The sequence below is a fragment of the Pelobates fuscus genome, chromosome 9 (assembly GCF_036172605.1).
Source record: "Pelobates fuscus isolate aPelFus1 chromosome 9, aPelFus1.pri, whole genome shotgun sequence".
In the NCBI taxonomy this organism is placed as follows: Eukaryota; Metazoa; Chordata; class Amphibia; order Anura; family Pelobatidae; genus Pelobates; species Pelobates fuscus.
In genome coordinates this window covers 131,546,624-131,834,981 of record NC_086325.1, presented here as the reverse complement: position 1 = coordinate 131,834,981, position 288,358 = coordinate 131,546,624, and the positions used below count along the sequence as shown (strand labels likewise).

The 288,358-nt window shown below is 41.9% G+C and overlaps 2 protein-coding genes across 6 annotated transcripts in view; one reads left to right on the top strand and one right to left on the bottom strand.

The window, feature by feature from the left end:
• Positions 1-60,329: 60,329 nt before the first annotated feature.
• RALGDS (ral guanine nucleotide dissociation stimulator) lies at positions 60,330-238,738 on the bottom strand. 5 transcript variants are annotated; one of them, XM_063432402.1, is made up of 18 exons: positions 238,288-238,738; positions 76,576-76,752; positions 74,716-74,909; positions 74,428-74,502; positions 73,098-73,291; positions 72,170-72,291; positions 71,694-71,909; positions 71,466-71,569; positions 71,200-71,284; positions 69,179-69,256; positions 68,955-69,041; positions 68,841-68,873; positions 68,061-68,182; positions 66,823-66,918; positions 66,032-66,290; positions 64,431-64,676; positions 61,457-61,571; positions 60,330-61,202 (listed from the first exon to the last, which is right to left on the bottom strand). In XM_063432402.1, the coding sequence occupies exons 1-18, from the start codon at positions 238,306-238,308 to the stop codon at positions 61,027-61,029; spliced, it is 2,400 nt and encodes a 799-aa protein (XP_063288472.1). In that variant the 5' UTR covers positions 238,309-238,738; the 3' UTR covers positions 60,330-61,026. The 5 variants fall into 5 exon arrangements, with proteins under 5 accessions (XP_063288472.1, XP_063288468.1, XP_063288469.1 ...); XM_063432398.1 differs by lacking the exon at positions 238,288-238,738 and adding an exon at positions 103,303-103,618; XM_063432399.1 differs by lacking the exon at positions 238,288-238,738 and adding an exon at positions 103,303-103,618 and having other exon boundaries at positions 66,095-66,290.
• Positions 238,739-280,284: 41,546 nt separating this feature from the next.
• Positions 280,285-288,358, top strand: part of LOC134572364 (ficolin-1-like) — a 25,569-nt gene continuing 17,495 nt past the window's right edge. The window contains exon 1 of the mRNA XM_063431289.1: positions 280,285-280,395. Coding sequence (XP_063287359.1) covers positions 280,326-280,395 — 70 coding nt within the window. The 5' untranslated portion in view covers positions 280,285-280,325. The remainder of the gene's footprint in view (positions 280,396-288,358) is intronic.

Sequence of the window (288,358 nt, the reverse complement as noted above, 5' to 3'; positions counted from 1 at the left end):
TATATATATATAAATATACATTGTGCATACATACACACATAGACAAGGCAATGTAGGACTCTGTAAGCCCATTTACATGTATTAATGGGGATTCAATTTACTAAAATACAGCAGTGGGGGGGATTGTTGCCTACTAGTGGCTTATCTGGAGAGTCTCTGACCGGGGTCCAAGCAGATGCTGCAGAGAGTACAGTATAGTTTTACCCCTCAAGGACAAAGGCAATTGTACAAGTTCTGACCAAAACAAAACCTAGAATTTGAGCTATATTATTGTTCAACCATAATTTACCTCTTTCATAAGTGCACCCACGCTTGTTACATATCATTTTGATCAGGAGAAATGGGGCGTTCCTTGCACATCAAATAATGGAAATGTGGAACATAAAGTAATGTGTATAACATCTAAAGTGTGAGGAATGTTATTTTCCAAGCTCTGCATGGCATTTTGTTTACTGTGAATGTCATAATATTGATTTGTTTTTCTGCAATGAAACACTATAGAACATTTTCTCCATACTTACCGTAATTTTCTTTTCCTGGCTATAATTCATGGCAGCATCACTTATGGGTTAGCTCCGCCCCCAAAAGGGACAGGACATTAAACCATTAATTATAACCAGACTGTAGGCATAAAAGGTCCCTCCTCCCTCTAACCCACAGTCCAGTAAAAAGCTTTAAAACAAAAAACATGGGAGGGTGTCTGATGCTGCCATGAATTATAGCCAGGAAAATAAAATTACAATAAGTATGGAGAAAATGTTCTATATTCCTGGCCATTCATGGCAGCATCACTTATGGGTAATATCCAAGCTCAGAACAAAGGGAAGGTGAAAAAAAACATATACCATCAGTCTGCTGCAAAATAAATGTATTCATGAGTGTTAACTGAGGACAAAACACCTCTCCCAAAGGATGAGGATGAAGAAGCCACATCCAGCTTGTAATGTCTGATGAATGTCATAGGAGACGATCAGGTGGCTGCCCTGCATATGTCCTCAGGAGAAACCTCTGCCCAATTAGCCCAGGCGGTAGCCAATGCTCTAGTAGAATGGGTCTTTATCTTATCCGGAGGAGAGAGATTCTTGACTTTGTAGGCCATTTTTATGGTGTTTGAAACCCAACGCCTCAAAGTAGCGGTAGAAGCCGCCTCTCCCTTTCTGTAGCCGGAAGGGATAAGAAATAGATGATGCGATTTTCGAAATTGATTAGTGACCTCTAGATATTTATTTACACATTCCTTCACATCCAATTGATGGAGTTTAACTTCCGTGGATGATGGGTTTGGGTTAAAGGAAGGCAGAACAACTTCCTGTGCCAAGTGGAAACCACCTTTGGTAGGAATTCCATTCTAGGTCTTAAGATAATTCTATCGTGGAAAACCTGTACGTGATTCAAATCACAGGAGAAGGCTTGAATTTCAGACATTCTTTTAGCCGTAGTGATTTCCATCAAGAACAAGGTCTTGTACGTCAGATTAACAATACCCAACTCACCCAACGAAGCAAAGGGGGTGTCTTGACAGAACATCCAGAACCAAGGGTAGATCCCAAGGAGGAGCATAATTTCTGGAAGGAGGTCTTATGCGTATCGCTGCCTTAAAGAACCTCGCTATTATTGGATCCGATGCCCAGGAGGTGTTTCACAGAGCAGACAAGGCTGATTGCACTTTTAAAGTGCTTAAGCTTAAGCCTTTCTCCAGCCCTTCATGTAGACATTCTTAAACATCTATATTTGAAGGATGGAGGAAATTCTTGGAATTATGTTCTAACCATAAGTGAAAGATATCCCATATTCTGTGATAACATGCGGAAGTGGAACTTTTCCTGGATTTCAAAAGTGTATCCACCACAGCTTCTAGGAGTAATCCTTGCTCTAAAAGTTTCTGCTTTTCAAGAGCCAAAACCCCCAGATTCAATTGGTTTGGATTGGGATGAATCACTGAACCTTGGATTAACAAATCTGCTCTCTGAGGAAGAGGCCATGGAGGACCTAGGCACATTCTGTTCAGGAGTGGGAACCAAGGCCTCCTCGGTCAAAATGGAATTATAGCAATAACCATCTTCCCTTCCTTCCGAATTTTCCTCAAAATCTGTGAATCATAGGTAGGGGAGGGAATGCATACTCCAGATTGATGTCCCAGGGATGGGAAAAGGCATCTTGTCCTGCTGATTGATAATCCGCCTTTAGGGAGAAATACTTCGGGACTTGAGCATTCCGGTATGAAGCCATTAAATCGATCTGAGGTGTGCCCTACCTTAACGATATCAGTTGAAATACCTCTGGATGCAATTGCCATTCTCCTGATTGAATCGTAGTTCTGCTCAGATAGTCTGCCAGAACATTTTCTGTTCCCAGAAGGTGGACCGCTTTCAGACCCTGTAGCTTGTTTTGAGCGAATTCCATCAGTGGAAATATTTCTAGCAATAGAGCTTTGCTTCTGGTTCCTCCTTGTCGGCTTATATATGATGCTACTGCTCTGTTGTCCGTCTGAATTTTCACCCAAGAATTCTTTACACATTGCTGAAATCCCAGTAGGGCGTAGAATATGGTTCTCCGTTCTCTCAGGTTTGAGTGCAACCTTCTCTCTTTCGACTCCCATGTATCTTGTATCCACTTTTCTTCCAAATGTGCACCCCATCCTTGGAGACTTGCATCCGTTGTAACGGTTTCCCATGGTGGATCTTCCAGAGGAAAACCCAAAGATAGGTTCTTGATGTCCATCCACCAACACAGGTCGTCCAATGTTTTTCGAGTGAGAGGAATTTTCTGATCCCAGTTGCACTCTTGTTTCTTGAATTCCTTTAGGAACTTAATTTGGATGGGACGCATGTTCCACTGGGCCCATTTTACCAATCCTATGGTTGATGTAAGAGATCCAATAAGGCTCACAAACTCCCTTGCCGTAATGCATTTTTTTGTAGCGAAGATTCCTGATCTTCATCCGAATCCTCTCCATTCTTTCTGTTGACAATTTCACTCGACCTTTGACAGTGTCTGGCTGCCCCCAGGAATATGATATTCTGAGTGGGAATCATCATACTCTTTTCCATGTTCAACTTCCATCCATGGTTTACGAGATGTTCATGAGTATGGAGGGCTACAGTCTTGCTGGATGTACCTACAATCCGAAAGTCGTTCAAAGAATGATGGATCTCTAGCCCTTTCTTTCGGATAACTGCCACCAAAGTGATTAGGATCTTTGAGAATGTTCTCGGTGCCAGGCTTAACCCAAACAGAAGTCCCTTGAACTGGTAGTGTCTTCCAAATACACACAATCTGAGGAACTTGTGGTAAAATTTGTTGATTGGGATCTGGTGATATACATCTTTCAAATCGATTGAAGTCATCCAATCCCGCATTCTTATGTTTGGTATGATAGTTGAAAGGGATTCCATCTTGAATGTCTTTCTTTTTATTCTGGAATTCAATTTTTTTAGATCCAGGATAAGTCTCCACTTCTTTTGTGGTTTTGGTGCAAGGAAAACAGTGGAATAGTGACCTTTCCTTTGTTCTTTTATTGGAACATGTTCTATCACCTGGTCTTTCAGGAGTTTCTAAATGCAGTCCCTCATAGCTCTCTCTTTTTCTCCTTTTGCTACTCGAGATTTGGTAAACACAGCTTTTGTCGGAAAGGCCTCGAATTCTATCCTGTATCCTTCGGCCAAGATTGATAGGACCCAGGAGTCTGTCATGCTTCTGACCCAGACAGGATAAAAGAGATGCAATCTTCCTCCTGTAATTCCTGGCTGGGCCGGGAAAAGTTCAGAAGTTTTTTCCTGGAATTCTTGATCCTCTTCCTCTAGAAGAATTTGACTGTGTCTGATAGTTTTTTCCAATTGGTTCTGGAATAATCCTTTCCTGGCTTATATGCTCTGCTTTCACGAAAGGAACTGTCCCTGTACCTCTTATCTTTCCATGTGGTAGAACCATATTTTCTGCCTTGTGGAAGAAAGGCTTTTTCCCATCAGCTGCCTTATGGATAGCTTCATCCAGGACTTTCCTGAACAGAAGATCTCCTTAGAGTGCAGCCATAATGCTCTTCTTGCTGCAATTGACAGGCCCATGCTTTTTGCCACCATTCTGGTAACATCCAGAGATGCTTCAGAGTAAAACTCAGTCGCCAACTTCAGTTCTTCCAAAAGATGATATCTCCGAACTCCTTTGGCAATATCTTCCTCCAAGTTGTCTAGCCATACTTTAAAGGCTCTTGACACGTAGTTAAGGCTACTGCTGGATGTAGCCAGGGACGTATTAGCCACGAGGCAAACAAGGCAATTTCCAGGGGACTGCAAAAAAAAAGGCCGCCCCCAAATGCCCAGGGCAAATGTCTTGTTAGCCTGGCGGCTAACTGACAGTCCAGGCGGGCGGTGCTGGCGCTGCAGAGTGATGCTGGGAGCCGGAATATGACGTCATATTCTGGCTCCCGGCATCACTCTATGGCGCGCAAGGGAGCTGAACAGGAGGGTCAGTGCTCCCTCGCGGCCTGCAGCCCCACTGGACCCTAGGGAAACAAAAATCCACCCTAGCATTCCCAAAGGTAAGGAGGCTGGGGGGATTGAATAAAAAAAAATTTGAGTGTGTCTGTTAGAGTGTGTGTGTATTTAGAGGGGTGGGGGGGGGGGGGGTGACGCCTGAGTTTTGTCATGCCTAGGGCAGCACAAAACCAGGATACACCACTGGTTGTAGCGCAGATCCTAACACCAGATATGACTCTATAAGACTGGCATCTAGCCTTTTTTCCATAGGCTCTCTCAGATAAGCCATGGAGTCAATAGGAAGGGTGGTCTTTTTGCCATATGTTATTAATTGCAGCATCAATCTTGGGGACAGAGTTCCAGGTTTTGCAATCTTCCTTTGAATACGGATATAATCTGAATGCTTTATTCTTCAGCTTTTCTTTCTGGTTTCTGCCATTCTTGGGAAATTATATCTTTGATGGTAGTGTGTACCAGAATAGGTCTATTGGATTTTAAATCTTCAAAATACCTGTCCGATTCCTTCAATTCAGATTTTTCTTCTGGGAATCTCAGAGTCTTCCTTATAATGTTGATCAGTTTATCAACCGTCTTAGAATCCAGTGTTCTGGAAGCATAGTTAACTTCACCTTCGTCTGACATATCTTCCATTTCCAAACTATCACTAGATTCAGGGGAAATTTCTTCTTTTTTAAGGCGTTTGGATGAGGACATCTTGCTTGTTGTGGACTTAAATCCTTCTGCAATCGCCTTTCTAATCCATTCTTTCAAATCCGTTTGAGGTGATTGTCTTCTATCCATTACCTCAGCGGAGTCTGTCAGACATTTTCTACAAAGGTTTCTTCCACTGGGTGCAATTTGATTGCAGTTAACACATCTATTACATTTTTCTTTGTGTTTTCTTGGTGAATCCTCTTGTGGATTGCTCGGGCTGAAAAAGGCTATTTTAACAATAGTTTAGTGGCACTCTTTTACCCCCCCTCCCTTTATAGGTTAAACGTATTACAGATCTTGAGGCAGAGTGAGAAGACCTCTATTTAAAAAAAATACTTATTATTTACCTTATAGATATTTTTTCAGTCTGACAGCCTTTCAACAACAAAAACAGTTTCAATCTTCAGTCAGGACACTGCAAACAGCACCAGAGGGATTATTTAATATAATTCCCATTTTTTTTTTTTTTTAAATCTTGATGCGCTTTCTCTTTAAGAAACCCGGTGGTCGCGCATGCGCAAAGGGAACTAGCCGCCGCCGTTCTGCGCATGCTCCGCCTGCCGAACCCGGAAGTAACATGATACCGGCGAAAATGACCGCACACTAGCTTCTGGGAAGCCCCTGAAACCTTACAGCTCTAAAAAGGAAGGCAAGACAAGTTCTTCTCAGACATTAGGGTAAGATAATTTTAAGTAACTTACCCAGACTTCTCTTCTGCCACAATCTCTGAGGTTTTTTTTTTTATGCCTGTAAGGGGATTTTTTAAGGATATACCGACCCCACATCATAATCAGGGCCGGCGCGTCCATAAGGCGGCACAGGCGTCCAGGGCGCACCGGCTCTGGGGGCGCCAGATTTCAGTGCCCGGCAGGAGGGAAGCGCTCACTCCTGCCAGGTCACCTTCTGGACCCCCGGCGGGCGGCAGCGTTCTATAGAGAGGCGGCGAGGGAGCTCTAACCTGTCTGCTCTGCTCCCTCGCGAGCTGTCTGCTGATTCTGCGGGAGCCGGAATATGACATCATATTCCGGCTCCCGGCATCAGTAGACAGCCCACGAGGGAGCAGAGCAGACAGGTTAGAGCTCCCTCGCCGCCTCTCATTAGAACACTGCCGCCCGCCGCACTGAAGCCCCACTGGACCCCAGGGACAGATCCACGCTAGCTCTCCAGGTAGGGAGGCTGGGTGGATATTATTAATAATTTGTGTGTGTCTGAAAGTGTATGTGTGAGTGTTTGTCTGTGTTTGTGAGTGTCTGTGTGAGTGTGAGTGTATGTGTTTGTCTGCGAGTGTGTGTCTGTGTTTGTCTGTGTGAGTGTCTGTGTCTGTGTGTCAAATCAGTGAGAGTATGTTTGTGATTGTCAGATCAGTGAGTCTGTGTCTGTCAGTGACGTGTGTGTGTGGCTGTTAGTGTGTATACACCACTGAGTGTAGCGTGGCGGAGCGGAGCGCAGTACAGGAGCTTCTGTTTCCTGTACCCGGCCAGACTGACAGGAAGTGCTCACTGAGAGAGCACTTCCTGTCAGTCCAGCCAGGTACAGAAAACTGAAGCTCCTGTAGAGGATCTGCTCCGCAACGCTACAAGACAGGTAGGATGCACACCAGGAAGGGAAGTGTGACCGCTAAGAGGGTGGGGGGTACACCAAGGGACAGAGAGGGGAGGGGAGAGAAACACCAAGGGACAGGGAAAAGAGGGGGGGGAGAGGAACACTTAGGGACAGGGAAGAGGGAGGGGCTGGTTAGGAGGAACATAGGTGACGATGTTAATTTTAGAGGAGGAGGGGGGCGGAAAAATGCATCTTCGCCTATGTACCCAAAAATCCTTGCACTGGCCCTGATCATAATAGTTAATTCCTGTTTGTCGGGTTAAGGACAGAAACAAAGATTGTGGGTTAGGAGGAGGGACCTTTTTTATGCCAACAGTCTGGTTATAATTAATTAATTGTTTCCTGTCCTGTTCCTGTTGGGGGCAGAGCTAACCCATAAGCGATGCTGCCAGGAAACATATATTATGTAATGTCCCAAAAGAGATGTGATGCCCCCATGTACTGGTTTGCTGGAATGTTTGGAAGTTATAGGGTCAAATATAGGGCTTACCCATTTCAGCTTTAACAAACTGAATTTTCCTAGATTGATTTGCTGGGCCTATGTTGCTAAATACTACCCACAGTCTTCATTCATAGAAATCTGACAATTTGATTTGCTTTCGAAATACACCCAAAAAAGCAAAATGCACAAAAATTTTAATAAGATAAAGGCATTTTTTTCAACTCACTGACTTTGCAGTCAGTGTATTTTTTAGTGAAAAAACACTGAGGATAAATTAAATGTCTTCAAACAAATATTTAAAATGTACACTTCTCAGTGTATACCAATGGAAAATAAACCACATGTGGCTTAGAGGGAAGATGAACCAACAAATGAACAATAAGGAAAAGGTCACTTAACCCTCTTTGAGCTCTTTTTGTGATGACGATGATCTCACTGCTGGAGGTCCAAGGGACAGGTAAAGGTGAGTCCTGTTCAGGGCTAGGAGCTGACATCACTGTCGTATTCTTGCACAAGCGAGATAGCGGGATCCTATATAGACAGAGCTAGTTTCCTGCATCCGTCCCTGGTGATGATTGGGGGGATTGACAATTCTAGATGGCAGTAGCATCACCCAGTGTCTAGAAGTGCCAGGCATAGGAAAGATATAGAAACTAAGTAGTCCCTACTTTGTCTCAGTATGTCTCTTGGCTGAGTGAAATTCCAACACAGTCAAAATGAGTATTTCATAAAGATTTTATTTTGAAATATACATTTTTCTGGGACTGCTCCTATTCAACATATTTATAAATTATCTTGAAATGGGCATTAAAAGTCATGTTTCAGTATTTGCAGATGACAGACCTCTGTAAAACAGGATATTATTTAGCTGCATAGAGATTTAGATAGATTGGTGACTGGGCACTCGGCAGATGAAATTTTATGTCGATAAATGCGAAGTTATGCACTTTGGGTTAAAGAATGTACGAGCAACTTACACCCTAAATGGAAGTGAATTGGGGATAACAACAGAAGGATTTGGGAATTGATATTGACAACAGACTAGGCAACAATGTGCAATGTCAAACAGCAGTTGCTAAGACCAGTAAGGTATTGTCATGTATAAAGTGGGCATTAATTCCCAAGATGAAAATATAATTTAGATTCTTTATAAATCACTGGTAAGACCACACCTTGAATATGCTGTGCAATTTTGAGCAACTGCTCTAAATAAGGGTGTTTTGGCACTAGAAAAAGTACAAAATTAATAAAGGGAATGGAAGTTTTTAGTTCTGAAGAAAGGTTAAAGGAACACTATAGTCACCTAAATTACTTTAGCTTAATAAAGCGGTTTAGTGTATAGATCATTCCCCTGCAATTTCACTGCTCAATTCACTGTCATTTAGGAGTTAAATCACTTTGTTTCGGTTTATGCAGCCCTAGCCACACCTCCCCTGGCTATGATTGACAGAGCCTGCATGAAAAAAAAACTGGTTTCACTTTCAAACAGATGTAAGTTACCTTAAATAATTGTATCTCAATCTCTAAATTGAATTTGAATCACATACAGGAGGCTCTTGCAGGGTCTAGCACGCTATTAACATAGCAGGGGATAAGAAAATCTTAATTAAACAGAACTTGCAATAAAGAAAGCCTAAATAGGGCTCTCTTTACAGGAAGTGTTTATGGAAGGCTGTGCAAGTCACTTGCAGGGAGGTGTGACTAGGGTTCATAAACAAAGGGATTTAACTCCTAAATGGCAGAGGATTGAGCAGTGAGGCTGCAGAGGCATGTTCTATACACCAAAACTGCTTCATTAAGCTAAAGTTGTTCAGGTGACTATAGTGTCCCTTTAACAAATTAAAGCTGTTTAGTTAAGTCACAAAACCTATTTAACAAATAAGTGCACAATATGGAGGAGAATGAATGATAGTGAGAAGCCCAATAACACCTTAAAGTGGTATCCCCTAAACCACTTTAAAAAATAAACATTATACGTACATACATAAGGTGGAGCTCCTAAATAGAAGTTCAATGTATATTCTGTAAATAGAAATACAAAACAATAGTGCAATACACAAGAGAAAAAAGTGGATAGGGTAGATGCAGCACTTCACAAAAACAAATGTAAAGTGTTGAAAATAGCCCTATACATGGCCTACCTCAGAGCCGCAAAGTAGGGGGTAACCCAGAAAAAATACACAGAAAAGGAGACCCTTGAAACAAGGGGATCCTGAGAAGCAGCTCTGGACACGGAAAAGGCACTTGAATGCCTGGTAACAGGAAAGGTAGAGAGAGTAATAGGAGAGAGAGCAGGTAAAGTGTATCCCTGTACAGTCCCCCCAACCTCCTTAATACACCACTCCTTGCAGAGTAGTAGTAATCAATAGCCCATCATAGGTAATATAAGGAAGGAAAATCCCATCTCTCAAAATACCGCCTGAATAGTACTGCCCGTGGATAACTTCCACCAGGACTAAGGCCAGGTAACCTAAAAACCTGATAACCCTGGTAAATTCAAAAATCACCTCCTACTAACTACCTAAGTGCTACCTAAATAAAGTGCAAAATAAACATGAAAAGAAAAGTAGAGTAAGCGCTCGACGCGCGTTTCAGCATGGATACACGCCGTCGTCAGGAGGCAGTCAAACACTGTGTGCACTCAAGCCTCTTAAATACCTGACATATCAGGGCGAAAAGTCCTGCAGCTGATCGGAGCGTTTAGGGGGCGTGTATGTGAGCTCCGTTCCGTCCCGCCTCCTTTACCGCGTCATAACCTCCCGCGGCTAAGCATTGGTGGTTATGTGGGTCAATCAAACTCGATCCCACGAAGTCCGCCTCTCCTCACTGCATCACACACTCGACGTCGGTCATAGGCTGACCGACACGTCCGTCAAGTGCGAGCAGGGGGGAGGAGGAATGAGGTTGATGACTAGGTGCCCACAACGTCTCCTTTGTCACTGGGCGGTCCGATCGAGTGGGAGTGTGGAGTCCCGTCTAGGGGGCGGGGCTTTGTCCCACATACTGCGGACCAGTTAGTGAAAAGGGTGCTCACTAAAATGACATATCTCTCATACATCTTATAGGGTGTTTGAAGATGGCTAATGTATGATTACAAGTGCCTGGGAGTGAAGGGTCGGATGATTTCGACCTCCTCACTACTCCAAAACTGTAAGCTAATTAAACAAAACACCTTTGCAGACCTAATTCAAGAGCTCCACTGTCCAAATAAATATTATTATGCTGTTACATGCTGAGGAGTATCCATAACTTAACCCCATTTGCAACAATAATGGGACTAGAGAGAGGGAGAATGTAGATTAGACTGCAAGCCATCCCGATTTAGAGGGATAGTCAATAGAAGTGCTGTATAGTCAGGAGGGGCCAGTGATAATACACAGTGTGTTCAAAGGAACAAAAACAAAAAAACTTTATTATTTACATATATACACCGTTGTACGGTCAGCAATTTAAAATAACGTAGTCAAAAATAGGTGACAAGCCTAATGACCGTGGATGTTAAGTACCCTTAATTCTATAAAAAAGGCGTAAACGAAAACCCTTCGTTGAGTCCTTTGGGAGAGAGTGTTTTTAATTTGTAGATCCAATAGGACTCCCTTTGTTTCAATTTACGATCCCAATCACCTTTGCGTTGGGTCTGAGGTATTAGTTCTATACCCATGAAACGTAGCCTACTTGATGAGTTGGCATGATGTATCTTCAAATGTCTGGAAATGGGGGTTTCCAATCTCCTTCTGACAGAATTCACGTGTTCCCTAATGCGGAATTTAAAAGGACGGAAGGTCTTCCCGACGTACTTAATTCCACATGAGCATGTCAGAAGGTAGATAACCCCCTCCGTACGGCAGTTAAAGAAGGATTGTACATAGTGGGAATCTTGATTAGAACTATCTGAAAAGGTCCTAGTCTCTTTAGATATAAATTGGCAGGCACTACAGTGTCCGCACCTGTATGTGCCTTTGGGGAGGTATGATTTAGTTGGGTTACCAATTGGTCCAAAATGGCTAGGTACCAGTAGGTCCCTAAGGTTTTTCCTCTCCGAGCTGTAACTGACGGGAAGGGAAAGATCACTGATTTTAACTGATCGTCTGATGTCAGGATTGGCCAATACCTGCCAAGAATCGACAACATAGTATGCCAGCCTGCTTTAAAAGTTCCGATACAGCGGATTTGATGACTTGTTTTTGAGTTTTTGAGCTGACCTTTTCAGATAGTTCTAATCAAGATTCCCACTATGTACAATCCTTCTTTAACTGCCGTACGGAGGGGGTTATCTACCTTCTGACATGCTCATGTGGAATTAAGTACGTCGGGAAGACCTTCCGTCCTTTTAAATTCCGCATTAGGGAACACGTGAATTCTGTCAGAAGGAGATTGGAAACCCCCATTTCCAGACATTTGAAGATACATCATGCCAACTCATCAAGTAGGCTACGTTTCATGGGTATAGAACTAATACCTCAGACCCAACGCAAAGGTGATTGGGATCGTAAATTGAAACAAAGGGAGTCCTATTGGATCTACAAATTAAAAACACTCTCTCCCAAAGGACTCAACGAAGGGTTTTCGTTTACGCCTTTTTTATAGAATTAAGGGTACTTAACATCCACGGTCAATAGGCTTGTCACCTATTTTTGACTACGTTATTTTAAATTGCTGACCGTACAACGGTGTATATATGTAAATAATAAAGTTTTTTTGTTTTTGTTCCTTTGAACACACTGTGTATTATCACCGGCCCCTCCTGACTATACAGCACTTCTATTGACTATCCCTCTAAATCGGGATGGCTTGCAGTCTAATCTACATTCTCCCTCTCTCTAGTCCCATTATTGTTGCAAATGGGGTTAAGTTATGGATACTCCTCAGCATGTAACAGCATAATAATATTTATTTGGACAGTGGAGCTCTTGAATTAGGTCTGCAAAGGTGTTTTGTTTAATTAGCTTACAGTTTTGGAGTAGTGAGGAGGTCGAAATCATCCGACCCTTCACTCCCAGGCACTTGTAATCATACATTAGCCATCTTCAAACACCCTATAAGATGTATGAGAGATATGTCATTTTAGTGAGCACCCTTTTCACTAACTGGTCCGCAGTATGTGGGACAAAGCCCCGCCCCCTAGACGGGACTCCACACTCCCACTCGATCGGACCGCCCAGTGACAAAGGAGACGTTGTGGGCACCTAGTCATCAACCTCATTCCTCCTCCCCCCTGCTCGCACTTGACGGACGTGTCGGTCAGCCTATGACCGACGTCGAGTGTGTGATGCAGTGAGGAGAGGCGGACTTCGTGGGATCGAGTTTGATTGACCCACATAACCACCAATGCTTAGCCGCGGGAGGTTATGACGCGGTAAAGGAGGCGGGACGGAACGGAGCTCACATACACGCCCCCTAAACGCTCCGATCAGCTGCAGGACTTTTCGCCCTGATATGTCAGGTATTTAAGAGGCTTGAGTGCACACAGTGTTTGACTGCCTCCTGACGACGGCGTGTATCCACGCTGAAACGCGCGTCGAGCGCTTACTCTACTTTTCTTTTCATGTTTATTTTGCACTTTATTTAGGTAGCACTTAGGTAGTTAGTAGGAGGTGATTTTTGAATTTACCAGGGTTATCAGGTTTTTAGGTTACCTGGCCTTAGTCCTGGTGGAAGTTATCCACGGGCAGTACTATTCAGGCGGTATTTTGAGAGATGGGATTTTCCTTCCTTATATTACCTATGATGGGCTATTGATTACTACTACTCTGCAAGGAGTGGTGTATTAAGGAGGTTGGGGGGACTGTACAGGGATACACTTTACCTGCTCTCTCTCCTATTACTCTCTCTGTTACCAGGCATTCAAGTGCCTTTTCCGTGTCCAGAGCTGCTTCTCAGGATCCCCTTGTTTCATGGGTCTCCTTTTCTGAATAGTGCAATACAGTTTAAATGAGTAAAATATATTATATAAACAAGAGTGGTATCACTCACAAGCCTCGAGTCATAATCTCATATGCCTCGAAAGGTTAGCGCCTATGGACCTTTATAGGATGACCAATTCCTTCTTCTAGTGTGGTTTACACTTCCTAATTCCAGGGTGTTCGGTATTTCCCCACACTTCACAGGCTTGGAGGTGTATACACGCCAAGTCAAAGTGGTATCTTCAAAAAAGGTGCTTTATTTCATCAAAAAAAAACTTTCACAAAATATAAAATAATTAAAATGTACCAGATAATATTCCGGATAGCTTTAGTATTCCATACAAATGTCCAAAACGCATTTCTCCTGATAAAACTGTAGTGTTCTTATTTTTGTTTATCATTTTTCACACAAAAACTACAATTTCACTGATGATATCGTCCTTCAATGGTTTACTGTAACACTCCAATTTGTGTTCAGTGATGTCTCACAAGTATAACAGTACCATAAATGTACAGATTTTATGGGGTTTGGGAAAGTTATATGGTCATTTAAGTTTTTACACATTGAACTTTGATGTATTGATTTGCTGCACCTATGTTGCCTCTGAAACAGTATGGCACCATTATGGCATACCATTTTCAAACGTAGAGAACCAAGAATATTCGAAATGGGGTAACTTGAATTGTTGGTCTAGCCACTAGCCACTTTACAAATCATGGACACCTTTAGTGGTTATACTTTTATTTGATTTTTTTTTTTTTTTTTTCTCGACACACATGAATTACATTTTTACAGCACATTTCATAATCCTAATATGTGCCAGGGCAATAACGCCTTGCTATTTGTATTTAATATTATCTCACAAATATAACAGTACCATTATGGTATTTCAGTTTTTTTGAGGGGATGTCATAGGTCCACATATATAACATGCTCATTTCAAACGTGGACATTTGACAAAAATGATTTTCTGGACCTAAATCTGACATTATTCAGCTTGGGTAATTACATTTCCACTATTATGAGAGGTGTGGGGGAGGGACTGATTGCTTAGGTAGAAATATACACTTCACTGTAGCTCATCTGCTGTTTTTCATATTCAGCAATTTATTACCTCACGTTTGGTCCTCTGGCTGGGGTGGTCACACCGTTAAAGCGACTGGTGCTTTCAGATGAGCAAGTTTGTCCGAGATTGCTCATTTGTGACGTGATCGTGACTCGCATTACTGTGGCTTTGTCTGGCTAATTACCTCTGGGGACGGGAAAGGTGCCCCATTTCCCTGCCTGGAGAGGAATAAGGCTTGTGATATACTACTTGTTCCCTATTCCCCGCCCTCCACATAAGGATCAGTGGGGATTATCCTGGTCACCACCAGGGAGGCTTTATTCAGCACTTGTCTACACTATACAATTCTTTGACCTGGGAACTCTGAATCATTGTGGTCGATTCCAAGATGGCCTCTTCATTATCAGCTTCAAATGTGGGAAACTGCACTCCTATTGACCTTTGATGCCATTTGTGAGCAATTTTGGCTACACATCTACAATCATGGCCTCCAACTCACCTTAACCTCAGCTATACCAGCTCCTGGTGGTTTCTCAGCCCATTATTCTCCCTCTAGGCCGAAAACCTAGACGGTTGCTAACCCTACACACCGTCCACAACCTCAGGAGAATCTCTTTGTCTTGGGACACTCAGAATTTTGATCCAACCATTTGTGTTGAAAGGGTCAGTGGACTTGGAGTTGGTTCTTACCAAGGCCTGGGCTTGGAGGAGTGGAGTTTACAGGCACTAAGCAGATGTTTAAATAACTGCGGTTTTACATGTTTTGGTGTTGGATGAAAGCTATTATTATTTTTTACAGTTAATTCCAACTTTTTTAGCCTTTTGAGTTACTCATCCCAAGATTGCATTCAGGGCCATCTTTAATGTGGGGCACACAGGCAGCTGACCTGGGCCCAGTTACTCCTTGGGGTCCCAAAGCAGTTGCTTTTTTTTTTATATGGTGCCGATGTTGCAGCTGGGGGCTATCACGCTAAGGAGGCCTACCGGGTGGCCCAAGTGGGCATTTATTTGCAGGGGACCGGTCGTGCGCTGTGGTCCTTTAGCATTGCAACCAGGCCCCTTGCTTTTTGGCAGAATAGGAGGAAGTGACAGCCGTGAGTCAGAGAAAACCAGAGCCACGCAGGATGGAGGATCAGGGAGTGAAGAGGGGGCTGGAAAGCCAGACCCAACTTTCTACATCCTTAGGCACCACACTGGACCCCAGGAAGCCACCCTCCAGCAAGAGTTAGGAAACTGGAGGGTTGGTTTACAAATGTAAATATTGCATATGTCAGTATGTATGTAAGAGTGTGTGTGTCAGTGTATGTGTCTGTGTAGGTCAGTATATCTGTGAATATATCAGTGTATGTATCTGTGTGTGTGTGTGTGTGTGTGTGTCAGTATGTCTGTCAGTGTGTATGTTGTGTGTGTCAGTATGTCTGTCAGTGTGTATGTTGTGTGTGTCAGTATGTCTGTCAGTGTATGTATCTGTGTGTCACTATGTCTGTCAGTGCATGTGTCTGTGTGTGTCAGTATGTCTGTCAGTATGTGTGTCAGTGTATGTGTCTGTGTAGGTCAGTATATCTGTCAATATATTAGTGTATGTATCTCTGTGTGTGTGTCAGTATGTCTGTCAGTGTATATATCTGTGTGTTTGTCAGTATGTCTGTCAGTGTATGTGTCTGTGTGTCACTATGTCTGTCAGTGCATCGTTATGTTGTCAGTATGTGTATCTGTGTGTGTATCTACTTGTGTGTCAGTGTTTGTATCTGTATGTATGTGTATCTGCGTGTGTTCAGGTTATATATCTGCTTGTCTGTATGTGTGTTGGTGTGTCTGTATAATCTCCATATCTGTGTATCTGCATGTGTTTCAGTGTGTGTATGTGTATTACAGTGTCTGTGTGGCAGTGTATGTCGATATGTGCTTATATCTCAATATCTCAATAACGCCAACACTACACACAAATACACCCCTGCATTCAAACGCTAACACCACATACAAACACACCCTTACGTTCATACACACAATTAATGCTTAGTACTAAACACAACCCTGCAAGCATGGGAAAATTGTGTCCTGTCAGAGCATTGTAAGAGCATTGTTGTAGTTGCACGATAGGCCCATTCTGCTTTAATTCTGCTACTGCTTTGGGGTGGATGGCGTGATTGCATGCCAGGGAGGCGGCAGGATCTTGGGGGCCCAAGCAAATGGTTGCCCAGGGTCTAATCAATATTAAAGACTGCAATGATTGCATTGTATAGCGCAATTGTCTATCTTTAAGTTTAATTTTGCTTATACTTAGTGGTTATATTTATATAATATGTATCTCAAACTGCTATTCATTTTTTAGGATACTCTGTTGATGCAACTATATGTTATTATTTCAGCTATTCCAACAAGCAGGGCCGGCCTTAGGGGTGTGCAAGCTGTGCGGCCTTGCAGATACCTGGGTGGAGGATTTCATTATTCTACACCCGGGACTGTGGGAAAAAAAAATCGAGGCACCAGGGCGGGGCCTAACGAGCTGCGGGGTCAGGGCTTCACGAGCGGCAGAGGCGGGGCTTATACTTTACCGAAGCCCCTGGTAACTGCTGCAAAGGAAGAGGGGAAAAGGAAGGAATAGATCTTCCCAACAACCAACTGCTTCCACTCTCCTTTCCAGCCACTCTCCTTCTTCTACGAAGAAGTAAGTAGAAGTATAGATCAGGGTGTTGCAGTGGATGTGATCTATTTGGATTTTGCCAAGGCATTTGATACAGTTCCACACAAAAGATTAGTGTTCAAACTCAAGGAAATCGGTCTCGATGAAAATGCTTGTTCTTGGGTAGAACATTGGCTTAAAAACAGAATACAAAGAGTTGTCGTTAATGGTAAATTTTCAAGCTGGACAGAGGTGGCAAGTGGTGTCCCTCAGGGGTCTGTTCTGGGACCCCTTCTATTTAACATTTTTATAAATGATCTTGAAGACAGCATTGAAAGTCATGTTTCAGTGTTTGCAGATGACACAAAACTTTGTAAAATAATACAATGTGAGCAAGATATTACTTTGCTGCAGAAGGATTTAGATAGACTGGAGGACTGGGCACTCAAATGGCAGATGAAATTTAATGTTGAAAAATGCAAAGTTATGCACTTCGGCGTAAAGAATACACAAGCAACGTATACCCTTAATGGAAGCGAATTAGGGATAACAACACACGAAAAGGACTTGGGAATTGTTATAGACAACAAACTATGCAACAATGTGCAATGTCAATCAGCAGTGGCCAAGGCCAGTAAGGTATTGTCATGCATGAAAAAGGGCATTCATTCTCGGGACGAGAATATCATTTTGCCTCTCTATAAATCACTGGTAAGACCACATATTGAATATGCTGTGCAATTTTGGGCACCTGTTCTAAAGAAGGATATCATGGCACTAGAAAAAGTGCAGAGGCGGGCTACAAAATTAATAAAAGGAATGGAACATATCAGCTATGAAGAAAGGTTAACAAATTTAAACCTATTTAGTTTAGAAAAACGTCGCCTGAGAGGGGATATGATAACATTATACAAATATATTCGGGGCCAATACAAACCATTGTGTGGAAATCTATTCACAAACCGGACTTTACATAGGACACGAGGCCATGCGTTTAGACTGGAAGAAAGAAGATTTCGTCTAAGGCAAAGGAAAGGTTTTTTTACTGTAAGAACAATCAGGATGTGGAATTCTCTGCCTGAAGGTAAATGTGTGTGTGTGTGTGTGTGTGTGACTGTTTGCCTGTTTGTGTGACTGCCTGCCTGTGTGTGTGTATATGTGACTGTTTGTCTGTGTGACTGCCCACCTGTGTGTCTGCTTGCCTGTGTGTGTGTGTGATTGTCTGTGTGATTGTCTGTCTGTGTGACTGCCTGCCTGCCTGCGTGTGTGTGTGTGTGTGTGTGTGTGTGTGTGTGTGTGAGACTGCCTGTGTGTGTGAGTGTGTGTGACTGCCTGTCTGTGTGTCTGTAAGTGTGTGACTGTCTGTGTGTGTGTTTGTGTGTGACTGTCTGTCTGTGTGACTGCCTGCCTGTGTGTCTGCTTGCCTGTGTGTGTGTGTGTGTGTGTGACTGTCTGTCTGTGTGACTGCCCACCTGTGTGTCTGCTTGCCTGTGTGTGTGTGATTGTCTGTGTGATTGTCTGTCTGTGTGACTGCCTGCCTGTGTGTGTGTGTGTGTGTGTGTGACTGCCTGCGTGTGTGAGTGTGTGTGACTGCCTGTCTGTGTGTGTGTGACTGTCTGTGTGTGTGTGTGTGTGTGTGTGTGACTGTCTGTCTGTGTGACTGCCTGTCTGTGTGTCTGCTTGCCTGTGTGTGTGTGTGTGTGTGTGTGTGTGTGATTGACTGTCTGCCTGTGTGTGTGTGTGTGTGTGTGTGTGTGTGTGTGACTGTCTGTCTGTGTGACTGCCTGCCTGTGTGTCTGCTTGCCTGTGTGTGTGTGTGTGTGTGTGTGTGTGATTGACTGTCTGTCTGCCTGTGTGTGTGTGTGTGTGACTTTGACAGTTTGCCTGTTTGTGTGACTGCCTGCCTGTGTGTGTGTCTGCCTGCCTGTGTGTGTGTCTGCCTGCCTGTGTGTGTGACTGCCTGTGTGTGTATCTGCCTGCCTGTGTGACTGTCTGTCTGTGTGATTGCCTCCCTGTGACTCTGTCTGACTGCCTGTGTGTGTGTGTGTGTGTGTGTGTGTGTGTGTGTGTGTGTGTGACTGTCTGTGTGTGTGACTGTCTGCTTGTGTGTCTGTGTGTGTGACTGCATGCCTGTGTGTGTGACTTTCTGCCTGTGTGTGACAGTTTGTGTGTGTGACTTTCTGCCTGTGTGACTGCCTGCCTGTGTGTCTGCTTGCCTGTGTGTGTGTGTGTGATTGACTGTCTGTCTGCCTGTGTGTGTGTGTGTGACTTTGACAGTTTGCCTGTTTGTGTGACTGCCTGCCTGTGTGTGTGTCTGCCTGCCTGTGTGTGTGACTGCCTGTGTGTGTATCTGCCCGCCTGTGTGACTGTCTGTCTGTGTGATTGCCTCCCTGTGACTCTGTCTGACTGCCTACCTGTGTGTGTGTGTGTGTGTGACTGTCTGTGTGACTGTCTGTGTGTGTGACTGTCTGCTTGTGTGTCTGTGTGTGTGACTGCATGCCTGTGTGTGTGACTTTCTGCCTGTGTGTGACAGTTTGTGTGTGTGACTTTCTGCCTGTGTGTGACAGTCTGTGTGTGTGATTGTGTGTGTCGCTGTAGCTGTGCCATTGGCTGTGCCTGTATGTGTGACCATCTGCCTTTAACTGAGTGTGTGTGTGCCTATCAGCGTGCGTCAGTGTCTGCATGCCTGTAACCGAGTGTGTATGACTGTCTGCTTGTAATGGAGTATGTGTGACTGTGTGTGTGCCTGTCTGCCTGTAACTGTGTGCCTGTAACTGTGTGACTGTAACTGTTTGTGACTGTGTGCCCGTAACTGTGTGTGACGGTCTGCCTTTAACTGTATGTTTCGCTCTGTGACTGTCTGCCTGTAACTGAGCATGTGTGACTGTCTGCCTGTAACTATGTGTGTGTGTGTGTCTGTCTGAAATATGTAAAAAATACACACTAAAGTGATACAAATACGTGAAACCTAGGTATTCCCCAGGTGTACCTCACAGACAACCAATAAACCAAGTGTAGCGGATGGCATTGGGCTGTCCTCAAAATTTTGTTTTAAAAATGCATTTTGTGTAATTATTCCCATGTATAGCTGTATTGTATGTAGCCTTCGTCTTATTGTTTGGTAGTTTTCATTCCGTGTTCCATACGAATGAAAATACCGAACCATCAGACCACCCCAGAGAGAAGTGTGTACCTCGTTAAGCTTTTCACACTCTGTAACCGCAAACTAATTGACCATGCAATCGTTACTTTGTATATATCTGGGTGGTCGCTGTTCGGCATACGAACCGTGTGGCGGCGGCCAACTTACAAAAGAAAATCTCCAGAGCTCCGTAACTCCCGAACGGAGGGTCCAACCAGCCCCTCGTTCGGTAAAATAAATGTCCCGAACAAGGGAATTAATATGAATACAAATGTAACTTTGGATGGCAAGTATTTCTATGCATTTTATCTCCCGAACCGAGACCGACCGCAAGGCCAAAACACATGGAGCCTTTTTCGGATACCACCTCGTGTGCGGTCGGTCAAATTGCCACCTAACTCCCGAACCCCTGGTCCGATCTGGGGGAATTTTGAATATGCTAGTCACCCAGATCAGGGCTACCAGGGGGTACCCATTATATAATTCTATCTGACTGTTTTGGGGTACATCCAGAAATCAGGTAAAACTGCAGTATGTATAAGTGGATTATGTGTCACACTGAGGGGAGGAGATGTGTGGGAGGTAACAGTTACACTATTAGATATTATACTAATTAATGTGAATCCCTCCCTTGCATGGGAGAAAGCTTTAAAAGAAGGTTGGGAATAAAAGTTCAGTTCTGCTCCTGATCCTGTGTGTCGTCCAGTCATTGGGATCCGTATTGGGATATTCATGGATTACCTTGCTTGCTGTGACTATTGTTATATGGAATTTTATTACTTGTTCCTGAGCCTCACTGGGATCTTTAGTGGAGATAACCTGTGAAAGACCAGCTCTCCGCTACACCAAGATAAAGAGAAAATTGGGGGGGAAAACAGTACACGTATAAAATAAATAATATAATACGCTGCCTGTTTGTAAGTGCAACTTTTATAAATTTCCTGTGATTTAACTCTACTTCACCATATGTGGCTCTCTTTCTGCATTTATCAGAGGAATTTATGACGATCCGTGTTGCTGATATCTACTTGCCCTAATATTTGTATTAACCCCTGATGGGGTGAGAAGCCTATTTTCGCTTATGTTTGTCTGTCTGTCTGCCTGTAACTGAGCATGTCTGACTGCCTGTAACTGAGCGTGAAAAAGTCTCGGCTTCTGGAGGGGAGAAAAGGTGTCATGTTTGGTACACCCCAGGTGTGGCAAGGCTGAAGTGCTGAGGTCTCTTTGGACACCACTGCTGAGCCAATTGTTTCCAGGAAGGTTAATTCTTCTTGGGGTGAAGCAACTCTGTACATCTTCTCCTTTGCGTAGGCCATGAGGGCCCTGGGGTTTGACCATCTCTACAGGATCCCCCCTTTGCCAGCTTTCGATTGATGGATCTCATAGATTGTCGCCATTCTAAAGTAGAGTGAGGTCTTGGTAGAAGGTTTGATGGTGAGTTTAAAATTCAAGGGGTGCTTTATATCTGAGGACTTTCATCAGCTTCTGCTTGTCGGCGTGGGATTGAAATCGTACTATAATATCCCTTGCGGAGTCGACCGGTGCAAACTGAGATTTTGCCAGTTTTGCAGGTAGCACTGATGCTAATAACCTTCTGAGTAGGTGTTTAAGTTCTTCAGAGTACACTGAGTCCGAAGCCCCTCTGATTTTTAGATTCCTCCTCCAACCACTATTGTCAACGGAATCCAGTGTGGGAGGTTTGCAAGGTATGCATGGTTTCTTCCAGGGCCAATAAGTCTCTTTTGAGATCTGACACATCTTCTGTTGCTTGAACCCTCTCTGTGAAGGCCTGAACCTCTACCTTCAGTAGAGCAATATCTGCGTAACCGAGCTTCCTGGTGCGTTCATATAGATTAGTGATGTCTTCCTTGGTGGCTAGGGACGACAGAGGTATGTCTGAGGTGGAGGGAGTGGGTTCACTCCACCCAGTGTATGGTAGACTGACCTCATTCTCCAACAGGTCCGTGGAGGCCTCCCTCTCTGCTGGTTCTGCTGCATGGACGTTTTAGCCACGAGGCAAACAAGGCATTTGCCTAGGGCGGCATTTTCCAGGGGGCGGCAAAAAAAGCCGCCCCCAAATGCCCAGGGAAAATGTCTTGTTAGCCTTACGGCTAACTGACATTCTGGACAGGTGGGCAGCGCTGGCGAGGGAGCACTTTCCCCTGAGCTGTCTGCTCAGCTCCCTCGCGCGCCGCAGAGTGATACCGGGAGTCGGAATATGACGTCATATTCCGGCTCCCGGCCTCACTCTGAGGGTGGTGTGCGAGGGAGCTGAGCAGACAGCTCAGGGGAAAGTGCTCCCTCGCCAGCGCCACCCGCCCGACCGAACAGCAGCCCAGCAGCCCCACTAAACCCCAGGGAGAGGGAGAACCCCCAGCATTCCCAAAGGTAAGGAGGCTGGGGGGTTAAATAAAAAATAAAATAAGTGAGTGTGTTAATGTGTGAGTGTGTCTGAGTATGTGTGTGTATGTCTGTTAGTGAGTGTGTGTCTGTTAGTGAGTGAGTGAGTGTGTGTCTGTTAGTGAGTGTGTGTGTGTGTCTGTTAGTGAGTGTGTGTCTGTTAGTGAGTGTGTGTGTGTGTGTGTGTGTGAGTGAGTGAGTGTGAGTGAGTGTGTGTGTGTGTGTGGGTGTCTGTTAGTGAGTGAGTGTGTGAGTGTGTGAGTGTGTTTGCCTGTTAGTGTGTGTGAGTGTGTGTCTGTTTGTGAGTGAGTGTGTGTTTGTCTGTTAGCGAGTGTCTGTGAGTGTGTGTTTGTTAGTGAGTGTATGTTTCTGTTAGCGAGTGTGTGTTTCTGTTAGCTAGTGTATGCGTATCTGTCAGTGGATGTGTGTGTGTATTTAGAAGGCGTGGAAGGGGGGGAGGGTTGGGTGGGGGTGGCGCGGGGGAGGGGGGCACCTGAGTTTTGTCCTGCCTAAGGCAGCACAAAACCAGGATACACCACTGCTCTGCTGCCCTTGTTTGTTATGTATATTTAAGCAGCTTGAAAATATCTCTCGACTCTTGGGGCGCTGTTGTCAGTGTCTTTGGCCTTGTGCACTAGGAAGAGAGGTTCTGTGTTGGGGGGTGGTGAGTACAGTGTCCAGTCAGTAAATGCTCCGGCGTTTGTGCTGTGATCCACAGACTGCACGGCCTGGAACTCTGTTGAGTCTTGCGGGGTGATTTGGCATGCAAGCCATAAAAGAAGGGCATTAATTTGCTCCCCTATCATTTCCCTAGTCAGATAGGACACTTCTAGGGATCGATGAGCCTGGGAACTGGTGGTTTTCACTGGATTGGGTGCTTCAGGCAAAATTACATCTGAACCGTTTGGATGCTTGACCCAGCCACCTTATTACGTTAATTGCTCATCTCTGCTAAATAGTGTTGTATTTTTTTTCCTGATTGTTAACATACACACATATAACAAGATTTTTTTTTTTTTAATGAGGACCATATATACTCGAGTATAAGTCGAGTTTTTCGGCACATTTTTTGTGCTGAAAAACCCCAACTTGACTTATACTCGAGTCGATGTCTGTATTATGGCAATTTACATTGCCATAATACAGACTGGGGGCTGGCAGAGAGCACTTACCTCTCCTGCAGCTCCTGTCAAGCTCCCTCCTCCTCCGCTCCGGTCCGGTCAGCACCTCTGTCAGCTCACAGTGTAAGTCTCGCGAGAGCCGCGCTATGACCCCGCGGCTCTCGCGAGACTTACACTGGGACTTGCAGAGGGAGCTGACCGGACCGGCGCGGAGGAGGAGGGAGCTGACAGGAGCTGCAGGAGAGGTAAGTAAACGCTCTGCCAGCCTCCTCCACTGAACTGCCAATGCCACTGGGAGCCCCCCTCCCTGCCATGTATCAAGCAGGGAGGAGGGCCGAAAAAAATATAAATAAAAATAAAATAATATTTTAAAAATAATAATAAAAAAATATATTAAAATAATTAAAAAATAATAATAATAAAAATGCCCACCCCCCACCAAGGCTCTGCAACACACACACACACACACACACTGCACTCATACACACACTGCACTCATACACACACACACTGCACTCATACACACACACTGCACTCATACACACACACACTGCATTCATACACACACACTGCACTCATACACACACTGCACTCATACACACTGCACTCACACACACACTGCATTCATATACACACACACTGCATTCATATACACACTGCACTCATACACACTGCACTCACACACACACACACACTGCACTCATTATATACACACACACTGTAAATAAATATTAAATTAATATAATTTTTTTAGGATCTAATTTTATTTAGAAATTTACCAGTAGCTGCTGCTTTTCCCACCCTAGTCTTATACTCGAGATAATACGTTTTCCCAGTTTTTTTGGGTAAAATTAGGGGCCTCGGCTTATATTCGGGTTGGCTTATACTCGCGTATATACGGTATTTTGTAAACCTGATTTGTCACTATATAGAAACAAAGAATATGACGGCAGATAAGAACCATTCAGCCCCCATCTAGTCTGCCCAATCCTGTGCTATCCTGTGAAGCTATAGGGCTATGTAAGAGAACTGACCGTTACGTTTTTTACAGCTCGAATTTTTATTCAGGTGGATTTGATGGGCTTTATAGCAATCTGACTCTTCTAATTACTCCACAAAGGCTTGCCATATTGTGAAAGTAGGCACCAGCTTTCACCAGTTTATGTCAAAGCTTCTGTTAAAGGTAAAAAATAAAATAAAACAATTTAGAAAATGATTATTTATGTGGGTGAGTAACAAAGTTATCAGGTAGCATACTTCAAACAGTAATTTACAAGATAAAATACCTAGTTTTTGTTACACAGATATAAAAGAAGGATATAGGCTACATTAAAATGTAGAAGAAATCTGGGGACAGAACCTGACTGCCATGCTAAACAGTCGCATGAAAGAGCAGCTCCAGCAAGCTTATGATTTTCCAACCTATTAAAGCTGAACTTGCACCCACCTGGCAACTAGAAGCTGGTGTCCTGTGCACAAGGGAGTACTGGCTTTGAGGAGAGGCTTGCACGCAGTGTTTTAGTCCCTTGGAGGGCCTTTCGTCGTCTGAGGCCTACACGGGCGGTGAGTGGAGTGGAAGGCCGCTACCCTGCTATCCTGCACGACTGTACCAAGCTAGACTTCTGACACTATGTGAACCTGGCCCTGTCCCCCCCCCCCTCTGAACCGGTGTGGGTGATACTGATCCACACCCCGAGACCCCTACCACTACTGCGACTATGCAGCCCGGCAGTACCATCATCCTGTGGCATCAACCTGGAGTTTTCTATAAAATGGCTGAAGCAGTGCATCAAGCAACCTGCTCCAGGGAGGTCGCTGAATTTCCCTCCTCGCAAGATAAAATCTTCCCAGAGCTGTGGCAGAAGTGGCTGAAGCATACCTTTAACTCCCTCAGTGTGAAGCTTGCGGTTAGGCTGCAACCCATGACCCCTTCTGTCCTGACCACCCACACTCCTCAAGGTCACACACTGGAAACGGAACAGAGGGAAAGGTGAAGGGACTTTACAAGTTACTACTCCGCAGCAGCATGACATCTTGTCTTCCATCTAGGATCCTCTGCCTGCAGACCCTTTCACCACGGCAGAGCCAAGAGCTACCGCAGAGGGGCATAGGCTGAAAAGGGACTGTGACTCTGCCTACCATACACACCTCTGTGTGGTATCACTTTTAGATGAGTTGGGTACCAGTGGTGACACTGTCAGTACATGTACAAATATAGAAAGACCTTGTGCAGATGTGCTTCAGTCAGAGAGTAATGTCTATACAATAGAACATACATTAGTTCACAAACAGACAAGCTCAGTGACACACACAAGCTTATTTCAGACAAGCTCACTGACACACACAAGCTCACTGACACACACATGCTCACTAAATACAAGTTCACTGACAAACACAAGCTCACTAAATACAAGCTAACTGACACACACACGCTCACTAAATAAAAGCTCACTAACACACACAAGCTCACTAAATACAAGCTTACTGACACACACAAGCAGCGTTATGGGCCCCCAAGCAAAGCAGTGCGCTGGGGCCCTTCCTACACACAACTTACAAGGGAAAATAAATATTGATAAAATTAAGCTTATATTTATTGGTACCTCCAAAAAATGCAATACATACACACAGACTGCTGAACACATTTACACACAGACTGCTGAATACACGCACACACCGACTGCTGAACACACACAGAGACTGCTGAGTACATACACACACTACACTGAATGCACACACACAAACACACGCACAGAGACTGCTGAATACACACACAGACTGCTGAATACCCACAGGCTGCTCAATACACACACACACACACACAGAAAGACTGCTGCATAAATACAGACTGCTGAATACACACACACAGATTGTTGAATACACACACACTGCTGAACACACAGAGACTGCTGAATACACACAGACTGCTTTACACACACATACACAGACTGCTGAATACACACAGACAGCTGAATACACACACACACTGCAGTGTGTGGTGCAGGGTATGTGTTTGTGTGTAGGGGCTGAGTGCGTGAGAGGTGCAGTGTGCATGTGTGTGTGAGAGGTGAAGTGTGCATGTGTTTGAGGTGTGCTGTGTGTGTGTAAGGGGTGCAGTGTGTGTGGTGCTGTGTGTGTGTGATGGGTGCTGTGTATGTGTGTTAGAGGTACTGTGTGTGTGTGGGGGGGTGCTTTGTGTGAGGGGTGCTGAGTGTGTGTAAGGGGTGCTGTGTGTGTGTGAGGGGTGCTGTGCCCTGGTGGTTCAGTGGTGGTGAGTTGTCTATAGCCTGCAGCTCCTCTGGCTGCAGGCTGTCTTCACTCCTCCCACAAGCAAAATGCTGTGTCGGAGCATTGCCATGGTAACATGCTGCCGCAACACGCTGCACGCTCTGCACAAAATGCTCGCAGGAGGATCGCTCTGCCTCTTAGACCCTCCCACCCTCTCTATCACCAAGAAGGTCCTTTGGGCAGGTGAGGGAGATCTTTAATCTCCTCACCGGCCCAAAAGGGCCCACAGGAAAACAGCAGGTCTTCTCTGTCGGTCTGGGCACATGGGCATCACGGTGGGGCCCCCATGCTTGTGGAGCCCCCGGGCAACTGCCCAGTGTGCCCATGTGGAAAGACGACTCTGCACACAAGCTCACTAAATACAAGCTCACTGACACACACAAGCTCACTACAGATAAGCTCACTGACACACACACAAGCTTTCTCACTAGCAGGCACATAAACACACACATAAGGCTGAGTATATCAAGCGTACCTGGCACTGGAGGCTGTTGCTGGGAGGTCAGGTAGCCATCTTGGGCCTCTTCCTCCTGCAGCAAAGTCTATATGAGGAAGGCTGAACTTGATGGATGCAAGTCTCTTTTCAGCTATGTAACTAATACACACACACTGCCCCCAATACACACACACACTGCCCCCAATACACACACACACTGCTCCCCAATACACACACATACTACCCCCAATATACACACACATACACTGCCCCCAATACACACACACACACTGTCCGCAATAAACACACACACTGCCCCAATACACACACACATATACTGCCCCAACACACACACACACTGCTCCCCAATACACACACAGCACTGCCTCCCAATACTCACACTGCTCCCAATACACACACACTGCACCCCTCACACACACTGCCCCAATAAACACACAATGCTTCCCAATACACACACACAGCTCCCAATACACACACATACTCCCCAATATACACACATACACTGCCCCAATACACACACACATATACTGCCCCAACACACACACACTGCTCCCCAATACACACTGCTCCCCAATACACACACTGATCCCCAATACACACAGCACTGCCCCCCAATACTCACACACTGCTCCCAATGCACACACACTGCCCCAATAAACACACACACTGCCCTAATACACACACGGCACTTCCCCAATACATACACACACACTGCACCCCAATACACACACACACTGCACCCCAATACACACACACTGCCCCCAATACACATATATGCATACTGCCCCAACACACACACACACACTGTTCCCCAATACACACACAACACGGCCCGCAATACTCACACACACACACACTACTCCCAATACACACACTGCCCCAATAAACATACACAGTGCCCCAATACACACACAGCACTGCCCCAATACATACACACACACTGCTCCCAATACACACACTGCACCCCTCACATAAGTGGTGTATCCTGGTTTTGTGCTGCCCTAGGCAGGACAAAACTCTGGTGCTCCCCCCCCCCCCGCGCCACCCTCACCCAACCCTTCCCCCGCCCCACCTTCTAAATACACACACACACACACATTCACTGACAGATACGCATACACTAGCTAACAAAAACACACTCACTAACAGACACACACACTCACAGGCAAACACACTCACACTTACAGACACACACTCACTCACTAGCAGACACACACTCACTAACATACACACACACTCACACTAACAAGCACACACACACACACAGTCAGACACACATACACTGTCACACACACACACACACACTAACAGACACACACTCACTAACAGACACACACACTCACTAACAGACACACACACTCACACTAACAGGCAAAAACACACACAGTCAGAGACACACACACACACACACATTAACAGACACACACTCACTAACAGACACACACACTAACAGACACACACACTCACTCACTCACTAGCAGACACACACACACACACACACACAGTCAGATACACACACAGTCAGACACACACACACAGTCAGAGACACACACAGTCAGACACACACACTTACTAACAGACACACACACTCACACTAACAGGCAAACACACACACAGTCAGAGACACACACAGTCACACACACACACTAACAGACACACAGAGTCAGAGACACACACAGTCAGACACACACACTAACAGACACACACAGTCAGAGACACGCACACACACTAACAGACACACACACTCACACTAACAGGCAAACACACACACAGTCAGACACACACTAACACATTTTTTTTTAATTTAACCTCCCCCCCAGCCTCCTTACCTTTGGGAATGCTGGGGGGGTTCTCTTTCTCCCTGGTGGTCCAGTGGCTGCTGGGCTGTTGGGCGGCGCTGGCTGCTGGGCGGGCGGCACTGGTGGTCTGCTCAGCTCCTTTGCGCGCCACAGAGGGAGCTGAGCAGACAGCTCAGAGGAAATGCTCCCTCGTCAGCCGCCCCCGCCAGCGCCGCCCGCCCGCCCAGCATGTCGGTTAGCCGCAAGGCTAACAAGGCATTTGCCCTGGGCCTTGTTTGCCTCGCGGCTAAAACGTCCCTGCCTCATACACATTGCCCCAATAAACACACACACTGCCCCCAATACACACACACACTGCATTCCACACACACTGCACCCCTCACACACACACACACTACTGCCCCTATTCGCTACTACTGTCCCTATTCCCTGTGAGGGCACCATGGCACTCCTGGCACCATAATCACTACAGAGAGCTGTAGTGGTTATTGTGCCTGAATTGTTTTATTAAATAATCTACCAGTGCCCCTCCCGAGATTAGGTTCTGGATCCGCCCCTGGATTTAACCCTGTTTACACCGCATTGTAACATTGGTGATTTAACTCCCCATTTAAATATCTGTTTGCAGAACTCACGTTGAGAGCTGCAAACAGAATATTGGTCAGTCTGGGGTCACTCATTTTGGGCACAGCTGGCAGAGGAAAGCCCCAGGAATCAAATGGTCCCTGCTGGTAAAATATCCCATGATGGGTCCTCAAGTTACGGTCAACCATGACAGAGTAATGCCATCATTGGTCCTCATTGGGTTAAATGCATGCATGTTTTTATTGGGGGTATATTTACTAAACATTGATCTGTTTTTTGTGTGTGGAGCATCTCTTAAAGGAACAAATCTATATTCAGGGACGGACTGATAGCAATCAGGTCCCCCAGAATAAACTTAGTTCCTGGGCCCCTTTGTCCAAACATACACACTTACAAATATAAATAGTTGCTTTTTCACTAAATGGCATTTACTGCATTTACATTTTAGGCCAAAAAACCCATGCTAAAAAAAATTTACGTTGTAAAATATGTCTTTACAAAACTGACAAAAATTGCACAAAATAGTCAAAGTTTGGTGAATAAACCTTCTGTGTGTATTTGTATGTGTGCATATAGTGTAAAGTAAATGTGTATGAAAGCATGTTTGGCTGTGTGTATTTTGAGTGTAGGTACTTGATTATGTATCTAGTAGTACCACTGCGGCTGTATTTATGTATATGCATAAAGTGTTACTGTAAATATATGTGTGCATTTCTTTGTAATATCTGCATGCATGAATTCAATAACACATTTGAGTGGTGAATGCAAGAATGCTTTTATGTGTTTTGCAGAATTGTCTATTCGTGTGTAATGTGTGTAAATGCAGAGTGTCTTGGTGTGTGGACCAAGGGGTGTGTAATGTGGAGTATGCAAGAGAGTGCTCGGGTATATTTAAAAAACATTATCAGTTTGTTTAAATGTAGGGATATATTTCCATGGCAGGTCAGTGTGTGCAAATGCACAAGTGTTTTTTTTGTTTTTTTTTAGCCATTTTAGTTTTTTTTCTTATTGTGTCAGTGTGTGTGTTTGTATGCGTGTGAAGAGCATTAATGTGGGTTGATGTTGTGTGGGTGTTATTTGTATGAGGTGTATCTGTAAAGTGCATCATCGTGAGTGTGAGTAATGTCTGGGTGTTGTTTGCATACACAGAGAGCAGGAGTTGTGTGAATCAAATGTGTATTTATTGTTGTTGTTTTTTTTTACATTAAGACACGTATATATAAACACACTAACACATACACACATCGACACAAGGATATACAAATCTCGACACATGCACACACTTGGACAATTACACACTTTGACACATATACACAGACAGACACATACAAACACACTCAGATACACACACTGACACATACACACACTGCAGAAGGGTGACTTGCTTGGGTTTCTACTGGCTGAGGATGATGTGTGTGGACAGTCTGCAACAGTTCCCTCCCCCAAGCTGGCTGTGCCTTCTTTCCCTCCCGCACAGCACTCTCTATGTCTGGGAGGAAATGACAGCCTGTCACTTCTTCCCAGCCGGCCGATGTGTAAGGGGCCTGACTGGGCCCTTAATTAGCAGTACCCATCAGGTGGCCAATGCACTTAGGGCATCCCCCCATCGTACAGGCCCTGGTACAGTGGCACCTGCGGTCGTTCCAGCGTTGTTGTTGGTCTGCAGTGCATGCCAAGCTGTTTGGGACACAGAAGACAACAGAACAGTTGGTAAGTTCTCTGAAAACGAATTCAGTTCTTACTTTAGGGGCGAGCTCCCCTATCGCTAAAAAGAATAATACAAAGGTCTACATGGTGGGACTATACGCGGCCCCTGTAGGGCATCGGCTGATCCGAGTACCCATGCCTACTTCTTAAAATTCCTATGCACTCCTGTTGAGCACTTCAAAGAATGTATTATCTTAGGCAAATGCCCGGTGGGCCGCGATGGCCGTGGGGCCAAGGCCGGCAGGGGAGATCTCAGGATCTCCCCTGCCAGCCCCTGCAGGGCCAGCGCTACCCGAGCGCTGGCCCCGCTGTGTGCCTGCATGGGCCGGTGGAGAGATCAAAGATCTCCCTCACCGGCCCAGAGACACTTCTAGGCGGCCGCCGGCAGGAGAGGGAGGGAGGCAGGAGAGAAAACCGGCGGAGCTCTAGCCAGCAGCTCTGCCGGGTCCTCTCGCGGGATTCTGAGCGTTGCTGCGGTTACCACGGCAACGCTCAGATCTCGCGAGAGTGAACTCTAGCCTGCAGGTTAGAGTTCACTCTCACCACTGGACCACCAGGGAAGGCAGCATGGCTGCTTTAATGGCACCACGGCACCACCCCTCCCAGGCAGAACGGCTCCCCCCCTCCCAGGCTAAAGGTAAGAAGGGGGGATTTAACTTTTTTTTTTTATTACTAAAAAAATATATATTTTTTTTTTTTTTTTTTTTTTTTTATAATTCTTTATTTTTGTGTGCACATGTTTTACATAGCATCTTTCAATGCCCCAACAGCACTAATCAGGCAGTTAATTAGACATTTCCAAGTTACAAGGCATTCGAGTATTCTGCACATTTAGTTTTGTTAAGCATGGTAGATTAGATTACAAGCTAAGTGAAGCTAGAGTTAGTTAACATTAGGTACACTATGCAGATGGCATTCAGAGATATTGCCGCTGAGGTCTGACAGATAAGCATAAACATAGTGTGAAAAAATAAAATAAAAATAAAGATAACACATGGAATTCCTACTTAGCATTGATCTGATAAGCAATGTATAGCGCTGCCGAAAATCTAGACCTAGACTGAAGAAAGACAGTGTTATTTATGAGAGGAGTGATAGCAGGTCATAGAAGGTAAAGACAGGAGGCGTATGCTGCATAGATAGTATTATTTATGCTAAACAGACAGGATCAATTGTCCGCCGAGTTACCGCTCCGTACCATTACACTGCTTGTAAGTGATAGTCCCCTCACTTCTCCGTGCAAAAGGTATATTATATGCTGGCTGACCATGTAGCTGACCAAGAGAGAGCAGGGGGAGGACAGTCCTTAGCTGGAGTGATGAATGCTTGCTTGTGTAGGTATGTGTCGGCAAATGCAGGTGGGGTGTCGCTGTTGATTCTGTGTGGAATCGTTCATGAGTCAGACTGAGTAATAGGCTGTAATCAGAAATGCCAAGTGTTAGGCTCCACTGAGTTCTCACCGGAGGGATCATGCTGTCTTCTGCATGGTGTTGCTGAGCTGCTTATGCAGTAGGCTTGCTGTGTCTCGTGGCTCACCCTTCTCCAGCCTGATGTTGCTGTGAACGGAGGCTTGATTCGAGGGCTGGTCTGGTATGCTCCACTCCGACAGCCCCAGTCTCTGCTTGAGCGACCGCTCGTGCCTCCAGTTCCGGTACCAGTTCTGGCCGGTAACGGGATGCCTGGCTGATGGTGTGTGCCTGGGGCTGCGGTTCGAGGAGCGTCCTCAGAGGGCTCAAGACCAGGAGACCAGGTCCAGATCCTGGGTATGCGAGTCAGGTAGGCTGGGAGTTTGCCGTGGTGTGTGGCAAGGCTCTGCTGCTGTGTTCCCTTGTAGTGAGGAGACAGGACTCGGGTACTCTTCTTGCACGCCGGCGATGTGTGTACTTGCGCCCGGTGTTGCAGGCCTTGTACACGCGCTCAGGCATCCTGCTGTGCCGCCTGAGCTCCCTCCAGTGGGGGCCAGGATGACCCCCCCGGCCCAAGGGGGGGGGGACCGGGGCCTGTGAGTCGCGCTGCAGGGTTGTGGCATGGCGACCAGGCTTTTGAGTAGGGCAGCGGCCGTCTGCCCCGCGTCTTCCCCAGGTAGGCCGCAGGCTCCGAAGTCTCGTACCTCTGGGGCCCCGAAACTCCCGATCTCGGGGTCTGCGGTGGTGCCAGCCCTCTCCTGCATGCTTATGTGGGCTATTCCTTCCAGTTTTCGGCGGCATGCCCATGCTTTTTATCGGTTGGAGGTAAAATTAGTTGGAGCCTCAGGGCCATGCGACCGGTCAGCATGGCGGTCAGGCCCCGCCCCCTAAAAAAATATATTTAAATAAAAAATACATTCACACGCACAGCACTCAGACACACACACAGCACCCTCAGACACACACAGCACCCTCAGACACACACAGCACCCAGATACACACACATCACCCAGAAACACACACATCACCTAGAAACACACAGAGCACCCAGACGCACACAGCACCCCCAGACGCGCACAGCACCCAGATGTGCACAGCACACCCAGACACACACACAACCCTCCCCACACAGACAGCACCCAGACGCACCCAGCACCCTCAGACACACACACAGCACCCAGACACACACACAGCACCCAGACGCACACAGCACCCTCAGACGCACACAGCACCATCAGACGCACACAGCACCCTCATACACACACACAGCACCCAGACACACACACAGCACCCAGACACACACATCAGCACCCAGACACACACAGCAGCACCCAGACACACACAGCAGCACCCAGACACACACACAGCACCCAGACACACACAGCAGCACCCAGACACACACAGCAGAACCCAGACACACACACAGCACCCTCAGAGACACACAGCACCTTCAGACACACACAGCACCCTCAGACACACACAGCACCCTCAGACGCACACAGCACCCTCAGACGCACACAGCACCCTCAGACGCACACACAACCCCCAGACACACACACCACCCAGACACACACAGCAGCCCCAGACGCACACAGCACCCAGACGCACACAGCACCCTCAGACACACACAGCACCTAGACGCACACAGCACCCAGACACACACACAACCCTCAGACGCACACAGCAGCCCCAGACGCACACATCAGCCCCAGACGCACACAGCACCCTCAGACGCACACAGCACCCTCAGACGCACACAGCACCCTCAGACGCACACAGCACCCAGATGCACACAGCACCCAGACGCGCACAGCACCCACAGAAACACACAGCACTCCCAGACGAGCACAGCACACCCAGACGCGCACAGCACACCCAGACACACACAGCACCCAGACACAGCAGCACCCAGACACACACACAGCACCCAGACGCACACAGCACCCAGACGCACACAGCACCCAGACGCACACAGCACCCTCAGACGCACACAGCACCATCAGACACACACAGCACCCAGACGCGCACAGCACCTAGACGCGCACAGCACCCAGACACACACAGCAGCACCCAGACACACACAGCAGCACCCAGACACACACAGCAGCACCCAGACACACACACAGCACCCAGACACACACACAGCAACCTCAGACACACACAGCACCCAGATGCACACAGCACCCAGACGTGCACATCACCCACAGACACACACAGCACCCAGACACACACAGCACCCAGACACACACAGCACCCAGACACACACACAACCCCCAGACACACTGTCAGGGACCAGGAACCAGACAGAGACAGAAGTAGATGCAAACACACCTTTATTAATAAATAACAAATAATAAACAAAAGCAAAGTCCAGGAATCAAGCAGGGGTCAGTCACCAGAGTGGGTAGTCAGACAAGCCAGGATCAGGAGCACGGAGAGCAGCGGAGTCAGGAACAAGGCCGGAGTCAGGAACCAGGATCAAACAGGAAACACAGGAACAAGGAGACTTCTGGGAAACAGGAAACCTGGAGACTGGGAAATCCAGGGACGAACTATAGGAATGAACCCAGAAATCCCAGCATAAAGAAAACCAGACACAGAATAGAAAACCAAAAACCAATTAATATTAAACAAGAATAGCAAAAGGAGTACTGGATACCAGAAGCCATTACCAGAATGATCCGCAGCCAGGAACGGAACGTGACATAACTCCCCTCTTAAGGAGCGAACTTCGGACGCTCCAAACAGCACCCAGGCAGAGACCAAGAACAAAAGTGGATCCTGCAACGAAGTCCTCTTGACTTCCACGAAGGCAAGGATCCCCCAACCGAAAGGTATCCTGCATAGGAACCACCAGAAAGGAATGTCCGGATGCTCCCAACAACTCCCAGGCAGAGACCAGGAATGGTGAGCGGATACTGCAACGACGTCCTCTTGACTTCCACGGAGGCAAGCATCCCCCACCGGAAAGGCCTCCTGCAAAAGAGCCACCAGCAATGAATGAAGATCACTGCCAGAACAGGAGCACTGCCACAAAACCGGAACTAAGCATCACAAGAGAACTCCAAAAGCGACCACCGTACAGCTTAGCAGATCGGCCTCCTCCATAACAGAACAGGAATGAGGAAGTCATCTCCAGCCAATTGGTCCAGATACAGGAACTCTTGCATGCCGGCAAAACAGGAACAAAAGCAGAGCAAGATGACACCTGCAGATACAGGTACTCTTGAATGCTGCATAATCAGACAGAACCGAATACAGTCAGGCCAGACCAGGAAAGCAGGGCAAGACAACCACTGCGGATACAGGTACTCTTGATGCTGCGAAATCCAGGCATGACATGACACAGACAGAACAGATCAGGAAAGCTGCAGGGTCCACTCCACGAACTCCATTGTGCCTATGGCCATATGTCAGGGTGGCGGTAGTCCGGTGCCCGGAACCCAGACACAGTGTCCAGGAGGCGGCGCATGGACCAGGACCCATAATGCCTGATGAAGTGAGAGTCTTCAGCGTGGAGGTGGATTAGCAGGGTCTGGTGCAGGGTAACCGCACGCCCCCTGGTGTTGAGCACCAGCGTTTGTGCAGCCACAACCAGAACCCTGATTCAGCTTCTGCGGATCCAAGGAACTAGGAGCTAGGAAATATGCAGACCTCCCAGGAGCTGAATAGGGAGGCTCTGCAGCAAGGGTGTATCCAGTATTAGAAACAAGATAAAGCTAGGATAGACACCAAACAAGAAAACAAGACAAAACTAGTAGAACCCAGAACCAGAGAAGGATAGTAAGCTAAACCCAGAACATATACACAAGACATGAGGAAAACAAGAACATAACATGGGCAAGACTAGACAGGACTGTACATGGACTGGGTATACAAACTAAAACAAGCCAAGATATATTAGGCAAAACAAGAGGAGGCATAACTAAGCACTAATGAGAAAAGTATGGGGATTTAGTTACACTATATGATCATACATTGCATAAGCCTGCCACAACGCCAATGTACCCCATATTCGGCAGGTCTTACACTGCCTAATGTTCACTAAAAGAACCATACTAGACCAATAGTACTTACCTGCAAGAAAGAGCAGAAGTCTTGAGCAGCTGCCAGCAGGAACTCTGGAACCAAAGGGAAAATGAAAAACAACGGGTGTGGAAAAAAACAAACATTTAAATGAAACCAAGAGACTGTAAGGGAATAGAGTGCTTTGCTGCAAATGCACAATCTATAAACAAGCCTGCGGCCCCAGAATCAAGTAACGCCCGGGTTTCAATGGATGAATCAGACCAGGAGAGGATAACAGGCACCAAGGGTTTGTGCACACATATCTCTGGGTCTGCAGAAAGACCACCCAAGATCTGCCCCTGACAGTATCTTGGGTACGGACCCTTTGCCGGACGGATCGGGCAAAACTTTAACATGTGACCGTGGTGTCCGCAGTATAGGCACAGGCCCTCCCTCCTCCTAAAGGCTCTCTCCTCGGCCGAGAGGCGTGAGAAGCCTAACCGCCTTGGCTCCACACAGACAGAGGACTCAGGACCAGGAGGCAAGGGAGGTGAGGGAGGTTCGGGTGGGCAAGAAAAGCTCGGTGTCAAATTTACAAGAGGCCTCCGCAGGCGCTCCTTGGATGAGGATCTCTCTCGGAGTCTGATGTCAATGAGGGTGACAAATGATATCAGTTCCTCGAGATCTTTAGGTAGTTCTCTGGCTGCAATCTCATTTTTAAACACATCGGAGAGACCTTGTGCAAAGGCAGCCACAAGAGTCTCGTTGTTCCAGCCACCCTCTGCTGCCATGGTACGGAATTCACTGGCATACTCGACAATAGTTTTTGTGCCCTGAGAATTAGACATGAGTAGTTCGGCAGTAGGGGTGGAGCGAGCTGGAATATCAAAAACCCTATTGAAGGATGCAACAAATTCAGGGTAATTGTAAATAATAGGCTTCTCCGCCTCCCAGAGAGGTTTTGCCCAATCTAGGGCCTTTTCAGACAGCAAAGAAATCATGAAGTGAACTTTGTCACTGTCTGTAGGAAATGCCTGGGGCAGGGTTTCAAGGTATCCTTGAACCTGATTTATAAATTCTCTGCACTGTGCTGGGTCGCCCCCAAAATGCTGAGGGAGCGGGACAGGCCCAGTCATTTCTCTAGCCGCTACAGGTTTGGAGGTTACAACCGGTGCTAGAACAGGAAGTGAGGCAGAGGCGGCCGCAATCGCAGGCTGGCCGGGTACTGGATCCAGATGGGCATACTGGTCCAAATGGTGGTTCTGCTGGTTAAGCAGGTTAGGTATAGGTGTCTTGCCTGTACCATCTGTATTCATGGCCCTTGCGTAATGTCAGGGACCAGGAACCAGACAGAGACAGAAGTAGATGCAAACACACCTTTATTAATAAATAACAAATAATAAACAAAAGCAAAGTCCAGGAATCAAGCAGGGGTCAGTCACCAGAGCGGGTAGTCAGACAAGCCAGGATCAGGAGCACGGAGAGCAGCGGAGTCAGGAACAAGGCCGGAGTCAGGAACCAGGATCAAACAGGAAACACAGGAACAAGGAGACTTCTGGGAAACAGGAAACCTGGAGACTGGGAAATCCAGGGACGAACTATAGGAATGAACCCAGAAATCCCAGCATAAAGAAAACCAGACACAGAATAGAAAACCAAAAACCAATTAATATTAAACAAGAATAGCAAAAGGAGTACTGGATACCAGAAGCCATTACCAGAATGATCCGCAGCCAGGAACGGAACGTGACACACACACACAGCACCCAGACAAACACAGCAGCACCCAGACACACACAGCAGCCCCAGACGCACACAGCACCCTCAGACACACACAGCACCCTCAGACACACACAGCACCTAGACGCACACAGCACCCAGACACACACACAACCCCCAGACACACACACAGCACCCAGACAAACACAGGAGCACCCAGACACACACAGCAGCCCCAGACGCACACAGCACCCAGACACACACAGCAGCCCCAGACGCACACAGCACCCAGACGCACACAGCACCCAGACGCGCACAGCACCCACAGACACACACAGCACCCAGACACACACACAACCCCCAGACACACACACAGCACCCAGACAAACACAGCAGCACCCAGACGCACACAGCACCCAGACACACACACAGCACCTAGACACACACACAGCACCTAGACACACACACAGCACCCCCAGACGCACACAGCACCCCCAGACGCACACAGCACCCCCAGACACATACAGCAGCCCTAGACACACACAGCACCCTCAGACACACACAGCACACCCTCAGACACACACAGAGCACCCTCAGACACACAGCACCCTCGCTCACACACACAGCACACTCCCACACACATATATATATATATATATATATACACATATTATATATATATATATATATATATATAAAATAACCCTCAGTGAGTTAACAAAGAAAATTAGAAACCTAGAATGTGACGGCAGATAAAAACACCCTCACTCACAGCACCCCTCTTACATACACACACACTGCGCCCCTCACACATACAATACGTCCAAATATATATATATATATATATATATATATATACACACACTACAGGACCCCTCGCACTGCACCACTACACACATTACGCTCCAGATACACGCTAGATCCCTTACCCTATATGCACTCTTAATCCTCTCTATATATACACACACACACACACACACACACAATCTCCTATACACACTCTGGGTCCTTTACACACTAGAACTCCTACACACACACACACACACACACACACTGCATTCCTTGTCAGCAAACACATACAACATTCTCTAAACACACCCTCTCTACAACTCCTACACACACTACATCACCTATACACAAACTACAGCCCGTATACACACACTCGCTACATCCCCTATAACACTATGCCCCCTATACACACACTCTCTACAGCCCCTAGCCACACATATTCCGCCACAAACACAAATGAAATTGACCTTTTTACACAATACCACACCACACTCTACACACACGCAATCCCTCAAGCAGGCTCCAAACACATGCACCATACACTTTCCTGGCCCTTTTGTCCTCTGGTATCCCACTTGTGGAGACACCAGAGACAATTTAAAAGCAAACACAGCGCAAGCATGTTATTAAATTTAATTAGATAAATAAACCCTTCTCTTCTAATAGATTATAATTACTGACCTTACTGGCACACTCAAAATTAATTAAAAATCTATTATTAAAAAATTATTAATAAAATACAGACAAATATAAAAAGAAAATAACATCTATAGCAAATATTATGTCTATTAAGAGTTACTTATAATAGCCATGCAAAAGTCCAGACCTTATTCGAAATGCTCGGCGTCCCGAGTCAGCAAAAATGTGTAATGCTGAAAAAAATATCAAATAGTAGTCCTCTTTGAAGTGCAAATGTTGGCTGGTATCGATGGGAGTCAGACCTCTCCAGACGCGTCTCTCCGCTTCAGCGGCTTTCTCAATGGATGAGGTCTGTGTCGTTGTGTCCACTTATATAGTTTTTGCCGGCATTCTTTCAATCGCGGCAAATTCATAAACAGAAATGAGTGTTGCAAGAAAAAACTATCTTCTATATAACCAGTAGATCAAATTGTATCAAACTTACAAGCTCGAAAATTTTACTACTTATTTTAATCGGCACAATATATTGCTATTCTTTATTTACTGCCGTTACCATAGTAACACCCGCCTAGACAGGTTTAAATATAACTGCCGGTTTTATCTAGAACGAAAAATAGAAAAGAAGTAAATTTCAAAAGAAGTTTATTATAGAATAAGGATCTTTCCTTAGATCTTCTACTATGCTCATTTAAGTATAAATAATTACTATATTACAGCTAAGATCGATATTATCGATGTAGAAAATTATTAAGGCAGTCTAGAAGTTCACTAGTGATCTTTTAACTTGCATTGTGGTCTATTTTTTTGAGCAGTTTAGGAAGGGTCCTCTAAGAAGAATATATGTATATCTATATTATGCTCTGTATAGCCAATACATTTTGGGGTCCATAATCTTAAATAAATTTATACCTAGTAGTGGAAGTATAAGTATTAAGATTAGAACTTCTAGACTGCCTTAATAATTTTCTACATCGATAATATCGATCTTAGCTGTAATATAGTAATTATTTATACTTAAATGAGCATAGTAGAAGATCTAAGGAAAGATCCTTATTCTATAATAAACTTCTTTTGAAATGTACTTCTTTTCTATTTTTTCTTTTTATCCCATTCTGAAGAAGCCACTTATGGTGAAACGCGTTAATGGTTATTAATTCTGTATTTTATTGTGTATTTTAGATCAATAAAAGTTTTTTGGCTACTTTAGTGTACCAATCCTCTTTTTATTGCACTCTCTATGCACTTTAAACTTTTTTTTTTACCCATTCCCGGCATTTTAACCTCTCCTGGTTACTTTTACTTCCACTGGCAATTTTAAAGTTCCAGTACTCCAAGAAATTCTAGGTGGGGATCATACCACCAGCGCCTATCCATAGAGCAGTACCTCTGCTCTATCTTTGTGAGTATTATTTTATTTCCTTTACTACTCTCTTAACCTATCACAATTGAGAGCACTATTGCTGCTTTTTATTCTTCTATATTGGAGCCTTGGATCACCAGACGGTGCTGACGGACGTATCGCCGCTACATATCCTATAAGTGGGGATTATACCGCTGTACGCTATCCACACCAGAGCGGTCCATAGCTCCCTCAAATGTGAGTTTTTTACCTCTACTTATCTGCACACTGAACCACATCAAAATCGCTTTCTGTCTTTCTTTTCCGAGTTCTGGACTACCAGACGGTGTTGACGGAGACCCCCTCCCTACATATCCCATAAGCGGGGATTATACCGCTGTACGCAAACCACACCAGAGCTGGCCATAGCTCTCTTGAATGTGAGTTCTCTACATTTTGTTACCTATCACACCCTGAACTTTCCTACTATACCATTAGTCGCCTCTACCACTCTTGTATTTACATATACGGAACGGTCTACACCAGACGCATCCATAGAGGAACTCTATCAAGTATCCTAGACCATCGATTGGCACCTTCGCAATACTTTACTGGACTATCTACCCTTATTTGTCAATCTTTCTTTTATTGAGGCATGAATTATGGGGGGTACATAATGAAGAAAAAGGGATGTACGTTCTCATACAGGTTGGGAGCATAGTGATACAACATCTCCTTCGCATAACAGCCTCGGTTTTTTATATTTTTAAATCAAGCGGTACAGAAGATTAATAACAAGTTTAATGTAATAATGATCATACTTGTGTTCCTGTTCAATATGCCTTAACAAGTTAAATGTGATAATAGTCATGCTTGTGTTCAAGTTTAATATGCCTGAACAAGTTTAACGTAATAATAATCGTGCTTGTGTTCATGTTTAATAAGCCTTAACAAGTTAAACGTGTTAATAGTCATGCTAGTGTTCATGGTTAATACGCCTCTTAGCTAGGATAGTTATGTGTTAGCATCGATCAGAGAGGCTAGGCAGTCACTGCTAGCAGTAAACCTGCTGGAGTTTTGAACTAGATTGTGCGGCACGTTTGAGGTTAACTCTTAAGCTTCGCTTAGCGTTACTAGTGTGTTCGTTTAAGCGGTTAGACCATCTATGACGCCCAGAATGGACTGTCAGTAAGCATGCTTAACTCAATAATATCAAATAGCGAAAATACATTGGTTATGTGCAACCCTGGACTCCGCCAGCTATGCTTTAAACTATGTGGTAAGATGCAAGCTGTGAGAGTACAGTTGTAGTAGGTCAACATTACATAGAGGTTGCTTGGGCTGAAATAACGAACAGGTTTAAATCATAGTGAAGTAAATAGCTTGAAAAGTTGTAACAAGTTAAGGCTAGCTGTGTCATAGTAGAGTGGTATCCAAGAGTTAATAGGGCTTTTGTAAAGACCTGACACTGGGTATTAATAGAACAAGTCATAGCAACTAGCAGAGGCAATAAACATAATAATACTAAAGAAATAATAAAGAAAATAAATGCAATCTACGATCACGCTGGTGAGGGATATATCTGGCTGATACCCTGGTTGCATTAGGTAATTTATGAGTCCGCTTGTGGTGTTCAGCCTATGCCGCATAGAGGCCATGTAAAACGTTGTCGCCCGGTACCAGTCTCTGCGTCCCCCTCCTGTTCTTTCCATGTGCGGTGTCTGGGCAGAATGAGATGTGATCTCCGAGTGCTGTTGGGCTTACACACCCTGCTGTTTAAGGGGACTGTCTCTGATTTGTGCCGTACTTGCTGGGGAAGTCTGGAGCTCTGCGGTCGAGGTGGGTAGGGATGTCCTCGCTGGTGGTCTGTTCGGTAATGCGTTGCCCACTGTTGTGGCTTCTTGTACTTTCTCCTGTTGATGGTCGTGCGGGGGGGGTGTTTTTTCTTACCGCTTTGTTTTACAGGCTGACCCCCGGTAGCTGCTGGGCTTCCCGCCGGCTTATAGTGTAGCTTTCTGGGTTATTCTCCCTCAGGAGATCGATGTGGTGGCTCCGCAAGACGAGCTTCCAACTTGGCCCAGAAGCTGGCAAAGATCGCGTCCAAGCGCTCCAGCACATATTCGGCGGCCCCTCCTCTAGCCTCCATGGGCTGATGCAGGCATGTTTGTTGGGGCTTATGCATGGCCGCCATTTTAGGTGATCCGGCCTCGTGCAGGCTTTGTGAGGCGGTAATCGCTTAGGGTTGGTGTAGGCGTCAGCCAGTGGATACCGGGATGACCCCCACCGGTCCAGAGGGGGGGGGGAGGGATAGTGTTATTCCCGGGTCTGCTCGAGTTGTCCAAGGTGCCTGGGGAGCGGCCGTCTCCCCAAGCTCAGGCTTGTGCAGGCCGCAAGTCGCTAGCAGGACGTTCCGGGGTCGGACAGGCACCCAGCGGGTATCCACCGGTGCACCGTCGGCCCGTCAATAAGGAGAGTGCCCCCTGCAGTCTGGTTGATGGGCAACCCGGGTATTAGTCTCGTTTTTTAGGCCCAGTTGCAGGAGCTCTTGCAGAGCACGTCTGGCTGCCTTAGCTGTCAGGCTCCGCCCCCTATCTACCCTTATTTGGCGCAGCCCTTCCATATCTTTTTATATCTATCCACCGAAGGCCCCGAGTGGTTTTCCTTCATTTGGGTTGCTGTCTACCTTGACTAATATTGTGATTACTAGCGCTGAATTCTTTTTGTGTTTATCATTAACCAGTTTAGTAGCCCTTCTCTGAACTCTCTCTAAAGTATCAATATCCTTCTGGAGATACGGTCTCCCGTACTGACTGCAATGCTCCAAGTGAGGTCTCACCAGTGTTCTGCACAATGTCATGAGCACTTTTCTCTTTCTACTACTGATACCTCTCCCTATACAGCCAAGAATTCTTCTAGCAATTCCTGTTGCTCTATTACATTGTCTGCCTACCTTTTAATCATCAGAAATAATTACTCCTAAATCCCTTTCCTTAGATGTTGAGGTTAAGACTCAATCAAATATTTTATCCTCTGCCCTTTAGGGTATTCACGCCCAAGTATTTAGAGTATTCACGCCCAGTAAATGTTAGTTCTCACAGCTCTGACCATGTTTCTAGTTTACCTAAATAATTTGCCATGTGGCTTATCCCATTAATTTATTAAGCCCATTAATTTGTTAAAACAGAATTCCTAAATGGAAAAGTAATCTCCAGGTGTGCTGCCAGTTTATTTGACGATTTGTGGTGGTATGGGACTTTATTATTAAGAGAGTAGTCATGGTAATCGCTGATCATCTCAACTGGTCATTTGCAGCCTTCTGGGTGCTCAGATCCTGTAAAGAGTTGCTGGCAGAGTGGATGGATTATTTGGAGGGACTGGATATGACTGGCTCTTATGGTCCATATTTCTACCAATGGCAAAGTAAGAAGAAAACTGAGGGTCCTAAAGAATGAGTTCAAATAATTAGGGAGTAGACTGAAGAAAAGGCCCTCTCAAGGTAATATTTTCAGAGATATTACCTGCGGTAGTGAATGTAATGTAGCGTGGTCCCTGGTGCAAAAATGGTGCCCACTTTATTGCAAGGCTGGCCAAAATGTCGATCCCCATTTGTTGTACAACCACCATGATGCTTTGTTAGCTGGGAATAAATAATCTGCCCATCCTTGCAGGGTTGTTTTCAGTATTTTGAATGGGTGTGTAAGTAAATGAAGATCAGGGAAAGGCAAAAATTTTACAAAATTATTTTTTCTCAGTATATATTAAGGAGGAACCCATGGTAAGAAATATGCAAATGATTGCTGCAAAAAACCTGCAGACAATTTTGATTGGATTACACAAAACAAGTTGTTACAGCAACTGAATATAGTTAATGTAAACAAAGCCCTGGGTCCTGATGGTATTCACCCATGAGTATTTAAAGGGACACTATAGTCACCCGAATAGCTTCAGCTTAATGGGGTTGTTCAGGTCAGTACAATAGTTCCCTGCAGGCTTTTTCAAGTAAATACTGTATTTTCTAATAAAATACAGTGTTTGCCTTAGAATATAGGAACACCTCCAGTTGCAGTCACTCAGACTTCCGAGTCAAGTTCGGCCTGATGCGCAGGACTCACGTTTGACATCTTCACGCTTAGCTGAAGACATCAAATGTGCTATCAGGACACAGGAGTCACAGTGAATGCACCTCCTGTGTCCTGTAGTAACCCCAGAGGCTGTCAGCAGTCAGAGCCGACAGTGTGGGAGATAAAGACCTCCTGCACACAGCCTCGGCTTGGGCTGACAGGCTGGAGGCAGGAGATCGGAAACACAGCATGAGGATCCAAACCATAAGTACACTTATTTCAAAAATGAGTGAGAGTGTGTGTGAGTGAGAGAGTATGTGTGAGTGACTGAAAGTGAGATAGTGAGTGAGAGTAAAAGTGAGAGAATGTGAGAGTGAGTAAAAGCGTGAGCGAGTGAGTAAAAGTGAGTGAGTGACTGTGGGTCAGATAGAAATAGTGAGATAGAAGTAGATAGATAGATAGATAGAAAGAGATAGATAGAAAGAAGTAGATAGAAATAGATACAGTTGCAAGAAAAAGTATGTGAACCCTTTGGAATGATATGGATTTCTGCACAAATTGGTCATAAAATGTGATCTGATCATCATCTAAGTCACAACAATAGACAATCACAGTCTGCTTAAACTAATAACACACAAAGAATGAAATGTTGCCATGTTTTTATTGAACACACCATGTAAACATTCACAGTGCAGGTTGAAAAAGTATGTGAACCCTTGGATTTAATAACTGGTTGAACCTCCTATGGCAGCAAAAACTTCAACCAAACATTTCCTGTAGTTGCAGATCACACGTGCACAATGGTCAGGAGTAATTTGTGACCATTCCTCTTTACAGAACTGTTTCAGTTCAGCAATATTCTTGAGATGTCTAGTGTGAATCGCTTTCTAGAGGTCATGCCACAGCATCTCAATCTGGTTGAGGTCAGGACTCTGACTGGGCCACTTCAAAAGGCGTATTTTCTTCTGTTTAAGCCATTCTGTTGTTGATTTACTTCTATGCTTTGGGTCATTGTCCTGTTGCAACACCCATCTTCTGTTGAGCTTCAGCTGGTAGACAGATGGCCTTAAGTTCTCCTGCAAAATGTCTTGATAAACTCGATGATAGCAATCTGTCCAGGCCCTGACGCAGCAAAGCAGCCCCAAACCATGATGCCCCCACCACCATACTTCACAGTTGGGATGAGGTTTTGATGTTGGTGTGCTGTACCTCTTTTTCGCCACACATAGTGTTGTGTGTTTTTTCCAAACAACTCAACTTTGGTTTCATCTGTCCACAGAATATTTTGCCAGTACTGCTGTGGAACATCCAGGTGCTCTTGTGCAAACTGTAAACGTGCAGCAAGGTTTTGTTTGGACAGCAGTGGCTTCCTCTGTGGTATCGTCCCATGAAATCCATTCTTGTTTAGTGTTTTACGTATTGTAGATTCGCTAACAGGGATGTTAGCATTTGCCAGTGACTTTTGTAAGTCTTTAGCTGACACTCTAGGATTCTTCTTCACCTCATTGAGCAGTCTGCGCTGTGCTCTTGCAGTCATCTTTACAGGACGGCCACTCCTAGGGTGAGTAGCAACAGTGCTGAACTTTCTCCATTTATAGACAATTTGTCTTACTGTGGACTGATGAACAGCAAGGCTTTTGGAGATACTTTTATAACCCTTTCCAGCTTTATGCAAGTCAACCATTCTTAATCGTAGGTCTTCTGAGAGCTCTTTTGTGCGAGGCATCATTCACATCAGGCAATGCTTCTTGTGAAAAGCAAACCCAAAACTGGTGTGTGTTTTTTATAGGGCAGGGCAGCTGTAACCAACACCTCCAATCTCATCTCATTGATTGGACTCCAGTTGGCTGACATCTCACTTGGAGATGTCATTAGTCTAGGGGTTCACATACTTTTTCCACCTGCACTGTGAATGTTTACATGGTGTGTTCAATAAAAACATGGCAACATTTCATTCTTTGTGTTTTATAAGTTTAAGCAGACTGTGATTGTCTATTGTTGTGACTTAGATGATGATCAGATCACATTTTATGACCAATTTGTGCAGAAATCCATATCATTCCAAAGGGTTCACATACTTTTTCTTGCAACTGTAGATAGAAGTAGATATATAGATAGAAACAGATAATGTGACAAACTCCCCTTTCCAAGTGAGTTTGCCACTAGTTCCTGGACGAGCCTGCTTGCCAGCCTCCTGCCCACAGACTATGGACCCTGTAAAATGTGTTGTAAAAGTCTCCCGTTTACCGGACAACTGTATAGATGATGAGATAAATAGAAAGATAGAAGTCAATAGAGATAGCTAGAAATAGAGATAGATAGCAATAGATAGTGCCGCTTCAATGCCGCTCTATGAAGAACGCGATTGGTGCAGTGCGAAGCCGCACATGCGCACCAGACAGCTATGATGCTTCTCTTTAATACTACAGGCGGATTGGAGAAAGGCAGATATGATTCATATATTCAAAAGGAGTTCAAAACCTTTGCCTAAAAATGACAGACCTATGAGCTTTTGTGGCTAGTAAAGTATTGGAAGTGTTATTAAGAGATGATTTTCAAGAAATCATTGGCAAGAACATAGCAAGCTAGTAGCAAAAATCATCATAGTTTTTGAAATATAGGTCATGTCAAAGTAACCTAAATGCACTTTATGAAGATATATAGATCAAGGTGTTGCAGAGGATGTGAGCTACATGCATTTTTTTCAAGGTGTTCGATAGTTCCACACATTAGGCTAGTGTTTAAACTAAAATAAATTGGTCTAGATGGAAATTCTTGTTCTTGATTATAACATTGGTTAAAGATAGAGTACAGAAAGTTGTCATTAATGATACATTTTCATGCTGGACCAAAGTGGAAAGTGGTGTCACTTCTAATCAGCATATTTATAAATGGCCTTGAAATAGGCAAAATAGCCTGCTTACATCGTATTAACTTACCTAGTTTTGTGTCATCTAAAAATGGACTTAGATAGAACAGGGGATCTGGCACTCAAATGGCAGATGAAATTTGATGTAGAAAAATGCAAAATTATGCACTTCATTTGGGTGAAGAATACACAAGCAACTTAAAGCCTAAATGGTAGTGAATTAGGGAGAACAACACATGAGAAGGATTTAGGAATTGTTATAGACAACAAACTACACAACAATGTACAGTGTAAACCAGCAACAAGGGATTGTCATGCATACAAAAGAGGCATTAATGCGCCCGGTGAACAGCCACGGGACATTGTCTGCTGCCTTGACAACTTTGCCATGAAGGAAGATATACTGCGCGGCGCACGCCGCATGAACACAATCCGCATAGATAACCAGCATATTTCCATATACCAGGATCTCTCCCGCTACACCCTGCAGGCAAGAAAGGCTCTCAGACCAATCACCATGGCGCTTCAAGCAGCAGGTGTTCCCTACAGGTTGGGATATCCCTTCTCGCTATCCGCACGCAGAGGATCAGACCTCCACGTCATAAGGTCCCCGACAGATGTCCCGGGATTCCAGCGCTCCCTTGGGCTCCCGCAGGTGCAGGTTCCGAACTGGCTGACCCACCAATTCATACGCCAAGCTACAGGCCCTCCACCACCACCACCGAGCAGAGATCAAGGCAGGAACAGGCCCCAACGTGACCGCCCATGGCTCCCGGACCCAACAGGGCCCGAGGAATAAACACCGCAGCAGCCCTATCACGACAAGAGGTGACGAAGCACCAACGCGACCATCCATCACTCCATGAACTTGTGAGTACTTTCCATTGACTGGGGACATTGTCCAGACACACGCTACACCACAGGGGGGGAAATGGCATGCACCTTGGGATGGGGGCACGTGGGGGACCGGGACACAGTCGCACATGGAAGCTAAACCTACACAGGGACACAAACGCCACTACGGGCGGAAAAAAGACTTCAGGCCTTCAGAAACAGTGAACATTGCAAGAGGCCTAGAAAAACTGACCTCAAAGGCACCAAGGGCCATCCAGGACGCTTCACAAATATGAGACATAACTGCTATAATTTGGCGGGAAGAGGGGGGTGAAGGGGATGTTATTCACTGCACAGACACGCGACCCCAACAGACATACGACCCTAAGGGAGGGACGGGGGGGGGGGGAGGGGGGAAAAAACAGGGGGAAAAAAAATGGGGGGAAGAAAAAAAAAAAAAAAGAGGGGCAAAATGACAAGGCAATGAAGATAACGACACGTAAAGGGGGGGAGAGGGGGGAGGAGAAAGAGGGGTAAAAAAAAGGGGGGGGAAATAATAATAAAGGAGAAAAAGAAAACAAAAAAACAATAAAGAAAAAAGAAAAAAAAGGGGGGGGGGAGAAAACAGGACAACACGGGGAAAAAAGAGAGAAATGGGGGAAAAAAAAGGGGGGGGAAGGGGACAAGGGAGAGAGGGAAGGAGAACACATAAGGCGTTCCCCACGCACGAAAGGGGGGAAGGTAAAGGGAGGGGAGGGGGGAGGGACGCACAGGTCGCTAAGGCGAGAGGGTGGGAACGTATAGACAGCTCTGACACATCGGGCGGGGGGAAAATAGGACGAATATGAAGACAGGGGATAGGATCAAAGGGAATACACAACCACAGACACCACAACGCGACCAGGCACCCCGGAGCAGACGTGAGGTGGAAAACACATGACTGGAACAGGCGCAGACACCTCCACCCTTAGGGTTTAATGCACAGGCGTATGACCCGAATGTAACTAACAGCACTGCACGGTGAAGCTCACCAACGCGACACACGCACCGCTCCACCTATAGGACCACCAGACCCACGCCCACAGGCCACCCCCCACGGAGACATGAACCCAATCCCGCAGCGACCCACGGAATACTCGCACTCACACCCACACCCCGCAACCCACACAATGGAATACGACCAAGGGAAGATCGGAGACATGGAACACACAAAACAGGCTGGACACAGATGACATGGCGCATAACATGCCCCACGACCCACACACATAGGGGTAGCTTACCCAGACAGATAAAAGGGCCTACACGAGCCACACCACCACACTATCAGTCAAACACTGGTCATTGCCTCGGACGGCTAGACAGACGGTTGTACCCTATACCCGACGCTATTCAAGGCCGACGGAGGCCATCCCCCCCCCGTCGACCAGAAACCGGTACGGGATACCCAAACCCCCCACAGGGTAAGGACTAGAAGCACTCCCACTTAGGCAGAGTGCCCCCTGTCCAGGAGTGGGCCCGGGCCTCAGCTCCACTGAGCCTTTGGTCCTCACTACCAGGACATTAGTCCACTTACCAGATCTAATACTAGGTCACATTAGGACCAACACCGACACGCCACAGTGCACACACACATACACCCCCCTTTTATTTCTTCTTCTCCCTCACCCTCTTCTTTCACTTCCTCCCCCTGCCTACCCCCTCACGCCCCGATCCCTCCCCACCCACCGCTGTGGGTGTCACAGATGGCCGCCCAAGGGACGCAAGCCCCGGGGACTGCCCGCTACATCAAGGAAAATCTGAACGTCATTTCGTACAACGTCCGAGGCCTCAACATACGGGAAAAACGCTCCCGACTCTTACAAGATCTGAAACGATACCACACATCCGTAGCGTTTATCCAAGAGACGCACTTCCAGGAGAACCGTACACCATCCCTAAGAGACCGCAACTACCCACAAGGACTCTTCAGCAACAACCCACTGCGCCGCACACTGGGCGTCGGTATCCTGTTCTCCAGGGGGACCCCATTCGTTGAATCAGACACACTTCGCTGCCCTCATGGCAGATACATCTTTGCGAAGGGGACCATACACGGCCAGACATACACCTTTGCGAATATTTATGCGCCAAATGCTAACCAATACAGATTTCTCCGAACGACGCTGACCACCCTGATGGGATTCACGGAGGGCACAATGATTATAGGCGGAGATTTCAACCTACCGCTCCATCACCAAGACACTTCGGCAAACTCCGCTCAACAGGCACCCAACAGGCACGCGCGAACGATACAGCTCCTACACCACCACCAACTCACGGATTGCTGGAGAGCACTGAACCCCACTGCAAGGGACTACACATTTTATTCCACGACTCACGCCACCTACACCAGGCTGGACTACTTCCTCCTGCCATACCACCATCTACCCCTCCTCATAGAAGCAGAAATTCTGCCCATGACATGGTCAGACCACAACCCCATTCGGATAGGACTCAAGTCACCCCTGTTTCGACCTCGCCAGGTCTCTTGGCGCCTCAATGAATCGATCCTTGCAGACCCAATCCTGGTCACAACGACAAAACAAACTATCCAAGACTACTTTCGCAACAACGAAACCGAAGACACGACGCCCCTGATGTGCTGGGAGGCACACAAAGCAGTACTCCGTGGACATTTTATTGCGCACTGCTCGACACGGAAAAAGGCACACAACAAACAAATACAAGACCTCAACAAGGACATAGCGGACCTGGAATACCACCACAAACGGACAATGGACCCGTCCACATACCGCGATCTGATTCTCAAGCGAACCCAGCTCACCGAACACCTGAACCGAGCAATTCAACGCTCCTTCCAACAATTCCAACATCTGGTATATGAACACGGAAACAAATGCAGCAGACTCCTAGCAAACCTGCTGAAACAGCGCAGAAATCACCTATATATCCCAAGATTAAAAACACTGACCAACAAATGTGCCATCTCCCGGACCAGATCGCAGCGGCGTTCACCCAATACTACGAAGACCTCTACAATCTACAAGGTGACGCACAGGCTAACAGGGAACCCCGCAAGACAGAGGCCATTCATGCATATCTTGAAGCAGCCGGACTGAAACAGTTATCTACCCCAAACCGGGATGACTTGGAGGCCCCTATAACAGTAGAAGAACTGGCGTACGCGATCAAAAAAGCAAAGACGGGGAAAGCACCAGGGCCAGACGGACTGCCGCTACAATACTATAAAACCTTCCTACCAGACCTCCTGCCGAAACTACATTCAGCTCTGAACTCAATTCTAGACGGCGCTACCCCCTCAGCCCCATTCACGGCAGCAAACATCACCCTCCTCCCGAAAGAGGGTAAAGACCTGACATCCTGCGCAAGCTACCGCCCGATATCGGTCCTGGATGTGGATGTCAAACTCTTGGCGAGCGTGCTGGCCAACCGATTGGCACCACTACTCCCGGACCTGGTCCACCCAGACCAGACTGGGTTCATCCCCGGAAGAGAGGTCCGAGACAACACCATACGGGCACTGAACCTGATCTCCGTAGCAGCGCAATCTGACCAACAGACCCTGATCCTCTCCACGGATGCCGAAAAGGCTTTTGATAGGGTGGACTGGGAATTCCTCTTCGAAAGCCTCCGGAGCCTGGGCATCGGCCCCAAATACATACAATGGGTAGAGGCGCTCTACAGTTCACCGACAGCTAGACTCCGCATCAACGGGGCCCTCACAGACCCGTTCTACATCCGCAACGGAACACGCCAAGGGTGCCCCTTATCCCCCCTGCTCTTTGCACTAACCCTGGAGCCATTCCTTAACAACATTAGAGGCAACGAGGCGATCCGTGGACTCCGTATAGGCCGATCACACCACAAAGTCCTGGCATACGCGGATGACCTGCTCTTCATTGTACAACAACCGGCCACGACAATCCACACGATCATAACTGAATTCGAAAAATACGGCAAGGTCTCCAACTTACGCATCAACTACAGCAAATCAGAAATCTTAAACCTTAATGTTAGACACACCCAAACGCAGACGCTCAGACACCGCTTTCCCTTCCGCTGGTGCACCACCAAGATGAGATACCTAGGGGTCTGGCTCACACCAGACCCAGCGGATCTCTACCAACACAATTACCTACCACTTCTCAAAACCGCGCAGGCCGAACTTCAGGCCTGGAATACCTACTACATGTCGTGGCTAGGCCGCATCAACGCGGTGAAGATGACCCTACTCCCTAAATTCCTCTTCATCTTCCAGACGATACCAATCGCAGCGCCGAAGAGCTTTTTCACGTCCATCCAAGCGGCAGTCCGTCACTTCATCTGGAAGGGCAGGGCCCCCCGAATAGCCCACTCCCAGTTAACACTCCCTAAAATCAAAGGGGGACTGGCTCTTCCCGACTTCAGGAAGTATTACACTGCGACCCACCTCACCCGAATCATCGGCTGGTCGACAGCACCAAGAGATAAGCTATGGGTTCGACTTGAAGCAGATAGCTCCGACTGCGACCTCCGAGCCCTACCGTGGATCACCCCAGAAGCGAGCCGACGCACCACGCACGCGAACCCATTTGTGAAAGCCACCCTCCGCATTTGGCACCAAAACTGCCCCAAATACTACCTCACAACACACCCGAGCCCTCTACTCCCACTCAGGAGAAACCCAGAGTTCCCGGCGGGAGACATGGGGCCCACCCTGAGACCGCGGACCGACACCACAATACCCCGAATGATGGACGTACTCACGCCCCCTTGCTCTATAAAACCACTTGCGGACCTGTTTCCGGACCAAAGGCATACCTTCCTCCACACTATAGCAAGGAAACAACTGCAGAGATATGCACGCTCGATCCCCCAACGACCGAGCCTCACGCGGGATTGTACAGAGTTTGAGTCCATGTGCCTGTTGGAGGCACCCCCCCTGAGAGCGATCTCCCAGACCTACACCACACTGACGACTGGACGATACCTACTGGCGCCACCGTGCATTAGGCGTTGGGAAGACCTAGACGTAACGCTCACGGACGCAGACTGGGATAAGATCATAACACTCACCCAGAAGACCCCAGGGTCAGCGAGGCTCCAAGAAAATTCGTATAAAGTCTTTACGAGATGGTACATCACCCCAACGAATCTACATGCTAGAGACAGCACGAAACCAAACACATGCTGGCGATGCGGAAAGGAGCCGGGATCGTTCCTCCACCTATGGTGGGACTGCTCCCTCATCCGTCCGTTCTGGGAAGCGGTGGGCCGAGTACTTCACGAAACCACAGACGAAAACATCCCAGTGGCACCAGCACCATTTCTACTACACCATACCACAACACCCACACCGGCATACAAACGATCAGTGATACCGAGGCTCCTCAATGCAGCGAAAGCAACAGTCCCAATCTTTTGGAGACAACCATGCACCCCCTCACTCAAGCGCTGGGTGGAGGAGGTGGAAGACACCCGGAGATTCGAGGACCTGAAGGCAACGACTACAAACGCCAAAGAAAAATACCGTACAAGATGGTTCTACTGGCTAAGACACATCGCCTCGGATGACTTTGTGACGCTCTTGAATACATCTGAACACTGAGAGGAACACATGGGCAACAGGTGGGGGGTAGCCATCTGGGGCACCGGCGGAGTGGAGATCCCCAGAACAGAGATGGGAGACACACAGAGACCGGCTGACTAAGATACCCGCTTGCCGCCAAGCCGCCCCTCCCCCCCCCCTTTTTTTTCTCTCTCTCCTCTTCTTCTTCTTCTTCTTCTTCTCTCTCCTCCTCTTCCCCTCGTCCTCTTCCCCACCCTCCCGTCCTCCCCACACACATACCAGACTCACACCAAACACGACCACAACCCCTAGAGGGAGGCACACAGACATACAAACATAAACCAGATCCCAACTAACAACATAACCTACAATTTTAACCAAAGCACAACCCCATGCACTGCCTACGAGCATACCAAGACTCAGAACAGACGCTACGGACTGAGCCACAAACACGCTCCCACTATCCCAAGCTATATAGAACGGTTGAAACCGCTAACACCGGAACAACAGTCAGCATAGACCGCCTAGACACAAGAAACGATATACTAACATACTGGCCGCACCTGCTGACTAGCCGGGTACAATTTCAAACCAGATACACAACGTGCGCTACCTCTGGCAGGCGCCAAAACCACTGAAGGCGACATATAGGCCGGGACCACGTAGGGGACAAGCACACATAATCACAACAAACTAACCAACCCAAGATTACTACAAGTATCGTCTAGCACTAAGCCGCTCCGCTAGCTAGCTACCACAAGGCACCCACCCAAACCAGCTAACATGAGGCGACTATCCAAACCAGAGGACAAAAAAAAAAAAACCATATACACAAACCAGTTAACACAAGACAACTGCGCAAACCAACTAACACAAAACAACTACGCAAACCAATTAAAACAGGACAACCACACAGACAAATATTACTTTGGGCTATACCCACCTAGATAATGTATCTTGAAGTACGCACCTACTTAATTAAACTAAATACGCATGTTCAATATTCTTGTTTCAAAGTTACCGCCTCTGCGTAGGCGACCGTATGCTTTTACAATACTGCGTTTGAATTCCACAAACAGAATGTGATGACAATAAAACCGATTTAAAACAAAGCCACGTACCGTGAACGAAAATGTTAAGCTAAACTGTCCTCTGCGCAGGCAACCAAATGTCTACACTGTTTTAAACCAATGCTTAAGCCCCTGCGTGGGCAATCACTTGCTTTTCTATTTTAAAAGTCAGTTTGATACATGCATTTATATTGTGAAAACAATAAAAACATTTAAAACAAAAGGGGCATTAATTCTCCATAAATATATATATTTTGTCTCCTTAGAAATCAAGACCACACCTTGTAATATGTTGTGCAATTTTGGACACCTGTTCTAAAAAAGGATATCGTAGCACAAGAAAAAGAGCAGAGGCAGGCAACAAAATACATAAATGAAATGTAAGATTTTATTTATAAGGAAACATTAACAAATTCAAACCGCTCTATTTTAGAAAAACAGCACCCCAGAGGGGATATGATATCATCATACAAAATATCTTCTGGGCGAATACAAACCATTGTCTGGAAATCTTTACATAATCCGGACTATAGGACACGAGGTCACCCACTTTGGAATTTGGAAGATAGGAGATTTAGTCTAGGGCAAAATATATATTTTTTTACAGCAGGAACAATAAGGATGTTGAATTCTCTGCCTGAAAAGGGTGGTTTTAGCAGAGTCTGTACAGATGTTTAACCCCTTAAGGACACATGACATGTGTGACATGTCATGATTCCCTTTTATTCCAGAAGTTTGGTCCTTAAGGGGTTAAACAGCATCTAGATGAATGCTTGCAAAAACATAAGATTCTGGGATATTTTTATTATGTGGGTAACAGCTTCTTCGACCAAGGAGAGATCAGACTGCCATTCTGGAGCTGAGAAGGATTTTCCGCCTAGTTTGTAGCAAAATTGGAAAGTGCATCAAACTGGATTTTTTAGATTAACAGCAAAAACAGACGTAAGAAAGGCTGAACTTGATTAAGGCAAGTCTCTTTTCAGTCTATGTAACTACTAAGATTCAATCAGGAAACAACAGGACACAGATTTAGATTTTTTTTGGAGTGTTGTCATTTATTGCAAATACTATTTCACATTGCTTGTGTACAATGACCTGTTAGAACAGTCTCCTTCATTTTAGTCCAGTTACAAAATACACAACATACAATCAGAGACAGGAATAAGTGTAAACGTTAACACCTTACGGTGTAGTCCCACAGATCCACACACGCGCGTACGGACATACTAACAAAACGCATTCTACACCAAAGGATTGCACTTAAAATTATAAAGAAAAAAAACTGAAAAAAAGAGACAAGGCAGGTAATTTTCTTCGCGTTCCACATTTATAGTGTTTTGATTTACAGGTAAGGCTACCTTGTGCAACAGGTGGCTCTTCAGTTATTGGTGAACTACAAGTTCCAGATGGACCAAATATGGACTGTCTTACGGTAGTTGCTGTAGTTTAGCGGTTCCTGAAAAGTTATCCGTTCATTACCCCAATTTAGACATTACAGCTCTCTCCATGTTAACTACAACTCCAATAATGGTTTGCCTGCCTTTTGGCCTTTGCTTTAGAAGTTTATATACTTGCTCTCCTCTGTCACTAGTAGTGCAGTGATTAGAGACCATTATTCGTAATTTAATTATAAATTTTGTACACACGTTATTTTTGTGATCGCCTCAATTTTTGTAAACTGAATAACAAATTTCACACATGAATGTCATATGACCTTGCCTCCTGTCCTTCGGATTTAAATCAGATTGAAATGCATGTAGTGTACAACCTTTGAAACGGTATTGGAACCCACACATTCATTGTAGCAAATTGCCAGCTAAGTGATCAAACAGTGTTTGCGTTTGGCCAAAATATCCACATGTATCACATGATGCTCTGTGCCTCAAAGGGGTACACACCCTGTAAATACAATACAAAATCAGTAACGAATATATTCGTCCTCTTTTGGGTATAACTAACAACTAGACTTACTCCGTAACTAGGGAATTGGGGAGAAACTGACAGAGAAAAAAAAATTCACCCCAAATCAACTAGTTGTCGCAATTCGATGTTTTGCCTTAAATGTGTTCAGTTTAGAAAATGCTGAAATCCTCATGGGACGGTCAGAATTAGTGACATGGTTGCACATGTTTTAAGTATTGGCATGTATTACAATAGAGTTTAGGGGATAGCAGGGATAGGGAAATGGCAGTCTCTTGGGTATTCTGGGTATGTAGCTCCCAAAATACTCTACAAGACTATATGTGGCACATTCTAGGGGTTAGTACAAATATTTGCAGGGGAGCAAACATTTGTGCATAAGAAAATTATATTGCAACAATTGTTATACAAGACCAGATAGTGTTGCCTAACTCATTACATCATCACTGCTAGACCAATTCTCCAAACATGATCCTATGATATATTACGCAAAGTGTCAACTCAAGTACATGTTATAAAAGTTGAAGCACAGGGTCCCGGCATTTTCTCCACTCTCTATCACTATCACTGCTATAGCAGACAGACGTGTTTGGTATAGCCTACTGGAAATAGGTCTGAATCTACAAAGCTAAGCCAAGAACTACAAGTTCCATAATGCAATGTTCAGGGTATAGCTAAGCATTACCCTTCTAACATAATTCCCTGCTGAACTGATTGGCACTTGTGAGAAGGGAGCTTAAGATTCAAGCTATGGCAGGTAAACATGTTGAGAATTGAATTATGTGTAAACTATAGATCCTATCCTCCTCCTATGCAAACTGGAAAAACAAAATTGATATTTTTGGCCACGTTTCCATGAAAAAAAAAATGTCTCAAGGACTGGAGGAAAGGAGAATTTAAGGCGCAACAAGTTAGAGGTGGAACATTATACATTCTGGAACCTGAAGTCTAGTCTCAGGGAAACATTGTACCTGGTTGCATGTAATGAATGTTCTTCTTGGCAAGAAACAATGGTTTGCTTTGTAAACACGCCAAAATGTTTTCCAGCAATCAAAATAAGCAGGAGATAATCCCAGGGCAATCTCTTGTTGGAAATTCACTTGTATAAACAAGAACTGTACGATGATCTGCTAGGATAGACCTTACAGATGTGAAATAAAATTACTGATACATATGGTGGAAGTCTAGAGCAATGGTTCCCAACTCACAGTCCAGAATTTATTGAGTTCCCAGTTTTGTTCCAGTAGGGATGCTAAGAAAACTTGTAACGTTGGTGTGTCTTCAGGACCGAGTTGGAAACCACAGGACTAGAGGAACAGATATGGATTCTCAAGAAGGTGTGTGGCCCTGGAAGCAGGATTTCACAGCAGCAAACAAACACAATTCAAATAACTTCAGTCATGGCTGCTAAGATTCAATAAACTCATGGAATCCAATGTTTCTACAAAACAATGTATTTCGTGACAATGTGCACACATTTAAAGGATCCCTATTTGCAACTGTGCTGCTTATTCCAACAGGGCAGAGCAATGTTTGACTATGTAAATGAAGGCATCAGCTTACAAATGTATTGGTAAAAGCAGTTAGGTCATAGTGACAATTTTCTTGGAAATACCCGTGAACTGGTTTTGCAGGTTCACTTGTCACCAGAAAAACTGATAATACCTATTCTTGGTTCTACTAAAAAAAAAAAAAAAAAAAAAGCTATTTGTTTTTTTTTTCTGTATATAATATAAAGATAATCCAAATCATAAACAATCTCTTCAACTGCATACATCATGGCGACGATTTGAAACCCTCCAGAGACGCAGACCAATGAGGATCTGCCGCCGGCTACTTGCGAGCCTGTATAAATTTTATTTTTTTGATAATAGGAAAAAGAAATTTAACCCTTTCATTGCTATAACTGCTTGAAATGTATTGAGATAAACTACATGCTGTCCTAGCACTGAGTAGGTTAAATCGTAAAAAAATATATATATGTATATAGGCTAACAGGGATTTTGCGCAGTTTTCACACTATTTACAGTAAACAAAAGGCATCAAGAAAAAGGAAAATTGATCACAGATTAATAAATGTGTAATTTGTCTAGCATCTATTTACAAGCAATAAATATTTATAAAGAGAAAAAAAAAAGTTAGAAAAAATATTCATTTTGTACATAAAATAACAACAACAAAAAAAAAAAAAACCTTCCCACGGATGTGACTCACAGAGAGTGATCATAGTCACTGCTGAGGAACGGTTTAAAATGTCAATATGGCCCCCAAATACTTATTTTTCTGACGGCACAATAGATAATCGGTGGTGGGGAATATTTACAAAAAAATTATATATATTATATATATATAAATGTACATTTGACGATAACTCATTTAACACTTTTGCTGTCCCATAAAATAAGACATTGGAGAGACAAAAAGTGTTGTTTTCCTCTCTGACCAAGGAAGGTGTAAGGATATTTGATATTTTTGTGGTTTTCTTGCAAAAAACTTTAAAAATGAACAGTTTTCCTGTTTTTTTTTTTTGTTTGTTTTTTTCGGAGTATCATCTTTGGTGTGGTTTGAAATGCTGGATTGGTATAGGTGAGCGGAAGGGAGATTGGAAAGAGCCAAAGCCAAAATTCCATCTCCGCCACCTCTGTCCTCATGTCTGGCCATGTTAGCCTGGCGTATATCATCAACCCTGCAGCGATAAAAAGATATTTAACGCAAAAGAATTACAGTTACTTCCAGCTCCATCAGGTTTAAAAAGGCTCATTTTTTCTTTAAAAAAAGGGAAAAAAAAAAAAAAGAAAAGAAAAAGTGCTTTGAAAGTCCAATGTATAAAACCCACCAAGATCTGTTACGGTATCCAAAGGTAAGAGAAGTTAACATTTACAGTGATGTCCCTATAGGAGGGAAAGTGGCTTACAAAGAGGCACAACTCCAAGACATTGCCCCTAAAGCCTTAAGTATCTGTACCCTTCATCATCATTGAGAGAGAGCTACAGATTATACTTTTGTTCGAATGTGTAATCACAAGTCTTCAAAGTTTTGTTCAGTTCACATCCTATGTTAATACTGGATCCCTGGGGATAGAACAAGCTGTTCATCTTCATTCTTCACTGTCTTTTTGTGGAAAGCTCATCTTCTCAACCCCTTCTCTGGAAGGCACCTAAGGCATGGAGGCGAATTCTGGGTCCTGTTGGCATGCTTGAAGACCGGGAAGAGGGAACATGTTGTGTCTCATATTGGCAACACACACCGTAACTCCAGTTATGGGAAGAAGATTATAAATCCACTTCTGGTAATTCTTGTAGTTTCCTCTTTCTTCACAGTTAAAGGCGAGAGACAGCTGGAGTGTATAGAATAGTTGCTATGGGCCATGTGGCGTTTGACATTTACACAACCAACGCATTTTGCCTTGGAGTGCAGCTGTAAGTGCTATACTTGAGTCCCTCCAAAATCCTGTTGGGGATACGAGATGCTTCACATGTCAGAAAATGCCCTTAGCAATTTTGAGTCCCTTCTGCTTCATACGTGGCAAAGTGGAGCTCGAGCCATGCTTAATCTTGACTCCTTTAGAGAAGCCGCGTTTTTTCAGTACAAAGTCATAGTTGGCTCCTGAGTTCATGGCATAAAATACATTGGCATTGTCAGGGATCTTCAGTTCTGATGAGGACAAAAGAAATACATCAATAATATATCAACATATTTTATTTCACTGGCTCTTATTAAAACAGATGCATTGAAAACACAAAACATTTCTGATTTAGAATCAGAAACTAGTTAGATTATTGAAGAACAGGTGTATCTTCGTAAAGTTTAGCTATGATCTATTTTCACATACTTTCAGACTTTGCCCTATTATGTTCTTAGTGACGACATTAATACTTGGGGTACAAATTCCGCTGCTTGGCACATACCTCTTTCCTCAGATATGATTTGAACAAGTTCGTAATCCTCTGAGCGTTCTCCATCTAGATTGTGTTTGGCCATCGCTTTCCTGATTACTACAGGGGTCTTGTCCTGACTCGTTACCTTAAGAGGGGGAAGGAAAAAAAAAAATCAAATCATGGAGAACATGAGAACAAGTTTCTATACAAAAATGTCAAAGAAGTACAAGAAGACAACAAAAACGAAATTAAAGGTTTACTCCAAGCATCATAACCATAAAGTGAGGAGAATCTTAGCCCGGATCCCCAGTAACAGGACAAACGGTTTAGTGACGGTTTGCCCCTCATCTGCCTTCCGATTTGCTCTGAGGCTCCTAGCATCCATGGTGACGTGCTATGAGCCTCAGAACATTGCTGCAGAAGCCGATACAGTCACTATTCATCGGTGAAGGGCTACCAGCTAATAAATAGCACACTGTGCATGAAAATGTGCACAGAATTGACATTAGCCAGGCCAGAACTCTTCCTTACAGAATTGATTTGGGCTGGCTAAGGATACCCTAATTATGCTGCCGTTACTACACTAATCCGGCAGCAATGGGGTAAAGCTCACTTAAGTGGTCATGATGCTTGGACTAACACTTAAAGAACGACCTGTAAAATGAAGTCTGCCAGTTAAATTGAATATATAAAAAATATTTTTTTGTTCAGTGCAGGAGATCTAAAATATGATTATACAAACACGTATCTATAAAGGTTGCTCTATATGTTTATTTTTATAATATAAGAACTACATTTGGTGACGGTGAGATCATGCTGATCCAATAGAAAACCACACGTTACAGCCGGATCCACAAATCACCAGAGAGCCTTATGTTTTGTCAATGCTGCCTCTAACCAAACAAAACACGCACAGATTTTAAGATAATGAATTTGACAATGAAAGATTGCCATTTTACTATTTGTAGTCTACACCTCCATTATTTAGTTTGTCTAAAAGCATTATAATTAAAGCGACACTGTCATGGCCGAATCCATTTTTTATTTTATTTTTTAAAACCCCTCCCGACTCCACTACATCTAATTTTCCACCTAGTCACATTCCAGATGCCTCTAAGCCCCCCAAATTTCCTATTTCATCTTTATTTTGTGCCCGGATCTATGTCCTGGGTGGTGCCATCTTTGTGTGGGTAGATGAAGTCCCTGTGGGACACGTCATCTGCCCACACTAGATACCGCTGTGAAATTCCCACGCATGCCCAGTTAAACAGTTTGGCATTCACTACGGGAATTTTGTCTATTAATTCATTCGTCCCCAAGGCCCTAGTCACCACCCCACCCAAATAAAATTAAATAAAGCCCTACCTACTCCCCTCACCCTAAAAATAGTGAGGGGGAGATAATAAAACTAAATACCTGTAAATAAAAAAGTACTTACCATCTGATGTTTTCTTTTTTTCTAAAACCTTTTTTCAGCCCCCAAAAAGGTCAAATAAAAAAGCCATAATACCCGTCAAACTTGTAAAATAAAAATATTCCATCTTCACCCAGCGAGGGCATGGCGCAGACTGAGCTCTGCAGGGCGGGGAAGGGCTTATAAAGCCTGCCCACGCCCTGTTATTTGACTTAGAGCACTCTGATTGTTGGTTTAAGCCAACCGATCAGAGTGCTCTGACAGGTAAATGAAGAGACTGACAGGTAAGTCTCAACATTTACCTATAAAAGCACTCTAATCATAGTGCTCTGAGTCATTTTACACAGCGTGGGAAAGTTCTTTGGAATTTTCCCATGCTGTGTAATTTGACTCATAACTCTCTGATTGGTTAATCAGTGTTAGGAGTCAAATTACACAGCACAGGCTGCTCACTGTTTACTAGACATGCCCCTACTCACGATATAGCGAGTAGGGGCAGATTAATCACTAATACTAAGTAATCTTAGTCTTAGTGAAGTTGGCTGAAAGACCAATTTAGGTAGGTAGCTCCCTAATACCGTGGGATGCAGTATGGATCGGATCGGAATTTCATTCATTCAAATAAAATTTCAAACTGACCTAAAAGTACCGAATGTCATCCTAACATGAATGAACAAATTGTTTTCATTGTGTTAGGAAGAAATTCAGTAGTTTCGCCAGCGTTCTGTCTAAATGACAGGACGTTCGGGAATACTGACAGGAAGCATTGCAAGATCAAGGAGGAAAGGTGAGAATTGTGGGAAATTGCTCTGACCACAGGAAATTGAGCACACTTTGTTCCTCCGCTGGTCAAGCGTAGGAAAAATACATAAGACAAAGTTGTCCCTACTTTGTCTTATGTTTTAAAGAAAACTAGATAAGATAGGAAGAAACAGATCCTGAAAGAGGGAGAGAAGAGGAAGCGAATAAATAAAGGTAAGTTCGGCATGACAGTGCCGCTTTAACATATTAATGGGTACAGACTTAGGTTCTCTATCCATAATGCAAAGAGTAATATCTATTCAAAGGTTAATGTTTTTGTTTTTTTACTAGTGAGTCAGTCATTTTATGAACAGTATTGCATTTTTTTTAAGTGGATGCTTAGCAACATTCATAACACCTTTGAAATAAACAGTCATAATCTATACTTAGATTTACAACTAACAGGGTTATCCACTAAACCAGGAACATTGGCAATTTACCAGGGAATTTCACAATTTAACCCAAAACACAAGACAATCCAGTATAGCTATTTTTTGGGTTAAACTATTTGCCTAAATGTCTAAACCATTCAGTTTATTGAATAACCGATGTAGACATGGGCAAAAAAACATACTTTTAAAAGGTTTTAAATGAAACAGTGTAGTTTAAATTAAAGCATGTCATTACCTGCTAATAGCTTGTGTTTTCTCAATACAAACACAATCACTAACATGGCCTTTTTTTTTATTACGCTTGCATCATAGACTTTGGAAGTTAATAGTAACAGGTGTCATGCTAGCACATTTACTCATTATAAAAGGTTATGACAGAGCAAACAATGTCTCTTACCAGAATGCTTTTATACATGTTGCCATTGTCCACATCTAGGCTGACCCGGATAATGCAACAATCGTCTATCTGCTGGTTGTAGAGAGGAAGCGATAGGGAAGAATAGCTGGATATTCCAGATACAGAACGTTTATGGCTCCGAGAGGCAGAGACAGGGGTCGAAGACACAGAGGATGAAGACGCGCTGCTTGAGGCCGATCCAATTCCAGAAGTGTCCAGCGAGGATAGTGACGTTGATTCCCAGAACTGAAGAAAGGAAGATGGAAGTGAAGATGGTTACGGTTGTGGACATTAAGCTACAAACACAGACTGGATATTGTGAAAAATAAAGAAAAAAAAGAGTTACTTGCGCCCTATCCAAAATCCCTATGCAAATTTAAATAACTAGAGGTGTTTAGCATCACTCCAATCGCCATTAGGTGTAAACCCAACTGCCACGTGAAGGGGAGTCCTACACTAACATTCACCTTGCAACCTTTAGACGGAGGGGTATTGTGGATTATTTAAAAGATATGCAACAACCGTACTAAAAAGACGATATACAACGAACTATAGCTGTGTATACATGTAAAAGTGAATACAATCTATTACATATAACAATCTATTGTCTAATTACAAATATCTTATTGTGGCAACATTCCGTAAGAAACCCAGACCTGGTATTTGAAAGGTTCAAATCGTATCCAGTCTTGTATGAAAATCAATTTTAGCAGATTAATTTTAAAGGGGAATTATCATGTAAAATGTATTTTCAGAACTGTGTAGCGTATATTAATAGCTATTTTTATTTAGTATAATATAGATCAGCCTTTTGAATCCTCTCCTCCGATGTCTGCATTGTCAGTAAGCACAGGTCATTGTCCCTCCATTAAGCAGTGTATATCAGGGTGATTCAAACAGACGCATTGACTGCTGTCTGTAGAATACTTGGGGAACACAGCAGCTCACACTGGAGGGGGTTAACTAAAGGAGAACTGTCACTTCTCTGGAATTGACACCACTAAAACACAAGTTGTGTTAACTTTGTTATCATGAGATGCTCCATTTTCTTTTAAAGCTATATCCAATATTTAGTAAATGTCATCCTGATCCAGTTCCAACAAGGCAAAGCCAGGCCAAACATATATTAAAAATAGTTTAATTTCTACTCTTCTTTGTATGTTTTCTCTTTACTGACTGCCAGGTGCAGAAGGACAGAGATTATAATAATGATTGATAGGGAGCTAAGAGGGAAGCGGCCACTTTAAGGATAAAGATGTATGGATCATTAATCCATTTTATGTTAATTAAAGGGATAAACATTAAATATAAAAAATAAATTGGGATGTGACGGTCCCCTTTAAAACAAAAACCTCAATATATTTTAAACTAAACGACTATGGCTATAACATTACTAAAAAAACTATAGGATATATCACAGATTTATTTTTCTGAGTGTCCCCTTTAAACCTGATAGATACTGTAAAGTGATGTTTTAACATTCAATATATTGCATACTTTTTTTTCATGCAATCCTTGGATTTTTAAAATATTTTTTATATACAGAGAAGAACTTTCCCCCCTCTCTCCCACACATCAAAGCACAGAGAGCAGGCACTGACCCCCTCAGGAACGTAGCGTCCTGCAGGCTGTGCCGGCGATGCCTGGACTTTTCCCTCCCGTACCTTCTTCTCTTGACAGTCCGGGGACTCGGGGACAAAGCTGATGTTAATTTCCTCCACGTCAGAACTGCTGGATCCGGCCGATGTGACGCTGAGAGAATCAGTGGTGTCGCACAGGTGAGTACTGCACTTAAGCTGGTCAAAGGACTTTGAGTGAGAGCTAACACTAGGACAGGGTTCTGAGCTTGCTGGCTGTCTACTACAAAGACAAAAAAAACAAAACACCAGTGGGGTTAAAATGAGCTTTGACCACAAATGTCAATAACCAGCAACACAAAAACTTGTAAAACTTTTTCATCTCTTGAGCGCCTATTATGACATATTCGAAGTCTATTCTAGGGAATAAGTTTTTGAGGTAATCATGATTACATTCTTGGTATCCTTAACCTATTTAATTCAGCACAGCAGTTGTAGGCCATCTGTAGCTATTAAAATGTTGATGGACATTCAGCTCCAGTGCTTCCTTACAAAATTCTGCTTTTGTAGACTAATGGTCCTTTAAAGAAAAAACAGGTATGGTACAAAACGTAGGAATGACTTGTTTTAGTTCAAAAGATAATACTGATAAAATAAGATCATCTGTGGCACTTGAGGAACTGTTGGAGAAGTAACTGGCTTAGAACAGGTGTGCCAAAAACAACGATTCCACCTCACATCCGGTTACATTATTGGAGTGGTACAACAACAACTCTAAGTCAACGCGTTGAAGATGTCTGGCTTGGTAGACTTACTCGCTCCATCGTTTGATGATTCCTGTGTTCTTCTTAGCTTTTAAAGTGTTGCTTGCAGATTCGGACAAAGGTTCAATCTCGCAGGACAAGCTATAACTGTAACACAAATCGGCAGATGAGATTGCTAATTTTACCAAGCTGCACTTAGCCAGCATACAGCAATAGGTTGTGTGGTCTACATTTGAACATTTGATTGAATGTTTGTTAGGAATGTTCTCCAAAGGGTATCCCTCAGGCAGAAAATGAAAGAGAATTTACATCACATATTATAACGTCATGCAATATTTGGAATAGTTTTCTGTGAAAAAAGGGGTTAAGTGGACAGCTCCAGTATCTTTCTTTCCTCTCCAGTTACTTAGGCATTATGTGCATAAGTAGTTTTCATTTAAGGAAACCTAACCCCTTTTAATAGACTTGTAGTGTCACTGGGGCCTTTGATTTCCCTCTTTAAAGATAATCAATGTTATCACAATAATTAATACCTAAAGACGCGATGCTGACATGGGATGACGTACTAATTCAGAAAAAGCATGCAGGTGTAGAGTGTCTGATTTAAGTAGGATATGCCATGTTATCATAAGGGCTCAACAAGACTTTCAAGACGTGCTATTGGTTCCTAAGGGATAGTTTTGTTTCCCCGAGGAATGTTGAGTTCTGACAGTTTCTTGCAGTTCAGAGGGGTTTCGGACACTTATATCCAGTAATGCTTGGAAGATTGTCAAGAGTTGTTACAACACTCACTGCATCTCATTGACATCTTTAATGCACTCTTTATGGGACATGGCATTTTAAGAACAAGTTTACTTTATGGAGGACAGCACTTACCATACTATATTTTATTGGGCACTCAAGGTAGAGGTGCAACTTTAAATAGTCTGAAGGAATCTGAGCTATTTGATAACAGTGATGTTTTTCAGCTGAGTCCAGGGAAGCCATTTCCTCTGCACTTTCTCTTAAGAGCACTTCCTGAGAGAGTGGCTGTCCGGCACAGGAGGAAGTGGAAAAATGACTCCAATCCCCCCCAACACAGTACAAACCATCAGCATACTCAATCATTTAATATATAATTTATTTATATTATATATTTTTTAAAGGGTGATATTGGAATCATGGTTTCTAAGAATATTCTAGCTATTTTACATTGTATGAGTATTTGCCTGATCAGGTTACACAGTAAACAGAACTAAAATATTAATTGTGCTGCATTTAGTGCACATACATGGAGTCACAGGACTCACCTCTCTGCCTCGCTTAGCCGGTCCACGCTATGAAACCATTCAACAAAGGATTCCTCAGGGAGGAAGCTGTAGTTGTTGCATGCTGACTGCAGCAGTTTTATTTGGGCGATGACTTCAAATTCCTATGTAGAGAGAGTGAAAATAAAGACTTTTCAGGGAAACAGAATCAATAAGCAGTAGCACAAGAAATCCCTGTACAGGATATACTAAACGTCCTGCTCAATATGATGTTATTGATGACCAAGGCAAGCCAATGGGAAAGCTTGTAACATTTAGTGATGTGCATGAATATCTATTCTGGAGTAAAAATTTTCAAAGTGAGCAGTTGCCATGGAAACCAATAGACACTTTTTAGCGATTGCTCCACGATTTAGAGCAATGACCTTTATTCACATGGACTAAACAGCGTTAATAGGGGCAGGGGAAACACTTCCTGCATAAATAAAATTAGAATTTTCACCTACAGATGTGCCATTGAACATTACAATTGTAACATTTTGTGACATCATGAAAAAATGCCATTTTTTTTCCAAACCTCAATAAATAAGTAGTAATAGTAGAAAAAAAAAAGGCATGTCTCCCATAGCTTCATTAATCCATATTCCAACTAATGGGTCTATGCATTCTAATGCCTTCATAGAATCAGAACCACAAGCTGTTACTTTATCCATTAGCATGTTGTATGTCCTTTAAAGTAAAATTTACCGCCAGATCTAAGACATCACAGAAAGACAAAATGACAACAGATATAAAGATATCTGCAATAATTGTATTACTCACCTTCCGCCTCTTCTCAAAATTGATGAGTCCTCCCTGTAACACAAACCACAGTTATAAGAACAGAGCAGTCAAACCGTAGACTGTCAAGATCAAAGACGCAACTAAGGTACATACCTCTAAATAATCCTTCATCGCGGTATCCAGCATAACGAGGTCTGTTAAGAAGGTACCCAGATAAGGGATGGTGCCTTGCATTACACCCTGCAATATACACACAAAATTAAAAATTCCTCAAGCCAACACCAGAGGGTGCACAATAGCTAAAAGACAAATGTTTGCTCACGGGGCCATATCATTTTTCCCAATCACCAATATATTATTTTATTAATATCACATACCAGCTCTCTCTGCTGCTGTTGTCGTTTCTGTGCCCTTTTAGGGTTAATATCAAGAGTTGCAAATTTGGAAGTCCCTTCCTAAATGAAGAAAAAAAGAAAAAAAAAAAAGAAAATCAATCCAATTTTGAGTTATGTTGGTGCTTTATTAAAACACACAAAAGAAGTGTACTTTTCTGATGTTATTAGACCCACAAAGTCCACTAGCACTTCTTCGAGATAACACCAGGATACGTTCAAAATGGTAGTATACAATTTTAGTTTAAAACGTGTCAGGCGGGGAAATAAGTGTTGTTAAAGAATACACTTCTAAATACAAGATCCCATGACGTAGGCTAAATTATTCAACTTATATCTACCTTTTCATTTCGAAGCAAAATGAGTCAGAGAGCAGTCCGGGAATGTACCAGTATGAAAAGGTGCGTGAAGAGTCACACCCTCCCACGACAAACTTATCTCAGAGAGAATCCTAACTCTGAAATTCCAACTATGTGTGAGCAATTATTCTGTGGTTCACAGCACTTGACAACCAGCGTAAAACCCCGAATGTACTCCAGCCGGTGCCCAGCCCATAATAAAGCACTGAGAAGACCTATTTATAAGCACCTGGCAGATGGATGTTGCAAAAAAATAAAGGAATTATTCATGTTCATTAGATCAATGTAAAGGAATGTATCTCACAAATACCGACTGCTAGTACAGTCAGCAGTTGCCTCTAGTTGAACAAATGTCAGGTTAACATTCTAAGAATGTTCAGAAATAATACATTAGATCAAACGATGATGTCACGGGCATTTCCCCACTGAATGGAGAATATTCATTTACTCATTTTTATCTGGCTATTTCTGCAACATTTTTACGAGTGCCTGCAAGATGAAATATTAGTTGATAGTTTCCAGATGGCCTGATTTTGGAAATTGAGTTACGCTTGCGAGAAAAAAAAAAGTGCCAACTTTGATAAGACACAAGCAGCAGGGTTGGGGCAGGAGGTGGCTTCTGCTGGCCAGTAACTGGAAAGTTACGATAAGAGAAGGGAATCCCTTCCTACCCTCCTAACACAAAATAGATCAAAGGTGCAGCCCACACCCTGTCTAACACATTGAACATGCACTTGGCCGGGTGTCGACTGAAAGGCGTATACCAGGGAATCCCTAGACTGATAAGACGATAGCCACAAACAGGAGTGAAAAAAACAAACAAAACAGTGAAACAGTAAAGCCTCTCTTCACGTACGCAGAGAAAGATATCAGGCCAACACACATTTAGCACACAGGACTTAATTTGGGGTGGTGGGATAGAGTAGGGGAAGTTGACGAGGAAAGTACAGATAAGGATAAAATGAGATACACAGCTCTTTAAAGGTAAAAGAAAACAAGCGTTTGGGTCTTTAAAACTTTCTTTAAAAAAGGGAGGTGCTGAGTAGTTAAAGGCAGCTAATAAAATAATATAATCAGAACCAAAAAATACAGTCAAAAAATGCGGTTTAAAAGCAGTAAGGGGCCATTAAAGAAAGAGTCTCAGCAGGTAAAAACTCTTCAAACAAGTTTAACAGATCTAAAGTTCTGAACGCATAATGTCTTTCTGTGCTTCCAGGGCCGGATTAAGAGCCCATTGAGCCTTGTGCTGAAAATTATGATGGGCCTAATTACAGAATCTTATGGACAGTAAACCAGTCATACCTCCAAAGAGAATCTAGTGGAGATGGAGCCCACCCACAGGAAGCATTTCAAAGAATAAACATACCCTATGCTAATCTCTCAAACTATATATCCCCTCCACCCCCCCTCAAATTGGCATTCTGTTAAGCGGGATGTCAGTCATCAGGGTACAAGGAGGTGGGTCGAAGATACCAATCACTGCTTCAGCTCCATTAGCCCCTATGTTAATCCGCCTCAGTGTGAATCTGAGGTAGTTGCTTACCGCTCCGCGATCAGTGAATCCTGACATACAGTGGTTGAGGCTTATAGCGCCATTATAACTTTAGAATCTAAACATGCATTGCACCAATTTTGTTAAACACACACCTTAATCAACAGCTCTCGACTTAACGAATGGTTATTTTCATCTGAAAAGATTTCAGAAAGTTCCATGAATATTCTGAAGCTCTCCCTGGAAGGAATAAAAAAATATATAGTTATTTTTGGAATTAGACCTGAATTTTAAGGTTTTTAGAAGCAAGACTATAGTTGCAAAACGATACAATATGATAAATGGTGTGGCCACTTGTCTGAAGGTGGTAAAAATTCCAATATGTCAGATGTTATATGTTCAGTGTATCAACATTCCTTACCTGGACACCTCATCCCATGTCTTCTTGAGTCGGTGAATTGCATTACACTGCAGGGCTGACAAAATAGCACGCAGAGAGGAAAAATTCTTCAAAATACGACATTCCTGTAGGTGAACCAGAATTAAAACAAAAATAAAAAACATGTTTTACAGACTATTAATAATGAGGATTAGACAGAAGCCTACGTGTTACTATGAGACAGAAATATAGTAATATCAGTAAACGTACTCTAGCCACGTCTATCCAGCGCTCCACCACCTTGGCTCTCTGCTGTGGCTTCAGTGACCTATCACTCAGGCACGTGGATATGACACAGTTAGTGACACTGTTGAACTGGGAGACAGTTGCACGGATAGTTGGAGCCAGATGTTCCTTCCCCTTTTTATCCCTTTGGGACCAGATACACCCAAGGCAATGATAGGGTACTACCTTCTTGAAGAGATCCTATAGTAGGGAAGTGATACAATAAGACACAAGATGCCACCAAGACTCTTTCCTCCAGGTTATGAAACAGAGAAATTATCCATTGAAACGAGAAAAAAAAGGAAGAGAAACGAGCAAAGATTTTTAAGGTGTAAAAAAAGAAGATGCATAGAAAGCATTGAAAAGGGATGGACAAGTTAAAGAAAATACACGATGAGGGATAGAAAATCTGGGTGTGGGACACAGCATTAAGAGATAGATAGGAGGCACTTCATACTTACAGCATCCATAACTGTAAACTGTTCCGCTACCATCTCTTGCCGAAAGGAGAGAAAATCTGCCTTCTCCCCCAAGACAGAAATTTCTTCTACCAAGCGAAAGGAATAACTGGAGTGATCCACGGCTGCAAAACCAAACAAAATCCATATGTTCAGTCTTTATTTACAAATGGAAAAAGCAAAAGCTTGTGGAGAAATATTACTGAATACAGAAACAACAAAGTACAAAATAAAAGATATAACATCTGTGAAAAAACTATTCTGCATATACATAAAGTATCAGCTAAAACTTGGAATAGATTTGTTTGCCAGGGCTTGCATGGAAGACGACAACTGATATTTCACAAAGTCCAAAGGAATCACAGACATGGAAAGGGCTGGTTATTCCATTGGGATTTCAGCAAATCGGGCAGTCATTCTTTCTTTAGCAAGATTCTGACCTAAAAAGCACCTCAAATGTGTGAACAACATTGCAAATAGTTTCTAACACCTTATACCATTCAAATTATATGGTCCATAATTTCAAGCATCAGATTGAGTTACTTTTCAATTCTTTCTTCATCGGATAGCTAGTATGCATTTTTTTTTTATCATGTTCCTTATGTTTTAAATTGTGAGTTGGAACTTGTAGTTTTTTTTAATTTTAAACATCAGAAACTTTTAAAGATAATAAATATAGATTGCGAATAGAATAATTCCATTTTCAAAAGTGTACTAAAACTATTTCCTTTAATTCCAAAACGTATGCAGAAGAAAACCAAACATTTGAATCTACATCTACTGATAATGGTTTTAAAAGCCTAAACTGCCCATAAAAAAAAAAAAAAAAAAGTTTTAAGGACCGGATATTGTTAAGAAATAATATTTCCTAATTTATTATAAAAGCAGCCTAATCGCAATTATAATTTCTCATTTAAATTATCTGACTCACCCTCTTGAGCCAGTTCGCTGATTTGTTGCCGCTGGAATTGCGTCAGCAGATTGCGAGCTCTTCGTTCCAGGTCTGAGCCGGGGATATTATGTCGAACGTAAGTGATGAGCTGCTTTAGACAAATGTAATCTGGCGCATGACGGAAATCCTCCGAGTATTGATCTAGCCATGCTCCTAGGATGGAGGAGATTGTGCTACCAGGCAAAATGGAAAAATGAGCCAATACAGTTTAGAAACAGTGTTTATTTTGTGCCAGTCCATTTTTGCACACGCTGGCCCACCAAATTCAAATTATTTCACAACAATATTCAGACATTAAAAAAAACAAAAAAAAACATATACCGTAATGTTAATCAGGACATCCAAGCACAGTACAGAAATACTGAAAGACAAGCTTCTTGTCTACGCTGCATTCAATTGACACTTCAAGACTTGCATTAAAAATGTATTTGTCCCCAGTCTGCTGTGGGCCTTCTTGGGTAGCTAGACAAGATTAGTCTGTAAATATGCCTAGGATGAGGCCAGTAAGGTCAAACTCTAGCTCACTAAGTTACTCTACTCCTTGATAAGTCAAAACGTGCTGTCTGGGGCATGTAACTAAAGAATTACAGCTGGCCAGAATTTTAAATGGCTGGGGTCGTAGGTAACTAAAAACCTAGCAGGATGTGTTAGCTAATTTATAACACAAGATACAGCTAGATGTTTAATGGAAGCTGTGAAAATAGAATCATGCCAAATTTTAGATCAAATTCCTCTTTTTGTTTCAAAATTACTCATAATTATCAATCCACAATTACCTTCAATAATGGTGCATATGTTTATGGCGTGTCTCTATGATGCAATGTGGGTGTTTTCTAGAGAAAAACCACAGTGTTTACGGAGGATTTCATAAGTTAACTAATTTTGCTGTTTAGTGTCAATTATTTTTCCCCAAAAAGCATTGTTCTATTTTGGAATAGAATGTCTTGTTGTGGGTGGTTGTTGGGAGAAAAAAAAAATAGGAGTTTGTTCTTCTAAAAGGGGAGAAGACTGTCAGAGTGAGAGTTATTTACTAGATTCGGAATTTTAGCAAATGAAATAATCCTATTTATTTTTGTACTCTGCAGTCTTGGTAATTTCTCTCACAACTCTTCTACAACATTAATTATTGAGGTTGGTTGTTAACTCAGGGCAATTCACTGATCTGTAAATAAACTGTCTAGAGTTGGCAGTCATTGGCTTGCTTTTAATCTGACTGTTATAAAAGTCAAAAACAGTTGCAGTGCTAACTCCAATTATCAGATTTCAAGCATTTTATTCATTTAAAGTTGAACTGTTTTGGACAACTTACTTTTTTAACTCGAGACGATCATCAATGGTGTTGTGAGAATGTTCTCCGTTTAGCTGGGGTTGCAGTCTCCCAAATCTGCATTGAATAATAAAATAATCACGGTAAAAGAAATGAACGCTTTGAGATAACAAGAATTTCAGTCCAAGAACCACCATCCCTTATAATATTTTGGTTTTTTTTTTTGTATCAAAGAATATTTTTTCATCGGCTCTCTAATAATGGACATCAGATGTTGTGAAGGAGCCTAACTGTCCAATCTCTGTCTGACAGACACCAGAGACAACTCACTTGTTCAAGAGAAGGTCCAGAACTTGCTTGGTGGTTGCGAAAGCTCGATAAGTGCACAGGAAGATGGTAACATAGGTGGAATCATTTCCTTTGAATGCAGAAACCAGATATTCCACCAGCTTCTCCAGTGTTCCAGCCTTGATGGTCCTCACCTTGCATGTCTCATACAAACTCAAGGCTGATTCGTTCTCGAACTGTAATGAAATACTTTGAGTGAGCTGCAGATGCAATATGCTTTAAAAACCAAATGCATCTAGGCCTGGTTTGGCATTCATTTTTCAGCAAAGCAGCAGCCAGTAGCAAAGACCAACGACAATGATATTAGTTTCTGTAAATTAATGATTTCTTATTTGTTATTTGACGTGATCTCTCATGGTACAAACATATTTAAGCATGCATGTGCGCTCCAAATATATCAAGTTATGTATTAGGTAGGTTAGATAAATTACCAAAGTAGTAAAGGGCTGTCCAAATCTGGTCTCAGAGGGCCAGGAATCTGTGTTCTGGGATATTACAAGGGTAAAATGTTTAATTCCAATTCACTACCTCTATGGATTATGTGAAATGAAGGATCGGACATCCCAATGTTAAAATGTGAGAGATAAACTAAAGTTAACGGCCTGCATCCCCAGTACTTGCAGTTGGCCAAGAGTAATAGGCCAACCGCAGGAGAATTCCACTTCGTTAAAGCTTAAAACCAGAAGGCAGATAGTTTTCTAAGGTCCTACGCTATCTGTCCTAGTAAGAAAAAATAAAAAAAAAAAAATAACCTTTATTTATATTTTTTTTCTAAACAATACATTGTGATTTTATAATACATTGTTTTTTTATCCTGTTCCTTCTGGTAGGAAATGATTTTCCAAGTTGTATATATATATATATATATATATATATATATATATATTTTTTTTTTTTTTTTCTTCCTTGCAGTGAGTAGATCCTCCTGTGTACAGTTTTTTTGGGGGTTATACTTGCCCTTCCGTTTCTTTAGTTAATAAACTAGACAGCCTCTAAAAGGACAAGTATGGGAGGGTAGATCTGCTGTGGCCCCTGTCTCAATATGCTGGTTGTTTCTGTAAGAAGTTGGCTGACCTCAGATTAGCACTGTGGCCTCCTCACCTCCGTACCACACCCTGTCCCTGCCATTGATAATATCTACTCTGTAAAAATAACACACAGATAGCCCAGCACAATTTATCTGAACGCAAAAGACTGTTGTTTTTTTTGTTTCCTTCCAAATCTCAGACAGAGAAAGATTAATATATTTCTGGTCACAGGAAAGCAGGAGAATTATATCCCATTTATGTAAATTTCCAGATTATGTTCTGAGTTTACAAGTACTGAGCACAGTACACACAAAAAAAACCCCAAAAACCTCTGACCCCCAAAAGAACGCCAAAGCCTAGAAGTGTTTTGGGTGTTCTAGGTAAGTGTTTTGATTTCTTAAAATGGGTAGATGGACTCTTAACCGGTGAGGACACAATGCAATAGTCTGCACACGTCTAGAGTGGCTAGGACGCACTACAGCGAATAAATCAGGAGATGTTGCAGACAATGGTGGATGATAGACATGGATTTCTGAATTATGTGTGTAAGCATTATCAGAGCACAGGAAGTGTAGAGCAATGGGAACAACTTCAGAAAAGGCTTAAATCAGAAGTGACAGCACAATATTAAAGATCAAAAAGGAACACCAACCAGGATGCAGATGGTTCATAAGGGTCCTACACTATCTGTTCTAGTCACAAAAGAAATGTCACTTATTTTTTTTTCAGTTTACAATAGCCACAGCACCCATAGATTCCCTTATCTCCTACCACCCTCCCAACCCCCTGATTCCACTATCACTGTCTTCCTCACCGTGGCATCCCGAGGTCCAGCGAGCCCACCTTCTGCAGTGCCCATGGGAGATGGAACTCTGCTTACCCCCAGCCATCGCTGCCCCTTGTTGGCGATGTGGTGGAGCTGCACCTTACGGAGGGAGATGCTATAGATAACACCATCTTCCACCTCTTCTCCGATCTCCTGTGTGGAGCTCTGCGTGAATAAAAAATACAAAATAACAATTTAGAGTAAACAGCGAAGATTTATGCGGCACATGTAGCTACAATACAATGATGAAATTAAATGACTTGATGTAGGAACAACTGCGTATGTAAACTAAAGTAAAAACTTCTCACCCTTCTTTTTAAATATGAGTTACAAATTTTACTTTAAAAGAAAATGTATTTTTCTTCCATGCCCACTAAACAACCAAATATTCACTTAAAGTACATACACACATTTACATCTCTAAGAGGTTCGGAGAAAGGTATATTGTATTTATTTATTTTTGACCATATACCTTTTCCGTCTATGCAATGTATGGATTTTATATTCTCTTCAATGCCAAATTAGAATTACTAATCATGGGAATAAAGGAATTGTTTATAGCCTGATACCTAATTTGTGTTATATTTTATGCTACCGCCTGTTTGTTATATCATAACACCTTTCAGCTGATGAAATTTCCTTGCCAGTCACAGCCTGCCCTGTCTGAAAGCTCCCATCGCCAGAGATGTTTTGGCCAAGCGGCCGCATAATCCTCTCAACATAGTGTAATTGGATACACAGCCTCCCTGATACCGACACCCAGTGCGACGTGTCCCCACCAGATGTCCGTCGCCAGATGGCCTTGAAGACGCATCAAATAATAAACAGAATAAGATTATCCTGTAAGTCCATAAAAGGATTAAAAGCATTTTTGCAGCCATGGTAGCTCTCTAGCAGGTACCTTGCTTGTGTTCTTAACCCCTTCCAGTTCTGCAAATAGTGAAATCATTTTGCATACTACAACCCTAAAATGTGGATGGAACTTTTTGGGAGAACGCAAGATGAAGACCATCAAATAAATGAGAGTCTTAAAGCATCTACTTGACTAGAAACATACCATGGCTCATTGATGGCGAACATGGCCACCCTGATTTTTTGAGAACTATGTTTGCCATGATACGCAACCACCCAAACGCTTTGCCATCACTGCCTTAAGCATATGAAGGTAGGTGCGCTGTGAAAAAGCAGTGGATTGCATAAACACTTGCACTGTAAGGGCTTTGGTTAATGATTAATCTTCTTGATTTGGTTATTTTAGCTTACTATGAAGAATGTGGGGCCGATGAAACAATAGCAAATTGTTTTAGGAGTTTAAAACTGAACTTAAAATATCTGATTATTATCTTGATTATAGTGACCCTTCACTATACATACGAATGTTTTACCAGACTTCAGAAGTGGCTTTTTTTTTCTTTTCTAAAGAGGAATGAGGGTGTGTATCCAGTCCTGTCTCAAAACTGGACAAATGAGAAATGTTCCGTGCACTCTGACCCAAGTAAGGTTTGACTGAGCAACGCTCTTCCAATAGAAAACACGCATAGAGAAAGCATCTTCTCAATGCAGCAGGAATCCGTACTGAAGCTTGTCAAACCTCAACAACCAGTACTCCAAGCCTGGAGATATCATAAATAGGGTGTATGGAAGCTGACTTCTCAGTGTGCATGTTAATACACCTAATGTGTAGGGGTTCTCTCTCTAATCACAGACATATAAAATACATTACTGCTTAAATAAACCACCAGATCGGGGTGACCACCACTAAAAATAATCTCTCTCTGGAGACAACCATACTGATAGAAAGAGGTCTACATAACATTAAGTTAATATTACAAGAAATCCGAATGTGTTTTGGGAATCGGGGCATTTTAAATAAGAATATATTTTTTTTTATATTGCTTCAGTTCTATGTCCCACCACAATCTCTATTTCCTTCTCCATTTTTTCAGTCACATGAGGAGCACGTTTTGCACATTCAAGAAAATCCCTCAGACTTCCCTTTTTGTAACATGGGTTTGTTTAGAGATTTGTACTGAAATATATATGATAAACAAGGAACTAAAACACACAAGTAACTCATAGCTCCTAAAATAAACCATACATTTCCTTGTCAAAATACACAATATATCCGCATACCTCCACGTACTTCAAAAATTTAGCATTAAGGTATGTGGCTGCTAGCGTGTTTCCGGGCATACGTGTTCTGGGAATTTTGAGGTGACTTCATGACCAACTGAAGTCACTTCTGATCTAGGGAAGAGCTTGCAAAGGCTGCAGACAAGACATCTGCAGCTTTTGCAAGCTGTTATTAAATATACCTTTCAATGAAAACAAAATGCATAATTAAATGCAAACATGTTTTCATTGGGGGAATATCTCCTAAATAATATATTTAATTTCTTTTTTTTATTTGGGCAGTGGAGTGTTCCTTTAAGCGTTGTATTCCAACCTTCTGAGGTTGTGAACTGTAAAGAAGCTTAAATTGGGGTTAATAAACCTAAAAAAAAAAAAAGAGAAATATGACGGTTCCTCTTTACTGCAAACATTGTGTGTCAGTTATAAAACGAAATTGCTTGCAGGCAAAACCAAGAGTAGCAGAACTTTCAAAAGTTGCAATTTATTCTGTTTTCAGAGTGTATTTTCTGTATCTATGCAGCGTGACCACAATTGGAGGGCCGACTGCTGGGTAATACTGAGACCACAAACCCTATCAGCTTGTCCTTAACGGTGAAGGAAACAGATGGAAAAAGATAAACTAATTAAAAACTAAAAAGGATGAGGGGAAAAAAAGTGATAAAATAAACAAAAATAATAAACAAATCCCAATACATATAAAACACAGTATATTTATAAGAGCTAAACACCAAAAATAAATTGCTTCCACTGGCTCCTTGGTTCTAGAAAGCCTGCTAACGAAGAGGATTAAAGGACCTGGACTCATTGCATGCACTGGACGTAAACGTAAATATATAGATTAACAAAAGTTAACCGACATAAATTACCTTACACGCCTGAATCAAAAATTTTAAAAAAGCTATCTATAATTTAAAGATTTTGCTTCGGAATCCTATAGTTTTACGGCTCATTCTGTGATTAAATATATTCTTGAAAAGTGAGCAATGATTTTCACAGTTGAGTTTCCTATAGAATATTCACACCCACTTCTAAATGGAAAAACACTCATTTACAGGTGAACAATACAAAGCCAAGGTGCAAATTCATTAACCTCCCACCGCCATTAAGAGATACTGTGTGACCAGATAGCTTAGAAGGAATGGATGAAATTGCAACTTGGTTTGTGGGCCTCTGAGACGCCTTAAATGGGCACTCTCCCACCCCTCTCCATTGAGTATGGACTATAATTTAAAACATTTACTAAGACACAGTAATGACTACTTTCTCTTACAGCCTTTTCCCCTCAGTCATGGGAAAAATACAGTCTATAGAGGAATGCGCTCTCTCACGGGATGCTCTGTAGCTCAATAAATTATTTGGTTCTGCTAAATATATTGGCACCGCAGGTAGTTAAGAAAAATATTGTAAATTCCAAATAAGAAAACAACCTGCTTTGGGGCTTTACCTGTTTATACAGTACAGACCTTTTAAATGTCAAATTATTACCGTTTGAGGGGAAGTTGCAGCTAAGATCAGTCAGTGACAGACCACAGAAGTGAAATTACATTTTCACACATTTAAACATATTGCGTGTGCTAATACAGTCTGAAAATGGTACATTCACAAATTCTGCCCATCAATCTAACATTGCATAACTACAAAAACACAGGAACTGGATAATGGGCATCTCTACAAAAACAAAACCTGTTGATACACCGCCAAACATAAGGTAACGGGCAGTTCCCAGCTGGGAGCTAATCTGCGTTGCTGTGCTGTGTCTGTGAGATGTGGGTTATGATACCTGCTAAACCAGAACCATATGTTTAACCCAGTGAAAGCAACTACATTACCGATTACAAAATAGAAGATACAATACAAGCAGATTGATTTTGGAATTGTGTGAACATTTTATTTAAATTTGCTTTGTTTTTTTTAACCTCAAATTAACATATTAATGACTGATTAGAAGCATTGTACAGTATATTAATCTAAATACTGGACTATTTAGGAGGGAAAGTTCCTTTTTTGGGCCCAAATCCATTTGTCCCTCTTTTTAAGGAGCTTCATTTTGTTGGTGTGCGACAATGTATAACAGAGCTCCATGGCAACAATTCTCACCGTAAAATAATTACTCAGAAATGCTCTGTGCCAAACCCCCACTCACAACCCTAAAATTCAAAGTGCCCCTCTTTGCCTAATTGAAATGTTAGTACTTATGTGGTAAGAGACCTAAAACTAATCGAATGCACAAGCAAACACAGAGCAGTATAGGCCTACAGGTACTACTGCTGCTAGCAAACTACATCTCCCATGACCCTCGACAGTCCTCACAGGAATACGACTTATGGGACTTGTAGTTAAGAGCTGAAGGTACACTTGTGACACTCTTAAAAATGGTGGCACACTGTGAATAACAATGATTGTTTTAATGACAAAGTTAACTCCTTAAGGACACATGACATGTGTGACATGTCATGATTACCTTTTATTCCAGAAGTCTGGTCCTTAAGGGGTTAAATACGGTTTAGAAGTTAGGTTACTGAAAGCGGACATTTATCAGTTAAATTTGTGAATACACATGCACACACACATATACACACTTCATATCTACATTTCTAAACCGAGAACACATAAAACATGTGTGAGCTTTACGCCTGGTTAGCACTGAAAGGGTTATTTAAACAGTGAAACTTCAACCATCCGCAAAATCAATCCCTTCCGCTGTTCAGCTTCAGAAGAAGAAAAAAAAAAAAACTTCTGAAAAAGAAAAAAACCCACAAGGGACCAAAACTGAAAGAATTACAAAAGAATAAAAAAAAAAAAAATGTAACATCACAAAGGTCATGTGACTCAGAGCACATACAGCCTGAACAATCTATTATGATAGGAGTTAGTCAGGCTGTAACAATACAATGATACTTAGTGACAGCACGAAACAAAACAGGCTGCAAGAGAAACACTGCTTGTTATTCTGTTAAATATTTGAGACATTGCAGGTCCTCCTACATGTCATTATTCCAGGAAGATAAGATCTTTGGATAGTAACCAGCAACCAATAATGACAATACATATGCTTAAACCAACATGAAAAAGTTTTAGCTACAGAGTGACAGCTTTGTACAAAATTATACCTTAAGGCAAAATAAAAATAAAAAAAGAGAATATATATTCATCAGCAGATCACAACTCACATAACAGCGATGGGTAGTTTTCAGACAATAATGACAACACATGGTAATATATCAGATATCAGCAATCTGGGACAGACGTTAATTAATGACCTCGTTGAGATTTAAAAAATAAAATAAAAAAACGCTAATGTATATACCAAATGCCACATGAACACATGAATACATCAGTTTTTATTATTTTTTTAAATCTCTATACAGATAATTATACATGTTTTTTGTTTACTCTTAAGGGCTCTTTCCTCTGCTATACATAAAATCTATTTTTTCCAAGTCTCAAGGATAAGCTTCGCCTTTGTACAGTAATATTAATGAACATAGTATAATGTATATTATGATATAATGGAATTAGCCTAAGCCCTTGTCATGAGGGGTAACATACCGGCTACACTTACTGTGCCCCTAAAGTACGCTTAATGGCACAGAGGGGGTGACAGGAAATTCCTCCAGGTCTCAAGTTTTGAGCAGAAGAAAAGATCAGTACAGATTTTCATTCATAGGTCTTGTGACCACAGTCACAAACCGATCCAGGAGCTCAAGGGGAGATTTCCTCTATAAACCTCTTAGTTTTAATACAAGAGACTCAATGTTGAAAATCAGATTGATTTGTGAAACATTTCTGCCTACTTTTACCCATTTACTTCCATGTTAGCCTTTAATAAAACTTGTTATGCCAGGCATGTTTATAGTTAGCCTGTTAGTATAAACGCTAGTCATGGAGACAGGCACAAGCTTTTAGGAGTGCAAAGTAATGGAAGTTGCTCAGCTGTGTTACCTTAAGGCTGCAAAACATTATGGGAGTAGTTCAAAGGGGTATTTAGGCTCCAAAGCATTATGGGAGATTGTGGTGGTAGGGGGGAGGGAGTTACCTTTTGCAATTTTTTGTCTTAGAGTGGCCATATTAAATTGCCCACATTTTACGAAATGTGAGTTATCACACACACACACACACACACACAATATTAAACTACATAGGCTTATTAAACCCTGCTTGTTTCCTTCACTCCCATTGCCTCCTTTAGATTTTAAGCTCATGGGCACACTTTTCCTTTTATACATAAATGTGTATGTTTGTCAATACACCTACTATTGTCAATACACCCACTGTACGGTCCTCTGGAAAAATTTAGAGTTTAAGTATTGCAATTTGCGAAAGGTTCCAGGGTCATTAAAGGATAAAAAGGGATACCATTTATTTTACCACTCAGGGTAGATCAGTGACCAACTAAAGAAAAAAATCAAATAAAAATACCCAAATCCTCGTACCCAGTACTGCTGTTTTCAGTAATAAACCTTTCCAGCACACTTTGTACTTATCCTGTGGGATCACTGATTGACACACCCCTATGTTAAAACAGTCTTTTGTTTTACAGTTATTGAATCTCATCCAAACCACAGATTGAATAACTCACCTTTACACAGACAGCTAACTAATCTGCTGTGCCACAACAAACCCAGTGTAGGTTTCCAAAATGCCAAATGAACATATTGTAGTATTAAAAATAAGAGACAAAACATACCAGCACAGAGCCAAGTCATTTTGGGCAACAACCAAATGTGGACACACAAGTTCATTTTGTGTCCTCTTTACATTTACGTTTGGTATTTGAAAAAAATGTTATGTGGGGTGGGGGTCAAAATGACCAAGTAGTACATTAAATCAGTTGTGGCCAAAAGGTTAGGTTCCCTTTAGCATTTGAAAAACTACAACTCCCATGATGCTTTGCCAGCCTTATTGTAGTAATATTTGGCACTAGGCCAGAGGCAACAACAATAATCAATCCCCTGGAAAAATCTCTTTTCTTTTCAGATGCCATTATTTTTATGATGTTGATAGGTTCTCTAGTGGATATCACAGGTAGAAGACATGATAATAGGGACACACATTTGCACACTGCATGACGTTTAATGTAGGTTTACAGAAATTATCCTTGCAGAGCTCATTACATCCCACATTTCCATTTTGGTATTTGTGCTTCTCCACTCACAGTCCTTTGTGCTTTTTTTGTAGAACATTGGGATTGGAGTGCAGTGTCATGTGACCAGCAGCGCCAACACAATCTAAGACTAAGTTACTGTCTATTGTCCAAAGCAAATTAGAAGAGAGGGGGGCTTTGTGGACTAAAGCAAACGAGATGTAAATGTTTGGCATGAGTGCCAAGTGGATTCAGAGTCTTTGATGTTTAGAAGGTAGTGCTCAGTCTCTGACACCCACTTACAAACTGTAGATTTAGAACACTAAAATACTGTACACCAAGTGGGGTTAACTCAGGGTAGGGTGTGCATAGTTTAATTCAATTCTGTATCTGATTAACTGCCTGCAGGTCTTATGGTCTATAGAGAATTAGTTAATAAAATAAAAACAAAAAAACAGCATGGTCACAGAAGACGAAATTTAGTTATCAAGAAGCAATGTAGTCTTTTTTGTAAAACATCCAAGGAGAAAATTAGAAAAATAAAAATATTAACAAAAAAAGGCCTTTTATTTGATTTCTGTTTCCCTACAACCTATTTGTCCTTCACTCCATGGCTGTTTGTCGAGTTCCTATGCTGAAGGTGTACAACCCCATACTGGTTTTGCAGACTACGGTCTGCTTTGGTAGCAGAAGCAAACAGTCACTTCTATCTTCATTGACAATAGGCCATTTACAAACTTGACAGTGGTTGCTAACAGGTGGTTAGTTACCCAGGAAACAAATAAACAGTTACCAAAGCAGCCTTTGCATTCCTCCCAAGACACAATTTAGGTTTTGCATAAGGCGTTTCCATACTATAGCCACTTACAATTAGCGAGCTGCATAGGCAATGTTAAAAAAAAAAAAAAACGCAATGCTTGTTGGGGACAGTTCTCTGATGTCCCCAAAAGAGGGACACCGGGGAACAAAGTCAGAGGCAGGACAGGACCTGAAAATCAGGCCAATATAGGTAGGCCTGTTACCTTAAGAAAAAGACCATTGTGGAACTGGATAACTTATTTTTTTATATTCCTCCTCTCTGGCTGGGCAATGGTTAATAATTCAATATTGGTGACCAAATGATCAATGGAATCCTCGGCCACTAGAAAGAGCGGCCTGGGAAACACCAATCAGGAGACTACATTTTATTACTATTGATTATCCTTCAGAAACAGAGGCTACGCTGCCAGCGGGCTACAATTTCCATCTAATTCAGCTATATCTTAAGATATTAGACCTTAGACAAAACAGCAAGATTCTGTCAGGCACGAAAACATTAAATCTCAACCTAAAAAATAAATTTAAAAAAATCAATGTAATTAATATAGAACATCTTAATCTATAAATGTATGGGATACTATGTGGAACAAAGAGCATTATCAGTTAAAATATGCCCACTATTACATATATATATATATTTGCAACATTGATAGAATGCTACAGAGACTGACAAGGTTAAATAATATATGCATGAAAGTAGGGATTCATTGGTCTTTGGCAGGTGAAGGGTTAAGATGTTGGAAATTACTAAACTAGCTGAAAAAAAATATCCTACAGAAATTTAGAAATGCCTGGTAGCACTAAATTTTATTTTTCAATTTTATAACACGACAATGGACAGTGTCATATTTCAAATTACTCTAGGGCAGGAAAACAAAACTAAACAATGAGAAAAACAATATTAAAGGGGCACTATGGGCACACAGACCACTTAATCTCATTGAAGTGGTCTGGGTGCAGTGACCGTGTCCCCTTAACCCCGAAATGTAAAACAATGCAGTTTTAGAGAAGCTGCAATGAACTGCAGGGTTAGGACTGCCTCTAGCTTTGCATGAGGACGTCCAGTGTCTTGAAATAAACCCATAGAAGAGCATTGAGTCAATGTTTTTCAATGAGGAAGGCCTAAAGAGCGTGTGTCGCTAGTCGCTCATGTGCATTAGGCTCCCGGATCGCAGAGAAGCCCAATGCAGGTCCCCCAGCGCTTGGATCAGATAAGTGATTTAAAGGTATTTTTAACCCTTTCATGGCTGGCGAGGGGCGCTGTAGTTTTGTATTCCTAACAGTGTAGTGTTCCGACAATAATATGGGTTGTTGAGACAAAAATACACTCATTGTCTACACAATCGGGCACAGATACCTTGAAATAGGATCAGGAAACAGCTGGGTCAGAGATAATTTTAGGTTTGTAGCAGGAGAATTTGTTTTCCTTAGTTGTCTTTATTACACAGCTGAATAGCTGGAACGAAAGATTTCCGAACCCCTCTAGCATCAACAATGACTTCTCTGATTTAAATCCTTTATTGGTGACCATCATCCTGGTACAAATAACCTGTTCTGTGTAAACAAAGACTTATTGAGGGTTCATGGGAGAATAGGTTTTTGATGGGGCAAGCAAACCATGTTCCAGACTGATAACTCAAATATTCTGGACATTCTTCCACGCGTTTATATTACATAAAAAATAACTCAGTGAAAATTAATTACTTTAAAATTTTTTTTAAAAAATAAGAAAAAAAAAGGCTTACAGAAGTAATTCAATTAAAAAAAACTTGTCTGATCTGAGAATTTACTACAAATGTATTCAATTCTAAAAAATAAAATAAAACTATTATTAATACAATCTAACTGGCTTCAATTATTTGTTTGTCACTATTTGGAGTTTATAAAACAAATGATGCCCATGGGGGCAGTGGGACACAATAGTCTTAGGAATACAACTTTGTTTTCCTAACACTGTAGTGTTCCTTTTTCACTGCAATATCAAACATTGCAGTTTCTCTGAAACCGCAATGTTTTCAATTACAAAGTTAACAGGACTGGGACAGTAGTGTCCCTTTTAAAACAACAACAACAACAAAAACACAACAACAGAAGAGCCCGCAAAACGAAAAATAAAACCGCAATAAAATCATAAAATAGCACGATCCCTTTAATTCCTTGGTGTCATTAGAGCTAGCAATGCTAAAGTACTAATTAAACAAACCAAAAAAAAAGCTGTGTTGATACCGATAATACATTTTAAACATCTTGTATAGCTTAGAAAATGAACGCAAAGTGCTGTCGGATTTACAAGGCCAAGATGCCACACATTATTGTACAGGTGTCACATAATGTGCAGTAGGACATTATGAAACAGGTAAACACCCTTTCTTTGAATAGTAACATGCACGTGCGGTAGGATAGGCCCAGGGCACTTCCAGGTAACCCACAATGCTTTGAGAGGCAGTGGATCCTGGAACAAGTGGAAAGGTCAGCGAGTGACAAAGGGTGAGCTTTAGAGCAGATATCTTCTGTAACAATACATGAGGTTGTTGGGCCAACCAAAAATGGATTTCACACGTAGAAAGGAAAACAGTCAGGACTCCTGATCAAAAAAATTTGTACAGAATTAGGTGTCTAACAATTCCCAACATTACAGTTTAGAAATAAACATACGTACAGAGCAGGGTGAGTCAAAAAAATAAATCACCCAAATATCTGTAAGATGTATAATGGTAGATTAATCACATCATTAAATAATGTAATAAACTAGTTGCAGTACCTGTGATGTATAACAACATCTTGGATGCTTTAACATTATACTCGTTAGTATACCTAGTAGTTGACTGAATCCACTTTTACACTGTAACATTCATATACACCAGGGGTGCCCAAAAGGCAGATTCCCCAGATGTTTTAAAACTCCAACTTCCATGATGCTTTGTCATTCTAAAGGCATGCAAAGTATCATGGGAGTTCTAGTTCTACAACAGCTGGAGATCTACCTTTTGGGCACCCCTGATATACATGTATATATGATTGTGACATGCACGCCAATGTTCTAATCTATGGGAATTATTCACTAAACATTGAATTGTAGTGAAATGAAAACCAAGTTTTTTAAATCTAGGAGGAGAATTTCTCAATTTCAGCAAATTTTTCGCCTATTCTTAGGCATTTGGATTAAGTTCACTATTCTTTAGTGTTTAGAAAATAAATTCCGAAATCAAGAGTGTTATACAATTAAATGACAGAGGAGCAGAACACGGTTTTCCTCTTTTAATGGCTGCTTTATATATTTCTTTATTCTGTAGCAGATACAGCCAAAGTCCTAGCACAAAGCTGGCAAAGCACCATGGTAGTTGTAGTTTTAAAACATCAACAGATGTATATTTTGACTGTCCCTGGTAAACTGATGTAAAGCTTGGTCTGCGTACAGGAAGGAGTTAATAGTAAAAGATGGATGGGGTTTTTGCAGTGTGTAACAGAATCATCACAGTGTGACATGGTAACAGTGCAGAAAATTCTATAGCAAGTCAGAGTGCTCTGGAATGCACCCCTTTCTGTCTTCCTCCCACCCCCCTCCTGGGCTCCAGCCCACTATTTCATGTCTGTCCCATTTAGGTCAGCTGACAATTATTCCAAATCCCGTTTCCACAGCAACACACTCTTTTGCTGCACCCTGGGGGAACCAAAAGATGGATTTTTTTTTTCTGCCAGGAAAAAAGAGAAATCAGATTCTAACAGTGAGGAACAGCAAAAAGATGAACACACAATAAAGGAAAAGTGGAAATTCATTTTGTGCAACAGGGAGGGTAAATAGAGGAAGGGAAGTCTGGATCTAAAAATGTAATGTTAATTTCCTTTAAGCTGAACAAGAAAAAAAAAAAAAAGGAAGGAAAAGAATATCCTTCCTTGCAATCTAATCACAACTGTGAAAGCGGGATAATGACAATATTGTTTTCTTGGATTACCTTCTTACCCTGCTACTTCTCACCAGCCATTAATGAACTACAATTCCCATCACCTGCCATCCCAAATATGCACCAGCCATGTACAGTGTTACCCAAACATCTAGGGGTGCAGTATGTGACTCCCTCAACTCTATATTAGGGTCGCACTCTTATTCACGAATATATATATAAAATGTTGTTCTTGTTCATTACGCAACTGAACAACCCACTCACCCATCTGGTTTTCATTCAAGTGGGAGGTTGTAGAAAGAGAAAAAACAAAAACAACAAATATATCATGCAGTTTATTCACTAAACAGCGAGTTATGTGTTGATGTGTTTCACTTCAGCTATCTTGTCCTGAATTTAGCCTTTTTTTATCACAACTGTTTAGTAAGGTAAAGTGAAACTATAGGCACCCAGATCACTTCTGCTCATTGAAGTGGTCTGGGTACAGTGTCCCTATTGCACTTAGTGCTGCAATTTAAAAACATTACAGTTCCAGAGAAACTGCAGTGTTTAAATTGCAGCACTAAGTCTGCCTAAGAAGGCGCTTCCTGGATCCTAGCGGACCTTTGGTCCGGTAATTGAAGCTGGACGACCTCACGCTTTGCATGAGGACATTAAGTGTAACATTCTTCCCCATTGATTCAAGGCTTTCCTATGGGGAGGTCTAATGCGTGCACGGCACTTGCCGCACATGAGCATTAGCGCCTGCTCGTCAGAGGAGACGGAGCTGCGACCCAACGATCAGGGACATCGGCGCTAGGGTAAGGTAAGTAAATAAAGTTTTTTTTATCCCTTTATTCACGTTGGGGGGGGGGGGGGGGGGGGGGGCGCCGGCAGAGGGAGCTATAGTACCGAATACAGCTTTGTATCCCTTCAAACCAATCTGTATACATTGAAAAATACATTTGATGTGTACTGTACATTGTAGTTAAGAGATGTAATGAATTTATAACGTTTCTGGTCTTCATTTTAATGTATTGATGATTTATAGCAGATCTAAGTTTGCTCGGTTTCAAAGAAAATGTCAGGACAGATTCTGGGCATAAGGGAACCCCCACATACCCTAATAATGGCTTACTGTACGTCATGGAGAAATATGGAGTGCCAAGACGAACCATCACTGTTAAGTATTGATAAATATTTTAAAACATGACTATTATAAACAAATCACCTATATTTATAGTCCCTGTACCACAAGCCATAGTTAAGGTGCTAGAAAATTATAAGATGCAATTTCAAATTTCAGAGTTTCAGCTGAATTCAACCTATATGTGCCCCCACCAAATATTATGGAGAGACAGTTCGGACCCATGAGATTTTTCAGTATCCTTATTAATGAAACAAACAGAGGCAAGATAAGAGTATTGCAGTAATTGTAAAAAAAAAAAATAAAAAAAATGTATTGGATTAAAAAAATATTTGGGAACAGTATTTATTTTTGGAGATCCTCCTTTTATGAAATAAAATATATCAAACTTGATAAAGATAGTATCCCTGAAATCCAAGCCTTTCAAACAATTCAGTTTGTTCGATAAAACAGCTATAAAGCAAGATCCTGCCGGGCTCCATTCTAATACAACAGCTTTCCATAACCATACAGAGATCCCTGCAGGGTACCATCTCCTGATGGAAATGGTCTTGTTCGTGATTACTAGACTAGAAAATTGTTGAATTTTCATGCATCAACTATCAACTCAAGGGCGAGATACAGTCATATCAGTTTTTAGATGACAGAAACTCTGTAGGTGAAGGTTATCAGATGGAACTGTAAGGCAATTCTGGAGCCCCTGATTTCAATAAATATATATATATTTTTAATAAGGTATTGTTTAATTATTTTATCTCAAAAGCTGCAGTAGGATAAAATGACCTGGACACATTTTTTTATCATTGTAGAGAAGAAGGATTGCACAAGAGTCAGAATTTCTAATGAGCTCCAACGGTTTACATCAATAAAGATCAATATAAAAAAATAAAATAAAAAAAAGGTTTAAAAGTCATGGCTATGTGGCTCCTGGTATTTGTATATCAGAAAACGTCCCTTTAAATACAGGTGTGTTTTTTTTAAGTGTAACACTCAGCACTATGTGCCACTACATATACCATAACCACTACAGTGTACAGTATTCAATCCGTATTAAAACAGATTGAACAGTCAGAAAACGATCTGACAAATTACATACTGGGAAGATGACAAAATACTCCAGGCCCATAACACCTACAGCGGGCTGTAGTGGTTATGGTGATTGGAGTGTTCCTTTTAACTGCCTACATGCATCATATTGATAAATATGTTATGTACTGATCAAATACATTAAATAAGTATAGTTGTACAAAAAGCAGCCATATTAATCCAGTGACTTCGACAAAGCTTGTAGAATATGTATGGCCTGCTTCGTTCCATTCTGTTCTCCTGGGAAAAAAAAGTGGTGGTTTACCATGGAACGGAGGAAATGAACGTAGGATAGGAAATGAAAAACAATGGATTGCAGCTGGCGATTAACAGATTCCCAGGGGTTTATTAATTAAACTGAAGTGTGGTCGACTAAAATTTAGTCCAATATAGCAAAACAGTTCAGTTAAGTTTACAGTTTATTTTTTTGTCTAAAGTTTACAATGTGATGTTCTGTTTACTGTTCTGAGAGAGAGAGAGAGAGAGAGAGAGAGAGAGAGAGAGAGAGAGAGAGAGAGAGAGAGAGAGAGAGAGAGAGAGAGAGAGAGAGAGAGAGAGAGAGAGAGAGAGAGAGAGAGAGAGAGAGAGAGAGAGAGAGAGAGAGAGAAAGAGAAAGAGAATGAAGGGGGAACTTATTACTTAATATCACATCTGTAAAGTTGCCCTGAACTCACTTTGGAAACTTCCAAAAAAGTCTTAAGTCTTCTTACTTCTGCTTTTCAGTTTCCGATGCCCTAAATAGATTGTCTGGATTTGCATATACAGTACAGCTGTCCTGCTGAAGGGTTATTTTTGTACAGAACAGTGATTGAGATTTGCCAAATAAAAAAAAGTTATATTTTACAGTGGTATTATTACTTATTTGTTGAAGTGCCTGTATGCACGTTGGTGTTCATTGATCAGTACACTGCTCTTTAGAATTTTCCTAATCACACGCGATTAAGATGGATATTTAGGTTAAAGCTATGGTTGCTAATGATGATGAATTCTTGGAGGGTGGCTGGGGGACTGTGGTCATCAAATATTACTTACTTTTTTTTTTAACAGAATATATATATATATATATATATATATATATATATATATATATATATATATATATATATATAAATAAAAATAATGCCCCAAGGACTTCTCAGATTTATCAGAAACTCAGGGAGGAGAAAACAGAAAAGTTTGATCACATTTTCAGAATAAATCATTTCAATCTACGGTAAGTTAAAGAACATAAATAAAATCTCCGGGGTGAACAAAAGAAGCAAATGCGATAATCTACTGAAAACCTAAACCTGTCTCTATATTTGCTTGTGAACTACATTTCCCATGATACTCAACCAGCCTAAATACAGTATGCTATAGACACACATGCGCACAGTTTTTTTATTTAAGTTTGAATCAGTGGGAAATACATTTTACATTTTAGACCAAAGAAGAACCACTGATAGTATTGTTAATTTTCCAATTTGGCTATTTTGGTCTAAGATTTAAAATTAAACTTGAAATCCTTACGATTCCTAAAAGAAAAACTGACAAGTATACAGGCTATACAGCCAATAAAATAAGACATAAACAGGAAGAGCTACGATGCTAAATAAAACATAGCTAGATCCTTATGGGATCACTTAAACCCCATAGCTCTGCCTTGATAATTGCACCTCGGTATAAGTCAGAATAAAAATACGTTTTGCAGGCAAGCCTAAAGCCTCAACATCTGGTGCACATGAGCAGCAAGGCAGAAATAATGACCTATCTACTAGCAGAGTTAGTGACTCTAAGGTTAAGATAAGTCAACTTCCCATAATTCCCATGTAAAGTCCCATTAACCTCTACATGCATTGTCCTTGTTAATATAAGATAGGGATGTCTATGTCTGGTAAGATGGAAGGTTTAAGTGGGATAAGAGCCTGATAGAGATAAGGTAATGAAATGATACTGCAAAGGGGCTGGCGGGAGTAGGAGTGGGGTAAGTGGGAATCCTGCTAAGCTATTTTGGCATAAAAATGTAATTTACCGAGTCATTTCTAAAACCCCTAGCTTAGTAAACAAACCGCACTGTTACAAGCATGCAATTCTCTGGGGATTATCTACAAATAGGAATCTAAAAGTGGAGCAGTTACCATGGAAACTAATGGAATGTCCCAGTTGACTGATCCACTTTTCAGTTTTGTCCCAGATTCTATAAGCCCCATTCCAATACTTTGTCTCATACCAAGGACCACCTTGCAGGAGATGCAAGGGATTTAAAGGTTCCATGATGACATATTTCCTCAATAGAGAGTAATATGGGCCATTTAAACAAACCCAAACACATGTTCATGCATCATCAACACTATCATCAGCTAATTAGAAATATCAGAATAATGTAAATACCATATAAGATAAAAGTCTCTCTCCAGCTTTATATATTATTCTACAAGCAAAATGAGGTAATAGATTTCAAAATGAAGGAAAAATAATCACATTAAATGGTACCCTTGCTTAAATAAATACTTTAAATATTATTGTTCCACAGTGTTTTTGTTGAGCCACTGCCAAGAACAAAAAAAAAAAGATAAAATCTATGAAAATCTCAAACAAAAATTACACTTTAAAAGAAATTAGCGATGACAGACGCCATATGAATAACCAGTGTAATCTTTTAACACTTAAAAACATGCTCATTGCACTCTTTGACCATGGGGGAAGTGGTTTCATCAAGAGTGGAAGTCATTTTTATGCGTATGGACCATTTTCATTTCTTCAGCCGTTGCCTACAAACCTCAACAATAACAACCTTGTTCAACTTCCAATTGTCAGCGATGTCCCCTGGACTCTCAGAGGATTAAAATGCTGATTTTACAAGTAAACAGTATGATAAAAATACATGTGGTCTACTTTTTATTGTTATAGACATTAAGTATGCAAAACGCAGTGGCCCTACCAAATACCCACGGAAAATACCTACTTCCAATGGTTTCAGATTTAGCAATGGAAGCTCAATGCCTGTGTGCAAGGCATCACAAAACCAGATTAGAGTACCTATCCCTTTAAGAGCTAAAGCAGCCAGGATATATAGTCACTCTCCTGACATCTGCAGCGTCTGGGCTTATAGAGGTAGCTTATCACTGCTCCAGCCAGGTAACGTTTACCCTGCGCCAAGATTTATTTCGCTCCCATGGTACAGTCCTGGTATTGCAGGCTGTAACAAAATGCATGGAATACATCATCATCTTATTTGATGCTTTCTTGGCAAACTCAAAGACATAAATCATCTCCACCCCACGCATTGCATAATTAATATATACCCCCTTCTAGGCAAGCAGCAATCCTTTGCAACATACTTCACCGTTTGAGCACACGCTGTCCTTTAATGAAAGTAGCCAAACCGAAACCTTCTTCTCAAAACAATGAAAATGTATCCATCTTATGCTTGGTTTGCAGGCGATTTGCTATTGTGCTCCGGTGTCAGATAAACATAAATTCAGTTAAAATTATTTTTACTACATTTCAGTTCCCAGGGGCGAATGTCATTTAGGAAAATACATTTTCTAACCCAGGGAGCAGAGCTTCCATATGTGATGTGATTAATATTGCAGCATGAAGGTAAGTTTTGTGTGGGTGTCTATGGCGGAATAATATATTAAAAAGACAAAGGTGGTTTATTTATACATAGAGCTCCTGGGGCAGTGTTCTAAAAGTGGATCAATCTCCATGAAAACAAAGGAAACTTCCATTACTCCACTTTTAGAACACTGCCCCAGGGTTGCCTTTTTATAAATAACCCCAAAAAAGTGTTTTAAAAAAAGAAAGAGAGAAACAAAAAAGGTCTTTCTTTTAAGATGAGTTACTGGAAGCCTCTGTAGAAGAACCGTACATCAAACACAAATAGGAATTGCCTGAAATTGGCTATTCCACAGCACACGTCAGAGCAGAGCAGACGATCTGGAAAAACTGTTGAATTGCTCCGGTTCAGCTATTTCGGCCTACCATTTCAATTTGTTGTTATTTTGATGTAGAATTTAACATTCCCTTTACAATCCATCTAAATTTTAGGTTTAGTGAACATTCTCTAAAATTATCAGGAGTTAAAGGATCACTATAGTGTCAGGAAAACAAAGCGGTTTTCCTGACACTATAGTGCCCTAACCCTCAGGGTCCCCCTCCATTGGTGCTGAAGGGGTTAAAACCCCTTCAGCATCTTACCTTAATCCAGTGCCAGGCTCCTTTGGCAATGGTGACCTCTCCTCCCTCGCCGACGTCAGCTCCAGAGTGGAGCAGCATGCGCGGCAAGTGCCGCACATGCATTCAAACAGTCCATAGGAAAGCATTTCTCAATGCTTTCCTATGGACACTCTGCACGCTGGACGCGAATTTTGCATCCAGCATCGCAGATGTGCCTCTAGCGGCTGTCAGGAAGACAGCCAACTAGAGGCTGGATTAACCCTGCTATGTAAACATGCTATGTTTACATCTGAAGGGTAAAAACCTGAGGGACCTAGCACCCAGACCACTTCATTGAGCTGAAGTGGTCTGGGTGACTATAGTGTCCCTTAAAGGCTTCCTCATCGATTACTAAAGATTTTGTTTGGCTACAAAGGATAGCTATATTTCAAAACTGTTTCTGTCCTAATATACTCTACAGATCCGTAAGCACAGAACTTTTAAACTGCTAAGTGGTTATAACTGTGCACGCCTGGCGCCCACGCGGAATGAAAACATGTTGAGCAAAGATGACAGAGTACCCAAAGCATGAGTGCATTTAGGTTTTTTAATTTGCATGTTTTACATTTTCACTTATTACAGCAATGGTTGCTCTAACAAGGCCTGGCCTCCCCTGAGCCACATGTTTCAACAGCTGGAGAAACTTAACTTCAGCCAACAGAAATACACTGGATTCCGGATAGAAATATCAGCAAATAAAGGAATGGGATGGATTCCTACACATCATCTGGATCCTTTAAAAATTCACCCTAAGCATCAGAATTCTGCCTTTCATCCTGCTAGTTGTGTTACATAATTTAACCCTTTAAATGTTCTTTCCCCTTTGTTGATAGAAGCTTTAAATAAATGCCGTGTTTTGCAAACCCTTTGTGATAGCTCTGAAGGTTTTGGATTGATTTAGTAAGCAAGGAAAGAACTGCTGTGACTGCAACTAGTAGTACTCTCAGCCGGTCAATGTGAACTGCAGTTTAAATCAGCCGGAATGTCAGAGGATGTCAAATTCATCTCAGATTCTTGCCCATGCAAGTGAATGAGAAGTTGCAGGTAGCTCACTCGTACGAGTGGCTGTAATTTGTTTAAGGGTTATGCACCAAACACTATGTTAAAATGTTAAAATGTTAAAAATTCAATCCAAATTACGAAATTTAGGCTACAATAGCCAAGACGTGACTATAGAGAGAGGCAAGATACATTTTTCCATATAAGCAATTTAGCCTAAATTTTGCCATTTGGATTTAACGGAGTAAAATTCTGCATGTATTTAATAACCCCATTTGGCTTAACAAAATTGGTAAAATAAGTTTGTATGTGTGATGTAATACATGCCCGGTAATGAATATATAGAGACTACAATTAGCCGAAAGAGCCTAGCCATTTGCTTGCGGAGGATGTCACTGAAATATAAGAGATAATACTTTTTAGAGGATCTGTTTTAATGAAAACTACCAAAAAGGTAGATGTTTTGGAGCTACAACAACCATGATGCTTTGCTATTTGAGAGGCAAAGCATCATGGGAGTTGAAGTTCTATAACATTTTGGGATTTACCTTTTCAGTCAACACTGCTATAAAGTATAAAATATGGGGAAAAAGATCAAAATAACCAAACAAAATCTTACAAAAATAAATAAATAAATAAATAATAAATAAAAAAAACTAGGGGTACGGTAACTTAGAAAACTCCAAATGATAAAAAAACCTCTCTCATTATTTAACTAATGAAAAATGCTATTCTCTTTAATATGCCTCGTATGGGTGCCAAACGGCAAGATTTTTTCGGAGATTTTAAAAAAAACTTTTTACATGCAACAAGTATGTTCCATCCCCCACCACATCGCAGGGATTTTTTTTTTATCATGTAAAAAACAAACAAACAAAAAAAAAAACTGTATTCATAAACACACATTCCACTGTCACTCAGGGTAGTTATTTTAAAAGCAGATAAGCCAATGCGTTTAGGGGTTAAAGGTCACTGAAGGTAAATATTAAACTTTACAGCAGATAAAGGTACAAATGTCAGGGTTTTATGCAGCCCTTACTCATGCTCTGCCAAATTACACTCAGTAAGTACAAATTATAAACCTAGCTTATCCTGGGATGTTTCAGTATTCAGAATTTCTTTATAAAGCGCCAAAAATCTGGAGTAATAAAAATATGATATAATATATATATATATATATATATATATATATATATCAAAAACATGATGTAAAGAAAATACCAATTTGCTTGCAGTTTGTGACAGCCTACAGATTATAGGAGTGTTTCAAATGTATAACTTATGCAATATTACATTTAAAAGAAAACGGAGCATCACATAAAAAAGGAAACACAAGTAAAAGCTGATTTTCAGTGGGTTTTTTCAGTAGTGTATTTTCCAGAGAAATTAAGATTTTCCTTTAAAAAAAAAGAAAAAACTAAGACGTTCCTAACAGAAAAGTGGAACAATATTCTGAAAGTGAAGCAGTCACCATGGAAACTAAAGCAATGTTATTGATTCTATTGCTTCACATGACATTTTTTCCATGTTGAGACATCTGCCCTACTTTCAAATTACTGAGCCTCGATTAAAGGGCCACTATAGGCAACCAGACCACTTCATCTCATTGAAGTGGTCTGGGTGCAATATCTCCCTTAGATTAGATTACTTTGCAGGACTAAGACTGCCTCTAGTGACGGTCTATCAAACAGCCAGGAGAGGCGCTTCCTGGTTTCTAATGGAGTTTCACTCTGCATGAGGACATCCAGTGTCAGTGAAATCTCAATAGGAAAGCATTGTGGCAATGCTTTCCTATAGGGAGGGCCTAATGCGCTCACCATGCATGCACATTAAGTCCGTCCCCGGTGCTGGAATTTGATAAGTGAATAAATTTATTTTTATCCCTTTATGTGCTACAGGGGAGTGGGGCAGAGGGCACTATACTGTTAGGAATACAGGTTTGTATTCCCAGCACTATGTAGAATCCCTTTAAGTGTTCAGAAACTACTTTAGTAACATGTGTAAATAGAAACTACCACCCTGTGATTTTCCCCATTTTGCTTCCAGCTGAAGTGGTAGAGGTTAACACAGTAAAGGAGTTTAAGCATGCGTGGGATAGGCATAAGGCTATCCTAACTATAAGATAAGGCCAGGGACTAATGAAAGTATTTAGAAAATTGGGCAGACTAGATGGGCCGAATGGTTCTTATCTGCCGTCACATTCTATGTTTCTACAACTACTACAGCAGACTGAAGTGGTTATAGTGCTTAGATTAATCTTTTAAGCACTTGTGCATTATTATTGTTTTTGTAGCGAAACCTACAAACCAATTTTCATGGAACTGGGGATTTTGTGACATGCAAACAACTGCAGCAAGGTGCCCAACCTAATATCTACAGTTCACCTGCCTATCACAAACAAAACAATGGGCACAGCAGGAGATTAATCAATGTAGAAAAACAAAACACAAGTGCTCAGCTAAAGAGTATAGTTTTTATAGCATCTTAAAGAAACTATCAATTGTTCTTATGGTTTGTTTATGACACCTCTAATCTGGTGCAGACCGGTCCATTGAAATTAAAAAGTGTTTTGGTAATTTCTCTACCTACACCATCAGTAATTAATGTAACAGATACACAACACCATCCAAAAGCTTCATGTATAAAGCACAGTAGGATATTAGTGAGTTCTTGTTCTACTGTAGGATTTTCAAAGTGAAAGGTATCTTGAACTTAATGAAATCTGTGCAACAAAGACCGTGAAGTCAATTAATCATAAAATGTAAACTTAAGCTGGTTTCACTTCCTAAAGGACTTAATAGCCTGATAAAATAAATAAACGGTTTCATTTGATTGCAAGCTCTTGTGTCCAGAGCCTAAAGTATATTTTGTAATGCCGTGTTTGTGTTTTATTCCCAGCTGGCTTCTGCCAGCATGGTCAAGAATGATAGGGGTTGCAGGTCACAGACAAGTAAAAAAAAAAAAAAAAAGAGAGAGAGAGAGAGAGATATTGATATGCAAAAGACCACTTTGTTAACCACCTCTTTTTAAATGTTTATGCAAATCAGAAAACAACACCTTTAGGTCAGGTTGCAACTAAGGTATTGTATCGGAGCTGCCTTGGTGGGTGTTTATAGACTTTCTTTTTCTTATGCACGATTCGCCATATGGATTCAGAAAAGGAGATAAACACTGGTTACTGTACGTATCAAGTCACTATATAGCATGTCAAGGATTATATGTAAATTCATCAAACTGGAAAAAAAATGTAAAATACAAAAATAGATGCAGAGTGGATTTGTGCGTAAGCAAACAGTTGTCAAACCTGTACAGGTCCTACATTTGGTACATCTGGGCATTTATTTGTCAAAAAAAAAAGCTTTATTGTGGTGACTCTACAATGAAGAGATATTTTGAACAATCTTTTGTGTAGTGGTATATTGTTCGCCCTCAAAGACTGCTCTTGTCTTAAGTTGCACTGACGTAAATGTACAGATTGAATGCTGACTCTATAGAATACAACACAAAATGTTTTTTTAATAATCACACCCATCACCTACAAAACTTGTATTACAGCAAAATTGGTCCTTTTTGCCAAGGGCATAATATGCAATGGCCAAAAAAAAAAAAAAGATAATTAAATATTGACGTAAACCATGGCTTAAAATTTCAATTCCTCAGCTTCTAGCCAGGCCTTATAAGTTACTTGCCACTGGAAGCCTAGAAAGTCAATGACATACTCAAACAGGGCAGACTGTCTGTAATGGACTGTGCGTAGACCTGGAAATATCATAAAATGTACGGAAATCTATTTATCACTATATGAAGCAGCACACATAACATTGAAATTACTTCTAAAGATGAAAGTGGATATGAAACTAGAAGTGTCCCTAACAGGGTTATTCACTCATTAGTTAAACACTACAATGTTCAAATGGACTTGCTAAAACCAGAGGATTTCCTCCCCCTCGATCAGTGTTTATAGTCCCCTTTGAAAACCAAAATGTTTGAGAGGCTTTGCATACATCCGCAGTGTTTAATGAACTATAAAATGTGACAAAACCACAAAATATATTCGACCATCTTAGGCACACAAGGTAACTTTCTAAGGCAAGCACTGAAGGCCAAGTTGTGCGATTTATATGTATGATGCAACACGCCTGCGCTTCAGCGATGTGTGCAACATCATATATGTATCATATGCACGGTGCATTCTAAGCAAGTATGATGAAAATTATATCACGCACTCAAGCATGAACGTAAACGTGAAAAACGTGACATAGCGACCTTAACTCACATCCATTCTTACAGAACAAAAATAAATAAATCTGGCCAGAGTCTCAAAAGGACATTCGCCCATATTGGCTCTCACACAGTGGTATAAAAAAAGGTCTTGTAAGATATGAGAATGTATATACCCACCTCAACAAAGTCACTTCTTTAGGGTTTAGTAGCTTTGCCTTATATAAATCCTGAATTGTTGTTATAAAAATACAGCCATTTTCTCCCAGAATGCATCTGTTTTTAGTAAGGTTCAAAGCCGAGCATGTATACTGCTGTCAAGCACATACATAGGGGCTGAGTGCTTTATTATATGCCAATTGTTTGTTTAAATAGTGCGCATAGTTTTTAGAACATTTTTCCACCCCCTCAAACACTGCAGTCAGCAGAATTGGCCCTACTCTCCATTCCAGTATCCCAGGGAGAGGATGCAGAGGAATTTGGTAACCCAGATAAAAAGGAGCCAGGCTAGCATCTGCAAGGCATTAAGTGAGCCATGTGATTTGTAAGAAATGGGGAGGGGGAAGAAATGGGATAACTGTAAACCACAAAATCTACCCCCTTCCCCTTTGAACTCAGGGGAATATAAACAATACACTTTCCCCCATTTTCTGCTCTGCAGCTTTAACCCTTACAGCGCCAGTCGTATTTTAAAGTGTACATTCAAAAGGATGCCAATTGCAAAAATCCTTTAAAAAGAAAATTCTGAGGGAGCAATAGAGAAAAGCTGTTTTTTTTTTTTAAGTAGCATAACATACACAGCAATTGTGAATTCCAATGATCTGCTTCATCTATTCATTAAAAGCTCAACGTCTTAAACAGACTATTATTGCTGTCTTAGTGTAATGGGAAAAGCTTTCATAATAAATGCATCACCATCAGCCAAAAACAACATAAACAAACAACAAAATAAATTGCTAGAGGAAAGCCTTTTTAACATAGCGCAAGAGTAACAATAAATATCAGGAGATCGAGAAAGGACATTCGCAAGGCATTGAAAAATTTATATTTGTAAAACCCCAACACTGGCCATAGTACTGTGCAATGAGTGATATATGAACTCCAGAATTCAACAACTCATGAAAAGAAAAAGTCGCTTCTACCAAACAAAAATTGTACAACGCTAAATTAACCTTAGGTGGGCCACGACAAAGATTGAATCTTACTTCACACAGGGTTAGATATGTTTTCACAAAATAAAATTTAGACACACATGTACAAAAAAATAATAAAAAAAACAATTGGGAAGACTTTGAAAGTTTTTTTTAATTTTGGTGTCTAGCAAACTATAGACCACTATTCTCCAACCTTCTCTTGGTTAAATAATTTGAACCAACGTGACCTGCCATAGGCCATACAGCATTTTCTTATGATAAATACGTAAGAAAAACCTTCCAGGGCAGGCATTCAAATGCAGAGGTGGACACACGTTGGTGAACTTGTCTTGTTTAAATCTACTGTCAGCACTTTTGCGGTCAGATGAAATGCATAGAGCCAATCAAATCTTGAGCCCCCTCTAAGTCCTATTTATTCTTACATAGCTGCCTTTATGTCCCAATGTATCTATTTACAGCTCCAACATATACCATAGCGCAGAGTACACTGCAATTTAGCTATATCCATATTGCCAAGATTACATTGCAAACTCTACAGCAGATTAAGGTATTTTGAGTTAAACTGCAACCACTCCTACTCACAACAACCATCTGGTTAACAGAGGACTGTTAGAGGGCTGTACGTTGAACGTTCTATTTAATGCTGGACCTTAGCTCCCAACACTCTGCCTAGTTATCCAAATCTAATGTGATACATATGCCATATTTTACATTCACTCATCCCATATATAGGATACCGAAGGATCAATATCTTAATCATTGCGCAAAATAAATTCTTGATCAGAGTGGATTAATACCTTGTCAACACAAACAGCATACTACACATCACGTGGAAACCCTGTGAAACATTGTATTATTCACACTATGAGAGTTCCATTGTCAGTGACACAATCCTGTCATGTCAATGGCATCCTTCCAGCCTCAAAAAAAAAAAAAACTGTTTTGAACACAAAATAATTAAAATGGATTTAAATACCCCAAGGGCTGCTAAACACAAACAAAACATAAAAATGAGCCTTTGATCTATTTTTTTGTGCTTTGTTCTGTCAATCTCCTTATAGTTTAAGCCACTAAAAGGTACAATAAAAATAACTTTATTGATATTTCTTAAGGCTTACAACAATCATAATCATTGCTGTCTGTCTTTAATTTTCATTACAAAGCTTTCAGTAAAACCGATTTATGTATTCATTTATTCCAGAATATTGTACAGTATTATGATGGAAATGGCTTCGCTGTAGTCAGTTCATTGTAATTCTACATTTGGCTCAAGACCCTGACTGCTCTCATTTGCTTTGATCATATAATTCCCTTTGCAGTCCAAGGCTTTTGGAAATATAAGTTGCCCAATAAACTGATCCCTTTAAATGTTGATGTGGTTTTTCATTTAACTTTAATCCACTGATGATTAAAATTCCTTCTGCCACAAAAAATATATATATATATATAATAAAAAATGAACCATTTCACTACTGGATGTGAATGCCACATACTCTTGGTGAAGTTAGTGCTGCAATAAAAGGCTATAATGTAAAAAAAAAAAAAAAAAAGTAAACCCAAAGTTGGTAGAGACTATGTAATATTGTATAGTAAATTATTGTTGGAGGACTGACTTTTTCTACACCACAATAGATGGGCAAGAAAGGGCATTTATCTAAATAATGACATTGTATACTGCTGGAGCAATTGTATACCTTTCAGATTATTTTAAAATAAATAATATAAAAAGCACAATTGACTAAGTATCAAGTAAAAACAATTCAATGATGATTGATCTTAGAACAATAATTTACAAAAAAAAAATAGAAATAAAATAAACAAGCAAACAAAAAAACTAATGAAAACTAATAAGGGTATAGGGATGAGATAGCAGTACATTTTGGAGTATGTATAAGTAGAAGGACTGATGGGGTAATGGGTATTTATCTCCATTAGAGGTGTGGGTTTGTTTTGGTTACCCCATAAACACAAATATTAAGGCTTTTATCTTACCTCCAATGGGGGCAGGTCAGGATCCAGTTGGGTGAAGCTGCTGAGGACTACGGGACTACTGTCCCCAGCCACTTCCAGCTTCACCCCATCCCACAGGCTCCTCATCTTCCTGGACCCCTCAAACATCTTTTCAGGGGTGCTTGCCTTGTCATGTTGAGGCTCCAGCAACATTAGGTAAATCATGGGTACAGATAGGGCATCCTTAACCCAGCATGTCCAGGGGTGTAGATTGGGTCAGCTGTGTGCCAGGCAGGTTGGGGTCTCTCCCCGGCAGGCAGGAAGGGGTAGAGGCATGGAGCTGTGATCACTGTTAACTCTGAGCTCTCTCTGTATAGCTGGGGCAGGAATACGGATTGCCATTCACAGGCAGCACGCAGGACACGCCCACACAGTGATAGGGCGGTGATGTCACAGCTCAGCAGGGAGAGTTAGAGAGGGGCGGTTCTGAAGCGCAGACCGGGTCTGAATGACGCGTAGTCTATTTGCATAACCCCTCCCCCAGCTCAGAGTGTGCAGCAGGTTACAGTAGAGGGAGAGCGTGATCTGTGTGTTTGGAATTCTCCCAGTGTTTGCGCTTGTGTCTCTCTATGGGGCACACTTCCCATTCTGTTACTGGTACATACAGCCATTTACTGATATACTGTGTATCAATATATCGCAGAGCTCCATAGCAATACAACTTACAGCCTCATAGCTTTATTACTGTATCAATATATCGCAGAGCTCCATAGCAATACAACTTACAGCCTCATAGCTCCATTACTGTATCAATATATCACAGAGCTCCATAACAATACAACTTACCGTCTCATAGCTCCATTACTGTATCAATATATCACAGAGCTCCATAGCAATACAACTTACAACCTCATAGCTCCATTACTGTATCAATATATCACAGAGCTCCATAGCAATACAACTTACAACCTCATAGCTCCATTACTGTATCAATATATCACAGAGCTCCATAGCAATACAACTTACCGTCTCATAGCTCCATTACTGTATCAATATATCACAGAGCTCCATAGCAATACAACTTACAGCCTCATAGTTCCATTACTGTATAAATAAACTCCCTCTAGAATGTAGGCTCACTGAGCAGGGCCCTCCACCTCTCTGTTCCTGTACTTCCAGTTGTCTGGTTACAATTACATGTCTGTTAGTCCACCCCATTGTACAGCGCTATGGCATCTGATGGCGCTATATAAATAATAAAATAATAACTTACAGCCTCATAGCTCCATTACTGTATCAATATATCACAGAGCTCCATAGCAATACAACTTACAGCATCATAGCTCCATTACTGTATGAATATATCATAGAGCTCCACAGCAATACAGCTCACAGCTCCATTGCTGTATCAATATATCAAAGAGCTAAACAGGAATCCAATTCACAGCTCCATTGCTATAAGAAAATATCACAGAGCTCCTTAGCCTCAGAGCTCCAAAACTGTAGGAATACATCACAGAGCTCCATCGCAATACAGCTCACAGCCTCAGTAATATGCAGGGTGTGGAAGTATATTGCAGAGCTCCATAGAAATACAGCTTACATTTTTATTAATGAGCAGTGTGTGGGAACACATCACAGAGCTCCATAACAATACGGCTCACAGCCTCAGCAAAGTAATGTGTAGGAATTTTGATCCATATCAAAACACTGTTTAAAATTGTATTACAGGATTCTACAGCAATAAAACCCGCAGTTGCAGGCAGCATGTATGACTATATCACAGGGCCCCACAGCAATATAACACTGTGCATGCAGTGCAGTGTTTATGAGTGTATTGCCAAGCTCTACAGCAGTAAAACTCACAACAGGCAACTAGCATATAACAGACTTCCAAAGCAGTAAACCTCACCTTTATGTGCCGTGTGTATGAATGTATGGTAGTACTGTGTAGTTTGTAAATGTTTGTATAAAGCTCCACAGCAATAAAACTCACAGAAATAAGCAGCATATAGTTTAATCACAGAGCTCCAGAGCATTATAATACACAATACTGGGTATGGGTATGGGTATTCAAAGTAATGAAAGTCTCCAGTAAAGTGTTGGGTGTAAATTGGGGTGTGTCAGTCTATCACAGAATGAACATGCATGATGTATACATGTATCCGAGTGCTTCATAGTGATAAAGCTCTCGAGCTAGTATGGAACATTATATCAGGGCTTGACAAATTTGCTTTGAGTCTAGGAGCCAGCTGAAAAAGTTAGGAGCCAGTTTTTCTTATGTAACAAAGAAAAGCTTAATTTTCAGTGACAAAAATAAAATTCTTCAAGGGACACTACAGTCACCAGAACCACTGGTGCAGTGTCCCATCACCCTTAACCCCTTAAGGACACATGACATGTGTGACATGTCATAATTCCCTTTTATTCCAGAAGTTTGGTCATTAAGGGGTTAAAGGACCACTATAGGCACCCAGACCACTTCATCTCAATGAAGTGGTCTGGGTGCCAGGTCCATCTAGGGTAAACCCTGTAGCTGTAAACATAGCAGTTTCAGAGAAACTGCTATGTTTACATTAGGGTTAATCCAGCCTCTAGTGGATGTCTCATTGACAGCCACTAGAGGAGCTTCCATGCTTCTCACTGAGATTTTCACAGTGAGAAGACACCAGCGTCCATAGGAAAGCATTGAGTAATGCTTTCCTATGGACTGACTGAATGCGCGCGCGGCTCTTGCCGCGTATTCGCATTCAGCAGATGACGTTGGAAGAGGGAGGAGAGCCCCCAGCGCTGGAGAAAGGTAAGTGTTTAACCTTTATACAAATATATTCGGGGCCAGTACAAACCATTATCTGGAAATCTATTCATAAACAGGGCTATACATAGGACACAAGGTCACACATTTAGGCTTGAAGAAAGGAGATTTCATCTAAGGCAAAGAAAAGGTTTTTTTACAGTAAGAGCAATAAAGATATAGAATTCTTTGCCTGAAGAGGTGGTTTTGTCAGAGTCTATACAGATGTTTAAACTGCAATTGGATAAATACTTGCAAAAACATAACATACAGGGATATAATTTCTAATTAGTGGGGTAATAGCTGCTTGATCCAAGAAGACATCTGACTGCTGACTGCTATTTTGGGGTCAAGAAGGAATTTTTTCCTGGTTTGTTGCACATAGTATTCCCCTCCTCCATTGTGCTGGACAAGCCATGCGGTCAAGCAGGAAGTTAATTCTTATTTGTATTGATTGGTCAAGAGAATGTGCGGGTGGAGCTTAATATGGGAGGAGTTATGTGCCTATATAAGGAGCCTGCACTATTGTCCGGGGCTCAGAACTTGCTGTATTTTGGTGACATTAGTCCCTCTGAGTCCCGATCGGTGATCCAATAAAGAATCTCTTCCTTCCTGAAGAAACCTGTGTCCATCTCTCTGTGCTTGGCTTCCGTCAGTTTCTCCGGTATCACTACCATCAAAATTCTTGGTGTCCCTTATCAAACCGCTGGCTGGGCCCCACGACACACAAGCTAACAGACAGAGATACTCAAACACATGCTTCCAGAGAAAGATGCACATTCATAGAAACAAACACACATACACAGATATACATTCCAGACAATCTCACGGATACACACACTCATATATATACACTAACAGACACACACAATAATAAACACACACTTTGCTAAACATACACACAGTCACCCTGATAAATATAAATACAGTGCTACATACACAAGCACATCCAACTACACATATATATACATTGCTTAACACACACGCAGCTACATACACATACGTACATTACTACACACAAACTATAATACTTCACACCATGCCAAACATACAACCATCTACCCATACATACAATTCTATATAAACACATACCCTACTACATACAAAGTTCTACACATATGCAGTAATGCACACACACATACAATATTAACACAGTATAAATGATATATTTTTAGTCACCCTCCTTTTAAGTTATATTTTTACAGTTTGAGGGTAGCTTCTCTGAGGTCTCGTGAAGGATACAGGGATGCAAACTCCTGGCTCCTCTGCTAACCTCCCACGAGCACTGGGAGAAAGTGAGGTGACATCACTTCCTATCAGCGCTGCCGTACAAGAGAAAAAAGGGGTCAGTCTGCTGGAGTACTGCAATTTGGTCCGCTCCATGCGGACCCCAATGCTCAACTAGGCCCCTTACAGGAGTACTGGCTGTCACTGGTTGAGGTTAATCACAATACCAGTAATTGAACAGGAAACTGCTACCATGGTTAATATCAGCAGGATTCTAGCTAGTCAGAATATATACTGCTATGAGTGGGCATGACCACCATAAGTGGAACAAGGATCCCAATTTCCTTGTATATGTCAAACATTATGGATCGCAGCTGGGCTGTGTGACAGACAACTTCTCCGGGGTTCTATACCAGTGAGATAACATTTTGTAGCTGGATTCCTTGTATTTGGTAATGATGGAGGATTTATGTGAGGAGAAAAGTCACATTCCATTGTTCTGGGTCAGGTTATGCCCCAGATCCCCTTCCCAATATTTAGTTAAATATGGAAAAGCTTGCTCCTCTTCTGGGGAAAGCAGAATGCTGTATAGGAGCAATACATAGCATAACAATACAGCTATTTAGATAGTGTGCTATTTAGATAGTGTGCACCGGAGGAGTTGACAGGGTGCATAGGTTCTCGTAGGTGGACGGCTGTCAGTGGATCGATAGTAGATTAGGCATGTTTTTAGTGAATTGTACCAACTGGTGGTATCTAAACTGAACTAATTGACCCGGGGCGTGTGGTGGAGTGAGATACGCTAAGGGGAGTATTGCACTGTTAACATAGATATTTTTAAGGCAAAGGGGAAAGGTAATCCCAAGGAGGCTGTAAATTGAGGAGGAACAGTTGGAGGAAAGGGCGGGTTGCACTATATTGGGTATAGTGAGGACACAGCCAGAGAGACCTGTCGGGATCCCGCTATCCTCCTCCACACGGACAAAGTAACCAGTATGGTCAGGTGTTTGCCATGGTTGTACTTCCAAGTGAATAACTGAGAAGCTTGCTTCTATGAGGATCCACAACTTATCTGCAGGAGCGCTAACTCATTCCAATATACAAAGTAAGTTTATTACTAGGGATATTTGGATTAATCCACAAGTCGCAATCCACCTTGATGTTTAGCTTGTCAAAAAAGCATATTTTAAGCAAGCATTCTGGTGGTGCCAGATATAATTTGTTAATAGCCGGCGTAGCTGTTTGAAAAAGGGCTTTGTGATGGAGACTGACAAGGTCTGGAGAAGGTACAGAAAGCATTGCAAGAAGTTCATTTTGAGAAAGTTGACCCTGCCCAGCCACTTGAACGGAAGATGAAGCCACTATTGCAGGTTCTGCTTCACCTTATTGAACAAGGGTGGGAAGTTGAGGCTGAATATGCAGGAAAGATCTGCAGGAATCATGACACCAAGATACTGTATGGTTCTAGTACACCACTGGAAAGGAAACTGCAGCTAGCCCGGGGTCACAGTCAATGCTAAGAATTTTTGATTTTGTGAAGTTAATCTTTAAATTGGAGAGTGCTTCATATTGTTTGGATTCATGCGTGATGTCCGCAAATTATGTTTTCGGGTTAGATACCAAACATAACAGGCCATCCGCATAAGCAGAAATCTTTGTCTCTCCCTGCGTTCCCAGTATGCATTTTACCAGGAAGTTGTAGCGCACTGAGTTCAGGAAAGGTTTGAGGCTAAGCACAAACAGTAGGGTAGTTAGGGGACAACCCTGCCTGGTTCAGAATATCAAATGGATGTGAGAGAACACTGTTTACGCAAGGGGCAGGAGTACCAGGATCCCACCCAAGCTAACATATTCAGGCCAAAACCCATTGCGAACAAAAAGGAGTGAGGTACACTGGGTCCTCGCCGCCCTCACGGATACCTCATTGGTTTTGTCCCCAGATGTATACCTTATTCATTTCACCTCTGTCCTACTCACAAGATGCAAGAAATCATTGCTTACCCTTACTTGATTAATGCAGTTGCAGCTTTACCCTGTGCTTTTGGAGGCAGATAGCGGTGCCAATGGTATGGGACTGGATTTCTAGAATGGAGGCGATCCGAGTGATAGAGGAAATGATCCACTCGGCCAAGTGCAAAGCACAAATGTGTGCAAATATATGGTTCTACTGGGTTCTGTGGCTGTCTGCTGAACCCCTGGGCGCAGCGCCTAGGGATGTCTAAAAGATTACACCCTATTGTCGTGGTATCGGTCCAAGAAACTGCCAGAACACCCTTGGCTCCATAACAACTACAGCACACTATGGTGGTTATGGTGTTTGGAGTGTTCCTCTAATTCGTCAGGCCTGGACTAGCCCACAGTGATATTTCCCAGTAAACTGCAGTATCCTAGTCGACTAGCCACTTCTTGATCTGAATAGAGCTCACTGAAATACCTGGAAAACCAAAACATTTTAATTTTATAAATATTTTTATTTTATAAATGTTTTTTTTTCTTCATTTTTAATCTATCTTTGAATCTTTTTTAATTGTATCTTTATAATGCAATAAAATAGGGATCACTTCTAGCTTGATTGTTTTCCTGTAAACCTCAATATATATCTTTCTATGTATTTTGGCATTTATATATATATATATAGATAAGTAGATTTGGGAGAGGGCGGGACAAAAGTGTGGGCACGACAATTATATGTGGCAGACAAACATAATTTTTTTCAGACATGGCTTCCATTAAAGCCCGCTGTAAGCATTATATTAAAGCATTTCTCTTAATTCAGGGAGGTGTGAATGCTGGAAGAGGTGGATCTGGCCAAGAGGGGAGAGTGTGTTGATGATGTGCAAGTGGGAACACCAGGGACTGGGGACTTCAGAGAAACAAAAAATCAGGACTGTCCAAGCAGATCCAAGAGTTCTGGTTGCTATGCTTAGTATAATACAATATTTTATACAAGATCTGATCGTAGTTGCTAGAGATTTTCTATGAAGGCTGGTATACAGCACCCAATGGTAGTGGATATGTCCTTGCAGCAGTGAATTTCAGAATAAATATTTGTGGACACATTAGCCTTGTTTAGGAGGGTGGCACTTTCCTGAGTTCCTTTCCAGTTGCTCCTTCCCTTGCCGTGGATCCCAGACTATAATAGAACAATTAGCCTGCAGGGTGAGATAAGTTTTTACTATGCAGATCTGTAATTAGCTGGTGTTTGCTTTTGTTTGTGTGTGTGCTCCTGCGCATGTAGTCACATTTGGTCCTTCTGGCAGTCAGCACCAGTATTTAGTGTAGATATTTACTAAACAGGCTTAATTAAAGTGTCCATTCAATTGTGATGGTTTGCTCTGGAATAATATTGGAAACTAAATCTGTTTGGATGAAGTGCAAGCATATACATAGGATTACAAGAAAAAACTGGAATTTCCACAGGATAAGCGACTACTACTATTGATTTTAAGATCTGCTTATTTATGTTTTAATAAGCTGATCAGACACCCTTGATTTTATCATTATATACTCAAAAGAAGGCAGCCCTTCTTAACGAAGTACACAATTCCTTCTATTTTTCACTCACTTGGAATTATTTACTAAGTGTGCATTACTGGGATTTTTTTTTATTTAACAGATAAATAAATACATTTTTAGATCAAAAGAGATAAATTGGAGAAATTCTCCAAATCTGCTATGACGTCAAACAGAAAAACAACCTCCAAAGGAGGGAGTGTGCAGAATTCAAAAGCTCTTAAATGAGAATAACTTAACAGCAATTAAAAAAAACACTTGTGTGGGAAAACACCCTACCTCTCACACACTAAATACATGAGCAGAACACAAAGTGGTATCAGTGAAAACCCTAAAAAATAGGGTCGCTTACCCTTAAATTTAACTTGATGTTTTGTACACACCCAAAAAATAGTAACAAAATATAGTGCAGATGATAATTACGTTCATAAAATATACATATGGAATAAGTTAGACCACTCACATGTATCAGAGCCTAAATCTATTGGCTCAGTAAACAGTATGTTTGTGCTTTTAAGGTAGCATCTCACCGTTCTCCCGGTCTGATTGGATACTCTCAGTAGAAAGAAAGAGAGAACGGCAACCAATGTGTAGTACTTTCTTTTGACTGATAGTATCTAATCAGACCAGAAAAACTGTGAGATGCTATATTAAAAGCACAAACACGCTGTTTACTGAGCCAATTGATTTAGGCTCTGATACATGTGAGTGGTCTGACTTATTCCATATGTATGTTTTATGAACGTAATTACCATCTGCACTATATTTTGTTTCTATTTTTTGGGTGTGAACTACACATCAAGTTAAATTTAAGGGTAAGCGACCCTATTTTTTTTCAACGCTCCTCCTCCTCATCCTACTTTTTCCAGCTCAAGCTGCTGTAGCTTAAAATTTGCCATTTTTCTTGCAACAATTTATTTGGATTTCTGGCTTAGTTGAATTGTCTTCGCATAAGCTTCTTTTGTCAGATACATGTCTGCTTAATCTCTTCGCTTTCACAACGTCACAGCTCATTCTACAGGCCAATCATTTAAAGTTTGGTTCCTTTGTCTGCTGTTAAAATCCCAGTCACTTTCAGTCTGGGCCTAGCAACAGCAGGGAATTAGTATAAGCCATGTACCCTAGTCCCAAAGTATGCCACCTCCTAAATACCATGGGTGGGTGTTGGATAGGAGTGTTTGATACAGAGTGGCCTCCGCAATATTTTGTTACTTTTAGTTTTGGTGAGAAGTTAATTACGTATTTCGTCAGCACGTAATTTTTGTACAGAATTATTATTACCGGTAGTCATGTTTTCTGGGGCATGGATCCAACTAGCTAGCTATGTACAGTGATTCAAGCACAAATTCTGCACATACAGATTTCTACCACCATAACCACTGCTGAAAGCAGAAGTTGTCATGTTGGTTGGAATAACGCTTTAAGGTCAAAACAGCCAAGCTGGAAAAACGATCCAAGTCAGTTATGCTTCCACTTATGCTATTTTGATCTAATTTGAAATTCACTTTAAATTCACTTAAAATCCCTGACAATTTTAACTTTAGTTATTGACCCTTCGTGTGAATAATCCAGTGAGCGCACATTAATTCACGTACACGTTGAGTTCATATGAATTATAAATGTCTCGAAAAAGAAATGTTGACCTAAAAATGGCACTTGGACAGGAAAGGTGGCAAGACGCACCACTATTAATTATTCAACAGAAACATCTTAACAATGTTCTATTTCCGTCACTATGTAAAATTCTCTGGGCGCACACCTTAAAGAAATATTCTGCACGTGTTTAGGCCCTCTTCAAAGAAGGAGACTGTGGGGTGGAACCAAGGTGCACAAAGTTTTTGAAATCTTTGTAAAATGCATGCATTGAGTTCCGTGAACAAAATAATGTTTTGCATGATAGTCAAATGCATTCTGCACGTTTTTGCCTCGAGTGTCCCTTTAAGATGCTTCTGACTGATCATTATCCGTCTAGTATCTGATCAGGATAAATCCCGGGGCTAGAGAGTAGCAGCATCTTAAAATGTTAATGCCGGCTCCAAACTTATACATAAGAATAACTCTTAGTTAGTTTAGTTTTACAAAAGCTGCAAACGAGTGTGTAGCTACTTTAGAATTAGCCATAAACAAGATGAATTTTACGCTTGTTAAACCACGCAAAAACAACCGTAAAATACGTTTTATTCGGCAATCACACCAATTTTGAGTTCACATACTTTTTCCTGCTTGACACAGAAGGGTTCAGGTGATATACATTTAGAATTTTATCACTATGGTGATCATTGTTAATAATTTAAAGTGATTTTCTAATTTAACTGAGCTGGTAACATGCCACACTTGGAGAATATTTTCAGTGCAAATATTTTGTCCTTAAATCGTAAATGAAACTTAAATTCTGAACAATTCTCACTGTAGAGCAGCGGTTCCCAAAATCCATTCCTCATTCTCTGCCGGCTCTGCAGGACCTGTAATGCTGCAGCCGACAGGGGAGGGAAAGAGGAACCTGCAGCTCTGCTGGGTTCTCCTCTCGCGAGCTTGGGATGTTGCTGCAGTTACAACGGCAATGCTCCGAATCTCACGAAAGTGAACTCTGGCCTCTGGAGCTGCCAGAGTTCACTCTCACCACATGGACCACTAGGGCTTCCCCACCAGACCACCGGGGTTTAGTACAGTCCCCCCTCCAGGGCAAAGGTATGAAGGGAGGGGAAAAAATATATATATATTTTTTTTCTAAATAAAAAAGTATATATTTATTAATCTGCCCTCCCACCCCCACATAACATACACACATACTTCCCCCATATACATACAGTTTCTCTCCACACACACACACTGCCCCCCATACACACACGCTGCCCCCATATAAAAATGGTACCCCCATACACATACATTGTCTCTTATACACACATGGTGCCCCTCATACACATATGCTGCCCCCTATACACACACGCTGCCCCCCATACACAAATGGTACCCCCCATACACATACATTGTCTCTTATACACACACGGTGCCCCTCATACACACATGCTGCCCCCCATACACATACATTGTCCATACACACACATTGTTAACCTCACACAGACTGCACCCCTCACACACACACTATATCCTTCACACACACACTGCACCACTCACACACACTACATCCTTCACAAACACAATGAAAGCCTGTACACACACTGCACCTCTCACACGTAAAACACACTATGTACCCCTCAAACAAACACTTTGACCCACACACATCGCAACACACACACACACCAATGTCCCAATCACTTACTACAGTCCCTATCCTGGCAGAAACTGTTCTCAAACTGTTTGACCTGGGAAGCTCCTGGCACCATAACCGCTACAGAGTGCTGTAGTGGTCATTGTGCCTGGATTGTTTCTTTAAATAATCTACCAGATTAGGTTCTGTATCCGCCTCTGACCGGGAAACATTTTTGCAGAACAGGGGCCCAGTATATGCCGCAGCGCTGTACATATACACAACCTAATAAAATTGTTTCAACTTCGGGCGCCTTGGAAAAATATTAAAATATTAAGGGCGCCTTAAACCTAAAAGGTTAGGGAACCACTGCTGTAGAGAAATCTCTGATTGTCTTAGATTATGTCATGTTGAACCAGTCGTTATGATATAGTAGTAATTTATTAAAACAGAGGAATATTATTCTTGAAAGAACTGGCACATTTGTTGTCTTGGGTAGAAATTCTATCAATAAAGTTTAGAAGTTTGGAATTTTGAGAGCTATTCTTTTTGACATTGATTATAGAGTGACTACATGCTACATATGCCACAAAGCTGTACCAATAAAAAAATAAATAAAAAATAGTCACTTGCAGTACAATACAGAAATTGTCATAACACCACCCGTATGTGTGCCTGTCTTACTCATTATGCATTACATGCAAATCCTTCACAGGGGGTTTGAAAGCATCAATGATTATATGCCTCAAGGCAAGAGATTTAAGACAGGAATAAGACAAAAAATAGTCTCCTTTGCTTTCACTAAGTGACTATAAACACATTTACAGAGACTGCTAATTATTTCAAGTTAAACAAGAATAGGCAAGTAGTGGCAGTTCAGTAATTGGAGACTACAACTCACATCTTGCCGAGCTAAGCAAAAGAAAAATGTAGAAGTGGAATGATACATTGTTGGGCTCCCTTACAAGAACTATTTAGGAGGCACACACCACTGCTGATAACCAACCAGCAAATGTATGCTTTCATGGAATGCAGAGATTTGGAATGTACACAAAGGCCATAAATCTTCCACTCAAATACTCCCTCTTACTCTTCATTTGTTACACAGTGTCAGTGAGTGCTGGACAATGAGGTCCTAGCCCATCGCAATCAGCCTCTACTCATGTGCTTCAGTTTCCATCCCTGAGAAGAGACACGTGTTAATAGACACATTTTGGCTCAGTATCTATGTGTTCATACTCCATCCAGACCAAGACATTTCTCAGCTCCCAAGGGGCCCAGTGGCTTGGCACTCTGTGGAGCATTTGAGTGTGTGCCGGAATCAGAGGTCACTGCTACCCCCTCTCTAATCCATTACTATTTGTCCTCAACCTCCATTTGCTTAGAGTGTGTATATATAAAGAATCGATGTCCTTTGGCCTATGGCCACTTTCAACATAAATACTGCTCAGATGTGCCAGGACAGGCCATCCTATGATATCTGTAACACACCGTTTAGATGGTAGATGATTAAGGAAGAAAAGTGTGTGCAGATCTAGGCATAGTTCCCCTGCTTTTACATTTATACCAAAAAGTTAAGGCAAATATTGCTCAGGTTCTGGACCTCAAAGATCAGACCTGCACTCTTCCTATTTTGCCTAGCACCAAGCAAAGTAGTATCTTCGGCTGGGAAACAAGTTTACTAAACCAGAAGGACAACAAGTGTCTTCTTTTGGGTTCATTCAGTTACACATATTTCTGCTTACAAACAAGCCTAATAAATAGCAGATTTAGAAAATAATTAAACGAGGAAGAAAACACGGCAGTCTGATTGGCTAGAATTCAGGGCTTCATTCCCAAGTGTTTCCTGTTTTTGCTGAATTCCGCAGTGGAACACCACAGAGCAACAGCTCAGCACTTCTAGGAAAAATTAAGGAAATAGAGTTAAAACCAAAAACTTTTTATTCTATTTATTTTGGCTTTACCTTGTGATTCTAAACTCCTATTATGGGCTGATGAATGTACGCAGAGGGCATTTTATACAAACTCAGAAGTTGGCAGTCAAGACCCCCGCCACCCCTAGCTCTTTTTAGATATCCTAAGCTCTCCCTCCTTTTTTTCATAATATCATTTTCGCTTATGAGCCGGCTCTGGCTGGAAGAACTTTAGGTCATTCTTCTATAAAAAAATGTTATTATTAAACTGTCATATAAATGTATTGTGGTAGAATCCGTATTATCACACAATTCTACAACAAAAACACGGATCATTTATCAAAGGGCAAGCAATTTGCAGAGTGTTGCAAGACGCCCATGGTATTGTGGTATTAATAGAAAACTTTGAAGATCAGATTGGAGTTTTGTTGCATTTATGTTGCAAGCTCATTGCCATTTTATTGCAGGGCCTGCATCAATTTACATCCATGCAAACAATTATTAGAAAGGAATGAGCTAAAAAGTATATATCATTTTTAGAATAAGAGGCAAAACCTGGTTGCACCCATGGGGTAGGTGGTTTGGAATAGCAGCCAAAAAATGATCACTGTGAGATTCTCTATTAGCAGAAGGATGAAAGACAGTGAAACAAAATGGCAGTTGGGGAGGAACACAAGATGGCAGAGATATAATACAAGTGAGCCTCCCTGGGTGGGGGGGAAGGTGACCTTCATATCTGTAGAGGTATGTCAAAGAAGGCTCAAAGTGGGATGTCAGCATAAGCATTCCTTTTGGAATTAAGCAGCATGACGAGTCTGAATTTCAACAGCCAATACAGAACTAAATGAGTATTTAGGAATGTGATTATTCTATTTGCACAGCATAATATATTGTTTATTAAATTGTATTTCTAATGATTGATGATTAAATAAGCAGGTATGGAAATTGCACTGCTGGCATGAAACCTTTGCACCGGTGCATTTTTTCTGACCTACGCCCTTTGCTAGTTTATAGAGTCCAGAGAACATTACTTACTCAGTGGATCCATAATTTAAAGCGGCACGGTCACTGTATGGCGTATTTGCAAACTTTGTGGCTGGGGGGTAGGCAAAGGTGAGTTTCACTTATCTGAACCTGTACCTAGTGGGTGCTGGCATGTGCAAAAGTACAGCAGTGAGACCGCAAGATCCTAATTACACAGAATCAATTTCATGTAGCTATCACTGGTGAGGGCTGGGGAGCTGCCATTTCTTGATTGGGGTAGCTCTGTCCAGTGTCTAGAAGTGTCAAGTGGAGGATAAATACTGAGACAAAGTAGTACTTAGTCTGTCTCAGTATATTTGTTGATGAGGTTGGAATTTCAGTGATATTCCAAAACAGTCAATATGAGTATTTGATAAAGATTTTATCTTTATCAAATACTCATTTTGCAAGGGGGTCTCCCAATGCTGCCTGAAATTACATACTGGGGAAATTAGAGAAGAATGTACATTTACATAGTTGTAAGCACCATTTAGTGCATTTTTAAAATTTCCTTTATGAAATATAGCTTAGCTAAAGGAAGATCGTTGTGGTTCCATAACTGCAGTAGTATGTGAGATAAACAGGGTTATCAACAGAACATTCAACAAGGATGCCAGCTGAATGTGCCTGTTAATTGCTCCACCTCTAGAACTTTGCCCCATAATTGCTCTTTCTCAACAATCCCCAGTATATCACATAATCTAACTCGGTTTGGGTCAAGAAAGTGCATCTACAGGAGATCATAATAAAAAAGGTAACCAAAAATAACTTTTATTGTTATAAAATACACAATTTAAAACCAATACAATAACTTTTATTGTTATAAAATGCACAATTAAAAACCATGGTTTTAAATTGTGTATTTTATAACAATAAAAGTTATTTTTGGTTACCTTTTTTAAAGGACCAATCTTTTACTGATTTTATTGTGTCCCATATACACTATTATTATTCCTGGAATTTTTTATTATTTTTATTATTTTATTCTTATTGTATCCTGTTTCAAGAAATCCAAAGGTGGGGATAATTCCACCAGCGCTGTGGCAATAAAGCAGTATTTTCTGCTCTACTGTTGTGAGTATATTTTATTTTATTTTATTTATTTTATTGTTCTTACTGAGAGCACTATTTGCTGTTTCTTATACCTTGTGGAATACGACGGAACCCAAGCCGGACGGACGGACGGTCCTATCCTTCCCAGCATATCCTCTAGTGGGGATTATACCACTAAGTGCCCTTCATCCCAGAGCTGGCCCTAGCTCCATCAAATGTGAGTGTAAAAACCTCCTTTTTACTTATTTTTTTCCTTGGTGCTACAATATTTCACTATTGACAGTTTTCTGTGCTTTCTTTTAACTTCACATTTACGGATTATCTACATCCCAGACGGATTAACTCCTGAGGATTGTACACATACCCTATCCATATATCAGTGAGACTGTTTTTATTGATTTTATTCAACATTTTTTTATCATCTTGATTTTTACTGAACATCTGGATGGACAATATTTTTCTATAATTGTAAAAGAGACTATTATACCCAGGTTTTTATCACTTGCTGTTTATATACTTCAACCAATTGGTTTCCACTTTATGGTAGCATTCTTTGATCAACAACAAGGGGTGTATTTGTTGAATAAAGAAGAAACTTAGTGACGAGTGTAATTATTGAGGAAAATGTAGGTTAGTGTTAACAGTTTAAATTGGATCACCAAGGGTACAAGAAGCCAATGTAATGATGGCAAAGGGAAGAGTTGTGGGCGTAGAGGTCAGCCACAAAGATGAGCCTGGTGGAATCATTCATAATAGACTAAAGAGAGGCAATGCGGTTATTTGGAAGGCCAATGAGTAGCACATGAACAATGTATTTTAATTGTATCTTGAGTTAGAAAATGGCAAACACGGGCAATATCATTAAGGCGGAAGTTTAGATTTGGATAAAGACTGGATGTGAGAAGTAAAAGGTAAGACCCAAATCAATAGTAACTCAAAGGCAGCAAACGTGAGGAGTTGAGGTAATAGGTTTCCATATCTCCCAACATTTAAAATGGACAAAGAAGGACACTTTGATTTTAGGGGTGTGAATTGGGGTATGTCCAGAAGCAGGGCTATTCTGAGAAATCTAAGGTGACTTACTAATAACAATTTATGTAACTAAAATATAGTTTAGAGCAAGATCAATGTATCTTGTCTACACAGACTGATTTCTAAACATATTTACTGTAGTTTAAAGATGCATTTCTGTAAGCATTACTTCTGTAGCTTTGTTATACACTCAAACACACCAACAATATAGAGCTCCTAGAGAAGAGGGATATTAGGGTAAAAAGAGAGACATAGAGATTTGGACCCAAAATAGGGACTGTGTAACTAAATAGGGACACTTGAGAGATAATGGTGTTCCATTGACCTACAGTCAGATAGATGGATGTGAACTATTTGAGGTGGGAAAGATGAGTTCAGTTTTAGGAGGATTACGGTATAGAAAATTACAATTCTGTAATATCCATGGAATAGGGGTGCTGTATAGAGAAGTAAGATAACATGCCATGTTTTCTCATCATGTTTTGTGATTTAAAATGCCCTATTATTGCCAGTAGTAGGGCCATATTGGTTCCTGTATGTTCATTTTTTTTTCCTTTTGGTTTGTTCTCTCGTTATCACTCGAGATACTTTGGCACGGCAATTGGCACCATCGCAGCGAACGACTGAAACTACAGCAAGGCATGCAGGCCTTCGCTTCCTATTGAATGAATCCCAAACAGCTCTGTTCACGGCAGAGTCATTTTTAAGTGTAATGTGCCTTATATTTAATATTTCCTTTTTGTTGTTTTAAAAAAATGATGTGCTGTATTGCTGCCTTGGTGCTTGACAAAATAAATAATAAAAAAATAAAAAAATTGATTTGAGTATTTGCTGGATATTTTTATAAAAACCTGGCATTAGTCAGAGAATTGTATAGACAAGATCTTAATTTTCTGCTTTGGGGAAGGAACCATAACTTGTTTGGCCAAGTTATGGGACGTAATTCACTAAATGAGGTTCTGTTGGTACCACTTTTAAGGCCAAAATAACTAAGATGAAAAAATAGCAGATATTTTGGATATTTTCGCCTAAATATTGATTTTTTTCTTATTATTATTGGCATGAACATTACTGGTGATACTAATCGTATCACTGTCACACCCCCTGCGCCAACCCTTCCACGTTGTATTCTGGCCCTCCACTAGCCAGACCCTTTAGTTTCTGAAATGTGAATATTTCTAAAAATCCTTATGAGTAAGGTAAAAATTGGTACTTTAGAATAATCTATTTCCGAGGCTTGCATTTTAAGTTTTGATTAATTCCCTCAGGTTAACAAATGAGCTACTACAAAGCCGACTTCCTTAGAACCTCATTTGTCTAAAATGGGATACATCCTAATATTAGGTCTCTAGTGTCTACCATACAGACCTGCACCCTCTGTTTTTCAGGTTACTCTTTGAAGGGATATTTTAGTTACAGTGCCTGGAGTCCCTCAGCACCATCCTTGCATTTAGTTTTAAACAGTTTTTAATGTTTTAATGCTAACCAAAAGTCCCCAGCAGCCCGTCCCCTCTAGACGTGTGCACAAATGCATTTAAGCTGGTACGATCTAATCAAATGCCTTTTAATCTGTCCCTGAATTAACTGACGCGTCTTGGACTTAACTGTGTAGTCTTATTGTTTGAACAAGAGTGGAGAACTTGATACGTACACGCTGGAAGTGCAGACCAATTTTTCCCCTCCGCCCCATTATGGTGGCCAGGCTGGTGAGGGAGCCCCTTTGACCTACCCTGTTGACCTCGGCAAGCACCCATGCACACACTGCAGAATCTATGAGCACGGCTATGACTTAAGGTATATATATACATACATATATATATATATTTACGGTAACATTTGTTTGATATTTTAACAGCTAAATTAAGCGTTTATGTTTTAGAATGTATTCATCCCAGTAAAATTGAGAGCCGCATTTCTTATCACCTTAAAACCTAATAGTCCAATCACACATATCCTCAAAGGATTAAACTAGACTCCTAGACGATACTGTGATGCCTGGCCATTTAAAGACAAAATGTGCCCACTTGACTGCAACATTTGCATGCTTGACAACTTTGGCATGTGTTGGCACAGTGCTTGTGTAATGGCAAGCCAGGGACAACATTTGCATCACTTTTAAACCTCCCAGACACTATGCAAGCTACCCATCCTATGGCAGATACATACCAGGATGTTAGGCTGCCGGGCAAGGTTGCCCATATTCAGATTTCTCCAGCTCACATTTTTACTGAAATGCCCTATAATTCTTGCCCATATATATATATACACACTGAACAAAATTATAAACGCAACACTTTTGCTTTTGCCCCCATTTTTCATGAGCTGAACTCAAAGACCTAAGACTTCTATGCCCACAAAATGCCTATTTCTCTCAAATATTATTCACAAATCTGTCTAAATCTGTGTTAGTGAGCACTTCTCCCTTGCCGAGATAATCCATCCACCTCACAGGTGTGGCATATCAAGATGCTGATTAGACAGCATGATTATTGCAAAGTTGTGCCTTAGGCTCAAAAACAAAAGGGCAAAAACAAAAGTGTTGCGTTTATAATTTTGTTCAGTGTATATACACAAACATACCCACACACACGAACATTCTGAACTTGAATTGTTCCCGTGTATTCAAATTGAGTTTTCATTCTAAGAGTTCCAGAGATTAGTATCCGGTGTGCAGCACGTGGCAGACACTGCTTTGCTGACACAATTTGCATTAATTATATTAAAATGTTTATTTAATGAGTCAAAAAGGCAGCTGGAATTCCAGAGAGGTTTTTTTTTTTTTTAATTCTTTATTTATGGTTAATTTTGTTTTATGCAGTATGGTAAGTGGGGTGGGGGTTACAGAAAATAAATTGTAGAAGGGTAGGGGAAGGTAATTCACAGGTGTACAGTTTCAGTTTACATTCCATTTTTCTTGTTTGTACAATCACACAATTGCCAGTCACATATAAGGTGGTCTCATGGGCTTGAGTTATACATGTTTTTCAATGGTATTGATAGAGAGGAGAGCGAGAGAGAGAGAGAGAGGGAGAGAGAAAAAAAAAACAGAAAAAAACAGAAGGAGCCCAGTTCACAATGGTTTATGTCGCTGCTCTCTGTTGCGCACCCCTTCTTAGTGCTGCATCGTTATGGGCCCTATGGGGTGTTTGTTATGCCCTAGGGGTGTCGATGTTGTTGTCCAGGTCCTCCCCCCTCTCTCCCTCCCATCCCCCTCCCCCCCCCCCCGTTTGCAGTATACCTTTGTGGAGGTGCTGTCGTTTGTCGGTTACATGGTGTTTGTATTCAGTATGGCTTTGTCTCGGAACCAGACGGTGGCCTGGCTCTTGGATTTCCTTTGTGGTATGGTTTTGTATGTTTCAGGGTGTGTGTGTCTCAATAAAGAGGAGTTCTGATGCTTGTGAATCCTGTGCAGGGGCAGGGTGGTGGTGCCGTGGATGGGGGGTGAGTCGCGAGGAAAGGTCCCTCGGGAGGGAGGGTCCTTGGATGAGTGGTTGGGGTATTTCGCTCCAGAGAGGTTTTAGTTACTATAAAGCTCAGTTATTATCATAGCAGTACTTCTCTAGGGACATATACACACAAAGACAGGTGACATTAGCAAAGTGTAGGGAGGCAGGGAGACATAAGCTAAGGTATACGATGATAGAATAACACATTAAAAATCACCCTTAAAGGACCACTATAGTGCCAGGAAAACATACATACTTTTTAAATTCTTTATTTTTGAAGTGCAGTGAACATACACGTAGTGACAATGACATATGGTGGAATGCAAAACGTTGGAATACAGACTTAGAGTTATGAAACAAGATGTCAAGAGGAACTGCACATTTTTAAAATGTAAAACACTATTATTATAACTACTATAACTATTTTTTTTTTCCCTAGCTCACCCGGTTCTCTGTCTGTAAGTTGGGAAGAAGTGACATCAACTTACTTCCTCCCAGCACTGTCTGTCTGTCACCACAGTGCCCAACCAGGCCCTTGATCAGACATGCCCATTGGGTGGCGCTAAGTATGTGGGCCACCCGATACCCCCAGTGTGGTTACATCAGCTGCACTCTCGGTAGTTCTGCCACTAGCAAAATATATTTTTAATTTATTATTGTAAAACTTTATGTAAGCTCATCTGCGCAGGGCACTCAATACTTTTTATTGTCTGTTCACCACTTTTTTTTCCAGAATATATTTTGTTCATTATCAGCAGAAACCATTTATGTAACTAAAAATCTAGTTTAGCAATATAACAAAAAAAAACTAATTTACACAGAATCATTTCTAAATACATTTGTTGTATTTTATTGACATATTATTGTGAGTTCTACTGATGTAGAGCAGTTAAAAGAGAGCGACAGGAATCTGTGGCCATTTTTGCTGTTCTATACCTAATCTCAAATAATGGGTGAGACGGGAGGGGGAACAAAAGACTGGTGGGTTTAAATTAATTACACTGCTTTAGTGCATGTCTTTCAGACAGTACAAAGGCATTTTACTTAATTCAATGAATGTCAGACAGCATGAGCCCCCTGGGTCTTGCATATTTAATTAAGAAAAGCAGTACCCTCCCCCTAACCATTATTATTTTGGCTTATATAAATTGTTTATTCTAGGTCTTTTTGAAGCTGGAAAACTTTATTAGTATGTTAGTAATGCACATGAGAAGCTACACTATTGTGCTTTAGTAACACTGTTGTGCTTTAGTAACAACAGACACTATCACCACCCTAGTACATTATTATTTGTTTGGTTAAGCAGAGAGGGTGAGTTAGAGCCATAGTTGAGTCAGACTGTGTGTTCTCAGATTTCCTTGGCTCTCCTCCTACCACACTCCTTGCCGGACCTATACTTAATTTATTTCCTGGCAGGGATTACCCATAATGGGTTTATCCACTAAACAGAGAACTATTGGGTCTGTAATATTTGATTGAGAAAATATTGTTTCACTTCAGCTTTTTCACCAATTTTTTTCCTTCGCCAGTTTACTAGTTAGTCAATAAAACTGTATAGCTAAACATTTTAATATAAATTGTATTTTATTAGGGAAAAGAGTATCTTTAATTAGGCCAGCACTAAACATTTCAAGCACCCGTGGAGATTGCAAGTAGAAGAAAACACTGTTAATCCCTTCAGGAACATAAACCCCTCACTTTTTAAAATGGCAGAAGGCCAAAGATTCATCGTGAAAGAAAATTAGGTTTACAGGAAAGATTCATTTTGCGCAGAATAAAGGTTTCTTTGGATTGCAACAATAAGTGTTTTGAAGAGCATTCTGAAGTGTATCTTTCAGACCCTTCAATTAATCCACGATAGAGCAATTGTCTGACTTAAACAAGAATCAAATGGCTTATTTCACCTTTCCAAAATATAATGTTTGGGGTGTATTTACTAAACAGTGAATTATGTTGCGTGACAACTTAGCTGCATATTTAAGCCAAGAAGAGTTCCAGTGTCTTTCATTTAAATAATGTATATAATTAAAGAGGCCAGTTGCAGTCATATGATTGTATTTTATGCAATCTACAAAGCTTTTTTTTTTTTTTACTATACAATAGCATCAATTATACAAATTTAATTCAGGTCTCTTCATCAAAGGGACACTATAGTCACCAGAATAACTACAGCATAATGTAGTTGTTCTGGTGTCTACTGCCTGCTCCTTCAGACTTTTTAATGTAAACACTGCCTTGTTTATATTACTGCCTAGTAACACCTCTAGTGGCAGTCCCTCAGGTGGCCATTAGAGGTGATTCCTGGGTCAGCATGGAGACGCTGAACGTTCCTCATATAGATGCATTGATTCAATGCAACTCTATGAGGAGATGCTGATTGGTGCAGCGTTTGGTTTTGCAGTGCATTTTTGATGATCTCAGCCAAGGAGGCGGAGCAGAACCAGCCGTGACCGGACCTATGCGGGGTTCGAAAAAAGGTGAGTTTAACCCCCGTTTAATGGGGGGAAAAAGGGACCGACCGGCCACAGTGATTTCAAAACTATAGTGTCAGGAATGTATGTACTGGCCAGTGTTCCTTAAAGGACTTAGAAGTGAGAGCACCCACAGAACAAAGCTTAGCAAGAATATACATGATATTCTTACAGCCCTAGTGGTTGTTATGCTAGCAGTACCCTAGCCTGTTTCCATGGTAATGGGACCCTGCCAGGCTCTGTGACTACCTACTGATCCCTTGATGTGTTTCCCACTTCTGCAGAGCCGCAAAAGCCACAGTTATCACGATTAATTGGCTCAGAGCGTTAGTTGACCGCTCTCAGGTAATGAATGCAATTCTGTAAAATTAAAAACATAGATATTATCTAGCCTGAAACCCAAGTTCTGAGTTGGCTGATGACACCCTTATGATGCTGCCAGAAGCGGAGTTGCACTGCATATACCATGCACCATGACCACTGCAAATCACTGATGAAGTAATGGTGCTAGGAGTAACCCTTTAAGCGAGGCTAGTTTACCTAAACTTTCATTCAGATCTCAATTGACAACAAACTGGTGAGACAAAGAGACAGATAGATCAATAAATAGATAGAACCTGTGGAGAGATTTAACACAGCTTCCTTTATATGTTTACAAAACTAGAATTAGTGAATAATTCACTTTTCAGTCATGCACGTGGGCTCTATCCTGTTAGATATGGGATTTAATATAATAGAGTTTACGGACTCCATGGAACATCCATTGTGCCATGCAAAAGGAACAGGGAGTCTCACGCAGAGCAGTCATTGTTTAGGTAAGAAAACAGACCTTTTAGACCAAAACCAGAAACTGGACAGTTCACACTAGAAAGATCTGGTGGGGACTTTCTCTTAATTACATAATTCTGGAGAAGTGTGGGAGGAATTTCCAAAAACGAGTAGGAAATGTACTTTTGTAACATTATTTGTACAGTGAAAATGTATTTCGTAATAAAAAAAAAAGTATAAAAAGAAACACTCAGAGTACCTGTAAGATACACTTCATTTGAAGTGCTAACCTTTAAAAATATTTGCATATATTTCTCCAAACTTTAAAGGAATTAAAAAAATGTGACCCACAGTACAAAAAAAATCTTATAAGAGACATGCTATAAAAAATGGATTTATAGAGTCAGACAATTTTTTTTTTTATAAAGGTACATTTTTACTAGCTTTTTTAGATGAGTTACAATTAAAAAAAATAAAAAAAGAATGATTTGATTTAATAGAAAATAATGGTAAGGAAAAGAAAGGTGTGTAATGACAATAAACCTTCTAGACATAATGTTATAACCATGAATAACAAATGTAAAGGATGAAAAAAATCTGAAAAATACCAACATTCAGAACTGAGAAGGGAAAGGTGAAATGGAAGGGGAATACAAGAGCCCTTAAAACCAGATAAACAGATAAAGAGATAAACACCACACACATTTCAAATTAAAGGCTAAAGTAGCTGAATTGGAGAAATTCTCCAAGTCAGGTATTTTTCAAGTTCGACTACTTTGGCCTAAAATTTTATAGTAAGAGTGCTTGTGGGAGGATTAGCACTGTGCTTGCAGCCTATTATTGCTTATCCAAGACTGGATTGATTTGGACTGACGACGGGTGAAACTTCCTCATTAATCTGAGAGGAAGATGAGGGTTTTGGTTTTGGGCTTTAGGTACAGGGAAAGCCAATGAAATTGCTTGAAAAAGGTTGACAGAAAATAGGAGGTTGTACTGTACAATATAATAGAGATCACAAACTAGTGACCAGTGAACATCAGATAGAATAGATATAAAGAAAATGTGATAACTTTAAACCTTAACCTTTAAAAGTAAAATATTCTGATAGGGTGTTAAACCACTGGATACAAATCGTGTTGGTTCTAAGAAGTTCTAATTCTTTTAAAAGAACCCATATAAAATAAATGAGGTTCACAAGGTATTCTTTCTGAATAAGACCTCTAAATTCAAATGTATATTTATGTTTATTGTATGTATGTATGTATGTATGTATGTATGTATGTATGTATACACAAGAGGTCGGTTCTATCTGGATTAATAAGACCCAAGGCTACGAAGAGGTGGTTACAAGTAAAGAGACACAGCCTATAAAAAGGCGATTACAAGTAATCAATATATATATATATATATATATATATATATATATATATATATATATATACAAGAAGTCGGTGTTGGCTCTGCCCCTGATCTGCCTCCTTGACAGTCTCAGCCAATCCTATGGGAAAGCATTGTGATTGGCTCACATAATCACTTCTGATGATGTCAGGCATGCAGGCAGATCTGGGGCAGAGGCAGTAGCTGCAGACTTGAATACAAGTAAGATTTTATTATATTTAGGGAGGCAAGGGGGAGGGGCAGGTGTGGCTAGATGGTTGTTTTAACACTATAGGGAAAGGAATACAAATTTGTGTTGCTGACCCTGTAGTGTTCCTTTAGTATATCATATTGTGAATTAATGTTTATTTTGTGATTTTTCTCCAATGACATTTATATATATGGAAAGGCTGAGCTTGTAGTTGTGGGAGGGGATATTCCGGCCTATAAGTACACAGGATGCCCCTTCCTCTGGGCTGAGATTGTCTGGTTTAACCCACCCACCACTCCCTTTAACAAGACATTTAACAAATGTTGATTTTTGCACACCACAATCGATTTGTGCACCACTAACTGTCACGGTAGTTTACCCCAACTCGCAAGATTTAGTCAAACAATTGACAATATAGAGCAGAGATACGTCTTACCGGACCTTAGAATGGCCGGACTCGACGTAGAGGAGAGAAATACAGAGTCAGGAACGATCCGAGGTCAAGGGTACAAAGAGACAGCGAAAACAAGAACTAGCCACGGTCTGGTACACAGTAATCAGTAAGCCGGCAAACAGGACAAAACAGGGATAAAGAGATAAACGGAGTCAGATACAAAGCCAAGGTCAAGTACGAAAAATCACAACAGTACACAACAAGCGCTAAAGGGAACTGAAACAGAAACCACGATAGGGCAGGGAGTTAAGGGAGAGGTAAGTATAAATACCCTAACATTTAATTTGATTGGCCCCTGTCATATCCACGCCCCCAAAATGTGAGTGTGTGGGGAATGTGGGATGACAGGGGCCAATGGGAGACCGTTTTAGTTTTCGGCTCCCACTTCCCCTTTAAGAGTGTGCCCAAGACACGCGGCGCGCTCTTGGAGCTAGGCGGGACACGTGACCGCATCCTGCGTTCAGTGCCCGCCGTCATACGAGCCCCGAGTGAGCCGCGCATGGCGGGAACTGAGGACCTCGGCCGGCCCCCGGACAAGGTAAGTACCGCTACACTAACATAACTTGGCTTATTGTTCCCGAACACAAATATATATATATATATATATATATATATATATATTATGATATTAACAGGGTTATACACAAAAGAAAGGCTACTCTGGCTTTTAGAATTTTTGGAATTTGAGATTCACTTTGAGAATTACATAGTTGCATAGTTACTGGGTAGTTTAGGTTGAAAAAAAAGTCTATCAAGTTCAACATTGAAACCAATTCTTGTATTCTGTTGATCCAAAAAAGGCAAAAAAAACTACTCAAAACACTTGTAGCCATTTACAATTATTGCACAAAAAGGGAATCAGTTCCTTCTTGACTCCATAAGAGTAATCATATTTCTCCTTCGATCAACAGCCTGTTTACATGAATTCACCATGAATTCCCAATTTAGTAAATAACCCTGTAATTAATCCATAAAATACTATAGAAACGATAGCACCATTGGCCATTTATTAGACAGCGCTGTGGTTTCATTGGCATAAAAAAGACAAATTTTTGTCAACCACAATTCCAAGGGTACATAGAAGTATATGGTCACATCTTCAAAATTTAGAACAAGTTCTAAATACATGTTAGTTGACTAGAGGATTCCTAACAGAAATGTTACGATCTATTAATTATACACAGTATCTATAATAATATAAATAATAATTATATTATATTGTATCATATAGTATTAATGTGTTATTTTTTCACACAAATGCTATTTAAAAACGTTGTGGTTATTGTTGCTTGAAATACCAAGGTTATCTGAGGCAGTTTTGTCATTTTAACTATAAAACACTTTGTGGTTTTTCTAAAAATAGTAAACTCTTTGAAAATGCTCTTGCAATATTTGCTAAAATTATATTATTTCCACAGCTTGCCTACTAATTCTATTAAGAACTGGAGGAAGTAAAAAACAACAGGGGAACATGTAGAAAATTGCATTCAATACACACACTGATACGCCCCCCCCCCCTCCCCCCCCCCCCATCCCCCCCATTCCCAAATCGCTGCCAAACCACAACAAACCACAAGGAGGAAAAAGCTTTCAATACCCTCTCCAAAATGCTTCTATTACCCCATGCAAAATTCTATTAATACCCCTGTAAATACAGAAAACATGCTAAAGAACAGTTCACCAGCCTCAGCAAATCTGTCCCAGTTCCGTGTTAGGCCACAAAAGTTAAAGATGAATCCTTGGGAGATCAGATCTCCCAGGGCTGTTTGGATTCCGGGGGTGCAACGTTCCCAGTTCTCTTAGTACTTTGGAGATCCAGCTGCAACTTCACCCCTCCAAACCATTACTCCAATAAATACACTAAACATACTGGAAAACAGATGTCCAGGATGCCACCACAGAGGGAAAGGGGAATTATGGTGGTGCAGACCATCAGTTCTCTTATAACTATGGAGTCTAGCTCCAACTGCAATCTCCATTTTTATGCCAGCAAGTACACTAAACACTCTGGAGAATTGTTCACGATGCACATTACTATATATATACAACCAAACTGCTTCATTCATGCTTTGGTGTTGCATTAATGGAACACAGGTCTATGTTTGCTCCAGGAAGTCATTTTATAGGCATTGTATCCCATTATGAAGATTAACTGGAATGTACTTCACCGTGTAGTTTTATGACCTTTTTAACCCCTTAAGGACACATGACATGTGTGACATGTCATGATTCCCTTTTATTCCAGAAGTTTGGTCCTTAAGGGGTTAAGGAACTTACGAGTAAAACGATTTATGGCAGCTTATGGGAAAATGTGTCAGTGGGCAGAATATTCAAACATGATGGCCAATACGAACTGGCCTGTAGCATTTCTTTGCTCATGAAAAACATAATTTTACAGAAAGTCCCACGATCATCAAAATCTCACATACCCCCTGCCCCCCCCCCCTCCCTCCCTCTCATTTATGCTCTTAAACATGCACAAGTACAAATAGTGATATGACTCCTGGCTGACAAAATCATCAATAGCTAAAGATCTGTCCAACAAAAAAAAAAAAATAGTGCGGAAAAGCAAAACGTTAAGGTAAGTATTTCCACCTTCCACTTCTTCACTTTGGCGGGGGAGGGGAAAGGTATCTTTAAAAAACATAGGAAACACTAAGAGTGCCAGTTTTGCTTTAAGGAGGCTGGAGACCAAATTCTGTATTGGATCCGTGAATTAATAAAATATAATCCAATGTTGTGTTACGATGTGCATGTCTTTACATTTGTACTGTTCTGAGAAATATCCATGTCTTATTTAAAGCATAAACTGTGCTATTGTCCCTTTAAGAGCAAAATATAAACATGTTCAGCAGCATTGTTATGCAATCTATTTTTGAAAAGGGTAATTTCTAGTAAATGTCTCAATGTGAAACTGATACATTTCTGAAACTGGAGGCACAAGGTCTGAATCTATAAATAGCGGAAACAGACAACTAAAATTTAACAGTGTATGGAATAATTATGTTGCTATCTATAACAGTGTACCGAATAATTGTTCCGTTGCTATCTATATCATTGTCATGTTGATGTCTATAATAAAATATGAACCAATTGGAGTTTATTCACTAAACTGTGAATTGTGGCGTACTGGAAACCAAACTGCAAATGTATACCATAATAGCTACATGAGAAACATTCTCTACTTCATTTGTTTTTAAACCTAGGCTATTTTTGCAATTCAATTTTCATTTCACCATAATTAGCAAATAAACCCCAATATTTACCATTCTATGGTGAGAGTTATGTAGAACATTCAGTTGGTAAACAGTTACTCTAACCACCAGCTTTTAGAAGTGGCCATGGAGCAAGTAATCTGTATGTATGGCACTATAGATTGATAGTACGCTACTAGGCCCGGACTGGTCATCGTGCAAACTGGGCAAATGCCTGGTGTGCAGTGATGGCCATGGGCCGAGGACTGACAGGAGGAGATCACATGCAGGATCGTCTCTGGTCTTGCTTTGTGGTAATCACAGCCCCGATAAGCATGATAAGTTAGGAAAGAGGTCCAACACATGCACACTATAGCTCCTAGCCACACACCACAAACACAAACACAACACAACTAAAACCAACCTATTCACACAAAACACCACACCGCAAGCTGCTCACTCTACATACAAGCAATACCACAAGCAGCCACCAAACGCCTGCACAATATTCTTTATCCTTGCCCTTTTGTCCTCTGATATCCCACTTATGGAGATACCAGAGGCAAGTCAAACGCAAAGACAGCATTGCACATAACACAGGGCCCTTTTCCCATGTAAGAGCTCTGCGCACGGACTGCCCTGGAAGAGCATTGTGCTAACATGCTCACTTTGGGAAGACGTGCTTGTCATAAATGATGACACAACATGCCCCTTCTCTGGCATCACCACCTACCACTGGGCCTCTCTGATTAGAAAACGCCTGTGCCGATTTTATTTCGCAGTACGGCCCTGTAAACTACCTACACCGAGTGATCTGCACTTTTTTTCAAATCATCATCAGCATGCCTTACAAATGTAATCACCTTCTGAAAGTATAAGCTTATAGGACTGTGTGAGCACAGCTTGCCTGCACACAGCCCTTCTATTTGCCTCAGTTAAAGTTCCCTTCCCACATCCCTACCAAATATAATCTGTGAAAAACCCTTTCATTATTCAATATTATTGTGCACTGCTGTCCACCCCCTCCCTCTTCTAGACCATCTTGCCAGCCAACACTTATTCCCTCCTCTGATGGTCGCATTTGCGCCACACAGTTCCTCAATGATTCTCTATGACCCTAAAGACACAAATGCGGACTTGATGAAGTCAGATACGTGGAAACGTTAGGGGAACTCATAAAGGAGAAATAGAGACTAAAACCGCACTCTTACTGGACGTTAACTGTAAGAACCGAGATCGATTCACACTCGGTTTTCACAGTGGAAGTGTGTAGCGGAGAGGCAGTATAATCCATGATATCTCCACTGGTAGACAGGTACAGCATACAGAAATCCAGGTAGCGTGATAATAATCCCATTCACCCAAGAACTAGATGACACATAGTCTGGGAGTCAACTGAGCTTTTATTCACAGGTTACAGTATTTATGCGGTTCCCTATGCAAGGGGTATTCAAAGTGCCCTTGCAGGGGTTGTCCAGTAGTGGACTACTTGGGGGACTTAGCTTACAGGCTCATTTCCCATCATGCACTGCTGTACTAGAGAGATAATCACCCCAGAATGCACTGTTTATTGAATTATCTCTCTGTACAGCAGAATATGATTTTTTTTACAGAAAAATACACAACTTCCACACCATTCATTAGATTTAAATGAAAGACACCTTTTTACATAGCTGGGATCTGAGCGCACCATCTGGTGAAATACCGCTCAGATCCCTGCACAATTAACCAAACGCCATATGAAATACAGTTTAATATGAACACACATGGAAATGCACAAATGGACTGGTTATATGAAAATACCGAAATAATTATTGTCCCGAACGGTATGGAAGTCCAGTGGTGTTCGTGCCGTCGAGTGGCCGATTTTAGTTCCAGGGACTCGACGACCAAACACTGCTGGGCTGGAGTGATCAAAGATGGCCGCCGCCACGTGTTCTGTACACGAACGGCGACCACCTGGAAACCTATTAACAAGTGGTGGATACATTGTTGCCAGAATTAATGGGAGACACACAACCCCTATTTGTGTGGTCTCCCATTCGGTACTTTGTTCGTTTCACGAACAGTGTTGAAATACACTGTTCGTGAAACTGCGATTTTTGTGCCGCCAGCATACGAATGCTATCTAGTACATACAAACCAGGATATAGCATACGGTTACACACATATCGCTTGGAGACAACCCTTACACAGAAAATAACCTGTAGGAAACCTTTATATATAACATAGTCTTAAGTGGCCAGTGCCTCTAGTGTCTTTCAGGTAGACAGCCACTAGAGGTTTATTTAACCCTGTAGTCATTGCTATATCTTATAAGTGGCAATTTTGCAGAGGTAAACGTAAAAGACCACTGCTTCAAGACCACTTTGTTGAGATGAAGTGGTTTGGGTGCCTTAAGTGATTCTTTAAAGGGACACTAGAGACCAACAAAATCTAGCTTAATGATGCAGGTTTGGTGTATAGACCATGTCCCTGCAGTTTCACTGCTCAATTTTCTGCCATTTAAGAGTTAAATCACTTTGTTTATACGGCCCTAGTCACATCTCCCTGCATGTGACTTGCACAGCCTTAGTAAACACTTGCTGAATATGCACAGTCTGTTTAATCTAGAATTTTTTTTTAACTCCTGCTCTGTTAAATGCCTCCTAGACATTGCAGGAGCTTCCTGTGTGTGACTAAAGTTTAATTTACAGAGCAGGAGATACAAACTTTTAAAGCAAGTTAATGTCTGATTGAAAATTAAATCATTTTGTTTTCATGCAGGCTGTATGAGTCCCAGCCAGGGGAAGTGTAGTTTAGGCTGCATAAACAGAAGCAAACGTGATCTAACTCCTAAACGGCAGAGAATTTAGCATTGAGACTGCAGGGGAATCGTCTATATAACAAAATTGCTTCATAATGCTAAAGTTGTTTTGATGCCTATAGTGTCCCTTTAACCATCCCATCTCTTTTTTTCAAACAAACAAAGTATGACCCCCATATTAGCATAAGGGAAACTGAAATCTCCCAAATGCCCCTACTCGCTATGCCGCAAGTAGGGGCATGTCTACGAACAGTGAGCAGCCTTTCAGGGTGTCTACCCCTAGCTCTCACCCGTGTCCAGCGAGTGGGGGCTATGTAACTAAACGGGGGACGCAGGGTCCCCCCAGCCCTCACCCATGAGCGAAGGGTGGGGGCCCTAAATGAAAATGGGGGGAGACCTATTGTCCTCCCCTCTGACCCCACCCATGAGCGGCGGGTGGGGTCTTTAAAAGAAAATGGGGGGTGGCCTATTGTCCCTCCCCCGGCTCCCATCCATGAGCGGCGGGTGGGGGCCCTAAAGGACAACGGGGGGACCTATTGTTCCCCCCGGACCCCCACCCATGAGCAGCGGGTGGTGGCCATAAAAGACAATAGGAGGGGGATCACTATCCTCCATTCCAGCCCCCACCCATGATCGGCGGGTGGGGGCCCTAAAAGAAAATGGGGGGTGACCTATTGTCCTGCCCCCTGGCCCTCACCCATAGGTAAATTTGATCATTGCAAGTTACCAATCAGGCAAGGCTCAACATTGACCTATCAGAGCACTCTTACTGGTTGGCTTGGAATCCAACCAATCAGAGTGCTCTGAGTAATTTATTACAGCGTGGGAAAGTTCTTTGGATTTCTTTTTCCTTTAGGGCCCCCACCCGCCGTTCATGGGTGGGGCAGGGGGGAGGACAATATGTCCCCCATTTAGTTGAATATCCCCCACTGGCTAAATTACAGGATGTTCAGGAATACTGGAAGGAGGCATCACAAGATCACGTAGGAAGGGTGAGAATTGTGGGAAATTGCTCCGCTGGTCATAGTTGGTGATGCGTAGGAAATATACATAAGGCAAAATTGTCCCTACTTTGTCTTATGTTTTAAAGAAAACTAAAACAGACTGGAAGAAAAGAAGAACAGATCCTGGCAGAGGGAGAGAAGAGGAAGCAATTCGAGAAAGGTAAGTTCGGCATGACAGTGCCGCTTTAAAGGGACAATATAGTCATCCAGACCACTTCGCATTTCGCACTACGAAATTCGCATCCAGTGTGCAGAACGCATTGGCGGATCCAGGGGGGGGGCAACGGGGCAATTGCCCCCCCCCCCCCGTGATTCCCCCCTGCCGGCTAATGCAGGGCTGGCAAAGTCCAAGCGCTAGCCCTGCAATGTGTCTGCGGACCGGGGAGGGAGATCACACTGCCCCCCATACACACACTGCACACCCATACAAACACTGCCCCCATACACACACTGCACACCCATACACACACTGCCCCCATACATATACTGCACACCCATACACACACATACAGTGCCCTACACACACTGCTGCCCCCCCATCCACACATTGCCCCACACACACACACGACCCCCCATACACACAGTGCCCCACACATACACACTGCCCCACACATACACTGCCCCCTAACACACACACTGCAACCCTGACATACACTGCCGCCCTTACGCACTCACACACACACTTCACTGCTCACACACACACCACTTCTCCTATGCCCTATATCCCAGCAGACCCCAGGTAAGTTGTCAAACTGTTCTTAAACGGTATGACTACTTACTCTGGGTGGGACCCCTGCACTACTGGCACCATAACTACTACACTGAGCTGTAGTGGTTATTGTGCCAGGATTATTTATTTAAATAATCTACAAGTGCCCCTCCCGAGATCAGGCTCTGGATCCGCCACTGGCAGAACGTCAATAGGAAAACATTGAGAAATGCTTGCCTATGGACTGTTTAAATGCTATTGCCGCGCTCCTCTCCACTCGAGAGCTGATGTCGGCGGGGGAGGAGAGGTCACCAGCACTGAGGAAGCCCGGCGCTGGATTAAGTTAAGCTGCTGAAGGGGTTTTAACCCCTTCAGCGTCACGGGAGGGGGACCCTGATGGTGAGGGTCCCCCAAGGATGACATAGTGTCAGGAAAACGGGTTTGTTTAGCACCTCCATCGTAAGTAGCCAAGCTGTTTCCAAATGTAAGTAACCAAACAGTTTTACAACAGTTTCAGTTCTTACCCGGGGTCCACCAGACACTGCTCCCCTCCTCCACAACATCAGTCAGAGAGCTGGAGCTGCTTAGGAATTTCCTTTAGCTCTCCTGAACTAAGCCCTGCAGTGCATGGCTGTCTCATTGGCTGATAATCTCGCTCATCCAATGGGGAGCATCAGGGCAGATCTGGCATCATATCTTCTACAGCGTGCTGCAGGGGTTATGGTTCTTGGAGAGTACCTTAAGAGTTGACAAACTGGGACATTTCAAAAACTAAGCTGTATTTAGAGCTTGGCTATTTTGACCTAAATATGCAATTCACTTGTCATTTCACCACATTCCTGGCTTACTGAATGAACCCCATATTGTTAAGCAACGTTAGATTTTCTTACAATTTTAAGCAGGATTATAGGTCAGAAATTCTACTTGTATTTGTAAATCTATTCAAGCCGTCTTCTATGAAGTTTTCTGAGTTTGTGGCTCCACTCTTCACAAAACTAAGTGGGTTCATAGTGACACTCTGAGAGACAGTACAAGCACCATAAAATCCGTGGCCCTTGTATGGATTATGGATCAATGATGTCTTTATCCCTCTCTCGCTATACAACCTGCTTTAACTACATTGCTTTGCAAAACTTGCTACAGTTATGTGCCCACCTTCTCAGCAACAGATGACATTAGCCAAAGGTAATTTACTTTCTACCCCTACATATACTTGTAAGGAGTGTACCCTCCATAAAAAGACTTTACCTTCCCTGGGAGGTTAAAGGGTCTGGTGTCATGTCTGCATCTATAGCTTCACTTAGAAAAAACACATAATGGTGATAACAGTGTCCCTTTAATGCCTCTCCCCTTTATAATTCTTGGAAAAAACAGCCCTGATGCTATGGGTGCTTTAGAAGGGAATGGAGGAGGGAAATAAAGAAACATGCCTTGCCTTCATGAGATGTCTGAGTTTAACGAGAAGAATTCCAGTAGATGTTGGTTTCTATCTTGAGGGCACAGTGGTATAATCCCAGGAAACCCTTTGAAATCTTCATGAGCTGCCTGTCAGGGTCGGAGACAGGGGATCTCATGCTAGGCAGAGGGCTTTCTGAGCTCAGTTCCACCCACGCAGCAACAGAGAAAGAAACTTAACCCACTCTCAGTGTTCTAAACTCGCTCTACAGCGTCTGGATTAATTCTGGCAATTCAACCAACTTCCTTATACTTTAAGCTGCGAATAGCAAGGCTCCTCCGTAGAAAATTTAGCATCTTCCTCTTTATAACAACTTGAAATTCATGGAGGGGATTATTCACTATACACTAATAATAAACAAGTATCTAGCCAGGAAGGTCATATTTAGCTTCCATCAAACATGAAAAGAAATGTATGCCAAGGAACGGGAGTTTTCCAATTCTTCTGTTTTGTCTGTAAATATTCAAGTTGATCAATTTTGAGAATTCCAAGCGATAAATGGCCAATTTCAAATTTTAGGTCAAAAAAGCCACATGGAAAGCATAACTGACTATTTCCAATTTGTCTAGTTTGGCCTTAATTTTAATTCCTTTTGCATTTACTTGGAATTCTTACTTTAGTAAATAAGTGAATTAGTTTATTTTTTATATCCCCGCCTACACTTTAAAAAAGAGCCTATTGAAACTAATGAGTAGTAAAATAGACAAACTATGGAAGTGGCCTGCTTGGTAAAGGAGTCATCATCTTTTCCTGAGTTTCAGTTTACACATTATCTAGTCAGGCATAGGCAACCTTCAACACTCCAGATGTTTTGGACTACACCTCCCATGATGCTTTGCCAGCATTATGGTTGTAAGAGCATTATGGAGGATGTAGTCCACAACTGAAGGTTGCCTATCCCTGATAGTTTATACTAACAATCAGGAAGATGGGAATGCAAGCGGTGCGCATTTGTTTTGAACTCAGAAGTGCGTTCTTGGTGGATTTACATTTTAGTGTTCCGCTTTTTGCTCACAGCTCTGCTGACTTGACTGACAGGGACACCCTAAACAACATGATTATTAATAATTATGAACTTAGTGAACTGGTTATTTTGCTTGAAGCTTTTGGATTTTAGGAGCTGTTTGAGAAAAATAGTGGTTGTGCCCAGCAACCGGAGACTGCCTCCCCCTCAGCCACATCGTTATGTGCAACCAGGACAGATCGGATGACTGAAAGTGCTGAGGGGGGTTAGGTCTACACTCTCAATTTATCCATCAAAAATGTGGCGGAGGAGGGGTGGACCCTGGGGTGCCCTATAGACTCCCATTTTTTGTCAATCTTCTACCAAATGGTTTGACAAAGAAACGGGGACTGCATCCAGAGATTACTGGCAGCACAACCACTACACAGATATGTTGTGGTAATGTTGATTTGTGTGCCCCTTACCACGAATTTACTCTGACTTTAAAATGGGCCTGACTCTGCACACAAGCCTGCCAAATTCACTGAACTTGCATACAACACAAAATAAACTCATGAAAAAAATAAAAATGTTTTAATTATAAACTGTATGTGAAAAGGGATTTACATTTATCTTACTCAAAAAATTTAACCAGGCTGGTATTTCTCGTTACACAGATATTTTAATTTGGGTTTCTAGAAACGCCATAATGTACAGGAAAGGAAACATAAAGTCTACAAAACCATACCAACGTAGTTATTACTCAAAACAGAAAAATACAAATTGTATCGAAGTCTACCATTAAAAGGAAATTGGTGTTTAATAGGGTAGCCATGATTGTTTAGTTAATAGCCAGCGTTTGGAATGTTAAGCTACTGTTAACATCATGATACATGACATTATACCAGAGCATTTTCTATGAAGGATACTAAAATGTCACTAACATAAATGATATCCGGGTAAGCTTTAGCGTTTTTAGTTCCAATCACAACACTGATATTTTCTATAAACAGTCCTACTTAAAGACTTAACCACTAAAACAGTCACACTTAAAGACTTATATAGTGTAAACAGTCGCACCTTCCAGACCTATCCACTATAAAGAAACAAAAAACAACAACATACTCACTATAAGCAGTTACACCAGTGGTGTATTTTGGCTTTGTGCTGTCCTAGGCACGACTAAATTCGGGTACCCCCAAAATCTAAATTTGCCCCCCCAATTCGTGTCAAGACCATTTTTTTGACTGACAGACACATGCCCTCATTGATACATGCACTGATATACACTCACTGACAGATACACAGTCTTTGGCACATACATACAGTCATGTTTAACCAACACACATTTTCACTCACAGACACACACTGACACACCCACTCACTGACAGGCACACACTCTCACATACACATAAAATGACATACACACACTGACACACACTCACAGGCACACCCATTCTCACTGAAAGACACACACACTTTCACTCACTCACAGTAAGGTGGACAGCCCAAGAACACAAGGCAAGCAAGGCATTTGTCTGGGAGCTTGGTGGAATTTTTTGGCACCCCCCTTGAAAGTGCCGCCCTAGGCAAATGCCTTGTTTGCCTTGTGGTAAATACATCCCTGAGTTACACTCATAGATTGATCCACTGTAAGTAGTCACAGTCATAGTCTTATTCATTGTAAATTGTTGTATCCACTATAAACCGGCACACTCACAAATGTATATTATTATTTTATTAAAGACATGGAGGCTCATATTATGCATAACTCTTTCTTTATTTCCTCAGCAGCAAAGATAGAGGAATATAAATATTATCAAACTGAAAGAAAAAGCTGTATAGGTACACAGGTAACCAATAACATAACAGAGGAAGTGACTATATAAGGCCTGTGTCTCCCACAATCCCCCTCTTTCTTTGCTGCTTCCTCAGACAGCTAAGTATCTTGTTTGAGCTCTCCTAATCATTGCAATTTAATTGTGATATTTTATTGTAGTTATTGTTATTTTGCTTATTTTAATTATTACTGTTCTTGTTGTACTTATTATTTTACTTGGTACTTTACTTTGTACCCTACGTCGTTGGTGTGCTTCGGTGTTTCCCTGCGGCTTTGCCCGCGACTGCGGGCTCTTTTCCCCTCCCGACCGACCCTGTTTGTGCCGCGCGCTTCCTAGCGCTACCCTCTGCCGCGGTGGTCCTTTCTCCTCGCGACCGCGCTTGGGTGTGCTTGTTTCCCTCTCGCGGGCTGCCCTTCCCCCACCGGGAGCCTGTCCGCGAGCGCACTCTGCCACGTGCGGCGGCCATTTTGGGCGGTCCCTCGCATTGCTCAATATTCTGCCGTGCAGTCGATCACTGTTTCCTCTGGGTCCCCCTGCTACACCAACGATCAGATTTTTGTTGCTTTTCTTTGCTGTGCGTTACTCAACCCTTTTATTTAGTGCTCCTTTTTATAGTTTCACTTAGTGCCCCTTTTTTCTCTAGTGACTGCTGCCATTATGCAGGATAGGGAGGATGGGCCTACTGATCCCTCTGGGGATTTTCAAGCTGATAACCCTGAGAGTGCTTGGCCTCTCAGGAATTCCAAGCCTTAATAGAGGCCACTATGGCTTCCTCCCTACAAAAGGCTATTGCCTCAGCAATGGGGGCTGTTTCATCTTCCTTTTCCCAGTCACTTCACTCTATGATTTTGCCTTCCATGGCTACCCCTGCCCCCCTGGGTGTGGGGTCCCCTTCTCCTGCCCAGACTGTGCCGGGTGCCCGTAAGGGGAAGGCGAAGTCTAGACATATCGGCTCCCACTCCTCGATGCAGGTTTTACCTGCCATGACTGACACGCCTCTGGCGGTCGCAGATAGCGCGCCTCCCACGCGCACAAGAGCCCCTGGCCGGGCTAAAAAGGCTAGATTATGGAAACAGGCTAGAGCCCTGGATAATGGGTCGGATACCGACCGGAATGTGGAAGATGATTCCGATATTATGGAGTACGACTCCTTTGTTGAGGGTGAGTCAGGCGAGGATCTACCCCCTACGGGTGTCACCCCTTCTGGGTCCTCCACCAACCCCCGAGGGAAGGTGCTAGGCCCCACTGGGGATAGTAAGGCGCTTTTTGACCCACAGGGTAGCCCCCTGTTCGACCCGGACGACCTCCGTCACCCGCGGCCTGCTGAATGGGTCCCTCCGGACCATATCGCCCAATATGTGGCCAAACGTATACGCACACCTCTTTCCAAAGAGGACCGCAATAAGTTACGCGCCGAGTGCCCAAGGCCTTCCCTCCCTGGCGCTGCATGTAAGACCCCGGACATTGATCCCCAGATTGCCCAATTCCTGAATAAGTCGGACTGGAAACCTAAGAAGGGTCTTGATCACTCCCTGAGATCCTGGATACCCTGGGCTCCCTGTCGAAGCTGTACGAGCTTCTTGACGCCGCTAGGACTGGGGACTCTGTTTTAGATGTCAATGTGGCTATTGGATGGGTCCAGCGGGCTATCTGCCTTATAGGGAACGCTAATACGGCTATGTCTTCCGAGAGACGTAAAGCGATTCTCCTAAAGATAGACCCTAAATTGGCTGCTATGACCGTGGCGGAGCCTGATCCAGCTGATGAGGGGATGTTGTTCGGCACCTCCTTCGTGAAGGACATGGGATCTTATGTCAAGACCTTTACGGCAATTGACAAGGCGCAGGCGAACATGAAGCGCGTGTTCGCGCCCAAAGTTTTCGGAGGGGCCGGGCGTACCAGGAACCGTCCACCCGGCCGTGGTTTCCGAGGCTCGTGCCGTGCCACCAGGGGTTCCTTCTTTCCCTCCCGAGGATTCCAGGATCCGAGAACACCTCCCTTCTTTCCGGCAAGAGGGAGATCATGGGGCTCCAGATACCCCCGTGGGGGTGCTTCGGGCAGACGTCCTTACAGTGAGTACCCTTTCTTCCCCTCTCGCTCAGGTTCGGGTAGCGGGGAGGCTAGCTTTATTCTACCTAAGGTGGGCAGATATAACCTCCGATGCTTGGGTTCTGCAATGCGTAAAGGGTTATCAACTAGAGTTTGTTTCCCTGCCTGTCCAGTTTTCTACCCCCAGGGAATTATCTCCCCCACCGGAGCAGGACGCGATGATCTCTACGGAAGTCGAGGAGATGTTCTCCAAGGGCGCCATCGAAGAATTGCCGTTCGCCGCCCCAAGCTTTACGAGCAATCTCTTCCTGGTGCCCAAGAAAGGGGGCGGGGTCCCTCCGGTGATAAATCTCCATCCTCTCAACGCATTCTTGCGCTACCAGCATTTTCAGATGGAAGGCATTCATTGCCTCAGAGATCTTCTGCGACAGTCAGATTGGATGGCCAAGTTAGATCTGAAGGACGCGTACTTCACGGTTCCCATCGCGGTGGAGTTCAGAGACTACCTTCACTTCACCTGGCACGGACGGTGTTGGCATTTTACTTGCCTGCCGTTCGGTCTCTCCTCGGCCCCTTGGTGCTTCACCAAGATAATGAAGCCAGTGGTGGCGTACCTCCGTACCCGGGGGGTTCACCTGATTATTTACCTGGACGACATCTTGATCATGTCCCAATCGATGGAATGCCTGCGACTGCATTTGGACTGAACAATCAACCTTTTGCAAAATTTGGGTTTTCTGATCAACTGGGACAAGTCGGTCCTGACCCCCGCCCAGTCGATAGAGTTTTTGGGCTTCCAGGTGGATTCCGTCCGGCAGTTCCTATACTTGCCGGAATCCAAGATGAAGGCCATCCAGAAGGAACTTCGACGAGCTCTTCGAGCTTCAGACTTGTCAATCCGGCAGTTGGCAAGGATCATCGGACTGCTTGCGTCCTCCATTCAGGCGATATTCCCGGGCCCATTACATTACCGATAAAATAGAAAGGTGAACAGCGCTAGAGATCAGAAATTGTACATACGTTTAGTAGAAATACTGGCCAGCGGAGTAACTTAAAAAAAAAGGAGAAACAAAGATACAAATAATGGTACAGTATGTATGAACGATATAATTCCACAAGAACAAATGGGTTATATTCACACTCACACTTTGAGGAGCTATATCAGCTCGGTGTTAAGAGCTTGGACGGAATAATCCCCGTCTATGGATTTCTTGAGGTTCCAGATCGTTGGTGAGTTTATAGGTGTAAGTATTCGTTATATGAAAAACAAGAGTAAAATACGCCACATGGTCTAGTACGTAAATATAAAATATTGTAGTAAGAGTAGATGATCCTACTTACATATACTAGAGCAACGACCTGCTCTAGTTTGGAGAATTTCAGGTGGAATAATCCCCACCTCGGGATATAGTGGACCCAGGTATAGCAGCAAAGCAGTATTAAATAGGAAGGAGGACAAAAAAAAAAAAAATGACTGGATAGTTTAAAAATTATATATACTTTAATACAATAAGTAAAAAGTGAATAATACACTATAAAACCAGTCCTGTATAAAAGTCCAAAATTCTTCCTCACTTGACGCGTTTCGCCGAAGCTTTCTCAAAAGTGAATGCTTGCTGCTTGGGGTCCTTGAGATTATATACCTTCTCTGATGATGAAAATCGATTCTGCTGTGCATATTTCCTCATTTCCTGTTTTCAGCAAGATAGCATAGACAGGAAGTTATCCGGACGCCATCTTGGATGTGGGCAATTTGTGGGAAAGTTCAAAAATAGGAATCAAAGGTATACAATAACATAATAACATATTGGATCAGCTAGAAACTTGAATAATTACAGATATGGGCACACATAGGGTATATGATAGTGGAAATCGATTCTATTATGTGTATTTCCTCATTTCCGGTTTCCAGCAAGATAGCATAGACAGGAAGTTCTCCGGACGCCATCTTGGATGTGGGCAATTTGTGGGAAAATTCAAAAATAGAGATCAGAGGTATACCATAACATAATAACATATCGGATCGGCTAATAACTTAAACAATTACAGAAATGGATACACATAGAGCATATAGGTGATATAAAATATATAATAATAAATTACTTAATAGTGTCATAAACAAAACTATTCCGGCCGCCATTTAGGATGTGGGCTAATGACAGAAATTGAGCTCAAAGGATGCCATATCGGAAAAGGGCATACTTTAAATGGAAAGGGGACATGCATATACAGCTAGGGGTAATATAAATAGTATAAAAACACAGAAGTCTCTGCATGAAAAGGGTGTAAAGGAATTTATAAACACCCATTGAAAGTGGATTATAGAACATAAGTTATAAAAAATGGATTTTACAAAATGAGTTATAAAAAAAAAAAAAAAAAAAGGAGAGTTAGAAAAAATGAACCAAATCGAATTCTATATTAAGTCCATTTGGGTGGAGGGTGTCTAAACGATAGACCCACTCCATTTCTAACTTGCCTATGTTTCTGATGGTATCGCCCCCTCTCCAATGTGGTTTATATTTAGCAATACCCAAGAATTTTAACAGGCTGGGGTCCTTGTTGTGCTGTAAAAAGTGCGCAGATACAGAGTGATTTTTGTAGCCTTTTTCAATATTACGGCAGTGTTCACTAATTCTTACTTTCAATGGCCTTATTGTTCTGCCAACGTATTGTAGTCCACATGGACACTCTAACATGTAGATTACGTTATTACTATTGCATCTTAAAATTTCATTAATGTTAAAGAGCTTTTTGTTTCTGTTAGACTTAAACTCTGATGTGCATTTTTCCATTTTGTGTGCTTTTCTACATGATATGCACGTGTTACATCTAAAAAAACCTTTATTAATAGTAAAAAAATTGTTTTTTTGTATGTTTTGATTTCTAGTGAAATTATTTGTGAGTTGTAGTTTTAGATTAGGTGCACCTCTGTATATTATAGTGGGTTTATCTGGTAGGGCTTTACTTAGTATTGGATCCTCTTTAAGTAGATGCCAATTTTTGTTAATAATCTTTTTGATATGTTTGTTTTTGTTATTATAGTCGAATATCAGAGGAAGGGTGAATCTGTTGGTTTGAGGGTCCTTAGGTGGTTTTTGAAGCAATAGTGATTCCCTCTGTGTCTCATCTATTGATATTATAGTTTTGTCTATTGTTTTGGGGTTGTAGCCTTTTTGTATGAACTTTTGTTTCATGTTAGTTGCTTGAGTGTGGAATACTGATGCTTCTGAACAGTTTCTTTTCAGTCTAAGGAATTGGCTTTTGGGTATTCCATTAAGCCATATGGGGTTGTGGCAGCTGTCATAGCTGATAAAGGTGTTAGTATGTACTTCCTTAAAATGTGTTTTAGTGCAAAGTGTGTTCTCTTTAACATAAAGTTCTAAATCTAAAAAGGTTACTGTATGGTTACTAAAATTGGAAGTTAAAATTATACCTTCATTATTCTGGTTTAAGTAATTTATGAAGGATTCTGCTGAAGACATGGGTCCTTCCCATATAAAGAGGAGATCATCGATATAGCGATGATATGAGACCAGGTTTGCGCACCAGCCATGTCCCTCCCATATCCATCTATTTTCCCATTCCGTCATGAATAGGTTGGCATAGCTGGGCGCAAACCTGGTCCCCATGGCTGTCCCTGTTATCTGAAGGTAAAAAGCGTCTGCAAACCAGAAATAGTTGTGGTGTAAAATAAGATCAATTCCCTTTAAAATAAATTCGATTTGAGCAGAATCCATATCTTTATGTTTTTCTAAAATTGATTTAACCGCTGAGATCCCTTTTTCATGTGGGATGATTGTATATAGTGATTTTACATCGCTAGTAATGAGAATGTAATTTTCTTTCCAGGTAATATTATTTAGTGTGTTAAGGAGATCTATGGTGTCTTTTAAGTAGGATTTGCTTAATTTCACATATGGCTGGAGCATAATGTCAATATATTCTGAAAGATTTGCCAGAATTGAATCTATGCCGGAGACGATAGGCCTTCCGGGTGGGTTGATGGGGTCTTTGTGGATCTTAGGTAGAAAATATATTACAGGGATCTTAGGGTATAGTGTATTAATATAATCAAATTCTTTTGAGGTCAGAATCCCCTTCTCTTTACCCTCTCTTAGAAGATTTGTTAGTAAGATCTTAATATCACTTGTGGGATCTTTTTTTAATTTAGTGTACGTTTGTGGGTCATTGAGTTGTTTATAGGCTTCAGTCTCATACATCTCCTTTGATAGAATAACTAGTCCACCCCCCTTGTCAGCCGGTTTTATTACAATGGATTCATCTTCTTTTAAAAGTTTAATGGGAGATCCCCATAAACCAAGAATTACGTACAAACCATCTTCCCTTCACTCCCATCATAGGCCAGAAAAGATCCCTAGAGGAAGAAGAGCAGGAAGAAAACATGACCGCAATAAAAAAAGTCAGAGCAGACCGATTTTAAATATAGATGAAAAAACAAGCAATCACGGCATCTTCAACTTGTCTAATAAAGTACTAACCGGCATACAAATAAATGTTTTAAAAAAGGGACTTAAATACGCACCAACTAAAACTTTTAACAGCTTTCAGGCTTTTATTGATGTAAATAAATTTATAAGAAATGCGACTCTGAAAAGATTTTATGCATCTAAAAACTCAGATGAAAATAAAATTACAACTGAAATTGATTCAAATACAAATATTTATAAAAATAGTCTTTTAAAAAAAAGATCAACTTTTTATCCATCCTATTACAAATCTGGGGCATTAGAAATTTTTGAAAAGAAGGTAAATAGAGAACTTGGTAAACTAGAAACTAACCATAAATATGATAAATCCAATTTAAATAAAAAAGAAAGGGAAGCCATTAAACTTTTAAAAGAAGATGAATCCATTGTAATAAAACCGGCTGACAAGGGGGGTGGACTAGTTATTCTATCAAAGGAGATGTATGAGACTGAAGCCTATAAACAACTCAATGACCCACAAACGTACACTAAATTAAAAAAAGATCCCACAAGTGATATTAAGATCTTACTAACAAATCTTCTAAGAGAGGGTAAAGAGAAGGGGATTCTGACCTCAAAAGAATTTGATTATATTAATACACTATACCCTAAGATCCCTGTAATATATTTTCTACCTAAGATCCACAAAGACCCCATCAACCCACCCGGAAGGCCTATCGTCTCCGGCATAGATTCAATTCTGGCAAATCTTTCAGAATATATTGACATTATGCTCCAGCCATATGTGAAATTAAGCAAATCCTACTTAAAAGACACCATAGATCTCCTTAACACACTAAATAATATTACCTGGAAAGAAAATTACATTCTCATTACTAGCGATGTAAAATCACTATATACAATCATCCCACATGAAAAAGGGATCTCAGCGGTTAAATCAATTTTAGAAAAACATAAAGATATGGATTCTGCTCAAATCGAATTTATTTTAAAGGGAATTGATCTTATTTTACACCACAACTATTTCTGGTTTGCAGACGCTTTTTACCTTCAGATAACAGGGACAGCCATGGGGACCAGGTTTGCGCCCAGCTATGCCAACCTATTCATGACGGAATGGGAAAATAGATGGATATGGGAGGGACATGGCTGGTGCGCAAACCTGGTCTCATATCATCGCTATATCGATGATCTCCTCTTTATATGGGAAGGACCCATGTCTTCAGCAGAATCCTTCATAAATTACTTAAACCAGAATAATGAAGGTATAATTTTAACTTCCAATTTTAGTAACCATACAGTAACCTTTTTAGATTTAGAACTTTATGTTAAAGAGAACACACTTTGCACTAAAACACATTTTAAGGAAGTACATACTAACACCTTTATCAGCTATGACAGCTGCCACAACCCCATATGGCTTAATGGAATACCCAAAAGCCAATTCCTTAGACTGAAAAGAAACTGTTCAGAAGCATCAGTATTCCACACTCAAGCAACTAACATGAAACAAAAGTTCATACAAAAAGGCTACAACCCCAAAACAATAGACAAAACTATAATATCAATAGATGAGACACAGAGGGAATCACTATTGCTTCAAAAACCACCTAAGGACCCTCAAACCAACAGATTCACCCTTCCTCTGATATTCGACTATAATAACAAAAACAAACATATCAAAAAGATTATTAACAAAAATTGGCATCTACTTAAAGAGGATCCAATACTAAGTAAAGCCCTACCAGATAAACCCACTATAATATACAGAGGTGCACCTAATCTAAAACTACAACTCACAAATAATTTCACTAGAAATCAAAACATACAAAAAAACAATTTTTTAACTATTAATAAAGGTTTTTTTAGATGTAACACGTGCATATCATGTAGAAAAGCACACAAAATGGAAAAATGCACATCAGAGTTTAAGTCTAACAGAAACAAAAAGCTCTTTAACATTAATGAAATTTTAAGATGCAATAGTAATAACGTAATCTACATGTTAGAGTGTCCATGTGGACTACAATACGTTGGCAGAACAATAAGGCCATTGAAAGTAAGAATTAGTGAACACTGCCGTAATATTGAAAAAGGCTACAAAAATCACTCTGTATCTGCGCACTTTTTACAGCACAACAAGGACCCCAGCCTGTTAAAATTCTTGGGTATTGCTAAATATAAACCACATTGGAGAGGGGGCGATACCATCAGAAACATAGGCAAGTTAGAAATGGAGTGGGTCTATCGTTTAGACACCCTCCACCCAAATGGACTTAATATAGAATTCGATTTGGTTCATTTTTTCTAACTCTCCTTTTTTTTTTTTTTTTTTTATAACTCATTTTGTAAAATCCATTTTTTATAACTTATGTTCTATAATCCACTTTCAATGGGTGTTTATAAATTCCTTTACACCCTTTTCATGCAGAGACTTCTGTGTTTTTATACTATTTATATTACCCCTAGCTGTATATGCATGTCCCCTTTCCATTTAAAGTATGCCCTTTTCCGATATGGCATCCTTTGAGCTCAATTTCTGTCATTAGCCCACATCCTAAATGGCGGCCGGAATAGTTTTGTTTATGACACTATTAAGTAATTTATTATTATATATTTTATATCACCTATATGCTCTATGTGTATCCATTTCTGTAATTGTTTAAGTTATTAGCCGATCCGATATGTTATTATGTTATGGTATACCTCTGATCTCTATTTTTGAATTTTCCCACAAATTGCCCACATCCAAGATGGCGTCCGGAGAACTTCCTGTCTATGCTATCTTGCTGGAAACCGGAAATGAGGAAATACACATAATAGAATCGATTTCCACTATCATATACCCTATGTGTGCCCATATCTGTAATTATTCAAGTTTCTAGCTGATCCAATATGTTATTATGTTATTGTATACCTTTGATTCCTATTTTTGAACTTTCCCACAAATTGCCCACATCCAAGATGGCGTCCGGAGAACTTCCTGTCTATGCTATCTTGCTGAAAACAGGAAATGAGGAAATATGCACAGCAGAATCGATTTTCATCATCAGAGAAGGTATATAATCTCAAGGACCCCAAGCAGCAAGCATTCACTTTTGAGAAAGCTTCGGCGAAACGCGTCAAGTGAGGAAGAATTTTGGACTTTTATACAGGACTGGTTTTATAGTGTATTATTCACTTTTTACTTATTGTATTAAAGTATATATAATTTTTAAACTATCCAGTCATTTTTTTTTTGTCCTCCTATTTAATACTGCTTTGCTGCTATACCTGGGTCCACTATATCCCGAGGTGGGGATTATTCCACCTGAAATTCTCCAAACTAGAGCAGGTCGTTGCTCTAGTATATGTAAGTAGGATCATCTACTCTTACTACAATATTTTATATTTACGTACTAGACCATGTGGCGTATTTTACTCTTGTTTTTCATATAACGAATACTTACACCTATAAACTCACCAACGATCTGGAACCTCAAGAAATCCATAGACGGGGATTATTCCGTCCAAGCTCTTAACACCGAGCTGATATAGCTCCTCAAAGTGTGAGTGTGAATATAACCCATTTGTTCTTGTGGAATTATATCGTTCATACATACTGTACCATTATTTGTATCTTTGTTTCTCCTTTTTTTTTTAAGTTACTCCGCTGGCCAGTATTTCTACTAAACGTATGTACAATTTCTGATCTCTAGCGCTGTTCACCTTTCTATTTTATCTGTCCATTTATCACAAGGTAGAGGGAACACCTTGTTGGTGAACTGCTGCTCACCCTTGAGAAGAGAGCGCTTATTACCCTTTTGCATCCATTACATTACCGGGCCCTCCAGCAGCTCAAGGGGTCGCACCTCCGTTCGGGTCACTCCTACGAATCACGGATATGTTTAGACGAGGAATCCAGAGACGAGTTGGTATGGTGGCTGGCGCACATGGAAGCCTGGAACGGAAGGACGTGGTCATAAAGTCTGATGCCAGCTTGCACGGCTGGGGTGCACGTTGTGGCGACGTTTCCACAGGAGGCAGATGGTCCGACACGGAGAAGTCGTTGCACATCAACTGTCTAGAACTTTTGGCGGGGGCTTTTGCGATTCGCAGCCTTACCCCTGGGCGGACGAACTGTTGCGTTCTCCTCAAGTTGGACAACGTATCGGCGGTCCGCTACATAAATCACCTGGGAGGAACCAAATCCAGGATGTTGGCACTGTTGGCAAAAGATTTTTGGCAGTTCTGCCTTTGCAACAACGTCTCGGTGACGGCGGAACACATTCCGGGTCTGGACAATTCGGGGGCGGATTGGAATTCCAGACATTTAAGAGACTTGGGAGACTGGCACTTGCACGTCTCGGTCTTCCGAAGCCTGACCAGTTTATGGGGACGATTCGAGATGGACCTGTTCGCCTCTCGCCTGAACACTCAATTACCGGAGTTCTACAGTTGGAGGTCGGACCCGCCTGTATGCCTTTCCCCCTTTCAACATGATTGCTCGCACAATCTCGAAGTTGGTTCGTCACGATTGTTGTCTGGCACTGTTCACCCCTCTGTGGAGATCCCAACCATGGTTCCCTCGACTGATGGAGTTGTCGATAGACGTCCCGCGACTGATACCGAACTTCCAGGACCTCCTTCTGGATCCGGATGGGAACTCTCACGAACTGGTGTTGCAACATCAATTGCCTCTGGTAGCGTGGTTCCTTTCAGGGGACACTGGGTTTTCCCAGACGTTCCACAAACAACTCTCTTGCTCCTCGATAACGCCTGGGCTCCGGGTACACGATCAGCTTAGCGTGCTGCATGGAAGTCGTGGTCTGGTTGGTGCATGGAACGGGCAATGGATCCTCTCCATCTGATCCTGGAGTTCCTCACGTTCCTATTCGAAACGGGCAAGGCGTATCGTACGATCAATCTCTTCCGCTCGGCTATTTCAGCCGGGCACGGCGGTTTAGAAGGTTCACCCGTAGGCAGACATCCTTTTTTATGTCGCCTTCTCAAGGGTATTCGCCTCGCCCGTCCACCTCAGTCGCGTTTTTCGGCCTTTTGGGACGTCAACGTTATGTTGCAGTTCCTATCGTCCTGGTACCCTAACCAAGGACTGACTCTCAAGCAATTGTCCTCCAAGCTAGTGATGTTACTTTGTTTGATCTCTTGTAAGAGGGTCTCCGATGTCAGGGCCCTTGATTGGGGTGCCATTGTGTTTACTCCTGAAGGTGTTGCTTTCAACTTATCTAGGAGGACTAAGTCGGCATCCAAGTCCTTCGTGTATCCCAGATTCTCGGGGTGTCCATCACTCTGTCTAGTGGATTGTCTGAAGGCATACCTGGATGCTACACAGCCGTTTCATTTGTCTGATCGGCATCCTCTCTTCATTTCCTTTAGAGCACCTCATCGGCCTGTTTCGACACCGACTCTGGCACGTTGGCTTTTATCTCTGGCGGGTATAGACACCTCTATCTTTACGCCTCATTCTGTATGGGGTGCTATAGCCTCGAAAGCATCTACAGTCGGTTGCCGTCTAGAGGACATCATGCGCACAGCGGACTGGTCTCGGGAGTCGACCTTCCGGGACTTCTATTTCAGACCAATTGAGCACATCGCATCTCAGGTGGTAGCACAGCTTTGAACTTGCATAATAAGAGCCTCCAGGTCTGTAATAAAATTCCCATATTTTACTAGTAACATGACGTAAAGTCATGATTTTATTAAAGACACAGAGTATTATTCCCTCCCACCCTCCCGGTGTGGGGTCTGCGGGTGAGATGCGTTTTGGACTATTCAGGAATTTTGCATATTGGTCCATTTTTTGTGGTTACTTGCGTATGCTGCTTATGTTATCTTGATACTAATCATATTTTGTATTTTCAGATTTCAGTTCTGTTCTATGAATGACCGACAGTTTTGACTGGTAAGCACACAGTTTTGAGTTTGGTTATTACCATATGTCTCTCTCTCTTTTAGCTGGAAGTTATTGGAGTGCTTCCGTTTCCTGTTCTGGCCGAGTGGGATATCGTTCGTCTTACCTGGTCTTCGGTTTTCGCAAGAAAGAGGGGGATTGTGGGAGACACAGGCATTATATAGCCACTTCCTCTGTTATGTTATTGGTTGCCTGTGTACCTATACAGTTTTTTCTTTCAGTTTGATAATATTTATATTCCCCTATCTTTGCTGCTGAGGAAATAAAGAAAGAGTTATGCATAATACTCGCCTCCGTGTCTTTAATAAAATCATGACTTTACGTCATGTTACTAGTAAAATCTGGGAATTATTGCCATTTACATAGCACCAACAGATTGCGTAGCGCTTTACAATATTATGAGAGGGGGGATTTAACTATAAATAGGATACAGTAAGATAGCAATGAAACACAAAGTTTTTATGTTTCAATCATAAATCCACCATTGTACAGTCATCTCTGAGTTACCGTGCGTTGAGTTCTCAACCTCTCATTGACCCTTTAGAGAAGTCACAGCTCAGGTGCTTAACCTAAAGGACACATTAAAAGTTGTGAGAGGCCCACAATATTATTCCTTTAACAACATATACAAAAGGATCTTACAGTTTAGCCACTCGGAATACCCCATCCAATCACCACTGTGCTGTTAAGAAGAGATGCATCCCTTCTCGTTACCTTGAGGACTCTCTAGCGCCACCTTTTGGTAGGGCTTCCTTCAGAACAGAGTGTTAGAGTTATATCACTTTGAAAAAAGTTTGAGCAAAAACCAACAGCAATATTATTGACCCTAGAGCAGGGGTAGGCAACCTTTTAGCAGCACTGTTCCGATACATGATTGTGATGTCCCGTAGTGTGCCGGTCCTATTTTTTTTAAATTGAGGTATATGCTGCCGTATTCTGCTTGTGTTATTTTTACTGTAATTTCTTTGTATCGTTGTATTTGTGTGTATATGAGCTATTATATTGTATATGTTCATGAGTAGTTTATGGTATTGTGTAGGATACATATGAATGTGGGCTGTGTATGGGGGCTGCTTGTGGAATTGTGTGTGTGGATGGATATGTCACATTGTGTGTTTGGTAGTGTGTGGGGGCTGTTTGGGGTATTGCATGTGAGAGGCTGCATGTGGGGTTGTGTGCGTGTATGTGGATTGTCAGTGGTGTTCAGTTTGTGCGGATTGTGTGTATGTTTGTGTGTGGGCTGTCCGTATTATTTGAGGGGAGGGTTATTCTACAGGTCTGTGTATATCAAGCAGTGTGGGTGGCTTCCCTGGGTTCCAGTGGGGACCAGGCTGGCCAGGTACAGGTCAAGGACAAGAGCTGCAACAACAACTGCAAGCTGCTCTAATCCTGTGTGGATTCCCATTCACAAGTGCTGGAATGAAGTGCTCTGAGATCACTTCCTCTACATGCTGCAATGCATAAATTGAGGATTGTCCTTCACCACCTCTTCGTATTAGCAGATATCTGAATGGGACTCCTGATGGGCCAGAGCCTTTTTGGCTCTAGCAGCCTTGAGTGCCGTGCAAAGGCACCTCGAGTGCCGTGCATGGCACTAGTGCCGTAGGTTGCCTACCCCTGCCCCAGAGGCTTAAACCATAAATTGGGAGTTGAAAACAATGTTTTTCCGAACAATTCGGAAAATTACACCAACCATTTTTATTTTCCAGTTGAGTATTTTACCCTAGTATTTGCAACTTAGTAGTCAAATCAGTACAACTCACAGTTTAATGCATCAATACGCCCATTAGGCATAAGATCATGAGAAGTTAAGGGCTTTGTAGTTCATGTGCCTTGGGGATATTGGTTGTGGACATATATATATCTGAGCTTTCTTGGTGTAGGAGGCTGCTACTGGAATCTCATTTAACAGTTTATCAGGGACAAGAGTCATCCCTTTAAAACATTCCATCTCTCCCGTCTGACTCAGCAGGGCACCTGTCATTCTGTGTCACTTATCACTACCCACATGGCTTGTCTTCTGTCACTTGGGCACCAAATTCCATATGGAACACTTGTTCCGCATTGCTGACATATTTATATCTACTAACTGTAGTGAACCTCTTATCACTTAGAATGGAGTTGGTGCATACCATGTACAGCAATCAAAAATCAACTGTGTATGTATACAAACACTGTAAACAAAACTACAGAATCAGGATAAAATAGCCAAACTGTGACAGTTGAGTTTTTCCCCCAAATCAGCTATTTTTGAAATTTCCAATTTTTAAAATTCAGTTTGCAATTCCCTTCATTTCATAGTATATGTGCTTTGTTAGGTCACCTTTTAGTAGTACTGTGCCAAAACAAGATATTGAAGTCCCTTGGCGTGCTGGTCCTTTAAATTGAGGTGTTTATGTTGCCGTATTCTGCTTGTGGTATTTATAGATGCTGCAGTTACTGTGTGACGTTGTCTTTGTGCGTATGTGGGCTGTTATATTGTATAAGTTAATGAGTGGTTTGCGGTATTGTGTATGGTACTTATACATGTGGGATGCGTGTTGAGGGCTGCTTGTGGAATTGTGTGTGGATGACATGTCACACAGTGTGTTTTGTGGTGTGTGTGTGTGAGGGGCTGCTAAAGGTATTGCATGTAAGAGGCTGCTTGTGGGATTGTTTGAGTGTATGCGGAATGTCAGTGGTGCTGTGTTTGTGGGGACTGTATGTATGTTTGTCTGTGGGCTGTTTGTATTATTTGAGAGGGGAAGGCTTCTTCTGCAGCTCTGTGTGCATCTAGCAGTGTGGGTGGCTTCTCTGGTGTCTACTGATGACCAGGCTGGCAAGGTACAGGTCCAGGGAAGGAGCTGTGATAGTTGCTGCTACTCCAGTGCGGATTCCTATTCACAGGTGCGGGGAGGAAGTGATCTTAATTAACGTCCTCTAAGTGCTGCAATACATAAATAGAGAATTGTCCCTCATCACCTGCACTCACCGCTCGGGCTGCACAGATATCTGAAGTCCCACTGATAGGCCAGAGCCTGTTTGGCACACGTGCTAACACCTGGTATAGTGATTAATCTGCACTGCCAACTGACAAAATAACTTATGCCTAACAGGGCCCTCACATGTGTGAGGCATAAGTAGCAAGTAGGTTTCCCGATCACGCAACAGAGTGGCTGCGTCATATGATATCAGTAAGACTATGGCCGAGTGCAGTGCACTTGCACTGCATTTGGAATGAGACACAGGGAAACAACATACAACACTGCCCCCGACCAATCCACAGATTGCAAAGAGTACAGCACCCATATAATCTCAAAAATACCCCTCCGGGCTATTCGCTAAGATGTGAATTTTACATTTTATACCAAAATAGTTAAACTTAAATATTTCTCCAGATAAGTTATATTTTCGCTTTAGGACTTTTGGTCTAAAATTTGAAATTCAGTTTGGATTCTTGACATTCACATAATAGTAAATAGCCCATTTTTGTGCTTGAGCTAATATAGTGTATGAATGAAGGATGTTATAGAGGTTATTGTAGCTTTGATCTAATTAAAGAGGGAAGTTCAACAAATACACAGTTTACTTTCCCTTTAATTGTCATATATAGGGGCGTGGCCTGGATCTCACCGAGAGCAGTCACATGCCTGCGGTGCTCCCGAGTAATAACGGCAATACATGCAGAATAACCGATCCACACGACGACAAACCAACTAATTTTCAGCCCCTACGTTCATGGGGAAAAGAAACAAAAAATTAAAAACTCACCCTGAGGACGGATCCCGGAAAATAGGAGATCTTTTCCAGTCGAGGCCTAAACCCAAAATGGCTGCGACCCCGGAGCCACAAAGCTCATCCTCAAAAGAGGAAACAATGGATGCACCGGATCCCATACCGGAGGCTTCAGACCCCGTCCTGGGCCTGTCTCTGGGCGACCTGAGAGCTCTGGCCACCAAGGGAGACATCCTGAGCATATTGCAGAACCTGCGCACCCTGTTCCGCTCAGACATGGTGAATTTGCAGGAGGAAGTAACAACCGTCACAGGCAGAGTAAGGGTTGCCGAGGAGGGCATCGCCGATATGGCACAACGCCACCAAACAACAGAGGAGAAGCTAATACACCTCCAGTCCTCACAACATGCACTACAGGCCCGGCTGGATGGCCTAGACGCCGCAAGACGCCGCCCCAACATCAAAATCAGGCATCGCCGACTCCATCGACGACAATGAACTGCCACATTTTATCCGACGCCTCCTCGCTGCAATACTCAACCCCAAGCAGACGAAAACCGTGCAAGTGGAGGGCGTACACAGACTCTCCAAATCACCAAGAGCCCCAGTGGAGGCCTCACGCGATGTCCTTCTCCGCTTACAATCTACCCGGGACAAAATGGCGGTAATGGCAGCGCTCGGCAACTAGATTCCCTACCGATTCGAGAACATGCAGCTTACTTTCCTGCAAGACCTATGCAGGGCTACCCTGAACTGGAGACGGTCTGTGCAGCGAGTTACCACGACCCTCAGAGCGTCTGGAGTCAGGTGGGGCCCATTCACGTTAATAGTCACAAAGGGAACGACAACCTACCGACTGACATCACCAGAAGACTCAGGCTCTTTCCTCGGCAAACTGGGAATCACAACACCAGACTCCACCAACCCGACTCCTAACTGCTCCTGGGACGTCCCCAACATAGTCCCATTTGTGCCGTGATCCGCTGCTGAAGCACAGGGACATGCAAGATAAAGCCATCTGGTCCTGGGATCACCGGACTCTAAGATACTATAAGACACTTGAACTTATTATTTTAACACTCTTATCTGCTAATCTTGTTTTGGTTTGTTTCCCTTGCATTTAGTGAGATAGTCATGTGTTACTCACAATAGTTAACTCAGCCTATACGCAGGACAGATTCCCATTCCCCAGTATAGCTGCAGACAGTACTCTCCCCCACTCCTGCACATAGAAAAAGCGCAACCAATAGGCCTGAGACTGCACAACAGCTTGCCACTCTCCTCACATAACCATGAGGGAATGACAATACACCCCACATAAGCCACCAATTAGTGCCCCATTAGACTTACCACTACAGCCGATGCCTATTCATACAGCTTGCAAACAGCGGCAGCCAGGGGTGCCAACCCACTCCTACCAAGGAGGTAAGCCATCATCTCACCCGGCCTAGGACCATGCATACATCCCCCCCAATAACATTACGCAAGCACGGCTTTAATCTCGGGCATAAACCCTAGTCCCGATCACCTACTGCCGACAAGACACTAAACAGCATAAAGAATACCTTTAACTATAATACTCATGGGCGTCTGGAAGGCATAAAGATACCTACTCTTTCAGCCGGCAAGATAAGGCTACTTAAAAGCACAAACATGCCTACCACGCGTGGGCATACCGACGACTATATCCTTAACTCCTACAACACAGTGTAAGACGGGGCCATAATGCTCAATCACTCTCCAGACTATGCACAACCGTTAAGATTGTAAGGTGTCCCAACCCTCTGTAATGCTTGTGTTCAGCTATACTTTTTTATCTGTCTAGCAAGAGACATCCCCCCCCCTTAACTTTTAGATCGAAGATATTAGACTTAGCTAGCTTACTCTAATTCATAAAATGTGCAATGTAATCGCAAGAATGCCCACATAAATGTCATACTATGCTTGATACCTAGTTTGCACCAGCTGTTAGGGCAGTGCAAGCCCGCTTGTTTATTGAATGCACAAACAAAATAAAGAATATTAAAAAAATAAATACAAAAATTGTCATATATATGCTCATTGCTCAGTGCTGAGCACCCGTGATACTAATTGTCTCTCACAGGCACTCTGTGTACAAGGATAGGTCCTGTTATTGTACTGAAATGTTTGTTACAAATTCTGTTTTTTGCTGGAAGTGGGGGAGGCCAGTGGCACGGAACAATAGGGTACTGTTTTGGGTTGGACACTGACTGGCACATGGAAAGAGAAGCAGTCAGCTCCTCTTGTGAACCATTGAGCTATTGTCAGTGACTCATACAGCTTATTAACCCCTTTCACTATGCACAAAATATGCTTTTGTGACAGCACAGCCACATTTCCAGGCTCTATTGCAAGGACAAGTGAAATGCATTGTTGCACAGATCTGTAGCAAGTATTGCCAATGGCCATGTTTTTGCATGGCACTTCTGGATTCTGATTCAAGGGCTGCACACAGTGTGCACACGTGCTGGCAATTAGCCTTGTGTGCCACAGTGGCTCAGCACTAAATAATAAATGCAGATTGGGATATGTACTGGCAAGCAGTGCGTCCACCCAGCATGCATGGTATACATTTCTTCTTTGACATCAGAAAGAGAAGGTTCAGACTTACATCTGCAGCACTGTTATCCGATGACTGCAGTTATAAGCATCTGTGTGCCTGGAGGCATAGACAGGGGATGCCTTTGCACCATATCCTATACAAAGTATTGTATATATATATGGCATGGTCAGGGTCTATGCATTTATTTATTTTTTTGCAGAGATTCCTTAAAGTGATATGTCTGCTCACAAGATGGAGTCTGAAGGAGGAGAGGAGCCACGATCTTCTTCTTTCGATCGTGTTCTCCGGTTTTGGTGCCTTCCTTTGACTGTTGCTATTGTACTGTCCCACAAGCGTAAGAGTGCAAGCATTCACAGCGCATCAGGTAAAATAACGTACCTTTCCATAACACACCACATGACGCAGACAGGATATGGCATTAGATTGCCACGTATTGCCAAAAAGAAGTCCTACACAATACAATAATCTTAGTACTTTGTTTCATATTCTGATTGCATTGGAATTTCACTTAAAGGAGCTCTACAGGCAAACCAACAACTTTATCAAAATACATTTCATATAGCGCCAGGAGATATTTTTATGAATCAGCTGACCGCTGTGGACAATCAGCAGCGCCCCTACCCGGCGGCACACCCTGCTTCCTAAAAGTCAATTGCAGAATCCAGATGCCGTTGGGTGAAATGGAGATCCAGAGCTGGAGGCAACAGTTGGGGTCAAACTGAGAACGACTTAACCCTGGGACCTCCTGGCAACATAACAACTTAATTTTATCGGTGCCTTGAGTGTGAGTGATCCTTTAAATAAATAAAGATTTCAGCTTTATAAAGAGCTAAAAAGTGACAGCGGTCGATTTCCCGCTTGGAGCATATGATTTCCTCATACTGACAGACAGAACTTCTTTCAATACAGAAATTATATCCTACAAAAATACAGCAACTATAGCTGCCGCTGAGACACAATTGTTGGTACATTACATTGTTACAGTGATTATAATTTTTTTTTTTTGAAGGGTACCCTTCTGATGTTGTTTATCATTATCTTGGAGTTAATACAATTTCACTAATGAAAATAGTTTATTGCAATCACATGCCTTTGTCCAGATCCATACCGTGTGCTTTTTCCAATCAATAGGGATCCTCTAGTATAGTGCTAGATAACATACAGAAAAATGAAAAGCTATTTTTAAAAAATGAGATGTTACAAATGGGTTATTTAAAGGTTCTGCATTGTGAAAATACTGCAACATTTTGCATGATTGTTCACATGATTGAAGGTAACTGGGCACAATACAAAGTAACTTATAATAACTAATTATACTGTAATAGATAAGTGACATTGATTCAAGATTTCACACATCTGCTATTAAATGGTTTAATAGAAATAAAATAATTGTAGATTATGCTAGCTTTAGTGTACCTATAATCTTAATTTTATTAATGACAGGAGGCGAGTATTTGCTTAAGTCTCTCTTCACTAGAACTCCACAGCAGCACAGAAAAACAACCAATCAGAAAAAAGTTAGGTACTATAAAACTCCCCTCCCCATGCATCATTTCCTCTTTCAAGCTGCGACAAAACAGACTAAAAGGCAGAGAACATCATGGGGAAGAAACAAAGTCCTAGATACGATGAATATAACGATGTCCACCATCCGAGAGTAACCGCAAACTAGATAGTGTTGATGAGAAAACAAAAGAGTTAACCGACAAATATTATATAGCACACAGTACCCTAGGTTTATAAATGAACCATTATAAACACTCAAGAAACAACTGTGACAAGAAAAAGAAAAACCAAAGGATAGTGTTGATGGACTGTAAGCTTAAACGAGAGAAAAACAGAATCGAACAGGTTGATTATCCAATGAAATGTACTCTGAATAAACATGTAGGTACCCAATGTAGCGACCAAAATCAACCTTAATATGTAGATATCCCAACCCTACTTATGAAAAAAAACGACATAAGAACAAGCGACAGGTAGCAGAGACAACAAACAGAGTTGCATACGTACCTGATAAACTAAACTATAACACAAAACAAGGGAGGGATAAGAATGGGTGGGAAATACTCGCCTCCTGTCATTAATAAAATTAAGATTATAGGTACACTAAAGCTAGCATAATCTACAATTTTATAACATGACAGGAGGCTTCGTATTTGCTGTTTCAACGCTCAGTTCACCAATCCAACGCTGTTTGTGTCGCTGGTATCTATTCCAGGAAATAGAGTAATCCTAATTGGACATTCCAAGTACGATAACTGACAGTAGACTGAACAAAGAAGATGCCAGCCGACGAAGCATCTCAAATACGGAAAAAAGCACCATCCGCTGGTAAATCCATTGTACGTGGTGTTGCGACCTGTTTCCTAGCAGTCGGACCATGAGCTGGCAAGCTGACCTATCAGCCATATTCCCGTAGTTGTATAATATCGAAGATCAATTTCGGACTTAGGGTCGCAAGAAGAAACTGCCACCATGTCTCAACTCATGATCCATAAGGCGGCTCCACCGATCGTGCCAGGGTCATTCGGCGATGTGGCCTTGCAGGTAGATCTCCAATCTCAAGGAATGCGTCTAAGTCCACCACCAAAATCGCAAAAGAAACCGAGGAGGGTCTTTCGTTCCTTCCTGTCCTACCCAGTGAGATGTCTCATCTGAGAATAAATTCATAATGCAGGCAAGAGCGTGGCCAAACCAGCCGTATTCTAAGTGATCCCAATATTCCAAATGGACTGTGTAATCCTCGGACGCAGTAGAGAAAAGACTCCAAAGGACGTCCATTCAGGGTTCCGAACTGAACTTGTGTGGAGGAACGGTGGTCGACTATTCTGGGAATTGTGAATCCCAGAAATCTTCAAAGGAATGGGAAATACCAACCGGAATGCAGATTTCCATCCAGCCATGCCCTCGTCAAAGAGTGAAAGATGGCTGTAGGAGTCGGGGCACACCAGGTACCTCCATAAAGTCTTGTAGGTCTCCTTGACGGTAGTTGAAAAGAAGGTTAGCGTGAATCCAACAAAACGGCTCCCGTGAGGGATAAATAGAATGTAGACGGAGGGTCCTCCATCTCCGAACCATGTTCACCAGGTATGCGCTCCGAGGAGACGGGGCAGTCCTGTCATCTTATCCCAAGATCGTAATGACCGGGGAAGTCAAGACAACCGGGGTTTCCGGACTTACCATGTAATCCATACGTATGGTTTTACCTTCAGACCGGGTAATATGCCTTCCTTAATCTTGTTACCCGAGCAAGGTAGTGCCCGTTTGCTCCATGAAGGTCCCCGTATCCCCTGACATCTTGACATGGGAGAAACTGTCTGCGCAGTTTGTTCGTAATGGTCTGGATATCCAAAACAGAAAGCAATTCTCTGTATTATATGGTGCAGAATATACCAAAAACCTGTACTCTCGTAATACCGGAGGACCGTCCGTAACCGTACCATCTCCAGGAGTGTGTGTAAATAAGTGGGAGACTCCCCCCGTTATACCCCTGAGAGTATTACTCGCATGTGGTACAGTGGTCCGGATCCAGTAGATCCATTACAGATAGAATAGAGGGATCCAGTCTAATATGTATATCTTGCATGACCAGGCAGTCCTCTAGAACGAAGTCAGCAGCGTGGATGTCAGCTCTAATTGGATGCAGGAGGGACGCCCCTCTATGTAGTCATCCATGTCTTGGACAGGTACAACCCTGTGTGATGAACAAAAGGCCGGTACTGTAGAGTGTCGAGCGTATGAGAGAGCCGTGCTCTCTACTAATGTGATCGCATACCGCGATAGCATCCGGCTGCTAGCCTGAGCGGGCCGCACCCGTTAATAACCAACAGCAGAGTCTACCTCCGTGACCGGTTCTCACCATGAGAATGTGGCCTCCAAACCAGTCCTCTGTATCCAGCCCAGTATCTGGTTGAGGTCGAGGGAGGGACTGCGCCCCCTAATAAGAAATCAGCATCCGGATCTGTATATGAGAGGGTTCGCCCTCTGTTCCAGAAAATAAATATACTCGGATCAAGGTGATGGAGGGCCGCACCCTCCTGTGATGCAAACCAGAGTCCCTAGAGACTCAGGGCGACCAAACTGAAGGGCACACCACTTATTAACGTCAGCATAAGGCTGAGGGCAATCTACGGAAACAACGATGGAAAACTATCAACCGACTATCCGAAACCCGTGCGTTCGCGCGGGGTCCAGGTAGACCGTTGGTAGTCTGAGGAAAGCTGGAGACGTTCTCCGCAATCCACGAGTGCCCGGGAGGTCGGAGGAGGTCAAGTCAGGCCTCACGACAACCCGAGCGAAAAGGAAAAAGAAGTCATGAAAAAAACAAAAGGCAACAATTAACATAGAAAAGAGAAAAAAACACAATTTCTATCTCGGCTAGAAGGCAAATAGCAGGCCGGACGGTAGAAAAAGTCCCACTGGGCAGGGCCAGGAGCTAACCTAACGCGGGAAAAAACTACCGACACCTATAAGGAGTCCGGGAGGCAGATACGGAGTAGCTGGTAAAGACAAGGAAAAAACACTGCATTCTCCTGTAGGTGTCTGAGTACCGGTCCTTGCCTGTGTGAAGTTCTCCTTGGAGATGTGCCCACGCCGGTTTGAAATAAACCGTGGATGTGTCCGGATCTTCATAAGAAACTTTGCCCTTCAGGCATGAGGTTTAGGGCTTTCACCCTTCCCACCATATACAGATGGCCGTATACTGGTGTCCTCTTGAACACTATGGCAATGGTGTTTGTCTGGACACCTGCCCATGTCCATGTCATTGGAGGGCACTTGGTTTTCCTCAGTGATATTCCCCCAGGCCTGCGGCCAAAAGGGGTTCGGTACCAATAGTGCAGGCCCGTCAGTAGGGCACAGGCCCAGCAGGCCAAACAAATGGACACAGAATGGTTCGCCAAGCAAATAGTCACAGACATAGCAGGCCATCCAATGGGGCACAGACATAGCAGGCCAATCAATGGGGCACAGACACAGCAGGCCGTTTTAATGGGCGCAGACATGGCAGGCCGTGTTAATGGGCGCAGACATAGCAGGCCGATTTAATGGGCACAGACATAGCAGGCCGTTTTAGTGGGCACAGACATAGCAGGCCGTTCTAATGGGCACAGACATAGCAGGCTGATCTTATGGGCACAGACATAGCAGGCTGATCTTATGGGCACAGACATAGCAGGCCGATCTTATGGGCACAGACATAGCAGGCCGATCTTATGGGCACAGACATAGCAGGCCGTTCTTATAGGCACAGACATAGCAGGCCGTTCTTATGGGCACAGACATAGCAGGCCAAACAATGGGGCACAGACATAGCAGGCCAATCAATGGGTTGTGTATTGCCATTATATTATTATATCATGTATTTATATATAGCGCCTTCCGATTCCGTAGCGCTTAACAATGGGTATTGAATGAGTAACGGGGACCTCTGAGTTCGGATAGAAGTCCCTACAATTGTAGATCTTCAGAGCATCCTGCGACATAGGACTGATAGACATCAACCCTTTTAGATGGTGTAATGCCGTGTGGATAACCTGCACCGGGACTGGCAGTCCCTAAATGCCCAGCAGGCAAATACTTGCATACCAGCTGTACTGGGTAGAAGCGGAAGTTGTTCCAGTGCCAATCACGTCCATGAATGTAACATACACTGAGCGATAGTCTCCTTAAACTGTGAATTGGCATGCACATGCTCACACAGATCTGTTTGAAATTTCTTATCGTATTATAGATTACCAGCATCATACCGGCTGAAGGGTAAAGTAACCATGGACACTTCCAGGAGTAGGGCGAAATGATAGCCAACTCAAAGACTCTCCCCAAGAACCTGAGAAAATTGTATAGTATCAGCGTAGACTGGTCTCCCATATCAGTGTGAGTCAGAGCCAGGTCTGTTAGCCTATATATCTGCCATGGACAGAGAATCCATACCAGAGCAGTCTCATCTGAGATTCCATCGCTGGACCAGAAAAATATATACTGAGAAGCACATGAATCCTAGAGTTAACTGAGTTTCCAATATACCTGTAACTCCAAGCAATCTGCGATATACACTGAGTAGAACTCGCAGTAAACTGTAATATACACTGTCAGCAAAACTCACAGCAATCTGAGTGACATAATAGGTCCTGGTGTACCATGTGATAATGGGCCAGACGCAGGCCTCTGACATAGAAGACCTGGTGCATACAGGGTACAGGCTCCCACTGGAAGTAAGCGTATGAAGTACGCCTACAGTGGCAAAAAAAAAAAAAAAAAGGTCTGTGTAACAGACAGAGCAGTACATGGAATACTGACAATAGGCTGTTCTCAGAAAAGTAAACCTAAATATGCACACACACATCTCAACATCTATAGACACACACGCACACAAATCTACATACATATATATATATATATATATATATATACCAATACATACACCCACACATACATATACCAGGATATAGTAATCTCATAGGAACATTGCCATTATAATGTCCCCTTAACAGAAGGTGTAATCACATAAGGAAAAACAAACTGACATGCAGCCGGGAGAAGCTGAACTGGGTGGGGGCAGACCTCCAACAAGTAATGCAATGTACCGACGGGGGAGGGGCCGCGAGCGGTCGCACTCTCTCCCGGTCGGACTCTCCCCCGCCCGGTCGGACACACGCGGAGGCGGCCGCGGTGAAGCGGCCACGTGGGGAAGAAGATACGGCCGCTGGGTACTTGGGCGCGCACGCGAGTACCCCCGCGACCGGCAAAGTACATGGGACCGCCGGAGATGAACTCCGTGGTCCCGGAGCTCGGGGTCGAAGGAGGCAGATGTAGTCAGCCTCCTGAAGCCCATGAGCGGCACACACACCGCCAGGCAAAGGGGGAAAAAAACGGGTACAACAAGAGAAGGAAAAAACGGACAGGGGGTGGGCACAAGTCCAAGGCAAAACAGCAAGGACCCCAAAGACCCCCCACAAATATATATGAAAATACAGTGAGCCTGAAGTTACAGGGAACTAATAAAATCACACAAAGATAAATAACATAATTATTGGAACAAAATCCAACAAGGGCAGAAACAATACTGAATACATAAGAATAAAATCTCACAAGTCTGAAATAAATAAATTACTTAAGATAAATATAACTATGACTAAATTCCACAAGTGCAATCTACAAAATAGAATCTAAAATACTGAATATAAGCAATAAATCCCAAAGCCACCCACTATAAGCAGGAGGCAGTGGTACTCTGACCTGTACTGTCTGCGGAGCAGCAAAGAAAGAGGAAATGATGCATGGGGAGGGGAGTTTTATAGTACCTAACTTTTTTCTGATTGGTTGTTTTTCTGTGCTGCTGTGGAGTTCTAGTAAAGAGAGACTTAAGCAAATACTCGCCTCCTGTCATTAATAAAATTATGATTATAGGTACACTAAAGCTAGCATAATCTACAATTATTTTATTTCTATTAAACCACAATGCAGACCCTTTAAATAACCCATTTGTAACATCTCATTTTTTAAAAATAGCTTTTCATTTTTCTGTATGTTATCTAGCACTATACTAGAGGATCCTTATTGATTGGAAAAAGCACATGGTATGGATCTGGACAAAGGCATGTGATTGCAATAAACTATTTTCATTAGTGAAATTGTATTAACTCCATGCAATAAGTGTATATTAGATAACAACTGGAGAACAGGACAACAAGATAATGATAAACAACATCACAAGGGTACCCTTCAAAAAATTTTTAGAATCACTGTAACAATGTAATGTACCAACAATTGTGTCTCAGCGGCAGCTATAGTTGCTGTATTTTTTGTAGGATATAATTTCTGTATTGAAAGAAGCTGCTGTGGAGTTCTAGTAAAGAGAGACGTAAGCAAATACGAAGCCTCCTGTCATGTTATAAAATTACATTTTACTGTAGGTGTTAGAAATGTGTTCAGATCCAAAAATGGAAATCGAGTATAACTCTTCCATGGAAAATCACTCTCAGTGTGATTAATCAAATCGTTTTTTTCAAGGAAAGGGTGCATCCAAGTGCATTGCTTGGCTCAAAAAACACCCAAGGATTGAGCCCAAAAATAATTTGGCAACCTCTTTCCAAAACCCAAACCGTGCCCCTCCACATATCCTGCTTATCCTCAACCCCACCCATTAACACACCACTTGCCTGGCTTGCAGTTACTACCAGACACACACAGACTGGCAAAGAAAGGCACACAGTGGTGAAACTACCGCCAGTGCGGCTACACCAGGGCCCAGGTAGGGACGGAGGCCCAGTACCAGGAGTTCCGCCACTGAGTCTGGGAAACTATTGCTGCGTGGTAATTGACCCTCCAAACGGTGATGGACCCTCTGTTCAGTCAATTGGCCTCTGTGCTGAAGTGCAGAGAGACGTGAGGTTGATCGATGGCCCCTAGAGGGGGAAGGAGCCGGAGGCGATAGAAACAGAGGCGGAATTGCGGAGCCTGCACATTGGTAGGGCGGGTGGCCCCTTGATGGATATCGCTGAACAGTGGCCCTGTTGGGAGCTGTGGGTTTTTAAGAGCGACACCAGGCCCCTGCATTATTGGCCGATTGGAAGGAAGTGATCTGCTATCTCTTCCTCCAAGCTATAAGGAGAGCTCACCGCACGGGAGAGAGGCAAGGGGAACAGTGGAGAGAAAGGACTGAGCTGCTGTCCACACACTAGCCTCAGCCAGCAGCACCTCAAGCATGCCACCCTCCAACAGACAAAATGTAAGCTAACAGTAGGGTGGCTGTAAATATAGAAATTATGACATATATGTCTGTCAGTGTGTATCTGTCAGTGTGTATCTGAGTGTCAATGTGTGCATCTGTGTGTCTATATATGTGTGTATGTGCAAGTGCATATATGAATGTGTTGATAAGTGTGTATCTGTGTGTTAATGTGTATGTATATATGTGTAAGTACTTATGTATGTGGTAGTGTATGTGCATACATCCCAGCAAACACCAACACAACAATCAAACACAAACATTACACACAAACACACCCCTGCATTCAAACTCCCAAATTATATACAAACACACCCCTTCACCCAAACACCAATACTACACATACTTGTACATCCACATTTAAAAGACAACACTACATCCAAATACACCAATGCACTCAAACGCAAACATTCCATACAAACACATCCCTATATTAAACCGCTAACATTCTATGCAAACACTACACACAAAAGCCCACCTGCATTAAAAAGCCAACACTACATACAAACACATTGATGCATTCAAATGCAAACACTACACACAAGTACACCACTGCTTTCCAATGGCAACAGTACATACAAATAAACCCCTACACTGCTCGCAAATACAACCATGCAAGGAAGGGCAAAGCATTGTGGCAATTGCATGACAAATGGGCATCTATCTTTTTACCACTCTTGCGCTAGAGGGGTCCAAAGAAAATTCTTGCACCAGGGCCCTCTCTACATTAGTTCCACCACTGCACACAGACAATCACAGGCACAGACACATATGCACAGTCAGGCAAACACTGGCACAGATTGGCACATACAAGGACAGGTACACATAGAGCACCACTAGCACAATGCCTGCACACATCCTTTATTTGACCCCATTCCCACAGTGCCCCCACCAGCTATTTAATTCCTACACTTACAATGCCCACTTTCTTTATTTAATCCACATAACTAGTGACCACAACCTGTTTTTCTCATTCCCACAGTGCCCTCATCCTTTATTTGATACTAGTCCTGAAAATTCTCTCTCATGTATTACTATATCTCATTCCTAAAATGCACTTTCATACATTGTTTGATCCTTTTCCCACTGTAACTCCCATCAATTACTCCATCTCGCCTCTATTTCATACCTGCTGACCTCTTGCAAACGCTGCCATTAACATTATCTGCATTCTAAGGATGTTTTGTACAATCGGACACTGGAGAAGGTTGTGTGGGTTTATCATGCTGATGTTCTATATCCACACCAGCTATCTCCAGCCAGCTTATCTCATAGTGAAAGAATTTACTTAGACCATCTGGATACCAGAACCGGAGGTCTATAGTAAGTACTGGAGTAGGAAAAATGGGATTACCAAATCAATTAATGATAGGACCGTAAAGAGTCTTTAGCAAAAATAACAAAATAGGTGGTCAGATACCCGAATTGGGTAAAAAATCTCGCCACAATGGCTCACCTCAAACTATCTTGGTCAATGGAGTACTTTATAGATTTGTCTTCAGATAGCTACAGATATTAGACTTTAATCATGGAAGGTCAATTCTGATAGCTACAGACAGCAGATAAGCTTAGCTCCAAGTTGCTAAGTAAAGTATTGACTAGAAACACTGGTCTTAAGGCTGAGAGCAGACTTAGTTTGAAGACAAATCTATAAAGTACTCCATTGACCAAGATAGTTTGAGGTGAGCCATTGTGGCGAGATTTTTTACCCAATTCGGGTATCTGACCACCTATTTTGTTATTTTTGCTAAAGACTCTTTACGGTCCTATCATTAATTGATTTGGTAATCCCATTTTTACTACTCCAGTACTTACTATAGACCTCCGGTTCTGGTATCCAGATGGTCTAAGTAAATTCTTTCAATATTCTCTATTTAGGGGTTAAGCCCCAGGACACCTCTGGAGTGTCCAAACTAGGCGAATCTCTGCCAGTGTTGAGGAGTTCCATCAGTTGGACCCACCAACAAGGGCAGGGATACATTTCTTTAGCTTATCTCATAGTCCTGCCATTGTACTGGCCGATTGGGAAAAAAAAGTCTTCTACTCACGTGTGAGTGATTACATTATACCAAAACCAATTTAGTCACTGGAACAAAATAAATGGAGGTACATTGAAGCTTCAGGGCAGATTCTTCTCTGCGGGCTCAGGAAGAGTCCCTGTACTTAGGATACCGAGATAATAATTATAAATGACATGTTTTGGAGAATTTTTAGAGCCCGGGCTATTTAAGGGCCCATTGGGTGCAGCATTTTCTGGAAGCCATTTGCTGTATTAAAACATTTCTTACTACTGATGTTTGTAATGCAGGCTTCTTAGGAAATGTTTACCACCCCAACGCCCCCAAAAAATTAAATGTGAGCTGACCCAACTTTAGGTTAAAGCAGCCAGGCTGTAAGCTGGAGATTCTGTTTGTAAATTAGCTATTTTTAACGAAATTGTAGCTTATTTAAACTAAACTTAGTTTACAATTCACTACAATTTGGAGTTTGGTTAGTAAACCTCTGGGGCAATTAAGACAACTAACCATCTCTATTGTGTTTAAGCAGGGGCTTACTAAACTACTGTAAAAATTGATGATACATTGAGGGCAATTTATCAAAGAGTTCTAAAAAGAGCTATGATAATGTAAAAGTGGAGTAGTCATCCAAGATTTTAAATAAGAGTTTATTAAAGAATGCAAATAGTCATTGTTTTTTGTTTGTTTTTAAAACAAAACATTGCTATTTTATTTAGAAAATTAATTTCCAAAATTATTTAATATAGTAAATGCAAAAGTCAATATTCATTGTCCATTGTAAAATTATGTGATTTGTGTAGAGGATGCATTATACACATGATTACCCAATAGAGCTGGCAGTCCTGTACTACTAGCCAGAATTTAAAAGCTGCTGCAAGCCTAGAGACTTCATGGCACACTCAGGGAGAATATCTACTAGATACATTTTCACTCGCCAATGGTTAGTGAGGAGTGGTAATTTTCAGACCTGGAGGTGGTATGATTGATCACAGCATGGTAAGGGTCAATTTGGCTGCTTATGAGGGTGACCTGTCTCTGGTAAACTATGGGTAAAATGGGGGGCGGAGATTGCCCGCTGATCGCATCAGACGTGTTTTTTCTGAGCTCCTGCATCTGAGACTGAAAATCGGGGCTAGCTGTGGGCCACACGCTTATTCCGACCCTAATCAGTACCCACCCTGCTAAGTTGCCAATGGTGTATACGGGGATACCTTACACAAGCCCGTTCGGCATTAAATTACTCTGACCGAGACTCGTGGCCTACCTGAGCTTGAGCTAGGGTGAGACTCTGACTGGCGCATTGCTGTTTCCCCACCTTGACCGGTGAGGGTTATCCCAGATCCACTGGTGAACACCGCTAACCACTGTTGCCTTCAAACACCCGCATTGACACAGGTCCTGGACAGGGCAGATTAACTCAAGATGGCTGACACGCTGCCACCTCGTGTACAGAAACCTGCCATGATCAGACAGAGCACAGGTGAGCAAATACTGCAGCTCCTGGCTGGGACTTTCAAAAGCTTCTGGGCCAAGCTATCAGGTCACCCCCAGGGCGCCCCACCCACAACAGCGTTGCAGTCTTCCACACTTGGCCTACCCAGGCTGAAGACCAACATGGATATACTCCCAGTGCATCAACTACCGACGCGGAGGATCCATCCCATCAGGATCCACCGCCATCCACAGAAAGGGAAGAACTCTGCCTCCTATTTGAGCACCCAAGTTTGTGGTCCCTCGGTGCAGGCCTTCATTACGGCCTGGGGCTGCGGGGAGGTCGTGCTCGGACTCTGCCTCAGTGTGCCGCTCAACCCCCTCAGCCTATCACCAAGCCAGGGCATCGGCTGATTCAGGACTTCACACCTTAAGCCCTCGGACAGTCAGTAGTCCGACTCACAAGCTGGCTTACCCTACTACCCATGGGCCATGGCATGCCAGCCTGCATCCACATGTTTTTGCTCACAGCAATCACTATTATATCTTTAAAACAATTGAAGGTGAAAATGAAATTCTCAATTAAGATAGGCAGTAATGGCTGTGATACTACTCTACTGGGACTTCAATAATATTATTAACATTGGGACTAATATATTGAAACATATTGTTATATACTAACTGCTGTTTTCTACTTTTATATTTCTTAAAGACGTATTCCACACACCATACTACTCCTGGTAATCTATTAGATTTTATCTAATAACTCTTTTTTTTTTTTACTATTATATCTTTATTTGATCATTTGCACTGTAAATATGATGCATCTCTGCTTATCTTTTATGTTTGCTATTATGAGAGCAGCTTACTATAATGCACAAGCTATACAGGGAGTGCAGAATTATTAGGCAAGTTGTATTTTTGAGGATTAATTTTATTATTGAACAACAACCATGTTCTCAATGAACCCAAAAAACTCATTAATATCAAAGCTGAATATTTTTGGAAGTAGTTTTTAGTTTGTTTTTAGTTTTAGCTATTTTAGGGGGATATCTGTGTGTGCAGGTGACTATTACTGTGCATAATTATTAGGCAACTTAACGAAAAACAAATATATACCCATTTCAATTATTTATTTTTACCAGTGAAACCAATATAACATCTCAACATTCACAAATATACATTTCTGACATTCAAAAACAAAACAAAAACAAATCAGTGACCAATATAGCCACCTTTCTTTGCAAGGACACTCAAAAGCCTGCCATCCATGGATTCTGTCAGTGTTTTGATCTGTTCACCATCAACATTGCGTGCAGCAGCAACCACAGCCTCCCAGACACTGTTCAGAGAGGTGTACTGTTTTCCCTCCTTGTAAATCTCATATTTGATGATGGACCACAGGTTCTCAATGGGGTTCAGATCAGGTGAACAAGGAGGACATGTCATTAGATTTTCTTCTTTTATACCCTTTCTTGCCAGCCACGCTGTGGAGTACTTGGACGCGTGTGATGGAGCATTGTCCTGCATGAAAATCATGTTTTTCTTGAAGGATGCAGACTTCTTCCTGTACCACTGCTTGAAGAAGGTGTCTTCCAGAAACTGGCAGTAGGACTGGGAGTTGAGCTTGACTCCATCCTCAACCCGAAAAGGCCCCACAAGCTCATCTTTGATGATACCAGCCCAAACCAGTACTCCACCTCCACCTTGCTGGCGTCTGAGTCGGACTGGAGCTCTCTGCCCTTTACCAATCCAGCCACGGGCCCATCCATCTGGCCCATCAAGACTCACTCTCATTTCATCAGTCCATAAAACCTTAGAAAAATCAGTCTTGAGATATTTCTTGGCCCAGTCTTGACGTTTCAGCTTGTGTGTCTTGTTCAGTGGTGGTCGTCTTTCAGCTTTTCTTACCTTGGCCATGTCTCTGAGTATTGCACACCTTGTGCTTTTGGGCACTCCAGTGATTTTGCAGCTCTGAAATAGGGCCAAACTGGTGGCAAGTGGCATCTTGGCAGCTGCACGCTTGACTTTTCTCAGTTCATGGGCAGTTATTTTGCACCTTGGTTTTTACACACGCTTCTTGCGACCCTGTTGACTATTTTGAATGAAACGCTTGATTGTTCGATGATCACGCTTCAGAAGCTTTGCAATTTTAAGAGTGCTGCATCCCTCTGCAAGATATCTCACTATTTTTGACTTTTCTGAGCCTGTCAAGTCCTTCTTTTGACCCATTTTGCCAAAGGAAAGGAAGTTGCCTAATAATTATGCACACCTGATATAGGGTGTTGATGTCATTAGACCACACCCCTTCTCATTACAGAGATGCACATCACCTAATATGCTTAATTGGTAGTAGGCTTTCGGGCCTATACAGCTTGGAGTAAGACAACATGCATAAAGAGGATGATGTGGTCAAAATACTCATTTGCCTAATAATTCCGCACTCCCTGTACGCTGGCTGTTATGCTGTTAGCTGAGGTACATACCCCTAACACATATTTTGTGTTAGCACCTACTAAAGGCCATAACGGGGTAACAAACAAACCCTATAAATCTGCTCTTACCCTCATACCCATCTTGGGGAGCCGGTGCCCAACTTATGTAAAATGTTCTCATCCACAATGGTGTGGACCCAGTGGTCTTACAATCTGTTTCACGTTTAACGTCTGACCTAAACTACTCCAACAGGCATTTATGTAATACGCACTCTCAAGCACCTAGGTATGTTAGTTACTCCACTATTGTTTAGTACAGATCGTTAATTCAGGCATACATGCTGTTTTCTTTACGTATAAAAGTGGCACGCTTTCTCACAAAGTGACCTTGACTGTACATTAATGTGATGTATAACGCGTATACAGTTGCAAGAAAAAGTATGTGAACCCTTTGGAATGATATGGATTTCTGCACAAATTGGTCATAAAATGTGATCTGATCATCATCTAAGTCACAACAATAGACAATCAGAGTCTGCTTAAACTAATAACACACAAAGAATGAAATGTCGCCATGTTTTTATTGAACACACCATGTAAACATTCACAGTGCAGGTGGAAAAAGTATGTGAACCCCTAGACTAATGACATCTCCAAGAGCTAATTGGAGTAAGATGTCAGCCAACTGGAGTCCAATCAATGAGATGAGATTGGAGGTGTTGATTACAGCTGCCCTGCCCTATAAATACCAGTTCTGGGTTTGCTTTTCACAAGAAGCATTGCCTGATGTGAATGATGCCTCGCAACAAAAGAGCTCTCAGAAGACCTATGATTAAGAATTGTTGACTTGCATAAAGCTGGGAAGGGTTATAAAAGTATCTCCAAAAGCCTTGCTGTTCATCAGTCCACGGTAAGACAAATTGTCTATAAATGGAGAAAGTTCAGCACTGTTGCTACTCACCCTAGGAGTGGCCGTCCTGTAAAGATGATTGCAAGAGCACAGCGCAGACTGCTCAATGAGGCGAAGAAGAATCCTAGAGTGTCAGCTAAAGACTTACAAAAGTCACTGGCAAATGCTAACATCCCTGTTAGCGAATCTACAATACGTAAAACACTAAACAAGAATGGATTTCATGGGAGGATACCACAGAGGAAGCCACTGCTGTCCAAACAAAACATTGCTGCACGTTTACAGTTTGCACAAGAGCACCTGGATGTTCCACAGCAGTACTGGCAAAATATTCTGTGGACAGATGAAACCAAAGTTGAGTTGTTTGAAAGAAACACACAACACTATGTGTGGTGAAAAAGAGGCACAGCACACCAACATCAAACCCTCATCCCAACTGTGAACTATGGTGGTGGGGGCATCATGGTTTGGGGCTGCTTTGCTGCGTCAGGGCCTGGACAGATTGCTATCATCGAAAGAAAAATGAATTCCCAAGTTTATCAAGACATTTTACAGGAGAACTTAAGGCCATCTGTCTACCAGCTGAAGCTCAACAGAAGATGGGTGTTGCAACAGGACAATGACCCAAAGCATAGAAGTAAATCAACAGAATGGCTTAAACCGAAGAAAATACGCTCTCTGAAGTGGCCCAGTCAGAGTCCTGACCTCAACCCGATTGAGATGCTGTGGCATGACCTCAAGAAAGCGATTCACACCAGACACCCCAAGAATATTGCTGAACTGAAACACTTCTGTAAAGAGGAATGGTCAAGAATTACTCCTGACCGTTGTGCACATCTGATCTGCAACTACCGGAAACGTTTGGTTGAAGTTATTGCTGCCACATGAGGTTCAAACAGTTATTAAATCCAAGGGTTCACATACTTTTTCCACCTGCACTGTGAATGTTTACATGGTGTGTTCAATAAAAACATGGCAACATTTCATTCTGTGTGTGTTATTAGTTTAAGCAGACTGTGATTGTCTATTGTTGTGACTTAGATGATGATCCGATCACATTTTATGACCAATTTGTGCAGCTCTATTACTACCTCTATTTCTACTTCACTTCCTGCTCTCAAGCTCGGGCCACGTTCATATAGTGTGGCGCACAGCTATAAGTGCACCGTTGACTACTCTTGCCCTATCTGGCAATGTTCTCATATGTTACATGGCAGATAACCCTGCTTTAATATATTTTTAAAAGCTCCATGTACTGCTCACAGTTCGATATGTTTATTCATTGTTATATCTGTTTATGACCACAGCTTTGATACTCATACGATCTTGCAACCATTGGTTTCCATTTATAAAGAAAAACTATTGAAATAAAGATTGTCAAAAAAAAAAAAACCACCACATTACTAAAGACACATATACCATAATACTGTGGTTTCATAGATAGTTTTGCTGAATTGTGTTTTGTGAATTTTTACATTTGGTGGGTAAGCTAAGGTACCCTATTAATAAATTGCTTTGGTAGTGGCAGCTTTCATAGGAGTAGGTGGTGTTAAGATAAATATTTGTTTTATTATTTTAGTTCTAATGCAGACAAATAGTGATTTTTAACCCTTTCACCTTCTGAAGCAAGTGATGGGAGTGGTGGTGTTTGTGACAAGTATCACAACTGTGTTAATCTGGTGCAACCTAATATTCTGAACTAGAGAAACATTACAATAGAGCAAGCATGTCAAACTAGCAGGCTGCGGGCCACCCACAATAAATATCTTTGCCCCCCGGCGAGCCACGAGTTTGCCATGTTTACTAAGGCAGAGTAAGCACCTGCTCTCTCCACATTTCAGGTGCCTACTCTGCTAAAATTTGTCCGGTACTGGCAGTGAGGGAGCTCAGTCTTCCTGCTTTCTCGGGCACGCCCTCTGTGACGTCATTATTGCGGCACCCGGAATCACTAAACTGTGCGCTTTAGGAAGCAGTGAGGAGCAGGATCACTGAGCTCCCGAGAGAAGATCCCCACACCAGTTTCCAAAGGTAAGTAATAGATAAAATGATGTGAGTGTGTGCAAGAACGTGTGTGTGTCTGTGTTTGTATGTGTCTGTCAGTGAGTGTGTCTGTCAGTGAGTGTTTGTGTGTGTCAGTGAGTGTCTGTCAGTGTGTGTGTGCCTGTCAGTGTGTGTGTGTCTGTCAGTGAGTGTGTGTCTGTCAGTGAGTGTGTCTGTTAGTGAGTGTGTCAGTGTGCGTGTGTATCTGTCAGTGAGTGTGTGTTGTTCAGTGTTACGATGGGCGCGGCTGGACAGTGGAGGACCTGGAGGTGCACGGAGCCACGCAACGCCACGTCACATTCAGAGATGACGTCAACATGCTTCACCTTCACATAGTTTCAAGAAGTAGCGGAAGGATCCGCTTTGGCACAGGGTGCGGTCGGCGCCATTGGGGGTATACCAGAGGCTGGACTCTGGAGTCGTATACTGGCAGCGGCAATGTAAGTGGAGTCTGCTTGTTGGCTAATATTGTTTTTTTGTTTTCTTTTAAACAAAGGCCGGGGTTTAGTAGACCCCCTCTACTAAACTCCGGCCCTTGTTTAAAAATAAATAAATGGGATTTAGTAGAGAGGACGACAACGACTGGGAATTAGTATAGAGGGGGGAGTTGGATTTAGTATAGAGGGGGGGCTGAGGTTTAGTAGAGGGGGATGCTTGTTTTTTTTAAAACTATACTTTTCAAAACAAACCTACGTTTCTATGGAAAAAAATTATATATATATATATATATATATATATATATATATATATATATATATATTTTAGTGACACACAAACCTAAACCTTGTTTATTTGGCCCATGCTAGCCTTTAAGTTTGACATGCTTGCAATAGAAGATAGGGATACTGAGAAACATTGGATGCCCATTTAAAAAGGGACCTTTGGGGGAGGTAACAAACTCAGTGAATTAAATTCTGACCTGCGCCTTTGAGAATTACTTTTAAAATCGCTTTAGAATGGTATGTTCTGAACGTCAGTCAAGCATAAGTGAATTCATATTGTCACAGATGGCTATTCTATAAATATAATATTAAATATTGCAAAATATCCTTATACTTGTCTCATTCATTTTAATTATTTAGGCACAAGCCAGAAGCTACTTAAGCAGGATTAGCAGGTAATTCTTCTTCAAGAATGCACTAGACAGACCCTATACATAACCTGGATGGCTGGATCCTGATGTATTTCTTAAATATATAGGTGGATTTTAAGGGGGACAAGATGCCAGAGTAAGATCTGCCAAGGCTAGATTTACAATTCCTACAACAGAACTGAATTTTGTTGGCACAGTCCCTAGTTTTATCTGCTCACCCTAAAACACAGAAGTTTCGTCTACTGGGTTATTTTTTCCACTCAATATTGAATTAGGGCCAAAATGTCGAATCTTGGCTGTCAATTCAATACAGCTCACTTAATTAGCTCACTGACTTCAGTGTGAAATGTCAGGAATTTAAAGTGAATTTCAAATCTCAGCCTAAAATAGCCAAATTGGAAAAAACAGTTATTTTCCCCAATTATTATATATTGGCCTAAATGTTGATTTATTTATTTTTAAATAGTTTTTAATTCCTGCCAATTCACTTTATTGAGTAACCCTGATCGTTTAGTAAACACAGCCCCATGAGCTCTGTCAACAGCTGATACCTACACTTAACCAGGATCCCCCATTTTCTTAAATCAGGCATGACCCAATTAAAAGTAGCGTTGACCAATGTTTTTCTGTATCCTCGCCTAGCTGTTCCAAGTTCTTAGAGATAAAACCTGTTGGTTAAACAGCTTTATTATTAATATTCGATAAGAGTGTGATGGCAAACAATATAAACTGTATACCTTTGGCAATGCAAGGGTTATATATATATATATATATATATATCTCACCACTTAATGGATATATATTCACAAACAGGGTGTACACTAAGCAGATGTCACACTCGCTCAGCGGGAAAGCTGTTGCAGCCCCCCCTTGGTGGCTGTAGATGAGGTAAAGATGACATCATTCTCCCATTAGTTATAAGACCCCTGTTGAGCTGTGAATTAGAGCGTCTCTGTGAGTGATGTGCCCTGACAGGAAAGTTCATCATCTCAGAGTCTGTCTCCGCTATCAGTTTCACTTCTGTTATCTCACTGCCGAGAAGGAGCTGGCATTGGCAGCATTTACACTTTAGTTATTAAAAAGGAATTACCCCACACAAATGATACGTAGGACTATTTATGTAGTGTTGCTGTGTGTTAATGAAACTCGCAGCGTCATCTGTCAGGAGTGTTGGCGTTAAAACCTGGATGAAATGGTCTGTCATTTTAACCATTCAACGTAAAACACTGCTGTTTTTCAGAAATGGTAAACGGTGAGGATTAAACACATCTCGGGTGGTTGTCTTCCAGACAGCCACTAGAGGCACACAAGTAAAACTCAGTCACATGATTTTGCAGCCCCCTTAGCAAAGCACTGATTCAATTATTTCCTATGGAGAAATTTGGATGTGCGCGACATTTGTCACGGGTATGCATGAGGTCCCCAATGCTCCTCTATGAAAAGCACTGAATTGGACAATCGCGGAGGACCCCATGTCTCCTCCATGACGTTACAGGAGGAGTAGAGGTAATCAGTGCACAGCACTGGAAAATGGTTAGTAAAATCCTTTTTTTTTATTAATTTTATGGAAAACATGAGGGGGCATCTGTAACTAGGGATAGAGACATTAAAGTGTTAGGAATATAGGTTCGAACAAAATGGCTGCATCCAGAGGAAGAGCTCCAGATAAGTATATCTCATGCCTGCCTACTTTGGCAACATACCTACCAATCAGTCCCAGATTTAGTGGGACAGTCCTAACCTGGGGCCACGATCTCCCCGTGGTTCTTTGTTGCTGCGTATCTGGGGGCCCGTGTGAGGGCAGTTTCTGCGCTGGGAAACTGTACTCACAGCATACAGCCCATGCAAGACTGCTTCAAAAGCAGAGTGGTTTGCAAACACAGCTGCCAGTCAGCCTGACATGCAAGCCCCTGTTTTGAAGGGGCCTCCTCCATCCGATTTGAAGAAGATACCTGGACTGTATCACTAGGACATTGACATGTTTCACTGGTTTGAAGTGGTAAAGGTTGTTCAGATAATATGGCTTCCCATATGTTCCAAGGCAACCTCCTCTCTTCCACACATATAACTGATGCACTGTCAATGCTGTTATTCACTGCCCGTTGAGACTCCATTGCCACGTAATAATGGCACACAAAATTAGTCTTGGTTATGGCATTCCCTTGCAGGGAATTCCACCTATCCAGGTCTGCATTGAATGGCACTGAGAAGCTCGACAAGGCAATTTTTTATACTGGGCCTGCAGGTACCAGTTGGAAGGTGGCTTTTCCACTCAAAAGAGAAAAATTGAGATATTAAACGAAATGTAAAGCTTCCTTTAACAATGGGGCCCACTGTGTTTAGAGAGCACATCTGTGTCCAGCAACATGGATTGAGGCAACTTTTATAATGACATGGTACTTTTCTAGAACATTTAAAAAAAAAAAAAGGATAGTAGTCCAAAATGTGCAACGGTCAAAATGAGAAGAATTGGTAAGTATAATATCCCGCAGTTCCAACCCAGGTGTCACCGTGCAGCAAATTAGTCATAGGCCCCACAAGTAAAAAGTGCAGCATAAACAGTAATAAGGAGAAATATTTATTTCAGGCGTCTTTGTGTTTCTGAGTCATGATGTTCTCCACATGCACTATTTATGATTTTCTTGTCTGATTCTTATTTACTAAAGTAAGTTAATTTACTAAAGTAAGTAAATTCAAAGTGAATTTCAAATTTAAGGCCAGAACCGAAAGCATAGCTGACTTAGAGAATTTTTACATTTTCGGCTATTTTGACCTTAAAATTTAAATTCACTTGGATTCTCACATTAGTGAATAAGCCTATAAGTAGATTTTGTGAAGCAGCAACATCTGCATCATCTAAAACCTTAAGAAAACTATTCCTGTTTGTCACTCTTTGGGCTCAATTAACATAAAATAGTGTGGAAAACTAACTTTTTTTTCTTCGGAAATTGGACACGCATAAAGAGGCATTCATTTGATTTTCTCAATTGCATAAGAGGTGATGCAATTCTATCTAAAGAGTCCAAAAACATGTTTTTCAAAAATAAACTCTGAAGTGTTGGGTAATCAAACATTGCCGAAAAATCAGTTTATAAAAAGAAACATCATTTTGAAATGATTTCCTAGATAATGGTAAATATCTATTAATCACACAAGTAGGATTGTCAGATCCACAATGCTGGACATACTGTATGTCACATGTGCTCTCTTTTGGGAGGTACCTGAAAATGCTCACTTGTAGTAAGGAAGATTGTAAGGGTGAAAGATTGAGGGGGAACGGTAAGGGAGATAGAGCATGGAAAGGGGAGTGAGACTGAACAAGAACCAGTAGGAAAGTGGAGAAATGTTTTTTCCGTAACACCTGTGAAGCCATTTCAGAGAAGTGTTATAAACCATTTAATAGGAATTTCCAAGCCAAATGCATCACATACAAAAGAGATCATCCAAATGACCCCTCGGCCAGAGCTGTCCTAACTGCTGGTGCAAAGGATCAGACTACATGGAACAGGCTAGTTTCCTGAATTTGTAATCCGGAATAATGCGCAGACAGGGCAATGTTCCTCTCCTCTTTCCTGAATAGCAAATAGGACAACAAAACATTATCCCTGGCAAGGCTTGAATTGCTAGGTATGCTGACTCTGTCATTAAGGCCATGAAAAATAAGTCAGACCAGAAATTTATGTCCAACTACCATGCAGAAAAACAGCTTTGTGAACAGTGGGCTTTCTGGAGATAGTCCAGAACAGACAAGTATATGTTGGAATGATGGAAATAACACGGAACATTTAAATCCAATCTGGGTCCCAGGTGCAGAAAGTATGCGTTGTATAAGGCCTAACCAAAATGCGGTAAAATAATTATAGCCCTTTATAGATGCTAAACAAAACACATTTTTAATATGCTGCATGGTAATAGTAGACATATGGGAGGGCCACTGGATTAAAGAAAGGGCTTACAATGAGGGCATCCAACAAGTAGCTCAGTGATGGAGTTACTGCCAGTGCAACCACATCGGTTGGTCCGCGCACTTAGGTCCATTAGATGGACATGCCTTTAACAGTGTGATAGGGCACGTCAGACCGGCTGTGCTGGTAGGAAGTGAGTTCAGTTCACTTCCTCCCAGCTTACAGTGAGCCGCATGGACTAGGAAAAAAGAAATAATAATAATAGTAGTAATAATGATAATGAAGTGTATACATTGAAACAGAGGGATGCTTGCAATTTCCTGAATCTGACGTCAATGGGCATTCCATGTTGAAGTGAGCTATTGTAATAGTAAATAATGCATGACCATATAGTAATTTTAATACCCACACATATGACTGGAGAAAATGTTCACAAACTTCATTTTCAACCTTAGTGGCTTGGCTGTTAGTGAACACATGAGATCTATTCAAGAGAAGAGGTTCTTGTTGAAGAAGCCAGGTTAGATTTTCTAATGCAGCATTCACGATCATTGCCATATTTATGCAGAAGTTTAATCCTTGGACTTACATTAATTATGACTTTGTCAGATGGCTCAAAACATCTCAGACCACCAGTGTTGGGAGGAAGTGAGTTCAGGTCACTTCCTCCCAGCTTACAGAGAGCGCGGCACATGCTAAGAGGAGGCAGACAGAGGATCCTACTGGATCTCAGGGAAACAACCTTCCTGCACCAAAAAGATAAGGAAACAGGAGGGTGGCTAAACATATTGAAATTATAACTTGTATGTTTGTATGTTAAAAAAATATACATGTGTGCATGTGTGTATATATGTTTACGTGTGTGTTTGTGTCAGTAAATGTATGTATGTGTCTGTGTGCGTGTGTGTGTATATATATATATATATATATATATATATATACACACACACATACCATATATATATAAAAAAACAAAAAGGTTATGGTGAGGAACAAATTGTGATTGAAAACCTCTTCTACCTGAAGTCTGTGAATAGTTAATACAATGTTAAACAAAGATCTGCACACAAGTCAAGCCCACGCCCATGAGGGTTAAGGCAGTGCTGGAAATAATGGTGGCCACACAAAATATTGGCACTTTGGGCCCAATTCGGACATTTCCACTTAGGGGTATACTCACTTTGTTGTCAACAGTTTAGACATTAATGGCTGTGTGTTGAGTTATTTTAAAAGGGACAGCAAATTTACACTGTTATACAGGCTGTACACTTACTACTTCACATTGTAGCAGAGTGTCATATCTTCAGTGTTGTCATGAAAAGATATAATCAAATATTTACAAAAATGTGAGGGGTGTACTCAGCTTTGTGAGATACTGTATGTATGTGTATATGTGCATACATCCCAGAAATGAAACACAAGCACTACACACAAGTACACCGCTGCTTTCAAATAGCAACAATTCATACAAACACACAACTGCATACAAATGCAAACACTACACACAAACACACCACTGCATGCACACACATACTTAATACAAAAACATGCTTTCATACACACACACAAACACTGTTTACAAATACAACACTGCAAGGATCTGCAAATGGTAGATCCCCTGCTGGTAAAGCATCGTGGGAGTTGTACAATATATGGAGATCTACTTTTTGGCCACACTGTGTTAGAGGAAGGCCCAAAAACATTTCTTGCACCAGGACATTGTCTACATTAGTTACGTCACTGGAGTAGATGTTGCGGAACTACAATTTCCATGATAAATTTCTGACCACCACTGATCAATGAATAAGATTACCATATGTTGTCCTTTTCCATGGACTCTAATGGTACATATTGAGAAGATTGCAGCGCTACAATTAAATAACTGATACCCTGTAGAATACATTCTTATATCAGCATTTTTTTTTATTAAAGGGCAGCTTCTCTCTCATATACAAAGCACTATCAATAAAAAAATATAACTACATCAACTATTTGTATAAACAAAAACATAATCCAACTGTCAATGTTTCACAACTGTAGTTGAGAACAAATGATAACATCAAATATACATCTGTCATCAACTTACCAACTGCATGTGTTATCACATGAAAAATGTAATGTATTGACTCTTAAAAAAAAAAATGAACCAACAGCAGGTTGCAATTTGAAAAATATACAAGATGGTGGATAGTTGAAACACAATGGCCAAAGTGGAATAATTACCATGAGCACCACATTTATGGCTTCAAAAAATATACTTCTCAAATCAGGAGTGATATTGAGTAGGCACAAGACTGATCAGCAAACTGGTCCCTCTTCCCACTGGCGGCATCCTCCCCATTATCACATCCCTCTTTGGTCGGCCACATTGTTTTTGCTTTATGTTTACATGATTTATTTTTATGTGTCACACTGCGTAGTGATAAACAAATGCCAGGAAAACAGTCTTTCTAGGAAGGAGGTCTCTGAGTAATCAAACCTGCAATAAACTTAATCATATCATTCAGTTCAAGTGTAGGACGTGCTTGACGTGTCATAGAAATGCTGACAGGGGAGTTACTGCATTGGTTATGGGACTGTTGGAGGCCAATGGGGTATGGAGCTATGGCTTTCTTGTAAAATATTTATAAAGAATATATTTCAAAGTAACGGTGTAACATATTCTTCCTCACCTTGCGGTCAGCAGCCTTGCGTCTGCATGACTAATACTTGCGACATGTTAATGGCCGCTGGCCGCTGCGGATCCACGGCCAATTATACCCCCACGTCCGCTCACGTGAATGACAGCGTTGGCGTGCACGTGACGCCACCCATGCATGTTTTGGGGTCAAAGAGCGATCCCGGCCAATAGGAAAGGTAAGGCAGGTATAAAAACCTAGAATTACCTTTCCTCATTGCCCTGTCGTGGTTTCCCTAGTGGTTGTCCAAGAGCGCGTTCCTGATTCAATTTTCTTATGGTTTTTGACTTTGGCTTTGATTTTGACTTCCTTGTATTTCTGGTATCGATGACCTCTAGCTTTCCTTTATCATTGTGTCCCTTTCTGTGTCCCCTGACCTTGGCTAGCACCCTGACTATTCTTTGGTACGTTAGTCCGGCCATTCTAAGGCCCAGTAATACGTTAGCGACCTACCTGTTTTACAACGGCTCGCACTTACGACAAGGCATAAGTGCGAGCCGTCGTGGAGATTCCCTGCTCTGCTTCGTTTGTCCATGTTTGGGGAAACTTCACCAAACATACACGAACGCACAAGAGCAGGGAATCCCTCAAATCTATGTTTGGGGGAACTTCCCAGAACTTTGATGAACGCATCAGAGCAGGAAATCCCTTAAATCCTCACTTACCGACCAATTCGTTCTACGACCGGGTCGTAGGAACAGAACCCGGTCGGTAAGTGAGGAGTGTCTATATAAATAATAAAGTAATAATAATGTGAAGTCATGTGTGCAAAGCACGGTGTGTAGAAAAAAAGAGGAACAAAATCAATAGAAATTATAAATTATAACTCAACTCCTTTTTTTAATTGGTTGCAAGATGTTTTGACCAATCAGAGTAGAGTCACATTTTAACTTTTGTTCAGTGATGGTGATCGGTAAATACACAAATATGTCTAAGTTGTCATCACCCAGTCAACTCCAAAATGCATCATCAGTTTAATACTAGCCATGTTTCCTAACGTTTACACACATCTTTGACTTTGTCTTTAGAGACTATCAATATATCTTTAATTGACTCCTAATTTTAATGTGGTTGTAAGAAATCACCTGTTTCTTTGCCTAAACATTGAATTGCAGTGAAGTGAACAGCAATATTTAGGCCCAAAAAGCTGTAAATATATATAATGCATAATATTCATTATGCATTTTCATTAGGCATGCATTTTTTCAGGATACTTCTCCTTTTTAAATATAAAGTTTTGGTTGCTATGTGAGACTAGGCACATATTTATCTATTATCAAAATGTTAGAGTAGACTAGAGGAAAGGAAACTGACAGGATTGAGTCTCCTAGTAAATCGAAACTGCACTGATTTTCATCACAGCAATAACCCTTTCACATATCGGACGTGATTGACGTGTTAGAGAAAAGCTGATAGAGGAGTTACTGCAATGACCCCAGTTAACCCTGGCTTCTATAGAACAAAATATCATTTCATGTCATTGTCACTCACATGATCTATTAAGCAAGTGTTTCATAAGCCTTGTTTGGGGAACCAAAATTAAGACCTTGTGCAAATTAAATAGGTCCATACTTGTTGGAACAGGCACATCATATTCATCAGTTCCCAGGTGGGTGTCCAATAGAAATGAAAATGGACTTCTAATGGGCAATTTCAGGCTATATTAACACAAGACATAGGAGACTGCTTATCACGTGGGCTCTTTTTGTGGTCACATATTTGATAGAGCCAATTAGACTGCGCATCTCCCGGGCTCTTTTATTACTCTGCATCCAACAGCCTATGGGGTGAAGAAAGTAGAGACGCCATATGTTCGTACTCTATTATTTTATTTGGGATTCCAGAGGATGTCCTTTTAAAAATATATATTGTATGGAGAGACATGATTGGTTCTTTCAGTCTGAGAAAGCTGATTGGATCTTTTTTATGGCATGGTAAGGCTTCCCTTATTGGCAAAATGCGTTGTAATTAAAGCTCTTCAGCTAACCAGTGACTCCCCATTCACTAAACTGGCTTGGAAAAGGTACATTTCTTTCCAAGACAGTTTAGTAAATGGTCACTGATTGGCTAAGGGCATCAGCTGACCGCTTTCAGTAAGAAAAAATTCTGAAGCCGCTTGGTGCCTATAGTGTACCTTTAATGTCTCTAACCTTAGTATGCATGTTCCATAGAATAACATGAACCAGAAATATTTCTGCTAGATCAAAACCATTTTCACCTCTGGCCACTGAGTTCAAGGTCACCCACTGCAATGTTCACCTTTACCTTGATGAATAATGAATAAGCAGGATAATTATTAGTGTGTATTATTTAGATTGCATTTTGTATTGATTTCATACCCACACACACTGCACACCTTTATCCTCCGTGAGAGCGACCCCATTCCTGAATTAGTGCTTATAAAACAATGTATACTTCAGGGTTACTCGGATTCATATGAATTCTACAGTCTGCATTACTTTGTATAATTTATTGTAGCCCTGAAATATAAATATTATTAAAAACCTCATTATTTGAAACGTGTGATGAACGCTACAATTCACTCGTCCCTTAGAGCAAGCATGCCAAACTTGCGGCCCACAATGGCTATCTTTGCAGCCGCCTTTGTGCTGTGTCTGCGACCAGCCGCAAGAAAGAAAAGGTCTCTCCTGTCTGCCCTGCCACAGACGTTTGCGTGCTCCGGCAAGAGCGCTAAGCATTAGTCCATGCCGGCAACCGGATATGCACACACAGGGTGTGAAGTCATATCCGGCAGCTGCGCAGAGCGCTACAGCGCGCACAGTGTCTGGCCAGCTACTCCCCATTCCCTCAAGCTCGCAGTGTCAGAGGAGTGTCTGGTCTGCTTGAGCAAAGAAGAGTAGGGCTAGAATTGGAGGACAGGCAGCTCATCTTAAGGTAGGGGAAGAGGGGCTTGGTGTGTAGTGTGTTAATTTGGTGAGGGGGCAGTGTGTTAAATTGAGGGAGGGAGCAGTGTATTAATTTGAGGTAGGGATAGGGGGGCAGTGTATTAGAGTGGTGGGAGGGGGCAGTGTATTAAATTAGAGTGGTGGGAGTGGGAGCAGTGTATTAGTTGGGGGGCAGTGCATTCGATTTGTGGGCGGTGTATTGGATTTGGGAGCAATGTATTAGATGAGGGTAGTGTACTAGCATGGGGGGAGGAGGCAGTGTATTAGATTGGGTCTGCATGGAGGCGCTGAATGCTCCCAATGGAGATGCTGATTGGCTGCGCAGCGTTTTGACACACATGCACAACAGCCTCCCAATGCTATGGGAAATGCTATTTCCTATGGGAAAGCATTGGATTGGCTGAGAGCATCAAGTTTGATGATCTCAGCCAAAGTGAAGAACACACTCATAGGACTTAAAAATTAACAAGAACGTCATTTGTTCTTTAGGTAAATTTCTGTTTTATTAAAGCATTTTGTTTTATAACAGAAAGAAAGAGATGCATCTGGTTAGTGTGGTGAAACATTTCTGGTTCAGAACATATTGTCATATAAATTGAGATGCGCAAATCTCTCAGCAAGACATAACATTTTAAGTTTGTATTTCGACATGGATCAAACGGATGCTATGTGTAACTGTGAGCTTTTCTGTTTCTGTTTGACCCGGCTACTACCAGCCGATCCCGGTCTTTCCCCCGCTGTCCATTACGCGTCACAGGAGGCGACTACCTTCATGTGAATGTGAACCCTGTATCTACTTGCTTGTGCTTTCTGAGCTCTGCCTATGCCCTCCAGTATAGGACAAGTAATAGGTAATCAACTTCCCTAAGCTGTTTGGTCTGCGAACCCGCAGAGGCTTGTGTGGGGCGCTTCAGCGCTTATGGTGCTGCCCGGGCCCTTGACCCCGTGGGTTGCCCCCAGACACTCCCCCACGCCGAGTTGGGCATTGTGGTGTGGTGTAGGAGAAATGCTGCAGGGTTCAGCGGCGTTGGGGTGTCTGAGAATCGTGCAATGATTTTGTGGATCGCCGCCCAGTACGGCTTAATCTGCGGGCACTCCCACCATAATAGGATGAAAGTGCCCATGTCTCCTCCACATCTCCAACATCTGCCATTGGCCGTAGGGTCTACGATGTGGGTGAGTTGTGGGGTGCGGTACCAGGGGGCCAGGACTTTGTAGGCCGTTTTTTACAGCTGTGCAACAGCATACATTCACCATTTCAGTCCCATTACCAAACTTTTCTTTCGTAGAAAAGCTTGTATCCCGTTACTATTGCCTCTGGTGTGAAAAAAGAGCTAAACACAAGATTACTTCCAATGTAACCAACATAGAAACATAAAACAATAGTATTAATGGCATGTGACATAGAGTTATGTTGTCTGCCACCATCGGGTAGAGAAACAGCTCAGGCAGCAGTCCCCCAGGTTAGATCAGCCGATTCCCTTGAGTGGTAATGCCTCTGCACAGCCAGGGAGAGTTGTAAAACTTAAGCCTTACTTATCTGACCCGTGTTAGCATTTGAGTTTAACATGCTTGCCTTTAGCAGTGATGGCTAACCTTGACACCATAAATTGTTTCTGGACTACATTACCCATGATGCTCAGCTAGCTTTTAGAGTCTAAAAGCTATCTGATCATCATGGAAAATGTAGTCCAGAAACAATTTAAGGTTAGCCATCACTGCACTAGAGTGATCTGGGCACTAAAGAACAATTTTATTTTAGGGGCAGTAGATGCTTTTTTTTCTCCCACAAGGATTAGTGAAGAAACTCATAATTAGTTTCACTGTCAATTGGTTTTGAGTTCTGAGGAAAGTTTCACCGATTAATGCTCACTCAGTGAGCCACTCATCGAGCTCACAGTACAGTACCCAGGGCCGGACTGGCCCACCGGGATACCGGGAAATTTCCCGGTGGGCCGCCATATTCCGGCGCCGGTCTCTTGCTAGCGCGCGAGGGCGGGGGAGCAGAGACAGAAGAGCCTTCTCCCCAGCAGACCTCCCCAGCCAGCGGCCGCCGGCCAGCAGACCTCCCCCAACCAGCGGCCAGCAGAAGACCTCCCCCTGCGTCCACTAGCCCACCCAGCCGGTCACCAACAGGTAAAATATGTAATTCTGTCAGTGTCAGTGTGAGTGTATGTGTGTGTGTGTCTGTGTCATGGTGTGTGTGTCTGTGTCATGGTGTGTGTGTCTGTGTCATTGTGTGTGTGTGTCTGTGTCATTGTGTGTATGTGTCTGTGTCATTGTGTGTGTGTCTGTGTCATTGTGTGTGTGTGTCTGTGTCATTGTGTGTGTGTCTGTCATTATGTGTGTGTCTGTGTCATTGTGTGTGTGTCTGTGTCATTGTGTGTGTGTGTCTGTGTCATTGTGTGTGTCTGTGTCATTGTGTGTGTGTCTGTGTCATTGTGTGTGTGTCTGTGTCATTGTGTGTGTGTGTGTCATTATGTGTGTGTGTGTGTCATTATGTGTGTGTCTGTGTCATTGTGTGTGTGTGTGTCATTATGTGTGTGTCTGTGTCATTATGTGTGTGTCTGTGTCATTGTGTGTGTGTGTCTGTGTCATGGTGTGTGTGTGTCTGTGTCATGGTGTGTGTGTGTCTGTGTCATTGTGTGTGTGTGTCTGTGTCATTGTGTGTCTGTGTCATGGTGTGTGTGTGTATGTGTGTTTGTGTCATGGTGTGTGTGTCTGTCAATGTGTGTGTGTGTCTGTATCGTGTGTGTGTGTCTGTATCGTGTGTGTGTGTCCGTGTCATTGTGTTTGTCTGTGTCATGGTGTGTGTGTCGGTGTCATTGTGTGTGTGCGTGTGTCATTATGTGTGTGTCTGTGTCATTGTGTGTCTGTGTCATGGTGTATCTGTGTGTCTGTGTGTATTTAAAAAGTGTTTTTACTCACCTTTTTTTTTCTCCCCACGCCGTGCTGGTCTCCCCTCGACTGGCCCTGCCTCTATGGCTGAGATCATCAAGCATGATGATCTGAGCCAATCCAATGCTCTGCCATAGGATTGGCTGCAAAGGTGCTGCACACTGTGCAATCACGCTGTGCAGCACTGACACAGGAAGCACCTCTAGTGACTGTCTGAGTGACTGTCACTAGAGGTGTCACTAGGAAGCAATGTAAACACTGCATGTGAGTATGCGTAATGTATTATTAAATTAAAAGGACCAATATTATATATTAGAAAAAGAAATATATATATATATATATATATATTACTCAACCATCTGGGGTGGCAAGACATTGCCTTACATATTACATTTTTCCAGGGCTGCTTTGTATCCCCAGTCCGGCCCTGACAGTACCTTCCAATGCATTCCGTTTAAATAGTTGGGAACATGATAGAACTCACACAGGGTCTTGCATTATACAAAGCAGAGGAACCAGGGACTATGTGGTGTAAATAATGGATAAAAGACAAAATGGAAAAAAATCGATGTGTTGGGTACTACTGACTAATATATGTAGTGAATCACAGATTTTGTTCATTCTTCAAAACAAAATACACAACAGTTAAAATAACCTGGAAATGAAATGATTTAATTTTTTTTTTCTGTAGAATTGTCACAATAGCAGAAACGTTCCCTTTGATTTCACAACCCTGCCTAAAATGCTGAACTCATAGAGAATACATTAATACAAGTAAGCATTTTTTTCAATGGCTTTATGGTCATGAGTGAAGAAGAACATCTATTTCTGCAGTTTATGTTTTGTTTTTGCGGGCTACTTATGATTTCTGGGAAGTACTGAGACACGAGGGGGGGACGGATGGGATTTAGATGACTCAGGCACTTGCTTTTACATTTTGGCAGCCTTGCAGAAAATTTACCTCCTACTGCTTGGATTATTGCACCATGATCTAAATGCTTGAACTTCTTTACCAAAATTTAGGATTTACATAATAATAGCATGGATTTGCAGAAGTCCTCCTTCTCCACATTGTTTGTTAGAGCTCACAAACCTTTTAGATAAAATAGTTCTGTACACAGGAAGCCTGAGTGCAAGTACAACGCTACTTTGCATTTTGTGCGATTACTAGATGTCCATGTTGGAGGTCAAGATGCAACAACTGAAATGTTGGCCTCTCTGGAGTTATACTCTCAGTGCTTAATGAGTCCTTCCACTAGTATGGAATCACACTTCTATACCTTTAAAGTGATCCTGTTATAACAGGTTCGCTTGAATGGATAAGAGCTCCTAAAGCAACACATGTATAATTTATCATAATGAAAAGTCTTACTTACCTTCAGTACAACAGCACCTCCATAATCGGAGGTCTATAGGTATTACATTAAAGCATTACCCACCCTCCAGTCTGACAATATTCCTACTACTTTTGGACAATTTGGCCCTGTTTAGAAACATTCACCTATGCTGGGCAATCCATTGCCTCAATGCCAACATGCTACAAGAAGATCCCTTCGATGGAAAGCAGGAGACCCAACTGAGTGTAGGAATGTTCTCCTGTCCTCCTCTGTCAGTCAGTTGTGGACATAACCTCTATACCATCAGTATAGAAGTCTATGACAAGAACTGATTGAAAAGTAAATGACTGAGCAAACTTCAAAATAGTTTACATTAAAAGCTATATATTTGCTTGCATTTTGCTAGGGCAATGTATAGATGCATTTTTGAAGATCAGTTGATTATTGCTCTTTGTACCACGACAGCTATACATAAAGAAAGGCAATGTGAAATAGAATTTGTTTGGAACTGGGCTCAGTGAAATGTCCAGAAAAGAAGATCCCCAGCTTACAGTGTGCCGTGAAGCCTGCCAAACACAAAAATGCACTAGAACCACGACGCCCACAAAATCCTATTAAGATTATACTGCCATTAATAAAGATTAAAAAAAAAACCAATGATACTTTTTTCAACATATTAAAAAATGGGAAGAATCATTGCAGAGATGTATCCCTTAAACTGGCAATGATGAAAAATTTATTATAAAAGCAAAAAATTCTAAAGACTTTCTTTCTGAGCCTGTGGCTGTAATCACAGATGGTTTTAAAATGAAAGAACCTGAAGAACCCTCAAGGGTGATTGCGTTAATTAAAACATAATGTAAAATTCTCATTAATTTAAAGTAGGGTAGATCTGCATATTGCAACTAGGCGTTTGCTCTCACTGACACAGTAACCTGCATCAGAAGCAGCCAAGTTTATACATCATCTCAACTAGCTATAAATCTTGTAGTAATATAGGGTTAGATTTTTGAAACAAGGTCTGGCATGCCAAATAGAATAACAGCCAACGATCTACCATGATGGATGTGACCTATTTGAAGTTAAAAGGATTCTGTTGAGATTATAGACTACTGACACACATACATTGTTAAATGATCACTAAAGGCACCCAGAACAGTTCGTCTCAATGAAGTGGTCTAGATGCATTGGACCTGTCATTTTAGTGATACAATTGACAGCACTGGAGTTTTGCAGTAATGGTAATTTTTCTTTATCGCAGGGCCTAACACACCTATTGTGGCTCTCTTTCTGTTTGAGGTCATCACACATTGCATGATAACGTTGAACTTCCTAAAATGCTTACGTTGGATTCAAGGATTCCCTATGTAACACATTTGATTGGACAAGTGAGGAGCTTGTTGCTCATGCGTATCTCCTTCACAATGATTCTCTATGTGAATCACGAGAAGTGCGAGAATAGTCAGCAGATCAGATGATGACGACGCAGGAGGAGGAGCTGTTGATTAAATGGACTTTGACTTGGCACTACAAAAAGGGTATGTAAAACATGTTATTTCCACTCTTTTTTATTAAATTTGGTGGGACTCTCTAATCTAAATAGGGAGCATAACACTATAATAATAATAACAAAGTATTTAACCAGGAAAGGTACATTCAGATTACTCTAGTTTCCAAGTACGTCCTGGGGATGTTACCTTGACGTCCTGGGGATGTTACCAGGGGTTGTTACTATCACCCAATTTAATGGTCCTCATTTCATCTACCTCGGAAGGATGAAGGGCTGAGTCAACCCTGGATTTGAACCTGCTACCCAAGGGTTAGAACAGATTCTGCTGATGCATAAGCCCACTGAGCTATCTTGTTCTCTTAAATTTCTGATTACCCCTTTTTGCCGGGGGAACTCAATGCAATAAAAACATTTTTTTTCCTCCCAGAATGTAAGGGCCAAGTTCTTTTCTCTATAATATGAATATATTTCTCCTTGATGGTGGCTCAATGAGGAAATACAAGTATATAAAATCAAGATACGAATGGTACTTAATAGACTGTCTACATGCCTTTTGTATAAAAGGATGTCTATTATGCTCTGTGTGTGTTCCTGTGACTTTCCTTTATATAGATAGATTACAAGGATTATAAAAGGAAATGTGTATACAGAGATCTAGACTGAATTATGGCATGTTTAAACTTGCATTGCAAAGCAATAAGTCCATAGTGCTCTTGTCCTCACAAAACCCTTCTGCCAGCCAACACGGAAATCTTTCCAATTAGAATCTGGAACAGGGGCCAAGTGATGTCCGACAGATTTCAGGAAGAGTCCTTTGTGTCTGTCAATGCCAGAACGTGTACTATGTAATATACTGGTAGATTAGGAATGAGAACATAACTTGCATCTTTTGTACCCTGCAGGTTAGCGAATCACAGGTACTCCCCCTAAAAAAATCACCATGAAAACTAAAAGATGCTTTTTCAAACAAATAAAATGATTTTGTGTCAATGCATGTTATTGTGTGTGCATTCTTATATATACACACACACACACAGGGCTGGTGCAAGGATTTTTGCCGCCCTAGGCAAAAGAAAGATTTGCCGCCCCCCCCCCCCAGTGACATCACAATGCCCTACCCATATGATCTGCCATATGAACTAACGCCAGTGCTGCACACAGTGTGTGTTTACATTAAAAGGCCTGCAGGGACAAACTATAGACACCAGAACCACTTAATTAAGCTGCAGTGGTTCTGGGGACTAAAATGTCCCTTTAATGTGAGGTAAATTAGAGATTAGTGTCACTAATAATATACTACATTGCCTACTTACAACCAGATGAGGATGGTGATGGGCTCTGGCTGCAGTCTGGCTCTCTGTGGTCACAAAATTCAATGTTCTGGGAGAACGGCAAACAGCTCCATTTTTTGGGGCCCCTTACACAGCTCAAGGTGCGTTGAGTGTGTGTAAGATGCATTGTGTTTCTGTGTGTGTGTAAGAGAAGCAATGTGTGTTTGCATATGTGTGTGTGTGTTTCTGTGTATGTGTGCAAAGGATGCATTGTCTTTATGTGTAAGGGTTGCATTGTGTGTGTGTGTGTGTGTGTGTGTGTGTAATGGATGCATTGTGTGTTTCTCTGTGTGTAAGGGAAGCATGTTGTGTTTCTGTGTGTGTAGGGATGCATTGTGTGTTTCTGAGTATGTATAGGGATGCATTGTGTGTGTGTGCGTAGTGTGAAAGAGCTTCCTGTCCTGCCCCCTGTCCTATAGAGCTCTCCCTTCCGTCCCTTAGAGATCTCCCCTACCCCTTAGTGGTCTCTCATCTCCTCCCCTCCCCTGTCCCTTAGTGGTCTCTACTCTCCTCCCCCCCACCTCCCTTAGTGGTCTCTACTCTCCCCCCACCCTCCCCTAGTGGTCTATCCTCCACACACACCCTCCCTCCCTTAGTGTTCTCTGCTCTCCCCCCACCCTCCCTTAGCAGTCTCTCCTCACCGCCCTCCCCTAGTGGTCTCTCCACCACCCCCTCCCTCCTTTAGTGGTCTATCCCTCCCCCACGTTCTTCTCAACCCCCCCTCGTGTTCTCCTCCCCCCTCCTCTTGTTCTCCTCTTCTTCCCCCATGTCCTCCTCTTCTCCCCCCTGTAATCTTTTCTTCTCCCCCTCCCTGTAATCTTCTCTTTTTCTCCCCCCCTGTAATCTTTTCTTCTCCTCCCCGTAATCTTCTCTTCTCCCCCCCTCGCTCCAATCTCTTCTTCTCCCCCTCCCTCCAATCTCTTCTTTCCCTCGCTCCCTCCCTGTAATCTCTTCTCCCCCCTCCCTTCCTGTAATCTCTTCTCCCCCCTCCCTTCCTGTAATCTCTTCTTTTCCCCTCCCTCCATGTAATCTCTTTTCCCCCTCCCTGTAATCTCTTCTCCCCCCCGTAATCTCTTCTCCCCCCTCCCTCCCTTTAATCTCTTCTCCCCCCCTCCCTCCCTGTAATCTCTTCTTCCCCCCCTCCCTCCCTGTAATCTCTTCTTAACATAGGTGTGTATGTTAATAGCTGTTAATAGCTGTGTATGCATATGCATATTTCTCTGTGTGGGCTGATTTGTGATTGTGTGTTTATGGGGTATAAAGTTTACGTCCAATGTATAAATGTATGTTGTATGTCATGTGAATGCTGTAGACAATTTGCGTATCCCAACAAGTACATGCTGTGGGCATTGTGAGGCTTCTTAGTGAAGTGAAATGTGTGGATTATATTTGAATGTTATCTATCTGCAGTATGTGATTGCTGTGCGTAATCTGTGAATGCTATGGGAAGTATGTGAATGCTTTGGGCCGTGCATGGAAAGTATATAGTCCGTGAATGCAGTGAGAAATGTGTGAATGTTGTGAACTCTGAGTTGTGAATCTCATGGCTAGTTTTGAATGGTGTGGTCTAGGGATGAATATGTGGTTAGAGTGTATAGCAAGTAGTCAGAATGTAAATGCTGTGTGTAAATACTTGATCTAGTGTCTGTGAGCAGTGTGTTTCTATTGTAGATAGTATAACAATGTGCTATATACTAATTTTGCAACAAACTAGGAAAAAAAATGTTTCTTGACCCCAAAATAGCAGACAGATGCCCCCTTGGATAAAAAAAAAAAACAAAACATTAACCCACATATTAAATATTATATTCTTGAATACCTTGCACCACCAGTATCTCGAAGAAGGCAGCAGTAAGTTTCATGAAAGTATAATCTATTTATTTAATGACAATTTCACTAACACAAGGCATGGATTAATTTTGCATTGCTCTCTGAGGCTGATCTTGTTGTACACATGGTCAGTGGTTCTCAGGCCAAGTATAATATGAAATAAACATAAAAACACACTTGCAAAGCTGCTTCCAGTAAGAATGCATGGTACAATAGTTCAGAGGCCAATCATAGGATTGATACAACTGTGGGAGAGGTCCAGCATCTACCTGGGAACCTCCTTACACTCTCACATAGTAACGTGACTGTTTCATCCATGGTCTCTGATGTTCTTTAGATTCCATTTGCAAGTCAAGCTAGGATAGTTGTGGAAACATGATTTTTCAAGTTTCTGTGCCCAAGAAGGACTTCTCAAAGTCCAAATTGAGATATGCAGGTGATGCATAACAGTAATTTTTCTATTTGAACTGTGAAGATTTTACATAATTCATTGAACCTACTACTGTGGGGTATTTTGGAGGGAAAACCTATTCCTATTTCTCCAGAGTCACGTACCAGTTATCGAAAAGGCTACAAAAAGATAATATAGATATAAAATGTTGATCCGATCATGAATAGGATGCTTGATTCTCACTCCACCATAATGCCCATTCAAATGCATCTCATGTGTTATTTTCCTTACTATTGTTACTGCAATGGGTGATATAGACTGGACCTGAGTCAGGCACATAGGAAATCTAGAACTAGCTGTTGTGGTTATGGTGCTTAGGGAGCCCTTTTGATGACAAACGCAAACTCCATTTATTGTGAACGTTTCTTTGATTTCCCCGGAAACAGAACACCAAAGAAGTAATCCAGGAAAATGAAACAAGTAATTGTCTAATCCAGTAAGCATGGGGTCTACATGTCTATTACAGAAGGTAAGACCAGGTCATCTGAAACAGAGCAAACACAATAGCCAGCCCTTCGGAATAATGCTACCTCAAAAAAGTCATAAACGCAAACCCAATTTGAATGTATGCTGTGTCCCATAAAGGATGTATGGTATTATTCAACATAAACTATTGACTATTGAGCTTTTATGACTGGTATTCAAATCATGAACATGATATAAGCTTTGTGACTCGTTTTTCATTTGTAAAATTAACTCAGCAACCCGTTCTTCAGCTGAAACATGATGTTTACTAAAATAAATTCTGAATAAAACCTAGACTTTTCCGTAGTGGCTCCACTGCACTGAGGAAGGAGGTAATATTAAATAAAGTTTAATAGGTAGTTTCCTATGGCCTAATAAAGTGTAGCCAGGTCCAACCTGGAGTTTAAGCATGCGTGGGATAGGCATAAGGCTATCCTAACTATAAGATAAGGCCAGGGACTAATGAAAGTATTTAGAAAACTGGGCAGACTAGATGGGCCGAATGGTTCTTATCTGCCGTCACATTCTATGTTTCTATGTTTCTATGTTTCAACCAATTGGAACCCACAGAAAATAACATGGAGTTAAAAACTCTTACTCTAAAATTTTACACAAACATAAAGCGGGGCTAGATCATTATTACATTTCTACATGCAAATAAAGTGTTACGATACCAAAGACGTGTTACGATTTGTGCCAGACTAAAATGCAAGATGATCTTATTTGCATATTGTCTTGATCACCGGATTCGTTACTCCAGTGTGGTTTACGTTCTTCTTTCTTTTCTGAATTATTTCTAAATCTGTCCTAAGCATTTTTTTGGCTCCGTCAACACACTCCACACTAGTGAAATCTGACACCTCTGGGACAGAACCAAGGTGGCCAGGCAGCAACTGTCTAATGACATGAGCTGTGAACTAAGCGAAAACTGGCACAAGTAGAAAAAGGGATTCCCCAAGAACTACACAGAATGTTTGTCAACATGAGGAAAATTAACGTGCGAAGAATTCAAGATGTTCCGTTTTGAGAGGATTAGAGCCCTGGTTATCATACAGCAAATTAAAACATACATTGAGGAGGAGTTAATGACGTATAAGATATACGGTCGTGCAAGGTAGTAATTCTGACATTCCATCGAGCAGTTTACTCTATGCCTTATAATTATTTAAACACTTGCATGTGTGAGTAGACAATAAACAAAGATAACAATACATTGAGGAACATTTTCTAGATTTGAGGGGTTATGATGCTAAATCATTCATGGGCAGATGACCACTCCATGCATATTATTAAGGTCAACAAATGATGGATCTAGAAAAACAAACAAAAAAAAACACGACAGGGCAATCTTTTCGATCTAATACTGTCGATGGCTAGATGCTAAAAGTTGAAAATGGAATGATTAATTTTAAAGATTGTAATAACCTAGGTCATGCAAAAAAAATAAAAAATCTGAAATCAGGGTTAAAAGCAGGAGCCTGAATTTCCATCAATGATTAACGTGTTTTACTGTGCAAGGTGGAGGATTGAAATGTAAGGTGTGATAAGTAATGGTGATGTAGTGGGAATAATAACCCCATTATAATGATTTCCTAAAGAAAAGCACAATTACTCACTTCCTGGTCTTGTACAGACAGTGGCATGTCCAGCATACACATCTTTACCGGCTGCAGCAAAGCTTTCTGAAGGGTGAATATTGGTTTTGTCTCCATTTCTACAGGACCTGATGTTGCTTTGCCTTCCCTTGTATTTCTTTTCACCTAGATTCCTTCTATACGATAACCGACCTTTTGGTTCAGTGCTGAACCAATTTAATCATGTCAGTCATTTTCTCAAGACCCCCATTTCTGTCCCCATCGGGTCAATTGTCTACGAATCAAATCTTTGCTGAGCTGTAACAGGTGATCCCTGCTGTCTTCTAGACATCATCAAAGGTGGTATTTGTAGGTTGTTGTTTTTTTTTTTATTTCCTCCTTCAAGATCTGAAATGCTATGTGATTTCCTTACCCCACCCTTATAATAAAAAAAAAAAACATGCAGCAAGGAGGCGAGAAATTTCAAGGAAGATCCTTCTCACCACAAGCTCATCTGTATGCAGCAGACACAGAACAGCCCCTCTGCCTGCAGCAACAGCTTTGTAAGGCCATAGTGAATTTCCCTGTGTAAGCTGGAGGGCGATGGAAGGAATTCTGGGAGGGAGGGAGTACAGAACTGCGTCCAGAAGAGATATTTAACCACTTGGTCGCTGCAAGAGTTGGTTAAACGAGATAAGCCCCTCAACAGGGAGCTGCGTCTTTCTAATGACTGCTATGTAGAGACCACATACCTGTTTAGTACTCGTTGTGTAAATAGGGACACCTTGACTGTATCTGATAAGGAAGGTGACCTAGACTGGTCCTACGTGTGGCTTTTAAATTATTACTGTAGATTTGTTTATTTCTAAGAGGGTAGAGAACAGTGGTTCTGCCCGCTCTAAGCAAATCATTGCAATTCTGTGCACAGTCATATTTACAGACTTGACATTATTCAGTCCCAGAACTCTAGTGCGGGGCTGGCTGATGACACTCAAATGAGTGGAGTTACCACTGCAGCAGCAGAGGGGTTAATCTCCGTACGTGCAGACTCCAGGCACCAAGACCACTTCAAATCACTGAATAATCAGCTAACTGGCTTCCTTCATTCCTCATATGAATTGCACATGCTACAGAGTGAAACATTGATACAGGTTCAGGAAAATACAATGATGCTGGCAAACCTAGGCCTAGGCCATATTGAAAAGGGATATTAGTCTCCAACAAAAGTCTGTGCAAAAACAATGTATTTATTATGTCAAAGCTAGGTGTGGCAAACTTTAACCAAGCTCTCTACACGTTGGCCAAAAATCACAGGGGTGATAATTTTCCTGGCAGTAGAAAAGGGACACTCCAGAAACCCATGTCATGTTAGATACAATGAATAGGTTAAAGGGTTACTCCAACCCCTTTTGGCTAATTCTTTCTTTCTTTCTTAATAATACCTTATTGGGCACTCTTCACTTGGTCTCCCCTCTTATTTTAAAATAAAGATGTAAAATAAGTAATACACTAGCCCAAGGATAGACAACCTTCGGCACTCCAGATGTTGTGGACTACATCCCCCATAATGCTCTTACCCCCATACTGCTGTCAAAGCATCATGGGAGGTGTAGTCCAAAACATCTGGAGTGCCGAAGGTTGCCTATGCCTGCGACTAGCCTGAAACCCAGCGCAGACCAAACTCCTCCTGTGTCACATCACTCCTCTCCATCGTCCACTCATATGCTACTCATAGAGAAGCATTTGATCAGACCGTTCCCACGGGCTCATAGCGCATATGTGACCTGGGAACAGGGCCGCATTTTCCCGTTAGGAAGAGTAGATACTTGGACCAAAACCTTGTATTTTTTATTTTGTGTTCCTGTTTCCAAAAAATCTTCTTTGAAGTACCTACCATGCTGAACCTGTGCATTTTCTACTTTTGCTACCACTTTGAAAGGAAGCGGTCCTCCACCATGGTGTACCAGGCTGGGCTTTGTATGCCTATTTCTATTTTGCTTATGACTGAAGGTCTGCTGAAACCCGTTAAATTGTTAACCCAACTACCCTGACCACGTCTGCTTTTAGAAGTGGTCATGGCAGTAGGAATCTGTATGTGCTGTGTTTCTGCTTGAAACGCTGCACATATTGGGATATTTGCATACTTTACTTTGCAGATTACACTGTATGTGCAGCATTTCCATAAATACTGCACATACAGATTTTACCACCATGATAACTTCTAAAAGCAGTAGTCAAGGTGCTTGCATATCTCCCAACTTCAGTTTCCCCCCGGACTACTTGGGAAGGGGGAACATGACTGCTGCACATAAATAAGGGGCTGGATTATAAAATTATACAATGTTGCAAAGTGGTCAGTTTGGTAAGAGGCCGGGAGAGGAGACTCACCAGTCAGCAGAGACAAGGGACAGGAGAATAATGACTTTCCCTTCCACCCACCCTGTTGGTTGTTTGGGGTCTGGCTTTGCTTTTCTGTTTTGTCACAGCTTGGCGGTATCCTGGACAGCGCAAAGAAAACGTTAAGACGAAGAGTCGCTTTGGGGATATGACCGCCCACACGGGAGCTGATGGCGGAGTGCTGGCTGTTTAGGCTCATGGAAAAAGGTTGTGGGGGAACTGTCTGTTGGGCAACCGCTCAACAGCTGACAGATTTGGATAATGTTAAAAGTTATAAATTTAATAAAGTAATGGTTGTTGGGGACATGGATTATGGGTCAGCAGTTAAACATCCTGTGAATTGGTTTGCATTGAATCGGTGGGGAGGGGGAAAGAAGGCGGGTCAGTGATGCACCCAGACCCTCCCAGAAAAGGGGTGTGTACATCCAAAGGATGGCGTGAAAGCGTCATCCAGGCCAACTGAACACAGACCCAGCAGCGAGCACTGTTTCAGTGCACTTTGAGGGGTCCTAAGACCCTGAGCATGATTCACATTCACACACAAACAGTGTGCATATAAAATATATCATAGATATTATAGACATAAGTTCACAGGAATACAGCCCTGATACAGGTCTTTGCAGATGACGCACCAGGAACTGTACAGCGCTACTGAATCTGATGGCGCTATATAAATAAAAAAATAATAATAATAATAACTGAAGACAGGAGCTGACTGCATCCACAGCTACCCTTTCCTGTACCCTACCCAGGCCTCCTCATCCCAATCAGGGATGTAATCTTACGGTCAAGAAGGTGACAAAGCTGCTTTAAGGCAAACTAGACGAATTGTTAAATGTCTCCAAAATTAGGTATCTTGCTCAGTTAGTCGTAAGTTTTGAGATTACCTCATCAAGTGCGAACATTTCCAAGTTTAGTGAATAAACCCCCATGACTTCTAAAATGCATGATATGTTATTTAATACCAAACTCAATTTACTTCACTAATGCAATCAGTTAAAGACATATTAAAGGGGGGCGGAGCCTGACCTTCAAGCGAGCCGGACGTGTAATGCCGGGGCTCCAGACCTTATCGCAAATTTAAGCGTGGTAACCCGGCGAACACTGCCAACAACAGAACCCACATGAATGATTAAGGTCAGGGGGACCCAGGGCAACTACCAGACACAGCTCCGGAGCGATAATTCAACGGAGAACCTGGGACCCTTGCTGCGGCCTACCTGGAACGGGGACGAGGGGAAGCGGCCGAGCCCCTTGAGCCCTGAGAAGGGGTTTGGATCCGTGGCACTCCTTCACCCCCCCCGTGGACCGGTGGGGGTTATCCCGGTCCCATCAGAGGCTATCCTGCATACCCGCACTCACCACGCTGCTGGGAAACGCTGCCTCCCGCCCGACGCCCAACAATGGCGGACGCTAAGGACTCACAACTGCGAGGCGTGGGCCTAGTGCCGGGAAAGTCGCATGACCTCACAGCAGATCCCCAGTTGAGGCTCAACAAAATCTTCCAGCGCTTCTGGCAGAAGCTGCAGCGCCTATTTTCAGGTACCACAGCCAGACCAGACACGGGAAGCGGGAGAGCCCAACCCCGATTAGGGAAAGGGCCTTCCAAAAGTCGCATGCAGAACGGGAAACCCGCCCGCAACACAACGCACCTAACTCCAGGGCCGTTGAGGGCCACAGGCCCCAGCAAACACCACCAAGCCACGGTGAAAGCCCCCAAGTCAGCACACAGAAGACCTTCAAAGCACAAGCGGAGAGACGCAAAGCGCCAAGCCAAACTCACGCGGCAGGCCTACAGGGCTCCTCAGTTTATCCCACTAGGGCAGCATCAGAGACACACTAGTCCAAGAGTCACCGTCAGGAAACTACAGATACAGACGCATGACAAAGTAAGCGACTGGGCCAGCCACTCCATCGGGTTTCACCGAACCAACGAGGCAAGTTCCAAGCTCTGGAGCAGGGGAGGAATCCCACTGGGGACAATGGGACTCTCGCCTCTCCCCTACCGTATTGGGGTGGGCTGAATTTGACATACACAGTTGAGAGGGCTACAAGATGCCTACACTCCAGAGTGTGCCCTTGTGCTGCTGAAAATATACAACCTTAAAATGTATCCTAGCCTCTAACATATCATTTATTTGCCTCTTAAACTTAAAGATTATTTACGATAAGCTTAGAGTAAGCGACTGTATTCTTTTGTTTAGCACTCTGAAATCTAGCGTATTGATACCAAGCGTACTGTTTTAACTATCCAAGCTCTAGAATGTTTCTTTTGTTTTGCTATTGTAATCTCAATCTACGTTTAAGCCTGTTTACCATGTAATATAAAAAAAAAAAAAAGTGCTTTGTCTATCTAATACCCACTGTAACAAATGTTTAGCAATCAACGTATGGAATGCCGTTGGGGTACCATATGTAAGCCTGTAACCATTATAAGCACTGCAAAAATAAAGAATTAAAAAAAAAAAAAAAGACATATTAAAATAGCTGCTGACTAAAACAAATTAACGAAAAAAAGTACATTACACAGAAGCCACGTCACACTCTGTTCCAAAAAGAGCAATTGTGGTTCTTTGGGATAATAAACGGATGCTTGTTCCGTGTTTATGATAAAATCAGAAAGAAAAGACACTAACTAGTGTGGGAATAAAATACTATGAGGAACAAAGCCTTTATATAGGAGTGGGTTAGTATTTTTTGTATTAATGCCAAGAACAGGCTTGGCACATGCCACAGAGCCACACAGCTCATAAGAAGAATACTGAATGTGAACTTGTTTTTATTATTTACTTATTATCAGTTGTGATTGGCCCTTGGATGCTCTAGCAGGCACGAACACCGCTTTAGATATGTCCTATCTTCTCATTTTTGACGCTTGCGAATTAGGTAAAGGGGATCAGATTATGATTTCATACATCAGTGCCCTATTTAATAACAAAGCATACACCCTGATGGAGGAAACTGTGGATGTATGTTGAGATCGCCCTTTCATGGCTATGGTCCCACCTGACCACAAAGGTCACACATATTGGATCTCTCCCTTCCACCACTCACTCCACCTTCCCTGAGATAAGATGCTCATTGCAGGGGGCATGCGAGAGGTTATTTTTGAATTGGGACACCATCTCATTTATTTTTCCACTATCCTACTTCTCTGTTACCAGGATAGTGGCAAGATATGCTTTACCACGTAGGGCTTGATAGACCCATGTGGCAGTGATTCCCCTCATTAAATAAATACTCTTATACTGAGCAATTCAATACTGAAATGCCCTTATGGGTGGTATAGGTTTCCTTGTTTAATGGCACAAGTGAGCAAAAACAAGTTGATACATGAGTGGGAACTAACCGAAGGGCAAACTATAAAGGTTCTCTAAGCTTTTGTCCGTTTTCAGATTTCTCATATTCTCTGTTATGCTGCATTGCATTTGCTTGGGATCTTCCTAAACTGAAAGTAGGGATCGACTGATATTGATTTTTTAGAGCCGATACTGGTAATCTGTGAACTTTCAGGCCGATAGCTTACCGATATTTTGTACATTTACTTTTTGTGTGTTTTTTGCAAATCTTTTGTTATTTAGTGGTAAATACACAAAATATACATGGCAGTCAATTTTTTTTTCAAGAATATTTATATGTGTGTGTAGTGGATGCAGTGAGAGTATTTGATTAGTAAATGCAGTGTGTGTGTTTGTGTAGTGAATGCAGTGTGCTTGTTTGTGTAGTGTATGCAGTGTGGGTAGTGGATGCAATGTGTTTGTGTAGTGGATGCAGTGATTGTATGATTGTGTAGTGGATGCAGTGTGGGTAGTGGATTCAGTGTGTGTTTTTGTGTAGTGGATGCAGTGTGTCTGTGTGTAAATATGTGCGGAAGGAACTCCCCGCCCCCAACCCCTTACCTGTCTTTTAGTGCCCCCCTCCATTCCCCTTACTGTTCCTCTCTCTCCGCTTTTAGTGGTCCCCCGCTACCACAGTGTTCCTTTTCCCTTCCCTCCCCTGTACCTTATTGTCATCCCTTAATGTTCCTCTCTCCCCCCCTAGTGTTCTTTCCCCCCTCCCCTGTCCCATAGTGTTTTTCACTCTCCTCCCATGTCCCATAGTGTTCTTCACCCCCTTCCCTGTCCCATAGTGTTCTTTTCCCCCCTCCCCTGTCCCATAGTGTTCCTTTCCCCCTCCCCTATTCCATAGTGTTCCTTACCACCCCCTTACATAGTGTTCCTTACCACCCTCTCCCCCATAGTGTTCCTTACCACCCCCTCCTCCATAGTGTTCCTTACTACTTCCACCTCCTGTCCCATAACACCCCCCCCCCCCCTGCCCCCATCCCATAGTGCCCCTCTCTCCCCTCCTTGGTCCTCATTGTGTATCTCCCCTCCTTGGTCCCCCCTACCCAGTGTGTCTCCATGTAGAATGGTCGAGCAGAGCAGTGCGCACAGCGGTACAAGAGATTCAGTCACCTGTACCTGGCCAGACTGACAGGAAGTGCTCTCTCAGTGAATACTTCCTTTAAGTCCGGCCGGGTACAGGAAACATAAGTTCCTGTACCGCGGTGCTTGCTACACAGAGTGCCTGGCAGGAGGGAGCGTTGTGCCCACCCGTTCTTCATCGGTATTGCCGGTGATTATTGGCCGATACCGATACTTACAAAAAAATCGGAATATCGCCCGATAATATCGGCAAAACCGATAATCGGTCGTTCCCCAGCTGAAAGTGTAATCCAGATGTAGACCCCACGCTCACTGTGCCTAGAGGGATATTAGCTGCACCTCGTTGATAAGGCCTGAAGAAGGCTGAAATGATAATCCGGGATTGCTGTATCTCTCGTACAGAGGGAACTTACCGACTTTTCAGTTCTGTTCTGCCCTTATGGGTGGGATCAGTCTAAAATGTAAACGGTGTAGGCTCTCTTTGTAATGGCACAAGTAAACAAAAACATGTTGAGAACTGAGTGGAAACTAAATGAAGGGCAAGCTACTGAGTTTCTCTAAGTTTTTGCCCGTTCTCATATTCTCTGTTTTAGGCTCTCCCTAAGCTAAAATGGTAATCCAGATGTAGATCCCGTGATCACTGTGCCTGGAGGGGTATCAGCTACACCTTTTTCAGAGTTCTTATATTAACTGTTTTTGTCTTTATAAGAGCACCAAAACTTATCTTTGTAATGTTTTCATGTATACACACAGACAAGCTAAAATGCTACTAGTGGCCTTCATGGTCAATTGTGCTCTGTGCCGTCTACATTCTTTTATGAAACTCTTGTGTTTGGAGTGGTCACTAAAATTCTTGGCAGCTCTTAAGAATGAAAATGGCAGAGATTCCTGAACGTTCACACATTTCATTAATACAGCCAGGGCCCAGAGGGCATGCTCAGTGCACTAGGAAACATTTATCTTAGCAACAGAATAAACAGCCTCGGGAACTCCCCAACACACTGGGTGTGCATCATATATAGAGAGAGAGAGAGAGGCATGACAAAGCATCATGGAAGCTGCAGTTTTCAAACATGTGGGGATCTATGTTTTGGGCATCCCCGCCTTAGGCCGTTGCATAGGGCCCAGGGGTTAAACAAGGGCTTTGCAGCTGTTAATTTCTTTGGCTTCGTTCACCATATCCCCATATGAAGAATGAAGGGGGTGCCACAAATCAGTAATCTGCCCCAGGGCCCTATGGGATCTTACTCCCACTCCACATACTGCACAGGATAGTACTTTTATATTCTAACACTATAGTGATGCTTTAACCTGAGCCTGAAGAGGCAGCCAATCCCCAAGATCGTTAGTTCATTATTTATTTATAAAACACACCAACATATTCTGCAGAGCTGCACGAAAAACATGTCTAAGCAGAGTTGCTAAGTAACAAGCAGTGCGATGGCTCTAACACACGTAAAAGAAGAAATTTACTTTGACTAACAAGCTCACTACGAAGAGAAGCATGGAGCCATTTGCAAACCTCGTATTATGTTATGGCATAGCGAATATAGTAACAAAACAAATCACTATATGTGAACTCAAAAGGAAAGTTGATTATTCCCCTAAAATAAAAATAAAAAACTATATAATGACAGAAAAATGCACTGTAAATACAGGTAAAGTTTACAGTCATCCTCTGCAAATAAAAATGTTATATCCACATATGCACATTCATCAGGCTTATTGATTATTGGTTCTAAATGTTTTTATAGCCTGTATACGCTAGGGCCAGAGGACCTCAAGTAGATTGTAATTACACAATCATGCACGTGCAAGGTTTTTAAGATTTATTGTTCATTATATATATCACGTAGCTGAAGATAGCTACAGATAAATCTATTTATCCATCTTATACCTCCCAACGTTTTAAATGGACAAATAGGAACACTTTAATTTTAAAGGTTTATGAAGGGGTGTGGGCAGGGTCATCCTATCCTGATTCATTTTAGATTACTTTCTAATAACAATTTTTGCAACAAAAATTGTAATTTAGCACAGGAACAATGTATTTTATTCACAGAGAATGATTTGTAAACGTTTGTAGTTTAAAGACACATCATCATGACTATTATTGCTGTGGAGCTCTGTTGTACACTGAGAAACACCAAAAATATGGAGCTCCTAGAAAAGACAGAAATTAGGATAGAAAGAGAGATTAAGACCCAAAATAGGGACAGTTGGGAGGTATGATTATCTGTCTAGGAGCAAAAGGACAAAGTTAACGTCGTGATATTGTTCCCTTACAAAGGAAGTACGTAACAAAATTTGCTGATCCATTTTGTCGAGGACATCTTATGTATAGAGACTAGCAAGGGAAGATTCTTAGCATTCTATCAGAGCCACATGCTTTGGCCTGAGGTGGAGTGTTCGGCCTAGCAATGAAAAGCCAAACACAACAAACACATTCACTGAGCCAAAAATACGACAAAACGCACACAGTATATACGCTCATGGTCACATGACTTACTGGCAATGCAAAGGGATTACAATTTGGTAATCCGGCCTTTCTAGTGATGTTTGAAAATATTCTGACTGCTTATTGATTAGTGACATCACTTCTCGTTAGCACTCCTCAGCTATTTTGGTGTTTTTTTTGAAGCACTATGTTCTCTTGTCTTTTGCTTTATCTTCTCTCTTGCAATAATTCTTTTGTTCCAAAGTAAATTCAATTAAATAAGTTTGACATACAGAAGCAAGAGATCATGTCTTCGGTGAAATACATCTTTTGTATTTTCTTACCAATGCTCTCTGTAAATCACTTGCCAGGAATCCACTACCTCTTCAATCTAAAATGAGTTATTCAGGGTTTTTATTACATTTCAAATAGTAGCGAATTAAGATCTAAATGGAAAAATGAGGGCAAAATTAGCGCATATGAAAAACAAATAAATATATTAAAATTCAGCTATATTCACAGCTTGGCTATTTTTATTCACTACAATTCAGAGTTTGGTGAATTTACCCCATTTAAATGTAATAAATTTGTGGCTTATTTAGAAGGACCATATAGAATCTGCCATTTTCAGTACACAAAAAAAAAAAATAGCATAAACAAATAGGACATGATGCTGGTGCTTAGGAAAGGCATTACATTAGAATCTGTGCCATGTATTAGATTTCACAGGTCACAGGGAGAGTCAAAAGCAGTGCCATCATTAACATTAGAGAATAATATGTGCATTGCAGTGGTTATGGTGCTTGGAGTATTCCTTCAATGTAAAATATTTCTGCACAGGACTCACATTACTAGTCAGACTTACTGACATTGGTCACAGCTACCCTTCCTATTCTGAAAAAAAAAAAAAAAAAAGAATATACTTAAAATTTACCCCTGTTGAAACTCTGAGGTCAAGTATTTCCAGCAGCCCAATCGTCTTCTGCTGATGTCAATCCCTCTCGTTGGAGGGGTATTTTAAGATAGGGCCAGGAACTAATGAAAGTACTGTATTTTTCCGTGTATAAGACGACACCTATTTTTTTAGCCCAAAATTAAGAAATAAATATTTTAAACATCAAATAGAACAACTTTGATATTTTAGAGGTGACTTCTAAAGGGGAATGACACACTTCAGATTCTCATGCTTCCCCTGAGCTACGGTACTCTGTGAAGTTAATGGCTTTTTAGGTGGTGAGAGTGCATGCTGGGACATCACAGCAGTATTCCCTCTGCTCCCTGATCGTCTACTGCAGCTCCTACACATATAGGGACCTGTGACGAAGTGCCCTTCGCCACTTTGTCCTGGAGAGGCCTGCTTGCCTGCCTCCTCCCCTGCGACTATGGCCCTGGAAGATTGGGCCCTTTAAAAACAGTATTCGGCCCTAACAGAGTACATGTCACTCATTCTGGCCCTTTAAATACAGTGGGGTCATTCGGTACTTGCCCTGTGTGAGCGGTGATACCCCAGATAGCTATGCCATGGAGCCTATTCATATAATGAAAGACTATGGGAAAGACTTTAGCTCCATGGCAATTGTACTGTGTGAATAGGATCTGCGCGCTATTCGGTAGTTTTGTGCGCTCAGATCCCAGCTATCTGGGGATATGTGAAATGTCTGTGTGTTATGTGTAAAAGGGGACTTTATGTATTTTAAACGTGTTTTACTGTCTTTGTTTCCCCATGTGCTCAATGGAGTCTGTCTCTGTACTGGGCGGTAATTGGATTACTTCTCCATTGTGTCTCCAGGAGAGAAGACTCTGTAAAATCGGTCTAAACTGGAAAGCCATGCTGACAGGGGTTTTAAAAGATACTTTACTAACTTTTGAACCCCTGGTCTGATTCATGCCATTTTTTAATATGTTGTTCCCCTGAATGGATTGATTGTGGATATGTATTTGTGTGAATGTGATGTATGGTTTTAAAGTTACAGAGTATGTGTGGAAACTGTATTTTTACTGTATGTAATAATTATGTTAATTGCTTATCTGAGGGGAGGGGATATGTGGGTTGTACTGTTACTTGATTGGTTGTTTTATGCCTCCCCCTGGGTGTGTCCTGTATGTGCACAACTGTAATAAAAAGCAGGCTGGGTGTTCCAGACCTCAGTTCTTCTTGACCCTTCAAAACGTAGCCTCGTCTCGTTATTGGAGGGAATTGCTGTATCACACTGGGGATTGCTATGCTCTGCATATTCCCCTGAGCCTAATCACTTAGCTCTTTTAAGAGCTTGTTCTGGATACGCTCTCCTGGAGGAGAGGTAATCCCCACACGGTCCTGGAGGACAGAAGCCGATCCAGGGTGGAAGGAAGACGGCGCGGCTCCAGTTAAGCTACGGCGGTTGTGGAGTCTGCGGTGGCTGTGGTGTCCAGTGCAGTGCTTGTGGTCCTCGGCGCAAGCTAGGAAGCGTCCATCAACGGAGGGTACTCGGTCGGAGTACACAGAGCTCCGTTACAGGACCTCTTCCTCCTTGCGACAGCATTTAGACATTTACAGGCCCTGCTTCATGTCACCCTGGGCCAATGACCTAGATCCAGATGGGGTTCTAACTGGGAGCGAGCGCAACATAGTCCAAGATTATATGATGGCAGGATCTTCCTTCATCTTCAGTTTTTCTATAATACAGACCTGCTCTTATTATGGGGCTGCAGGGCTGGGAAGCCAGGTATGTGTGTGGGCCGTGGCTTTAGGCTCCACACACAAGTGGTTTTTTTTTAACCCCTGCAATGACATTCCATGAATAAGACAGCCCCCAATTTTAGACTAATCATTTTTAGAAAAAAAAAAACAGTCTTGTACACGGAAAAATACTAGAAAATTGGGCAGGCTAGATGGGCCAAACTGTTCTTATCTGCCGTCATGACGTTCTCTGTTCATTTTCTATCCCAGGGGATGAGCTGAGGGTAGGACTTGGGTGGCACAGAGGGGAAAGCCATACCGCCACTGGTACCAAATAAAAACATTAGCCAGCCCATAACTCTTGTTCGAGACACGCTAATTATCCCCCAATGGCGCTGCTGGATGTGAAGTTAAATCTCTGGCAGCAAATGGGTTAAACTATGTATGTGCCACGTTTAAAAATGAAACACAGTGCATACAGACTCCAAGCACCATGACACTTAAATTATATACCCTCTAAATGTACTCAATTTCTTTTAAAAAGACTCTGTAGGCACCCAGACCACTTCAGCTCATTGAAGTGGTCCGGGTGCAATGTCCCATGTCCTTTAACCCTACAATGGTAATTATTGCAGTTTCTGAGAAACTGCAATAATTACCTTGCGGGGTTAACTCCTCCTTTAGTGGCTGGGTACCAGACAGCCATGAGAAGGATTTCCGGGTGCTTATACGACTTTTGGTCGTCTAAATGACGCTGGACGTCCTTACGCTATGAATGAGGACTTTCAGTGTCACTGGAATCCCCATAGGAAAGCACTGATTAATGCTTTCCTATGGGGAAATCCTAACGGGAGCACGGCCATTGCCGTACATGCACCTTAGGACCTCAGCTGGCAGGGGAGGAGTGTGGTCGGAGCCTGACCCAGCACCGAGGGACATCATCGCTAGATTCAGGTAAGTTACTGAAGGGGATCCGAGGGAGGATTCTATACGGCTTTGTTTTCCTGGCACTATAGAATCCCTTTAATGTACATGTTTGTACTCTATTTGGTTAGCAGATGAAATTAGAAACTCTTTGAAAAGTGACTCACACAGTGTTACTCGCTATTATTCACTATAGTGTGAAATGTTGAGAATTACAAGTGAATTTAAATATTCAAGGACAAATTGGACAAAGTGAAAACATAGACTGACAAATAATTTTTCCAATTAGGCTATATTAGCATAAAATATAAAATGTACTTTGAATTCCTGACAATGTCAGGGGAAATTACTAAAATGTAAATTGTCTGAAATTGGAAGTGAATTTTAAATATTCTCCAGGTCATCTTTGTTATCAGTTTGGCAATTTTAGCTTGAAATTCACTTTGAAGTGAACTTTTAATTCCCGACAATTCACACTTTCGTGAATAAGCATGTGATTTGCTTTTTCGGAAAACAGAATCTATTGAAACTTGTGTTTAAAACTGCATTTCATTCATTTATTGCTGCAAAACTGGTTTACTGGAACATCCTGTTTTCCTCAAAATCATGTCAAGTAAGCAGAAAAAAAGCCAACTTTCTGTCAATATCCGCTGTCAATGGGTACAAAGGTTGAAAAGTGTAACTAACAGCTGCTAGCAAAATGAAAGTTCACACGAGATGCATCTGCAAACATTTCTTGCGAGATATAATGTATACCAACACCTGAAAAATGAGGGTATGCTCAACAGGTAAGCAGTATTAGAGCCTTCGTAATGCTAAGTAAGCTAACACAACTTTTTGTCACTGGAGCTGCAGTGACAGAGCTGCAGTGACATCATAGCAACTGCATCAGCTATGCCATGACATCATAACACCTCAATAGCTTACAATGCGGAGAGACTGTCATGACCCTAATTCTATAATTGTGAAGCCCTTCGGGATATGTTGGTGCTCTATAAAAGCTAATAATAATAATAATCAGGCAGACTGACAGCTACCAGGGCCCCGGGCAGTGGGGGATCAGGGGCCCCTTATAGTGCAAGGATTTTCGGTTACTGCTACTCTTTTCCCAAATTTTTGTGCGCCTCTCACACAGATATTATGAGTGCGCTGCCCAGCGCCCAGAATTGCTGTATGAGGGCTGCACAGTCATGACTCCCACACCCACAGGGCACAAAGCAGGGTGAGATTTACTAGTCAGGGGTTCATCCATATTCCAACCAGCAACATTGTTTTAATAATACTGTTGGCTTGCCCCCCCCATTAAAATAGAGAAATAAAGCAAATTTAATTACATGCTTCCACTGTGTTTGCTAGTGACATCACAAGCAGCATCCCCCACATGTGCAACCCTACAAGTAGCCTTCAAACATGTGAGGCTGTATGCAGTATTGCATGTGTAGGAATGCTGCTTGTCATGTGTGTGTAGGGAGGCTGCTTGTGGTACTGAATTTGTGGGGGCGCTGCTTGTGGAATTGTTTGCGTACACTGAGGCTCCTTGTTGAATTTATGTTTGGATGGGGCCAGAGCCGGACAGGGAGAAAAAATCTTGGCCGGACATTTTTTTAAAACAGCGGGCCACTGAGTAGGGGGCAGGGCCAGAGAGGGGTGTGTCTTGTCATCACCAATGAAAAGCATGCCCCCTCTCAAAGCGAGCATGTTGGTTCAATGCTCTTCCAGGGCAGCCCATGCACAGAGCCTTGGTGAAGAGCTCTCGCATGAGAAAAAGGCCCTGTATTTGTTCTGAGCAGCGCAAGTACATTTATTAACATGCTTGCGCTGTGTTTGATTGTGACGTGTCTCTGGTGTCTCCATAAGTGGGATACCAGAGGACAAAAGGGCCAGGAAAGGGTATTGTGCATGTTTTGGAGCCTGCTTGTGGTTTTGTGTGTGCATAGTGTGCCGATTGTGGTGTGGTGTTTTGGGTAAATAGATCGGTTTTAGTTGTGTTGTAATATGTGTGGCTAGGTGCTGCAGAGAGTAAAAAAAAAACCTTGCGAGAGGAACCCGGCGGAGCTGTGAACTAATAGCTCCCGGGTCCTCTGTGCTCTCCCTTCCTCCCGCACCAGCAGTCCTGTAAAGTGCCCGTGGGCTGGTGAGGGAGATTTTTGATCTCTCCATCAGCCCATGAAGGTACACAGCAGGGCCGGCGCTCCAAAAGCGCAGGATCTGTATGGGCCAGCAGGGGAGATCTCTTGATCTCCCTTGTCGGCCTCGGCCCATGGCCATTGCGGCCCACCGGGCATTTGCCCGGTATGCCCAATGGCCAGTCCGGGCCTGCATGGGGCTTTTAAGAAATGTAGTATGTGAATGGAGAGGGCTGTTTCTGTCGCAGTGTGTGGATAGAGCTGAATGTTCAACGTAGAGATGCACTGATTCAATGCATCTCTGTAAGGGGATGCTGATTGGTGCAGTGCTGCGTTTTGCCACGCATGCGCATTAGCCTAACAAATGCTTTACACACTCATACACACACTCACACATTCATACACATACACACACAAATTATCTTTTTTTTATATCTCCAGCCTTATGTGTCCAGGAGGGTGGCTTAGATTCCTGGAGGCTGGTGTGAGTGAGGGGTCTGAAGCAGCTCCTACAGTGCTCCTCTCCCCTCATGCTGCGGCTGCCTCCTCTCCCTTTCCATCCTGTGCTGTCTCCCTGCATGATGCTGGTAGGAAGTGACAGGCTGTCACTTCCTCCCAGCCGGCCGACATTACAGGGACCCGGTTAATACCGTGGCACTCAACCGAGTCCCTATTGAGCAGTCATGTTTCCCCAGTGCTATAATCATAGCACTGGGGAAACATTCCGCGGTGCCATGTTTTAAGGTATCTTTGGCTAAGAATATAAACTTGTTTAACTGCAAGTACCATTCTTTATTTTTGTGTTACATCCTTAGTGCAAAGAGTTCATGCTTTCTTGTCTGTAATCAATAGGTAAAACAAGACAGTTTGTAATAGTGCAAACAGTTGCACCAAAACAAAGTCATTGTTTGTGCCTTTCAGTTTTGCAGAATGATTCAAATGCCTGTCAATCTACCACCACCACGGCCTCTGAAGCTCTTGCACCTAGCTAAGTCTGCCAGTTCGAATACGTGTTAATTGGCTGAGAGAACTCAAATGACACTCAAAGCCAATACGCCCTGCACGCCATGGGGCTAACCCAGCTCCAGGGAAGGTGGCAATGGTTACCCGGCAGACCACAGATAAGTATTCAAACCATTTTTAAACAATCTGACTACTTACTGTGGGAGGGCGCCAGCAAGTGGGTATTCATTGCTTGTCAAAATATGATTAACGTATGTGACATGAGTAGAGTATGCATGGAATGGTTACCATGGAATGGCTGTCTTTAACTAGACCTGTTGGGTTACATGTTGTTGGTGTCTAAAAAATAGCATTCAATGGTACAGCAAGTTTTATTTTCATGTTTGTAAATCAAATAGTGTAGAGAAATTTACAGCTGGTCTTATAATAGTCTGTCAGAGACAGCATGACAAATGGCACCACACTTACAATATATACTGTAAGTTCAGTGAAGGGACATTCAATTAACGTTCCAGTGCCAGTGTCTGAGGGCACACGATAAACATTCTGGCACCAGTGACAACAGCGCTACCAAGCAACAAATGCTATCCTTTCTCCACTGGTGCATGCGCAAAGTACAGTGTTGCTAGAGGGTCCGTAAAATGCAGTCTGTGGTGGCATGCACTGAAATACAACTTCCCTGGCCCTGACCCTTCGAGAAGGCATAATGAGCCATCAAGTAAACAAACAATGCCAACAATGGGAAACAAAAGTTTCACTTCAATGACATGCAGGAAATTCTGACATTTCTCTACTATTGAGCGAAAGGGTTCTGTTTTTGTGACCCCATCACTGTCTTCCATCAACCTTTACTCCACTTTCATACACATCTATTCTACAGAGAAACTTCTAGGCTTGCAAACTTGTGTCATGACTTCCCTTATCTTTAAGCTATTTTGATAGTTTCCTTTGTAAGAAAAAAAATATGGAAACACGACACATAACTAATAAATGTCTCAGATATCAGGCCTTGACCTGAACACCTCTCAGGAAACGTGGTATCCGTAGTGTAGTATACAAGGGAAAGATGTGGCGACAGACATACAGCAACAGACGCACACAAAGCAGGAATAGGATCAGAACAGAGATAATATAAACAATAGCACTTAACAATGAATGGAGATAGAAAAAAAGCACCATCAAGATTAGAAGAGTCATTTCAACCACCATAATCACTACACTATGTGCAGTCGCTATATGTGCAGTTCTAGGAAGTCTGTCTCAACTTGGCATCATCCATGGGGTAATTACAATTTGGCATGGCCTATTCCTGATAGTTTGTACAAATAGTTTGTATGGAAAATAAGGAAATAAAACAGTCTTATCAAAGGGACACTATATGCACCTAGACCACTTCAACTCATTGAAGTGGTCTGGGTGCAATGTCCCTGTCCCCCTTAGCTCTGCAATGTATATCATTGCAGTTTTAGAGAAACTGCAATAATTACATTGCATGACTAAGACTGATTCACTGGCTGTCAATCAGACAGCCACTAGTGGCACTTCCTGCTTGCAAGGCAACTTCAAGTAAAGCTGGACTTCCTCACGCTCTGCATGAGGACAACCAGCATCAGTAAACTCCCCATACAAAAGCATTGCAGAAATGCTTTCCTATGGGGAAGGACTAACGCGCTTGCTGTGTTCACCACGCATGTGCTTTAGCTTCCCCTGTCGGATGACGTCTGAGGAGGCAGAGCGCTGACTCAGCACCATGGAAAATTGGCGCTGGAATTAGATGAATACAGTAAAGTTTTTTTTAACCCTTTCAATGTCAGGGGGAGGGGCCGCGAGGAAAGAGGGGACAGACAGAGTTATAGTGTTAGGAAAGGAAAATAATTGTAATTCTTACACTGTAGTATCCCTTTAAACATTTGTGACAAGGACTGCACCCAAAGACTCCTTGCATTAAGTACAGGGTAATCTGATGACCAATTGAACACTTTGGACAGCTTTATCAATACAGATACTATAAATAGTGGATATAAACATTGTATGATTTGTTTAGTTATGTCCATATAAATTTTGTAAAGAAATACAAAAATGCTTATTTTAAGGAACTCTATAGGGTCAGGAACACAAACATATATTCCTGACCCTATAGTGTTTTAGGTGGCTTGCCCCTCCTTAGTCCCTCTAGAAGCAGTTAAAGCATACCTTACTTCCAGCGCCGCACTAATCTGCGGGTGCTGGCCCCGCCCCCGATCTACCTCCTTGGTGATAACATCAGACATCATACGGAAAGCCTTAGATTGTCTGAAATTGGCAAGAGAGCGGGATGGATGCTGGGCCAAACGCCTTTTTGGCCAATCAGCACCTCCTCATAGAGATGCCTCGAATTAATGCATCTCTATGAGGAAAATTCAGCCGTGGAGATGCTGAATGGCAGTGCTGCCAACTGTGCAGCACTGCCCCAGCAATCACCTCCAGTGGCCATCTGAGGAGTGGCCACTTGGAGGTGTCCCTAGGGGGCAATGTAAACACTGCCTTTTCTCTGAAAAGATAGTGTTTCCATGAAATTGCCTGCAGGGAATGATTATGCTCACCAGAACAACTCCATTAAGCTGTGGTTGTTCTGGTGACTATAGTGTCCTTTTTAGAAATAAAACACATAATTGCACAAATAAAAAACACAATTGTTCAAAGTTACCAATAAAATAATCTAAAATAAACAAATACCAGAGTCTACCATAAGGATGAACCAATATGACTGCCTGCACACCAAGTAGGGGTGGTACTTAGATGAATCTGCTTGAAGCGATGCCTTGAACACTTTATTTTTTTATCATCATAAATACTTCATGTGAGGGTGGATATTTTCCTCCTTTGACAAACCGGGCACAGGCTGTCTTTGCCATGATCAGCAAATTTGTGGCTATGTGTAAAGGTATCTCAGGAGCTTTGGTTGCTGAAGGAACTCTCCTTATGTATCTAATTGAAAAAATGATTATCTTGTCAAATGAGAAGATAAGGATCTAGTTTTATGAATTTAATTTTATTAGAGCAGGGCTTGACAAAATTGTTTGGACTCTTAAAATGTTAGGAGACAGTTTTTAAAAAAAAAAAAACTAACAAGGAAAAAATTCCCTACCTGCACAGTCGAGCAGGAGGGAAAATATACAACCCACAAGAAATCCTCGCAGAAATGGCTAACTTTTATGACTCACTATACAACATACAAAATGATCCACAGACGCACCAACCAACCATAACAGAAATTCAAAACTTCCTATCCAAAATAACACTACCGAGCCTATCATCAGACCAAAAAAAATACTTAGCAATCCCATAACTCTGCCCGAAATTCTACAAATAATAAAAGCACTACCTCACGGCAAATCACCGGGCCCAGATGGCCTAACCAATTCCTATAACAAAACGTTTAGCCATACCATAGGACCACAACTAGTGGACACATTTAATCATATAATATCGGCGGGAACTATGCCGCAAGACATGCTGATGGCACATATAGTTACCCTCAGGGCCGGTGCAAGGATTTTTGCCGCCTTTGGCAAAAAAAATTTTGCCGCCCCCCATATGTCCTGCCCACCATGTGTCATCACAATGCCCCGCCCATATGCTCTGCCATATGGGCCAGCGCCAGTCTGCACAAAGTGTCTTTTATCTGAAAAGACAGTGTGTTTACATTATAAAGTCTACAGGCACAGGCTATAGACACCAGAACCACTACATTATGCTATAGTGCTTCTGGTGACTATAGTGGCCCTTTAATGTGAGGTAAATTAGAGATTAGTGCCACTAATAATATATTGGATTGCCTACTTACCACCAGATGAGGACAAGAGGCTGATGATGGGCTCAGTCTGGCTCCACAGGTCTGGTGTAGAAGAGGCTCTCTGGAGACTGTGCTCACAACAATTAATGAACAGGAAGCAGCTCCATTTTTGGGGCCCCTTACACAGCTCAAGGTCTTGGCCCCCAGTGCTTGACCGTGAGTATGCCTACAATGCCCACCCATAAATCCACCTATATGGCCCACCCATAAGTTCTCTCACAAGGAGTGGAGTGTATGTGTGTAGGGCATGTTTTATGTGTTATTGTAGAGGATGTAATGTGTGTGTGTTCTTATAGAATGTAGTGTATAGGGATAACAATTTGTGTAAGGGATGTAGTGTGTGTGTGTAGGGGATGCAGTGTGTGTTTGTATTTAAGGAATGCATTGTACGTTTCTGTCTGTGTGTGTGTGTGTGTGTATAAGGGATGCAAGGTGTGTTTCTGTGTATGTAATTGAATGCAGTGTATGTCTGTAAGGGGTGCATTGAGTGTGTAAGAGATGCATTTTGTTTCTGTGTGTAAGAGGATGAGTGTTTGTGTGAGCGTAAGGGATGCATTGTGTGTTTCGGGTGTGTCTGTGTGTGAGTAGGGATACATTGTATGTTTCTGTGTGTGTGTGGGGGGGATGCATTGTGTATGTGTGTAGTGTAAAAGAGAGGGTTTGTGGGGTAGGATAGGGACTGAGAGGGAAGCAGCTCTTTATTTAAAAAAAAAATATGTCATAGTGCTCTCCCCTCAATCAATTATTGATTTCCTCTTCCCTCCTGTCCCTCAGTGTTCTCCCCTTCTGTGCCATAGTGCTCTCACCCCCTTAGTGGTAATCTCCCTCCCCTCAGTGGTCACTGCCAAACCCCTTAGTGGTCCTTCCCCCCCCTTAGTGGTCCTCCCTCTGCCCTTAGTGGTCCTTACCCCCCCTCCTTCAGTGGTCCTTACTCCCCCCTCCCTCCCTCAGTTCTCCTTACTCCCCTCCCTCAGTTCTCAGTTGTCCTTACTCCCCCCTCCCTCCCTCAGTTCTCCTTACTCCCCTCCCTCAGTTCTCCTTACTCCCCCCTTCCAGTTCTCAGTTGTACCTACCCCACTCTTCCTTCCTGCCTTTGTAGCGTGGCCGGGCGGCTCGGAACGCGGGACAGGAACCTCTGTTTCCTGTACCCGGACGCCGGCGGTGCTCACTTCCTGTCACTCCGCCGGCGGCCGGGTACAGGAAACAGAGGTTCCTGTCCCGCGTTCTGCGCCACCCTACATTGAGCCATACTACATTGAGAGACTCTGCGCTTCCCTCCTGCCGGTCACTCAAACACGGCCGCCCTCCGTATAGCAGTGCTGCGCCGCCTCGGGCTTGCTAAAGGGCTCAGGCGGTGCAGCATGAGGAGCCGCAGCGGGGACTCCGGGCACAGGGATCCGGCGCCCCCTGCTAAGGTGCACCCTAGGCGGCTGCCTAGGTCGCCTTACAGGTAGCGCCGGCCAAATAAACCACCAAATAAACCACAAAATCCACGGCCCATATCTTTGCTAAATACAGACACTAAAATCCTGGCCAAACTATATGCCACACGAGTAACAGACATGATACCTGCGGTAATCAAGCAGGACCAAGTAGGCTTTGTAAGAGGCAGACAGGGGGCAGATGGTATAAGAAAACTATACAATCTAATATACTCCAAGCAACAACAGGGGGAGCCCAGTGTATTCATGTCGCTGGACGCTGAGAAAGCGTTCGACAGGTTGCACTGGAGCTTCCTAAAATAAATATTGCAAAAATTTAACTTTCCACAGCAATTCCTTAATCTCAGCATTGTATTCCAAGCCCTCTGCTAGAGTAACGAATAGCGGATTTGCATCACCGCCCTTTAACATATCTAACGGAACACGACAAGGGTGCCCTTTGTCGCCAATCCTTTATATTTTAGCCCTAGAACAGCTGATGCAAGCAATTAGAGATGAAAAATCAATCACAGGCATTACAAAAGGAGGGAAAGAATACAAAATAACAGCATTTGCGGATGATGTAATGTTATCACTAATCAATCCGCTAACCTCTATTCCAGCTTTCAACAACATACTAATGAAATACAGCGCTTGCTCATACTACAAATTAAATGTTACTAAAACGCAAGCCATGTGCTTACATACAACACCAGAGACAGCCAACACATTACAACAAACTAATGCCTTTGAGTGGAGACAAGATCATCTCACATTCCTGGGCATCAAATTTACGACGCACGCACATAAACTGCTTAAAGTCAACTATACCACACTTATCCACACTATAAAAAACCAACTCACAAGCTGGAAAAATAAATACATCTCATGGACAGGCAGAGTGGCGGCTGTGAAAATGATGATCCTCCCCAAACTCCAGTACTTGTTCCGAACCCTACCTATACAATTACCTACCACATACATTAGAGAAGCACAGAAAACACTTAACTCCTTTGTATGGGCACATAAAAGACCTAGAGTTGCAGCAAATATACTCTATCTAACAAAAAGAGGAGGCGTGGGTCTCCCAAATCTAGATCTGTATTATAAGGCGGCAATCATTAGTCCTCTAATAGCAGCATTTCACTCACATGCCTCACCACCCTCCTGGGTACAACTAGAGGCGACATACACTGAGGGTTATGAAATCACAACAATAGCAGGGATAAACAAGCAGCACAGAAGAAAATTTCAAAATATGCTCCCCATAACCTCCTTGACACTAAAAGAGTGGGACAAATACACAAAAGTCCTTAATCCCAACAAAAACGGCTGACTTTGCGTACAGACAAATAAACTCCTGCATTAAGAAACATAGAGAGTCAAAACCCACAGCAAACACAAAAGGGAACATGCGGACACACTGGAACAATTATGTAAAAATGCTAAAAAGCCGCCCGGCATCATTTACAAAATATACGACAGCTACATCCCCATAAAAGAGATACGGCATATGAACTTTATAAAAAGGTGGGGAAAAGATATAGGAAGACAATTACCAGACGAAGAATGGCAGAAGAGTTTTGTAGCTAATAAACAACTAACAATTAGCACCTCCCAAATAGAGATGTCTAAAAAATGCTTTACAGATGGCATATGGTACCCACCAAGCTGAAACACATAGACCCGAAACAAACAGGAGCGAGTTAGATATGCGGACATGACACGGGCGACATTCTGCACATTTGGTGGACGTGCCACGCCATCATCAAATTATGGAAAGATGCAAAATCCCTCATACAGAAAATAGGGAACATAGATATACCACTAACACCAGAAATATTTATTCTGTAACACATCCCACCGCATCTGCCTAAACCCCAAAAATATCTTTCACATCACCATAGCGGTAATCACATCTATAGCCAAAGCCTGGCTGCAAAAAGACCCACCATCAATAGGAACAAGTATGCTACTGCTGGACACGATCAAATTATACAAATGTACCACCAGAGCATATAGAGCTCCACAAAAATTTTGGGTGGAGGCGTGGAGACGCATATAGAGATCCCCCGAAATAGGATGCACAGAACTGGGCAGACAAACAAGGAGTAAGAGAGAGATAGGATATTAAGCTCATACTCATTAAGCTCATAAGAAACCCTAACTATTACTTTCACAGGAACAGAATACAACAAAATTAGAGAATTAGACAAAACGTTATCGAGAAAACCATACCTCCCCCCATCCCAACCCCATCCAACATTCCCCGCCCCACATTCTCCCCAGTTAATAGGGATAAAGTTTTGTTCACCCTAACTAAAAACAGGTACAATCAGAGGCCAAAAGGCTCATCTTGGTGCAACGAAGAGTGCCCCAGACCGCTGAGCAACAAAGACACCAAAGATATATGATACCAGCGGCAGGTTAAACTATGAAATGAATAACTACTATGATGGTCAATTATATGCTTATACACTTGGTTCCACTTACATGGTGACACTGTTAAAAGTGAAATGTTAGGGGCGGAGCCTGACTATCAAAGAGAACGGACGCACATGTTGAGGGCTCCCGATTCAGGGTTTACTGCCCGACCACCCGATTACATGGACTGCTGCACGCAATAATCGAAACAAGGAGACTGCCTGGCACATGGGGATACCCGACACTGGGCTTTCTGGGGCAAGGCGGACCAAAGCGAGGCCGGCGGCCTGTGCGGGTGGGAGCAGAGGATAGACGGCCGCTCTCCCGGTTCTCTGGCTGACAAGGGGGCACCCACAAACCACCTCTCCCCCCGCCTTTTGACCGGGGGGGATATCCCGGTCCAAGGGGACACCCTGCGAGCCCTGCAATACCACCACAACATGCGGGAAAGGAATCGCTCAAGATGGCGACCGCACCAGGCTCCGTAGCACGAGGTCCGTCGCTGCCGCAACCGGCCTCAGCAGGCCCTAAGGCCAATACACCAGACGCCCTGGAAACCACATCCAACAACCTTTGGGCCCAACCACTCGACTGGGCAAGCAGCGGAGCCAGACAAGGCACACTGAGCGGGCAGCAGCCTAAGAGGCCTCCCATGGGCCGACAATTACACCGCACTAACCTGCCAACACCACAGAGGCGAAAGCTGCGGAGGCGACACTGCCGGCAGAGAAAACAAGCCGAGGATCGGCGTTCTGCCCACCGCTACAGCGAGGTTCCGAACCTCAACGTTCTGCCACCAGCCCCAAACCACAAGGAAAAGCCCACGGGACCTCCTCGTGGCCGTCCCCCAAATCGACCAAGGTCGGGCACTCACACACCAAGCGAGAATGCCGTGGACTGGCTGTCAACCACCTTCTCTTGCGAGGCCAGACCTGAAAACATTGGCGGCAACCCACGAGCTGCGGCCAGTAAGGAAATCGGGTGACACATCGAAGACAAGGGGACAGCCTGACACCAAGTTACAAAATACACAGCATACTTACCACAACAGGACAGTGTGCCCAGTGGACTATTAGCGGTACCAGCGGTCGAAACGACGGACCTAGAAACTAATATGTTCCAGCAAGTATTTTCTTAACCGTGTAATTAATCCGGTCCCCTGACCACTTGCTTTATAAGACCAGACCTAGCAGTATAATCTTAAACTAAAGTGTTTCAGGCAGCATGTGTAGCCTGTTTAATCTAGAATCAGAATAATCTTGTATGTATCTGACTAGCATCTGACACAGCATATTAACTTACTACGTAGAAAGCAAAAAGCGATGTTATTATATGTTATGTTTTCAAACTATATAAGCAACGTACATCATTACTGTTTATATCCTTACCTAAAAAAAATGTGTGCAAGATCTACTGTCTACCCCTATGTTTAAACTGTGCCTAACGTGCTAGAGGACTGCCTTTGGGGTACCTCATAAGCAACTGTTATAATTGTGCGCACTTCAAAAAAAAAAAAAGGGAAATGTAAAAATTACTATGATTGTTAATAGCTGGTTCCTACACTTATACCTATGTATAAGGTGAAAATGTAAAACAATGGAATGTACAACTACCACAAAGGTTAAATAGCCTGTCCATATAGCGGGCCTCACTCGCACTGTGAAATTGTATTTACCGAGAAAAGCAGGTCTTGTATTTGTACCTTATCCCCTTAAGGACAGATGACGGATATATTCCGTCATGATTCCCTTTTATTCCAGAAGTTGTGTCCTTAAGGGGTTAAAAACTGCAAAAAAAACAACAAAAAAAACTAACAAGGTTTCATTTTCAGCGTGGGGAAAAAAGTGAGTAAAATCACCTTTCTCATGTGATCGGAGGGGGCCAAAACAGACACTCAGACTCTCTGACACATACACAGACACACTCTCTCTAACAGACACACACACACTGACAGACACACACACACTGACAGACACACACACACTGACAGACACTCTCACAAACTGACATGTTTATTTTCATTTATGTCCATCCAGCCTCCCTACCTTTGCAGCTCCCCTGTGCAGAGAGGAGCTGCAGAATGATTACTGCTCCCTCACGTGCTCCCCAAGGATGGATGGTTATTATGCTTTCCCAGCCGGCCGGCTCAATTGTTCCCTTTAGCGAAATAGCTGACAAATCACAGGCAATAGGGCAAAATATCTAGTCGCCATGGCGACCTGGCACCTGGTATTTGTTGAGCCCTGGTATAGAGTATACCTGGCAATTTAGCCAAACTAAGGATACTCCCTTAGGAGGAAGGGTGAAGTTAGAAGTGTTTCAAATAGTTTGGGAATGTACCTCTGTCTATCTAGCTGTCAATCTATTTAGAATTGGTTTAATACCATGTTGAAGGACGGCACCAGAGGTCTCTAGACACTAATACCACTTTAGAAGAAAGGTCCAGGCACTCCAAGGTACAAGCAAGGCAATTTTATTGAACCCACTCCATCACAACATTTCGACCTACACGGTCTTTGTCAAGCTGTAGGTCGAAACGTTGTGATGGAGTGGGTTCAATAAAATTGCCTTGCTTGTACCTTGGAGTGCCTGGACCTTTCTTCTATTTGTTATTCAGCATTTGGTCTCTGGTACTGAGACTGTCCGAGTGGCACCCAGCTACATACTGCTTAAAGGGATAGAGTGCAGTTCCACACCCTATCATAACTAATACCACTTTAATCACATGAAATGGTTACAGCGACTAGAGTGCCCCTTTAATTGTATTAGTATAACAGAATATGAGGTCACGAAAAAGAACATAAAAAAGATAGCAATCTGGGAGGTGTATTATGTATTTAGTATAGTGAAATACTTTTTTTTTTCTATTTCTATAGCTTTTAAACATGATTCACTGTGATACCTGGATAAGATTTTAAACACAATTTTAAGGGTTTAAGTTTAAAAAATTAACTGAGGTGCTGCAGGGTTCTGTTCAGTGAGGAAAGTTGAAATTAGCACGCCTTAGTAAATAATAATTGCATGAACCCAAAATACAACACAACGAATAAAGTAGAACTCTGATAAACTTCCTTCCTACCCAAGAAAAGCTCCAAATAACTGTCGGTTTATCATGGAAAAGTTACAAATCAGTGAAGAAAAGAATCTTGGCAGCAGCGTATTCTGCTCTGAGTTCAGAGGCCATTAACACATTGCAATATAAACCCACGACTATATTCAGATCTCAGTACAAAATGACTGTCTCACTCCCCCTTTATCATGTAGTTGGCTGTGATCCATTCATTTTACTTCCTGCTTGACAATAACAGGAAGGCCCCATCCTTAGGGATAACGAGGGGAGGTGTTCCCTTGATATCGCCTGTGTCTAGGTTTCTGCGTTTTATTTCTCTCTCCCAGATGAAAGGAAGGGCCTTTTTAACCACAATAGATAAGCAAATGATAATGATGGAGAGGTTTTTGATAACAGACAAGTGATTATAATCCAAGAGAAAAACGGGAGGTGAGAGGTTTTGCATAAATGTGGAATTCAATGGAAGAGACCTAATGTAACACTGACTTGTCCTGAAATTACATGTAGGGTTATTTACTAAAATGAGATTTCCAAAATTTAGACAAAACCTAAACTCTAGCCGAACTGAAAAATGTCTCTCAGTCAGTTATGCTTTCAATTCAGCTTTTCTGGCCTTGCATTTGAAATGCTCACTTTGAATTCTCACTTTAGTGATTAACCCTAATAATATATTAATATTTTAGCCATCAAACACGTGTTAAGTTTGCACACATTTGTATCCATAAGTTGGATCTGCCTCTTTGCAGTTAGTGTCATTATTGCTCAGTGCAGTAATTATGGTGCAAACAGGTGATGCCCCCCTGTCCAACTATGTGGCAGTGATTTGAAAAAATAAAAAAAAAGTTTCTTCCTGGCTCCCATAATCCATTTTCCAGCTTGCCTTATAATACATAATTTATACCCCCACATTACCGATATCAATTCTGTCCAAGTTAGATGTCAAAAATAAGCTGAGAGTGCTGGGAGTGACTTAGTTTAGCAATCTCAACATATTAAAGGACCACTATAGTGCCAGGAAAACATACTCGTTTTCCTGGCACTATAGGGTCTCTAGGTCCCCTCCACCCTCAGGGACCCCCTTCCGCTGGGCTCTAGGGGGTGGAAGGGGTTAAATTTACCTCTTTTTCCAGCGCCTGGGCGGGGGACTCTCCTCCTCCTCCTCTCCTCCTTCTCGTCGTCGTCATCATCATCATCGGCTGAAAGTGCACGCGCGGCTCATTCAGCCAGTCCATAGGAAAGCATTTTCAATCACAGTGAGAAGCACCTCTAGCGGCTGTCAATGAGACAGCCGCTAGAGGCTGGATTAACCCATATGTTAACATAGCAGTTTCTCTGAAACTGCTATGTTTATAGAAGAAAGGGTTAATCCTAGCTGGACCTTGCACCCAGACCACTTAATTAAGCTGAAGTGGTCTGGGTGCCTATAGTGGTCCTTTAACCCCTTAAGGACCAAACTTCTGGAATAAAATGGAATCATGACGTGTCAGACATGTCATGTGTCCTTAAGGGGTTAATGCCATCCTGCTTCTTTAAGTTAATAAAGATAATTAAAAAATATCAGAAAAGCATACATGACCATTTTCACAGCACTGTAGTTGTAATACAGATTAAGTTACAGTGTACCCATACAAATACATTTTTAAAATGTTTAAGGCTACTTAAAATCACCTATCCCAGCAAAAAAATATGGGGATTCAGTTCCACCATATGGCCATACTGTGTTAAGTCCACCACTACTTCACAGTACCCAAATAGCGGTGGGTCCTACACTAATAAAAAAGTGCCAGTGCTAAATAAGCTGAAGTGTATTTAAATAATGTTTTAAAGGGACACTATAGTCACCTGAACAACTTCAGCTTAATGAATCAGTTTTGGTGTATAGAACATGCCCCTGCAGCCTCACTGCTCAATCCTCTGCCATTTAGGAGTTAAATCCCTTTGTTTATGAACCCTAGTCACACCTCCCTGCATGTGACTTGCACAGCCTTCCATAAACACTTCCTGTAAACAGAGCCCTATTTAGGCTTTCTTTATTGCAAGTTCTGTTTAATTAAGATTTTCTTATCCCCTGCTATGTTAATAGCTTGCTAGACCCTGCAAGAGCCTCCTGTATGTGATTAAAGTTCAATTTAGAGATTGAGATACAATTATTTAAGGTAAATTACATCTGTTTGAAAGTGAAACCAGTTTTTTTTTCCATGCAGGCTCTGTCAATCATAGCCAGGGGAGGTGTGGCTAGGGCTGCATAAACAGAAACAAAGTGATTTAACTCCTAAATGACAGTGAATTGAGCAGTGAAATTGCAGGGAATGATCTATACACTAAAACTGTTTTATTTAGCTAAAGTAATTTAGGTGACTATAGTGTTCCTTTAATATAAATATAGTGCAAAATGAATGTGATAAACACAATTTAAAAAATGCAGTGTTAAAACTAAACTAAAGCTTTTATGTATACACTCACAATGCCAATTATATATCTGTTCAATCAAAATTATAATTGAAGTGACATTATAATCCGAAACCTCCTCAAATTCATACCTGTGGTCACCAAAGGGGTCCCTGAAGCTGGGGGTCCTGGGTGGGGTGCTTAACCCCAAAGGGATCTGGTCTGGATTCCAAACTTACAAAGTATAGACAAAAAGGAATTGGGGCACACCAATTTCACCCTCTACAGTCGGGCAGCTCTGATTGGAGGACAGTGAGCGTATTATGCACTCAACCTTTTTCACAAGCCATTCCCCTTTTGGTAGCCATGCTGTCACATTTCAGATTACCTGCTCCCAATTATTATTATTATTATTACTACTATTATTGTTTTGTGCTGTATTATGTTGCTATTTCATATAGAACAGTTTAGATGTGCTTCTTCTAGTTATAACAAATTCAAAAGGCTTAAATATATGTATGTATGTCTGCTAAGCTCTATAAACATTTGTTACGTCTGCATTTATTTATCCCTGTATGTGTAACCAGTGATTTAAATTGGAATTTATAAACAGCATTCTTCCAATGAGACATTGTAATTATGGTGATTGGCCCATGTATGTGCTAATATGTAATAACAGTGTAAACTACAATGTTAAAATAAACTTTGCGATTTGCTTAGACTTTAAAGAAAACAGGATCCATAGCGCCTCCTACTGGAGATTTCATTACTGAATCAGCATGTAACTACTCCAACCATTCCATTGTACAGATACTTAACCATCAGGAAATGGCAATCAAACACTTCCCAGGGTAATTATTACTATTGTTATTAGCAATTATATAGCACCAACACATTCCACAGCGATTTACAATTATAAAAAGAGGATATTACAGGTAAAGAAGGCCCTGCTCAATTGAGATTACAATCTGTATATATATCGTTAGATAAAATGGAAAGTACAAGCGCTTATATGTATAGTTTTAACTCTAGGTTATACCAAGCAGATTGATGTGAGCTGCTGTGTCACCGTGCTTATCTTTCTATCAGAAAGTAGTGGAACAGGAAGAAATATCGGTGTAGCGCTCTATAGTGGTAGATATATAGGAAAAAATTGAAGGGAAACTTTGCTGTACCTTAATGGATATATATACTTATGAATAGTCCCAATGTTTTCAGACTGACCTTAAACAGAGAACACAAATATACAAAACATAGTGTAACCTGTATACAGAATATAAATTAAAAATAAAGTGCATAGGTAACTAACTCACACTTTTCTGAGCTAATGTACTAGCTCAGGTATATGCGCCTTAGGGTCCGTAAAGGCGACCCTCACCCTCCTTCTCGTCCAAATGTTCTCCAGGTGCAGTTTCCTAGGTAATAGGTATAGGAGGGAAAAATATAGCGTAGTACAGTTTGCGTATCTAGGGTGTATATAGTAGGTAATACCAATATACTCACAAACCCTGAGCCAATATATCGGCTCGCTTCATCAGACGTATGTGGTTAAGGACCACATTCCTTCTTTGTAATAGCAGGTAGAAATAAAAGCCGTAAGTGTAAAAAAATTATACAATATATAATTTATTGTATAAAAAATATTTTTAATATAACATTAATATAAAAATAATATATCAATAAAATAACACTTGTGGCTATAGTCCAAAAGACAATTCTGTCTGCTCACTGTTCATCCAGGACGCATTTCACCAAATTGGCTTCCTCAGCTGGAAAAAATGTTCATGAACATTTTTTCCAGCTGAGGAAGCCAATTTGGTGAAACGCGTCCTGGATGAACAGTGAGCAGACAGAATTGTCTTTTGGACTATAGCCACAAGTGTTATTTTATTGATATATTATTTTTATATTAATGTTATATTAAAAATATTTTTTATACAATAAATTATATATTGTATCATTTTTTTACACTTACGGCTTTTATTTCTACCTGCTATTACAAAGAAGGAATGTGGTCCTTAACCACATACGTCTGATGAAGCGAGCCGATATATTGGCTCAGGGTTTGTGAGTATATTGGTATTACCTACTATATACATCCTAGATACGCAAACTGTACTACGCTATATTTTTCCCTCCTATACCTATTACCTAGGAAACTGCACCTGGAGAACATTTGGACGAGAAGGAGGGTGAGGGTCGCCTTTACGGACCCTAAGGCGCATATACCTGAGCTAGTACATTAGCTCAGAAAAGTGTGAGTTAGTTACCTATGCACTTTATTTTTAATTTATATTCTGTATACAGGTTACACTATGTTTTGTATATTTGTGTTCTCTGTTTAAGGTCAGTCTGAAAACATTGGGACTATTCATAAGTATATATATCCATTAAGGTACAGCAAAGTTTCCCTTCAATTTTTTCCTATATATCTACCACTATAGAGCGCTACACCGATATTTCCACATATATCGTTAGATGTCTTGCCTGGGATTCAAATCTAGGTTATCTTGTTCTAAGGTAGCGACATAGCCCTTGCTTTAATATGCACTTTTGCAAATTATCATTTATTGGCTATTTGCAATAATAACAATAATTTGCAGCAATAATTTTAGGTATTATTTGCCCACTGGCCTAAGGTGAGGTGCAGGGAGGTGGATAGTGACCAGTCTACTTCTCCTTATTTAATTTAAAGCCACCAACCCAAAGACCACGGCTGGAAATTATATACTTTTATCTCCACCCACCTCCCTGTTATTTTACAGGCCTCATCTTCATGTTAAGAAGCCTTTTAGCAACTCTGCAGCAATGGTTGTCCAGTCGCTAGTTTATAATTACAGACAGTGAGCGGTCACTGAATAGTAAATGTGCCCCTACCACCTACATGGCAGATGGGGGCACCATTATATTAATCATGATTATATTAATATGTGGGTTATATTAACCCTCTGAGGTTTACTTATATATTTTTTAACTATACAATATGGTGCCTGCTGCAGATTCGGCCAGGTTGGCTGAATTCTAACTGAAATTAACTTTAGTAAATATGAGAATTCCCATTCCGTTTAGAATTCGGCCATTTTTTTTTTTTTTATAATTCTTTATTTTTGTCGTGCACATTAAAGGTAACATCCAACATGTTTCTCCGCTGTGCCCCAACAGCTGCAGCGGGATTTGAACAACATATAGCATTTGTCATCAGTCATTACGATAATTGTTTTGCACTTTTTAATTGGTTGATTGTGTATGTTGTGGTGTAACTGGGATGGTTTATAGGTGTGGTTGCGAGTGTGTAGTCTGAGATTGTGCGTTGATTTGTCTGGATTGGTGGTGTGGATGTGTCGGGTCGGGCTGTTCGGTTTGGAGCTATTGTATCATGGTATGTCGTGTATTTAATGAGGGTGGGTGAACTGGCCCGCCATAGGTAGTACCCCTTACCAAGGGGGTAGCGGGGGGGGGGGGGGGGGAGTGGGCTGGCCCGTGTGGAGACAGTCTCTTGCCATGTAGTGCCCTGTTTCCAGGTGTTGTGGGTCAAGGGGTGGTAGGTTCCCTTTGAGGGGGCTGTCGTGTGTGTGTAGTGCTGTAACACCTATGTAATATCTATGTAATATCTACAAACTACTAATAACAGGCTCTGGCATAACACATTGCGAGCAGGTGTAGTCTCTTAGGGGTTCAAGTCCCTGGGCGAGTGGCCGGGTTGGCACCTGGAACAAACTGGGCAACTTGGGAGGGATTCCAGCTCTGTGAGTTTGTCCGTTTGTCGGTGGTTATCGTCTGGGATGGTATGCCCAGTGCCGTGAGGAGAGTCGGGGCGTCTGCCAGCGACGAAAGCTTGTGTATCGTTCCTTCATGGTCCACCACTAGTAGTCTTGGGGACATCCAGCGATATTTAATACCGGCTGCTCTTAGCTGGCTTGTGAGTGGTTGTAGAGATCTCCGCCACTGCAGGGTGGACCTTGTGAGGTCCTGATAGAAGGTGAGGCTAGCGCCTTCAAAGACGAGCGGCGTCTTTCCCCGCACCGCTGACCAGATGGAGATTTTGTCGTGGGAATGTGAGCATCTCACTATGGCGTCCTGTACGGCCGTTGCTGGGGCTTTGCTGGACTTAGGCAGGCGGTAGGTCCCGTCCAGGGAGACTTTTTTGGCATGTGCAGCTGGCAGGATGGTAGCCACCAATCGCCTCACATAGTGTGGGAGTTCCTCTGGGGTTACCGTGTCTGGGATGCCCCTTATTTTAAGATGGTTTTTCCTTGATCTGTCGTCTAGCGTGGCTTGGTGTATTAAGAGTGATTGTTGTGTGGTTTGTAGTTGTTGGATGGCTTCCTGTACTGTGGTCATACCTTGTTTGAGGTCTGCAATGTCTCCCTCTGCTGTTCTCACTCTGTCATTGACTCTCTGCAGGTCTGCCTTTATAACTGCCACATTAGCCGCCAGCAGGGTTTTGATTTCTCCCACCAGGTTTTGAAAATCCCTCTGGGTGACTGGGGCTGATCCCTCTTCTGTAGCCTGTGTGGTGTGCCCTGCGTGTGGCTGGGCAGGCTGTGTGTTGGTCTCGCTCAGTGGAGGATTCTCCTGTGCATCCACGGCCCTGTTGCTCCCAGACGGCGCCATTTTTGGTAGAGGCTGCCTCTGGAGCATATCTCCAATATTCTGCTCCCCTGATGGTGTGTGTGGGGGCGATTTTTGGGATCTGCGTCCCATCTCGGCGGCTGTTGCGACCTGAGGTGTCGGCCTGTCTCCTATCGCTCCCGGCGGTGAGTATGCGCCGAACAGTGCTGCCAGGTCCAGGCCTTGGGTGGTGTAGTAGGCCCCGGTTTTCCGTTTCTTCCGTGGCGCCTTGGCCGCTTGGAAGAACGGCATGTGGCGTGTCGGGGTTGCGCCCTCGGTGCTTGTGGATGTTCCGCCTACTTGAGTGTTTTTTTTTGGGGTTTTTTTTGGGGTATTTGCCGATTATTATATCGGAGCTGAGGTTACTTGCGTCCGCTCCGGTTCAGGCGCAGGCTCCGCCCCCCAGAATTCGGCCATTTTCACTGATTTTTCCAAATGGACATAATCCAGTGTTTACTGAATTACCCTGTCAGACTAAAACAGCTGTAAAATTATCTGATTCGTAAATTAATCCCTTTTCTTTCCAAGTGCATTTGTTCATAAAGCAAGCAATGCTGTCATTGGTCAGTGAATTTTAAAAAAATATGACAATGGGAAGCAGCCATCTTTTATTTATACCCAACTGCAAAATAAACTCAATTTTAGATATAATTGGTTGTTATCTATAAACTGTACATCATTGATAAAGAAATCGTAAAATAACATAGAAACATAGAAACATAGAATGTGACGGCAGATAAGAACCATTCGGCCCATCTAGTCTGCCCAGTTTTCTAAATACTTTCATTAGTACCTGGCATTATCTTATAGTTAGGATAGCATTATGCCTATCCCACGCATGCTTAAACTCCTTTACTGTGTTAACCTCTACCACTTCAGCTGGAAGGCTATTCCATGCATCCACTACCCTCTCAGTAAAGTAATACTTCCTGATATTATTTTTAAACCTTTGTCCTTCTAATTTTAGACTATGTCCTCTGGTTGTGGTAGTTTTTCTTCTTTTAAATATAGTCTCCTCCTTTACTGTGTTGATTCCCTTTATGTATTTAAATGTTTCTATCATATCCCCCCTGTCTCGTCTTTCCTCCAAGCTATACATGTTAAGATCCTTTAACCTTTCCTGGTAAGTTTTATCCTGTAATCCATGAACAAGTTTAGTAGCCCTTCTTTGAACTCTCTCTAAGGTATCAATATCCTTCTGAAGATATGGTCTCCAGTACTGTGTACAGTACTCCAAGTGAGGTCTCACCAGTGTTCTGTACAATGGCATGAGCACTTCCCTCTTTCTACTGCTAATACCTCTCCCTATACAACCAAGCATTCTGCTAGCATTTCCTGCTGCTCTATTACATTGTCTGCCTACCTTTAAGTCCTCAGAAATAATCACCCCTAAATCCCTTTCCTCAGATGTTGAGGTTAGGACTCTATCAAATATTCTGTACTCTGCCCTTGGGTTTTTACGTCCAAGATGCATTATCTTGCACTTATCCACATTAAATGTCAGTTGCCACAAGTCTGACCATTTTTCTAGTTTACCTAAATCATTTGCCATTTGGCTTATCCCTCCTGGAACATCAACCCTGTTACATATCTTAGTATCATCCGCAAAAAAAATAAAAAAATAAATGATGTAAACGCCTTTCATTAGACTATTCCCAAGGTCAGAGGTATCTCCTTTGGAATGGTATAGGCCAGGGGCATGACATCTTCAACACTTCAAATGTAGTGGGCTACATCTCCCCTGATACTGGGTCTGCAATATGACTTTAAATGCTGTAAACGACATCTCCCATAGTGCTGTTAGAGTGCCATAGGTTGCCTAATCCTGCTATAGACATTGTTACTATAGTAACAATTTGTTGTGGGTAGTTGCCTGGGCCCAACTTATATTTCCCTGTTCCAGCCATTGTGAATCAATAAAATGGCACAGGGTCCCAGGTTTTCATGTTTTCCCAGTGGTTAAAAACAAGTGGATTAGAGTAGCCACAGAATTATCTCCCAGTTTTAATTATGGCCAAGAGAGTGTTACGGGAAGCCCTCAACAATGATACTTGAATATTACAAGAAATGTAGATGTTCTGCTTGCGCCATGTAATATCCATGAAATGTCCATGCAATGTCCATGCTGTATACATTAAAAATATATGAGTATTACTCAATCATTTGTTTTGAGAATCATGATCAAAATGTTCATAGATGGGATTTTTTTTTCTGATTTTTTTGCTAGCTTGATTCGTATAAATGCTGATGTAATGTAATGTAAATAAACACTAACATTTTGTTAACAGAAAATATTTAAAGAGATTCGCAGAAACATAGAGAAAGAAGGTGTAGTGACACACAGAGATGTCTCTAGCAGCTAAACATATTATCAACTTAATAAATAACTTAAATTACTAATATCTGATGACACGCACTGTGATTCCCATTTAATTATGATGAAACGTGGACTGCAACTAATAGAGCCAAATATCACAACTGGTAAATCTCGAGCTAGGTTATGGAATCTAGCGCCCTCTACTGGTGACCTAGCTTTTTGCAGTTTATCACAATACTAAATGGCTGTCACCAATATAGACAATTCCATCATAATCTATTACATTTAAAGCACCATTAAGTGTCAAATGAATTCAAAAGGTCATAGAAAACACTATTCTCATATTGATATACATAAATGTATTACATTAATATTCCTTTGGGTCAGAGGACTAAAGCCCCTAGTAAGCTTTGGTAATGATGGCTGAGCATCATGTGAAATGGCATTCTGAAACATACATGCTATAAACTCTGTTTGGGCATCATAGAAAATGTAGTTTCATATTCCCAACATGGGTCATCATTGGATTGCCTAGGTCAGTGGAAAGCAACCTATCATTGGCCTAGGTTATGCTTGTGTTAAACCATACAAATTCTTTAAAAGAGCACGCTTAGTACTATAACCACTACATGCAATTGCATCTTTAAAATGCAAGAGCTTGGAGCACTGGTAGTCAACAGAGGGATGCTAAGCATCATGGGATTTGTGGTTCTAGCTACCTTTCACCAATCGTGGATTAGATCATTGCAAGGCAATTTGCACCTCTGCCATTGTGCACGACAGTGTGAAACTAGGCCTGAAGTCTTTCCTGCACATGACTGCATCCAATCATATTGCATGACTTGTGGAATGCGTACAATAAACAGCCCATTAAGCTTATATAAGCTCAGTTTGTCACTCAGCCTCTTTAAACCATGAACCTACTTAAAATGAGATATATTCTGTCCTAAACATAGATTTACAGGGATTTATTCACTAAACTCAGAGTGGTAGATGACTAACTTGGAACTGAAAATATTGAGCAAAAACAGCAAAGCTGAAAATATTCTTCAACTTAAAGGGAAACTATAGTCACCAGAACAACAACAGCTTAATGTTGTTGCCCTGGTGTATATAGTAGGTCCCTTCAGGCATTTTGATGTAAACACTGCCTTTTTATAGAAAAGGCATTGTTTACATTACTGCCTAGTAACAACTCTAGTGGCAGTAACTCAGATGGCCACTAAATGTGCTTCCTGGGTTAGTGCTGCATAATGTGCAGCGTGGACATTCAGCATCTCCACGCTCTGCATGAAGGAGCTGAATGTTCCTTTATTGAGATGCATTGATTCAATGCATCTCTATGCGGAGATGCTGATTGGCGCTGCGTTTTGCTTGGAATGTGCAATAGCCTCCGATTGCTCTCCAAAGGGATAGCATTGGATTGGCTGAAATCATCAAGTTTCATGATCTCAGCCAAGGGGCCGGATCCAGCCGAGAGGAGACCCACGCAGCGATGGAAAAAGGTAAGTAAAATCAGGAGGGCAGGGCAGTTAAATGGCACTATTGGAAGTATAGTGTCAGGAATACATGTTTGTACTATAGTGTTCCTTTAATTATATTCCAGCTCACCTAGTAATGCCTAAAATGCAGGACTTCAGCAAAATCCTCACAATTCATGGTTTAGTGAATAAAACTCGAAATGGCATTGACCAGCACCTTTACTTTTTTTGAGAGAGCTACAAAGCATATTAATTGGCTTATAACAAAGCATCTAATGGTATATAGTGATCATGAATGCCTATAAGTATGTAACTATTATATATTTTCATATGATATGTATAAATATATATTTTCTGCAGCAAATCACCACTAGAGGTCAATTCATTGTTAGGTGCTGATTCATTTAAATAGTACACAATGGATGCACATTAGAATAGATTTGTAAAAGTGGAGCATTCACTATGGTAACCTACAGAATGCTCCCAATAATTCCTTTTTGATTAGTGACAATTTTATAGATTTCTTCCATTTTGTCCCCAAATCATATATATATATAAAAATAGTAAAGTAGTTGGCTGCACTCTCGGATTCCAGTAAAATATTACTTTTATTCCAGCTTCTAAAACAGATCAACGTTTCAGTCCATCTTGTGGACTTTCATCAGGATCACAGATACATTTTAAAAAACATATCATATATATATAGGATGCAATAATTGTAATCTGATTCACCCCAGGTGCTGTGTGTGAGAACCGGCATCCTACCGGATCGTGTGCGCATGTGCGGCATGAGCTCCGCCCATTTCCATGACGTCATTGCGTGACGCTAGCGTAGTTGCCATGGTGACGTGGTATGCCGAAAAGGTCAAGCAATGACGTCACGGAAATGGGCGGAGCTAATACCGCAAATGTTTTTTAAAATGTATCTGTGATCCTGATGAAAGTCCACAAGATGGACTGAAACGTTGATCTGTTTTAGAAGCTGAAAAGTTATATTTTACTGGAATTCAAGAGCGCAGCCAACTATTTTACTATTTGGATATCTAAGCCCTGGTATTGCACCCGGTTTGGCACATTTTGGAGCCTGAGTGCAAGGTACAGTCTAACCTTTATATATATATATATATATATATATATATATATATATATATATATATATATATATATATACACATACATACACACACACACATATAGTTTTCAGACCACCCCAAGGTTCAAATATTTAAAAACACCTTATAAAGTGGTTTGCGAAGTAAATGGGTTTTGCAAGGATGATGGATGGATAGAACACGCAACATGCATCTTCCATAGAAACATATTTTTTATACATGATATAATACGTGCAAAATGCAATTCTCATTTTTTTTTTATCAGACAGTTTGGGAGCAGTCTGACAAAGAAATGTGAGTCTCTCTTGTACTTAGAGAAACCCCCTCCTCAAGTGCCTTGATTTATTTATCCACATACATTATATCCAATCTGGTTGGCAATGATAGGCTGGAGTTGGAGAATGGTTCCTGGCTATGGAGCCCATAGCCTATTCACTGTATAAACACTGCACTGAGCTATAGTGGATATGCTACTTAGAACACCCCTTTAAGAGTTGACTAAGATCAAATCAGACAACAGGCAATGTGCGTTACTAATCAACATGCAAACTACTGCTTGAAGAGTGAGCAGACCACAAAAACTGGAATGGGACAGCTCTGTTCTAGTAGGTAGAGTACTCCTCGCTCTCACAAAACTCTTCGTTGAATTGGCTACTCTGGTCTACAATTTGCTTGTCAATTCTTCAAATTCCCATTTTTTTTTTATTTATTTATATCAACAAAATCTGTGTTCAACAGAAATGACAGCTGATTTTTATATCTCCAATAAATTCATTTTGCACGGGAAATCTCAACTTTACCACAAAAGACCAATTAAAAACATTTGGCTTTCAGAACAAAGGGTTAAAACAACGGCAGCTTATTGTATAGTACCCAAACAGAGCAGCGAGCTAGTGGTCAACATTTTTAAGGACCTAGGAGACAACTCAAATTCCCAGGTATGGCTTTTATTAGATACCAGATATTCGATACTAAAAACACATTTATGTTATGTTCCAAATTTTCCCATCTAAATAATTCCAAAGTAATTCTCGGATCATGTATTATATATATAAAAAATTATGAATGACAGATAAGGCTACATTCTCTATTTGTGACCCGTTTGGTCATTGGTGGAATATGCTTACAGGGAGGTCCATTCCAGGAATAGTAATGACTGCTCTCTACCCCTTAACCTTTTTCTGCCTCTCCACACAGTTTTCATCTTACAACCGCCAGTATTTTCTTTCCACTTTGGGAAATCTGGCCATGGTGCCTCTCTATATGGTGGACCTGCAGGCCAATGTCCACATTATACTTTGGATAAAGCAGCTATAACAACCTGCGGTGTGATGTCATTGTCTGTGTTAACTAAGACATTCTAAATGCATCCAAAGCATCATGGGAGTGGAGTTTTCCAACATCTGGGGATCTACCTTTTGGGCACCCCTGACCTATAGTTTTTCTTCCATCTCCTCAAATTGCAAGTGTCTACTTTGACACCATCTTTGAGTATGAACATACTAGGCAAATGAAAATTATGGAGAATACTTGGGCCAAAATCTATTAATGTAATATTTTATGTACAACGACTTGTATTGTGTAATCCGTATTTCTATACATTTAAAGAGGACTCGGAATAGCTACAATTATTACCAAACATAAATACATAATTTTTGTCTCTCAAAATACACTGGCATGGTGAGACATCAGGTTACTTTAAGGTAAAGTACATATAGCAGTTGCCCAAATTGTCCTTACCTGGGTATCGAACATCATCATTATAAATGATCATCCCCCGTTTGTGCGATCAGAAATCTGTTCTTCTGGAAGCAAAGCCTGAGATGGTTAATTGTCTCCTAAACTAAAATGCTCTTCACCCCTGCGTAGGTCTAGATTGTCTGCGTGTTTTTTTTTTTTTTTTTAAAGTGGGGATCACAATCATATAGGTGGTAACACAATTAACCCGTTTCCCTGATGTCAAATAACCATCTTGGGGGTCTTGCCTGTCTTGAGATAGGGTTACTCCATCCTAAAACCAGCACACGGATATCCTCTTCCTTTTTGGAAATTGTAGTGTCAAAGGTTGATAGACTGTATCACTCAATCCTTCTTTAGCAGGTGTCTCTTGCTGGCCAACACTTCCAAAAAGGCTCTCCAAATGCATATCAACAGCAAGTGTGCAGGAATGAATAAGAAGAGAAAATGCAACCTCAACAAAAGGGGAGAAAATAAAGAAGGCTACATTTTGAAATTACAAATGAAAACGAATAATTGCCAAAATTCATCCTGTAACCTGCGACCATTAGCACCATTAGATCATAAAATCAGCAAATAATGCACAAGTGTATTATAAAAATGCTATTTTCTTTATGCAATGAGTATGTTACAAATAATATTTATATAGATTCAAAAATATAAAAAGTGCAGGCATTCCTGAACATCTTTTCAGTGTCTGTAGGATCCATTGTGTGTGGGTTTCGCAAATGATTCTGCAAAGTGGATTTGGCTGAGGCTGGCGGTCAGAGGGGTCTGGTCAGGCTTGTCCTTGCCTCACCTTAGGAAATTATGGCAATAGGAGAAGGAGGGGGGTATAGGAGCAGATACAGCCAGATAGAATAAGAAAGGTTTTACCTATTCATTCACTGACCTACTGCATCTGATCCTAGGGGTAAAGGATCATCCAGGTCTTCTTTCTACATCCAGTCTTGTGCAACATAATTGAAGGAGCAGGAAATGGAATGGTTGGAGAAAAAAAAGGGAGTGGAGGTGAGTTCTTCAGTCAGATGGTGTCTAAATTTTTTTCTGAGCTCCTGATTTTGATGGACAGCGACAGGGAAGCACTCCAGGGTCCCCAGGTCAGAGGCAGACTCATCTCCTTGTAACTACAAAGGCCATGCAAGCAGGGAAGGAGAGGGGAGGGGGGACATGGAATGAGGGGTGGGAGGAGGAAGCAGGGAGTGAAGCACCAGGCTAACCAATGGAAGTCAAACATCTGCAGGATCCAATTCACTGACAGAGATAGCAGGAGCTGGGCTATGTGCAACTGTGGGTGCTCCCCAGAATAGGAATCACTGTAGGTCCAGTTCTGCATAGGAATGCTGCCTGGGATCAGCTCATTGCAGAATCCATGCAAGGATACAATAAAAAATAGACACTTTATTGCTGAGTGAGCACACTTAGCAGTTGCAGAGCTGAGCTAGGCAGACACAGGGAGTGTTTCTTTACTTGCCTGCATATGCTCTGTAATCCTCCTTCCTGTATTTTTTTTTATTAACCCTGTAAGGTTTGTATACTTCCAAATCCTCCCTCTAATCCTGCTTCTGGTGCAAGCTATGAGAGGGTTACCATTCTCACTACCCATAGGGACTGCCCTGTGTTTGTTACTGACAGCAGTTGAACTGTTGTATTTACACTGTTATTATCTTAAATAAAACACCCGTAGACACACCCAGACACGTGTCCAATTACATATATGTCATTGGCCAGGACTTTTACTGCATTAGGGCATATTCACTAAATGGTGAATTTAAACATTGCAAAATGCAGGCTAAAATAGTCAAACTGTGACTTTAGCTGAGTTGGAGAATACTTCCATATCAGCTATTTTTGCCTACATTTTGCAGGTCTGTTAATTTACAATACCCTGGTTAGTGAATACACTTCTTGTAAAATCTATCTACCTACTGATATAACCCTCATCACTCCTCCCCAGACTACATCCATCCATCCATCCATTGATTGACCTTTCTTCATACGACCAATATAAAGTAAGTTGTGTTTTATAACATTTCTGCCTACTTAAATAAATCACATTAGTACAATAAATGTGTAGGATGGAGTTACAGCAATGACGCAGGTCCCTGGGGTAGTACAGAATGTGGCAGATGTGGCTATTCCATTAGCAAGACATCTCAGATCGAGTGAGTAATGGTCGGAAACCTGATAGCTAACTAAATGTCCCCTATGACATTATATCGGTAATGAATGTATTGTTAGTGTGGCTCAGTTTAGACTTTTGTAGTGATTAACAAAATTTCAGTGAACCTATTACCTATTTTAAATGTTATTTTATTCAGTAGTGTATGAAAAATGGGTTAATTTTAACAGTAAAACCACGGAAAGGTGAAGTGAATAACATTGATTATATTGTTATAATGGCACCAGTCATGGGGTGGGATTTATTAGGCAGTTCTTGAATTTCATGTGTTGCAAGCAGGAAAAATAGGCCAGCGAAAATATATGAATGGCGTTGGCAAGGACCATATAGTGATGGCTAGACAACTAAGCATCTCTTGTAGGTTGTTCCAGGTATGCAGTGGTTAGTATCTAAAAAGAAAGTGGTGCAAAGAAGGACAACTGGTGAACCGGTGTCAGGGTCATGGGCATCCAAGGCTCATTGATGCACGAAGGCTAGACTGATCGCTGGTCTGACCACACAGAATAGCTTCTGTAGCTCAAATTGCTGAAAAGCTTAATGCTGGCCATGATAGAAAGGTTCAGTTTTCTGCATATGGGGCAGCGTGGCTGTACAGTTGGGAACATAAATCTGCATTAAACCCCGGAAGGGAAACCCCCCTTGTGGCACGCACCTTCTACAGGTGCGCTTGTGCTCTCTGGGTCATTGGGGAGACTCTCCGACCAATTTGGGTATGTCCGCCTCGCTTTCCATGCAACGACACCCTTCGTGCCATAGGTTGCTGACATCTGCTACAGATCATGGGATTCCTATTTAATATTATAACTGTTGCTACAAAAGACAATTAGACCTTTTTATGAGATTCAATGATACAACTTCTGTTGGCAGTGATACAACTTCTGTTGGCAGTGAACTCTGTACATGTAATGCTCTGCAAATAGTGTACCTCACAGCATTTTAAGTGGCCAAAGAGGGACACTTATTTTATGGGGTGTGAATGGAGGTGTGGTTTGGAGATGAAGCTATTCTGGGATATTTCAGGTGACTTCATGATTTACTGAAAATATTTTGTAACTGACCGTGAATATAAAAAAAGCAATATTATATTTAATATATATTATTATTAATATTATTTTTAACAATTAATTTCTAAACACTTTTATTGTAGCTTGAAGTCGGAGTATTGTGAGTTTTATTGCTGTGAAGTTCTGTTATAAACTCATACAGACACTGAGAATGTGCATCTTCTTGATAAAAAGGACATAAAAGAAGGACAGATGGATTTGGGCTGTCTTGCTTAAAGGGACACTGTAGGCACTGTAACTGTTTAATCTCATTGAAGTGATTATAGTGTTTGGAGTCAAGGGTGTCATCCTTCCATTCAGTGTAGCGAAGCTCCCTGTACCCCGGCTGGGTACCTCTGCCAATGATCGATTCCTAGCTGGAACTGGGAAAAACCTCAGCACTTCTGCCACAATCGCCATGGCCTAACTGGGGTCCTCCTGGAGCCTCTCTGTCCTGGAACAGGACAAGGGACTAGCTTGATTCCCTCCCAGGGACTGGACAACAAACAGTCCTGGGAGCTATAGTCCTTAGAAGGATTTTCCCTGCTGAATCCTCCACGAGCTGGAACAAGGTGCTCAGAAGTGAATACCCTTTCCCCTCCCAGCAACTAGACAACCCATAGTTCTGGGAGTACAACTGATTTTACAACTGATTTAATGAGCCAAACTCAAGCTTTTATGCACAGACCCCAGCAGGGGGTCTCCAAACAATACAATACAAGCCCCTCCCAGGAATCTCTGGGCCTGGGAGATAATTGAGTTATAGACCGGTAAGTTAATTATCTCCAAGGAACAGAGAGCCAAACACAAAACATAAAAAAAACATATAACAACCCCACATGTCATACATATCCTAACAGCCCTGATCTGAGCGTACAAGTGACCGGGAACCTCGAAATCCTCATGCAAAAATTAGCTCCATAGCGGTTGTGGCTAAGTATCACAGGGTTTGTTCATACGGACGGCCGCCAGGGAGCGAGCGTTCGGTTCCATTTGTAAACAATGAAAGTGCCAAACTAGGTGCCCCATGGGAAGGCTGCTAATGGTAGGTGGGCAAGGTAACTCCCAAACAGGGTCTCAGACCTGGACCATAGTCGGTGGGCAAGAGGCCGGCCAGGGCCGGTGCAAGGACTTTTGCCGCCCCCCCCCCCCCCATATGTCCTGCCCACCATGTGACATCACAATGCCCCGCCCATATGCTCTGCCATATGGGCCAACGTCAGTCTTCACAAAGTGTCTTTTATCTGAAAAGACTGAGTTTACATTAAAAAGCCTACAGGCACAGGCTATAGACACCAGAACCACTACATTATGCTGTAGTGCTTCTGGTGACTATAGTACCCATTTAATGTGAGGTAAATTAGAGATTAGTGCCACTAATAATATATTGGATTGCCTACTTACCACCAGATGAGGACAAGAGGCTGATGATGGGCTCAGTCTGGCTCCACAGGTCTGGTGTAGAAGAGGCTCTCTGGAGACAACAATTAACAAACAGGGCCCATTACACAGCTCAAGGTCTGGGCCCCCAGGGCTTGACCGTGAGTATGCCTACAATGCCCACCCATAAATACCTACATGGCCCACCCATAAGTTCTCTCACAGGAAGTGGAGTGTATGTGTGTAGGGGATGTTTTATGTGTTATTGTAGAGGATGCAATGTGTGTGTGTTCTTATGGAATGTAGTGTATAGGGATACCAATTTGTGTAAGGGATGTAGTGTGTTTATAGGGTGTGTCTGTGTGTGAGTTGGAATGCATTGTATGTTTCTGTGTGTGTGTGTGGGGGGGGGAAGCATTATGTATGTGTGTAGTGTAAAAGAGAGGGTGTGTGGGGTAGGATAGAGACTGAGAGGGGAGCAGCTCTTTATTTTTTAAAACATTTTTCATAGTGCTCTCCCCTCCTGTCAGTTATTGATTTCCCCTTCCCTCCTCTCCCTCCGTGTTCTCCTCTTCTGTCCGTTAGTGCTCTCCCTTGGCCCCCTGTCCCTCTGCAGTCCCCCTTTGGTGGTCTTCTCACTCCCCCCTCTCCCCCTTAGTGGTCCTCCCCCTCCCAAATCCCTTAGTGGTAATCTCCCACCCCCCAGTGGTCATTACCCTCTCCCCCCCCCCTTAGTGGTCCTTACCCTCCTCCCCTCTCCTTAGTGGTCCTCCCTCCTTACCCCCCTTTGGTGGTCCTTCCCCCCTTAGTGGTCCTCCCTCTACCAAACCCCTTAGTGGTCCTTACTCCCCCCTCCCCTCCCCTCCCCTCCCCCAGTGGTCCTTACTCCCCCCTCCCCTCCCCCAGTGGTCCTTACTCCCCCCTCCACTAGTGGTCCTTACTCCCCACTCCCCTCCCCTAGTTGTCCTTACTCCCCCCCTCCCCTAGTGGTCCTTACTCCCCCCTCCCCTAGTTGTCCTTACTCCCCCCCTCCACTAGTGGTCCTTACTCCCCCCCCTCCCCTAGTGGTCCTTACTCCCCTCCTCCCCTAGTGGTCCTTACTCCCCCCTCCACTGGTGGTCCTAACCCCCCCCCCCCTTAGTGGTCCTTACTCCCCCCTTCCCCTAGTGGTCCCTCCCCCCCCTCCCCTCCCCTAGTGGTCCTTACCTCCCCTCCCTTCATGGTCCTTACCTCCCCTCCCTTCATGGTCCTTACCCCTCCTCCCTTCATGGTCCTTCCCCCCCTACCTTCATGGTCCTTACCCCCCTCCATTCATGGTCCTTACCCCCCCTCCCTTCATGGTCCTTACCAAACGCGGGACAGGAACTTCTGGTTCCTGTACCCGGCCGCCGGCTGACTGAAGGGAAGTGCTCACTCAGTGTCCCGCGTTCCGCGCCGCCCGGCCACGCTACATTGAGATACCGGCAGGAGGGAGCGCTCTGCGCCTGCCTCCTGCCGGTCACTTAAATCCAGCCGCCCTCCACACAGCAGTGCTGCGCCGCCTGGGGCTTGCTAAAGCGCTCAGGCGGCACAGCATGAGGAGCAGCAGCGGGGACTCCGGCACAGGGATCCGGCGCCCCCTGCTAAGGTGCGCCCTAGGCGGCTGCCTAGGTCGCCTTACAGGTGGCGCCGGCCCTGAGGCCGGCTTCCACACTCCTCCAGGAGTTTGTGGCAAATGTTCGTGGGAAGGAGTGTTTGTCACTGTGTTAAACCATATTTTTTTTTGTCACAGTGTTAAACCATTTTAATGTCTTAGTGCTTAACGAGAGTACCCTACATCCCATCTCGTGTTCTGCTCAGGCAAATAAAGCATTAGCCTGAATAGCCATGAGCAGCAATGAGAGTCAGCTGACCATTTTCAGCCTATCACAGCTGCCCATTGCTGGTATGAATTGGCCTGACTAAGGAAGTGTGTAATCTTTGCCTCCTGTTGTGGCTTTGCTGTGTGTAGCCAGGGACCCTTATGTAGTGTCTTACGGCTAGAAATGGTTTAACACTGAATAAAAGGAGATTGCAAGGAGTGCCTATCGTGTCCATTTACAGCAGCACACTTGAATGGTATGTGGCAGCTCTGTAATCTGCATCACATGAATTGTGTGGCTCTGTAGATCTCGAGCTGAGATACGAAGCAAACTGATTACTTGCTATCAAATTCCATGTTTCTACCTGGTTGTCTGGCATTAACCAGTGCTACATGTTATCAGCAGGGGACGTTATAATGAGAGGCTAGGAAGCTGTGTCACATGGTATTTTTGGCAGCTGTACTGAGTCAGCAGCTGAATGAAATGCTGGAAAGCGGTCTCTGTTGAGCGCAAGCTCTCTGGAGCCGTTCCCATGGAGACCGCTAACCCAGCTCTCTTCTCTAAGATCTTTCCTCCAAGCTATTGTGTGATCTCTATAGAGCCCTTGAGAAAAAAGATGGGGTGGGGTGGGGGGAGTAGAATTTTTTTAGCTATATATAAAAGGCCAGAAATATCTTTACAATATTGCTTAGCTAAAACCTGAGATAAGCAATCCCAATAATATATTACTCATCACAACATGATGCAACAAAGGAATTTGCTTCCAAAATATTTTAAAAAGGTCTACACTGCACTAAAATGGCTAACAGTGGATTCTGTTAACATTTTCAGTGCCTAGTAGATTAGCCACCCGTACATAACTAGTGCTTATTAGGTATGGGGAACATCAGAAAGAACAAATTATATATATATATTTGTGGTATATAAACACTAGTCGGTTGTGGTGTGCCGAAACCGACAATACAGTAGGCCTGTAAAAAATGAGGGCCCACCTATAGAGGGTAATGTGTAAGAGGGAGTGGTGGGAGGGTTAACTTGCTAGACCAATAACAGTATGTGAGAGAGGATTATAGGCCCTTATAAACGGGACCCAAGCCCTTCCACAACTACAGGCCCTGCCTTAAATATGTCTGCCTTTGCCAAGAGCATGCAATACATTAAAAAAATAATTGTAGAAGTTTAACCAGAAATATTAAATAATTTGTAAAACTTAAACATATTAAATCGAGACCTTAAATTCTCACAAAAATAAAACAACAATTAGAAATACACAAGTCATAGTGTAGCATATACCATAATACATTAAAATGTATCTAAGTAAATGGTACACACACATAAATATGAGTTTCCGATGCACTGTACTGCACAAGGACAGTTGCCTGGTGTTCCCAGATGTAGGATGCAAAATTCAGATGGCGGGATAGAACCCCAAAAACATGACTGTCCCTCCAAAATCAGGACTGTTGGGAGGCATGGCTTTATACTATAATCAAAGTACAATAAAAATAATTAAAAAACAAAATGGTCATGTGGAAAAAAAAGCCTAGAAATATGTCTCAGTACGGTAGCAACATGTGTACAAAGTGCACTCTACACTGACCCAATGCCAACATATACTTTTGGGCATGAGGCGTATGGGATTATATCATTTTAATTTTATGGGACACATGCCAGGGAGACCAGGCAAACACTGTCAGAATATAGCAGAGCAGACAATGCCAGGTTCCCTTTATTACTATGTGACTAGCCTTCATTCCACTATTAATCTGGACAGCAATGTAATTTTATTATTACGAAGGCATCGACCCACTGAGAGGATTGTGTATGGTCTGAGCAGTCACTAGCTTAGTGGACATCCCCCTACCATGACATGTCAGTTGGGGATTAAAGGGACACTATAGTCACCTGAACAACTTTAGCTTAATGAAACAGTTTTGGTGTATAGAACATGCCCCTGCAGCCTCACTGCTCAATCCTCTGCCATTTAGGAGTTAAATCGCTTTGTTTATTAACCCTAGTCACACCTCCCTGCATGTGACTTGCACAGCCTTCCATAAAGAGAGCCCTATTTAGACTTTCTTTATTCCCTGCTATGTTAATAGCCTGCTAGACCCTGCAAGAGCCTCCTGTATGTGACTAAAGTTCAATTTAGAGATTGAGATACAATTATTTAAGGTAAATTACATCTGTTTGAAAGTGAAACCAGTTTTTTTTTTCATGCAGGCTCTGTCAATCATAGCCAGGGGAGGTGTGGCTAGGGCTGCATAAACAGAAACAACGTGATTTAACTCCTAAATGACAGTGAATTGAGCAGTGAAATTGCAGGGGAATGATCTATACACTAAAACTGCTTTATTTGGCCAAAGTAATTTAGGGGACTATTGTGTTCCTTTAAGGGAGGACTATTGTTCTACAAATAGTTATAGGTGATCACATTGACCCTTGTATACATTATTTTTACTATTTCATTTGGAGGCTAGCTAGAGGCAGCTGGCTTGCAGCCACATTTATTAACAATTACACTGCTGAGCGTTTTTAACTATGTGGCTGCCGTCTACTTTTGCTGCCGCAGGGGGTTGAGCGGGGCAAATAGTGTGTGGATTTCAGTCTTACAGGTTCTACATAATTTTTGATAACTAGAATGGTGGCATTCAGTCTTAAGCGAATAACCCTGTCAGGGTAAATGGGGAGATTCTCAGGGCTAATAGCACATTCTCATGGGATGTAGGTGGTAGGTTCAGAAGCTGAATTTGCAGATTCTCGTGGCGAAGCACTACATTCTCAGAATACCCGCAATTGTATTAAACATCCAATACAAACAAGAAAACATGAAGCTATAAGCTAACCATGTGTCTAAGATATCACATTGCATTAGCAATTAACTGTTTAAGTTGCATTCAGAGCTTCCTCTGTGTGTTAGCCGTGGTCTGTGATGCTGTTACTTGGCAGCCTGTATTGTCTCCATATTTTCTGTCTGCGTGTTTCACGTGGCAAATCCCCAAACAGACCCTGGGAGACACAATTAGACTATCACTTATGTTGGAGTGCAGTGGGAGGGATTTCAGGGTATTCTTTTAGCCAACAACAAGGGATTGTCTTCTAACAGATGTTGAACAACAGTGACACAAAGTGGCCACATTTGGGAAGGACAACACGTAGTGATTATGATCTACAATAGTATTATAATGTACTGTATGCAATTTCTAAACATCTATTCAGTGGGTGATTAACATGTTAATCTTTTAGTCAATAGAGTTTCAGATACATTTTTTAAAAACACTACAACGATCAGAGGTTTGTCAAATGCATTTATATCATGAGTTGCCTGCTTATGTCATAGGTTCTTAACAGTTCAAAAAGCTTGCTTCTTAGAGAAGGAAGAATATATTGTTATAATCCAATGAAACACTAATCGTCTTTACAGTGGTAGACTGGCTAGAGCTTGCGTGTCGCTGGATGCATATATCCCAATATTTCTGGATTTACTGTGACAAGTCTGATTTGAGACTTCTGTCCCAAAATTGTTCTCTAGAGCCCCTCCAGGTGCCTACCATAGAGTGCACCAGCCTGGGAGGCACAATCTTTGGGTGACCAACAGGAGGGGAGCGCTCATCACTCTATGTAGCATGGACCGCGATAGATGATCAAGTAGAGCTACTTCCTGTGGGACAGAGTAGAAAATAAAAAATACTTTTACCGGGGTCTGCACGGCAACAAAAAGGGAGGTAAGGAAGAACGGCAGGACCGAGGAGACACAACAAAAGTGGCAGGGTGGTCGTAATATACACCTAAAAGGCAAGGGGAAGAGACCCACAAAAGGGGTAGGATGCAGAAAGAGATACACAAAAAGAACTTACGGGGAGAAAGAGACACACTACTGTTAGCAAGCAGTGGCTGTTTGCCAACAGCAAAATGTCAGTAGAGGCAAGGAGTTACCGGTATATAATTATCATCCCTCATTGTCACAGGTGCCTCATTCCACGCCCCTCTTATTTAACCTTGCACTGCAGAGAGTCCCAAGAGGAAGGATTTCCCAAGTAAGTGGATTAATCTCATAAGAGCAGGTATTAGGTTACTAGGATAGGACCTGCCAAAAATGGGGTACATTGACGTTATGGCAGGCTTATGCAATGTATGATCATTAGTGATGTCGCGAACATGAAATTTACCGTTCGCGAATGTTACAATAAGGGGGGGACCTACTGTCCTCCCCCCGGCCCCCCACCCCTGCGCGGTGGGTGGGGGCCCTAAAAAACAATAAGGGGGGGACCTACTGTCCCCCCTGGTCCCCACCCCTGAACGGCGGTTGGGGGCCCTAAATGAAAATCCCCCCCCATCAAAGGTGACTAGGGGTCCCCAAGCCCCTAGTCACCCACCCGCCCACCCAAATAAAAAAGCCCCTACCTACCCCCCTCACCCTAAAAAATGAGGGGGGAATAAAATTACTATCCTGTAAGGTAAAATTAAACTTACCATTCGACGTCTTCTTTTTTCTAAAATCTTCATTTTTCAGCCCCAAAAAAGGCCAAATAAAAAGCCATCATACCCGTCGAACTTAAAAATAAAATAAAAAAACCCGAGCGCAAAAAAAAAAATGAATCCATCTTCACCCATGGAGGGCTACGCGCAGACTGAGCTCTGCAGGGCGGGGGAAGGCCACAGGGACTTCACCTACCCACACAAAGATGGCGGCGCCCTGAATATAGATCGGGGCAGAAAATACAGATTAATAAATAGGTAATCTGGGGGGCTTAGGGGCATTTGGGGGTGACTAAGGGGTCAATTGGATGTAGTGGAGGCGGGAGGGGGGGTTAAAAAAAAAAACAGGGTTCGGCATGACAGTGCCGCTTTAAATTCAAAGATGTTCTTACATTATCTAAATGTAGATATACATACTCACGCACTGCTTAATATAACGTATTCACTATGACGTAAGCTTAAGCCTGTTTAAATTCAAAGATATTCTTAAATTGTCTAAGCCTGTCTAAACACTACCAAGTTGTTGAATCTGACTGACAAACCTCATAATAATTTAACATATAAAATGTGCATGTATTAACATATACCCTATTGTTACAATTGTTACTTGAAAAGCATGAGGAATGCCGTTGGGGTACCACATGCTCATTTGTTATACCTCCATGCACTACAAAAATAAAGAATTAAAAAAAAAAATTTATGCAGCTTCCGAAATAATCTAAAATGGATGCTGTCCAGGAGGTGGGAGGGTCTTCTGCTGATTGGCTGGAATGTGTCTGCTGACTGTGAGGTACAGGGTCAAAGTTTACTCAATGATGACGAATAGGGGGCGGACTGAACATCGCATATGTTCGCCATCCGTGGCGAACGCGGACACGCGATGTTCGCCTGGAGCTATTCGCCAGCGAACCGTTCGGGACATCACTAATGATCATATAATGTAACTAAACCCCCATTATTTTTTGCCTAGGTGAGGTGTTTTTAAAAAAAAAAAACTATTACAATGTGAGATTTTAAATATTTTTTTAGTGAATAAGCGAGATACCTTTGATCCTGAAGAAAGTCCTATGGTGGGACTGAAACATCAATCTTTTTTAAAATGTTATTTTTTTTGGTCAATCTCTATTTATTGAAATTTTAGTTTTTATGATATTATTATTATTATTATTATTGCCATTTATATAGCGCCAACAGATTCCGTAGCGCTTTACAATATTTTGAGAGGGGGGATGTAACAATAAATAAGACAATTACAAGAAAACTTACAGGAACAATAGGTTGAAGAGAACCCTGTTCAAATGAGCTTACAGTCTATAGGAGGTGGGGTATTAGAAACATTAGGATAGGAAATATCAGGTAGGAGTGAAGCAGAGCTGGAGAAGAGAGCAAAGCACTATCCCATAGGAGAGAGCAAGAGACAGGTATGTAAGGGAGAGATTACTCTGGGAGGCCATACGCTTTCCTGAAGAGATGGGTTTTAAGGCCCTTCTTAAATGATTGAAGACTAGGGGAGAGTCTGATGGCAGTAGGCAAGTTATCATTGCAAGGTAAGTTACAGAAATAAAGTAAAAAGATGTGGTACATACGATTTTCATATATTGTCAGTATATAGGTAATTATGTATTTATCACATGTGTAATGACCCATCATTAATCTGTTGACATGAGAGTGTGAAGTGCTTAGGCAGAACGGCCAGGTAGAGCAAGAGGTTTTAAATGTAACCCGAATGGGGTGATATTAGGTGGCCATCTTCTAATTGTTCCCGTAACCAAGGGGATATCGGTGTGGGAATGTTGTCAGTAGTGTGGTATAACACACCATTTTATAAGGGCGAAGCCCTGTGTTTCTGAGTGCCGCAGCATATATTTGTAGGCAATTAGACTCCGTAAGGTGGAGAACCAAAGAAACTGGTAGTACATTAAACATTATCTAAACAAAACATAGAAGTTCGAGCCGCAGATGTATAATAGGACCCTCAGTGTAGTCAGGTTTTTGGTTGCGGAATCATGTGGTCTGGAGATCTAGGAGATCTCCAGTGGTATTCCACATCCGCTGCTCTCAGGTGGTTGGTGACAGGGCTTAGGGATTTTCACCACTGTAGCGTGGATCTGGTGGGGTCCTGGTAAATAAAGAGACTTTCTCCCTCGAAGGTTAGTGGCGTCTTGCCTCGGAGTGCTGACATCAGGAGTCTTTTGTCCTGTGGAGTAGAACGCATGATCACATCTTGCACGTCTTAGCATGATTCGGTGGAACTATTGTGGCTACCAGTCGCCATATAGTGTGGGAGCTCCTCAGATGTGATGGAGTCAGGTATCCCTCTAAGCTTGAGGTGGTTGCGTTGTGACCTGTCATCCAAGGCTATGTAGTGTAGTAAGCGAGCTTGTTGCTGGGTTTGTATGGCCAGTACAGAATCCTGTAGGGATGACAGTCCCTGCTTGAGGTCTGATATATCAACCTCCGAGGCCTTCACCCAGTCTGTGACTGCTTGCATGTCTGCCTTAATTACAGCCACATTAGCTGCCAGTAGGCTCTTGATCTCTGTGACCAGATTGTGAAAGTCCCGCTGTGTGACTGGGTCTGATCCATCTGAGTCCCCGTTGTTGGTTCTTACCTGCTCTGAAGGTCTAAATCCGGTAAAAAAAAATTGTTTTATTTAAAAAAAAATTAATAAAACCAATAGTAAAATAAAAACACTAACGTGTGGCGCCCACAATAAGGCCTTATTGTGAGCCAAACGTGTTAGTGTTTTTAATTTACATGGATAATTCATACTATGATTTCCCTTGGTGGGGAAGATGCCATCTAAGCACATATCAGTGCATATTAAATATAAAAGAGCAGAAAATCACAGATTAATACAACGTATAACTGAGCTGGAGGTGGTGGTAGGCGGAGTCTGCTAACATTTTTACAGCTTTTTTTAAAGGTATGTTGGATGCTGTTGGTGATGGGTATTGATAGTTGAGGCTTTTAGATGTGGGTTGGGGTAATGGGTGTGGATGGATGGTTGTGAATAAAGAATGTGGATGTGTGGCTGGCTGTTATGGATGTGAATATGTGGCTTAGCTAATGGATATGGAAGGATTGCTGGGATTATGGGTGTGGATTGAGTTGATGCCAAAGAGCTTGATTTTGGTATCATCTGACCACAACACCCAGTTCTCCTCTGAATCATTCAGATGTTCATTGGCAAACTTCAGACGGGCCTGTACATGTGCTTTTTTGAGCAGGGGGACCTTGCGGGTGCTGCAGGATTTTTTAGTCCTTTACGGCGTAGTGTGCTACCAATAGTTTTCTTGATGTCAATGGTTCCAGCTGCCTTGAGATCATTAACAAGATGCTCCCATGTAGCTGTGGGCTGGTTCCTCACCGTTCTTATGATCATTGAAACTCAACGAGGTGAGATCTTGCATGGAGCACCAGATCGAGGGAGACATTTATTTTGTGTTTCTTCCATTTGCGAATAATCGCACCAACTGTTGTCACCTTCTCACCAAGCTGATTGGTGATGGTCTTGTAGCCCATTCCAGCCTTGTGTAGGTCTACAATCTTGTCCCTGACATCCTTGGACAGCTCTTTGGTCTTGGCCATGGTGGAGAGCTTGGAATCTGATTGATTGCTTCTGTGGACAGGTGTCGTTTATACAGATAACGAGCTGAGATTAGGAGTACTCCCTTTAAGAGAGTGCTCCTAATCTCAGCTCGTTACTGTGTATAAAAAACACTTGGGAGTCAGAAATCTTGCTGATTGATAGCGGATCAAATACTTATTTTACTCATTGACATGCAAATCAATTGATAACTTTTTTGACATGTGTTTTTCTGGATTTTATTTTTTGTTATTCTGTCTCTCACTGTTAAAATACAACTACCATTAACATTACAGACTGATCAGTAGACAAACGTTCAAAAGCAGCAGATCAACAAATACTGTAGGGGAAAAAAAGGGGGCTGCAATACGTGTGGGATAATAGGGGCTGTAGTGGGTGCAGGGGGTAGGAGCTTTAGTGGATCAAAAGGGATGGTGAAAAGGGTTTGTTGTGGGGGCAGGGACGTTTTAGCCGCGAGGCAAACAAGGCATTTGCATTGAGCGGCATTTTCCAGGGGGCGGAAAAAAAAGCCGCCCCCAAATGCCCAGGGCAAATGTCTTGCGGCTAACTGACATGCCAGACGAGCTGCTGGGCAGGCGGCCCTGGCGGGCGGCAGGCAAAGGAGCACTTCCTCTGAGCTGTCTGCTCAGCTCCCTCGTGTGCCACAGAGTGAGGCTGGGAGCCGGAATATGATGTCATATTCCAGCTCCCAGCATCACTCTGTGGGGCGCGAGGGAGCTGAGCAGAGTGCTCAGGGGAAGTGCTCTGTCGCCAGCCGCCAGCGCCGCCCGCCCAGCAGCCCCACTACACCCCAGGGAGAAATAGAACCCCCCAGCATTTCAGGTAAGGAGGCAAGGAGGCTGGGGGGGGGGGTGGTTAAATAAAAAAAATGTGTTAATGTGAGTGAGAGTGTGTGTATGTATGTTAGTGTGTGTGTGTGTGTCTGTTAGTCTGTGTCTGACTATGTGTGTCTGTTAGTGTGTGTGTCTGTTAGTGTGTGTGTGTGTCTGTTAGTGTGTGTGTGTCTGCTAGTGAGTGAGTGTGTGTCTGTTACTGTGAGTTTGAGTGTGTCTGTTAGTGTGTGAGTGTGTGTCTGTTAGTGTGTGTCTGTTAGTGAGTGAGTGTGTGTGTCTGCTAGTGAGTGAGTGTCTGTTAGTGTGTGTCTGTGTCTGTCTGTTAGTGAGTTTGAGTGTGTCTGTTAGTGTGTGAGTGTGTGTGTTAGTGAGTGTCTGTGTGTGTGTTAGTGATTGTCTGTGTGTCTGTTAGTGAGTGTCTGTTAGTGTGTGTGTGTGTCTGACTCTGTGTGTCTGTTAGTGTGTGTGTCTTGAGTCTGTGTGTGTGTCTGTTAGTGTGTGTCTGACTGTGTGTGTGTCTGCCTGTGAGTGTGTGTGTCTGTTAGTGAGTGTGTGTGTGTCTGCTAGTGTGTGTCTGTGTGTGTGTGTCTGTTAGTGAGTGAGTGTGTCTGTGAGTGAGTGTGTGTCTGTTCGTGAGTGTGATTGTGTCTGTTAGTGTGTGTGTGTTTCTGTTAGCGAGTGTGTGTTTCTGTTATTTAGTGTATGCATATCTGTCAGTGAATGTGTGTGTGTGTATTTAGTAGGCGGGGCAGGGGGAAGAGTTGGGTGGGGAGGCGCGGAGGAGGAGGGTGCTTGAGTTTTGTCCTGCCTAGGGCAGCACAAAACCAGGATACACCACTGTGTGTGTGTGGGGGGGGGGGGGGGGGGGGGTAGGGGCAGTTGTTGGTAGTAGGATCTGTGATGGGGGAGTGTACTTGGGGAGGAAAGGTAAAAGGCAATTGCCACCCTCTCCCATAGCAATGCATTTGTCATGCGCTGGTGATATTTTTCACTTTTAAGGCCACTGCTGAGCTGTATGATGAAGTCACTAAGGTTCTCCCTTACAGTTACCATAGCCTTGTCTAAAGCAAGAGAGTTTGGCATTTGATTTTGTATTCTGAAATTTTAACTTTGATCCTTTTGTCGACCGTTCACACTGCCGTTCATCTGTCGGATGATTGTGATCGTGAGACCGAGTGTTTGAATGCACGCCAGTCTCCCAACAGAAGTAGCTGCTCTCTCTCCATCTCCTCTCATTCTCTGGCCGGTACCAGAGGAAAGGTGTCAGCAACAAGATCCATGCGTCATGAAGTCTAATCAAATAACAAGCCTAAGTCAGTGAAAGGGTTAAAATTATTATGATAACAAATCTTTTTCTGCAATATGATTGTACGAAACATCTCAACCTGTTTTCTTAAGTATGCACACCACTTATTGCCTAATTATGCACACCTCCTAAAGTCTCGAAACTTCAGTTTGCAATTGTGCATTAGTGTCTGTTTCATTGGGTTCCCAAGACTCAAGAAGAACCAAAAAGTCCATGGCATAAGGAAGGCAGTTCCCTCCAGGTATAGTGATCACAAAAAAAGTTCCAAAAGTCAGTGTTATGGAGATACCGGGAAATTGGGAACAAGCCACGGTCAGGTACATGCTAAATCAAGCGGACAGGTAAACAGGGCAGGTAAGGAGTATAGACAAACTCAGGGTGAAGAACAAAGCCAAGGTCAATACAAGAAAACAAGAATCAAGGAAAGTGCTAAAGGATACTGTGAACAGAAACCACAATAGGGCAAAGCAAATAGAGTCAGAAATGTTTAAATACTGTGTGGTACTTTGTGATTGGTCCACGTTATGCCTGCAACAACAAATCGTAGGTGAACTTAGGTGCAGGACTGACCGATTAGACTCAAGATGTATCCATTTTCCCTTTAAAAATGCACCTGGACTGCAAACAGTGCTTATCACTTTAAAAGGCAAGCCACGCAAATGAATGTGGCATTCGGCGCGTGGCCCCATTGGAGATCCTTTCATTGCCGAACAGAGAAACCAGGCTGGCACGAAGACCGGGTAAGTAATGCTACACATCACGACAGGCGGTTCTTTATCCTGAAGATTGTGAGTGCTCTTAATCCAATTTAGTGAAGCATTGCATTTGTGGAATACACTGTTTTTCTGCTTTGCTACTGATCATTGGCTTATTTCACTACCTAATTAATGGTTTAAAGTGCATCCTCCAGCTGTGGATTACATTTTTTCCATGTACCATCATCTATTTGTTATTGTGTACTATCTATGACTTTTAGCAATACGTGCTTTGAGTTATACTACAAGGATTTTTTTTTATATTGTAGGCAGTGGTACTTTCCCCTACATTGTTTTTTTTGAGACTCTATTCACAGGACTGATTTATTTAGAACTGTATTTTATTAGACCAATCCTGTTTATTATATGTATATGAAGGTGTTTGTTTTAATATGGATATTTGCTTTGGACATTTTTGTATTTTTATTCATATATTAATTCCTTTATTTTTATCTCTCTATATTTATTAATGCCTATATATTTATATATTTCAAAATTACTGCTTTACCAGCTACTGGTAATTTTTTTTTTTTTTATAGTATAAATTCTTTTAATCTATTTTTGACAATAATACAAAAACCGACAGAATAACATTAATCAAACTACATAATTACATAGTCATAACAATCGTAATTCACAATAGACAGACACATTACATAATACACCCTTATCTGCGGGGACAGGCCAGGAGAGGGGTCTATCTAAGCTCAGGCCTCTTGCTATTCAAATAATAACAGGTCAATATATGCCCGTTAATTCAAAAAGTGGTTTCTAATTTATTGACCCAACTTTGCCATAGGTCCATTCTTTTGGGGAGTTCAAATATGGTATGCTTAAATCTCTTTCCATCTTCACCTGAAGATTGATTTGAATTTTAATAGCATCCCAAGGCAATATTTGATTAGATTTCCAGTTCCGTGACAAAACAATTTTAAATGCAATAAAACAATGAATTATAAAACATCTGATTGTATGTGACATATTCGGCCAATGCATATGCAACAAAACTACCTCTGGTTTCTTATCTAGTTCTGTTCCAGTTATATCTTTAATACAACTTAACATTCTCTCAATTGAGATCTGAATATTTGAACAGCTCCACCATATGTGGAGAAATGATCCAACCTCTTTATCACATCTCCAACATCTAGGGGTAACTCCTGGATATATCTGAGATAGTTTACTAGGAACTAAATACCATCTATAGATGACCTTATAGTAGGTCTCTAGTATGTTTAAACATTGAACCTGACTACGAGTATTATTTATAGCCTTACACCAATCTTGATAATCCAAAGAACATTTTAAATCCTTTTCCCATTTATTCTTCTGGGGAAAACTAGATACCTCTTTAATATTTCTAATTACCTCTATAGCTTTAGCTAAAACTTTAGGTATGATCTGATTTGAGAATATGAATTTCAACATAGTGGGGGATTTTCCAGACTCTCTACTAAGATGTTTCTGCAGGAAATGTTTAAGCCTCAAGTAATTAAACCTCTCTCGTTGGGGGAGTTGATACTTTTGTACAATAGAGCCAAAAGACATTATTTTATCTGAAGATAATAACTGTGACACTTTATTTATTCCTTGTGCTCTCCAGATGTCTAGGGACAAATCTATCATATTGGCTTCTATTATCCTCAGGTTAGTCGTGTCCAAAATTATATACTTAAGGTCTAATTTCTTTTTAATTTCCTCCCATACAGGCAACATTTGGGCCCATATCTTATTATTTTTAATGTCAATCCCCATTTTATCCCCATTTTTCGTATTCCATATCAGACCCTCTGGCTTTTTTAGTCCCAGATCTTCCATTTCAATATTGAACCAGCTTTCATCTTTAGCTGTCACCGTCTGGGACCTATACATGTGAGTGATCACGTTTGCCCAGTACATAACTCTTATATTGGGGAATTTTAATCCACCTTCCTTAGTTTTCAAAGAGAGAATATTTCTGTTAATTCTGTTTTTCTTACCCTTATTAATAAAGTTTTCTAAATTGTTTTGTAATAACGTCAGCCAGGTATCTGGAATCTTAAGAGGGATCATTTGAAATAAGTAATTCCATTTAGGGATGATATAAGAGTTAATAACATTAATGCGGCCCCACCAGGTAATCTGCATATTTCTACAATCTTTAAGTAATAAGTTTGTGCTTTTTAATAGCTTTAAAAAGTTTTCTTCCATCATTCTATATTCTTAGTGATGGCTATACCTAGGCAATCAAATTTCTGAGATACCCATGTGAATGCATATTTATTACTAATTTCTTCCCTTGATTTCTTATCTAGTTCAATACTCATCACCACTGTTTTTTCATTGTTTAACTTATAGTTGGCTAAATGGCTGTACTTTCTAACTTCCTCCATCAAATAATTCAAGGACCTAATTGGATCAGTAATTGATAAAAGGATGTTGTCCGCATAAAGACTGATTTTAAATTATTTATCCCTTGTTTTATAGCCTTTTATATCTTAATTTTTCCTAATATTTTCCGCTAAGGGTTCTATTGAAAGAATATATAGTAATGGCGAAAGTGGGCAACCTTGTCGCACCCCATTATTTACAGATACCCAATCTGAACAAACGTTTGGGCCCACTATTCGAGTTGAAGGATTTTTATATAAGGACATAATACCTCTTAGCATCCAGCCATCTATTCCATATGCTTCTAAAGATAATTCTAAACACTTCCAATTCAGCCTATCAAAAGCTTTTTCTGCATTGACTGCCATAGTCATAAGGGGAGTGTGTTTCTTATTGGCATTATCTATAATATCTATAATTCTTCTAGAATTAGAGCCCACCCATCTCTCTGGTATAAAACCAATTTGATCGTTATGAATTAGAGTTCTAATGATACTCTTAAGACGGTCTGCTAGAATAGATGAAAATATTTTTACATCAGAATTAATTAATGATATGGGGCGGTAGCTAGCCACGGCAGTAGGGTCTTTTCCTTGTTTCAAAATGGGGAGCATATTCGCTCTTGTCATCTCTTCAGGAAAACTACCTATTTGAACCGCATTATTAAATGCTAATGCCAGTTGTTTACTCAGAATAGATTTAAATGTATGAAAAAACAGATTAGAAAATCCATCTGGGCCGGGAGTTTTCAGTTTATGAGTTTTCATTATAGCCATATTAACCTCCGCCTCTGTGATTGGCTTATTGAGACTATCTTTCTGAGTCTGATCTATTTTCAGTAGATTTGTACTAGTCAAATACTGTTTAATCTTATTTATAGATGCTTCGTCAGGGATATTATATAATGTACCGTAATATTCTCTAAAGCAGTTACCAATATCTTTTGGATTTGTATAAGTTGTTTGGTTATATATAATCTTAGATATCTGAGCATTAGCGTGCTGTTTCCTCAGCTTGTTAGTTAGCATCTTGTCTGTTTTGTTCCCTCTACAATAAAATCTCAGTTTTAATTTTTTTATATTATTCGCTGTTTTAATATTCAAGCATTGTACGATATTCTTTTGAACCTCTGTTATTCGTCTTCCTTTCTCTATTGTAGGATCTACTTTATTATCCTCTGTGAGCTTATACAATTCAATATATAGATCTCCTAATCTTTTTTCTTTAGTTTTAACTTAATGATTTAATTTTATAAGATATCCTCTCAAAACTGCTTTAAAAGAGCACCAGGTATTTAAATTTGATGTATCTGAAGGATCATTCTCCTTAAAAATACAGACTATCAATCTCTCTAGTTTAGTCTTGCAGTTTTTATTGTACAGCAAGTAATTATTTAGTTTCCACGTTTTATTATTTCTAGTTATCAAATTATCTTTTATTACAAATATGTACATACTGTGGTCTGACCATACGTTTTCTACTATATTTATTTTTACCAAATTATTCACTAAATTTAAATTGCCACATATCATATCAATTCTTGAGTATATAAAATGGACTTTAGATAGATGGGTATAGTCCCTTAATTCTGGATTTAGAAGACGGCAAACATCAAATAAGTCAAATTTATTTTTAGTATTAGTTAATGAGCTAGCATTTTTTATTATTGTATTGTTCATAACACTCCCTTTCAACAATTTTTTTTATCTTTTAGTGGGTCTAGTATACAATTAAAATCGCCTGCGACTATATATATCCCTGTTTTAACTTGATCTGCTTTATTTAATATTTTATTCAGTTGAGAAACTGGGGCTACATTGGGTAAGTATATATTAACTATGGTGTATTTTACTTAATTTATCCGACACACCAAAATCATAAATCTTCCTTCTTTATCTAATTCTTGATAGAGTGTCTCCCACTTAACCCTATCTGAGATTATCATTGCTACTCCTCTTTTTTTTTTATCCTTCATAGATGCGTGTAGAATAATTGGGAACTTCTTTCCCCCCCATGTTAGTTTCTCATTTTGCCTCCAGTGAGTCTCTTGTACTAAGCAAATATCGATTTTATCTTTTATCATTTGGTTACATAGCAAGGATCTTTTATACATCGTATTCAGGCCCTGAGCATTAATAGACATAATCTTAACCATATTTTAGTCCTCTCATTCTATTTTTCCCCCTCCTGACTTTAAGGCCCCGCAGATAACACAAATATTTAACAAACAACATTACATAAACTAGGGACATCTTATAGTCCCACAACTAAACCTATCTCACAGAAGGCTAAACCTGACCTCTGTGGATAGACCCCGTCTCGTGAGTAACCTATTACTACGAGACTTGTGCTTGATAAAAGCATCAGGCAGGTCCATGAGTTAGCATCCTAGGGCATCGGCCAGGGGAAAGACTGAGAGAGAAAAAAATATATATATATATAATTTATTCTTATTCCAAAATTTGCCATTAGTTATCCCTGTTCTATTGTGTAAACCTTTGTGGGCATTTCCTTATTTATAGTGCATTTGTTCATTATGCTATTTTATGCAAGCTGTTTCAACCCAGTATAGTTCAACTGGCTATTTTTCTACTGAAAGCCTTTTTCTGTACCTCTGTAGTGAATGCTTGTTTCCAATTAACCCTTCATTGACCATTTTATAATATGTCACCCAAATATAAATATTCTTACATCCTTATACCAACTATGTCGTCTCATTGTGATCGTAGTGACTATTTCCTTGTGCTGATTTATACGAGCTATTACAACCTATATAATTATAGTGACTATTTCTCTACTAGAAACCGTTTTCTATGCCTTTATAGTAAACACCCATTTCAAGTTTAACCTTCCGTACATTTTTGTGATATAACATCCCGTGGCAAATTATAAATACTCTTACACCTTTATACCAGCTATTTACAGCATACCATAATTATAGTGACTATTTCCCTACTGGGAAACTCTATCTATACTATAGTGACCATTTTTTCTAGTTTACCCTTAAATAACCCTTCTGTAATAAATCATCTTGTGCCATAATATTCATTTTCTTACAGCCTTCTTCTCTTAACGTGTCTGTACCGTAATTACTATTCTATCATTCTATAATTACTACTTATTCTTAGTTTACCCTTAAGTACCCTTATTGACATATATTAACCCTTGTAAGCTTAGAAAAAAAAAATTAGACCCTTAATTATTAGTTGGATATTTTAGCTTTTTGAAAGCATACACGATTTAGTCCAGTCCTCTAGGTCTTTGGCTGAGGTAAACGATCTCCATCTTTCTTCCCACCACACAATTATTTTAGATGGTTGTACCCATTTATATTTCATATTATTTTGCTTCAGTGGTTCTAAGGCTTGGTGAAAGGTTTTTCTCCAACGTCGAGTTTGAATTGAAAGATCGTGGAATGTGGTAATATCTTTGAATTTCTCAGATAAATATTCTTTATTCCTCAGCAGATTCAGCACTTGTTGTTTGCATGAATAGGAAAAAAAACATACAATAACATCTCTTGGATAATGAGACGGAACCTTATTAGGTTTCCTTAATCTGTGTGTTCTTTCTATTATGGGAACATGAACTTCACTCTGTAAGCCAGCTTCTTGAAAAAATAATAATAAATAGTCCTTTAATTGGTCTTGAGTTACAGATTCCGGTATGTTTCTGAATCGCACATTGCACCTCCTCGACCGATCCTCCAAGTCTCTAATCTTCGCGTTCATTTGCTGTAATATATCTTCTGTTTGGATATTCTCTGTTTGCAGGTTCTTTATTTGATCTTCCATTATCTTAATTTTTTCATATGCAGAGCTTAATTTTGTATTCATTCTCTCCATCTCTATTTTAATTGTGTTCAAACTATTGGTGATCTGATTGGCTATAAGTGCCACTTGCTCGTCCAGCTTAGTCACCAAAAAATCTTGAGAAACATAATTCTTCTGTTCTGCATTTTGAATGCTTATTGTTTGTGTGTTCTGGTCTTGATATACCATATCGCTTTCTTTAGAGCCCAGTTTTTCTCTATTAGGTGAAAAAAAACCTGATAATCTCGTTGGCTGAGAGTCCTCTTTTTTATCTCTGGTTTTTATTTGTTTCTTAGACGCCATTTTGGAGCTCTTTCTAAGTTTGGAAAGGGGAGTTTTCCTTTAAATAGGACTACAATATTAACCAGTATCGGTATCCTCAAATCTTTTATGCAAGACTTTTAAGCTTAATTATGCACTAGTTATATCGTCAATATTTTGGACCCCTGACACGCAGGCGGCCCCTCGGCTCCCAGCCTTAGCACACCTCTTAATAGACCTCTTAATAAGACTTAGCGTGCACTTATCTTTAAACCGTAGTTTTAGTCTCCTCTTTTTAATCCTGGTTTCTTTTTCCTTTTCCGCCACTTATAATTCACTTTTAGCCCTCCGGTTTTCTGTTCGTCTCCGTGGGGTTTGTGCTGCCAAATCGTTCTGGGCCTTCAGCTTCGCGTCTTTTAGCGTCCGTCCTCACCTCCCCTCATCTCCCCTCACCATGCCCTCGCCCGCTCCTCATAGATCCGCCTCTCGACGTGCACACGTGACGTACTCACGTGATCACGTCATCACGAACCATCTGGATTGGCATTTCAAAATGGCAATTTCACAGAGAGTAAAAAAATTAATAAATATATATATATATTAAAGAAACACTATAGACACACAGACATCTTCATCTCAATGAAGTGGTTCTGTGTGCAGTGTCACTGGCATTCTGACCCAGGATCAAAACAAAGACAATAAATTATGTAATTAAAAAAAATAAAAATAGTATAATCTTTATACTAAAGTTTCCCTTTAAGCACAGCCTTTATTGAATATTATAATAATTTTAATAAGCCAACTTTAATCCTTACTGCATTGTAGTAATATAAAATAATGACACGTTTGTGTCATTACAATATATCTTTTACTTTTTCCTCATAAGCAGAACTCTCCATGGAAACCAACTGTGCATGGGGCCTCTTGGGTATTTTGGCCCTAAGTAGCCTCCGTGAAGCCAGTGATTTTTATAGGCCAGGCTTATGTGTTATGTATATCAAGCAATTAAATATTGATACAAAAGGCACAACTGAGTCATACTGGAATTAATGCTTTAACAGTTAAAAATGAACAATACTAGCATTAATGTTTCACACTCAGTGGATGGAGGTCATAGCGATCATCGCCATCCTTGTTCACTTATTTGGGCAAATGCTGAGCACGGCATGATATAACTCAAAGGGACACTATTGGCACCAAGGCCACTGATCTCATTTTGTGGTCTGGGTGCACTGTCCCTGTCCCATTAACCCTTCATCAGAATTCATTTCAGTTTTAGAGAAGTGTTAAGATGCCTCTAGTGGCTGTCTACCAGGTTGTCACTAGAGGCGCTTTGCATGAGAATGTCCAGCGTCTTCTAAATCCCCTTTGGAACACATTGATTCAATGCTTTCGTATGAGGAATACCTGATGCACTTGTCGCGCCTGCGCATTAGGATTCCCCTCGCGATGACTTCAGAGGAGGCGGAGACAGAGCCAGCACCAAGGTACATCAGCACTGCAATAAATTAAGGGATTATTAACCTGTTAAATGCTGGCGGGTGATGGGTGATAGGGGAAGAGGGTTACTATAGTATTAGGAATACAGCTTTGTGTTCTTAGTACTAATGAGCAGTTGCATGTATGTGTACAGTCTGGGTAGCAGTATTTGTAGCTGTGTGTGTGTTTACCTGCCATTTCCGAGTCGTCCATTCTGGCCCCAGTCCTCTCTCCTTTCCCTCCAGGAGATTGCTGTATTCAGTCTGAGGAGGCAGGGCCATGCACAGACTTGGCTTCCTCATACTGAATACAGCGATCCCAGAGACCTGGAGCATCTGATCTGTTTAGTAACTCAGGCAGGAGTTATGGAGGGATCTTTAAACAGGCAGATCAGACACCCATACCAGGCATGCACCTTTAGGCAGATGCCTACGCTGTCTAACGGAAATCCAGCCCTGCCTGCAACCTCTGGATGCTCCCTACACCAAACCCATAATTACAGTCCTCCCTTTGTTGCTATAAATGCTTGTCATGTCTCAGCAGTTCTTCACATTGGGGTCCATAAGTGATGGAGAAGCAAACTAGGAGCACAGGTTATCAACCTCCCCATAGCAGAGCCTGACTGATTCTAGCTAAGTAGACAGTCCATTATTATAGTCCTCATACTGCAATAGGACTACACTGATGCTGGAGGGCGAAGGGGAGCACTGTTGTTGGATTAAGCAACATCCAACACATCCGCACTGTTGTGATAAAACAGAAATAACCACAGTCATTTGCACCATAAGGAGAATACGTGTGGAATATGCTTTCCAAGATCTCCTAATCAGCAACCCAAGCGGAAAATCTAATCAAAATCTGAATTGCAAGAAGTCCCTTTGATGCTACCAAGTAGAGTTGAAAGAAATAGTTTGTGAATTACCAGGATTTCTGCTTGGGTTACTCAGAAAATGTGTCCTGATCTCTGTTATGGGAAATAGACTTGAACCAGACATAATGTCCTAGCCAATTAATAAGGATTGCAAAGGATTAGTTTGTTACGTGAAGAGCATACGAAATCAAAGACTAACATATTAACCAACTCAACATTTATATACTTTTTAAACAATTATCACATTATCAATATTATATAGCAGAAGATTGCCATGATAATAGTTTCCGATAAGCACCGAGTTATGACTTCAGTGTCATGAGTTAAGCTTGTTTTGCCAAGGTCACACCATGGACATAGGGGTCCAAATATGACTTTAGTTCAATAACAACGGACCTTGTACCTTATTAACCTCTCCAGTACATTGTTTGAAATTACTGACAATGAAATATACGTTATCAAGCGGTACACTACATTGTTTGAGATCACTGACTTTGAACTACTTGATCTGAATCTTTTGAAAAGCATTTTAGAACGTCAAGCCCCATGTTAATCCATAAAGAATATTGGCAAGATGACCCAAATACATATTATATAACATAGACGCAAGTAACACAAAATGGTTTCTCATAATCTATTTCATTTATGCCTTAAATAAGGTATTTTTTTATTATACATTGAAACAATCTTGTCTTCGTCAATCTCTGTTATATTTGCACATCTTCTAAATGAGCATTCACTTTTAATTACCTTCTGAACACACAAGGCGCTAATAATAATTTTTTTTATTATCAATACAAATTCCATCCCAAATAAATAAAGTAGATTCTCCAAAATATGGATGCCATATAATAAATTACCTGCTGACACTCTGTTAAACACCTTGAACACTTTGTCAAGTTCCTTACACCATTCATGAACATGTTTTTCTGCAGTGTGGCAGGGTGCATTATCACGTTGAAAAAGGCCACTGCCATCAAGGAACACCACTGCCATGAAGGACTGTACGTAGTCTGCAACAATCTCTACATAGGTGGTATTTGTTAAAGTAACATCCATACCCAGTACCCAAGGTTTCTCAGCAGAACATTGCCCAGAGCATAACACTGCCTCCGTCAGCCAGCCTTCTGATTACAGTGCATCCTGCTATCATATAATATCATACCATATACACATGGCCATCCACCTGATCTGAAAGAAAACGTGATTCATTAGACCTTCTTCCATTGCTCTATGGTCCAGTTCTGGTGCTCACATAACCGTTGAAGGCACTTCAGCCTTTGGACGTGGGTCATGATGGGCACTCTTACTGGTATACAGCTATGCGGCCTCATATGCAGCAAACTGCAATGCACTGTCTGTTCTGACACTTTTTTATGCATTAAAGGACCACTATAGGCACCCAGACCACTTCAGCTCAATGAAGTGGTCTGGGTGCCAGGTCCATCTAGGGTTAACCCGGCAGCTCTAAACTGCAGCTGCAGCTGTTTACAATAGGGTTAATCCAGCCTCTAGTGGATGTCTCATTGACAGCTGCTAGAGGTGCTTCCGTGCTTCTCACTGGAGGGGGACCCTGAGGGTGGGGGAGACCTATTAACACTATAGTGCCAGGAAAACAAGTTTGTTTTCCTGGCACTATAGTGGTCCATTGTTTTTCAGCAATTTCAGCTACAGTAGCTCTTCTTTGTGATCGGACCAGACGAGCAAGGCTTTGCTCCCCACGTATGTCAATCAGCCTTGAACGCTCATTGACCTGCTGCCAGTTTGTCATTTTTCCTTCTTTGCACCACTTTTTGTAGGTACTAACCACTGCGGGAAACACCCCATAAGACTTGTCGTTTTGGTGATTCCATTAAACAGTCCTCTAGGCATCACTGGTCCTTGTCAGTCACTTAGATTAATTCGCTACCTTTTGTTCCTGCTTTCAACTCAGGAAATTCAAGAACTGACTGTTCACTTGCTGCTTAATATATCCTACCCTTTGACAGGTGCCATTGTAACGATATAATCATTGTTATTCACTTCACCTGTCAGTGGTTTTAATGTATGCAAATATATACACAGATACACATACAGATACACAATATTACTTGTACTTTTCTCCTATCAGATATTAGTATGATGGCTGTCATTAAGTTCTCATTGTTATTAGGGAACCTAGTCTTATTTTTCAATGAAAATTAGAAAAGTGCAATTATTTGTGTGTTATCAGTTTACTCAGATTGAGTTTGTCTGTACTGTCATTGTAATTTAGACAAAGATCAGACAACGTTTTGGACTTTTCTCAGTTGCATAAAAGACATTAAGAAAAAGTTTTACTCTCCCAGCAAACATTCTCCTTTCCGGTGCTCAAATATTCAAGCTTCAACTTACAGCTGACATGTACAGCCTCATTGTTTTAAGCCTCAACAGCTACATGCAGGGTCGGACTGGGAATGAAAAGCAGCCATGGAAAAAAAATTCTATACCAGCCCCATAATGCATCACGCCAGCATACTGTGCAGATATGGAAGCGGGGAAAAAAACAAAAACAACAACTTAAAACTGAAAACTATCACTCAAATGTGAAAGAAAGCTTCAAAATAAACAAAAGAGCGGATTTATTGTAAGCAGATATTTCAGTACATTTTCTTGATGTATTAAGAAAAACGTTTGGTCATTTGGACTGAAATTGTGAATGTATGTGGTGCACCGCAGTAAAAAAAAACTGTCTCTTTTTCCCTTTCCCCAGCCCTTCTGTGAGTCTCTTTCCCAGGCTCCAGCAACCAGGGCCGGATTAAGAGCCCAGTGGGCCTGGTGCTGATAATTATGATGGGCCTAATTACAAAATCTTATTGACCAAAAACACTAAAACAGTCCTACCTCCTAAGCGTCATGTATCTGATGGAGAAGATGCTGTAGGGAAACTCATAGGATGCAACTATGAGAAAACACATACCCTTTGCTAATCTCATGCTTTCATCTTTCAAGTAAACCCATACCCCCAAACAGCAGTGTCCAGTAAAGCAGGAAGTCTATGGATGCGGTAAAATGGTGGGCTACTGACACAAATCACCTAACCAGAACGGCTGAAAGGGCGAACATACACAAAAAGGGGGAATGTCTGTGTCCCTATGTCTCCCAGTCCCTTAGTGTTTGTGTCCTCATGTCTCCCAGTGTCCCTATGTCACTAGGGGACATTGAGAGACATTGGGACACTGGGAGACATGGGGACACAGATACTAGGGAACACTGGGAGACCTGGGAAATCTGAGACTCTTGGGGACACTGGGTGACAGACACGAGGGGACACGGGGAGACATGGGGCACTGAGCCACTGTGATATATAGGGGACACTGGAGACTTGATAAAAACCTGGGTACAGGTCAAAATGTTGCGGTGTCCAATAAACCTGCTTAAAGCTATCACAGTGAGTGCCTGAGATTTTTTTCTTTTATACTAGGGGACACAGACACTACGGGCACAGAGACACTATGGGCACAGAGACACTATGGGCACAGAGACACTATGGGCACAGAGACACTATGGGCACAGAGACACTATGGGCACAGAGACACTACGGGCACATAGAGACATGGGGCACTGAGACACTGACATAGGGGACACTGATACATAGGGGACATTGGAGACTTGATAAAGACCTGGGTACAGGTCGAAACGTTGCGGTGTCCAATAAACCTGCCTAAATCTATCACAGTGAGTGCCTGAGATTTTTTCTTTTATACTAGGGGACACTGAGACACTAGGAGACATGGGGACACAGAGACATTGGGAGACTAGGGGACTTTGGGAGTCTAGGGAACACTGAGACACTAGGGACACTGGCACACTACAGACACTGAGAGACACCAGGGACACATGGGGATACTGAGATACTAGGGACACTGGCTGGGAGACATGGGGACACTGCCATGTCTCCTATGTCTCAAAGTCGCCCAGTGTCCCCATGTCTCCCTGTGTCTCCATGCCTTTCAGTGTCCCCATGTCGCCCAGTGTCCCCTAGTGTTTGTATCCCCATGTCTCCCAGTGTCCCTTAGAGTCTGTGTCCTCATGTCTCCCAGTGTCCTGATGTCACTAGGACACTAGGGGACACTTAGAGACATGGGGACACTGGGAGACATGGGGCCACTGAGCCACTAGGGACAGTGGCTGGGAGACATGGGGACACAGACTAGGGGCCACTGGGAGACATGGGGCCACTGTGTCCCTAGTGTCTCAGGGTCATGGGCGTCTGAATGGGGGGGTAAAGGGGGGTACTTGCCCACCACCCCCCCCCCCGGATTTTTCAGCTTGTGCTGCTATTTTTCATTTTAGTGCGAGAATACAGTGCAATACCAGCGCTGGCCAGTAGGTGGCGCTGTGAATTGAGAAAGGCAGAAAGCTACAGCTAATCCCTGCCTCTCTCTCATGACTGAAACCGCAGGGGAGCAGCACAAAGGCAGCCTACAGAGCAGGTAAGTGAGGGATGGGGGGGTGGGGGAGACCGCATAGAGGAAGGTAAAGTAGAAGGAGCAGAAAGGTTCTGCAAAGGGCAGGAGGGGTCAGCAAGGAATAGAAAGGGGCAGCAAGAAGCAATAAGGGGTCAAAAGGTTTTCATGGAGCAGGAGGGTAAAGTAGAAGGAGCAGCAAGGAGCAGGAGGGGTCAGCAAGGAGCAGGAGGGGGCAGCAAGGAGTAGAAAGGGTCTGCAAGAGGCAGGAGGGGTCAGCAAGGAATAGGAAGGGGATGCAGGAAGGGGTAGGGACAGTCTGCAAGGAGCAGGAGGGGTCACCAAGGAGTAGGAAGAGGCAGCAAGGAGTAGGAAGAGGCAGCAAGGAGTAGGAAGAGGCAGCAAGGAGTAGGAAGAGGCAGCATGGAGCAGGAAGAGGCAGCATGGAGCAGGAAGGGGCAGCAAGGAGAAGGAAGGGGCAGCAAGGAGTAGGAAGAGGCAGCAAGGAGTAGGAAGAGGGAACAGGAAACAATATCAGTGTTAATGTGTTCACTTTTATTTACTGAGTGTCAGGAAACACAGAGGGCCGCTGGGCAGGGGTGCCGCTGATTGGCTAAAACATTGTTGGCTAAAACATTTTTATGAATCGGGAACTAGCGATTGGCTTAGAGTGTCAGCTGACCACTCTAGCCAATCAGCGGCACCCATGCCCAACGTCAATCTGCACTTCCTGACACTCTGTTTCAGAAGTCGAATACCACTGAGCGACCTGGAGATCTGGAGCTGAAGGAAGCCTTTGGGGGTAAACCATTTGAGAGCAGTTTCACCCCTTCAAAGAAAGAGCACGCAGGGCCCTCTTTGCATCACAGCATTTTCATTTAGATAAAGTTGTTATGGTGACCAGAATGTTCCTGTAATTTGATGAAAGGAACACTATAGTGTCAGGAATACAAACATATATTCCTGACACCATAGTTGTGAAAACGCTATTTATCCTTGCTTTATGTGAAAATGACTATGCTCCTTCCCTTTCATGACACTGTCAAAAAGGGGCCAAGCATGGATGTCATTACAATTATGCCCCCCCCCCCCCCCCCCACGGAAAAATTCCTGCGGACGTCCATGCTCAGGGTCCCCATGTTCCCCAGTGTCCCAATGTATCAGCGTCCCCATGTCTCGGAGCTGCTGTCTGGACACTCTGTGCAGAGCTGCTCCCCCCCGGATCAGTGAGTAGAGAGAGGCAGGGAGGGAGATGCCGTAACTTCTTATCACTGCCTCTCTCCACACAAACAGCGACCCCTACTGGCCGGCGCTGGTATTGCAGAATAATCTATGTTTATACTGAGACGGACATTTGTGTTGCCGGTATTACTGCAATACCGGCACCAGCTAGGCAGCCTCAAATACCTGAGAAATATTTCTGAGAAATACCTGGAAACCCTAAGAAATACATGAGAAATATCTGGCAACCCTAAGAGTAGTGTGTAAAAAAAAAAAAAAAAAAAAAAAATTTTTTTTTTTTTTTTTAAACCAATGGGCCTATTCCATGGGCCTGGGCCTGGAGCTGCAGCTCCATCAGCCCCTATGTTAATCCGGCCCTGCCAGCAACTCTATGTGTATCTTTCCCTACAGCTCCTCTGTGTGTCTCATTCTTCCCTTTCCCCGCCTCTCTGTGTGTCTCTTGTTCGTCTTCCTCAGCTCCTCTGTGTGTGTCTCCTGTTTCTCTTTCCCAACCCAACTGTCTCTTTCTCCCCATACACCTCAGTGTGTCTGATTACCCCATAGTCCTCCATGTGTCTCATTCCACCCTCTCCAGTTTTCCAAGTGTCTCAGTAGCCTCCACATAAGTCCCATTAGCCCCCAGCCCTCCATGTGTCCTATTAGCCCTCCCTCCCAGACCTCTATTTGTCCTACTAGCTCTCCCTCCCAGCCTTCCATGTGCTCCTATAGCACCTTCCAGACCTCCATGTGTCCCTATACCTCCCTCCAAGCCCTCCATGTGTCCCTATACCCCCTCCCAGCCCTCCATGTGCTCTTATATTCCCCTCCCAGCTTCCCTCCATGTGTCCCATTAGTTCTCCCCCCCAGCTCTCCCTGTGTCCCATTAGTTTCCCCCAACACTCTCCCTGTGTCCCATTAGTCCCCCCTCAGCTCTCCCTGTGTCCCACTAGTCCCCCTCAGCTCTGCCTGTGTTTCATTAGTCCCACCCCCTCCCAGCCCTCCATGTGCTCTTATATTCCCCTCCCAGCTTCCCTCCATGTGTCCCATTAGTTCTCCCCCCCAGCTCTCCCTGTGTCCCATTAGTTTCCCCCAACACTCTCCCTGTGTCCCATTAGTCCCCCCTCAGCTCTCCCTGTGTCCCACTAGTCCCCCTCAGCTCTGCCTGTGTTTCATTAGTCCCACCCCCTCCCAGCCCTCCATGTGCTCTTATATCCCCCTCCCAGCTTTCCTCCATGTGTCCCATTAGTTCTCCCCCCCCAGCTCTCCCTGTTTCCCATTAGTTCCCCTCCAGCTCTCCCTGTGTCCCATTGGTTCCCCCCCAGCTCTCCCTGTACCTTGCTGTAGCGTGGCTGAGCAGGCAGACTGCGTGGAGGAGCTCCTGCTCACTGTACCCGGTCTGACAGGAAGCAGTCCTGTGCTCTCTGTGAGCACTTTCTGTCAGACCGGGTAGGGTACAGAAGCTCCTCTGCCAGCATACTAGCGTGCCTGCTCGACCACGCTACATTCTGTGACCAGCAGGAGGGGAGCGCACTAGGTGGCGGCACACCGGCCCGCTAGTATGCTGGCCCACCGGGAAATTTGCCGGTATCCTGGTGGGCCAGTCTGGCCCTGGCTACATGTTATCTTTTTTTTTTTTTAAATGTTGACAGTGTAACTTTGCAAATTTTTTTTTATTTATGACAGGTCTCTAATCTTTTGGTGCAACCCACTCCAAACAGACAAACACAGCATGTTGCACTGTCCTGGAAATTATTGCAAAAGAGTAAATGGTTTTCCAAAGTTATGAAATACACAAGTCTTGCTAAATATCTATGTTATTCTGTGACTAAACTACAGCTATTAGGCACAATTAACTGATTGTGATGGTCTTAACCTAGTCTGTTTTGCTGAAGTGTGTCCACTGTTGGGTTTCGAAATCTGAAAAAGAACAAACAAATTAATAAATATGTCTTTGCCAATCATGTATTTATGTTACATAGAAATATAGAATGTGACGGCAGATAAGAACCAACTAGTCTGCCCAATTTTCAAAATACTTATCTTAAATCTAGGATAGCCCTATGCCTATCCCACGCATTTTTAAACTCCCTCACTGTGTTAACCTTTACCACTTCAGCTTTTGTAGCATGATATAGCATGACAGAAGAAAACAAATCTAAAACATATTTATAGATCTTATCAAAAAAAAATTCTGTGATTAAAAAAACAAACTTTTTTTGTGTCTCATTTGAACTATAGTTAAAGGGAAAAAGAATACCGAATATAAGCAGAAAAATAGATGTATTTTAATGCAGTAATGGCCAATGTTGGCCCTGCATATGAATGGGGATTGCAGTTCTATCAAGCTCAGCTAGACACATCATGGCATCGTTCGAGTACCCAGTAAACATCTGAAGTCAGTGTTGTAGGGCAAACACAACCCATTAGATGGAGAGAAAATTTTCCAGTAGTTACCTGAAACTCCTAGCACTGTGCAGGGTCTGGCTGCACTGTGTAAGGGCGAACTACCTGATCAGAGATGTTTATCCCAAGGTTGTGGACCCTGATGTAGCCGCATAAGCTGCATCGCTGGTAGCTCCCTTGCTGGGCAAACATGTATTTTTCCAACCCCACCACCTAAATGGTCAATGGGCCAATGGCACTGGTAGATGGTTGGTCAGTCACTTATCAAGTAGATAGAAAACGTTCTACTCTGAACCCTAGAAGGTGGCATGACTGCAATTGTTATACATCCAACCCAACATTTGGCCAGACTCGGTGCCGGCAACAAAAAGAGACATTAAACACCTCTTGCTGGAAATGAGGCAGGTGTGGAAAGCGGACCTGCGGGCAGCACAAACTGAGCTGGGTACCCTAGAAAAAAGACTCACAGAAGTGGTGTCCAGAGACACTGCACGGGAAAAACGTTTACAGACCGGTCAAGGGGAGATCCAGGACCTCACCCAACAAGTCCAGAAGCTCATCGGAACGGATTTTAGGATAGGATGTCCTTCCCTTCCTCCACCGAATGCTAACCGACATAGGAGCCAAACGAGGTGCTGCCCCGGAGATGGTGACATCAGCATTCTGGATTTGTAAAGCCATAACTGCCCCAACGGAGGCGCCCAGAGACATCATTGCGGTTACCAAAGACATTGCAGCCAGGTCTGTCATCATGTCTCGCTCGAGAGAGCTTAAAAGTGTCAGCTTCTAGGGCTGTACAGTGGCTATTTATGGGGACCTCCCGTATGCTGTGCTGGCAGCAAAACGGCAATTAGGCCCAGTCGCTAGACGGCTGCGGGAGGTAGAGATCAAGTATAGGTGGGGAGCAGATGGTTCATTGGTGGTTCAGTTTATGTGCACCAGTTCTAGTTTAACTTGTCTCACACCTACCCATCAAACCACTAGAGGCTCCCTCACTAAAGCATATCCCCATACTGTGTATAAATATGTTGTAAAGCATGTTCTGACTAAAATATGACGTTGCTATAACATAGATGTACCACTGATTGTGCCACCTTACTATCATACTATGATACAGTTGTGTTTTGTGTGTGCAAACTCAATAAAATACAAATTGCTAAAAATATAAATAAAAAAAAAATAGTTATTAGAAAACAGATATTCACAAATCTAGCTTTGTGTTCCGCAGATGTTTATTCCATAAGGAATAAAGAAATATCTGTACATCCTGTAGTCTCTTAGGGGCAAAAGTCAACCATCTCTTTATGAATAAGTATCACTGTTAAATCTAGACTAGCTGAATCTGAATGAAACAGATTAACCCCTGGGCTAGGATTTTACCAGAAAGGAATTTTGAACATTTCATCATCATATAAAGTGGCACTTGGCAGGAGAACAGATTGCTGCAATCCTACACATGTTGACAATTATAATCACTGACAAGAGTTCATCTTGTTGACACCAGATCATATCTTTTTTTTTCTTTCTAAATAACTGTTCATTTACTGGTTTTAAAAGCTGGCAGAATGGCCAATTGTTCTTTGTATCTTACGTTCTCTCTCGGACAATCTTTGTGAACTTTTTCTTGTACAGTTTCTTGGGTTTATTTGTTAAACAGTGAGTTGCAGTTTATTGGAATTTGAATGGCAGATTTGGAAAAATTCCCCATCCAAATTTTGCTATCTACCAACAAAGGAGAGATAACTAAAATTAAAGGGACACTCTAAACCCTAAAACTACTTTGCTTTAATGAAGCAATTTTGGTGTATCGATCCTGCCTCTGAAGTCTCACTGCTCAATTCTCTACCATTAAATAACTTTTGTTTCTGTTTATGCAGCCCTAGCCACACCTCCTCTGGCATTGACTCACACAATTTCCATTAAAAAAATTAATTTTAAATTCTTAAGGACGGCGGGCGTTCTATGCCGTCCTTTCTGGGCGGTTCTAAATGCCTGCGGGCAGCATAGAACATCCCCACCGTCCTTACTACTTACCGGTCCCCGCCATTCCCACGCCGGCAGTCGAGATCCTGGGGTCTGCCTGGGAGCTCAGTCAGGCAGACCCCCTCTGCCCTATCCGCCCCCTGGCCATGTGATCGCGGGGTCCTCGCGATCCCATGGCCGGAATAGCTGGCTTATGCTTATGAGCGCTCAAGCAGTCCTCCTCATGCCTGCAAAAAAGTTTTTAAAAGTTTATAAGTTTTTAAATTAAATAAAAAGTACTTAGATCATATATATATATATATATATATATATATATATATATATATATATATAATTAAAATAATCAATAAATAAACTGAAAAAAATAAAAAATGAAATAAATACATTTAAAAAAAAATTATATATCAGTTTTAATTTGTTCTAACTGTATTTTGATATTAATATACATATATATTACATTCAAAATACATTTAGAATGACATTAAAAATACATATATGTATCCATATATATATATATATATAGAGCTATATAGCTATATATAAATAAAAACAATAACAAAATTATATATATATATATATATATATATATATATATATACATATACATATATATAAATACATATGTATTTAAATTCTACAAATATATTTATATAATATTTTTACATAATTAAGTCTTTTTATTAATTGCGATCTGAGGGACCTGCCCAACAACCCAGGCAGAAAATCCAGAGAATTTGTCTAGCAAGACCTATATTTAACCCTGTAACTTTCCAGGACACCATAAAACCTGTACATGGAGGGTACTGTATTACTCGGGAGACTTTGCTGAACACAAATATTAGTGTTTAAAAACAGTAAAACATATCACAACGATGATATTGTCAGTAAAAATGCATTTTTTGCATATATTACACACAAACTGTAATTTTACTGACGATATAATTATTCTGATACGTTTGACTAATTTTTTTTGTAATTCTTTATTTCTGTGTGCATGGAAAATACTTTACAAAGCAGTTTACTTGCCACAACAGCAACAGTAAACATAGTACATAATTTCGGCATGGGTGTCAGTGCACATTTGTTTTTGTTTACTAAGTGGGGCGATGGTGAGGGTGCGTGTAGTCAGCTGAATCTTCTCGGTGGTGGGAACCCTTCACTACTGTCACCTACGCTGTATTGTGCTGGTACTAAGCTAGTGTAAAATAAAAATTTTAACTGATGAACCTCAAAGAAACGAAAACCATTAGTGCGTTAAACAGGAGGGGGGAGTGGCTGAGCCAGGGCTCGGCGGGTGTATCCTGTGGGTGGGATGTTAAGAGAGGGTTACATGAGCCCTTTGCTAGGCCGAGCTGTCACGTTGTAGTAGCAGTAGTATGTGCCTGAATTATCCTGAGGCACGGGGGGGGGGGAGAGGGGGTGTAATGGTCAGCTGGCAGCCGGGTAGGTCTGGACCTAGGCCTTTGCCTGCATTTTGGTGGCTGTGGTCTGGTGTGAAGAACATAACCCTGATTAAAATCAAAAGTCTTAACTTTCGAACAGTATGTGTGAAATTATGGAATCAGTATATGGTGGGAGAGTGTCCCGGAAAACTTTATGTGATACTCAGCCCAGATTTAAGTCGTGGCTGCGGCATAGAGTGCTGCGGGAGGCCATTGTGGCATGAACTCCGGAGCATCAGCTGTGTCTCATCTGAAGGATCTTGTGGGCCCACTGATGGCAACGCTGGATTAAGTGAGTTCGGGGGAAGATCTAACAGGCCCAGTTCCCTCATGGCTTCCTGCATATCACGTATGACATGCGATGTGTCTTCTTTGTTGATATGCAGAGCATGAGCTGAACCCCAGTGGTACTCGATGTGTTGCGTTCGCAGGAGTGAGGTGAATTGTCGCAGGGACCTTCTCCACACAAATGTCCCTCCTGAGAGATCGGAGTAGAATTACAGGATCATACCTTCAAAGGGGTATGTCGGCTGACCTCTGGTGGCTGCCTGGACTGCTGCTTTGTCCCTTAGGTTCTGGAACTGGAGCACTATGTCCCCGGGAGCGGTGGGTGGTCTAGAGTAACCGCTTTGCCCACTTTTGGTGTCAGTAGTGCAGTAAAGAGCCGCCAGGTAAAGTGTGGGAGCTCAGCCTCTGGGATGGAGTCGGCGACACCACTAACTTTCAGGTTTGTTTGGCGATGTTTGTCTTCCTGCGTGGCAAATCGCTGTTAATGGAGCAGATTCTGCTGTCGCAGTTCGTGAATTGCCGCTTGAAGCTCTGTTATTTGGCATGTGTGGTTGCTGGAGGTACCCTCCATCGCCCCAAGCTGGCCTGTCAAGTTCCTCAGGTCGTCCCGGAACGTCTGCCGAGATTTTCTTGTGGTGATCTGCCATGAGCCCACCTATGACCTACATTGTCACCGGTGTGGGGGTTGTCAAGGGCAGCTGGGTCTGTGCTTGAGCAGGTGGTGGCAGCGTTGGGGCTAATGATATTTCCCCCTCAGCCTCATCTGATGTCCCATCGTAAAAGTCCAAGCAGTCTTTGTGGAGGGATGCCCTCTTGGGACCGGAGGCGCCATGGGCCCGCCCCCACATTTTACTATTTTAAAACACTTATGTTTGTGTTCAGCGAAGTCTCCTGAGTACAATAGTACCCCCCAAGTTTTATGGTGTTTTCAAAAGTTACTGAGTCAACTAGGAACACTAGAAAATAGAGGATTAAACAAAGAGCTAGATATAGCGGCTTTTTAGGTTTCACTCCCACCCAGTCCGATACATAGTTCTTTCTGGGCATGTATACATACCCCAATTTGATATATGGTCTCTATCTATACATGCTGTTCTGGTATTAAACCCTCTGTATACTACTCACACTTTAAATTAATTAATTCATGTATATTTGTGACAAATTCTCCTTTTCCTGCGAGTTTGCCACAAGTTTTTGGAGGGACCTGTTTGCCAGCCTCCTACCCTGGGACTATGGCCCCTGTGTCAAATCCTTGTTAGAACCACTGTGTGTACCCTTTTAAAACTTGTATGGCCGCACTTCGAACTTTCGAAGTGGCACTTCGAACTCCCAAAGCCATTTGAAGTGCCATTCGAACATGTGGCGGCGGCCATCTTGTTTAATCGAACGCATCCAGCGGTGTTTGGTCATTGAGTGCATGGAACTCAAATCGGACACTCAATGGCACGAACACCACTAAACTTTTACCTTCCATGGAGGTTCGCTATTAGAACGGGAGTCTAACGGCGTTCGGTAAAATCAATCTCACAAACAAGAGACACATAATGACTATATCCACAAAAGGTTAAGTTCGGTAATTTGAACGGTATTTTGATTATTTGAAATAGACCGGCCGCACAGCCTGATTCACTGGAACTGTTTTGGGCATGAAACCATGCGTGCGGTCAGTCAAAAAAGAGACTTCCAGGAATTTTCTGAACCCCTGCTCTGATCTAGGTGATTTTTGGATATGTTGTTCACCCAGATCAGGGCTATCAGGGGGTGTATTTTATGGGGATATGTTGTGTTTTGGGGGTACTTATGGGACTTTGTAAAATGTGTTTTTTCTGCTTGGAGATGATTGGGTTAATACAGTATCTGACTCAATTATCTCACAGGCAGAGGGGAGGGATTGTATGTTTGTTATGGGAGTGTTGTACATTTAATTACTGTTCTGATTGGTTTGTAAGCTTTGTGTCCCTGTCCCCAACAAGGTCCATGTGGACCTACACCTTGTTTGGGGACTTGCATAAAAGGCCAGCTGTGGCTTCCATTAAATGAGATTCGTTTACCCCTTCATGAAGTCTTGGCTCATGTTTTGGGGATTGGAGAACAACATTCACTCTAGGGATTGCTATATCACAACACTCCCCTGAGTATAATCCCTAGCTCTTAAAAGAGCTGTTCCTGCTATGCTTTCTGGACTAGGAGAGGTCTAACCACTGGAAGCTGGATCCTGGTCTTGGGTCCAGGGTGGTTGAAGGACAGCGAGACACCAACCAAGCTGCGGCGGTTCATGGGGTTTACTGTGGTTATGGTGTTCCAGTGCAGTGCTTATGGTATTTGCAAGTACTAGGAAGCAGCGATTGACAGAGCTACCTGGTCGGGGCACCAGGCGGTCCGTCACAATATTCTTTTAGTATATTTTTAATTTTTGTTTATTTTTATTTTTATTTGTATTTTATTTTATCTTTTATTTGACTTTATTTTTTTTATTCACAGTGCTCCATCTACCAGATAATAACTATTATTATGTATACATAATGAAACAAATCATTAATAGATACTAAAGTTAAAAAGATACATCTATATCTCTCTCTTTCATTCATTACCTAGTTTTCATGGTTTATATGGTTACTATATTCACATATAAGATTCACTTTATATTTTTCAAATATAGGCAGCCCTTGATATATATATTTGTAAAAAAAAAAACTTTTGTAAATAATCTCCAATTTTTGGAATACACTTCTTTTTACTGCTATTATACTCATTTCGTTAAAAGCATATGGAGTAAAAAAACTATCAAACAAATATGGAGCCAGTATCTTTGGACAGCTTTACAGAATAAGAAAGATAAGAATCAACACTTATTTATAATTAGGCAATTTCGAATGCACATAAAAGAAGCCCTGTTCATGAGGTGTTCAACAGTGTCTCCTTGAGGAAGTGAGAGTAGAGCTCACAAAACATGTAGGAGTAAGAACACGGCGAACACCGACAGCATCATGTCCTTGGACGATCTGAGTGCCCGTATCACAATCCTCCAGCTTCAATCTACGTGCGCAAACCGGAGAGACTTTGAAGCAGGGAGATGAGCACATTGCACAGGATCCGTATCCAGCACAAGTACAGTAAGCAACCACGCCACACCGTAGGATTCCTGAGACTCAATTTTTCCGCTTACTTTGTAGTATCTTAAGGGATCCCTTAGCTTGAATATACTGCAACAAAATGGGTTGGATTACATTTCTGAATTTACACCCACTTTAACGCTTTAGACATATGCTTATTATGAGCTAGACATTTAAGCTCTTTGTTTTTTTGTTTTTTGTTTTCGTTTTTATTTAGCTTTTAGAAGCATCAAATATGTATTTTTTCTCAAGGATTTTTTACTTGCTTGTTTTTTATTCAGAATAAATTATTTTTTACCTAAAGCTATATGTTCCTCTGTGCTCTTTTCTGTTTATGGGTAGCAATATTGAGTCAAATATAAGACTTGAATTTCCCCTTTTTCACATTGAAATTTGCCAGATTGGTTATGTTGCCTTTGAGACCGTATGGTAGCCCAGGAATGAGAATTACCCCCATGATGGCATACCATTTGCAAACGTAGACAACCCAAGGTATTACAAATGGGGTATGTCCAGTCTTTTTTAGTAGCCACTTAGTCACAAACACTGGCCAAAATTAGGGTTCAATTTAGTTGTTTGCATTTTTCACACACACAACAAATATGAATGCTAACTTTGGCCAGTGTAAATTCATTTTGAATTCACTTTAAATTCTCACTTTAATAAATAAACTATTATATGTACAGCCTTGTAACACAGAGTAACTGACGACCTTTGAAATTCTCAAAGGATAATTTTGAGAACCTAAACGAATTGATGGACAGATGAGTCTTTGTAATGTGACAGAAATAGCCATCAATATCTATCATAAAGGCAAAGCAGAAGGGGAGGTGTTCCTTAATTTTGGAGGGCTGAGCTGTATATATGTTAGCAGTGCTCAATCTCATGGCACAATCGAGCTGCCAAGCAGGAGAAAAGACACTAACTGTAGCCAGTGACACCATGTGGACTTTAACTCTCACACTGATATGGATATTGACCACGTTCAGTCACGCACAAGAGTCCTGTCCAGGTAAGGCTTTCCTTTGTGGGTACGAAGATTGTCACCAGAAAAACTCACAGAGCAAAGATTTTATTTTCTTCACTAAATAACTGGAGTTAGATTTAAAAGATATATTAGAATTGCTTACTATGAGTATAAAAATAATATAAATGTTTTAAAAGGTGTATATATAAATAAATGTCATATTTTAGACCATTGTAGCCAAAACTTCGAGGCAATATAATTACTGCAGCAAGTTGTTTCACATAAACTATTCATATATATATATAACAATTTATTATGAATACAATCTAAAAATGTGTGAGTGATTCTGATTTAGTTGTTTAAGTTTTTTAGTTTTGCGTGGCATTTTAACTGTGAATGTCATAATACTGTTAGCTTTTACTGCGATAAAATACACATATTTTTATTCAGCGATGTCTCACGAGTACTTATTGTATTGTATTACAACGATGATATTGTCATTGAAAGATAATTTTTTTGCACTTTTCACACACAAACGGCCCTTTCACTGATGATATTATTGTAATACATTTAACTGTTTTCACACACTAATATTTGTGTTCAGCGAAGTCTCCCAAGTAAACAGTACCCCACATGTAAAGGTTTTATGGTGTCTTGGAAAGTTACAGGGTTTTATACAGTGCTTGCGAATTAAATTCTCTGCACTTTCTGCCTGGGTTGTCAGGCACGTCCCTCAAATTTTCATTAATAAAATCACATAGTTATGTTAAAAGATTACATAAATATGTACGTAAAATTTTAATATATATACATATATATGTTAAACAAGATAATAAAGAGAGCGCTTTTAACAAATAAAAACCAATATAGTGGCTAAAATGATCTAACAGGATCAATGGAAATAGTACCCAAGGTACCCCTATAGGTGACAGCTGCTGAACAAAAAAGATTTTTCCCAAATCCTGTATCAAAATGCTTGGAGTATTGTCAGCGCTTAGAAGATAATCCCCTTAAAATATAGAAAGGGTGCATATATATAGAAATAATGTTGCAATAATAAAAACTATTGTGCCAAACTCTATAAAGAGCCACAATAAAAAAGCAAATAGAAACAACAAAATGGAAAAAATAATAACGGAAAAAATAATAACAAGAATGTGTCTCTAAAAAGTCCAAAGTTATTTTGGATGAACTTTAGGTCCTGTGAGGGGGAGTCCAAAATCTGTGATATATAATAGGAACCCAGAAGTGTACTTGAAAATTCCTAGGCAAAGAAAGAAAGAGATATAGTGTAACTCTATAACATTTATTGCCCAAGTACAACAGAAACCCCCCCCCCCCCCCTAAATAGGAACTCTCACAATGTAAAAATGTAAAATAATGGTACTTATTGTTGTAGCTGCTCGTTCTCTTATAATCTCGACGGATTATCCTGTTCCCCAGAGAAGACAGCGTCTACCTCGTGCACTCAGGTGAGCTGTCCGAAAATGTTTCTTTAGGGAACTGCTGTAGATAAAGATGACTTGAAAACAGCTTCTTCCTCGAGTTTAATAGAGAGGGTATGCAGCAAAGTACCCCTAGCACCTCATCAACGCGTTTCGTCCTTCTTCTGAGGACTTTTTCAAGATAGGTACTGTAACCGTTGCTTGGCGGTTTTATACTTTACCGGGCAAGCAAATTCAAAATCCTTAAAGGCATACACTTTCAATTCCAACACTTATTGTTAAATCAGTCTAACCAATACTACATAACACATTAAAATGTATATACTCTTATGTCCTATTATACTGTAGGGCATTTGAACCTATATACATAAATGGCCACAAAAAAAGGTTATAACATAATATTGCAATAGTATACTAAAATTGCCTTATAACAAATAAAATAGACATAAAAATAACTTTAAAAAATATCTTTAAAAAAGATATGTAAAAAATATATATGCAATACAATTCAATCCTTATAGTGCAAAAATTGTAGATGACATTTCTTATATTTTTTAGCACTCTAATGTTTAAATATAACGAGGACATCATAAAACAATCCAGAATGACACTAAATCCTTTTCTATGCTGATTGTAATGTGGATACTTTTAACCTAGAACTTTTTTCACATATATTGTTTCAAAGTGTCCACTTCCCTAACTTTATAACAAATACTGAGGTAATGAATGTATCTTATTCTGTATCACAATATATAAGGGCTATTTCTTTCCAACATAGAAGGATGCAATGTGGTAATTTTAAGATTATTTTTCTTTCTACGTGGATATTTTCAATTTATAATTTTTGAAGAAATACATTCTGGTTGAGGCTTATTTTCTTTAAAGGTATACTCTGGTATTAAACTTTTCCTTGACATACAATTATATAAATATTTCTACACAATCCTGTAATCTTACTACTGTCGGTCTATATATAAGGAGCAAGGGTTTGCTTCATACTATCTTGATTACTGTTCCACTACAGTATGTTGGCTAACTCCAATTCCGCATTTAAACCTAAAGGAGTGAGGGTTTTCAGATTATATATCCAGAACATTTCCCTGTATGTTAGAACCTTGCTCAATTCACCTCCCCTCCATGGTACTTCTACTTTTTGAATACCACAATATGTGAGGAGTGCCGGATCGCTATTATGGTGTATTTTGAAGTGACTAGAGAGGGAATGTTTCTCAAAACCTCTTCTAATATTATAAGCATGCTCTCTAAGTCTGACCTTTAGTGTTCTTTTAGTCTGGCCCACATATAGATAACTTGTTTAGTATTACACGTAATGCTATCCTTGATGTTGAATACTTCCTTTGTAACCGAAGACTGGAAGGTTGTGCAGTTCTTTCCTTTAGAGCTTAATTTGCATATATTACAGCTCCCACATTTATAATATCCTTTCTTTCCAGATAAAAAATGGCTTAATATAACTGTGCACTAGTCTATCTCGTAGTGTGGGTGCTCCCCTAAAAATTACCATCGGTTTTGCAGGTAAAAGCAAAGCTAATGTAGGGTCCTGACATAATAAATGCCAGTGTTTTTGTACACTCCTCTTTAGACCATATGCTTGTGCACTGTAATTGAACACCAGGGGGCATAGGTCCCCAGTGGTCTTATTCGGTTTAACTTTCTCATGTTTATTCAGAAGTGTTGAACGTTCTATAGTTTTTACTTTTTGAAGGGCTGTATCTAATAATTCTTTATCATAACTTTTCTCTGTGAATTGTTGTTTCACCTTCTGTAATTGTGAATCACATATCTCAGGGTCAGTACAATTCTTCTTAACTCTTAAGAATTGACTAAATGGGACACCTGATAGCCAGGAAGGATAATGGCAGCTAGAAGTCCAGATGTAGCTGTTTACATCCACGCTTTTAAAAAAAGTGGATACCCTCAGGGTATAACCATATTAAGAGAGGAGATTTAAAGCCAAGACAATATACACCTCAGAGGGTAAACAATAGTGAGTGGACTACGGTCACCCACAATAAAAGAAAAAATTCTTACAGATCTCGAGGGAACTATAAAATACACACAAAAAAATTGGGTTTTAAATGCACGCTATTGTGACACCAGATATGAGTGGCAATGTGCACTGGCAGAGGTCTGCAGAGTACACGCTGTAGGCCTGACACACCCGTTTGAAGACAACTAACTGCTATTCAATCTATAACAGTGAAAAACGTTTTTGGTTTTAAATGCACGCTATTGTGACACCAGATATGAATGGCAATGTGCACTGGCAGAGGTCTGCAGAGTACACGCTGTAGGCCTGACACACCCGCTTGAAGACAACTAACTGCTATTCAATCTATAACAGTGAAAAAAGTTTTTTCTTTGTAAAGGCACGCTATAGAGACTCCAGATATGAGTGGCAAAGTACACTTGCTGAGGTTGGCAGAGCACACGCTGAAGGCCTGACACCCGCTTTAAGGACACTGACTGCTATTAGCTTACACTGAAAAACTTTTTTTCTTTGTAAAAGCACACTATACAGACACCAGATATGAGTGGCAAAGTACACTGGCAGAGGTTGGCAGAGTACACGCTGAAGGCCTGACACCCAGACGCTTGCAGACAACTAACTGCTATTCAATCTATTACAGTGAAAAATTTTTTTTTTCTTTTTAAATGTCAAGCTTAAGCTATTGTGATACCAGATTTGAGTCGTGGCACTGGGCAAGTGGGCACAGTATCCACTGTGAGCTTGACACAGAAGCTGGCAGGCAACTAACTGCTATTCAATCTATTACAGTGAAAAAAAAATATTTTTCTTTTTAAATGTCAAGCTTAAGCTATTGTGACACCAGATATGAGTGGTGGCACTGGGCAAATGGGCACAGTATCCACTGTGAGCCTGCACAGAAGCTGGCAGGCAACTAACTGCTATTCAATCTATTACAGTGAAAAAAATTTTTTTTTAAATGTCAAGCTTAACCCCTTAAGGACACATGACATGTGTGACATGTCATGATTCCCTTTTATTCCAGAAGTTTGGTCCTTAAGGGGTTAAGCTATTGTGACACCAGATATGAGTGGTGGCACTGGGCAAATGGGCACATATTCCACTGTGAGACTGACACAGAAGCTGGCAGGCAGGCAGGCAACTGCAATTACATTACACAGAAAAAAAAAAGCAGACTGATGTTCTAGCCCTAAAAAGGTCTTTTTGGGGTGCTGTCCTTACAGCAGAGATCAGATGAGTCCTTCAGGACTGTAGTGGACACTGAATACCCTAGCCTAGCTATACATTTCCCTATCTAATGAGCAGCAGCTACACTTTCCCTCCTCTCACTAAGAATGCAGCTTCAGAATGAATCTAAAATGGATGCTGGGAGGGAGGTGGGAGGGTCTGGAAGGGAGGGTCTGCTGCTAATTTGCTGGAATGTGTCTGCTGAGCGTGAGGCACAGGGTCAAAGTTTGCTCAATGATGACGAATAGGGGGCGGATCGAACCGCGCATGTATTTGCCTGCCGTGGCGAACGCGAACACGCTATGCGAACACGCCAGCGAACAGTCCGGTACATCACTAGTAACTATATATATATATATATATATATAGAATGCCATTCTAAGTGTATTTTGTTACCAATATATATATATTTATTATCAAAATACAGTTAGAATAAAATTACATATGTATATATAATTTTTTTTAAACTGATTTTATTTTTTATTATTTTATTTATTTATAATTGTAATTATATGTATATAGATATATACATATATATATATATATATATATTAAATATATGTATATATATTTATTTTATTGTGTAATAATGTATTTTTTAAAATACTTTTTTCACCTGCAGGGTCACAACCTGACAGTCCAGGTAGCCCTCCTGCAGACAGATATGCAGGCAGCTATGTTATCACTCTGTGAGAGCGATCACATGGCCCCCGGGGGCCTGATTCGCCATAGGAGGACTGCCTGGGCTGTCAGGCAGTCCTCCCGAAGCGGCTCTCCTGGGCTCAAAGCTGTTACTGCTGAAAATAAGTTTCCGTTACGGCTGATAATAAGTTGTCCACTTACAAGGGAGACATTAGTGCACTCCTGACACCATCAATTTTTATGTTCAACAAACGGGGACTGCCATGGGATCGGCCATAGCGCCCAATTACGCTAACAGCTACATGTATGCTTATGAGCAACAACATATTTTATCAAACTACCAGTCCAACATCATATCTTATTTTAGATATGTGGATGATATCTTGATATTGTGGTCAGGCTCCTCTTCATCTTTTGACAGCATGATCCAGGATCTTAACAATATAGACTCTCCTGTACGTCTGAGTCACTGTAGTGACACTAACAGGATCCAATTTCTTGACGTAGAGTTATATCGAAATCAGAATTCTATAGGATACACCCTATACAAAAAGACGTCCGATCGCAATACAGTGCTACATGCCACCAGCTTCCACCCAGGTGCGCTTAAGAGATCTCTCCCGATCTCTCAGTTCCTTAGAGTATTGCGGAACAATTCAGATCCAGACAACATCAAAGACCAAATGGAAACCATGCAACAATCTTTTTTACAGAGGGGGTACTCGCCCCATATACTCAAACGATCATTACAGAGAGCCACTGAGATCTTTCATCAATCTCTGCCTAAAACCTCTACGTCTCCACAAGATCCAGCAGTCATCACATTACCATTCTTGTACCATACAGCAAGCGATCAGATTGCGAAGGTGATTCGAAATAGATGGGACCTATTGGCCGCAGACCCTACACTGCACCCTACATTCTCTCACCCTCCCCGGATTGCTTTCAGACGCAACCGTAACTTGAGGGACATTCTGGTAAAAAGTGATTACACCAACCAATACGAGACCAAAAAAGGACACACGAAGATGGGTTGCTTCAAATGCACTAACTGTGTCACTTGTGGACACATGCTTACAGGTCCATCATTCGCCCATCCACACTCAGGAAAACGATATCTTATTAGACATCACATCACCTGCCTTACGGATCACGTGGTTTACCTAATCTCATGCCCCTGTGGTCTTTACTATGTGGGGAAGACGGACCTTACACTACGAGACAGAATGCGGGGACACCGCTCAGGCATTATGACCGCCTTTAGGGACGGCAAAACGGAGAAACCGGTGGCTAAACATTTTTTAGAAGCTAATCATCGACTTCCGACTCTGAAATTTATTGCCATCGATCATATCCCCCCACTGTCCAGAGGTGGTGATCGCTCCAAAAGTCTGCTTCAACGTGAAGCGTATTGGATAAGGACGCTTGACACAGTGCACCCTAGAGGCCTCAACGAATATATATCCTTCCATTCTTTTCTGGACAATCGCTAAATGTTGTCTCTCACACCCAGCTTTAGAAATAATCATCTGCTATTTTTTTATGCTTATGCTCACCCATATGGTATATATAGTCATACTTCAGTTCATCGTCCAGACTTGTATGTTATATTTTGCATTAATACATTCTTCCCATGCCTGGTTTTTCTAGACTTTTACATTTTTGTACATATGTATATAGATTCACTACTTTGTCCACACACTCCCATTCACTGCTCATGTCCCCTTTTTTTGTCCTCTCCTTTCCCCCACTCTGTTTACACACACGATTTGGTGTCACTATGTGGAGTTCCACTATTACACATATTTTAGTTTGCCCGTTCTTCACCTTTAGCACTCTTCATTTTCCTGTATTGTCAGGATCCCACACACTTTCTCCTTCCCACCTTCATCCCACTTCTTGTCACTCTCACATATTCTCATCACGCCACATTAGTCACATTCACTCGATCTATTATCACTTCGGTAGGTATTATTGATTAATGCAGGACGGGACACTGTTAGTATATTTTTCGTATATATATATGTTAGATTTTTCTTTTATGTCCCTTTGAGAGCTTCATATCTCTCCACGCATGTGCACGCAAAGGAGGTTTCCATGGTTACATGACGCTCCTCCACAATCTTTACGGGTGGCGCATTTTTTACGTTAATATATTAGACATGCATCAGTTGATTAAATCCAGGCTGGGATATAACTACTTTATATATCTTTTTACTCATTAATAGCTGTTAGATCGTCTTCCTATGTTTTTAAATGTTCCGTATTTCACATTGTCACGCATGCGCACTTAATGGCGGTTGCCATAGGTACATGACGCCCATTCACAATTCTCATTGGACACACACTATTCACGTCATCACCTTGTGACGCATGCTACACGTCACATTGTAATCACCACACAGCGGCTACACATGATGGTGGGGCATCACGGTCACATTGGGGTAAGTAATTTCCTGTTAATTACTCTTGCTATATAAAGACACCATTTTATATTTGATGTTATCTTGATAAAGACCTGCGGGTCGAAACGTCGATCTCCTTACACACAGATAAAACTTTTTTCATCAAGTCCTTTGGAGTGCTCTGATTCATTATTTCCTGCATATCTACGCTCTGCAGCACCGAGGCATTTTTTGAAGAGATAATCATTAAAGGTAGAGTGCCAGATTTCGAATTTGTT

Bases quoted from the DNA above. Each gene is read 5' to 3' on its own strand.
- RALGDS (XM_063432398.1), bottom strand. From the start codon at position 103,485: ATGATTTACCTAATGTTGCTGGAGCCTCAACATGACAAGGCAAGCACC. The intron at 74,910-76,575 runs GTGAGGAAGACA...ATTTCATTACAG, and splicing joins CTGGACCTCGGGATGCCACG to TTCGAGAACGAATCAGCCTT. The intron at 71,285-71,465 runs GTAAGGAATGTT...TATTCCTTCCAG, and splicing joins ACATGGGATGAGGTGTCCAG to GGAGAGCTTCAGAATATTCA.